The 288,358-nt window shown below is 39.9% G+C and overlaps 1 protein-coding gene and 1 long non-coding RNA gene across 6 annotated transcripts; one reads left to right on the top strand and one right to left on the bottom strand.

Annotated features, from left to right (window-relative positions):
* Positions 1-113,649: 113,649 nt before the first annotated feature.
* On the bottom strand, positions 113,650-119,539 carry LOC115832421. The gene is made up of 3 exons (XR_004027918.1): positions 118,893-119,539; positions 118,005-118,073; positions 113,650-113,734 (listed from the first exon to the last, which is right to left on the bottom strand). It is a non-coding gene; the product is annotated as an uncharacterized LOC115832421 (long non-coding RNA).
* A 164-nt stretch (positions 119,540-119,703) lies between these two features.
* On the top strand, positions 119,704-248,097 carry LRRC1 (leucine rich repeat containing 1). Of its 5 annotated transcripts, none has more exons than XR_004027916.1 (14): positions 119,704-120,146; positions 166,817-166,934; positions 203,942-204,020; positions 207,850-207,939; positions 220,570-220,626; positions 220,900-220,963; positions 221,360-221,434; positions 223,823-223,967; positions 226,707-226,825; positions 228,456-228,539; positions 237,863-237,978; positions 243,255-243,645; positions 244,583-244,719; positions 246,606-247,026. XR_004027916.1 is itself a non-coding variant. In XM_030803374.1 (14 exons), exons 1-14 carry the CDS (start codon positions 119,988-119,990, stop codon positions 246,762-246,764), a joined length of 1,575 nt encoding a protein of 524 aa, XP_030659234.1. In that variant the 5' UTR covers positions 119,704-119,987; the 3' UTR covers positions 246,765-248,097. The 5 variants fall into 5 exon arrangements, 3 of the variants coding, with proteins under 3 accessions (XP_030659234.1, XP_030659236.1, XP_030659235.1); XM_030803374.1 differs by having other exon boundaries at positions 243,473-243,645; positions 246,606-248,097; XR_004027917.1 differs by lacking the exons at positions 244,583-244,719; positions 246,606-247,026 and having other exon boundaries at positions 243,255-243,323; positions 243,473-243,563.
* Positions 248,098-288,358: the final 40,261 nt, after the last annotated feature.

Genomic DNA, 288,358 nt, shown 5'->3' with positions numbered 1-288,358 from the left:
TCACCAACAATGAGACAAGGATGTGAGAGTTTTTCAGCTTGGCCACGTGGGTCCATGTAAGGAAACCAGCCTGAAGCCTTCTTGAGGAGGCCCTTAGGGGAAAAAAAACCTAGAGAGGACCCCTCCAACTGAAAGCCAGAGGGCTGAGTGTTGGCAGTGAAAGTGGCCAGGCATTGGGGTGACTGTCCTCATCATGGACACTGCAGTGGGGATTTCCCATGGGGTAAAGAACCCCATGAGAGTCCACCCTGAGCACTCAACCTCAATGAGCAGCAACGCCAGATCACAGAGGTTCTGTCCCTGTGCCCTTTGCATAACCCCAACCCTGGGCCCAGTCCTAGAGGGAATGGAAATACAGCTTGTGAGGGGAAGCATCAGAAGAGGAAAAGATGCCAACCACGCCCTAAGCCCCTAGCCCCAGACTCCCAAGACCCTCACTCTAGGCTTGTTGGCCCAAATCAGGTGACAGCCCAGGGAGGGTCAAAAATTTGGAATTTGGTTATTACACTAAATTGAACATTTTAATTATTAAAATAAGACTTCGGTTAAGACCAAAGGTGAGCTCAGGATATTTAAAACCTTTAAGTGACTGGGAGATCTGCTTGAGACTTCATACAAGGACAGGGAAAGAACCAGCCCATTCAGTAGGTATAAAGGAGGGGGGATTGGGGAGGAGTCGATATTGCTCCCTTTGTAGCCTGTTGAACTCCAAACCTTCAGTAAGCAGACCTGAAGCATTTTATTTTAACGTGAGACACATAAATATACACTTATCCTCAATCTTTTGATGTAGAGCCAAGACCTTTTGTGCGAGCACAGGCAACTGATCTTTCTTAAACTCACCCACAAAACAGCAACTATGAGCTCCAATTTTAGCTTCCTCACATTGGATTGAAAATGTTAAGAAATTTGCAAAACAACTCAAATGTAGTTTAAAATGTATATGATTTATTTTCTCTTGTCTTCTCCAGTTGTCTCACCCACACCCTTTTTTTGAAATGAAAATCGGTGTGGGTGAGACAACTGTAAAAGGCCTTTTGAAAGCATTTAGTTTAGTGGTTCATAGAAACAACCACTCTTTTTGTACTCATATGTCACTGGTTTACATAATATTAAATTATGTAATTCAGAAACAAGTACTATTGGCATAAACAGCAGAGCACGTGCCCAGCTGACCCTTGGTAGAGGCACGCTTGAACTTGTGGAAGCAGAAGCACATGGCTGTACTGGAGAGTAGCCCACTCATGGTGAGCTTTCCATGTGTCCTGATCATCGTCTGCAGATCTTACTGAGAGACAGAGCATGCAGGATTATCTAGGGAGTTGGTAAGTGGACATCAATCTACTGAGGCACCACTATTTTAGGTCCAATATTTGAGATGTAAACACCATCATAAAAGCTACCATTGGCTGAGTATCTACCATGTGCCAGGCAGGGCACTGGGCACTTTACACACACTTTATTTTTTTTTTTATTTTTTTTTTTGAGACGGAGTCTGGCTCTGTCACCCAGGCTGGAGTGCGGTGGCGCGATCTCGGCTCACTGCAAGCTCCGCCTCCCGGGTTCATGCCGTTCTCCTGCCTCAGCCTCTCTGAGTAGCTGGGACTACAGGTGCCCGCCACCACGCCCGGCTAATTTTTTTTTTTTTTTTTTTTTGTATTTTTGGTAGAGACGGGGTTTCACCGTGGTCTCGATCTCCTGACCTCGTGATCCACCCGCCTCGGCCTCCCAAAGTGCTGGGATTACAAGCGTGAGCCACCGCGCCCGGCCTTACGCACACTTTAAATGAATAAAACCTCATTTGGCTTTCACAGATAATACTTTCCTTCATTTCACAGTTGAGGAAACTGAAATGTACAGAAATTAAATAAGTTACTCTAGGTCACATAGGCAATAAATGAATAATCAGTGCTTCTCAAACTCTAAAGTGCAAACAAATCACCAGGGGGTTATTAAATCAATGAAAATTTTGAAATAGTAGGTCTGGGGTGCGGCCTGAGATTCTGCACTTCTAACAAGCGCCCAGATACTGTTGCTGCTCCTGATCTGCAAACCAAATCTTGAAAATCCTGATATCCTAACTTAACTGCTCTGAGACGGAGCCCAGGCATCCCTGTTTTCTAAAAGCTCTCCAGGAATCTTTCGTAAACAGAGTGGGGATAATTGTTCCTCCAGGAAAGGAAGAAAAATTGTGGAAGTGGATTGACTTAGTGATACTTGGTTTCAAATACTTTAATTAAAAAAAAATGTGTTTTAAAAATACAATAGTGCCCAGGCGCAGTGGCTCACGCCTGTAATCCCAGCACTTTGGGAAGCTGAGGCAGGCGGATCACCATAGGTCAGGAGATAGAGACCATCCTGGCCAACATGGAGAAACCCCATCTCTACAAAAAATACAAAAATTAGCCAGGCGCGGTGGCACGCGCCTGTAATTCTAGCTACTCAGGAAGCTGAGGGAGGAAAATTGCTTGAACCCAGGAGGCAGAGGTTGCAGTGAGCTGAGATCACACCATTGCACTCCAGCCTGGGTGACAAGAATGAAACTCCGTATCAAACAAAACAAAACAAAACAAATAAAAAATAGTAATGAATTTGAACCAATATACAATACAAGGTAAAAATCTTCCTCCTTTAACAAGAATTTTTGAAAATAAAATATAATCAAGCTATTTACTGCACACCCTTATGCAACAATTTTCTAATTCCATGATGTATCATAAATTTCTTTTGTAGTATGTACACACTACTATAATCTGCTTCATCTTACTTCATCCTTATTGACAATACATTGTATTCCATAGCACAATGAAACCATAATTCATCTATTCCTTCATAGGTGGGCATTAAGCTGACTCTAATTTTTTCCGGTTTTACGGATAATGCTTTGTGCATATATCCATGGGCATGTGTATAAGTCATTCTGTAGAATCGACTTCTAGATGTGAAATTGCTGGGTTATTTAAAAAGCTATTCTCAAATACAAGGTTCACTGAATTACACTTGTGCCATCATATATAAAAATGCCTCCTTTCCCCCACCACCTTGAAATACTGGGTATTGTCAATCTTTTCTGTATTAAGCAATACAATATATGAAAGTTGGTTCTCAATGATTCTTAATTTGTGTGTCATGAATGCATGAGGATGAAAATCTTTTAATATGTGCATTAGATTTAATATTTCTTCTTTTATGGCTTATATGTCTATATCCTTTTGCCCTGTTAGTTATTTGGTTGCTTATCTATTTTATATTATTTGTCTCTTACATATGCTGCAAATGTCATCCTCCCAGCCTACTACTCGCTTTTTTTTTTTTTTTTTTTTTGAGACAGGGTCTTGCTCTGTCGCCCAGGCTGGGGTGCAGTGGTACAATCACAGCACACTGCAGACTTGACCTCCCAGGCTCAAGTGACCCTTCCACCTCAGCCTCTCAAGTAGCGACTGGGATGGTGCATGCCACCATGCCCAGCTAATTTTTAATCTTTTGTAAACACAGGGTCTCACCATGTTGCCTAGGCTAGCCTCAAACTCCTGGACTCAAGCCATCCTCCCACCTTGGCCCTCCAAAGTGCTGGGATTACAGGTGTGAGCCACTGCTCTGGGCCTACTGTTCACTTTTTAAATTTGTTTTACAATATTTTACAGAATTGTTTCATTTCTTTATGTCAAGTCTGTCAATTTTCTTCCATGATTTCTGTTTTACTTCTTATTTAGGAAAGACTTCCTCATCCTCAAATTATAAAATACCTATCCCTGTTTTTTCCATCTGTCACTCATTAATTCATGTGATCATTAATCCTTATGCAAAATATATTCTGTATATAAAGTAGAATTACGACTTGACTTTAGAGGTTTTTTTGTGTCTTTTACTCCCAAATACCATTCTCAGCACCATTCATTGAACAGACCATCATTAATCCTGGATTTGAAATGCCCTCTTTATTAAACGATAGAAGTCTCATCATTAAATTTATTAAATGATAGAAATGTCATATGTACAAGTCTCATCTTCTCCTTTCATCCCTTTTCTTCCATGCCTGCCTCAAGTTGTTTTAATTTCTGTAGTTTTATAGAACTTCTGGAAAGACCAGTCTGTTATTATTTTTTAGTTTTTCTTCCTTTTTTAAAACCAAAATTTTTTCTACTTTTCTTTAGATGAATTTAAAATGCCCATATCTGGTTCTAAAGCAAAGTTGCACTGGAATTTTTACTGAAATTTTATTCCAATGATCCACTAGTATGGGGAAAATTGACATCTTTATAGTATTGAATGTTCCATGCAGAAATAAGGTATGTCACTTCATTTATTCAGATAAAATATTTTATATAGTCTTCACAAATGTAGATTTGCACATAACAAGAGTTAGGTTTATTCCTGGATGTATATATATAAGGGAATAAATAATCTTTAAATATATTTATCTTTTTTTTTTTTTTTTTTTGAGACAGGTCTTGCTCTGTTACCCGGGAGTGCAGTGGCGTGATCTCAGCTCACTGCAACATCCACCTCCCGGGTTCAAGCAATTCTCCTGCCTCAACCGCCCGAGTAGCTGGGATTACAGGCACATGCCACCATGTATGGCTAATTTTTCTATTTTTAGTAGAGACGGGGTTTTGCCATGTTGGCCAGACTAGTCTCAAACTCTCGACCTCAGGTGATCCGCCGGCTTCGGCCTGCCAAAGTGCTGGGATTACAGGCATGAGCCACTGCACCCGGCCTATATTTATCTTCACATATATATTTACATATATACACAAATACATGTACACATATTTATATATATACATATATTTACATATGTACATATATATGTAAATATATATATCCTTTTCCAAATCATCATTCTAATTGATTATTGCTGATATACGATAGCTACTACTTTAAAAGTATTTTTCTTCCAATTAAGCAGCTTACCAGAGTCTCATAAGATCTAATCATTTTGTGAATTGTCTTTGGAGCTATAGAGCTTTTATTTGGCAAAATTCATTTATTAAAATTTCTACTTTCAACTATGAAGCTAATAAGCACTCAATAAAGAAAATTAGAAATCTAGAAAAAAATTATCCCAACAACTGGTAACGACTAGTATCATTTTGCTTGCATCAGTTTTCATTCTTTTTATATTGCATAGTTTCTTTTACATAATTGTAATCACACAGTATAACTAACTGGGTGTACTTTTTAAAAGAATAAATGCCTTCACGCAAAGCTCTTTTGCTGGGCGTTTGTTTTATAAGGAGCTGTGTGCTTCTCACTAATGTGCAGAAATGCTAATGTAACTTCTGCTACTGAGAGCTCCTGAGTTCAGTTTCGTCCCTTCTTTTGCTGCAGGCCTGGCTTGGTGACATTTCTACCACCCAATTATAGTTCAGCGTAACAATCTCTCTCTCTTTGCACCACACATAGCTGCTGACCTCACTGCACACTCAGCCGTTCCATTTTAGGCTTCAGCCAGAATCACTCCTACAGCACAGGTGATGTGGAGATTGCTAGGGGTTCACAATTCCGTTTAGAAGGCTGAATAGATCACGATCCACCTAATTGAGATTTCTTAAGAAAATTTTCTAAGAACATTTCCCATGTGACTTGTTTACATAGGTGTGTATACAGTTTGGGTTTGGATGGGTTGATTTGCTTTTTCTTCTGTATTAAAATTTGATATCCTCACTTGTTCATTCTGTTACCTGTATGAAATACTCTTTCTTTCCATAACTTTCTACTTACTCACCTTAACAGAGGATTTCTCTGCCTTGCTTATATAAAATAGAAACCCCCAGCTCTAATTCCCCTGGCCAGACCCACCTCAGGCTTAGGCAGGGCTGGACAAAGGTATAAATGGAGGCCCACATATCCTGTGTCTAAGGTCCAGTAGGGCTTCCTGCACCCACATGTTAACACCTCAGTCAGTCAGTCCCAGAGCCCTCAACACGCCTCTTCCAAAAGCTACCTTTGACTTCCCACTGGGCCTACAGGCACACAGACCTGTGGGGAGCTTCATTTTTGAAAGGATGAGGCCCATCAGGCACTCTCTTAGTGCAGGTAATTCCACGATCCTGGGCAACTAGGAGCATAATTGTCAGGCAGTGCTGTGGGCTACATGTGGGCATGTCTCCTTCGCTCTCAGAATTCCAGCTCCGTGAGGTGGGTCATGGCTGGAGGAGGCATGTGCGGGGCCCAGGGCTCCTTTTGCCTGCATCTAAGGGTCTTGCCCATTGGCACACCCTGTTTCCCTTGCTCGGCCAAATAGTTTTGCATTGTAATTATCACTATTTATTTATTTATTTATTTATTATTTGTCTCTTACTAAAGCAAGCTCCACAAGGGAAAGAACTAAAGAACTTAATTTTGTTCACGACTTTACTCGTAGCACTTAGAAGTGCCTTTGATCAGGACACAATAAATACTTTTCAAGTAAGTGAATGATGGATTCTGAACTATTGTGAATAACATATATAGCATTAGTAGAGGGGATAACACAGAAATTATGTCTGAAAATTTACTCCTCTTTGTGAGATAGCAACAGACAACATAATTAAATATGTCAACAGACAGAACTGTGCATTATATTCCCTATTTCTTCACATCTGTCGTTCCCTGGTTAAATGCTCTAATTTCTATATAACATTAACCGGTGAAGTTGTGAGAATTAAAGATAGCATGATGAGTCTAACCTGATTTTTTTCTTTTTTCTTTTTTCGAGATGGAGTCTCTCTTTGTCGCCCAGGCTGGAGTGCAGTGGTGCAATCGCGGCTCACTGCAGCCTCCGCCTCCTGGATTCAAGAGATTCTCCTGCCTCAGCCTCCCACTGATTTTTTTCTTATTGTCCCAGTTCATTTGCCAAAAGTCCAAGCTTTCCCATCTGTTAGAAATGCTTCTTTACTAAAATAAATTAAATTGAATTTACTTAAATTGATTCTTGTTCTATTAACTTATTTTTCTACTACTGAGCCAAATACCACACTTTTTTAAAAAATTTTTATTTCTTTATTTTTTTTGGGGGGTGGACAGAGTCTCTCTCTGTTGCCCAGGCTGGAGTACAATGGCGCGATTTCGGCTCACTGCAACCTCTGCCTCCTGGGCTCAAGCAATTCTCCTGCCTTAGCCTCCTGAGTAGCTGGGATTACAGGTGCCCACGACCACGCCTGGCTAATTTTTTGTATTTCTTTGGTAGAGATGTGGTTTCACCATGTTGGCCTAGCTGGTCTCGAACTTCTGACCTCAGGTGATCCACCCACCTATGCCTCCCAAAGTGCTGAGATTACAGGCGTGAGCCACTGTGCTGGCCTACCACACTATTTTAATTATAATAGCTTTAGAGTATGTTATGATATCTGGAGGACAATTGACACCTCACTGTTTTTTCTCTGTCAAAGTTTATTTGTCTAGTCTTGTGAATTTTATCTTCCATGTTAACTTTACAACCATCTTAAAAAATTCTCTAAAATAACCTGCTTATAATTCTGATTGGCATTATATTTACTTCACTGATTGATTTGTGACATGTTGACATTTTGAATATTGAAGCAGCCAGTGCTTTTATTAGGTCTTCCTTTTGTTCTCCAACAAAGTTTCATAATTAAAATAATACAATGTGCATTTCCTATTGGTGTGGTTTTGTGACTTCTAATTTTTCACTACAGAATCTTTCTTCCATTACTTTATCTAGTTGATTATTGCTGGTGTAGCAAATATTTCTAGCCTCCTCCCAACAACTATTCTCTTCTTCCATTCCACCCTTTCTTTTCCTTTCCAACTATAAGATTACCTTTTCCAAACTCTCTTAACCATGTGACTAAATGAGTTGTTCTGGGAAGTTTACAGTGAGACTTCTAGGAAGTCTCCTTTAATGGGAAAAAATTCATGCCTCATTGTGAAGTTCTTATTAGTGGTAGATGAGTAATTATTTCTTTGTTTTCTCCTATGGTTATTGTTCTAGTTACTATTCTTTTTGAGTTAATCTTAATAGGTTTATGTTTTTCTAGATAATTGATAAAAATGTTATATAGATTTATAAACTTATTGGTATTGACTATATTATGTTCTTGTATTTGTCTACTTCTCCACTGCCCTTGTAGTTATAGACTCCATTCTTCTTTTGGTCTCCCTTGCATTACTCATAAAGTCTAAATAATCAAAATTATTAGTCCGTACAGCAGACTGACTGTCACACTAAGATCATAGAATCTAAGTTCTGAATTAATATGTATTAAAAAGGGCCAAACCAAGAAATATCAGTTACTGAGAAACTTAGGTAGGCACACACAATAGTTCAACCCAAGCTTTCTCCTAACTCTCTCATGCTACTGACTAAATCCCACTCTATTATACAAGCACTGATGATTATTTTTTAGTCTACACAAAGGATATATGGGAAAAATGTTGATTTTTTTTTTTAAAAAGACGAAAGTGTGCCTTACTTGCAGAACAGGTGTTATGTAAGGTAAACATCATATTGGTCCATATCACAAAATCAATTTGAAAGGTTAAAATTAGAATATTTTGGTGTGAATTATTTTCAAATCTGTATTTGTATAAATATACAGAATCTGTTTCTTCAAATATGTGTAGAAATATATGCTATAAATATCTTCCATACACATACACACGCACATGAGTTTTACACACTGAGTATGGCTTGCATTCCTGACTCCAACTCACAGTTTATGTGATATCCAAACTGTTTTAATTTGTCCATAGAAATAATGCAATGAATGTGACAAGCCTACGATGAATGAGATGTCAACATGATGGCGGTGACATGATACAAAAAACTCCAACACCTATATAGAATTGTACGTATACGGTTGAGAGATGATCCAATTTACAGAACAGATATTTTTCAGTGGGACTTGTTTGGTCTTTTCCTTGACACCAAACATTAAAATAGTGGTAGCACAAAGCCACTGTCACCTAAAAGTTTAAACCTGAAAAGCTTACCTTTAAAGTGCACATTTAACCCCAGAATGTTCTTAACAAGGTCATAAGAGAAAATCTTAGGTGTTTCATGTGTTCAAACACAATAAAAAGCTTCAAGAAGAATTTTATCCTGGTAAAGGTGATTTCAGTTTCTTGGTCACAAGGAAAAATTCTTTGGTAGTAAATAGCACTTGCTCATTACTACATATAAAACCATTAGGGGTGAGTATGGAGATGCCCTTATCTATAAATTGTTTAGTATCACTTTCTTTAGTATTTAAATTATTTGAACCATCTAATTGAAATATCAATAAATACTTTCTTCGTCCTAGTCACTTTTTACCTTCCTACTTTGTAAACATCCTAGAAGCCCCATGTTCTAATATTTGTATGTTTTGAGGTTACTGAAGACTACCTGCATTGCAATAAAATTAACACCTATGATGTACTTTCCAATGCTTACTCTATTTCACCCCTTGCCACCTCTTGCCAGTGGGTGGCTATCTCTTGGGAGAGCTATCAGAAAGACGGTCAGTCCTAGTAAACTTCCATGTTCCCCACCATTCAAGGGATACTTGTGCATCCTGCCATGCCAAATGGTGGATGTGTAGGGTGTTCCTCTGCTGCTCCCTCTCAGCCCTGCCATCTCTCTCAATTCTCCTTTCCCTGAGTCAGCTTGGATAGATCTATTGAAACAGAGAAAAGAGAATCAAAACTCCCTTTCTGCCCAGAGTTTGGGGAGAGGAGACTACCTTCCCCTGTGCTACCTGATTGTCTTCTTATAATGATTGAGATTGGGGTGGGTGGGTTGGGGCACAAAGAACTGGTTCTTCAGTTGGTGTCTATCACATCTGTGGCTGGCTTCATCTGCTAGACATAGGGTGTAGTAGTGCCTTTTTTCCTCCTCTTTGAGCGTTAGCAAAATTCTCTACAACAGGAGAAAGCATTTACCTGATATCCTATTACTCTGGTACAATACCTATCACTTTGTGAGTTTGGGAGGGTGAAATCTGGGGTGTGAGGAAGTGTTTGTGAGTCATTCGGGCATGAGAAGTAGATGATTTTACAATGTAGCTGCACTCACACAAGGGACTAACACTAGGAGTAAACTTGGGATGTGAGCCTGGGCCTTGCTCAAGTGGAAATGAGCTGAAATGTCTGCAAATGGCAGCTAAAATGTTCAGTTAAGATGAGGCTTTTGCCGTTTGGAAGTGGGCCAACCTCAATGAATGGCTTCGCACCTGTTTATCAGAAGAATCTTAAAATGATAATCCCAAGAGAGCAGAAATATTTACACAGTTGAATAAGTCAGGGTTTGTGTGAGGTGTTTGTTTGTTTGTTTGTTTGTTTTTTCTTCAAGCCAGTTAAATAGGCTTTTACTTTACTTTTTGTTTCAGTTGTAAAGGGTCTCAATTCTTAGTGTAACTCCATAGGACTTGACATGTAATAAGTGGTGAGCTGAGCTTTAGATTTGCATACCTAAAAACACTGCATAGAGCATGCTCAGACCTGTACTCTACAAAAGCAGCAACAAGGGTAATCATTTCTAAGGAGCTGACTGGACTGAGTATATACCCTACTAATAGACACACAGCAGACTCCAGAAGAGTCCTTAGAATCTCTGCCACTCCTCTGCAGCAAGTAAAATTTTTAGTTGAGAGCGCTGAGCAGTACAGCTGGACAGAGTTTAACAAGGACAAAACATTCCCAAGCCTTATCCTGGCTATTTCCTATGAATTTCTAGATTAGCACAAATGGAGAACCAAAACTATTTGCTCACAGCTGGCACTCAGCTAAGGCATCTTTATTTGTTGCAAATGCCTGCCAATACTAAAAAAAGAATTCATTTCACCAGTAGCTTAGATTACTGATTAAGTAGGCTCCAACTTAAGCTGTTTTAAACAACCACACTAAAATTCACCAAATAGCTATGTTACTTTAAAATAGTGCCTGAAACATATAGGCAGTCAATAAATATGTGCTCGATGGGAGAATAAAGCTTTGATATTTATGAGATAAGCAGGGAGATATAATGAGAAGATTGGAAGAGCAATTGGATTTAATGCCTGTGACTTGAGGTTCTGCTAATACCAGCCCATGTGAAAACAGCATTCATTCAGTTCCTCAATCCTAACACCCAAGAGTGATTCTGAATGACTCACTTTCTTCCCCCGACCCAGCAATCTTTCAGCAAGTCCTGCCAGTTCTACCTCCAAAATATAATCAAATTTGCCTATTTTCTCCAACTCCACTGCCCCAGACTCCCTGCTGCCATTCACACGCACTTAGCAGACACATAGAAAGTTTCATGTCATTTCTCTGTTACCTTCCTCCAGTGGATTCCTATTGTCAGGGTCCGCACAGCCCTTCATGATCCGATCTCTGCCTTCTTTGCTCACCTCCTTTTGTACCTTCTCCTCCCTTGTCTAATGCACTGCAGACATACTGGCCTGGTTTTTTTCCTCAAACATGCCCTGTGGCCTTTGCATTTGGTGTTCCTTCTGCCTTGAATATTCCTTGTATTGCTTGCTGCTACTTCTCACTAAGGTCATGGCTCAAATGTCACCTCTTTTGAGATGCCCTCCCTGGCCTCCTTAGTCCTTGCTCAATCGCTCTTCATTGGACTAGCACGCTTTACTCTCTGCAGAGCACTTACCACAATCTGCCGTTCTTGGTGTACTGTGTCCCTCTAATACAGTGACCTTATCTGTCTTATTCATCTCTGTATCCCCAGCATTTACTTTTTTCTCAATTAATAGTTGTTGAGTGAATAAAGTAGATGTTACCTTTTCTCTGTTGTTTTCTTTTATTTGGATTGCAACCAAAAAAAGTCCAAGAGGGCACCATGTGGCACTTGGTAGGAAATTGAGATCATTTGTTCCCAACCCTTTACTTTGGGATGGGGAAGTAGATGCTGGAGTTCCACGTGACTTGCTGGATGTCACTCAACCCATCAGGGAAGAGTCCAGAATAAAGCCAGGTGTCATGATTGAACCTGGCTCGCTCTCTACAAAAACTATGGGCAGAGCCAGCTCTAAAACAACCGGATTTTGTGGCTAAGTAAACAGTAAAAAGGAATGTATGATTAAAGGTGGAAGGAGAGGCAGAGAAAAAAGCATTTATAAGACCTCTTAAAACAACAGGGATGGGTGAAAAGATCGTGTAATAAATAAACGAAACTACGTGTGTGGTTCTACGTCATGTACCACAACAGACAATGTATGTAGAAAGGGTGTGGTGGCTGCTACGGGACAGCAGAAATGGAAGGCACTGGACCAGCCTTGGGAGGGCACACCCTGTCTGCAACATTCACATTCACTTCCTAAATGCTCTGCTGGCCACATGCTAACATTTTTAAGGGGTTGGATTCAGCCCATAGAGCCCGTGAGAGAATCCTGACTTAAATCCTCCAATTTGGGGTTGATGCTTGGGTAACATGTACCACATCTATGATGAATTTAAACTGTGGTCCAGTGCTGAGCAGGAGAGGCTTCTAAGGTGTCTTCTCTTTCTCTCAAAGTCTTGCCCAGGATATGGCAAATAAGGGACTTAAAGTGACTCAAGCAAAGATAAGAAGAGAAGGCTGGCAGGCCGGGCACGTGTAATCCCAGCACTTTGGGAGGCTGAGGTGGGAGGATCACTTGAGGTCAGGCATTTGAACCAGCCTGGCCAACATAATGAAATGCTGTTTCTACTAAAAATACAAAAATTAGCTGGGTGAGGTGGCAACCGCTTGTAATCCCAGCTACTTGAAAGGCTGAGGCATGAGAATCACTTGAACCCATTAGATAGAGGTTGCAGTGAGCTGAGATCGTGCCACTGCACTTCAGCCTTGGTGACAGAGCAAGAGTCTATCTCAAAAAAAAAAAAAAAAAAAAAAAGAGAGGGAGAGAGAAGCAATGTGAGCTCTCCACAAACACACCTGTGCACACATGCCCCATTCTTTTTCTCCATATGCACTCCAGGCTGTGACAGATGATGTCTGGGCCCTGAAGACTGTCAATTACACTAGGAAGAAGTCATTGTTGGTCTCAGGTGGAATCCCAGAATTTATAATTATATTAGGAAGGAATTCCAGGATTAGGTTGGAGAGCAAGGTTAAGGGAAAAAGTCAGGGGCAAGAGTTCTCAGGCATTCATATCAAGGACGGCTATAGTGAAAGGAATCAAAAGAGCAGAATGTCATTAAACAGAGGAATCAAAAGGGTAGAATGTCACTAAACAGAAAACCCTGCCTTACATTAAAGGATCTTTGGAAGGTGAGTACATTATTTATGTCTCAGGGTTCCGTCAATCAGTCTACTTTTAGTAAGTTTTAACTTACTCTCCTTATGTAACAAGCTCTAGGGAGTCTTCCAGGTAAAAATAAAACAAAACCAGCCAAACAAAAGACCTTTCCAAGGGGCCCACTGAAGTAGAACTTGCTTTCTTTGTAGGTCAACCTGACCCCAGAGGAATTTTCTGAAAAATAGCAACACGGGATCCTTAGACCTGGCTTATTTTTGATGGAAAAATGTTTAGAGTACAATAGAACGTCCTTTAACTTATTGCCCTGGTTACCAATGATCGCTGCTGTTAGTTAAATTTCAATTCGATTAATAGAAGACGAATGTCTTTAACAAACTGGGGCAGTACAAAGGATAAAAGTTGAAGAGTAAAAGGTTGCTTTGTGGCAGGAGGAGCTGTTTGACATCCAAAGTTTCCCCTCCTGCCCTACTCCCTTAAATAATGCATATGCTAGCTTGCTGGTCTTTGTTCTTTACTTGTATCACCTATTTGACAAGGTAGATAAGATTGCAGGCTCAAAGACCAGTGAGGAGGCTGTCCACTTGGAAGAGTGGCCTGTTATGGGGTTCACATTGGAGCTCAAGTGGAAGGAAGAGGTACCCATGGGAGAGCAGCCTGACTCAGGGTGTTGAGGCCAAAGCAGAGTGAGGAGGGTGCCCATGCAGTGGCTGGCCCAGTGCAGGCCATCAGGGCACAGGTAGAGTGAGGAGGGCTCCCTCTCACCAGTGGGGTCTAGCATGGATGTGGCAGTGCGGGTGGCGTGAAGGGAGCATATGTGTTAAGAGAGGGTGGCAGCAGCAATAAGAACTTGGTGATAGGGAAGGATTGATTAGGTAAGTAAGCAGATCAGGAATAATGGGTGCCAGGTTTCTCATTGTCAGTGAAGAGTGATATAAATATGGAAAGGGAGAAAAACAGAATGAACCCTGTGGTGTTTGAATAGAGTTGGCATTATTGGTGTAAACTTATTTTGTGTGCATGTGCAGATAATGAGATAGAGCTCTGTGTTTACTGAGAGCCCCGTAGCAGTGGCACTCCTTTAGCAAGAAGGCTCTAAATTCTACTAAAAGGAATCACGTTCCTTGGAGAAATGGCTGATTCCAGAGCCATTCTGGAATCCAGAGCTGTATATCAGGAAAATATAGGTGTAAATAACCACTTTTATATATTCAGGTTTTTTTTTGAGATCTCCCACCATGAGAACGCTCTTGTACCAGAACAGCCTGTGCTCTATGTGTTTTGCTCTGTACCTCCAGCCTAGCACACAGTACATTCTCAGTACAAATACTTGCTAAGTGAATGAATGAATGAATGAATGACATGTTTACTTTCTTTTTTTTTTTTTTTTTTTTTTTTTTGAGATGGAGTCTCGCTCTGTCGCCCAGGCTGGAGTGCAGTGGCGCAATCTCGGCTCACTGCAAGCTCCGCCTCCCGGGTTCACGCCATTCTCCTGCCTCAGCCTCTCGGAGCAGCTGGGACTACAGGCGCCCGCCACCACGCCCGGCTAATTTTTTGTGTTTTTAGTAGAGACAGGGTTTCACCATGGTCTCGATCTCCTGACCTCGTGATCCTCCAGCCTCGGCCTCCCAAAGTGCTGGGATTACAAGCATGAGCCACCGCACCCGGCTACTTTCATGTTTTATATGCTTACTTTTAAAATACAAAAAGCTTCAGAAAACTTTTGCCTTAAGTCATTGTGAATTAATATCTCCATGCTTAATATTTTAGCAGAAATTTTATTTTCAGCCAATTTATTACTATGACCCAGACATTGAACCTGAATAAGTCTCTATTGAGTATGTTGAGGGAATAGGAGAGTTACACAAGGCAAGATGTTTTCCTTTCCTTATAAAAGCATTGGGAAATTCTCCAAAATTTAATTTTAGTGGTAAGTTAAAGAATAGCTTAATTTAATTCTTCTATTACTTAGTTATCAGTCTGGGTCAAGAGATTTCCATGGAATTTTTTACATGCTCAACTCTTGCATATTATTCAGGAATCTTTTGCTTTTCTTTGAAAGTCAACTGTCCATTGAATATGGAAGTGTACTCAGAGAACAGGCAAGTAGAGAACCTGAACTGAAGGAACCAAGCACAGACACGCTCTTCTTCCTCCATACATTCTCTCTCTGGGTAATGGCACCACCATCTGTCTGTCACCCAAAACAGAAAACTACTGGTTGTCATAGGATCCTCTCTCTTCACAGACCTCATGCCTCCCACTAAACACACATACACAAGGAAGCCTGACATCTTATCATTCTTACCTCCTAAGTACCTCTTATCTCTGTCCAGGGCCAGCTTCATGGGCATCCAACCTGTGCACTTGGACAGGGCCTCTCTCTCAGCAAGGTTACATACTTGGGGTTTAATGCTCTGCAGTTATCTTGAAATTCTTAATAATGTTTTCTTCACATTTCTGCTTTGTAAGTCAAGTTCAGTGGGGCAATGAAGCATGTGCCAGGGGCTAGGAGCCTAGATTCATGCATGATCCCACCTCCCGCCGTCTTCAGTGGATGAGTTTGGGGCTGTTCCCTCCTGTGCCTCCTAGTGCCCTGCCTGCCCAGCCTTCACCTTCCTGCTCAGGGCCAGAGGGGTCAGACACAAGCTGTGGCTGCTGTCCCTGTCCCAGACTAGCAGGTCTAGGCTAGCAAGTCCATGGGGGTGCTGCTGGAAGTTGTCTCGTGGTGGGAGCAAGCTCCCCTCCTACCCCCATCCAGTACCCAGACCATACTGGCACAGAGGTTGAAGATCCTTGGGAGTTACCTGTCTGCCAGGGTTTGAGGCTCTAGGCTAGTGGGAAGGGGAGCCGCCTGGTTTGACTTCTCCAGATCCCACCCCTGATGGGGGTAACCCATTGATTCAGTGGCTGGTGGGAGGGGGATCCCAGAAGCCAACTGACAGAGCAAACACACTCACGCTACACATTGTGGGATGGGGCCCCCGGGCAGCTGCGGGAATCTGCACTGGCCCCACGAGTGTTGTGGTGCCCAGGAGTGCTCTCTCAGCCAGCTCTGTGCCTTGGGACCCTCTTCTCTTTCTTCCACCCTTCCTGAATCTGACCTACAGTTGTCTCTCTGGCCAGCTCCAGGCACCCATCAGGATAAGACACAAAATACGAATTGTGTGATTTTGGTGATTCCACACACGAGTCGAATGCTCATAATTGTATTTAAAACTGGCATTTGCACAGTTTAAATTGCACATTGCACGCTGCCCATCCGAGAAGGCAATTCACGTAAGATCACCTGAGCTGAGACACAAAGGGTGAGCTGCTAATATGGAGCCAGTGCCATGGAGTGAGCACTTAAGGCAGAGAAAGGAGCAGTGCTGGGACCCAGCGTCGGGAGAGCGTGGAACGCACAGGCAGCCAGAGAAATCTTCTGTGGGTGGGCACAGAAGTCACTGGAAAATAATAGGGCTGGAGCAGGGCAGAAGCTAGATCTTACAAGGACTTGCTAGGCTGGAGGGCAGGTCACTAAAACGGTATTATGTAGTTTACACACGGCAGAGAAGACACTAGGAGACTTTGCATTTTTAAAGATTCCTTTTGCAAACTGGAGACTGTGTTGTGGTGGAAGGGTGCTAAGATGGGAGGCAGAGAGATGGTAAGGAGGCTGTTGAGCCCGTCCTGGAGGGAGATTTCAGCCTGAACTGTGGAAGTAGCGTGAGGATGGAGAGGAAGAGGCAGAGACAGGACCAGCTTCATAATCTGTGGGGCCTAGAGCAAGATGAGAATGCAGGGCCCATTGTTCAAAGGGAAAAGTGCCATGAGAGGTTCAGATAAAGCTTATCCTTTCTTCCATGATCTCTCTCTTCTTGTCATGGTGTTTTTATGTTATTTTATATCTTTCTCAGTAAAGAAAAATGAAATTCTACATTATTAGCATGAATTTTACCCCTCAGCATGAATTTTATCCTTCCACCATCAAGCAGAATTTAAGCACACTTCCCACTGGTAAAATTAAAAGCATCTAGACAATACCAGCCAGGGTGAGAGTATCAGAAGCCAGTGCTCCTATAGAAAGCTGAGGCACACCTTTCTGGAGGACAATTTGGGAACGTGTATTATAAGCCCTCCGATAATACTCTTTGGCACAACAGTTCCACTGCTAGGAACTTATAGTAAAAAAAAAGTCAGAAGAAAGCACTAGGATAATGTCATTTAGACTTTATGTGAAAGAGAATTTCACAAAAGGGAAATTGTTACTTTTTGCCCCATTAGTGAAGGAATTCCTCTTAATTTTTCTTTCTTAGTATGCAAATAAATTTATTTACCTGAATAGATTTTTTTTGGGGGCCATGTCTAAAACGAAGTACTGTAATCTCAGATGTGTGTGTGTTGGGGGGGAGTGCCCATTCCCTTTAAACTACCACAGACTGGATGGCTTATACACAACAGAAACGTAGTTCTCATGGTTCTTAAGGCTGGGAAGTCCAAGATCAAGATGCTGGAAGATTCAGTGTCTGGTGAATACACTTCCTGGTTCATTGTGTCCTCACATGGTGGAAGAGGTGAACGAGCTTCCTTGAGCCTATTTTATAATGGCCCTAAGGCTTCATGATCTAATTACCTCCCAAAAGGATCTACCTTCTAATACCACTGCCTTGGAGATTTGGGTTTCAAAATATGAATTTTGGGGAACACAAACATTCAGATCATAGTGCCTTCATTTCATCAAAAGAATCACATAATTTAATGCACATAGAAAGGCAATGCTAAGTCATTTGGCTTCTTTGGGGAGCTGTGGTTTGATGAACTTCCACCTTACTACAAATAAATCATTGTTAGTTTGACCAATATCTGAATTGATTCCAAATACGATAAGGCCATTTTTTGAGAATGTTGAAATATTTTAAAAATATTTAAAAATTAAATGAATCCAATTAAACCAAATGCCTCAGAGGACCTTGTTATTTAAAATGCTGTTTGGCAGTCACAAATCACTGCCTGGCTGAGGCAACTGTTTTAAGTAACATGATTTTGCAAAATCGTAGCTTGGACACTGTGCTGCTTTCGCCTGCAAGCAATATGGGTCATATAATATGTCACATGTGAGATGATGCTCCTGGCAGAGAGATTAGAAGCCTGCAGCTCTGCAAATCTGACTTTTGAAAGTGGCTTAAGTGTGTTTCCACGAATTCTGGAATGTTATCAAACACTAGAGTAGATACAATCATGAAATTAATATTCTCTATTGTGGAACTCAACAGGGTTCATAAACGAGCCCTAACTCAACCCTAAGATTTAAGAACACATGTTTTGGCTGCTTCTAACATTTACCTAACTAGGAAATAAGTGATAAATTAATTTCTCTGAACCTGTTTCCCAATCTCCACTGCAGGCAATAATACCATCCCATGAAGTTATTTAAGAGGATTAAATGAGCTTATACAGAGATAAGGAACTAAAAGCCATGCCCGGCTCACCATAAACCTCAAACAACATCAATGATCCCTATTCACAATAGAGAGGTGCTATGAGAGATGGAAATTTTCCAAATTAAAATAAGCATTTAAACCCACTGGGAGAACAATGCAGATATTGGGAGGGAAAAAGAGACATGTCTAAGTCTGCCCTTAAACTTCTGGCTTCAAGCAACCTAATCTTTTTGTTGCTAGCCAAAAAATAGAATCAGAACTGCTGGTTTCCAGGTACTAGAGGAAGAAGGTAGCTGTAGGGGTCTAAGATGGGGAAGGGGTGGGGGCTAACATTATTTTCCTGGTGGGGAGGCCATGGGGGACAGTTCGTGGAGGCCAATCGAAAGGAAGGAAACTCTGACTCAACATAACGGATACATGTTACCTTGGAAGAAGTCATCTCTAGATAGTCATTATTACATATACTTCACTGAGCTGCTATAAAAATTGAGACAATCTATATAAACCATTACCAAAATGCTATTATTAGTAGTACTGTTATTTCTTATTTATCCTCCAGTACTGAAACCCCTCACTATTTGTTTATTCATTCATTCATTCATTCATTCATTCATTCATTCATTTTTTAGAGATCTGAATCTCACTCCGTCACCCAGGCTGGAGTGCAGTAATTATAGCTTACTGCAAACTTGAACTCCTGGGCTCAGCTGAGCCTCCCGCTTCAGCCTCCCAAATAGCTGAGATTGCATGTGTAAGCCACTGTGCCTGGCCCTCACTATACTTGTTGGTGGCCAGCACCTGCTTTTTTTCTCCTTACCTATCCTGGGACCCAATCTGTCATTTTGTAGGAACAGCCTCCAACACCCTGGATCTTCTACCACCATGACCTAAACATTGGTTGCTGAAATGGCGTGGATGCCATGAGAATTAAACCGCATTTCTATGATGTCAAACAAGACATCAACATTTCTGCAATGATGCTGAAGCTATTATTGGTTGACAGTAACAGCTTTGGAGTCAGATGGCCCTGGGTTCAAATCCTAACTCTGGTATTTGACAGTAACATAGCTTTAGACAACTTAGTATCTCTCTGCCTCAGTTTGCTCATTTATCAAATTGGGCCATACTATCTACATGCCAAACATCTTGCACGCACTCTTCCAGACGTTGCTTTATACCTCACCCTGTTCGGTGCTCCTCAAGGCATCAAAAGGCTTCCTTGTCATCTGGCTTCCATATGGAGTCACACCCGGAGATCAGCTCACATACTGGTTCAGATTTTTTTTTTTTTTTTTTTGAGGCAGGAACTCACTGTGTTGCCCAGGCTGGCCTCAAACTCCTGGGCTCAAGCAATCCTCCCACCTCAGCCTCCCAAGTAGCTGGGATTTGAGGCATGCACAACAATGCCTGGCTTCCTTCAGACTTCTTCAAACAAAGCTCTAATGTTACTACTGTGCACAAAGATGCCCATGGAATAATGTCTAAACATATAGCCTGTAATTGAACAGAATCTGACTCCTGATCTAACAGGAGTCTCACCTTTCTCTCCTCTTGTTCCTCCTGATGTACCCTCACGCTGAAGAAACCAGATTACTCATTCACTATTTCCTGCCAATATTCATGCAATTTCTTACCTTCATGCTTCTGCTTCTGCCGTTCCCTACCAGGTACGGACTGTACATAATGAAATTCTACCCATTGCTCAAGGCCTAGCTCCAATGCCTCGAAAATATCCTCCCTGGCTCCCAAACTTAGGAATTGGTCTCTTGCAAGAATTCCTATGCCACTGCATGTGTATCTTTCTTTCTGCACTTTATCACTTCCTGCTTATTTTGTAATTATATGTTTCATCTTCCACGCCTTTTGTAAGATCTGTGGAGGAGGTCAGTGTTTTACTCATCCTGTGGCTTCCCACCATACCTGCCCATAGAAGCTGCTCATAAACACTTCCTGCGTGACGTATGTGGATTCTTTTGGTGGGTGAAGATCATCAGGTAGTTGAAAGAATGATGCAAGCTGGCATTATGAATTTACATACTGCACTTTTTCACAAGAACTTATGTGGAGGGGGGGTGGTTCTTAGCTTTACGACTAAATGTTGCATTTCTGTACTGTACCGCTCACGTGGGGTAGGGAGGAGAATCAGTAAATTCATCTTTAATCTCTCTTCTCGATCATTGCTACTTATAGTTCGTGACAAAACATTGTCTAAAAAGGCTCACTAGGGGTAACCCTGCATGAATGTTGATATTCCAGAACAGATGGCAGGCTCTGGGGGAGGGGAAAGTGTGAAGGGAAAGTGTAAAGGGAAATTTTCACTCTCCGCCTGCCAAGCAGAATAAATAGAACACATTCTCTACACGGATGTCTTTTAATTCTGTCTTAACATTACAATGCACCACGATGAATTAACAATTAGGATTGACTCAGCCAAGCTGTATTGAACTTGCACTGTGTCCCAGCACTGCCATGTGTTTGGGGAGGCACCAAGGACTTAAGGCAGGGTCTCTGGTCCTAATTTATTTCTCAAGTTTATGTAGGAAGCAAGATCTAAACACTACCATCAAAACGAGGAGATATATGGATGGCTGCATCTCTGCTCCAAAGCCCTTCAAGAGTCTAATGTATTTTAATATAATTTGAGGTCAGAATATTGTGAGCCAGATGCTCCATGCCTGAGTTACTCTCTGGGAAGAAGAAATATGTTTGTTTCATGGAGCTGGGGCTAAAAAATTGCTTACCACGGGCTTGGAAGTGGGGCCAAATGTTGGATCTCTTCTGAAGCAAGCTTTGGTGACTACCTGCTTTCCTAACTCCAGATCCGCCTTTACCTCTATCCCTCACCTCGTAAACTCAAACTGGCACTGCTGGTTGTGGCCATTTGGGGAAAGTGCCCAGAAGAGTCGTGGATCTTGTGGATAGACTTCAGAGGCACAGGCGGCCTGCTGTGGCTGCTGCTGGCAGGAGAGAGGTGCAGGTTGGGTTACCAAACACCCAGCAAGGGGAGTACACGTCCTCCTTTGCCCTGAGCTTCCTTTTAACTGGTGTTTAAAATTAGATCACATAGCCTAGGACTAGGAAATTATGAAATGACATTTCACATTTTTTAATGTCACTTAATCTCCTGGTAACCAATTCTTGCTGTCCTTGTCTGTTTTCCCAGCAACCTACGTCATTGGGTGGTTGAGAGGATATGATAAAGTAGATGAATGTGCTTAGTAGAGTGAGAGTACATAGCATGCAAAAATATTAAGTATTACACATAACATGTATCACTTGCTCTGTGCCTCAGCCTATGAACTTCCTAAGAGTGGGATGCATATTCGAATCCCTCTTAATTAAAACCTAACACAAGCATAAACAAATTCTTCACTTCCATTAAGTCTTTAATATTCTCATATGTCATTAAAAAGTAATTTTTAATATTAACTGCTGTAAATTATTCTTCTTCCTTTTTTATACCCACAAATTTATTGTAAATATTTCTAAATCTGGCACCAGTTGGTGGAGAGGGCACCCTCCATCTCCCTACCGGCAGGGTTCACCAGCTTAGGGCTGCATTCAGAGTGGCTCAGGGAGGGCCTTGGTGTCCCTCGCATGTGAGGACTTTTTGTCATGCATGAACGAACATCAGCTCTTGCAGCTGCTCTCATGGCCCTGTCCAAAGGAAAGCCATTTTAAAAATAGAATTGAAGGGAACAAATGGTTTGCCTGATAGACTATTTTGAGGTGCAGGAGATTGGAGGATTCAAAAATGAAAGTATGTTATCAAGTGGGATAGAAACATAAAATTTGGAGAAGTTTTGGGGTGTGATGTTTACCAAAAGGCCATGACAATTGTATGCATTTAATTTAATCTCTAAAGGTGACACCCAGCCATGAATTGGGTATATGTAAACCCCTCATAATAAGCCTTAGAAGCAAAGGTGAGAAATACCAATAGCGTGTTCTCAACAATAGATTACACATACAGCAAAGTCCTCAGTACTTTAGAGACACAATTTTAAGTTTTCAGAATAAACCACAGGCCTTTAAAATAGTGTCAGGAGTCTTCAATTTTTCCAACTCTTCTGGGGACATTTACCTCCCGGGGACTTTTGGTATTACCATGGTAAAAACTGAGCATTAGCCCAATGCATAATGCCAGCCTGGACTTGATCCATGAGCTCACAGCCTAAGGCCTTACTTAGGACTTCCTATCTTTTCTGTGGGCTTTCAATCTTCCCTTCTCTCAGTAAATTGAAGATAACCTAAACGAGCAGTAAGTCAGTCAAACAGCAGGATCAAATACATACCATTTGAGTGGACTGACATTATATGTGGAAGCCCCTAGCACCATGTCAAGAATCAGTTAATTTTTTTTAGTGTATGTTCTTACATAGGATATTTAATAATTATGGATGTAATTATACTGTATATAGTTTTACCTTTTGCTTCTTCACTTATTTTACAAGTATTTTCTCCCATATGACATCCATCACATCTTTTAAAATGCTTTGTCACAAAATCTGCTTAATTTTAAAATGTAAATAACATAGAAGTATGTAAAGTAGCTGAGTAGTGTCTTGCCTGTAATCCCCGCTACTCAAGAGGCTGAAGCAGGAGGATCCCTCAAGCCCAGGAGTTCAAGACCAGCCTGAAAAATATAGTGAGACCTTGGTATCTAATAAAATAGAAAAAAATTAGCAGGGCATGGTGATGCATGCCTGTAATCCCAGCTACTCCAGAAGCTAAGGCAGGAGCATCTTGAACCCAGGAGTTGGAGGCTGTAGTGAGCCATGATCATGCCACTGCACTTCAGCCTGGTTGACAGAGTGAGACCCAGTATCTTAAAATTTAAAAAGTGTGTAAAGTGAAAAGTGAAAGATTCCTTTCTATATTCAACACTTAAGAAGCATGACTTTTGTGTATATTCTTCCAGGGCTTTTTATCAATGGGAGTGCGCGTGCATGTGCGTAAGCATGTTTATGTATAGAATAGTTTTTTCTTTACATAAATAGAATCAATATAAGCATAAGATTTGGTAATTTGCTTTTTTCACAAATATAATAATAATGTGGGTTGTCATATTTAGAAAATAAAAACACAGGATACCTGGTTAAATCTGGATTTCAAATAACTAATGTTTTTTAGTGTAAGTATGTCCCAAATATTGCATGAGACATACTTATACAAAAAAAGATTTGTTGTTTATCTGAAGTTCAAATATAACTGAGTGACCTGTCTTATGTACTTCAAACAAGTTTTTATATCTGCACATCTTGACCTTCCTGTTTGCTCAAGCCGCAGAACACTCCACATGCCTGAATGTTGCCAGCTGATAGCTCTTGGTAGTAGAATTAAAGGCAACTTCATCTTCTTATTTTTTCTCATTTGACTCTGTCCAAAATTTATCATTGCAAGTGCCCCATAAAGAGATTAGATCCTTCTAAATGGCAGGCACCTTTGTCTGTGGAGTAACCTGATTTTCTCAGGAAGCCTGGGAGTGGGAACTAGAACATTAGCTTACTCTCCTTTCTAGAGGGAGAAGACTTCCTGGGGCGATCAAAAAGGAAGTGGGCAAGGAGATCAGCCCTGCACCTCATAGGAGCCCAAGCTTTGGTGATTTCCTTGAAAATCTTCTAAGTCATCCTTTGGTGTCTCTGATTGATGGGTTGGCAGAGCCTTCTGGGTGGGCTGCACTGAGGCCAGACCAGGAGGTGCATGAGGCCCCAGGCTCTTCCCTCTGGGCCTTGGTCTCTGTGTCTCTTCTTTGGGGGCACTCTCTGACTGTCCCACACTCTACACCTGTGGGGTTGACTAGATGCTCTGAGGAGCTCAGAGGACTGTGCTTACAGAGTCTCCGGGGTCCCTGGGACCAGGCCCCAGTTCCAGGAGGGAGGCTTGGAAAGTGGATCATCCTTGCTGTCCAGCACAGTATTTCCTTTGTGGAATTGCATGAGATTGAGCAGCCAATATGAGACTGACACAGTGATTTTGATTGACTCAAATTGTTTACAGAGATAGGACCATGGCAAAAAATATTTGCTGCTCTTCCACCCATCCCAGGGGCTGCTCAAAAGAAAACAAGTGAGAGGAAGGAGAAAGGAATGAGAAAGCTGGGAAATGAAAGTGGCAAGTTGATATAGGCCCTAAGGGAAACCAAGAAATCCAGCTGAGAAGGATTTTGGAGAATGTCTAATAATAATAATAATACAATAAATGATAGCTGATACTTTACGCAGTGTCCTTAATATGGCCAGGCACCTAAGAACTGTACATCACTAACCTGTTCAATCCTCACAATCCTAGATAAGAGCTGTGACCACCTCAGTTTACAAAAGAAAGAGAGAGAAATAGGGGAATGAGGAAAGGTGGGAGAGAAGAAGGAAGAAAAAAATGAAGGAAGGAAGGAGGAAGGGACGGAAGAAGGGAGAGGAGAACTGAGGCCCAAGGAAAATATATAATTTCACACAAGATCACAGAGTGGCAAGGGAGTGGTAAAGCTTGGTCCATGGAGTTAACTCCAGAATCTATGGTCCATACACAAGGCTAGATGTATCTAATGTGGATTTTTAAGTTGTTGACTGTGTGGTATGTAATGTGACCACTTCATATTGTCTCAGCTTTCCAGTGAATGCAAATATAACTCATCAATGATTTCTTAAAATTTTGCTTCGCTTAGAAACTAGTAGAGAAGCTGCGTATTCTTTAGATCTATAAGTGAGGGAACAGGAATGCCTGGGTAGCAATGAACATATGACAATAAGACTTTAAGGAGTCCAAAGAAATCTATGGGAAGGTGTATATATTCATCAGGATACCAAGAGGGAAAGTTGACACCCTCAGAGGGTTTAACCAAGAAGTGTTTAATGAAGAAGATGGAGGTAGTGTGGGGCATTAAGGGAAACAGTGAGGGAAGGTGAAACATCCAGCAAATAGCAATAGAGAGAAGCCTTTACACTCCTAGCCCTTGAGGGGTAAGGGGCAATAACTGTGTTACCCAAGTCCACAGAGAGCTTGGAATCTTGGAAGGGAGGCTGCCTGCCAAGAGCCATGACTGCAGAATGTGCTGCTGCTGGAGCCATGGCAAGGCAGTGAGGAAGTACAGGAAATAAATATCTCTTCCTATTTCCCTGTCCAGCATCTGATACCCTGCAGGTGCTTCCATTGGCCAAACCCAACCCAGAAGCCAGAAGGCAAAGGAGCTCAACTGATGCAACCTGCAAAGTCATCCTCTGGGTGCACAGAGCAAGGCAGGGAAGGATGGAGAAGGAAAAGCAAATGAAAAGCAACCAGCACCAGAACTGGGACTTCCATAAGCTCTGAAAATGGAGGTTCTAGGAAATTTCCCCATGTTTGCAATTGAGGAGATCTCAGTTGACACCTGAGTTATATTTCCCTTCTGATAGTTCTACAATAAAAAAGCGTGTGTGTGTGTGTTTTATTTGTGCATTGGAAAGACAGTAGTTTGGGTTCCAGCTTAAGTGTTATTTAGGTTGGGTTTCAGATGTTCCTAGATTTCACCAAAAGTCCAGATGTATCCTAGGGAGACAGGCAGAACACTTGAAGGGATGTACATGGTCTCTCCAGAAGCCTGTGCCATCCTCAGGCCGCTCCACGACCGAGAACACCTCCTGTGGCTGCCCTAGTCAGCCTGCTGACCCCAGGGAGTGGCTAGGGCTATTCGGCTTCCCGAGGCCATGGTCAGGCACTGCTCGCCTCTCTGGTGTGTGTCTCACCATCTCTGGACCAGGCCCACTGTCAAAGCAGCTCATCCCACCCCGATGCCAATGATACTGATGGGCGTGGGATCCACAGACTTTTTCTAAGTACAGCCAAAGTGTTCTCCAGAATGCTGTGCAGCTCTTATCGGGAAGACAACTTTATAATTCATTCTTTTTTTAAAGTTATATAATGTAGTTTGTCATCTTGACATGCCATGTGAGTAACGCATGATTCTCATCTGACTGGTTGTTTCTGGTGAAATCTTCGCTGGAAATAGTGTTGTTATATTTCACTAATCTTAAAAAAAAAGAGATATTTGGAGTTGCAGGGAATGTTTGTTTTCACAATAAATTCCTCCTACACAGGCCCTCATTTATGATCCAGAAAGTCCAACAAGATTTAATTGTTTGGACTTTAAGTAATATGATACAAAACCACAATTTCCACCTCTTGGAGTAGGGTCAATATTATATTGATCACAATAAAATGTGAACTGCCATCTCGTGGTTTTCTATCTACTCTGTAAACCTGAAAACTGGAATCAGGGAAATAGTTAACCGTTTTTAGGAAGCAAACTATCATTAAAGCCACAGCAACTCATTGGCAAGAATTTAGTTTACCAGAAAAGGTCAGGTGTGTGTTGACTGTCCTGTCACTGGAGGCAGAGATGATTATTTTTTTCCTTGAGGACGGTAAAGTGAATGAGGGTGAAGTGCTGATGTAACCTGAGTGGGGCAGGCTCAATCCAGACTCCAGTGGCCGTCTTGGAGTCTCATGGCTTTGCTGAGGCCTCCTTGTACCTTCTGCTATTACTTTCATTAATTAATTAATGCAAGTGAGTGTTCCATTTGGTTCTGATCTTAGCTTCTGCTCGATATGGAGGCAATCCATAATGTAGCCAATATCATGTTCCATGATTTCCTGCTGCAATATGATGCTATACTGCAGTCTATGAAATTGTCTTGAAACACCTGACATGTCATTGCAGTCTTACCTTTTCTCAGAGAAGGGATGTTGGCCCTTTACTCTGGGGAGTTCTTGCCTTCAAAACAAATTCCTTTGTTTCCCAGTGTTCCTTATCATCGTTGCTTTGGTTCTGTGGTTATTTTAAGGCCACTGTTATCTGAACGCTTTTCAGTGAACTAACCAAGCCTCACATCTCCCAGGCCCAGAGACCTCCCAGAAAACAGAGGGCTGAGTGTAGAGCAGGCTGGAGAAGCCAGAAAACAGGATGAAAGGACCAGATGTCCTGAAAATGCCATTCCGCTAAAAACACCCACGTGAAGGATAAATTCCAGCAAACATATATTTCAATGCATTGCTGAACTTCCAAGGTATTAAGGCAATCCCTAAGGACAACAAATTTCAAATAAAAAAACAAATCAGAAGCTAGCGTGGAAGCCAGGGCTGTCCTGAGAGCTGAGGCAAGGCTGGTCTGTTGGGCTATAGTGCATGTTTCCTGCCTTTGAGTCATCTCAATGTCTATCAACAGAAAAGTGTCAGTAAAATATAGAAATCTCATTGGCTCATACACAGTTTCCCCTCCAGAAAGTGACTGCTTTGTGCTGCATGCATTAGCAGTTTCCACTGGCACAGCTATGGAGGAACACCATAGTGTACATGAAATGCATTCAACCCCAAATTTGCACTCTGAGCTCAGTCTGGTTGTTTGGTCTAAAAATCCTAACTGCATGAGTCTCCTTCATCTTTGTGCAAAATAAAACCAGAGCATCCACCTCCGGTACCACTGCATTTCACACAGAGCCTGTACCTGCTCTCCACTGGCAACCTCTGAGAATGTCCCTGTCCTCTCTCCTTGTACTGTAGACTCAGCCATTCTTAACCACAAGTCCTTCTGATCTTCTTCCATCGAGCTACTTACACCTTTGCTTCAGGGAAAGCCCTGTATTTACTGTAGTATTTATTTGCTGGGCATTTAATATGTGGTTCCAATTGCTAATATTTTTGTAAGAATTAGAATTTTACTAATTCCCAGCTTATGGAGTTGCATTGATTGAATTGCCTGTCTCTTCCCCCAACTCCCCTCCCCCGCCCTCATAAGCCATTTTTTTTTTCATGTATGAGTAAAACAACAGAATATAAGGTATTTATTTTTGGGAATATATGTGTATTTCAAGTTTGGGTGAAAACACTGGCCCAGAATTAGAACAATGGGGATTAAGGACCATGGGGAGGGGAACGGGAAGGGTAAGCCTTGGGTCTACACAAAATGGAGGAGGAGTTAAACCTGAAACCCCCTCCACCCCCTACCCCACAAACAGGTTATTTGCAGAGGTCACAGTCTCAGTAAAAAGATAGGCTGGGAAAAATCTGCCTTCAGCTAAAGGCACCAAAAGAGAAAACTACTCGTAGAAAAAAAATGATGTTAACAATAATAATAATTTCCTCCCTAAGAATCTGTAATTGTAGGCATGCTCTTTCAAGGACCTGGGATTCTACTTCACAGCAGCAACCCAGTCAGGGATATGGCCACATCTGGAGTGGAAATGACCCCTGGAGTGGAGTGGCACCCGTGGTACACATGTGTATCCTCCCTGGAGAGAAGTATCTTCAATCAAGGTCCCACAGGTTATCAAAATATGAGCTTATAATGAAAAGATTCCAAAATGCTTTAGGAAACATGTTATCATGAGTGACACTTATTAATAGTAGCAGAAACCACAAAAAGCGGTTCTAGATCCCCATAGAATTTCAGATATTGAAATTATCAGACACAGAACATAGAATGATAATCTACAAATACATATTTACAGAGGTGTTACATATTTTTACATGTCAACTTTAAAATAGCAATTTTCCAACTAAAAATATGAAACCAAAATACTGGATAATCATAGTATGCCAACTGGGAGGAAGTGATTTGAGTTAAAGCATTTTAAGAAGTGTTTGGAAGGAGAATCATGTATATTTTATTTTACTAAGAGCTTCCCTAAATTACACACAACATTTTAAAGGTAAACATTAAAGGAATAAAAATACAGTGTGTAATGTACAAACAGTAGGTGAAAAAATATCCAGAAGACATCAGGGAGAAAAAAGAAAGAAAAGCATAGCAAATAGAGGTTATACAACATGGCAGAAAGAAATACAAATTTATCAGTAATCACAATAAATATATACAGTATTTTTAAAAATCTCCCCAAAGTCTCACGCCTGTAATCCCAGCACTTTGGGAGGCCAAGCCAGGTGGATCACGAGGTCAGGAGTTCGAGACTACCCTGGCTAACACAGTGAAACCCCGTCTCTACTAAAAATCCAAAAAATTAGCTGGGCGTGGTGGTGGGCGCCTGTAGTCCCAGCTACTCAGGAGGCTGAGGCAGGAGAATGGCGTGAACCCAGGAGGCAGAGCTTGCAGTGAGCCGAGATCGCACCACTGCACTCCAGCCTGGGCGACAGAGTGAGACTCCGTCTCAAAAAAAAAAAAAAAAAAAAAATCCCCCCCATAGTGTTTCTAATTGTGAAAGTACCTCCCCTAGGTGTGTGTGGCCTTGAACAGGCCCAGAGGATGGTGGCAGGGTGGCTTCCTCCCAGGCCCTGGCCTGTCACCGGGCAGGCACTAGGGGCCAGCCGTCACCTTAGGGAGTCTGGCCAGCCAGTGGTGGCAGAACTCATCTTGCTGGCAGAGCACCATGGCATGTGTTTCTCTATGATAGTGCCTCTTAGGACGTTTGTTTCTTAGGCCGCATTGAATATGAAAAGGGAAACATTCTCCTGAGGGAGACAAGGAAGGCTGAAGCATGGAATTTTTGTTTCCAAGGAGGAAATGACCCCGAGGGGTGTGGAGAAGCTCCCAGAAAACCCAAGGGATAAGAATCCTTCAAAACCTGGGAATGGATGTCACACTCAAGCAGAGCATAGACAGAAACTGAGGGACGGTAAATCTTTACAAAGTGGAAGAAATGAAATAGTGGCTATCCAGAAACTCAGGAAAAAGGAGAAAAATTCTAAAATAATTTTTGTTAAAATTTAAATATACTAAAGAAAAAGAAGAAAAGAGATGCAATATTCTGAAGAAGCCACAGGTTTCTGAGCCTATAGAAAAATATTTCCAGGGCTTTTACATAGATTTTCAGAAAGCAATGCTTCCTGGTGCTTTTTCCTTTAAGCTGTACTTAAGATAATGCTTCTAATAAAATGGAAGAGGACAGCCTATGCAAATGTAAAGCAGAAATGAGAAGTACAGTTCATCTCATTTTAATGAATTCACTCTGGTTCCCAGAGATTTAAGCCATAACCACGTATATCCCCAAAACAACCTGAAATACCTGATAGGGCACTGAGCCATCACCATCTGGTAGAATATATTTGGTCTTGTTCTGGTCTCCAATGAATGTAACTAACTCTTGTATTTTCAGTGCTTCACACATTTGTAAATTTCTTCTTTTTTGAGCTCAAAGCTCAAATCCAAAGCCATACTTTAAACATCGCAAACTGGCTTTGCCTGTTGCCATTTCCACCAAATAAATAGCTGTTGGAGCTCACAGCAACCCAACCCTGTGGTTGGTTTCTTGAGAAAAGGGTTCGGTAACTATCCACCATCTGGTCAACCACTGGACTAATCAAGAGTCCTTCCATTTTAAGGCAAGAAGTTCAACTCAAGCTGGCTTATGTCCAAAATCTAAATGTATTAATATTTGCTTCTGTAACTGGGAAGTCCAGCTGTAGAGCTGGAGTCGAAGACTCCGAGCACTCAAGCAATGTGTGGTGGGACAAAACTGAGTCATAAAACAAGGTTTTGCTTTGCCGACCCCTTCCCCTCACACCATTGATTGAGAGGTACCCCTTCCCCAGGGAAGACTAGATTAGTATAGGAGGAATGCAAAGAGAAAAAAAAAATGCTATTTACCTTTTCAATTTCTAAACATATTTCAAAATCTTCTAACAGAGATTTCAAAAGGCAGAGCTTTAGATTTGCTGAGGCAGCGATTTTGGAAAGAAGAAAAGCTTTTGAGAATTGAAAGAGCTAAACCCTGAAAGAATAAGGGGATAGAGCAAATGCCTTAAACAACATATTGGAAAGCAAATTAGGGTCTTCTAGATTTGGAGTTGGAAGGGGAATAGAAGAGGCATGATTGGGAAGGATGCTGGTGATCCTATGAAGGGAACAGTGTGCCTGGAGGGGGCTTCCCAAGAAGAGGAGTCAGCAGCGGGAGACAGCATTGCAAGATTTTAAACTAGCCACCAAAAGCACTGATGACTTGAAAAAAAGAGAAGGGTATTCAGGAAAAAGTCAAAACAGAAATGTAGAGGGGTAATAAGAGCATGTAAGTTGTTCTCACCAAACTAGTAAATGGGAGCTTTGAGTTTTGGGGATGTGCCAATTACAGGGTCAGGAGAAAAAGTCCCATCCGGTAGGTAACCTCGCCTTAGACAGCTGGGATGCCCAAAGGGCCATACCCCTTGCAGGACCCGCTGGATAACATAGGGGGCCCAGGGCAAAATAAAAATGTGGGCTACTTGGTAAGACGTTATTAAGATTTTCAAGATGGTGTCATCAGAGTATTAAACCAAGTGAAAGGCTCTTCTGGACACATTGTTTTGACCAATCCCTTATGAAAGGGTGGACTAGATGTGAGCCTGAGTCCCATCAACTCTAGCAGACTCTTTCTAAGCATCCATAACCCAGCCTTCATGTGGATTTGCAGCCTAAATTCATACTATCTGGGTCATCCAAAAATACCTCCAGCCAAGTATTTAGTATAAAGGATACCTGGGTTGGAAGTGCTACAAGGAGCCAGACAGAAGCAAAGGCAGTTTTCTTTGTTGGAATTAGCTTCAGTGCAAAGTCTAAATCAGTCCCTCCATATAAAGTTTCAAGAAAAAAACCATTTCCTCATGAGAAATCATCAGTTACCCAGCGAAGAAAGACACTATGAATAAGAACTAACAGAAATAAGTATATAATTTTTTAAAAAGACCCACAAAGCATTTTCTACTATTGGCATTATCAGTCACACAATATTAAAAGGTAGTTTAATGTTTTAAAAAATTAAGGTCCTAGGCTGGGTGTGGTGGCTCATGCCTGTAATCCCAGCACTTTGGGAGGCTGAGGCGGGTGGATCACTTGAGGTCAGGAGCTTGAGACCAGGCTGGCCAACATGGTGAAACTCCATAAAAATACAAAAATTAGCCAGGCATGTTGGTGCATGCCAATAATCCCAGTTACTCAGGAGGCTGAGGCAGGAGAATCACTTGAATGGAGGAGGCGGAGGTTGCAGTGAGCTGAGATCACACCTCTGTACTACAGCCTGATTGACAGAGAGAGACTTGGTCTCAAAAAACAAACAAACAAAACAAAAACGGAAACAAAACAAAACAACAAAAAATTAAGGTTCTAGTGTGACACTGTGCTATAGTTTTACAACACATTTTATAGTTTCATTAGCACCATGAGAAGCTGGGTACATGGCACATGGGAGCTCTCTGTATTATTCCCTACAACTGCATGTGAGTCTATAATTATCTCGAAATTAAAAGCTTAATTAAAAAAATGAAGGAAAAACCGAAAAACCTGAATAATGAATAGGATTATAAAGAAGCTGAACATCTAAGTTTGAAAAAGAAGCAAATACAACAACTAGAAATGAAAAGAGAAAACAATCCTTCAGGCTGAAGAATTAGTGAACCACAGTGTTCCGAAGAAATTTTCCAGAATGCAGTAAAGAGAGAAAAAGAGACGGGAAACCTGATAGAGAGATTAAGACAAAGTAATAGACCTAACACACATCCAGTTAGCGTTCTTGATGAAGAGGAGACAGTGAAGATGGGGAAGAAAAAGTACCTGAAGAGATGATGGCTGATTTTTCACAGTTGGCGAAGGACACTAATCCAACACAAAACATGTCATAATGAAAAAGTAGCCAGGGTGAAAGAGGATTACCCTCAAAGGGAAAAAACCAGGCTGCTGACTTTTTGACAGCGTCTTTGAAACCTTCCCACACATAGTGAAAACCTTTCAGTGATTTTCTGTCAGTTTCTGGATAGAGGCAAGAACAGCATAGCCTACAATTCTGTGCCTAGCCTTTTTCGGGGCCACTGTCCCTGCAGCGGTCTGAGCTCCAGGGCTTTCTTTCAGTTTCTTGTATACTGCTGTCTTTCCTCATGGCTGGGGACTTCAGACAGGATGGTCTGTTTGCCTGAAATATTCTCTACTTTTCCCCTCCTTTAATCTAGTTAGCTACCACTCGTCCTTCAGGACTCTGATAAAATGTCCCTTTCCTGGAAAGCATAGTGAAAATTTGTTAGTTTCTGTGTTTGTTTGCTTTCCTGCCCAACATCTGACCTCCACGTCCTACTTAAGGGGACTCTTATAAATTATATCCTTTGACTGATAAGGCTTGAAACATAATATTCAGAATAGCTATTAAAAGGTATTCAACATACGCAATAGGACCACATACAAGTAAAATGTACTTTTCTTACGTATTTCAGTGACATGTCTCATTACTTAATAATAAGAAAACATGGTATTTTTCTTATGTGAAGTATTTTATCTTCAAGTCTTCTAAATTCCAATATAAATTCAGTTGAAGTACTTCCACAAACAACTTTATAAAGCTGCACAGCCACTTTTAAGAAAATAGATCAAAAAGTCTGTCTTCCTTGACAGGTGCAAGGGGTGAAAGGCACCCCGTCCATAAGAGTGAGCTAGAGTCGATTTTGGCTTTTGTTGCCATTGCTTTTGGTGTTTTAGACATGAAGTCCTTGCCCACGCCTATGTCCTGAATGGTATTGCCTAGGTTTTCTTGTAGGATTTTAATGGTTTTAGGTCTAACATATAAGTCTTTAATCCATCTTGAATTAATTTTTGTATAAGGTGTAAGGAAGGGATCCAGTTGCAGCTTTCTACATATGGCTAGCCAGTTTTCCCAGCACCATTTATTAAATAGGGAATCCTTTCCCCATTTCTTGTTTTTGTCAGGTTTGTCAAAGATCAGATAGTTGTAGCTATGCGGCATCATTTCTGAGGGCTCTGTTCTGTTCCATTGATCTATGTCTCTGTTGTGGTACCAGTACCATGCTGTTTTGGTTACTGTAGCCTTGTAGTATAGTTTAAAGTCAGGTAGCGTGATGCCTCCAGCTTTGTTCTTTTGGCTTAGGATTGACTTGGCGATGCGGGCTCTTTTTTGGTTCCATATGAACTTTAAAGTAATTTTTTCCAAGTCTGTGAAGAAAGTCATTGGTAGCTTGATGGGGATGGCATTGAATCTATAAATTACCTTGGGCAGTATGGCCATTTTCACGATATTGATTCTTCCAACCCATGAGCATGGAATGTTCTTCCATTTGTTTGTATCCTCTTTTATTTCATTGAGCAGTGGTTTGTAGTTCTCCTTGAAGAGGTCCTTCACATCCCTTGTAAGTTGGATTCCTAGGTATTTTATTCTCTTTGAAGCAATTGTGAATGGGAGTTCACTCATGATTTGGCTCTCTGTTTGTCTGTTATTGGTGTACAAGAATGCTTGTGATTTTTGTACATTAATTTTGTATCCTGAGACTTCGCTGAAGTTGCTAATCAGCTTAAGGAGATTTTGGGCTGAGACAATGGGGTTTTCTAGATATACAATCATGTCATCTCATTAAACTAAAGAGCTTCTGCACAGCAAAAGAAACTATCATCAGAATGAACAGGCAACCTACAGAATGGGAGAAAATTTTTGCAACCTACTCATCTGACAAAGGGCTAATATCCAGAATCTATAATGAACTCAAACAAATTTACAAGAAAAAACAAACAACCCCATCAAAAAGTGGGCAGAGGACATGAACAGACACTTCTCAAAAGAAGACATTTATGCAGCCAGAAAACACATGAAGAAATGCTCATCATCACTGGCCATCAGAGAAATGCAAATCAAAACCACAGTGAGATACCATCTCACACCAGTTAGAATGGCCATCATTAAAAAATCAGGAAACAACAGGTGCTGGAGAGGATGTGGAGAAATAGGAACACTTTTACACTGTTGGTGGGACTGTAAACTAGTTCAACCATTGTGGAAGTCAGTGTGGCGATTCCTCAGGGATCTCGAACTAGAAATACCATTTGACCCAGCCATCCCATTACTGGGTATATACCCAAAGGACTATAAATCATGCTGCTATAAAGACACATGCACACGTATGTTTATTGCGGCACTATTCACAATAGCAAAGACTTGGAACCAACCCAAATGTCCAACAACGATAGACTGGATTAAGAAAATGTGGCACATATACACCATGGAATACTATGCAGCCATAAAAAATGATGAGTTCGTGTCCTTTGTAGGGACATGGATGAAACTGGAAAACATCATTCTCAGTAAACTATCGCAAGGACAAAAAACCAAACACCGCATGTTCTCACTCATAGGTGGGAATTGAACAATGAGAACTCATGGACACAGGAAGGTGAACATCACACTCCGGGGACTGTTGTGGGGTGGGGGGAGGGGGGAGGGACAGCATTAGGAGATACACCTAATGCTAAATGACGAGTTAATGTGTGCAGGAAATCAACATGGCACATGGATACATATGTAACAAACCTGCACATTGTGCACATGTACCCTAAAACCCTAAAGTATAATAAAAAAAAAAAAAATTATAGAGAAAAAAAAAAAAAAAAAAGAGTGAGCTAGAGTCTTATTGTTTCTCAGTGGTGAAGTACTGTAGTCAACTCTTTCTCTGAACTTCAAAGCAAGCTGACTTTGTCTTTAACTACATATGGGTTTGGCTCAAGGACAAAGAGGATCTTTGCTTATGGGACTCTGGGAGCATTCAGTAATTTTTCAGGTGGAGGGTGACATGCAGAATTGTTCATTTAAGTGACACGCCTTGTCAGAAGCCAGAAAGAAGACTTCCTCATAAAATGCTCTTCAACCTCTGCACTTTTCTAAGATGTTTATTGAAAAGGCTCTTTGTAGAAAAATAGTTCGAGTGACTTCTAAAAGGTAGTTTTTAAAGTAATAAATATTGTTTTTTTAATCCAAAGAGGTATAAAAACAAGCCAAAACATGGACCATGATCCCCCCATCCACTTAACCCACTTATAAATTTAATCTTTACAGAACTGTACAAAACCAATAGGATTAGCTGCAACCTCATTCCCTTCTTATCCCCAACATTCCATTATAAAAAAGCAAATATCCTAAAATAGTATCTATTTATAAAGTACATATTTTTGCACAAAAGTAATTATGCTATCCTGCACTTGGCTATTTTTGCTTAATATATACAAAAAGGAATTTAACCCTGGGGAGTACTAACTGTATGAATCATTGCTTTACAATAAAACAGAATAAAAACTATAGGGCAGTTAGAATGATGCTTTTAGCCCAGCCTGAAAAACTCAGAGGGATGTAGCATCATCAGATAACTTTTTGGACTACCTTTGTGACCAAAAAAAAGGCCTTGGCTACTGCCACGGATCAGGCTACAGGTTTTACAGGCAGACTTGAATTCAAGCTGTAGAATTGACAAGTTAGGTCGTCCTTGGTCAAATAACCTCCAAACCCCAAATGTTCTTATCTAAACAGTGGAGCAAACAACAATTAGATTACAGGGTTGTTGTAGACAATTTTTTGTTTGTTTGTTTGTTTGTTTTGAGACTGAGTCTCACGCTGTCACCCAGGCTGGAGTGCAGTGGTGAGATCTCAGCTTACTGCAATCTCTGCCTCCTGGGTTTAAGCAATTCTCATGCATCAGTCATCTAAGTAGCTAGAATTACAGGTGTGCGCCATCACATCTGGCTTTTTTTTTTTTTTCGTATTTTTAGCAGAGACAGGTTTTCACCATGTTGGCCAGGCTGGTCGCAAACTCCTGACCTCAAGTGAGCCACCCACCTTAGCCTCCCAAAGTGCTGGGACTACAGGAGTGAGCCACCACGCCTAGCCCTATTGTGAGCAATAATGAAATAATATATATAAAGCACTTAGCACTGTGGTCACATAGGAATCCTGCAGAAATTATAATTGTTTTAAAAAAGAGGTTGGTAAATAGGTAGCCTCCAAGTTTTCGTGCTTGCCTTAATTCCATCTTCTGGGAGAAGCATGTGGGTCTTCTGTAAAAGGGAGTCCTTTCAGGCTCTGCTTCATGGTTTAGTGTCCAAGGTAATGTCTTGGTCCACCAGACGGCACTTTCCTAGCCTGTGCTCTTCAGTCATGACTAAATCTTCTTCATATGCATTGAAATCTTCTTTTTTATGTTTGCATTTTCTACAAGAAGCAATTCCTCTTGTTTGGCAGAACATTGGCTGCACTAATTAGGATGCCTCCAACGAAGGGAAAATCACAGAGAACAACTCCAATAGGGTGTCTGCATGGGCATGGCTGTAGTTCATATTGACCAGAATACATGAGCCAAAGCAGGTTTGGAACGGAGAGCACAGAAGCAAAGCGAAAAGATGGAGAGTTTCGTTTTAGTGAGTTCAATGCATCTGTGAGGAAATGTCCAAAAATTAGGTGGACTGTTGGTCATCAGCCTATGAGAAGGACTTGGGGGATTGGGGATACAAATTTAGAAGTCATCAATGCACAGGAGATTGGACCTGGGAAAAGATACCTGGAGAACTATGTTAGGCACAAAAAGATAAAGGAGAGCCTGCAAAGGAGCCTGGGAAGAGGTGGTCAGAGGTAGGAGGAAGGTCAAAAGTTTAGTTTTCAGGAACCAGTAGAGGAGGGTCTTAGGAATGAAGACTGGTTGACCATGTCCAGTGCTGCAAAGAGATCAGGTAAGTAAAGAACTGAAAGATTTCAGATTTCCATCACTCCACGAAGATTCCTCATATTGGATTGTGATAATGGTGTGTATGCTCTGACACTGATTCTATGACTTCAACTGGGTGCCCAGCACTTCAATTCCTCTCTGATACTAAATACCTGGAGTTAGCACAGACCCCACATGCGAAGGGCTCAGTCTCCAAATTGCCTTCACATCTGACATCGGCCACCAATCTCAGGTATCCCAAGCTACCTGTACTTCTGCCTAGCTGACTACAAATTTGGGGGTCTCATGACCTCCCTCAGGTTCAGTAATTCACTAGAATGGCTCACAGAACTCACTGAGAGTGCTACAGTTTTATAATAAAGCAAACAACTTAGGAATAACCAAATGGGAGAGATGGATAGAACAAGATATGAGGATGGGGAATACAGGGGTTCCATGTACCACCCTCCTAGCACATGATGTGTTCACCAGCAGAAAGCTCTTCGAGTCCCATGGTCCACGGGTTTTATATGGGTTCCATTATGCAGATATGACTGATTAAACCACTGGTCACAAGACTGAACTCCATGTCTAGTCTCTTTCCCCTTCCCACAGGTCAGAGGGTGGAGTTAAAAGTTCTAACCCTCTAATCACGTGGCTGGCTTCTCTGGTGACCAACCTCCATTTGGAAGCTAAGGGCCTTGTCATGAGTCACCTCTTTAGCATAAACTCAGGTACAGTCAAAAAGGGTTTGTTATGAATAACCAAATATCCTCCTATCAGGAAATTCAAATTCCCAAGCTTTGTGCCAAGAACATGGGGACAAAGATCAAATGTATTTTTTAAATTAAACCATAATAAAATAAAATAAGAATTATTATTTATTTTATTTTTTATTATATTATTACCAAATTATTTTCGACCTAGCAATTCCACTTTGGAAATTTTTTCCTGGCACACACATGAAATTATCTATGTCATTGGAGCATTGTTCGATAGCAAAAGGGTGAGGAAAAACATTATCTTTCAATAGGGAACTGGTTAGAATTTATGATATGCTCATAGAAAGGAATGACATGCAGCTTTAGAAAAAATAGAATGAAGAGGCTTTCTACCTACTGATGTGAAAGGATCTAAAAGAGACACAGTAGCAAACTATAAATACTTTGTATATTATAGTATACTTTGTATAGTTTGTTTCCTTTTGTATAAAAATGGGGAAGATGGTAATTTATGTTTGTATTCACTTGTATCAGCAGAGAAAAACCCTAAGAGGACACCGCCTTGGACAAATGTCCCCTCAGTGGACATGTTTATGGGGGACTGAACAGATGCAGAGAATTGTAGGAAAATGTTCTGCTGGATATGTAAATATTTGTGTTTTCTATTTTCTGATTTTGGGATCACATAAATATATTATCTGCTCAAAAAATAAATTAAAAATTAAAATTAAAATATTTTTAATTGAAGAAAAATGGTGTAGGCAGAGAATGGTAGGCTTTGACCTTTATAAGGGTATCAGACTCATATGTGGATTTCTGAAAATAATTCTCAGATCCCGCCTAGAGATTCTGATTCGGTCTGCTTGGGGCAAAGCCAGCACCTGTTTTTTCATTAAGCCCCACAGTAATGAAAACACCTGGCAAGTTGCTGCATTGCTGAGTTAGATGTTGGTGCAGTCCGCACAGGTAGAGGGAAATGAGGGGCCCGTGATGGGGTGAGAGTTGGCAACATTTGAAGGTTTTCACTAATAAAAGTTCCTGATTGATATGAAGAAAAGAGATTGGAGAGCAAGTATGGAGAGAAAGGGTCACTTTTCACATTGCCTCAGTTATGATTCTTGGAAGAATCTGACAATAACTCCGCATCAAAAGAAAAAATAAAAGAGCTTTTACCATTCAATGATTGACCTCCACTTTGAGCATTAGGCTTTCTGGCTATGTAGTGTCCACTAGAGGTCACTGTGCTCATGTTTCTATGGAGACAGAAAACATTGGCACCTGCTGCTGCTTAGCGATTCAGTCATTTGTCTTAACAACGGCTTGTTGAGCTTTGGTTTCAAAATAAGTCTTCCTCATAAAAAACTAAATCCAAAAAGCAGTACACTCAGAAGTCTCTCAATATCAGAAAGGAGAACTCAGAAAGCAGAGAGAGAAATACTTCCAGAAATATCAGTGAGTTCATAAATTAGAAGAGTCTACTTAGTGGTGAAAGATCTTTTTTCCTAAGACAGTAATAAGTTAGGAAGGTATCTGAGACTTCTTCTCAATTTTGAATCCTTTTTCATGTCTTTTGAACACGATGGGGTCAATTCTCACTGATTAGCCAGATGTAGGTCTACGGGTTGTATATATTTTGGGACACACAGTGGCTAATGTGGCTTCACTTAGGCAAATAGGAAATTTGACTCAAGTATTTAAGGTAATACTTATTATTTAACTTTTTGGAACTTGTTTCTATGAAGACCAAATTACTGAAAGCATTAAAAAACAAAGCAAAATAAGAACAGGGCATAAGGACACAGAATACCCACAATAAGAATATTTGCCTATAATGATTTTAACTTGAGGTAACCTCTTTATGGATCTTGTCAGATGGAACTTTAACTCATTTCAGGGTTCTCAGAATGGGAGTTATCTTGAGTCTGCAAATGACAGTATTTAAAAGTCTTTCAATGTGTAGCTCCCGAGTTTTTCTTAGACAACAGCAAGACTGTTTTGTGGCCTAATGGTAATTAGCTGATTGACAAATACCAGGCCTAAGTTCAAAAGTTGTATTAAGCTTTGTGTCATAATTCTGTTGGTGATAATAAAATCAAGTGGACTTCCAAATACTGTGTTCGTTGAATTTTTTTAAAATTTGAAAGGTAATACTGTGCTTTAAACATGCATTTATTATATATAGATAAATTATATACTATATATAGGGAGATGCAGATGCATCTGTCTATCTATCTGTCAACTATCTATCTCAATAGCTTTTGGAGTATAAGTGGTTTTTGGTTATATGGATGAATTGTACAGTGGTGAAACCTGAGATGTTAGTAGACCTGTCACCTGAGTAGTGTACATTATACTCAATATATAGTTTTTTAAATCCCTTACTCCCTTCTCACCCTTCCACCTTCTGTACTTCTGAGTCTACAAAGTATTATATCAGTCTGTATGCCTTTGTGCACTCACAACTTAGCTCCCACTTGTAATAGAGAACATAAAGTTTTTGGTTTTCCATTCCTGAGTTACTTCACTTAGAATAATGGCCTCCAGCTCCATCCAAGTTGCTGCAAAAAACAAATCTAGTTCTTTTTTATGGCTGAGTAGTATTCCATGATGTATATATACCACATTTTCTTTATCTACTCATTGGTCAATGGGCACTTAGGTTGGTCCCATATCTTTGCAATTGTGAATAGTGCTGTGATAAACATATGTGTACAGGTGTCTTTTTCTTTTTCTTCTTTTTTTTTTTTGAGACAGAGTCTTGCTCTGTCACCCAGGCTGGAATGCAGTGGTGCGATCTCAGCTCACTGCAACCTCCGCCTCCTAGGTTCAAGCGATTCTCCTGCCTCAGCCTCCCAGGTAGCTGGGACTACAGGCACGTGCCACCATGCCCGGATAATTTTTGTATTTTTATCAGAGATGGGGTTTCACTATGTTGGCCAGGCTGGTCTCGAACTCCTGACCACAGTTGATCAGCCTGCCTCAGCCTCCCAAAATGCAGGGATTACAGGCGTGAGCCACCGGGTCCTGCTGCGGGTGTCTTTTTTCTTTTTTTACTTTTTAATAATGGCCGTTCTGGCTAGGGCTAGGTGGTATCTCATTGTGGTTTTAATTTGCATTTTCTGATGATTAGTGATGTTGATCATTTTTTCATATGTTTATTGGCCATTTGTATATCTTCTTTTGAGAAATGTCTACTCACAACATTTGTCCAGTTTTTGATGGGATTCTTTTTTTTTTTCTTGCTGATTTATTTGAGTTTCTTTTCTTTTTTTTTTTTTTTTTTTGAGACGGAGTCTTACTCTGTTGCCCAGGCTGGAGTACAGTGGCGCAATCTTGGCTCACTGCAAGCTCCGCCTGCCGGGTTCATGCCATTCTCCTGCCTCAGCCTTCTGAGTAGCTGGGACTACAGGCACCTGCCACCATGCCCGGCTAATTTTTTTGTATTTGTAGTAGAGACAGGGTTTCACCATGTTAGCCAGGATGGTCTTGATCTCCTGACCTCGTGAACCACCTGCCTCGGCCTCCCAAAGCGCTGGGATTACAAGCGTGAGCCACCGTGCCTGGCCTTGTTTGAGTTTCTTGTAGATTCTGGATATCAGTCCTTTGTCAGCATAGTTTACAAATATTTTGTCCCATTCTATGGGTTGTTTACTTTGATGATTATTTCTCTTGCTGTTCAGAAGCTTTTTTAGTTTAATTAGGTCCCATTTATTTATTTTTTTTAAACGTGTATTTATATTATGTCCCAGACATTTGAAGGGCCACCTGATCTAGAGATCACAGAGATGTGTGCTGGATTGTCTGCAGACAGGTCAGCACTGCCTCTCCTAAGGTGAGGGGCTGTTTACCACGATCCTCTTCTGTCTATGATTCTGGGTAAGAGTTGCCAGGAGAAGAACTCGAAGGAAGGCAGATGTGAGCAAGAGGCCATTACCCCTGGAAGGTTATGGTGCTGACACGGTGACCTATAGACACAGAGGGGCCAGCAGGCACCAGCTTGGCCTGGCTGTTCTCTGCTCGTTGTCCAGCCTGTCTTCTCAACTTGTAATCTGACCAACCAACAGCAGCCCAAAGCCCACCAACCAGCACTTGGCTGAGGCCCACAGCACTGGGAGTCCCATGGAGGTGGAAGTTTCCACAGGCCTCTCTATGAGCTCTTCCTTGGTGGTCCCATGTTGGTGGCCCATGTACACAGCTTCTCCACATCTTCCCACAAGCTGTCACCCTCCCACCCAGCTTGCTGCAGCCCAAGGAGGTTAGCGACTTTCTCTGATCCTCCAACTCTCCATCCAGACCTCCTGTACTACCCAGCTCCTCTCACATTCTGTAAGCTTCAATTTCAGTATTAAACCCCAAATCCCTATAAGACTTGGAATGGCTCTGTTTTCCTGTATGAACTCTAACTGATACAGGTTGTTTTAAGTTTGGCTGCGGTTTAAAAAAAAAAAAAAGAGCTTGGTTGAGCACTTAGGGAAGAAGAGATGTGCTACCATTTACTAAATAGTCTCCAAAGCTTTAAGATAGCATCGTAATAACTGTGTTTATTGTGGATGAAAACATGGACTTGGTCATTAGACAAATTGGTTTCATCGATTCACAACTATGGCATAACTCCAGGCAGTTTAATTTCTCAGAACCTTACTTTCCTCCTTTATAAAGTGTGGAATTGATTATTCCTTCTTCATAGCATTCGTTCTGAAGATTAAATGAGATAAGACATTCAGTGTTTAGCCAGTATCCAGCATAAAGTGATAATAATTTTTAAAAAGCTACTATCACAGATCTCTTATTTAAGATCTGAGAGTTTCTGAGAATATTGCAGAAAACATCCTAAAAAATCACTGCTAACCTAACTACAAATGCTAGATTAAGACTTAAAAAAAATCTTTTAAAATAGACCGGTCACAGTGACAAGGGAATAAGGTAAATCTTCAGAGGCAGTTCATGCATGACTACGTACACGGCACAGATGCAGAGAGGAAATGGCACCAAGGCCATGGATGGCTTAAAGGGCATCTTTCCATGCACTGGGACCTGGAACTCTGATTTCAAGAGCTACATGGGATGCAGGGCCACATGGGAGGCAGGGACCTTGCAAGGTGGATATTCATTTCAGAAAGCCCCATTTAAGCTATGATTTCAAAGGGCTGCCCCACAAAGATTGAAAGTAAAAAACTTTGCGTCTTGACTTTTCCTCTAAGTAAAATGGAAAACAACAACAAACGAACAAACAAAACCCACCTCTCCTAAGAATGCATAGTAAGAACAAGCTCCTGGCCGCTGGGTGTGGTGGCTCACGCCTGTAATCCCAGCACTTTGGGAGGCTGAGGTGGGCCAATCACCTGAGGTCAGGAGTTTGAGACCAGCCTGGCCAACATGGTGAAACCCCGTCTCTATAAAAAATTACAAAAATTAGCCAGGTGTGATGGTGCATGCCTGTAATCCCAGCTACTCAGGAAGCTGAGGCAGGAGAATTGCTTGAATCCGGGAGGCGGAGGTTGCAGTGAACCGAGATCGTGCTCCAGCCTGGGAGATAGAGTGAGACTCTGTCTCAAAAACAAACAAACAAACAAACACCAAAAAACTTCCGTGCAGGTTTGGGGCTCCAACTCACACTGCTTGCATGGTCTCTCCAAATCCAAAGCCAAGAAGGTAAAGTAGTAGTACCAGGCTGGTAGCATTCTTCTCCCTTATGCTCCTCGCCAAAGCAAACATAAATTCTTTTTGGGTAAACCAACAACAACCCAGACATCACAGCATTCCTGCAGATAATGCTCCAATAACTATGAACTCACAGAATCAAATAATTTTTTTTTTTTGTAAAAAAAGGAAACAAAGTCCAATAAGCAGGAGTTAGCTAAGAAAACCTGCAGAGGAATCACATTTACAAAGATTTCAGATGTTAACATTAGTGTTTGCAGAACATAAATGATTTAGATGTTATAGGAAGAAATTAGTGTATCAGAATTACATACCAGGAAGAGACTGTTAACTGACTAGGTAGATTTCAAAAGATACATATTGTTTGCTCACCCCTCCCACTGCCCTCACACAAAACAAATGAAAACAACATTCAATGGATGGATTGAACAACAGATTTGGTGCAGGCAGAGAGTATTGGTGTACTGAGAATTATCTGAAGAAATGACACAGACTACAGTACGAAGACACAAAATAAATGGGAAATATCACAGACAAGATAAAAAAAAAAGAGGAGATTTAATATTAAAGTTCCAGAAGGACAGAAAAGAGAATGGGGGAGAAGATACTAGCTAAGAATTTTCTGAAAGTGATATGATACGTGATGTGGTGTGCTGTTCCATAGATCCAGGACGCCTGAAGGGCCCCAACCAAAAAATAAAAAATAAAACAACAAAAAAACTCTCACCAAAGTACATCATAATCAAATTTCATATTATCGAAGATGAAAAGAAGCTCTTAAAAGCAGCCAGAGAAAAGACATATTGACAAAGAACTGCATTTAGACCGAGGTCAACTTTATTTTATTACCATGATTGTTCTGAGGAACTGATTCCTACATGCCAGCCATTAGCCCTCGTTTCTATGAATGCTGCCCAGATGGGCCTGCAGTATTTTCTTGCTTTTGATTCTCTCTGCATTTAGGGGAGAAATATTCCAGGAAGACTGATAGAAATACCAGCATTATGAAATAGAAATATAAAACATGTGCTCACCAAAAGCCTTCCTTAAACTCACTCTGTTTCCATCAAAATGAAACGATGGAGGCTGAGTACTGTCTATCACTCTTGGAGATGCTCTCTGTGTGGTCCACGTGTAGTTGGTTTCTTGGGCTAGTTCTCATATGAAGCAAATCCCTAAGTGTCTCTTATCGTTTGCTGCACAAAATTAGGGAAAGCATGGAAAGTTTTTGAAAGTGTTTCATGAGACTTAGGAAGGCCACTGTAGCCCCTGATTAGCTCATTTTATACCGCTGAAGTGGACATGTGCCATGTCTGTACTGAGATAAATCACCGTTTCAAATAATCTCAAAATTCCCTTCTCTCCTTACCTCTGAAGCAGCCTATTTCCATGTTCACTGCAGAAAAGTCTCATTACTCAGCTGGGCGCGCTGGCTCACGCCTGTAATCCCAACACTTTGGGAGGCCGAGGTGGGCGGATCACTTGAGGTCAAGAGTTCAAGACCAGCCTGGCCAACATGGTGAAATCCCGTTTCTACTAAAAATACAAAAATTAAATTAGCCGGGCGAGGTGACGCGGGACTATAGTCCCAGCTACACGGGAGGCTGAGGCAGGAGAATTGAGAATCGCTTGGACCCGGGAGGTGGAGGTTGCAGTGAGCTGAGATCGCGCCACTGCACTCCAGCCTGGGAGACAGAGGGAGACTCTGTCAAAAAAAAAAAAAAAAAAGTCTCATTACTCAAAGTTATTAAAGCAATTGTTACCTTTGGTGTCTACCCTTTTCCTGGTCATATTTCAAAGCAACCTTCCTTGCTAGATAATTTATTCTATGCTTGTTTTATGAATGGCTTCCCTGTGACTCCTCCAGCTGCTGAAATCCTGCGCTCCCCAAATGGTGCACTTGAGTTGCTGCTCTGCCCTGCGCTGCCCTCTAGCGGCACAAGTGTGTCAGAGCAGCGGCTCCCCTGCCTTCCGGCAGCAACGGGCTGCCAGTATTGAATTCTCCAGCCCTCACCATTTCTCGGCCCCCAGTTTCCTGTTTCTTGCTAGAGTTCTCCCTCGCTGCAGCCTCTTGACCAGAAGAGGATCAGCTTGAATGGTCAGCGGCTTTCCTGAACCCTAGTTTGAGTCAAAGTGCCCCCGAAATACAGAAAATCTTGCTGTATACCCTACACCATTGGAGCAACTCTTTCGGAATGCAACCCCTTTGACGTTAGCCTCCCATTCAGCACCACTGGCGAGCTGAAAAAAAGATGTGGCTGGGCCAGATTCACCACCCTTACCCCCACCTCCTCTTACATCTTTCTCCACCCTCCCATCACACTCTCTCCCGACGGAGAGGAGCTATTTGGAAAGACAAAGTAACATGACAAAATTAAGTAATACGTCAGCATAATAATTGGAGGTGAGTGGTACCAGCAGTAAGGGTTGTCAGTCTTGTGGATGCTTTTTTTTTTTTTTTGACGGAGTCTCGCTCTGTCACCCAGGCTGGAGTGCAGTGGTGCTCGATCTCGCCTCACTGCAACCTCTGCCTCCCGGGTTCAAGCAATTCTCCTGCCTCAGCCTCCGGAGTAGTTGAGACTACAGGCATGCACCACCATGCCCAGCTAATTTTTGTATTTACTTTAGTAGAGATGGCGTTTCACCATGTTGACCAGGCTGGTCTCGAACGCCTGGCCTCAGGTGATCTGCCCGCCTCGTCTTCCCAAAGTGCTGGGATTACAGGCGTGAGCCACCGTGCCCGGCCCTTGTAGATGCTCTAAGATGAAGAAATCCAAACTGCTAACCGTCAGCACACATCGTTCACAAGAAAGCACAGCAGAGGATGCCATCCAGAGTCCAGGATGAAGGCAAGAGGGAGCCGCTGGAACAGGTAAATCTGTCTCTGTTATTCAGTGATGAGGCTGGGACTCTCAAGGAAGGGCAGAAAGGCACCCAGAGGATTCTGAAGGGAGAGACCAAAGGGAGGGGCTTTCCAATGCCTATCTGAGGGGGACCCTTTACAAATTACAAAGTGACGAATGAAAAAGGTAAAAATGAACATCTTGCAACATTATCTACCTTCTGCATATTCATTTCTATTTTCATATTGTTTTCTTTGTGATAACATATTTTACCTGCGAACTATCTCAGGTGTTGAAGTGCAAGTTAAAAAATTACATAAGGTTGGGCGGGGTGGCTCACGCCTGTAATCTCAGCACTTTGGGAGGCCAAAGCGGGTGGATCACTTGAGGTCAGGAGTTCAAGACCAGCCTGGACAACACGGTGAAACCCCGTCTCTACTAAAAATGCAAAAGTTAGCCTTGGTGGCACAGGCCTGCAAGCCCAGCTACTCAGGAGGTTGAGGTGGGAGAATCGCTTGAACCCAGGAGGTGGAGGTTGCAGTGGGCCAAGATCACCCCACCACACTCCAGCCTGAGCGACAGAGCAAGACTCCATCTCAAAACGAACAAACAAACAAAACTGAGGTGTCGATTGTAATCTCAAAAAAAAAGTTACATAATATTATGTAGAAGGTTCAATTATTTCCTGGTGCTAAAAAAACTTTATATAATATTAAGTAGAAAGTTCAATTATTTCCTGGTGCTAAAAGAAAATGATATTGCCCGCGTCCCTAGCTGGCATCTTATGTTTCCCCTGTGAAATATCACCAGTGTATAACTCAGTAGGCCTCAACCCTGACTGCACTGTAAAATAACCTAGAGAGTTTTCAAACATTGAATCAGAACAGGGAGGTAGAGAGCTGGACATCTGAAAGTTCCCTGATTGATGTAAACGTGTAGCATGGCTTGAGAACCACATTAGCGTTCATCATTCCAGGTACATTTGGTGGTGTGTCAGAGGAATGGGGACATTCCAACATGATTGCTGTGAGGAGACCACCCTCACATAGCAGCCATCAGCCCTCATCATTCCTAGAGGACTACCCAGTCTCGTCCGTGGCATTCCCAGGTGTAACTCTGCTTACACAATAGGAATGATATTCAGATGAGCTCATTTCAGGTCAACGTGGTTATGCTGTTTTCTTCCTAAGTTGTTTTTACCCCAAATCTTCTGAAAACTAGAAGTTTATGATTAAAAGACAACAGGTTTTAGTACTAGCTATTGGCTTTTTTCTTTTATTTTGCATTTGGATATTAATTTTCTCAGTTATATATTATTATACAGAAAACACTTTCTCAAAAAAAAAAAATTCCCTCTTTTTCTTGTCTCTCTCCTTCACCCAGTGACTTCTGATTTGGCCTTTGAGCCTCCAACACTTTCAGCCATCCCATCTGCTCACCCCACCTGAAATCCCAGTTCCCCTCCTTTGAGCTCATATTGCATTTGGGACGTTATCGTCTCTTGATTAATTCACTTGTCTGTCTGCCCACCTACACCGTAAACCTACAGAGGAAAATAACAAAGCAATACTTGTGTTTATATCCCCAGTGCTCAGCACAGTCTTTGGCATATGGAAAGGGCTGAAATATTTTAGTAAATGAAAGTTATCAAAGTTATGAAACTTCGGATTTCATTGGAAGTGTTTTCTTCCAATGAAATCCTGTTTCAATGCAATTTACGTAGTGCTTGCCTGCCCACTCACTGCTCTGCTCCTAGAAGGGTGAAGTGCAGGGGTGGAAATGCTTTTAAGTGTGAAGGTCTGTTCAGCATTCAGCCCATCCTTCAAGGTAACTTTCAATTTCCCCTCGGGAGAAAGCGTCTGAAAACAGAAGTGGTCTGCTCTGCCCTCTAGCGGTGGCCCTGTGGCAGAACACTTTTAAAGATTGTCTTTGGTTCCAAATGAACTGCTATGTGAACGCTCTCCGGAGTGGTATTGGAATGCCAGCCTGTATAATAACCTGTATATTACCCAGTTATTATTTCAGCTTTTCGCCACTGTTTTCTATAAGGGAGTCCTTTGCTCAAGGGTCTGTAGTTATATTCAGCAAGAACACCTCCCCAGAAGGAGGTTTGCGTGTTTTACAGTCCTCAGCACTAGAAATCTCGGAGGGGTTCCTGGCAGCATCCCACAGGCCACTTGAAATGTGTTTTTTTCTTTCATACTCTAGATCAAGGGTGTCCAATCTTTTGGCTTCCCTGGGCCACATTGGAAGAAGAATTGTCTTGGGCTACACATGAAAGATACTACACTCACGCCCGTAATCCCAGCACTTTGGGAGGCCGAGGCGGTTGTATCACGAAGTCAGGAGATGGAGACCATCCTGGCTAACCTGGTGAAACCCCGTCTCTACTAAAAATGCAAAAAAAAATTAGCCGGGTGTGATGGTGGGCACCTGTAGTCCCAGCTACTGGGGAGGCCGAGGCAGGAGAATGGCGTGAACCTGGGAAGAGGAGCTTGCAGTGAGCCGAGATCGCACCACTGCACTCCGGCCTGGGCAACAGAGCGAGATTCCGTCTCAAAAACAAAACAAAACAAAACAAAACAAAACAAAACAAAAAAAACACTACACTAATGATAGCTGATGAGCTAAAAATAAATCAATAAATAAACAATTTCATAATGTTTTAAGAAAGTTTACGAATTTGTGTTGGGCTGCATTCAAAGCCGTCCTGGTCTGCATGTGGCCTGCAGGCGGGGGACTGGACAGGCTTGCTCTAGATATTTTTCCTTATGGTACTGGAGCATTTGGGGACATCAGGGCTGAGTAAGGCTCTAGGCATTACAATCCCTCAGGGTTCATATTAAAATAAAATTCTACAATAATGACCCAATGTGGCCCAATACAGCTGACCCACAGTACATTATGAGGTATTTAATCAACTCTTTGGCTTAAAGAAAATATTTTTGTTTCTGAGTTTTATTGTGGTTGATAGTGGTGGTGTAGCAATTTGCTTATTTGTTTGCTGGGCTTTTTAATCAATCATGACGATAGAAAGCTGTTGTTGGGGCTTAAGGGAAGAAATGACAATCTAATCTGAAACGTCACCGAAGCCAGCAACTGTAAGGAACGTACCAAATAAAATCTGTTGATAAGATAAAAGACTATTCGGATTCTGATCTGACAACCTTTTTTTTTTCTTTTTCTTCCTTTTTTTTTTTTTTTTTTTTTTTAGATAGGGGCTATGTGATGCGGAAGGTAAGGGAAGGTAGAGAAAAGTGTATAATATCTGCAAAAAGATCATTCCCACTGCCTGTATACACCACCGTTGCGTATGGACTGCATTTTTGCTGGCAAACTGCAAACATTTTCTCCAAACTGCAGACACATTTTGAGTCCCAACAATGTGCATGGTTCACAAAGCAATTTGTAGTCATGGTTTCTTTTACAAAATGATGATGTTTAAGAACATCTTGTAATTAGGTCAAAGGAAAACTGTTTATTCTGTGAGCTGAGGATAGGCTGCAAGTCTGAGTTCTAATTAACACAGTGGTTGATTCACTAATGCCAAGTGTCTGTTGTTAATGAAGACATGAAAGCAGTCCCACAGGTAACATTTTGGAAGGGGCTTCTTTACAACAGCAGTTCACTTGGGCAAACAATGATAGCAATCCACACCCTCATTCAGTCTAATGAAATGCGTAGCTATTTACTGGATTCTTTTTACCTCAAACCCACTTGGGAGAAAATAGAGATTTTTCCCAATAAATGTGTACAGTAAGGCCTTTGGAAATATGCAAGTATTCATAGCTACAAGTATTAAACCATGCACTTTGAGCCAGTACGAAGAGCAGCAAGGCTTAAGAGAGAACGCTTTTTTTTTTTTTTTTTAATGCTAGATCACAATGGACTTCATCAGAGCCCTGGATAGCTAGAGTCAGAACAGGCCAAAGCAGGAACTCTTGTTCCACATTATGCTTTCTTTCTGCAGCATTAAGCCTTTGGCGGAAATGCTAATGATGAAAACAATCTCCTTGGGAACCTGTAGGTTTCCACCTTGTCCCAGGCCTGGAGAGATTAAAATGTTATGACAGTTGTGAAGTCCCTTTCTGGCAAAGCTCTGTGATCCTGCGAAAAGTGTCAAAGATGAATGAAAACAAAGAACTTCACCTGACCTCCAAGTTGAAGCTGAAGTAAAAAGTTAACCCTAGTCACTCCAGTGTGGCAGAAATGTCACATATTCCTGCTGCCAAAATTCCTCAGTCCACCCTTGAAAACACAATAAACACATTCTCTCTCTCTCTCTAACTTCTTTTAGTCTTTCTGCTGAGCATGTTTTCTTTCTGGTGTTTCTTTATATGGGAGACAGGTAAAGGAGAGAAAGGATTGTTTAAGTGGATGAACCAGGCTGTATTTAAAAATTTTAGGCCAGGAAGGGTGGCTCACGCCTGTAATCCCAGCACTTTGGAGGGCCGAGGTGGGCGATCGCCTGAGGTCTGGAGTTTGAGACCAGCCTGGCTAACATGGCGAAACCCTGTCTCTACTAAAAATACAAAAAAATTAGCTGGGTGTGGTGGTGGGCGCCTGTAATCCCAGCTACCTACGGAGGCTGAGGTAGGAGAATCACTTGAACCTGGGACGCAGAGGTTGCAATGAGCTGAGATCGCACCATTGCACTCCAGCCTGGGCGACAAGAGCAAAACTCCATCTCAAAAAAAGAATTTTAATCCTCTTGCCAAAGGCATATGTCTAGATATCACATGGCTCTGACATCAGTAAGTTTATTATTTAAAAATTTTAAAAAATATATATATATATTTTTAGAAATAGAGATGGGGCTTCGCTGTGTTGCCCAGGCTGGTCTTGGACTCCTGGGTGATTCTCCTGCCTTGGCTTCCCAAAGTGCTGGGATTACAGATGTGAACCACCGTGATTGGATGATTAGTAAATTTAGACATGAACCCAAGTTCATGTCAAGGAATGAGAGCTGCCTGCACTCATTCCTTCCTCCCTTTACTGGCATCTGTTACCTTTCTACTCTTGAAGGAAAGCTTACTTCGGGATAATTTTCCTTCTCCATCTGTTTCTCTTGGCTCTGCAACTCATAAGAAAGGATTGGAGAAAATGTCACATGGATCACATAGTTTTGCATTTCAGAGACTCTAATGCAGTCATCCGGTGCTAGGCAGAGAATCTCAAAAGATCCACTTCCCCCTGAGTCTTCAATCTTGCTGTGAGATAAGGGAAGGTCAAATGTGGTTTCCACTTTTAAAATATGGGTTACTGAGGCTGAAAATCTGAAAAAAGCCAGCTCCAAGCATTTGCTATCTTCACCATTTTGCTTCTCTACTCTCCCTTCAATTACTTTTCCTTCCTTGCTATTTCAATGCAGAATTTTCCATGAGGAAGTTCCCAGCCCTTCCACCTTCCACCCCTTTAGCAGATCACCAGTAGGTTCCTGTGTTGCAACAAGGGATATTTGAATGTTTTACTTCCTAGCAGTGATAAGCTGGTGGGTGAGGGCCTTCTCAGTTCCCTAGGATCATGCCCCAGTAGAGAGTACCTCGAGGTGAATGTGGTCAAGTTTTCCCTGGAAAAGGCAGTCATTCCAAAAGCCTGTTCTGGGACTTGGCTCCATCACTAGCACAACCTGCAAAGTGTGGATTTTTTTTTTTTTTTAACAATAGACTGACAACGGTTACTGGTATGAAATTGCTTTCCCTTCATTTGCTTTTCATCTCAGAGAAATTTCTTTTTGCTTTAATCAAGCAGCTACTGTGTTCATGAAATACAACTTTTTTTAATATGCAATTTTTTTTTCAGATTGTTTCAAAGGAAGGAACAAACCTGGAAGAGAAAAAATCTGGGTCCCTGTTTTTTATCTGCCACTTGAAAGCTGTGTGAACTCGAGCAAGTCATATCCATTCCTTCTTCAAACATGAGAGTGCCTGGTATATGCCAGGCACTGGGACACAATGATGAGGAGGCACAGGAAATTGACCCAAGAAATTGGCCATTACACTTGCTCTAAAGATTTGGCCAAGATACCCAAGAGCAGAGAGGAGAAATCCTCTAAGTCGGCTTGGAGGATGGGGAGGATCTTCCATAAAACAGGTAGAAGAACGTCGGCTCTGGTGCTGTGAAATACTTTGTCAACTGCACTAGAACACAGCGCTTTTTAAGAGCACTTTATTGGTTTGAAAATTATACGGTTCATTTATATTAGTGATGATACTTACAATTTGGTCATGCACATGTGAATTTCAAAGTCTAAAGTTAACAAATATCTCTATCTACCTCCCAAAGAATAGAAAGACTTTAGAACACTCTAAGCCAATAATCTCCTCCATTTTGTTTTAATTCCATCCTATTGTATAACCACAAAATCAATCACTACCATGATGTTGCTTCTTATAATCAAGATCCATTTAGATTTATTTACATTTTACTAATATCCTTGCCTACTATACCTTTTTGCACCTCACTCCTTCCTTTTTTTTTTTTTGAGATGGAGTCTCACTCTGTCGCCCAAGCTGGAGTGCAGTGGCGCGATCTCAGCTCACTGCAACCTCCACCTCCCGGGTTCAAGCAATTCTTCTGCCTCAGCCTCCTGAGTAGCTGGGACTACAGACGTGCACCACCACGCCCTGCTAATTTTTGTATTTACTTTAGTAGAGACGGGGTTTCACCATATTGGTCAGTCTGGTCTCAAACTCCTGACCTTGTGATCTGCCTGCCTTGGCCTCCCAAAGTGCTGGGATTACAGGCATGAGCCACCACGCCCGGCTTCACTCCTTCCTTCTGAGTTCAACTTTGTTTTTCCTGAATTGCATCCACTAGTAGGGACCTTTAGGGGTGTACTCTCAATTATTATTATTTTAATGATGGTTTAGTTGGACATAGAACTTTAGTCAAGATCTATTTAGATTTATTTACATTTTACTAATTTCCTTGCCTACTCTACCTTTCTGCATCTCACTCCTTCCTTCTGAGTTCAGCCTTATTCTTCCTGAATTGCATCTACTAATAGGGTCCTTTAGGGGTGCACTCTCAATTATTATTTAATGATGGTTTGGTTGGGCATAGAACTTTAGTTTGATAACTATGCATCTCAAAGATATTATATACGCTACAGTGTTGCTTATATCAATGTAATTATTGTTCATTTTGGTTAACTGACTTTTTGCTTATGAAGATCTTTGTCTCTGACATTTTGTTGTTTCATTACATTGTTTTGTTGTTGACACTAGGAATGAACTTATTTTTATTTTTCTTGATCAGGACTTCTTAAACTTTGTGCATCAGACCATTTATGTTTCAAAAATTTTAGGCAATTCTAGTCATGCATCTTCAAATTTTGCCTCTTCCCCATTTTTCCATGTTTTCTTTCTGGAACTTCTACTGGATATCTTTTCATTTTATCCTCTACATCTCTCCCTTTTTATTCATGTTTTTTGTCTCAATCTCTTTGGAATTCACGCTCAGAGCTATCTTCCAGTTTGCTAATGCTTACTCCATTTGCATATTCCAACTAATGCTATTCCAGCTAATGTTATCTTCCAGCTTCCTTTGCTCTTTCTAATGTGTCAATTAAGTTTTCAGCTTCAATGAATGTACTTTTCATTTCTAAGCACTGTTTGTTTATTCCATCAACTTTGCAGTTGCATTTTTCTCCTTTTTTTTTTTTTATTGTTTTACATCTTTAATCATTCTAAAGATACCTGTTTTACTGCCTATATCTGACTCACCGGAAATTCCTAGGTATCCAGTCATGCTGTTTGTGGTATCTGCTGCCTCTTGCTCCTGGTAGCTTGAGTGTTTCACAAATATAGATTGCGAATTTATCAACACTGAGCCTTTATCTGTGAGGATCCTGTGAGGCCTGGATCGAAGGTGTGATTCTGCAGCAAAGTTTTACAACTGCCTCTGTCGAATGCCCCATGGGTAGAAAACCAGGCTCCATTTTTACATGAATTGCTTGATTGAGAGTTCTTGAGCTATAAAAGACAAGCCCTGAATCCATGTGGGGGCAGGTCTTGATCAAGAACACTCAGAGCAGACTTTTTTTTTCCTCACTCAGAACCCAGACTGAAATAAACAAAATACCTTGTCATCTCCCTGTCAGTGGGTGGATTTATTTAAGGACCTCTCAATTACTGAAAATAGAGTCCTTCAAGAGTCCCCTACTGGCGTCTCAGTTCCAACTCCCAGCCTTATATATACCTGGAGCCAGGACCTCATCTGCCATCTCCACGCATGCATTGGCTCTGGGCTAGTGCGATGGCGCCCCCTTCCTGTCTCCCACTTCCCTCCCAGGACAACCACAGGCTTCCTGTCTCTGTGCTGCTCTGGTTTTGTGACCTGTTTCAATTTTAGCTCCTGAACATTTCTTGTACTGTCTTATAAAGTCAGCTATGCTTTTAAAAGTATGTTTTGTATATTTTTTTCCAGCATTTCTAGATGTTTTATAATGGGAGGCTCTACATTTTTCTATATTGTTAGAAATGTAAACTCTTATATATACTTTTACGAATAGATCCCAAAGAAGTTTTTAACTTGGTGAAATCATCTTGTTATGTGAAAAGGTGGCCGTCATAGCTGGCTAACATGCTAAAGAGGATTAGCCTTGGTGAACATGCTACTAACTCAAAAAGTTATAATAGGGTGCTTGAGATAATACAGGGGAAAGGTAATGCCTTTTGAGGGACTAGATAGTCAAGCAGCATATCGTAGACTGAAGGAATCTTGGAGATTAATGTATTCATTCATTCATTCATCAGTTACCTGATGCATGCCTATGACCCAGAAACTCTTGGGTATGCAGTTTCTTCTCATCAAGATCATCTTCTGCAGCACATGGTGAATAATGATTAAGTAACATAGTTATAGATGGTAATAAAAGCTGCACACTTTTAAGATGAAGACTGGGAGGCATCAGCCTCCGTGAAGAAGTAACAGTTGAGCTGAACCCTAAATCATGAGAAAGAGTTAGCCATGAGAAGACGAGGAAGCAGCACCCAGATGGCAAGGCAATGTGATTCAGTTGGCGGGCGGAGAGCACAGGAAACCCCAGTGAGAAACCAGAGCAGACAGAGGGGTCTGAGAACACAGAAACCAACTTAGCCAGATTTGGCTCTGGTGGGACTCTGATGATACCTTCTCTATTCTCCAGTCCTCAACCCATCATATACCACTAATGCCCTTGACAGCTGTCCTATTCAGCCTTGTCTTTAAGCAAGCTGTTATCTACCACATCAAATACCTCGAAGTGCCCACATGAGCCATAAGAAGACCTAGAACACCTGCTTCTGGGGTATTTTGGACCTCTTGCTCCAAATCCATAGAGCCTCTGCAATTAATGAGATTATCTAGGAGTTCTTGCACCTGTTGTTTTTATGTAATTCTGTCTGTGCTCACTCGAATAACTACTAATTATGTTCTGGCATAATAAATAAAAATTTGCTGTTATGGTTTTAGAAAACAAAGAAAGTGATTGATATTTAAAAAGTGCTTTTTATTAGAAAAATCTCTATACTAAATTGTCAAATTTTCATATGTTTTTGTTATATAGAGAGCTATCTATACAGCCCTGCTCAAGTTGACAAGTATATATACATGTATGTATACATACATGTATTCATATGAGCCTTAAAAGAAGAAAACAAATTTTATTGTCTTCCTTCTAATATTACTGATGAGTAACTGCATCCTCTCAATAGTTTGAAAACTATTGTTTACTTGATTTCACTTTATTTTCATAATAATCATGGGAGGTTAATAGTATTATTTCCCTTCTTTACCAGAAAAGGAAATCAGTTTCCTTTTATGACAATGATGAAGCAACATAAAATATTACTGAGAATAGATTAAGGATAAAATGTGCATGTTAAGAGTTAAATGTTCGTCTCTGTTCTAAGCGAATAACACCAACATTTGCGTCTCAATTTGTATGAATTGGGTATTTTAAATAGCTATGTAATTTCCTACCATTATCAATAGAAAAGCTGTTGTGCATGCTTTCTTTTAAAATAAACATGCACTGACCAAAATCTGTTATTGAATACAATATCAAAATCAACATTTCAATTTTTATACTTAGATATGATTTCATTTTATTTACCTTATTGTTTTGAAGGCCTTTCTATAGGAAGCCAGAGTCTTGTGAATTCTAGGATGAGATAGATTTCTGAGACATTAATCACATTAGATGGAGTTATTTTCATTAATCCTTTGTAGAGCAACTGAAAATAGACCTGGAAATGAGTGTTGAAAACGTAAAGCTTAGACATGAGAAGCATTCGGTAGGAGGAGAGTCCTGGCACAGTTGTGTTTTCCCAGGACACTGTCTTAATTTAATCTTAGTGCCACAAATGGAGTGGCTCTTTGAAATATTAGGATTTGTCAAGTGACTTTTCTCAGTAATGGTGTGGCCTCTGCCCATCTGTCAAACTCTTTTCAACACATGTTTAAAGGCAAGTTAGAACACAAATGCAGAACTGAAAAGCATTCTGATATATGTACGTCGCATGTACATATATGGTGTTGTTTTACTTGCTCTAGTTAAGTCTCTTCAGTTCTTGATGATAACATACTTGGCCCATGCTAGCTGCCTACAAAACACATCAATAGGAAGATAAACTGTTATAGAATCACACACATGTGATTTCCAACCATCCCAATCATTCCTATCCTTCAAAATCCCGGTCATTGCCACACTGCTACTTGATTGTACAAAATTTTTTGACAGGTTGTATATCAAGTGCTTTATATGTTAACATCCATCAAACCTTTACAATTACCCAGTGAACCTGCTACCTTGATTAGCCTTTTTTTTTTTTTTTTTTTTTTTTAAACAGATAAGGAAACAGAGGTGTGCAGAAGTTAACTACCTTATCCAAGGCCACACAGTCAGGAAGGAACAGGGCAGGATTTGAACCCAGGCAGTTTCACCCCAGGGCCGGAGTGTTTAGTCACCAATAAATGGAATGTTGTTTGCAGATTACGTGCAGAACATCATGCTGGGCGTGTCCTCAGGAATCTCATATTCTAGTCAGGAAGTAAGTCGCCAGTCTAGGAGGAGGAGGCAGGATGCAAAGTCCAAAACCCTTTGCCTACTCCTCATGGCCCTTTATTTTGGGATTCAAGTTATTTTTCTTACCTAACTGCCTACCACCTACCACTTTCCTGCTTGAACTCTGGACTCATTGTGAGGTGTCTAGAGAAACCCTCACCTTCACAGCTCCATGCCTTTGTTTACTTGATGATAATATTTTCTTCTCCATCCCCCACACAAATCTGTTTTTCTCTAGGTGAATCCTAATTACTCTCCACGGAGCTCTTCTTTCACTTGAACTCATAACATTTCTTCCCTCCGTTTTCCAGTAACCATATATGCTAGGTATTATTTCCTGTGCTTTACATCTATCCCTGATGCAAGCCTCAAGGTTACCTAGAAGAGTATACTAGGGAGAAAGAGTGGAAAATGCAGAGGCCTCAAGGCTGGAGTGTACTAAGCATGTACCAAACCATAGGGAGGCCAGCAGCATCTAGGAGATATTTTTTAGCTCCCACCGGGCAAAAATGAGCTATGTGGGTGCTCAAGGCCAGCGATCTATTTCTCCAAGCTGTCTTTGATGGCTCTACACTCAGGCTTGCCTAGTGGGGTGGCTGTCTTAGTCCATTTGGGCTGCTATAACAACACACTGAAAACTGGGTAGCTTATAAATAACAAATTTATTTCTTATAGTTCTAGAGAATGGGAAGACAATGCTCAACCAGTTTGATGTCTGGTGAGGGCTCACTGTCGGGTTCATGAATGGCACCTTCTCACTGTGTCCTCACATGGTGGAAGGGGAAAGGCAGGTGTCAGGGAAATCTTTTATAAGGGCATTAATCCCAAAGGCCCTACATCCTAATGCAATTACCTTGGGGGTCAGGATTTCAACATATACATTTTGGGAGGACACAGACATTAAGACAACAGCAGTGGTTCTTTGGAATCCTATCATTCTAGTTTTTTAGTATCATATGTAACAAAAACTGGGCGCAGCTATCATCTAGTAACAAAGCCTTGAAGTATACAAAACAATATTTTCAGAACTAAAATGAGAAATAGACAAATCCATAATCATAAGGGGAGATTCTGGCACTCCTCTTTTAGTAAAGAATATAAATAGAATGAACAGACCAAAAAATAGTAAAAACATAAGGGTTTGAAGAACATGATTAACAAACTTGATCTAATTGATACATGCATGTTGAAAACTGATACCCAAGAAGAGCAGACTAGAATTTTTTTTCAAGTACATGTTCTATAGAATTGTATTAAAAAATTTGACCATATGCTTGACCATAAAGGAAGCCTTAACAAAGATTAAGAAACAGAAATAATATGGAATATGCTTTCTGACCACATGTAATTAAACGAGCAATAAATAACAAAAATGCCATACAAAAACCTCCCAGTTTTAGAAATTAATAATGTACTACTAAGTGATTCAATAGGTCAAACCAAAATCACAATAGGAATGAGAAGACATTTTACATTTAATATATTAAAAATGTAACGTATCAAAATGGGTGGGCTGAATCCGAGTCTATGATTCAAGGGAAATTTATAGGCTTAAATAAAGCATTAGGGAAGTAGAAAAACTGGAAATGAATCATGTAAGTATCCATTTCAAGAAGTTTGAAAAAGAAAAGCAAATTTTAACTCAAAAAAAGTAAATTAGGTAAATTATAAACAACAAACTAGAAACCAATGGAAAAAATACAAATACATGTATAACGAGGTTTAACAAATCCAAAGGTTGTATCTTTTTTTTTTTAAGAGCCTTAAATTGACAAACATCTGGCCAGTCTGATCAAGAAGAGAGAGTGAGAATGTGCAAATAAATAATTTCAAGAATGAAAGCTCATTTAAAAAAATCCTAAGAGGTCTATGTGACTTTTATGTCAGTAATTTTGAAAATGTAGATAAAATAGACAAATTCATAAAGAATCTCAGTGTGCCAAAATCAGACTGTTGGAAATAGGAGGATTTGAATAGTTCTATATCTAATAAAGAAATTGAGTCCATAACTAAAAATTTTCCCATCCTAGATGCTTCCCTAGTGAAGTTTACCAAATATTTAAAGAAGTAATCACATCATATTTATAAAAACTTTTCCAGAAAGTTAAAAAAGAACAAGTACTTCCCAAATAATTTTGTAAGACCAACATATCCTTGATTCTCAAACCTGACAAGAACATACAAGAAAAAAATAACAAGTCACTGTCTCTTGTGAACATATAAGCAAAAACTCTAAAATAAATAAATAAAAGAATCAAATCCAGTGTTACACAAAAAGAATAATACAACATGACCAAAGTGAGTTTATTTCAGATATGTAAAATTGTTTTTAGATTAAAAAATCAATATAATTTACTGCAGTAACAGAATTTAAAAGTCATATGACCATCTTGATAGATGCAGTAAAAATTTTTTATAAAACCCAACATTCATTTATTAAAAACCTCTTGCTTTCACAAAGATATCTAGATAAACCCCATTAAAAACATCATACTTAATATTGAGAGCTTTTCCTCTAAAATCAGGAACAGGGCAGGCAAGGATGGTTGCTTCTTTTCCACATTATTTTGTAGGTTCTAGCTAGTGCATCAAAGTTAGAAAAAGAAATAAAGAAACCCTATTAGAGGACTGGAAATTAAGAAATGAATCTGTCATTATTCATATATAATTATACACATAGAAAAATCCAAAAGAACTACAGAAAAACTATTACAATTAAAAGAGGAATTAACCAAGGCCACTGAATACATAGTCAATAAACAAAGTCCAGTAATTAGTTTCTGTATGTAATTGTTTCTATATGCTAGTAACAAGCAATTAGAAAATAAAAATTTTAACAAAATATCATTTATCAACAGCATAGAAAAGTCACATGTCAAAGAATCAATCTAAAAAATGTGTAAGACCTCTACACAGAAAACTACACAACATTATTGGGAGAAATTAAAGATGACCTAACTAAATGGAGGGATGTATCATATTGCTACTTCTGTCACATTCTGATAGTTAGAGAAAGTCACAAAGTTAACCCAGATTCAACGCAGGAGGGGACTACACAAGGACGTGAATTCCATGACGTGTGGTTCACTGAGAGCCATCTTTGGAGATTAGCTACAGAGTTCATGTTCTGGCCTTTTATGTTTTACATTCTTCACCGGTGAAATACACTTACACTTATCTCCCTTTAGACTCCCAAAGCCTCATCCCATCATGGCACCAGCTCAAAGTCCAGTATCTTATCATCTAAATCATGTTGGCAAATCCAGATAGGGCTCTTCAGAAGTGTTCCCTCTGGTACTGCTCCTTGGGTGTGGGTCCTTGGGTGCAGATACTGAATTGTACAGATTGTGAATTAAAAAGACTAGCTCTCTCAAACCTCACCACCAACACACATATACGCTTGCATATATACATAACATACATTCATAAGATAGGGCTAGGATAAACAAATAGACACTTGCATTTAAAAGGGGGGCATGAATAGGAGGCACAATGCAAGCGCCCATCCACAGCAATTCCAACATCCTCTGAGCACATGTGACCAGCCCTGCTACTTGGGAGTGATTCTCCCTGGCTCTTGGCTCCGCCCTCCGTGACATCCTGCCTTTTTCATTAGAAACAACCCACGCTTGCAACTGAGAAACTTTCTTAACCTGCTTAAGGAAGCAGTGGCTCTTGCCTCCGCCCTCCGTGACATCCTGCCTTTTTCATTAGAAACAACCCATGCTTGCAACTGAGAAACTTTCTTAACCTGCTTACTCCCCATAGAAGTTTGAGGACCCAGAAGCTTCTTTCATTTTGAACTGTCTCAGTCTCTTGCAGCTCAAGCTGATACAGTTCTTTTGGAAATGTGGTTTTCTGAGATATCAAATGATAAATCAGCTCTCTTAGATAAAAGCTCCTCTGTACTTTGCTGCTTCACTTATCTATTACTCTCTGTAATAAACTTCCCAAACTAAGTGGCCTAAAATAACAATATATTTTTTATGATTCTGTGAGCTTTCTGGAAAACATTGAAAAATTAGACTACATTAAAACTGTAGGCCAAGCACGGTGGCTCATGTCTGTAATCTCAGCACTTCGGGAGGCTGAGGTGGGTGGATCACCTGATGTCAGGAGTTTTGAGATCAGCCTGGCCAACATGGTGAAACCCTGCCTCTACTAAAAATGCAAAAATTGGCCAGGTATGGTGGCATGCCCCTGTAATCCCAGCTACTTGGGAGGCTGAAGTGAGAGAATTTCTTGAACCTGGGAGGCAGAGGCTGTAGTGAGCCGAGATCATGCCACTGTACTCCAGCCTGGGCTACAGAGCAAGATCCCATCTCAAAAATAAAATAAGTTATGAAGAACTCCTAAAGAATCAGATAATTTAATAGAAAAAAGGGGAAAAGATATGAACAGGCACTTCAGAAAACAGAATATCTAAATGGTCAATAAATATATATTATATGAAAGAATTCTCAATTAGTCATCAGAGAAAATTCAAATTGAAACAACAATGTGATACCACTGCATACTCAAAAAGATAGCTAAAGTTAAAAAGCCAATTACAAGCAAAATTGCTGGGGGGAGTATAAATTGACACAGTCACCACTTTGGGAAACTGTCAGTATCTACTAAATTTGAATATAATATACCTTATAACCCAGCAATTCCACTTTCAGGTATATGTCCAACAGAAATGCATACACACATATGCACCAGAAGACTTGCATATAAATGTTCAAAACAGCAGTATTTGCAATGCCTCAAAATGAAAATAACCCTAATGTCCATCCACAATCTTAAAAAACACACCAACACGTGGTGTAGCCATAAATCAGATACTATACAGCAATGAAAATGCATGAACTGCTGTATACAACATGAGTAAAACTCACACATATAACATTACGCAAAAGAAACCAGACACAGAAAGCGAATACGGCATGATTTCATTTATATAAACTACTATAAAAAAAGGTAAAACTTTTTTCATAAGGGAGTGATAATGTTCTGTTTTGACCAGGGTGAAGGTTGCACCAGTAGTTCTTTTGGTAGTAATTACTGAACTGTGTACCTTGAATGAAAGTCCACTTTACAAAGGGGGACATGTTTTGAAATTTTAATTTAGCAGAGCATACAAAGGAGAATAATCAGTTGTTCCTGGGAGAGGCCTGATAGCTGAGTTATGAATGAGGAGGAGAAGTGTATCATGCAACCAGGGAGGGTCAAGAAGCAATCCCGGGAAGAGGAAGCATCTTGAACCAAGAAATGAAAGTGTGAAACAGTTTGACATAAACTGGGACTCTCCAAGCAATTTCATATAGGCTAGGAGGAAGGAGGGTGAGATCAGGTGGAAGAGGGAGGAAAGCCCCATGCCAAGTATTTTCAATTTTATTATGCTTTCGGAAGATATTGATAGGTTGTAAACATGGAAGCATAAGTTTGGTTGGCATTTTTTTTTTTTTTTTGGAGACGGAGTCTGGCTCTGTCTCCCAGGCTGGAGTGCTGGAGTGCAGTGGCACGATCTGGGCTCACTGCAAGCTCTGCCTCCCGGGTTCACGCCATTCTCCTGCCTCAGCCTCCCAAGTAGCTGGGACTACAGGCGCTTGCCACCACGCCCAGCTAATTTTTTGTATTTTTTATTTTTTTTTAGTAGAGACGGGGTTTCACTGTGTTAGCCAGGATGGTCTCGATCTCCGGACCTCGTGATCCGCCCGCCTCGGCCTCCGAGAGTGCTGGGATTACAGGCGTGAGCTACCGTGCCCGGCCTCTGGTTGGCATTTAAAAAAATATCTCAAGTGGCCAGGCACGGTGGCTCATGCCTGTAATCCTGGCACTTTGGGAGGCCGAGGTGGGCGGATCACGAGGTCAGGAGATCGAGACCATCCTGGCTAACACGGTGAAACCCTGTCTCTACTAAAAATACAAAAAATTAGCCAGGCATGGTGGCACGCGCCTGTAGTCCCAGCTACTCGGGAGGCTGAGGCAGGAGAATCGCTTGAACCCGGGAGGCAGAGGTTGCAGTGAGCTGAGATGGCACCATTGCACTCCAGCCTGGGCAAGAGAGGCGGACTCCATCTCAAAAACAACAACAACAACAAAAACACACACATACACACACACACAAAACTCTCAGGCTGAGGCAGGGCGAATTGCAAGGGAGTGCCTGGACCTACACCCTCCCACCTTTTTTTCAGAGTTCTTCCTTCACCCAACTCCAAAGCCTGAGAGAATGAGAGGTCAGATCATGGAAAATAATGAAGCTCATGGAGGCACTCAGCCTCTTCGTGTCCTTGATCTCACTAGAACCAGAAAAATCATCGATGATCAAAACTGGAAAACAGGTACGAAATTCTTAGTGAAAATTGCTTCACTGAAATGTCATAATGGTGATGGAAGGATTGTCCCAAAACCAAAATACCAGAAAAGACATGTACTCTGAAGTATCTGTCCATGCACTCAATTGCTACGACTGGTTTTTCCTGTCCTTCAAGTCAAAGCTAGCTGTTCCTAGGCTTTTCTTCTTAAAAACCAGTTTTACCTGTTATGATACTTTACCTGCTATAGCTAGATTTTTAAAGACATATTTTCCCCATACTTGCAAACTGGAAAACCTGCCTTGTTAAAGTCAGGTTACTGGGAATGTAATTAGCATATAAATAGATGTTCAACGTCACTATTTATCAGATAATTGCTAGTTAAATAAAATATTATTTCACAGCTATGTTGAGAAAGATTTAAAGGTCTGATAATGCAACTGTTGGAAACGGAAACTCATACACTGCAGAAGAGATTGAAAATTGGTTTGACCATTCTAGAGTGGAATTTGTTTATACCTTTTAGAGCTAAAGATGCACTTATTCATCAAGCCAGAAATTCAACTTGCAGGTAGAAACCATGCAGAAAGTCTCAAACTATCTGTAATAAAAAGCTAAGTTTTCTAAAAATATTTCCAAGCTGCTGAGGATCAATATGTTTGTAAAATACAATGAAAATGAATAAATAAAATTTTGGCTGGAGACAGTGGCTCATGCCTGTAGTCCCAGCATGTTGGGAGGCTGAGGTGGATGGATCACTTGAGCCCAGGAGTTCGAGACCAGTCTGGGCAAGATGGCAAAGCCCCATCTCTATAACAAGTGAAAAAATTAGCCAGGTATGGTGGTGTGCGCCTGTAGTCCTAGCTACTCAGGAGCTGAGGTGAGAGGATCGATCACCCGAGCCTGAGAGTTTTGAGGCTACAGTGAGCTGTGATTGTGCCACTGCACTCTGGCCTAGGTGACAGAGTGAGACCCTATCTCAAAAAAATAAAATTTTAAAACAGACATACAAAATACAAAACTCAATATTCTGTATTATTGGATTTAATAGACATAACAGTACTCAGTTGGATTGCTATTAAAGTTTCTAAATGAATATTGTCAATTTCTATACTTAATTAGTTATGAACTGGTAGTGATCTTCAGGTCATCATTTGAGAAGCTCACAGGAACAAGGAGATAGACATAAGGAAAAATGTTCATTGCAGCACTGTTTAAATATTAAAAACTATTAAATTCACAATCAAAAGAAAAAATAAATGTTATGGTCATACAATAAAATATAACACAATAATTAAAATGAATAAACTAGACCTACACATATTGACATGGATAAATCTTGAAACCAGAACGTTCAGTGAAAAAAAACTGCTGAAGGTCTTTATTGTATGATTCCATTTATATACGTTTCAAAAATACTTAACACAATATTACATAAATGTCTTATGAATATGAATAAATGTATTAAAATTAAGGAATAGAAGTAACTAACTTCAGAATAGTCATTTTCCTCTGGCAAGTGTGAGAAGAAATATAAGATTAGGAAAGTTTGATTTTACCTGTGATGTCTTACTTCTTACCAAAAAATTGAAGGCCAGGTATGGTGGCTCACGCCTGCAATCCCAGCACTTTGGGAGGCCGAGGTAGGCGGATCACGAGGTCAGGAGTTCGAGACCAGCCTGACCAACATGGTGAAACCCTGTCTCTACTAAAAATACAAAAAACAGCTGGGCTTGGTGGTGCGTGCCTGTAATCTCAGCTACTCAGGAGGCCTGAGGCAGGAGAATCACTTGAACCCGGGAGGCGGAGGTTGCAGTGAGCCGAGATTATGCCACTGCACTCCAGCCTGGGTGACAGAGCAAGACCCAATTATTTCATAATTTTTAATTTATAAAAAACAATAAAAAAGGTTCAAGGAAATTTACTACATCTTTGAAATATTGAAATTGTTTTATTTTTAAGTGTCATGGTTTATTTGGCTAGAATACACATAGACATAGACAGATAAACTTAACCATTTACTTCTGGTTTCAAAGTTCTGGCTTAAAAACTGCAATGCCTCACAGACTCAGGAGTGATGATGGAAAAGCCATCCCCAGGTGAACACAGAAAACCTGTATTCCAGTCCCAGCTCTTCATGTAGTAACCCGTGTGAACACCAAAACGTCTCAAATTACAGAGAACTTAGAGGTCACCTACTCCAACTTGCTCACTCTAAAACTAGCTCAGACAGGCTGTGAATTGTCCAAGGCACACACTCATTGTTGGTGGAATTAAGATTTGGGTTGAATGTTTTCTCTGTTAGAAAAGTCACAAGTCATTGGGAAACAAATGAACAAACAAAAATAATGGTGTTTGGTTACTGCTAGTTGTTTCTACAAGGCTTGATTTCAGACATTCAAATGCAGTAGCCCACATTGCCTCTTCAAGAGTAAGCTGAGGGATGACCTGTCTCGTGGGAAGCAGGGGAAAGACCACCGACTTCGAAGTCAAGCAGGTCTTGCTGTGAATTCCAGTTGTGTGCTCTGTGATCTGGGCCCAGGTTTACTTACCTGTAAGTATGGGGAAGAATAAATTACAAATCACATAGAGAGTTTGTGGCACATGTTGAACATAACGAGTGGCTAAGGAATGTTATTTTCTTTCGCCTTCTTTAACTACCAAGGCACGGAGCATAAAATGACTTTATGTCTGCCTTGAAGTGGTGATACAGACATGTAACAAATATATTAGTAACCCTCACTCCCCTCAGCCATCCAAGGTTTCACTTTCCAAGGTTTCAGTCATCCATGGTCAACTGTTGTCTGAAATTAAGTGATTATAGTACAATATGATATTTTGAAAGAGAGAAAGAGCATGTTCACATAACTTATTTTTTTTTAAGACAGAGTCTCACTCTGTTACCCAGGCTGGAGTGCAGTAGCATGATCTTGGCTCACTGCAACCTCTGCTTCCCAGGTTCAAGCAATTCTCTGGCCTCTGCCTCCTGAGAAGCTGGGATTATAGGTACCCGCCACCACGCCTGGCTAATTTTTGTATTTTTTTTAGTAGAGACGGGGTTTTGCCATGTTGGCCAGGCTGGTCTTGAACTCCTGACCTCAGGTGATCCACCCACCTCAGCCTCCCAAAGTGCTGGGATTACAGGTGTGAGCCACTGCACCCATACATAACTTTTATTACAGTATATTGGTATACTTGTACTATTATTAGTTATTACTGTCTGTTTCTTACTGTGCCTAATTTATAAATTACCCTTCGTCGTAGGTATGTACGTATAGGAAAAACATAGTGTATGTAGAGTTTAGTACTATCCTTGGTTTCAGGCATCCACTGGGAGTCCCAGAAGGTATTCCCAGAAAAGAGGAGGCTACTGTAATTGCAATAGAATGTGGTAAACACCAACCTAGGTACATGTGGAATATTCCAAGGCAATTGAAAAAGCAGGAGGTAACTACTATGCTATACTATGTTGCCACTTAACATATCTAGAGCTCCATTTGTCCACCATAAAATTATTCTCTGCTTACAAAAGTGAGATCATTAAAAAAAAAACAACAAAAAAAGAAAGTGTTTGGCTTGTAATAAGGTGTAATACTAATATGAGGCATTGTTATTTTTTTCCCCCAAGAACCATGTGGGGGAAAAACCAGAATAATGGGCAGAACCAAAACCAGAATAATGGTCTCTCAAAGATGCATACATCCTAATCCTCAGAATTTGTGAATACGTCATGTTATATGTCAAGGAGGAATTAAGGTTGCTACCAGTTGTTATTAAAATGAGATCATCCTGGATTATCTGGGTGGTCCCAATATAATCATAAGGGTCCTTTATGTGTGGAAGAGGGAGGCAGTGTTCAGATTCAAAGATCTGAAGATGTTACACTGCTGCCTTTGAAGACAGAGGAAGGAACCACAAGCCAAGGAATGCAGTTGTACTCTAGACTCTGGAAAGGGCAAGGAAACAGATTCTCTCCTAGAGTTTCCAGAAAAAAAGCAGACATGCAAACAGCTTCATTTTTAGCCCATGAGACTTATTTCAGGATTCTCACCTCCAGAACTGTAAAGTAATACATTTGTATTGTGTTTAAACCATTAAGTTTGTGCTGATTTGTTTACAGGGACGATAGAAAATTTATACAAACTACAACATCAATACTTTGAAGACAGTAGCACGAGGAATGAATTAGTGCTGAAGACAGCATCAAATGTGAGTTCCATTTTTTTCTTTAATGTCATTGTCATCACACTAGAGACACTGGGTTCAAATGGCTCCTGCATGATCAATATGGCCTACAGTCAGCAAGATGAGGTCTTTCATTAAATTTTCTCTAGATCTATTTAGCTGTGGCATGCATAGGCTGTGCTCTTCTCTATATACTAATGGCCCTGGTGCATTCCATGACAGACACTGAGCATGCACCTTGTACAACAGTCCCAACTACTTTCCCTCAAAACATTTCTGTTAGGCCAAATACTGTGCATTACTATTTCTTTATTTCTCCTGATCCTTATTTCAGACGTTTAGATCCACCTGATAAACTTGCAATCATCTTTCAGGATGTAGACCAAGGGTTCTCTCTTGCGGTAAATTGAATTTTTTTGTCTTAATTCCTCACTTCCCTCCAGTAGCATTCACACCCACACATGGCTGAATGGTAGGTGGAGTATATATCCCTGTCCCTTGACTTTGGGCTCCGCCATGTTACCTGCCTTGACCAATGGAATTTTTATGGCTGTAGCAAGAGCAGAGACCTGAACTGTTTTTGCACAGTTAGGTTCTCTTGCTCTGTAGTGACCCACAGTGAGCATATATTCTGGTCCGGGGGGACGAGAGCCATGTTGAACAGATCTGATCCCAATCTGCAGCTCACAGTTGGAGCCCAGAGCCTGGCGCCCAAATCAAGCACAGCCCAGCAGATTGGTTGTTGATTTGCAGACATGAGCCTGAGGATTACTGTTTTGAGTTACTATGTCTTTGAGTGATTTGTTGCACAGCATTATTGTGGCAATAGCTGACCGATATACCTCCCAGATAAATGCTTTTTAACTACTCTTGCCCAGTAGAACTAACCACCTCCTCCTATGCTCTTTGTGCTCATTGAACTGTTACAGGTTTATATATCTGTCTTCCCCAATGGACTTAAGTCCTGTGAGGGCAGGTACCAGTTGTCACTTGATTTTGTATCTATGACCTCCAGCATGATGCTGAGAATATAGTAGGCCCCTAATACCTTGCAAGTGAACAAATAAATGAATACAAGGAACACACTGTCCCAGGCCTGAGACTCTTAGGTGGGGCAGGTAAGAAGGAATAGGAAATTACAGATTTCTGAGCCGCTGCAATTGTCATCAAATACAAAAGGGGCCAAGCTTTGTTGGTAGGCTGAATAAATAATATTTTAAAACACATATGTTTTGTTTTTCAGGTATTTATAAATGCTATTGTGATTAATGAAGGTAAATAATTTATTTCAAAGTAACAAATTAATTGCATATTATCATCATATATTTCCTCAAATGATGGATATAAAAAGAACAACTCATCTCAAATGAGGAATGAAAAGTTTTGACTTTAAAAAGAACCCTCATATTCGGAAATGTTGGGAAATACCATTCTAGACTATTTGAAGAAGTCACAGTGAATTCAGCATTATGCTGAATCTTTTCTTGCTTGTTTACTGGTGGTCAATGTGGCGGTGACTTGGCATGTCTCTCTAGCTTCATCTTTCCTGAAACTTTAGGTCACTGCAGATTTACATCATAAGGGTGGGGCTGCTGTCAGACTTTGAGACATCTCAAAGAAAATTACAAGCTTTCATTGTTTCTCCACCCTTTCTATCAGAAAAGCTGTCATATCACTGCATTTTACAGCTCAGCTTTGGGTGGTAATTATAGTCATTGCCATAAGAATTCTTCCAAAACAGAGGGTTTATTTAATAGGGAGAAACTCACATACACAAAAGAAAGGACTGCCAGCACAAGAGTAATGATTGAGCATTGATAGTTTAAAACATGAAAACTACACATTGAGTGTGGCAGGGAGTTGGCTTAAACCATATGCCTTCCCGTCCTAAATATTTATAGTAGCAAGGAGGCTTCTGTGCAACTGTTGAGGCCTTTTTTTTTTCTCTTTAAATGTATTTTTTCCCTTCCTTCTAATTCACTTAAGGGATGATATTTCTCATCTGTGGCTAGAATACTGCAGAGGAATATTTAAGAGTTTAAAGGCATGTTAGGAGAACTGGAAGTGGAGGTCAGGGGAGGGGGAAGTGATAGACAAGTGGTGACTTCAGTTAGAATCTTTAACTGCTCATAGGCAACTTTCAAGGTCTCAACTTAAGCCATGACCCAGGCATAACTCCATGGGGCTGACAGAACTAATAAGAGACTCTGGAAAGGATATTTGATAAATATTTGTTAATGAACACAGGAGTAAGTGAAAAATGAATGCGTCAGCATTCAGTATTGATAAATATTGATAACTATTTGTTAATGAACATGTGAGTAAGTGAATGATGAGTACTTCAGCCTGCCCCTTCACTCATGCTCCTTTGATCATCCCCTGCTAAGCACTCTATACTCTTGCGGCAATGAAGTATTTGCCATTTCCCAAACATCATGCTTCCTCTTGCTGTAACTCCTGGATCCTTTATCTCCTCATGCAGCCCACCATAGCCTATCAAGTTTCTACTCAACCTTCAAGTTATAACTCAAGCTGTCATAGTTCCATGCTCTAGCAATACTTTATACATGTATAATAACTCAAAACTCATTATGTTATAATTTCCCCAATTCATGTGCAGGAACCATATATTTTAATCATTGCAACCTAAGCAACTGGCTTGGTGCGTGACACATCATAGGTATTCAATTAGTGGTCACTAAATATCTTTTATGCTGTTTGACCCTTCCGGTGCCTTCCAAAACAGACAGTAAATTACTGCACTGTGGGATGGTTTCTTCTACAATTCTTTAGGTAGAAGAATTCTTTATTCTTTATTCTACATGTCCTCCTTTCCTAGGACATAGCAATTTTTCACTCTACCTCAGAACTGATCAAGCAACAAGATAAGTAAGACCCAGTTCTAGATGCTAGGGTTAAGAAAAGGGAAGGGAAACAATGGGAAGAAATTTAGGTGGGAATGACATCATGATATTTACCTGTAGGAATGACACATACAAGTTTAGACAGCATATTTCAAAGTAGACAAGAAGGTCATTGTAATAGTTCAGAATAGAGAGTTGGGGATATGTATACATACACATATACATATATATGACATATATATGTATTTATACTTGTGTATCTATATATAGAGGAAATTGTATATGTTATATAGATAATTTCAGAAACAGCACTTCTAGGATTTGGTGGGTGATTGAAATGGCACAGAGGATGGAAGGAATCTAAGATTATTCCAAGAGAGCTTGGGCAAATCCTGTATTCTGCCACTACAATGGGAAATGCATGAGGAATGGCTTTACTAGCAGAAGGGAAGAGGACCCTGAGCTCAATCCTGCTTTTATCACAAACGAGGGACGTGTGGATCATCCAGAAGATAACCGTTCACCAGTAGATAGTTGTTTTGGAGCTCAGCAGAACAATAAAGACTGAAGATACAGATTTCAGAGTCATTAGCAAGCAAGTAGATGTTGAAGTTTAGGTTGTAACTTATATTGTCCAAGGATGTTATATGGAGTAGAGGTTCTAGGGGGTTGGGGTAGGAAAAGGTTATGTGGGAGTTTCCATCTCTGAAAATGGGAGACAGTTGACTTAAACCACGTCTTCCGTTGCTAAATATGTGTAGTGGCAGTTTTTAAAAAGTGAGAATTATTGAGAGTCTTGTGCCCTGATCCTGTGTGTGGTTTTGTGTATAATTTTAAAAGCTCCCCATGTGTGCTGATATAAACTCACATCTTGAGAATGACTGTTGAATATACTTTTATAATTAGACTTACTATGTAAATTTACATATTTGACTCACCTATGAGATTTGAATCACCTACGAGATTCTGCGCTACTTGAGGGCAAGATTTTATCTTGTTTAAATCTATATCCCCAGTGCTTAACACAGTGTCGGTCACACAGGTATTCAAATGTTTTATGAGTCAAATGATCTAATTGATTGTTTATTTCACAAGGTAGGGTTTGTCACTGACTTTTTAAATGTAAGGACATGGAGGCTGCATAAGATGCAGTAACTTGGTCATGGCACACAGCTAGTAAGTGGTTTAGCCAGTTGCCCCAAAGCCGATCAGTGTTTTTCAACAATAGCTCACTGCCTCTGCTCATTCCTAAATCTGCCACCACCATCAAAAGACAGGGAAGCAGGGTATTTAGGAACTGGATGTAGCATTACTGGAAGGCCCTGTTAAATTAAACTCAAAGTGCCCTCTAAGATGTGTGCGGCTTACCTTGTCACTCCTTACTAACCGACTTCTTAAACTATCAGGTGAAAATAACATTATAGAAAGAGCTATTTCATATTCATATTCTATTTCATATGTAGAGAAATATTCAGATGAGCCAGGAAAGTAGGAGAAATGACTAACTGAAGGAAAAGTGCATCACGATTCTTTATATGCCTCACCCCTTTTATCTGATTAAACAAGGAATTTGTTTTCACATGTTCTTTGCATGAATAATATGATCTTCCAAACAGGATATTAAAACCTTTGCTATACTCTAGGCCTCTCCTTAACCAAAAACTTGATATGTGGATGCTATATTTAATATGTAGAACATGTGGTAAGAAAAACAGGAAAACGCTGAGAAAGGAATGGGGCTAGAGAGGAGATTTTATGATGGAAAAATATAGAGGGGACAGTATGGAAACTCTAGTGACTGTGATTTCTGACAAACAGTCCCTGAGTTGTAAACATCTAATACCTATAAGGTAACCTTGACTCTTAGCTGGCCAGAGCTCCTCCAGGAAAGCTGTTAATGGAAACTCTCACAGCTTCCAGAGAGCCTATGGATCTAAAAGTAAAGATCCTGAAAGCCAGGAAAGTTTGTGGGAGCCATTTTAACAAGTTTATTCTCATGAAGGATGATTCTGATTAGAGATTTGTCTTTGTGAAATAAGCTTCAATTAGGCAGAGGTGCAAAATATTAGGAAAGTAAAGGTCCAGCAGTCACGTGAACTTGATTTGGGTTTGGATAATCAGTTTGCTTTGTAACGAATCATAGCACCTCCAAAGGCAAGGGAGTTGGGTTGGGAAAATGTGGCACCCCTGCCTGCTCCTCCAAGTCAGGAAATGCAGGCAGGCTTACAGCCAGGCAAGGAAACAAAGGATGAAGGCAGGAGAGGGATACACAAAGAAGGAAGGTGCCAAAGGCCAAATCTGCCAAATAAATTTGCTCAGGGCTTGACCACGCACTAGGAAAGGGAAAGGAATTATCTTTCTGTTTTGCCACAGACCTGGAACCTTCTCTGACCTTCCTCGGCTGGAACTAGCCTTTCCCTTCTTGGTGACCCATGGCTCTTTGCTCATCCTTTGCCTATAATCGCTCTTTTTGAGACAGAAACAACAGTTAGCATTAATCAAATGTACCAGCTACTCTAAAATTGTGATTTCATTTCAATCTTGTAACAATACTATAAGGCAAGCACTCTTATTATCCCCAGGAAACTGAGGCTTAGAAAGTTAAATATTTTGTTCAAATTCACAGAGCATAAGGGGCACAGCAGAAATTCAAGTCCAGGTGTCTAATCCAAAATCTTTCCTCTGGAGACTCCCTGTTTTTCACGAAGCCCAGCATCCTGTCTTGCACATCACTTTCTCCTCATCGTACCTACATGTTCACTTGGACATGGTGAGTGCGTTCAACACATATTTATTAAATTGATTTTGAGTTTGTCACTCTTTCTGTGGGGGTGACAATGTTCACTAAATTGACTTCAGGGTATTATTAATATTATTAAGTGAGAACATACGTTATTAAGGATGTGCCAGACACAAACCTTTCCTACCTTCCCAGATTCTCTCATCTGCCTCCTGCCATTCTCCTGACTGGCGCCTCCCCCACATGCCTCCACTCCACTTCACTCCACTCCACCCCACTTCACCCCACTCCACTCTGGGTTTGGATGAATGACCACATTTCAGGGCAATGGAGTCAGCTTCTGGGGAGCCTCCAAAGGGCCAGATGGCACAACACTGAAATGCAGAGGAACTAGGTTCGAATGGGATGAAACTCAATCAAAGGTAAGTGAGACAGATAAGGGGAGCCAGGCAGATAACTCTCCATTCTTTCTTTTCTTGCATCCTTTGTGGAGAAAGTCCCTCATGCTAAAGAACAGACCTGTGCTCAGCAAAATACTGTGCTTTCTGAGTTAGTTGAGAAGCAATGGCCAGAATGATAACTCATTGCCTTATATGGCTTTGCATTTTTCCTCATCTCGTTTCCTTTTTTTCCTCACCTGCACTGCCCTGGGCTTGTACATCTCAAGTAAAATGGCAGCATAAGACAAGGAATAAAGACAGACATGATATGTCATAACAGTAATAATCCAAGAAACTCTAACAAACATGTACTTACCCGTACTTTGCAACAGAGACACGAAAGATATTTATAAATAAAACAATTGGTTCCACTGGGGCAGATTGGCAAACTTTAAGCCACAGTGGGAGATTTTAACACACCTCCTCAAAGCTGATAGAGAGATGTCAATACTCTTCCCTTTGGCAATGAGAGATCAAGAAAACAAAAATTAGTAAGTCTACACCAGATTTAAATGAGAAAAATGATGGAAAATATCCTTGAAAGCCCAAAGGAGCTCAGAATCCTATTAAACAATCATAACATAGCTTCTATGGCAATACAGGTTCGGAGGTTCAAGAAAAGTATTACCATACCATCTTTTGGGACCTGACAACTTAGTCTGAAGGTAGGAGAGAGCCCAGTCCTCAAGGTCAGGTCCAGTACTCTGGCACCTAAGATTCCCATGGGCAGACACCCACTGGCCTAGGCTCATGATTCACTCTACAAGTAAAATCTCCCAAAGTCACTCAACCCTGCTGGTCAAAGCCCACATGTGTGCCATCAGAATAGAAGGTGGGCCTTTGAAGATTTATGGTTTTTACCCCCAGCCTCCCACTTCTTTAACTATCTCCATGGGCTGAATCTCTTACTTTTCAAGCAATGATAACATCGATAATGCAGAAAACTCTGAGAAAGTTGTTTTGATGCAAATGCTTTTACTAAGTTATGCATCTGAGATTCTTGGTAGTCTTTTACCAGTGAATAAACATCAAATTTTACCCTTTCACAGTTTTTCTCTTCTGCTATATATTCAATTATTATTCATCTGAATTCCTTTCTTCCTGAACATTTTATTTGGAATTTTTGGAATTTTCCCAATGACACATTTTATTAATTTAAAAAACACTTTCCATTGTTTTCTCATTATCAAAACAAACTGTGCTCATTGTAGCAGATTTAGTAAATACAGAAAAGCAGAGAGAAGAAAATAAAATTCATCCTACCACCCAGTAGTAGTCACTTTCACATGTCATTTTAACCCTGCGACAACTTTTTGAAGCTTACGGGTTCAACTTTCCTGAAGTTCTTAGGCTTGGCCTTTGGCTTCCACCTTTGTCCTTTCTTTCCATCTTTATTCTTTCCTCTTTCCGTCCTTATTCTTTCCTCTTTCCCTCTCCCATTTTCTTGACATCTGCCAATTTATCAGTCAATAACAAATAGAAAGGGAAAATTAAATGTTTAATCTTATTATAAATATCTTATTATTGAATTAAATTTAGGTGTAATAGAGCCATGTGTGAAGACAGAAATTTGTCCATCAAATTTGATATTAATGGTAACTCCTAGCACTAGGCATTTCGGATGTGAACTCAGTGAAACAGGAGTGGATCAGTTCGTGGGGTTATCCAAAAAAGCTCACTTTCCCCAGCTCTACAGAATCAACAGTCTGAACTGCTCTAGAACAAAGGCTATCTTATTTACTGTGTTTTAATAATAATAGCATACTTATTAAGCATCAACCCCCGATAGAACTCCTTTACATGTATTAATTGATTTAGTTTTCACAATAATCCTGTGGCAAATACTAGTAATATTACTCCTGTTTTGCAGAGGAGGATACTGAGGCACAGAAAGATAAAGTGACTTGCTCAGTGTCTCACAGCTTATAAGGAACAGAGCTGGCATTAGAACCCTGGCAGTCTGTTTCCAATGTCTGTAGTTTTAAACCACTGCCAAGCCTCATCTAAAGTGTTTGCATATTTTGTAAGTTGTGATTTCTATAGCATATAACGTTAGAAATAACTTTAGATGGTTCATGGAGTTATTTTAAAAAATATTACGGTGGATCATGCCTGTAATCCCAGCACTTTGGGAGGCCGAGGTGGGCGGATCATGAGGTCAAGAGATCGAGACCAGCCTGGCTAACATGGTGAAACCCCATCTCTACTAAAAATACAAAAACTAGCTGGACTTTTGGGTGTGTGCCTGTAGTCGCAGCTACTGGGGAGGCTGAGGCAGGAGAATCGCTTGAACCCGGGAGGTGGAGCTTGCAGTGAGCCAAGATCATGCCACTGCACTCCAGTCTGGCCACAGAGCGAGACTCTGTCTCAAAAAAAATTTTTATGTTATATGATGTGTGTGAGAAAACTATATCTTACACAAAAATCATAAGTATTTCTGCTTAGGATGAATAAAATTTTAAAGCCAATTTCAAGAAAAAATTAAGGAATTAGCCGTATAAATGGTATGTAAAAGTTGCAAAAATAACAAAAGTGAAAGTGACATGCTAATTAACACTGTTAATGTAAAAACTCAAACCATTGGCCGGGCACGGTGGCTCACGCCTGTAATCCCAGCACTTTGGAAGGCCGAGGCAGGCGGATCACCTGAGGTCAGGAGTTCAAGACCAGCCTGGCCAACATGGTGAGATCCTGTCTCTACTAAAAATACAAAAATTAGCCAGGCGTGGTGGCACACGCCTGTAATCTCAGCTACTCAGGAGGCTGAGACAGGAGAATCATTTGAACCCGGGAGGTGGAGGTTGCAGTGAGCCAAGATCATGCCACTGCACTCCAGCCTGGGGGACAGAGCGAGACCTCTGTCTCAAAACAAAAAACAAAAGGCAAAAAAAAAAAAAAAAAAAAAAAAACTCAAACCAAGATCTCACCTCTAATTCAATGTGGCACCTGGCAGAGATTTCCCACCAGCAGAGTGGATCAAAGATGGTGGGCTGAAACTCTCACCCATATTTTATCCTGTAGCACTGTGAGTGAGACTTCACTGGTTGAACATTTTTCTAAGTAACACCTTTTGCTTTTCCATACATTACAGTCCTATTAGCTTATTAGACATTTCCCGCCTTGAAAAATTGCCAGTCTGAGTTTCTTAGATTCAGGTTCCACCCAAGGAATAGGCAGAGAGCTGACAGTTACTCTATTACTAATCTTTACTGTATTTTATTGACTTTCAGATAAATATGTTAGAAGTAATACCAAGTTGCGGTTCTTATAACCAAACCCTCAGCTGTGGGCTGGCTTCTTTAGATGGATATAGACCTCTCTTTATTGAAGTGTACATAAACCCTGTCCCTACAAGAATCAGGGTCAAGAGAGACAGTGTCATGGCAACTCAGATAGCCTTTTGCAGTGGATAAGATAAACATGCGCTGTCTGTTCTTCCTTGAAATTTATTGTCAAGTCATTGAAGTCAGCTTCAATGACTTGATGCTGTAATCCTACAAAGCTCTTGTCTGTACAAAAGTTGAGCACATTTTTTCAATTTTTTTTAAAAAAGGTCCTCTTTATGATGATGCATGAGGCACTTCCTCTTTAATCTCAGTGACAGGAGTAATAGCCTTGTTTTTATTTTAGGAAATTAGGAATATAATCATTGTTTTTGATGTAAGAAATCTTAACAGCCAAGATTGTAGCCCTCATGTCTTAGCAATGAAGGGCTCTCATATCTCAGATACATAGAATCTATAGCATGCAGTTTTTGACTTCTCTTTTATCTCATCATTTTTCTGCTTATTTTTCCTTTGACCTGTTTTATTCATTCTTTTTTTTCAAAAATTTATTTTCTTTTTTGGATACAAATGCATAAAATACAATTTACATGGGGTATGGAATAAAATGAGATGTAAATAAGAAGATTATTGTCCAAATCCTACGTGTTAGATTGTGATTCAAATCACCAAAGGCAGCAAAACTGTAGAAAATGTTTTTACTGCCAATCTCAACTAAATTATGTTTGTGGGCCAAGCCAAATTTATAAGCCTTTGCCAATCCCACTCCCAGACGCATATGTTACAGTAGCATTTGACATCATGTTTTTTCCTCCTTCTGCTTTATGCCTCAATAACTGAATTGATTGCCTGGGTGTGGAGCCCAAGCAAGCAAACTTTTCCATTTCTTTTTTCTATACAGGCTGCCTGATCTATTTTAGACTGGGTCTGGGTATTTGTGGTAACAGTCATGATTTTCTTCTTCTATTAAAGTTCACGGTCATTCTAGATGATAGATTTAAAGTTAAAAGGAAGTTACTAAAGAAATTCACAGTAAAAAGAAAGAAGAAAACCAAAGTGCTAGTCAAAGCACTTCTTTGAGACTTGTGTGTAAAACCTAAAAAAATCTTTGCCATGTCCTTGTAAAACTATTTTCAGTTTAGCTCTTTTAATTAAACTGTCATCAGTACTTTTTAAATATCCTGCTTCACTCTCTGTCTGTTCTGAAGATGATGGAAAGATGCATATATGACTCAAGTTTTCAGTGACTACTTTAGACTCAAATTTTATCTGCCACGGACATAGAGAATCCATGTTATGGGCGTCTGGAGAATCTATGAACCACCTGTATGCAGAATTTTGTAAAGACAGAAAAATGGCCCTTAGCTTTCATTACATTCTCAAAGGAGTCTGTCACCTAAACAAGGACTAGATGCTCTGGAAGCAATTTAAGAAATGTTTATGCTCTCTTTGGTACTAACAATACCCTTAGCATCCCATCCTTTGACATTGAGCCAGCAGTACGATCACTATTGATTCAACTCAGTCAACAATTCTTAAGCTCTTCCATCGGCAAGGCACTATTAGGCTCCACTGGGAAACAAGGATGGTCTGGTGTAGTCCAGGCTTTCCAGGAGTTACAGCCTGGAGGGAGAGGGAGACAAGCATCTCAAATCTTAACGTGTGAGAGTATCAGCTGGGGAGCTTATTTCACTGCAAATTCTGATCTAGTAATTTTGGAGTGGGGCCCCCAATTCTCCATTTTCTTACACACAGAAAGAAAGAATAATTATTATCTATTAGAATAAGATCTAATAGATAAGATTAAGATCTATTATTTTATTCTATTATCTATTAGAATAAGATCTAAAAAGTAAGAATAAGTAGCATATACTTTACACACGTGCCTCACTTGAAGCAAAGAAACTCAATATTGGCAAACTCAATGATGGTTTTATTCAACAGTTACACCAGGAGCTTATCATTGCTATATTAAGTAATGCATCATTTACTATGTTGGTTCTCATCTGTGCCACACATTGGAATCACCTGGGAATCTCTAAAAACTACTGATGCCTGACCCCCATCCCCAGCCAGCTGTCTTAATTGGTAAGGGTGCAATGTGAGCAAGGCATGGGGAGGTTTATAAGCTCTAAGATCATTCTAATGTGCAGCAAAGTTTAGAAACCACTGATCTAGTAGCTACCAACAATGTCTTTGAGTCTCATATCCAAAAGTGATTAGCAAAGTTATGACAAAAACTTGATCTACCTGAGCTCTGAGTCTCCCACCTAAGGAGACCTTCTGAGCTTTCATTTCAGACACTGTATATCCATTTTCTATAATTTCTCTGTAACCTTTTCTAGGACTTGACTCTTATATTTTCCTACCATGCTAAAGGCCAATAATCAAGCACAATGAGAAAAAATAAATTGTTTAAGGTAACATGAGATCTATTTGTAAGAATGATCTTAAATAGTGCAAAGGACAAAGAATAGTTCAAAGTAGCATTAAAAGCTGCTTGGAAAGAAATGAAAAATTTCTATTAAGATATGTAAAGTCTATAGGAAAAGATAGTAAAACTTGGCCAGGTGTGGTGGCTCACACCTGTAATTGCAGCACTCTAGAAGGCCAAGGCAGGAGGATCTCTTGACGCCAGGAGTTTGAGAACAGCCTGGGCAACAGAGTGAGACTCCATCTCTACCAAAACAAACAAATAAAAATTAGCCAGATGTGGTGGTGTGGACCCATGATCCCAGCTACTCAGGAGGCTGAGGTGGAAGAATCACTTGAGCCTGGGAGGTTGAAGCTTCAGTGAGCCATGATTGTGCCACTGCACTCCAGCCTGGGCAACAGAGCAATATACTGTCTCAAAGAAAAAAGAAAAAAACCCAGCCTGGCCCACATGGTGAAACCCCGTCTCTACTAAAAATACAAAAATCAGCTGGGCATGGTGGCAAGCGCCTGTAATCCCAGCTACCTGGGAGACTGAGGCAGGAGGATCGCTTGAACCCGGGAGTTGGAGGTTGCAGTGAGCCAAGATCACGCCACTGCACTCCAGCCTGGGCCACACAGTGAGACCCTATCTCAAAAAAAAAAAAAAAAAAAAAAAGGAAGAATAAACCAACATTGAGATATCTAATAGAAGACTAAATTAGGGGAGAAATATAATGTGCTCCTGGATGGAAGGACTAGAAATATAATATGCCAGTTAACTTGATGGACTAGGAGTCAAATTCCTGTTTGATTCTCAGCTCTTCAGCTGATTAACTTCTTGAATTTGGGCCAGAACTCATGGAAATACCGAAGACACAGCACACCATCAGGGCTCACAAAGGTTTTTCAGGAGCCAACACAGCTGTGGCCTCAAGAACATCCAGACCAGCGATTTCCAAACTGTAATGTGCAAATTACCTGGGGATCATGTTAAAATGCAGATTCTGATTCAGTAAGTCTGATATTTGACCAGATATTCTGCATTTCCCACAAGCTCATGGTGATGCTGATGCTGCTGGTCTTGGACCATACGTTGAGCAGAGAGGATCTAAATTTCTTCAGCAATGAGAGTTATTAAACCCTTTTCTAGTGCTCTGCCAACATCGTGGTTCTTTCTCTGTCTCTGTGCCTTTCCATGTATTCGTAGCTTCTATCCCACCTCTAATCACTTGTATCTTAATTATTAATTCCACAAGAGAAAAGATCAAATTGATTTATCTCAAGGTAGTGGAAATATAGGCATCTTTAAAAAATATTTTTTATTTCAATAGCTTTTGGGGTACAAGTGGTTTTTGGTTACATGGATGAATTATACAGTAGTGAATTCTGAGATTTCAGTGCACTCATCACCTGAGTAGTGTACATTGTACCCAATATGTAGTTTTTTTGTTTGTTTGTTTGTTTTTTTGAGATGGAGTCTGGCTCTGTCGCCCAGGCTGGAGTGCAGTGGCGCGATCTCGGCTCACTGCAACCTCCACCTCCCAAGTTCAAGCAATTCTCCTGCCTCAGCCTCCCGAGTAACTGGGACTACAGGCGCCCACCACCACGCCTGGCTAATTTTTTGTATTTTTAGTAGAAATGGGGTTTCACCATGTTAGCCAGGATGGTCTCGATCTCCTGACCTCATGATCTGCCCACCTTGGCCTCCCAAAGTGCTGCGATTACACGCATGAGCCGCTGCACCTGGCCCCCAATATGTAGTTTTTTATCCCTCACCCCCACCCAACCTCCTGTTTCTAAGCCTCCAAAGCCCATTATACCACTCTGTATGCCTTTGCATACTCATAGCTTAGCTCCCGACTTATAAGTGAGAGTATGCAGTTTTTGATTTTCCATTCCTGAGTCACTTCACTTAGAATAATGGCCTCCAGCTCCATCCAAGTGCTGCAAAAGACATTATTTTGTTCCTTTTATGACTGAGAAGTACTGCATGGTGTATATGTATCACATTTTGTTTAATTTTTATTTTTAAGTTTTGGCGTACATGTGCAGCCTGTGCAGGTTTATTACATAAGTAAACATGTGCCATGGTGGTTTGCTGCACCTATCAACCCATCATCTAGGCATTAAGCCCAGCATGAATTAGCTGTTTTTTCTTATGCTCTCTCTCCCCCACCACACCCCCCAGCAGGCCCCAGAGTGTGTTGTTACCCTCCCTGTGTCCACCTGTTCTCATTGTTGAGCTCCCACCTGTAAGTAAGAACATGCGGTGTTTTGTTTTGTTACTGTTTTAGCTTGCTGAGAATAATGGCTTCCAGCTCTCTCCATGTCCCCACAAAGGACATGATCTCATTCATTTCTTTATGGCTGCATACTATCCCATGGTGTATATGTACCATATTTTCTTTATCTACTCTATCATCGATGGGCATTTGGGTTGATTCCATGTCTTTGCTATTGTGAATAGTGCTGCAATGAACATACACATCCATGTATCTTTGTAATAGAAGGGGTTATATTCCTTTGGGTATATACTCAGTAATGGGATTGCTGGGTCAAATGGTATTTCTGCTTCTAGCTCTTTGAGGAACTGCCACATCATCTTCCACAATGGTTGAACTAATTTATATTACCACCAACGGTATAAAAGTGTTCCTATTTCTCCACAAATATCACATTTTCTTTATCCACTCATTGGTTGATGGGCACTTAGGTTGGTTCCAGATCTTTGCAATTGTGAATTATGCTGCAATAAACATACATATGCATGTGTCTCTTTAATATAATAACTTCTTTTTGTTTAGGTAGATACCTGGTAGTGGGACTGCTGGACCAAATGGTAGATCTACTTTTAGTTCTTTAAGAAATCTGTATACTGTTTTCCATAGAGGTTGTACTAATTCACATTCCCACAAGCAGTGTATAAGCATTCCCTTTTCACCACATGCACACCAACATCTATTGTTTTTTGACTTTTTAATAATGGCCATTCTGACTGGGGTAAGGAGGTAGTTCACTGTGATTTTAATTTGCATTTCTCTGATGATTAATGATGTTGAGCATCTTTTTCATGTTTCTTGGCCATTTGTATATCTTCTTTTGAGAAATGTCTATTCATGTCATTGCCCATTTTGGATGGAATTATTTCATTTTTTTCTTGCCGATTTATTTGAATCAAATTTGTTTGAGTTCCTTGTGGATTCTGAATACTAGTCCTTTGCCATACGCATAGTTTGCAAATATTTTCTCCCATTCTGTGGGTTATCTCTTTACTCTGTTGATAATTTCTTTCGCTGTGCAGGAGCTTTTTAGTTTAAATAGGTCTCATTTGTTTATTTTTGTTTTTGTTTATTTACTTTTGGGAATTTAGACATAAATTCTTTGTCTAGGTCAGTGTCTAAAAGATTTTTTTGGAAGTTATCTTTTAGAATTTTTATGGTTTCAGGTCTTAGGTTTAAGTCTTTGATCTGTCTTTAATTGATTTTTGTTTTAGGGGAGAGATAGGGATCCAGTTTCATTCTTCTACATGTGGCCAGCCAGTTTTCCCAGCACTATTAAATAGGGTGTGTTTTCCCCCATTTATGTTTTTGTATGCTTTGTCGAAGATCAGTTGGTTTTAAGTATTTGGCCTTATTTCTGGGTTCTCTATTCTGTTCTATTGGTCTATGTACCTACTTTTATACTAGTACCATGCTATTTTGGTAACTGTAGCCTTGTAGTATAATTTGAAGTCTGGTAATGTGATGTCTCCAGATTTGTTTTCTCTGTTTAGTATTGTTTTGGCTAGGTGGACTCTTTCTTTGGTTCCATAGGAATTTTAGGAATTCTTTTTCTAATTCTGGGAACAATGATGTTGACATTTTGACGGGAATTGCACTGAATCTGTAGATTGCTTTGAGCAGTATGGTCATTTTCACACTATTGATTCTCCCGATCCATGAGCATAGGATGTGTTTCCATTTGTTTTTGCCATCTATGATTTCTTGCAGCAGCGTTTTGTAGTTCTCCTCGTATAGATCTTTTACTTCCTTCGTTAAGTATATTCCTAGGTATTTTATTTTATTTTGCAGCTGCTGTAAAGGGGTTGAGTTCTTGATCTGATTCTCAGCTTGGCCGTTGTTAGTGTATAGCAGTACTACCGATTTGTGTACATTGATTTTGTAACCTGAGACTTTACCACGTATTTAGTAGCTTCTTCCTCACGTTTAATTAGTCCAAATGTATAATGTATAATAAAGTCAAAACTGACATTGGCCAAGATCAAAGACCTTCAGAATCCCCTCCTCTGATCATTCTTGCTTTTTGTAGCCATATTAATATTCACTAATTTTTGAGCACCCATTATGTGTGAGGCGTGGGTTGGATGTTTTACATACATTCTCATTTCATTTTCACAACAACCGTACAAGACAGACTTTATTAATTTCATTTTCTGGAAAGGAAAAGTAATAATTTTGGTTAACTCAGTATCCAAATTTATTTGTACAGAAATCTGAGGCTCACAGAGGCAAAATATATTATCCATGGTCATACAACTGGAATTTGAACCCATGTTTGCCAAACTCTAAGTCCTGTGCTATTTCTGGTACATTTCCTAAATCTTACTGAACATACTCATTGTCCTCATCCTGACATTCTCCTTTTAGGCCATAACCCATATTCTGGCTTCCCTTATTTCAAGTATTTTATGGTAGCATCCCAGAAACCAATGACTCCACATACATTTCTTGGTTTTTACTTTGCCCATCCTCATGCCTAATTCTTACTATCTGATTTTTGTCCTCCTGCTCCAACGTCTGGAGATTAAAATAATATAAAAATGTGGAGTAAATCCTTTGGAAGCTGGAAGATTTATTTAGCATCTAAAAGGTTAATTCCAGTGCCCACGCAGGTGTTGTTGATGGGTGCCAGTCAAAAGCAGCTAATGCTCAAAGAATAACTCAGTCTTATGAAAACACAGCCAGACCTTTTAGGAACCAGGCCAGGAGCAGTTTCAGCTGTAGACCAAAGGGTATGAAGACTGAGTCCACAGGGAACATTCCAGGAATCACATAAATACCTGAGACTTAGTACCAGGGCATGAGCAGGGCTTGGATCTAGAAGAGCCTGGTACGGCCAGAGGTCATGCTATAAGCATCCAAATAGACAGGGTGTAGGCTGCAAGACACAGTGGGCTAGCTGAGTGTTCTGCCTCTTTCCTAAGGAGTGGCCTGTGGCTACTCGCTATGTTTACACTCAAATGTGCAGAGTCTGAAGCAAAGTATCTAAAGTTAATCTTCAGTGGCTTGGGCTGAGGACTCACTGAAGTCAGCAATCCTTGAATCAGCTCTCTTGCATTTCTATTATGTTCCCTACAGCATTTACCCTACTAGTTTCTAGTCACAGCCTCTCACCCTTTCTAAACAACCCCAGCATGACTTTACTCTGAATTTGGAGATGTTCCATGTGAGCATCAGTTTCCTTCCAGTCCACCTTAGCAAATTCTTCAGCATTTTAATTTTTTAAATTCATCTTCTCCATTCATCCTCATGCCTTCCGTCTTGGAACTCACACTTGCTCCACCACTGCTGCTTCCTTCAATGGCATCTTCTCTTACCTGCCTTTTCACTGGTCTCCTCTCTCAAGTTCTTTCTATTACTCAGGTCTTTCTTATCCTAAAGTATTTACGTACTTTCAATTTTCTTGCCTATTTGAAGCACTGTTTCCTCATGCCATCTTAAGTTTCTACTTCCTCACCTCCAACTATCATTCAACCCTTTGCCACTGACTTCTGTTAAAATATCTCCTTTCCAGCTAATCAGGGACATCTAATTGCCAAGACCCTTGTAGAGCTGTGGATCCCCTTGACCACTTCCTTCCACTGGCAACTCTCGCCTCTATGGTGCTGAACCCCCTGGTTCCTCTCCTGTTCCGTCTTTGCTTTGTTTTACTGTCTCGTCTTCCCACAGCCCATATATAGGCAAGTCCTAACATTTGCTTTATCCCTCATGATGGTAAAAGCTTCCACTAATTAAGCCATATACTCTACACATCAATCCAGTTTCAGTGTCCATCATTGACCTGCTGAATCCAGCTCTGCCCTTTGAGTTGAGTTTATTTTAATCTGGTTGTCCTGATTGGGTCTCAAGGTGCTCATCATTTTCTGTATGCCCTCCCTCCTAACCTCAGAGAATAATAGTTATTATAATTATAGTTACTAAGTAATATGTATATGTTATAGATGTGGTTCTATGTGCTATAGGGTATCTATTGCAATACCAATGGCATCTCAATGAGGCAGGTGTTTTTATTCTCATTTTATAAATGAGAACACTGAGATCGTGATATAACTGGCCCAAGTTCATACAGTGGAGCTGGGATTCAAAGCCAGATCTAACTGCATCAACCCATATTAACTTTTATGCTTTGAGGACAGTTTAAGATAGTAGTTAAACACATGGCAGCTGATGCTAAATTTTCTAGGTCCCATTGTTGGCTTATGTTGAGATACCCTTGCAAGTTTTATTTGATCCTTAAAATCTTTGACAAAACAAGAGAAGCTTCAGGCAACTGAACTTGTATTGACTGTTAGGCTGAGAGAAAGTCAGAACTGCTCCCCTGTGGACTGTCTTTTGGCATTTGAAAGATCCTTCTCCTCCTCCTCTTCCTCCATCTTTTAGCATCTGCACTGGTAGCACGTAGTTATCTGTCAAATATTTGTTGAATGCTGATTATGTCCCAGTCACTGTGCTAGACCCACAATGACATCAACAGTGAACTCTCAGATACAAATAAAACTGCTTTCTGAGAATGGGACAGTGTGAGCCTGAGCCAAATTGCAAAATGACAAAGATAGGCGCTATACCATTTCCCTTCTCCTCTCATTATCCTTTCGGCATGGACCCCACCCCTCTTCCAAAAGCCTAGGCCTTTGTTGCCACTCCCTAGATTTCTGAAGCAAACAGCATGTTAGCTGGAAAGAGGCATTGGATCAGGGCTCAGGAGACCTTTCCTGATACTGCCACTGTATTTATTTGGTCAAATCACTCTATCACAAAGAATTTCAGTGTTCTCTGCTATAAATGTGAAGTTTTGTTGAGGCTGCCTGGAAGACAGCACTAACCTTCATCACTGAAGAAGTATCTTAGGCCCTTGGATAAACATTTTAGAGGGAATCTCTAAAATAAGCTAGTTTTAATGGTAGTCAAATTGCTATTAAATTTAGGTTTCCAAAACATTTTACTATTGTTAAACTAAGGTTTCCAAAAATATTTTACTCTTCAAAGCAAATTAACAGAATGTGAGTATTACGGCATAATGGCACAAATTTTTATTTTTTCTCAATTTGTTTCTGGCATTTTAAAGGCATCCATTGTGGATAATTGGCATTGTTTAGTTTATTATACAGAATAAAGGCATTCTCTTCTCCATGTCCCCTTTAGTTGATTAAACTCATTGGGAATCACTTTGGATAACCCTTTAGAAAAATAAGTTAGATTAAAAACTTTTATTTCTATTATACATTTATGAAAGTAAGGCAGAGACATTGTGAGACTTTCAAAGGAAAGAATGAAACAATAAAATGTATGCTACAAATTGAACACAATCCATATCAATACTTTCTCAATTTGAGCAGTGAATCTCAACTGGGACAGTTTTGCGCCCCCCTCCCCTGCCCACTCTACCCCAAAGGACATATGGTAATATCTGGAGATATTTTTGATTGTCACAACTTGGCAACTTGAGGACGGCTGTTACTGGCATTTAGTGGGTAGAGGCAGGAGCGCTGCCAAGCATCCTGCAATGCACGGGACCCCTCCACTCCCCAAGAGTCATCCAGTCCAAAATGCTAATAGTGCCAAGGTTGAAAACCCTTGACTTAGAGACACAGCCAGGGTGGTTCAAACCTGTCTTCTAGTTGCTAAACTGGAACGCTTCATGGGTATATGAACTGAATTCTGCTAAAAACAAACAAAAATAAAAATCATTATGGAGTTTCTCTAAATTTCATAGGGACAGAGTTGGTGGCATTCCACTGATGGCAATGTAATCACCACTTCTGTCTTTATTTTGGCGTGCAGAGCTTAATTATCTGCAACAGCACCCATGGTGAGAAAAGGAAGTTGTCATGATGGTACCAGAAGAAATAACCACCCCCAAAGTCCTGGAAAAGTTTTAACAAAAGTGGTAGTCAGGAGAAATGGAAGGAGGTAACTGTCACCCTCTTTCTAAAACAACTGAGCCCTCCTGGAGGCAACTGCCTTCAGCCATGCTGTGTCAAAAGGACCTTGTCAAGTAAAGGCTGTAATTGCCAACAATTTCCCTGGGAAAAAGGGAAAGAAAAAAACTGAAAAGTTTCTGTCACTCTGCGAATTGCTTTAACACAAAGCACAAAGGGTGGGTGGATGTGACAGCTTTTAAGCAGACAGTTGCTCTAGGTGAGCCAGCAAGAGTGACCCTGCAGATGTTTAATGAGCCCAGTGGAATGAGTTCACTTTGCTCCCCCCTCCACTAGCTGTAAACTGTTCTCACCAAGAAGTACTGACTCAGGGTACAAATATTTTTGAGTAAGATGTGCAATTTCTCTTGGTTGCCTATAAATACATTGTAAAATGTATAGCATTGCAGAATTATAGTCTGTTAGAAACATAAAAAGATAAAGAAATTAATGTTAAAAGATAAAGAAATTAAGGATACTATTTATTCCTACATGAGACACAAGAGACAAGAGCCTAATACATGGAGAGTGCATGAAACATCAGGGACCTTAGAGTCAGGAAACGATAGGTACCTTCTCTTTCTTCCTCCACACCAGAAAATATCCCAAATTGTTGACAATGTTGCCTCAATGCTTTTCAAGTAGGTGATAAAGGATTATAGGTAAGAAGCTAAGAATGGGGGAAATATGTCTAGTGGGACAGAGTCTTGGGGAAGGGAGCACATCTAGGGAAGAGATCAGACTCTGGAATGGCTTCCAGATGCTGATTTTCACGGTTCCAAGTGAGTGCCCAGAGACAGGGGTACATAAATTCCAGCCACTAACCCAAATGTGACTCTGAACACCAGAAAAGGGGCCCCGTCCTCAAAATGCTTTCCCATTGTTTTTCAGAAAACTGTCATAATTTTATTGTAAGTTTACAGTGACTGCTATGTCAAGGGCACGCCATCCCCAAAGTTATGCAAAGCACAGTCTTCAAAACCACAAAGGAGCAGCTCTGGTGAAGACAGCAATGATCAGAAAGGCTGAAGTTTTAAAATTCAGTGATCGTAGTTCATCTCCAGTAAATGAGGGAAAGCTCTTCTTCACAGAAGAATGCCAGCTAACAAATTTAGGAGGAAAAATAGGACTACAAAATCATTTTTGCTCCTCCCATTGAAATATAACTGATGCAGATAAGAATCATCAATGAATGCTAAAACTATGAAGTGGAGAAGAGAATATTAATGTGGTACCTGAATCACCCTACAAATTACTTATTTTTAAAAAAGAAACAAATATGTCTTTACAATGGAGAAATCTGGTGGCCACCACTTTATTCAAGGAACCACATTTAGCATCACCAATCTCCTGTGGTCGTAAAATGAAGTACACGGCATCACCACCTTTGGAATATGCTTAACAAAAATGTTTAACCTGAATCTAATCAAGCCTTGTCTTATTCCATTTGTGCTGCCTGTAACAAAATATCTGAGATTGGGTAATGTGTGACAAAAGATATATATGTCTCACAGTTCTGGGGGCTAGAAGTCCAAGATCAAGGTGCTGGCAGTTTCAGTGTCTACTGAGGGCCTAGTTTCTGCTTTCAATCTGGCACTATTGCTGCATCCTCCGGAGGGAACATATGCTGTGTTACTACATGGCAAAAGAGATGGAAGGGTAACAGGGACTAAGAGCTCTCTAGGCTGGGTGCGGTGGCTGGCAGGGTGCAGTGGCTCACGCCTGTAATCCCAGCACTTTGGGAAGCTGAGGTGGGCGGATCATGGGGTCAGGAGTTCAAGGACAGCCTGGCCAACATAGTGAAACCCAGTCTCTACTAAAAATACAAAAAATTAGGCAGGCGTGGTGGCGGGCACCTGTAATCCTAGCTACTTGGGAGGCTGAGGCAGGAGAATTGCTTAAACTCCGGAGGCAGAGGTTGTAGCGAGCTGGGATCGCACCACTACACACCAGCCGGGGCAACAGTGCGAGACTCTGTCTCAAAAAAAAGTCTCACCTCTAATATTATCACAATGGTGATTAAGCTTCTACATATAAATTTTGAAGGAACACATTCAGTCCACGGCAAGCCTTTATACCTAACTTCATTTCTATATAAAATACAAAAGAAAGATACAGAAACAAGTAAAATAACACCATGAGAAAAAGTTAGGTAGATTCAGAATGTAGATCTGGTCTCTGACAAAGTCATTGTCATAGAATAACAATAACAAATTAACTTCTTTGTTGCCCCAAATTACAGAACATATTAATATGTTTCTGCAGTAGTGATGGGTGAATGGCAACACCAATATTGAAAGTTCCCCTGGCCAAATATTACAGATCCTTATATATTTGATAATCATTTTTCAGATTACTTTTTCTTTTTTCTACATTAATGAAACATTTTATCAAAATATACTTACTCTGGTAAAAAATGTTTATCATTTAATATAAAAGTTTATAATAAAGTACAGCAATTTTTGCACTTATCAGTCCCTACTTTCCCAAAACAGTCACCTTTAGCAATTTTGGCTATGTTTTAAAAATAAATATTGTCATAGCTCTAAATACTGTGTTTATACTACAGTTTCTCAGTTTGTCAATTTGAAAAAAGCTAACTTCTGCTACAAGCAAGGATTTTATTCATCTATATTCTCATCTCATCTATCCTTAATAGTTACATCATTTTTAGTTAAATTAATAAGGAATAATTTCATGTAAATGTCATTGCAGAACCAAGTGGTATCCTATGATTACACTCTTTCTTGTATGCCAACAAGTTTCTTCTCATCTTTTTAAGTATCTTTCATTTTCCAGTATCATCTTTATTAACAATCACTCAGTTTTATTGGTCATTTTTTGTTTATTTCTTCCTTGTTCTTGTTTTTCAAAGCAAATATTTAATTGGTACCATATTTTTTTTTTCGGTGAGACTCTCACAGAGCCCGCTGCCCTGCTCTAACCTGCTCTAACCAGCACTCCCTGCTCATTTCTAGGTCTGCTTTATGAGATGTTCCTTGAGGATCTTCTACATTCTTGTTTTTTACTTTTGTGGTGTACTATTTTGTTTCGTGCAGCATATTTTCTGGAAATTTCCTAAGACAGGAAAGAATTTCTGAGGCTTTGTATGTTGGAAAATGTCTTCATGTTATCCCCATACTTGAATAATAGTCTTGCTGAATGCAGACCAGGAGATGAGAAACCATATCCTTTCATCTTTGGAAGGTTAATTTTCAGATTTTATGATACAAAGGTATAGAAATATAGTTGATTTTTGTATACTGGTCTTGTATCCTGCAACCTTGCTGGAACTAAAGAACTTATTAGTTCCAATAGTTCTTTAGTGAATTCCTTAGGATTACCTATATACAAGATCACACCATCTACGAATAGAGATAATTTTGCTTCTTCCTTTCCAATATGGATACATTATATTTCTTCTTCTTGTCTAATTGCTCTGGCTAGAACCTCCAGTATGATGTTGAATAGAAGTGGCCCACAAGAGTAGACCTTCTTATTTTGTTCCTAATCCTAGGGGGAAAGCATCTATTCTTTCACCATTGAGTATGACGTTTTCAGTGTTTTTTTTTTTTTTTTTTTTTTTTTTTTTTTTTTTTTTTTTTTTTTTAAATAGATGCCCTTTATTAGGTTGAGGAAGTTCTCTTTTATCCCAAGTTTAAGTATTTTTATCATGAAAATGTGTTGCATTTTGCAAATGCTTTTCCTGTATCTACTGAGATGATCATGTGGTTTTAATTATTCTATTGATATGGTATATTACATTAATTGATTTTTGGATGTTAAAACAACTTTGCATTCCTGGAATAAGAAGTCCCACTTGGTCATGGTACAGAATTCTTTTTACATGTTGCTTTATACATGTATAATTATTTTACATTATTTTAATATAGAAATTTATTTTTATATGCTTATACATTGCTTTTTAATGTCTTTTTATAGGTTTGCTAGTATTTTGTTGAGCATTTTTAAATTCATGCTCCTAAGAGATATTTGTCTATGGTTTTCTTCTGTTGTCTTTACCTGTTTTTGATATCAGTGTAAAACCAGCCTCAGAAATGAGTTGGAAAATAATGTCCTGCCCCTCTGGGAATATAACCCTCTGACTGCAACCTTGTGGGAGAGGAAACTTGTATTCTTGGCTGAACGTGTCTGAAGTGAAGCTTCCATCTCACTGGGTGGGAAGAGGAGAGGGTGAGCCTTAAATCAAGTACCACAGGCTTTCTGTTCTTACGGAGTTTCAGTAGGTTTTCTTGAATAACTATTTCTTCATTTGCTGTATGGCCTTAGGATAATTTCCAGAGATTTTTAAATGGTTGGGTTTTTTACAAAAAATATTATTTTCAGCAGTTTTGCTGGGAAGCTGGTCTATAGAATATTTTATATTGTCATTGTCAGAAGTGGAATTCCAGTTATCTTATTTTCTTATCTCCTCTAATGTATTTCTTTTCCAGTAACCTTAGTTGCTCTGTTTAATATTAGGGGCATTCCTGAAATGTCATGTGATCCTCGGTTGTCCCTTCATATTTAAACTGAGGCATTGTGTTAGTCCATTCAGGCTGCTGCAACAAAATACCTGAGATTAGATAATTTGTAAACCACCAACATTTTTTGCTCAAGGTTGTGGAGCCTAAGAAGTCCCAGATCAAGGCACAAGCAGATTCAGTATCTGGTGACACATCATATAATAGATTGTAGAAGGGCGCTAATCCCATTTATGAGGCCTCCACATTCATGAACTAGTTACCTCCCAAGGCCCCAGCTCCTAATAGTATGACCTTAGTGGTTAAGATTTCAACATATGAATTTTGGGGGACGCATACATTCAAACCATAGCACACTGAAATGCTAACTGCTCTGTAGGAAGGCAGAAGGGTACATCATATTTTTATAAAATAATTTCTATTCATACTTGCTTATCTCTTTGACTACATTGTTCATATATTTATCAATCTTCTGTCTGTATATATGCACAGAAAGATGTCTATAATGATGTTTGCTAATTGCTAATGCTGGCTGTTTCTGTATGGTAGGAATTGGGATGCTTTATTACTTTTTTCTTAATTTTTTTTATTGTTTGACATTTTAAATAGGCACATATTTAAAAAAAGTAATTACAATGCAAAAGCAAAACTCAACCAACCAACAGAACCAACGAACCAATCAATCAGGGCTGAGACTAAAGTGAGGTAAGTCAGGTACCAAGGGTACAAAATTTAAGGAGGCACTCCCTCTCAGGGTCATCTAAGTACAACCTAGGCTCCTCAATTGCCTCCCTATAGTCCCAGACAGCCCTTTCAACAATACAGGGGGACTACAGATCAATGTGGATGAAGAACTACATGTTTGGAATCCTGCATAGATAAGTAAAGCATACTCTTTCTTCATTATAAATGATTATTTTGCTTAACGGTCTGCAAAAGAAATCATAGCCTTTACATTTCAGAAGTTAATTGATGAGATACTCTTAAACTAACCAACACCAAGTTTTCCCATTCTTTTCCTCTCCCTCAATTCAACACATGGGTGAGTAAGTTACAGCCTCTGGCCAGGGCCAGGGAAGGGCGCTAGAGAGGGCTGTGCTTTCTCCAGCATTTCTTGCTCTTCCCTCAACTAGGGCTCTCCTGATCACATTAGCTAAAGCAGCATACCATCTTCCTATGTTTTTCCAGCCCATTTTTCTGTTTTAACATCTTCCTGGTGGTTATCATATTCCAAACATATTCACACTTTACATATGTAGTTTTATTTTGTATATTGTGTTTGATTGCTTGTCTTGCATTGTTAGAACATAAGCTCTGCAATGCTACCCTCATGGAAGCACGATAGCACATAGTTGATTTTAGTTAATATTTGCTGAACGGAAGAATGAATGAGTTCATTGGATTTTCAATGAATGATTGTGAATCTGATACTGTTCTTGGCAACCTGAATATGAATAAAATATACAGTCTTTGCTCTCTACAGAAAGTCCACATGCTAGACTCTTTCCCTGCCTCCGCTCCCAGGCCTGTTCATTTGCCTCAGACAATCTTATCTAACAAACACTGAACTTTTGTTTTTACCCCTTTTTCCTTTTCTTATATTCTCTGTCTCCTTTTTTTCCCTCAACTTTTGCCTAATTATAATAGGGGATTATTTTTTCCTCCTCTAAAAAATCACTGACTGATGAACATTAAAAAATAGTGTTAGTAATTAAACATTTATCAAGAGAATCAATTTTGGAGAGAAAACAGTAACAATAGTATTATTGACTGTGAATGTCTATCAAGTACTTGCTATATACCTGACTCTGCCAAGCAATTATGTGCATTGCCTAACGTAATCAGTACAGATAAGAAAAGGATGGTGCAAGAAGTAACTTGCCCAGGCCACAGAGCTGGTAACTGGTCTGAACTCACGTCAATCTGATTCCAGATCTTGACTTCTCCCAGGGGTAACAGGGAGGCTGAGTTGCTAATTTCCGGTATAATCCTCTCTGTGGGGTTTTTCCTCCATCCCCTCACACATTACAAGGAGAATGAGATGTTGCTTTCTTCACACTCCTACAGCACTCTGCTCATACACTACTTCCGCTCTTATCATATAAAATGTTTGGTATGCATCTGAAAAGTTCAGCTGGGTACATTTTCACTCATTACCAGTGTTATAAACTATTTGATCCCCTTTTCATTGCAATTAGCGTTGTAATAGAAGTAGGAGCTTCAGGTTTAGACAGACCAGAGTTCAAAAGTTGGCATCTGCTACTTACTAGCTGTGTCATGATGGGAAAATTATTTAACCCTTCTGAATCTTAGCATACTCATGTGTGGCATGAAGATAATGATACTCGTGTAATGGTGTAATAGGAATAAGCTAAGATATGTCTGTAAAGGGCCTGGCACAGTGTCTCACACAACATAGGTGCTCAGTGAGTACTTTTCATCTCTCTCCTGCCCACCTTGACTCTGATTCTCCCACTACATCTTACACAGCATTTCAGCTATATTACATGTTATCTGCTATGGTTTGCATTAGTTTTCTATTACTGCTCAACAAATTACCCAAACTTAGCAGCTTAAAACACAAACACTTATTATCTCAAATTTTCTCTGGGTCAGAGATCTGGGACTATCTTAGCCGGGTAGTTTTAGGCTGATCTCTTATGAGGTTACAGTCAAGATGTCAGCCGGAGCTACAGTCATCTCAAGGCTCAACTGGGGGGAAAATCTGCTTCCAAGTTCACTGACATTGCTGCTGAGATGCTTTAGGAGATCTGTGTCTTGGTCCATTTTTGCTATAAAGGAATAACTGAAGCTAGGTAATTTATAAATAAAAGTTTTTTGTTTGTTTGTTTGTTTTTAGCTCATGGCTCTGCATCTGATGAGGGCCTCAAGCTGCTTTCACTCATGGAGGAAGGGGAAGAGGAGCCAATGTGTGCAAATCACACGGGGAGAAGAAAGTGAGACAGAGGAGGTAGCAGGCTCTTTTCATCAATCAGTTCTGTGGGAACTAACAGTGAGAATTCTCTCATTCCTGTGAGAATGGCACAAAGCCATTCATAAGGGATTTGCTCCTACAATCCAAACACCTTCTGCCAAGCCCCATCTCCAACATTGGGGATCAAATTTCAACATGAGACTTGGTGGGGACAAGCAAACCATACCCAGATTGTTTATAACAATCTGCTCTAAGCTTACTCCTGTGGGCTTCTCTGTAGGGCTATCTCAGGACATGGCAGCTGGCTTTCCCCAGAGCAAGCAATCCAAGAGAGAGTGAGGGAAAGCACCTAAGATGGAAACCATAGCCTTTTTATAATTTGATCTTGAGAGTGACAGCCCATGACTCTTACTGTATTTTATTCATTAGAAGTGAGTCAATAAGTCTGGCCAACACTCAAGGGGAGGGAATACTACAAGAGCACAAATACCAAGAGGTGGAGATCACTGGGACCATTTTAGAGTCTGCCTATACCAGGTTTAAATAGTCTTACAGAGCTAACCTGAGGATTGTGAGCAAGCCAGCCTCATTTTATAACCTCTTTTTTTTTGAGACAGAGTCTCACTCTGTTGCCCAGCCTGGAGTGCAGTGGCATGATCTCAGCTCACTGCAGCCTCCGTCCCCTGGGTTTAATTGATTCTTGTGACTTAGCCTCCCAAGTAGTTAGGATTACAGGCACGTGCCACCACACTCAGCTAATTTTTGTATTTTTAGTAGAGATGGGTTTTCACCATGTTGGCCAGGCTGCTCTTGAACTCCTGACCTCAGGTGATCCACCCCGGCCTTCCAAAGAGCTGGGATTACAGGCGTGAGCCACCATGCCTGGCCATTATCTCATTACCTTTTATAGAAAAGTTAGTCTTGCCTTTATAAAAGGGACTTACACACCTTGAGACCATAAATATTACTAAACTGGGTAACATGCTATACCAGTAACAGAGTTTCAACACAATCTAAAAAATAATGATAATGATAATGATAATGGTGATGATTTCTTTTGCATAGACTTAGAAGTTATCACACTATCTTTCCATTCCTATTCTATGTAAAACTATATTTTTTCTTTGATTCATTTTTTTTAAAACTATTTCTTCTATGGCTATCCCCTTGGTACATTTTATGCTTTCTTTTCTTTGGTCTGTAGACACACACACACCCAGCTTCCTTCCTCAGGGAGCACCAAAGGTCAGGTGGAAAGTCATGGAGAAATAAAAATACCACTTTCAGCCCTTACTGAAAGGGCAACTTGTTTGTTATTCCCAACTAAGCCACAGTGTGCTCCAATTATCTCCCCAGAGCAAAATGTCCTGCTATGACTTATCTTCCCTCCTTTTCCCCCTTTCTCTTGCTGGCTGCCTTTAGTTATGGCACTGCCTAGTTGCATTAGCCTCTAGTTGCAACTAGATGCCTAGTTGCATCCCCTAAAGGGGATGAAATTGATCAAGTTTGATACTGATATCCATTCAGGTTGATAATAAAGATTATATAACTACTAAAGTATGTAAGATATAAGTAGCAAAACATATTTAAATATACATTAAATTTTTATTTTACAATTATTAAAATACATATAGTGTGTGTGTGTATGTGTGTGTGTGTATATATATATATAAATCTCCAAGCAGGTTTTATCTATCTATCTATCTATCTAGATATATATATATATAAATAGATAGATAGATATAGATATATATAGTAGATCCAACAATAGAGGTATGATATTTCATGTTCTTCTATTTCTGTGAATTACTGAGAATCTATTTTATTAGAGAAATAGCGTATCTATAACTTTCCATCCTCAACAAATTCTGCTTTTGCATCATTCTTTTTCAGTAGAAAGAAATAAGGAGCCAGATGAATATACATAAAAAGGAAGATAAGGGACTATGGACAGGTGAATATATATTCTGAGGTAAATGAATTTGACAATGACAGCTACTTTGGGAACAGGGAAAGAAAAAATGACAATGGGATACTGACTGTGAATCATAAAAGAAAATGCTTACAAAAATGAAAACTTGATAGGATAATTTACTTGTGGTGGACTTTATGCCATTTGCTTATGCTGAAATGTATTCCTAGCAGAATGTTTTGAGGAAGAAGAAGAGTTACAGGCTTTTAAGAGTTGTCAGGGACCTTACATCCATCTGCTCTTGTTGGAGATGCACAGATGAGGAACAGATGAGGAAAATCCTATGAGGTTCAATGCTATTTTGTTGAAGTGACAAGACTGAGACTCACTGAATTCATAATTCAGTGGCTTTTATTAATAATTGTACTTTCTTTGTTTTTTTTAGAGTTACGGGTCTTGCTATGTTGCCCGGGCTGGATTTTAATTCCTGAGCTTAAGGGATCCTCCTACCTCAGACTCCCAAGTAGCTGGGACTACTGGTGCATTTCACCACACCCAGCTAATAATTCTACTTTATATCCTGCAAGATAATTGGTTTAAGTTTTTACTTATAAATGTCAAGTTTCTTATTTTCTACATTGCTTAAGACATTAAAAAATCTGAAATAAGCCTGTCAAGTGAACTTTCCTTATATCCTATGTGAAAATTGTACTTTTAATGTAAATTTTCCCCAATTCTTGTGATACAGCATGTCTGAGAAAGATTAAAACAGGTATCGGATGGCCAAATAGGAACAGATCCAGTCTACAGCTCCCAGCGTGAGCGATGCAGAAGATGGGTGATTTCTGTATTTCCAACTGAGGTACCGGGTTCATCTCACTGGAGAGTGTTGGAAAGTGGATGCAGGACAGTGGGTGCAGTGCACCAAATGTGACCCGAAGCAGGGCGAGGCATTGCCTCACCCGGGTAGTGCAAGGGGTCAGGGAATTCCCTTTCCTAGTCAAAGAAAGTGGTGACAGATGGCACCTGGAAAATCGGGTCACTCCCACCCTAATACTGCACTTTTCCAACAGTCTTAGCAAACGGCACACCGGGAGATTATATCCTGCACCTGGCTCAGAGGGTCCTACACCCAAGGAGCCTCACTCATTGCTAGCACAGCAGTCTGAGATCAAACTGCAAGGCGGCAGCGCAGCTTGGGGAGGGGCGCCCGCCATTGCCAAGGCTTGAGTAGGTAAACAAAGCAGCTGGGAAGCTCGAACTGGGTGGAGCCCACTGCAGCTCAAAGAGGCCTGCCTACCTCTGCAAACTCCACCTCTGGGGGCAGGGCATAGCCAAAATAAAAGGCAGCAGAATCCTCTGCAGACTTAAATGTCCCTGTCTGACAGCTTTGAAGAGAGTAGTGGTTCTCCCAGCACGCAGCTGGAGACCTGAGAACGGACAGACTGCCTCCTCAAGTGGGTACCTGACCCTCGAGTAGCCTAACTGGGAGGCACCCCCCCAGTAGGGGCAGACTGACACCTCACATGGCCGGGTACTCCTCTGAGACAAAAATTCCACAGGAATGATCAGGCAGCAACATTTACTGTTCACCAATATCCGCTGTTCTGCAGCCTCCACTGCTGATACCCAGGCAAACAGGGTCTGGAGTGGACTTCCAGCAAACTCAAACAGACCTGCAGCTGAGGGTCCTGACTGTTAGAAGGAAAACTAACAAACAGAAAGGACATCCACACCAAAACCCCATCTGTACGTCACCATCATCAAAGACCAAAGGTAGATAAAACCACAAAGATGGGGAAAAAACAGAGCAGAAAAACTGGAAACTCTAAAAATCAGAGTGCCTCTCCTCCTCCAAAGGAATGCAGCTCCTCACCACCAATGGAACAAAGCTGGATGGTGAATGACTTTGACTAGTTGAGAGAAGAAGGCTTCAGACGATCAAACTACTCCAAGCTAAAGGAGGAAGTTCAAAGCCATGGCAAAGAAGTTAAAAACCTTGAAAAAAAATTAGACAAACGGCTAACTAGAATAACCAATGCAGAGAAGTCCTTAAAGGACCTGATGGAGCTGAAAACCAAGGCACAAGAACTACGTGACAAATGCACAAGCCTCAGTAGCCGATTTGATCAACTGGAAGAAAGGGTATCAGTGATGGAAGATCAAATGAATGAAATGAAGTGAGAAGAGAAGTTTAGAGAAAAAAGAATAAAAAGAAACGAACAAAGCCTCCAAGAAATATGGGACTATGTGAAAAGACCAAATCTACGTCTGATTGGTGTACCTGAAAGTGACAGGGAGAATGGAACCAAGTTGGAAAACACTCTGCAGGATATTATACAGGAAAACTTCCCCAATCTAGCAAGGCAGGCCAACATTCAAATTCAGGAAATACAGAGAACGCCACAAAGATACTCCTCGAGAAGAGCAACTCCAAGACACATAATTGTCAGATTCACCAAAGTTGAAATGAAGGAAAAAATGTTAAGAGCAGCCAGAGAGAAAGGTCAGGTTACCCACAAAGGGAAGCCCATCAGACTAACAGCTGATCTCCCAGCAGAAACTCTACAAGCCAGAAGAGAGTGGGGGCCAATATTCAACATTCTTAAAGAAAAGAATTTTCAACCCAGATTTTCATATCCAGCCAAACTAAGCTTCATAACTGAAGGAGAAATAAAATCCTTCACAGACAAGCAAATGCTCAGAGATTTTGTCACCACCAGGCCTGCCCTAAAAGAGCTCCTGAAGGAAGCACTAAACATGGAAAGGAACAACTGGTACCAGCCACTGCAAAAACATGCCAAATTGTAAAGACCATCGAGGCTAGGAAGAAACTGCATCAACTAATGGGCAAAATAACCAGCTAACATCATAATGACAGGATCAAATTCACACATAACAATATTAACCTTAAATGTAAATGGGCTAAATGCTCCAATTAAAAGACACAGACTGGCAAATTGGATAAAGAGTCAAGACCCATCAGTGTGCTGTATTCAGGAAACCCATCTCACGTGCAGAGACACACATAGGCTCAAAACAAAGGGATGGAGGAAGATCTACAAAGCAAACGGAAAACAAAAAAAAGCAGATGTTGCAATCCTAGTCTCTGATAAAACAGACTTTAAACCAACAAAGATCAAAAGAGACAAAGAAGGCCATTACATAATGGTAAAGGGATCAATTCAACAAGAAGAGCAAACTATCCTAAATATATATGCACCCAATACAGGAGCACCCAGATTCATAAAGCAAGTCCTTAGAGACATATAAAGAGACTTAGACTCCCACACAATAATAATGGGAGACTTTAACGCCCCACTGTCAACATTAGACAGATCAATGAGACAGAAAGTTAACAAGGATATCCAGGAATAGAACTCAGCTCTGCACCAAGCAGACCTAATAGACATCTACAGAACTCTCCACCCCAAATCAACAGAATATACATTCTTCTCAGCACCACACCACACTTATTCCAAAATTGACCACATAGTTGGAAGTAAAGCACTCCTCAGCAAATGTAAAAGAACAGAAATTATAACAAACTGTCTCTCAGACCACAGTGCAATCAAACTAGAACTCAGGATTAAGAAACTCACTCAAAACCGCTCAACTACATGGAAACTGAACAACCTGAATGACTACTGGGTACATAACAAAATTAAGGCAGAAATAAAGATGTTCTTTGAAACCAACGAGAACAAAGACACACCATACAAGAAACTCTGGGACACATTCAAAGCAGTGTGTAGAGGGAAATTTATAGCACTAAATGCCCACAAGAGAAAGCAGGAAAGATCTAAAATTAACACCCTAACATCACAATTAAAAGAACTAGAGAAGCAAGAGCAAACACATTCACAAGCTAGCAGAAGGCAAGAAATAACTAAGATCAGAGCAGAACTGAAGGAAATAGAGACACAGAAAACCCTTCAAAAAATCAATGAATCCAGGAGCTGGTTTTTTGAAAAGATCAACAAAACTGAGAGACTTCTAGCAAGAGTAATAAAGAAGAAAAGAGAGAAGAATCAAATAGACGCAATAAATAATGATAAAGGGGATATCACCACAATCCCACGGAAATACAAACTACCTTCAGAGAATACTATAAACACCTTTATGCAAATAAACTAGAAAATCTAGAAGAAATGGATAAATTCCTCGACACATACACCCTCCCAAGACTAAACCAGGAAGAAATTGAATCTCTGAATAGACCAATAACAGGCTCTGAAATTGAGGCAATAATTAATAGCTTACCAACCAAAAAATGTCCAGGACCCGATGGATTCACAGCCAAATTCTACTAGAGGCAAAAGGAGGAGCTGGTACCATTCCTTCTGAAACTATTCCAATCAATAGAAAAAGAGGGAATCCTCCCTAAATCATTTTATGAGGCCAGCATCATCCTGATTCCAAAGCCTGGCAGAGACACTACAAAAAAAGAGAATTTTAGACCAATATTCCTGATGAACATTGATGCAAAAATCCTCAATAAAATACTGGCAAACCGAATCCAGCAGCACATCCAAAAGCTTATCCACCATGATCAAGTGGGCTTCATCCCTGGGATGCAAGGCTGGTTCAACATACGCAAATCAATAAACATAATCCAGCATATAAACAGAAGCAATGACAAAAACCACATGATTATCTCAATAGATGCAGAAAAGGCCTTTGACAAAATTCAACAACGCTTCATGCTAAAAACTCTCAATAAATTATGCACTTACGGGACGTATCTCAAAATAATAAGAGCTATCTATGAGAAACCCACAGCCAATATCATACTGAATGGGCAAAAACTGGAAGCATTCCCTTTGAAAACTGGCACAAGACAGGGATGCCCTCTCTCACCACTCTTATTCAACATAGTGTTAGAAGTTCTGGCCAGGGCAATCAGGCAGGAGAAGGAAATAAAGGGTATTCAATTAGGCAAAGAGCAAGTCAAATTGTCCCTGTTTGCAGATGACATGATTGTATATTTAGAAAACCCCACTGTCTCAGCCCAAAATCTCCTTAAGCTGATAAGCAACTTCAGCAAAGTCTCAGGATACAAAATCGATGTGCAAAAATCACAGGCATTCTTATACATCAATAACAGACAAACAGAGAGCCAAATCATGAGTGAACTCCCATTCACAATTGCTTCAAAGAGAATAAAATACCTAGGAATCCAACTTACAAGGGATGTGAAGGACCTCTTCAAGGAGAACTACAAACCACTGCTCAATGAAATAAAAGAGGATACAAACAAATGGAAGAACATTCCATGCTCATGGGTAGGAAGAATCAATATTGTGAAAATGGCCATACTGCCCAAGGTAATTTATAGATTCAATGCCATCCCCATCAAGCTACCAATGACTTTCTTCACAGAATTGGAAAAAACTACTTTAAAGTTCATATGGAACCAAAAAAGAGCCCGCATCGCCAAGTCAATCCTAAGCCAAAAGATCAAAGCTGGAAGCATCACACTACCTGACTTCAAACTATACTACAAGGCTACAGTAACCAAAACAGCATGGTACTGGTACCAAAACAGACATATAGACCAATGGATCAGAACAGAGCCCTCAGAAATAATGCCGCATATCTATAACTATCTGATCTTTGACAAAGCTGACAAAAAGAAGAACTGGGAAAACAATTCCTTATTTAATAAATGGTGCTGGGAAAACTGGCTAGCCATATGTAGAAAGCTGAAACTGGATCCCTTCCTTACATCTTATATAAAAATTAATTCAAGATGGATTAAAGACTTAAATGTTAGACCTAAAACCATAAAAACCCTAGAAGAAAACCTAGGCAATACCATTCAGGACATAGGCATGGGCAAGGACTTCATGTCTAAAACACCAAAAACAATGGCAACAAAAGCCAAAATTGACAAATGGGATCTAATTAAACTCAAGAGCTCCTGAACAGCAAAAGAAACTACCATCAGAGTGAACAGGCAACCTACAGAATGGGAGAAAATTTTTGCAATCTACTCATCTGACAAAGGGCTAATATCCAGAATCTACAATGAACTCAAACAAATTTACAGGAAAAAAACAAACAACCCCATCAAAAAGTGGGCGAAGGATATGAACAGACACTTCTCAAAAGAAGACATTTATGCAGCCAACAGACACATGAAAAAATGCTCATCATCACTGGTCATCAGAGAAATGCAAATCAAAACCACAATGAGATACCATCTCACATCAGTTAGAATGGCAATCATTAAAAAGTCAAGAAACAACAGGTGCTAGAGAGGATGTGGAGAAATAGGAACACTTTTACACTGTTGGTGGGACTGTAAACTAGTTCAACCATTGTGGAAGTCAGTGTGGCGATTCCTCAGGGATCTAGAACTAGAAATACCACTTGACCCAGCCATCCCATTACTGGGTATATACCCAAAGGACCATAAATCATGCTGCTATAAAGACACATGCACACATATGTTTACTGCGGCACTATTCACAACAGCAAAGACTTGGAACCAACCCAAATGTCCAACAATGATAGACTGGATTAAGAAAATGTGGCATATATACACCATGGAATACTATGCAGCCATAAAAATGATGAGTTCATGTCCTTTGTAGGGAGATGGATGAAGCTGGAAACCATCATTCTCAGCAAACTATCGCAAGGACAGAAAACTAAACACTGTATGTTCTCACTCATAGGTGGGAACAATGAGAACACATGGACACAGGAAGGGGAACATCACACACCGGGGCCTGTTGTGGGGTGGGGGGAGGGAGGAGGGATAGCATTTGGAGATATACCTAATGTTAAATGACGAGTTGCTGGGTGCAGCACACCAACATGGCACATGTATACATATGTAACTAACCTGCATGTTGTGCACATGTACCCTGAAACTTAAAGTATAATTAAAAAAAAAACAAAACTGGTATAAGTTCACATAGTGATTGGCTTAGGACTTGCAAAGAGTAGTGTCTTCATGGGTATTGGTTGACTATTCTCTTTTTTTGAGACAGAGTCTTGCTCCCTTGCCCAGGCTGGAGTACCTTGGCATGACTTTGGGTCACTATAACCTCCATCTGCTGGGTTCAAGCAATTTTCCTGCTTCAGCCTCCCCAGTAGCTGGGACTACATGTGTACACCACCACGCCCAGCTAATTTTTGTGTTTTTAGTAGAGATAGGGTTTCTCCATGTTGACCATGCTAGTCTCGAACTCATGACCTCAAGTGATCTGCCTGCCTTGCTCTCCCAAAGTGCTGGGATTACAGATGTGAGCCACTGCTCCCAGCCTGGTTGAACTATTCTCAGACAACATAATGTCATATTCATGTGTAACATGTCATTAGTGCAGATGATAACTGAAGAAACTATATGAAGTCTACACTACTGAATTCACCTAGAACCAAGGCCAATGTATCCCACCAAATCTACATCCTAAGATCCACTCATACAAGTAAGTCTTTCCCTACGAAACCTACTCTGTAAAATTAGAAGAAGTGACTTTTTCACCAGATGCTCAGAAATCAACATAGGAACACATCAAAATTGAAAAATCAAGGACACATTACTCCTCCAAAGAAAAACAGTAATTTTACACTAACAATAATAAACAAATACATGAAATGCCAGAAAAATAATTTTTAAAAAATCTTTAGGAATTTCAGTGAGATACAAGAAAATATAAAGACAATTTAATGAAATGAGGAAAATAATTCATGATTTGAATGAGATATTCAACAGAGATCAATATCATAAAAAAGAACAAAACAAAAATCCTAGAGCTGAAGAATTCAGTGAAGGAAATAAAAAAATACAACTAAGAGGTTCAACAACAGATTAGACCAGAAGAAAGAATTTCTGGACTTGAAAATGGGTCTTCTGAAATAATAAAGGAAGGTAAAAAAAAAAAAGTGAAGAAAGCCTACAGAACTTATAGGATACCAGTAAGTGAACAACTGTTGTTGGTATTATGGGTGTTCCAGAAGGAGAAAACATGCAGAAAGATGAGGAAAACATATTTCATGAGATAATAACTGAAAACTTCCCAAGTCTTGGGAGAAAGACAGATATTCAGGCCCAGGAATCTTGATGAACCCCAAATGGATTAAACCTAACATATTCTCTCTGAGGCAGATTATACTAAAATTGTCAAGAGTGAAAGACAAATAAAGAATTTTAAAGGCAACAAGATAAAAGTTTTAAGTCAAATATATGAAAATCTCCATTACATTTTTCAGCAGAAATTTTAGAGGCCAAGAGAGAATGAGATGATATATTCAAAGTAGTGAAAGAAAAATACTTGGCAGCCACAAACGTTATATCCAGCAAAGCCATTCATCATAAAAGAAGAAAATAAAATCTTTCATAAACAAGCAAAAACTAATGGAAATCATCACCATTAGACCAATTTTTTAAGAAATACCTAAGGGAGTCTTACATCTGGAAATGAAAAAAACAATAACCACCACCATGAAAACATGAGAAACTATAAAACTCAATGGTAGAGCAGATACACAAAGGAGAAAGGGAAGGAATAAAAACTCATCACTACAGAAAACTACCCAATAGTAAAAATAAACAGTAGGAAAGGAAGTAAGGAACAAAGGATATACAAAAAAACCCTAAAAAACAATCAATAAAATGACATTAAGTCATCACCTATCAGTAATAACCTTGAATATAAATGGATTAAATTCCTCGTTTAAAAGATATAGACTGGCTGAATAATAATAATAAAATAAGACCCAACTATATTCTGCCTAAAAGAAACTCACCTCATCTTTAAGGATAATCACACTGAAAGTGAAGGGCTCAAATAAAAAGTATTCAATAAAAACAGAAACTAAAAGCAAGCAGGAGTAGCTATACTTGGACAAAATAGACTTCAAGTCAAAAGCTGTACAAAGAGACAAAGAGAGACATTACATAATAATAAAGGGATCGATTCAGCAAGAGAATATAATAATTGTAAATGTATATGTGCCCCAAACTGGAGCACTCAGATATATTGAGTAAATATTATTTGATCTAAAAGGAGAGATAGACTCCAATACAATAACATTTGAGAACTTCAACACCCCACTCTCAACATTGGATTGATCATCTAGACAGGAAATTAACAAAGAAATATTAGATATAAACTGCACCATAGACCAAATGGACCTAATAGATATTTTACTCAACATAGAACATTTTACTCAACAGCTGGTAAATACAAATCTTTTTCATCAGCATGTGGAACATTCTTCAGGACTATGTATTAGAACACAAAACAAATCTCAACAAATTTTTAAAAATTGAAAACATATCTACTATCTTCTCAGACCACAATGGAATAAAACTAGAAATCAATAACAAGATAAATATTCAAAACTATACAAATACATGGAAATTAAATAACAGGCTCCTGAGTGACCAATGGATAGAGAAATTTAAATATTCCTTGAAGTAAATAAAAATAAAAACACAATATACCAAAACTAGAAGACATAGCAAAAGCAGTAGTAAGAGGCAAGTTTATAGCAATAAATGGCTACATTAAAAAACTACAAAGATCTCAGATAAACAACCTAAAGGTACATCTCAAAGAACTAGAAAAGAAAGAAGAAACTAAACCCCAAATTAGTAGAAGAAATCAGAGACGGAAATATCAGAGCAGAAATTAATAAAATTGAGACTAAGAAAAAAAGTACAAAAATCACTGAAACAAAAATTGCATTTTTTTTGGAGACGATAACCAAAAGCAACAAACTATTAGCTAGATTAAGAAAAAAGAGAGATGATCCAAATAAATAAAATAAATAAAAAGGAGATGTCACAACAGATACCATAGAAATACAAAGAGTTATTAGAGACTACTATGAACAAATACATGACAATAAATTAAAAAAACCAAAAGAAAATAGATAATTTCCTGGACATAAACAATACCAAAATTCAACCAAGAAAAAACAGAAAACTCAAACAGGCTAATAACAAGTAACAAGATTGAGTCAGTAACATAAAATCTCCCAATAAAGAAATGTCAAGGACTGGATGGCTTCACTGCTGAATTCTCCTGAATCTTTAAAGAATTAGTATCAATTCTTGTCAAACTATTTCACAGAATGCAGCAGAGAAAATTTTTCCTAACTCATTTTATGAGGGCAGCATAACCCTGGTACCAAAAGCAGACAAGGACACAACAAAAAAAGGAAACTATAGGCCAGTATTCCTGATAAACATAGATACAAAAATCCTCAACAAAATACTAGCAAATCCAATCCAAGAACACATCAAAAAGATAATACACCGTGGTCAAGTGTGATTTATCTCACGAATACAAGGATGATTCAATATATGCAAATCATTAAATGTCATACATCTTATGAATAGAATGAAGGACTACTAAAAACCTTATGATCATCTCAATAGATGCAGAGAAAGCACTTGATAAAATTCTACATCTGTTTATAATAAAAACTTTCAATCAACTAGGCACAGAAGGAACATACCTCAAAATAATAAAGGCCATATATGACAAACTCACAGCTAACATCATACTGAATAGGGAAAAGCTAAAAGATTTTTTTCTAAGAACTGGAAGAAGACAAGTATGTCCACTTTCACCATGTTTATTCTACATAGTATTAGAAGTATTAGCCAGAACAATTAGTCAAGAGAAAGAAATAAAAGGCATATAAATTGGAAAGCAGGAAATCAATTTGTTCTTGTTTGCAAATTCCATGATCTTATGTATAGAAAAACCTAAAGACTCTATCAAAAAACAGAATAAAACAAATTCAGTAAAGTTGCAGGATATGAAATCAATATAAAAAAGCAGCATTTCCATACATGAACCATGAACTAGCTGAAAATAAAATCAAGAAGGCAATCCCATTTGTAATAGCTACAAAAAATAAAATACCTAGGAATAAATGTAATCAAGGAGGTGAAAGACTTTTATAAGGAAACTACAAAACACTGAAGAATGAAATTAATGAAGATACAAACAAATGGAAAGACATCTCAAGCTCATGGATTATAAGAATTAATATTGTTACAATGACAATACTACCCAAAGTAAACTACAGATTCAATGCTATCCTTACCCAAATGCCCATGATATTCTTCACAGAAATACAAAAAGAAATCCTAAAATTTGTATGAAACCACAAAAGACTCCAAGTAGCCAAACCAATGCTGAGCAAAACAACGAAATAAATAAACAAGCAAGCCAGCCAGCCAAGTTAGAGGAATCACACTACCAGCCTTCAAAATATCTTACAAAGCAGTAGTAACCAAAACAGCATGATACTAGCATAAAAACAGACACGCAGACCAATGAAACAGAATAGATAACTCAGAAATTAATTAATGTATCTATAGCCAACTCATTATTGATGAAGGTGCCAATAAGGCACATTGGGAAAAGGACAGTCTCTTCAATAAGTGGTGCTGGAAAAACTGAATATCCATATGCAGAAGAATAAAACTAGACTCCTACCTCTCAACCTATAAAAAATCAACTCAAAATAGATAAAAGACCTAAAAGTAAGACCCGAAACAATAAAACTTCTAGAAGAAAACATAAAAGAAATGCTTCAGGACATTAGTTTGGGAAAAGATTTTATAAATAAGACCTTAATAGTGCAGGCACCAAAAGCAAAAACAAACAAATGGGATTATACTAAAGCACAAAGTGTCTGCACAGGCAAAAACAACATCGACAGAATGAAAAGACAACCTACATAATGGGAGAAAATATTTGCAAACCATTCATTTGACAAGGGGATAATATCCAGAATATACAAGGAACTCAAACATCTCAGCAGCAAAAAACAAAGTTTAAAATGGACAAATGATCTGAACAGACATTTCTCAAAAGACCTAGAAATGACTAACAAATCATGGTTAAAACTAACAAATATGATGTTAAAAAATGTTCAGCATCACTAGTCATCAGGAATATGCAAATCAAAACCACAATGAGGTATCATCTCACCCCAGTTAGGATGGCTATTATCAAAAAGACAAAAAATAACAAATGCTGGCAAGGATGTGGAGAAAAGGGAACTCTTATACACTGTTGGTGGCAATGTAAATTAGTGCAGCCACTATGGAGAACAGTATGGCGATTTCTCAGAAAACTACAAATTGGACTACCACATGATCCAGCAATCCCACTACTGGGCCTTTATCCAAAGGAAAGGAAATCAGTATATTGAAAATACATCTGCATGTTTATTGCAGTAGTATTCACAATAGCTAACATATGGAATCATCCTAGATGTCCAACAACAGATGAATGGATAGAGAAAATGTGGTATATACACAATGGAATACTATTAGGCCATAAAAAGAATAAAATCCTGTCACAGCAACTCCCTCCCTCCCTCCCTCCCTCCCTCCCTTCCTCCCTTCTTTCCTTCCTTCCTTTCTTGTCGCCCAGAGTGGAGTGCAGTGATGCAATCTCAGCTCACTGCAACCTCTGCCCCTCGGGTTCAAGCAATTCTCTTGCCTCAGCCTCCCGAGCAGCTGGGATTACAGGCACATACCACCATGTATTTTTAGTAGAGATGGGGTTTCACCATGTTGGCCAGGCTGGTCTCAAACACCTGACCTCAAGTGATCCACTCATCTCAGCCTCTCAAACTGCTGGGATTACAGGTGTGAGCAATAATATATAGTTTCAAATAGCTAGAAGGAGGATATTGAATGTTCCCAACACAAAGAAATGCTAAATATTTGAGATGATGCATATGCTAATTACCCTGATTTGATCACTATATGTGTATGGAAACACCACTTTATACTCCATAAATATGTACAATTATTGTATCAATTAAAAAATTAAGTTTAATTTTTAAAAGGTGAATACAGTTAAACTTAGCTTTGTGCATTAGAAATGTACCCACAAAATTGTATGCAACTTAATTTTTTGGTAAATAAAATTGTTTCAGTTGCATTAAAATAATGATCCATTTAAACCTTTCAGTAAATCTTTTTGGTAAAGCAACAAATCCTAAGACAACAAGAATCATCTCTGCATTGAAATTTGCTATGAGATTAGGTATCTTCATGCTTGATTTTGCTTAAAGCAGGACATATCTGTAGAACTGCCTTCCTATAAATTAATTTGACTTGTCTCAATGATGGATTTATAACAATATCAGATACTGATATTTCCACCCAAACTCTCTAATTTTTACTTCCTTTAAGGTGCTATAATTAATGAAATGTATTTGTTTATAAGCTTCTCACATATTAATAAAAACTTTACAACAAATTGATGCTCTTTGAAAACATTTCTCCCTTGTATTTTGTGGGAAGAGAACAGCAAATAAAGTAGATTTGTCAGTTGACCCAGTAATAGAAAATAGTATGAATAAATTAGAATTGCAGAGATCTCTGATGGTTTCTGAAATAAATGATTGAATGAAACCTAAATATTATACTTTTAAAAATATACGTTGATCTGATCTTCATTATTAGTAACATAAATAAACTATCGTGGTATGCTTAAACAGTTAAATGTTTTTGTCAGCCTGAAAGTTAATAGTTTTCGTTATTTCTTTTAAGAGAGCATTATTAATAACATATTATTTCAAGTTGACTAGCCCTAAAAGGTATCTTATTCTCCAGTCAAGTTTGCATGAACTTTATGGATAGTGCTAACTTGAGTGGAGAAATAGGAGATCTTTCAGGCTTATGTTAGTTAACTGATTAACACACTTTGATCACTAATGGTCTTTGAACTGTTTGAATAACAGTGCTCAGTAGAGTGGTTTCACTCATAGGTATAATTTTTACTAATTACAAAGTAGACTTTGGCCTTCAGTGAAAACAACGTCTATATTGATTTAGTTTATATTGTAGGAACTGTAACAATAAAATAAGAGTAATATAAGAAGAGACACGGCTATATGATTTTCTTAAATCTTTTGTGGATGAAGGTGAAAAATACATGAGGCATCTATGTTTACTTAAATGATTAAAAAGTACATTTTGATCAGATGAGGCAACGTATGCTAATGTGCTCTTTTTAAACGATAAAGCATTACACAAATATAAAGCATTGCCACAACCTGAGCCACCTCTAAGCTTCACCTTCCTGTTTTATCAAAGAAGGAAACCATGAGGCTGAGGCAGAGGCCTGGAAAAAGATGGATTCAGTGGCAGATACCTGGTTTTGATTTGGCTTCTTTGATATAGTCTCTTTCCTGTTGAAATACTTTACAGTCTCATATCAACTGATAAGATAATTTATATATTGTTTACCTAAACAATGTACTCACATGATAGGCTTTCTTTTGGCTGGTAACTGAGCAAAGAGTATTGACAATGAATAATGCCTAATGTGTTGTGTTCTGCAGTACAGAAAACTTTTTCCACTACATTAACCCATAATCCTCTCAATAGCCATTTGAGGGTGGCATTTTTCATGCCTTTGTAGAAATAAAGAATATTGGAGTTAAATATGATTCACCCAAGATCTCCTCCCTAGTAGTGGCAGATCCAAAAATTCAATGCAAAATCATGAGTTCTTTACACCACCCCACACTACAGGTAGTTTTGGCTCATTTCCACCAAGGCAAAATGCTGTTCAATATTTGACTCATCATGAGCGCCTTTATAAGGAGATTGAGAAAAATAGAAAAGCAGAAAACTCAAATTGCTCATTTGTAACTCCTATGAATGGAGGGGTAGATTAAAATCTTGGTAATAAGAAAATTCGGATTGTCCACATACTCTTACAATCTGTGAAGCTATATAAACAAATGATTACAATTTATAAAAAACAACTGAATGGTTACTACATGACCAACGTTCCCACAGATAACAATTATAGTGCTGAACAAAATGCAAAAATCAACTATCTGAAGGTACTGGAGAATGGCCAAAACCAAGCAGCAACTGAAGGAAAATCTATACTAGGAAGAAGAGTGAATTTTCTGCTTTTATGACTTTGACAAGCATACACTAGAGTCTATCACATAGATCAGCTAAAACTCATGGGTAGAGCAATCTGGCTCAATGTATCATACATCAGAGTTGGGGTGACAAAGGCAGCTTGAAAGTGAGAAGCGGGAAACCTCAGACAGGATTGAGTGAGAATAGAAGCTCCAGATTCTGCATATAAATTGTCCAAATATTTGACTGACCTCTAAATTATGCATGTGTAGTTCAGCTTTTAAGCAACCTAATTAAGAATAAAATAACTGAACACAAATTTCAGCTGCCATGTACCACAGAGAAAACAAGAGTTTTTTGTTTTATTTCATCCAAGCTAACAGGCCGCTAAAACAAAACAAAACAAAAACACTCTTTGGAGGAATATAACAGAATCCAGAGATTCTATTATTTACAATATCCAGGACATAATCCAAAATTACTAGGTATATGAGGAGACAGAAAAATGTGACCTATACTTAAAAGAAAACGCAATCAAGGCAGAATGACTCTAAGATGACCCAGGTTTCAGAATTTGCCTACAAAGAGTTTAAAGCAGCTATTATAACCTTAATCAAATATGTAAAGGAACATAAACTCTTAATAAATGAACACATAGGAAATCTCAGCAAAGAAATGAAACTATATAAAAAAAGAACCAAATGGAAATTTCAGAACTAAAAGATACACCACCTGAAATTGCATTTCTGATGGGCTTAGCAGCAATTTGAAGATGACAGAAGAACCAGTAAACTTGAAGCTGGAACAGTATATATTATCCAATCTGGAAAACAGACAGAAAAATATTAGGGAAAAAAGAGGCAGAACCTCAAAAATATGTGGGACAATATCAAGAGGTCTAACATTTTAAAAATTAAAAAAGGAAAGAAGAGAATGGGCAAAAAAATATGTGAAGAAATAATGGCTGAAATGTTCTAAATTTGGTGAAAGTTATAAATTTACAGATTCAGGAAGCTCAGTAAACCATAATCAAGATAAATATAGACATATAATAATTAAACTACTAAAAACCAAGAACAGAGAGAAAATCTTAAAAGCAGCCAGAGAAAATGATATATTGCATACAAATTAGGTCCAATTTGAGTTATTGCTGACTTCTCATAAGAAATCATTAGAAAATTGATTATTTTTAGAGTGCTGAGAAGAAAAAAAAAAAACCAGGAAACTTGTCAACCCAGAACTGGATACCTACTGAAAATATCTATAAAGAATTAAGGTACAATAAAGACATCTGCAGATAAATCTTTAACAAACTTCCAGGTCAAGAGACATGACATGAGATAGGAATGAAGAGCACTGGAAATAAACATGTGAGTAAATATAAAAGATAATTTTTTCCTCTTATTTCTTTAAAATACAAAAGAATTTTCAAAGAAAATACAAAAAATTTTGTGTGGGGTTTATAACATATAAATGTAATCTGCATAAAAATTGTAACATAAAGCACAAGATAGTTGACAAACAGACCTAGATAATTGCAGGAATCATATGCAAGGGTTTATATGAATTGGTATATTTACTCTAACTGGACTGTGAAAATTTAAGGATGCATATTATATTCCCTAGAGCAATCTCGATAGCTAGAAAGCCAATAGATACAGTGAGATTATAAAATATATTTATTTACTTAAAAGATGTCAAAAAAGGAGGAACAGAGGAACAAAAATCAGATGGTACACATGGAAAACAAATAATAAAATAATAGATTTAAGTCTAAAACATCCGATAATTATATGAAATGTAAATGGACTAAACATTTCAACTAAAAAGCAAGGAATGGGGACAGAATTTCAACTTAAATAGTAACATGAATCAAAGAGATTTTAGGGTCATTACTTTGGTTCTGATCATAAACATTGCTGACTTCTAAACTAACGTATCCATGTAATTCTGCAGGCTCTCAGGTTTCTCAGATGGTTTGAGTATAGCCTTCCCTTATAGCACAGATACATAATCTTCAGAAAATATCCATAAACTCAACCTTGGAGAATCATGAGTTGGGATCTGGGTGCTTCTTCTCTGAGAGAGGGCTTTGGGATTCATATACAAATTGACCTGTCTTTCTATTATCCAGATTTGTATATCATTAAGATTTAATTTGCTATTTGACCTGTTATCTAAATACCTCAAATAATCTTTTACAGGACAAAAGGTCATCCTCTCTAGATTAAAAAAAAAAAGCTGTATTACACTACAATAGTATTATGATTAATAAGTTCCTTGATAGCTGCCTTTCTTTCAGTAAGACTGAAAGCCCTGTCTTGTTCTTTTTTGTCTCTCCAGCAAATTAATCCAGTGCCTGGCATGTAGTGAACAAGTAAATATTTATTGAGCAACTAATACAACATGACCCCTAACCCTAGATGTAATTTACAACTTGTTGGATACATTCACCTGTATGCTTTTTAATTTTTAAAATTAATTTTACTGATATATACATTTTATGTAATAGTTTCCTATTTTAAGTATACAGTCTGATGAAAAAAGTATACACCCACATAACTACACCACAATCAAGATATATAATATTTCCATCGCCCACTTCCCCTACAAATTCTCTGTTTTTCGTTATCTATCTTTATCACCACAATCCCTCCTACAACCCAACTAACAGGTTCTAGGCCACTGATTTAGGTTGTGTCACTTTATATTAGTTTGCATCTTCCGGAATTTTATATACATGGGATCATATAGTATGTACTCTTTTGTGTCTGCCTTTTACACAACATAGTTTTTGCAATTTATGCACATTGTTACATGTATTAGTAGCTTGCTCCTTTTAGTTGAACGCTAGTCCATTGTTTCACTATACTACACTGTATCCATCTGTTGATGAATATTTGGATTGTTTCCAGTTTGGGGCTATTATTAACAAAACTGCTATGCACATTTGTAAACAATCCTTGCTTGGACATATGTTTTCACTTTTTCTCGTGCAGATACCTAGGAGTAGAATGGGTAGATCATTAAGGTAGGCATATGAATACAATAAACTGCCCAACTGTTTTACAAAGTGGTTTTACCATTTTACACTTCCACCAGCAATGTATGAATTCCAGTTACTCCATTTTTTTATTTGTTTGAGACAGTGTCCTACGCTGTTGTCCAGGCTGAGTGCAGTGCCCGGCTCACTGCAGCCTCGAACTAACTAGGAGGCTCAAGTGATCCTTCCACCTCAGCCTTCTGAGTAGCTGGGACTACAGGCATATGCCACTATGCCAGGCTAATTTTTTATTTTTTGTAGAGATGGGTGTCTCCCTATGTTGCCCAGGCTGGTCTTGAACTCCTGGCCTCAAGCGATCCCTCCACCCCATTCTGCCTGGGCCTCCCAAAGTGTTGGAATCATAGGTGTCAGCCACTCTGCCGGGCCAAGTTGCTCTTTATCTTCAGTGACATTTGGGATTGTCTTTTTTGTTGTTTTTTTTTTTAAATTTTAAGTCATTCTAGTGGTTAGGTGGTGGTATCTCACATTAAAATTCACATGCCCAAACCTCCGAATCCCCATTTACAAGAATCCATATCTTACACGCTAACACTTTGGACTTTCACTTAAAAAAATTAATGATATTGTGCTCAAAAAATTAATGATAAAGCAACAACAGACCACTAAGTATTTATCATTCTCCTAACTTTAGAGAGTAAGCTTCATGAGGCTAAGACCTATCTTGTTTTTTCTTACATTTCTAGTATCTAGCACAATGCCTGGTGCATAGTATGTACCTTTATTAGTTATTTGTTGCTGTGTAATTACTCCAAATCTTAGCAGCTTAAAGCAACAAACATTTACTGTCTCACATAATTTCTGAGGGGCAAGAGTGGGGAGCAGCTTAGCTGAGTGGTCCTGAGTCAGAGGCTATCATGAGGTTTTAATCAAGCTATCAGCTGGTGCTGCAGTCACTTGAAGGCTTGACAAGGGCTGGAGAACTGGCTTCCAAGATGGCTCACTCACATGACTACTGCCAAGAATCGTCAGTCCCTTGCTAGTTGTTGTCAGCAGTCTGCAATTCTTTGGCACGTGGAGCTCTAGATTTGCTCAACATGGCAGCTGGCTTCCCCAAAGTGAGTGATTCGAGAAAGAAAAAGTTGGTTACACAGACCAACCAGGAGATGGTGGATGTTGCCCCTAACTTCCTGGAGGCTGGCTAACAAAGTGCATAATGAATATTTATTGATTAAAGTCATGTCTGTCTGATACTCTACTAAGCATTTTACATATATCATTTCATTTAATCCAGATAACAATCCCGTGAATCATTATCCTCATTTGAGATATGATAAAACTGAGGCTTATACAAGTAAACTGTCAATTTCTACAAAGCTAGTGGCATAACAAGAGTTCAAACACAGATCTCTTTAGCTCAAAGGCTGTGAAAACATGGTTCACAGTATAAATGAATAAAATAATTACATTGTTCTAAGCATAAAGTGATTTAGGTGGTCTTTTTAAACTTTGTTTAAATTGAGTCAAACTCATTTGTATGTGGCGGAAGAAACTAGATGTTTTATCAGGCGGGAAACCCTAAAATTCTTCAGGTGAGTAAAAAGTTAATTGCTTCCCTATTCTGTAGTTGACAAGGTGTTGTTTCATTTTTTCTCTCTTACTATGCTGTTTCAAATTCTTGGCAGATTATTGGAAACAAGGAAAGTCAAGAATTCTCCCAGTGACTACCCATAGAATTAAATAAAAAAAAAAACTGTTGATCATTGACTGTGCATATGGCATTGTGGCAGCTTCCCAGATCTACAAAGCAAGTGAGACAGTATCTGTTGTTCAAGAGGTCACAATCTCTTTCGGATTAAGGTGATACAAGAATAATAATACAGAGAAGCTGAAGCATCATGGAGAAGCACACAAGGAATGCTTATTGAGGTTTGAATTTTTAAAAGACTGGACACGTCTTTAAAATACATTTGGTGTTCGTTAAAATAATCTAGTGTGATAACCTCTGGAAATCACATTTTAAATGGAGGGAACCAGCCTTCTTTAATTTTTTTTTTTAAAACAGTTGGAAAACTTGAAGACAGGGACTTACCTTTCAACATGTCCCTGTCAGGAACCAGTTTTCTAGGAAGGGTGGCAGAAATGAGCTTCATATGTGTTTCTGGAATGCAAGAATGTAGAAAGGGGGGTGGAGGTTCAAAGTCCAGGTAGCCCTCTGTGAGAATGCAGGAATCAAATCAGGACAAACAAAAGAAGGGTGAAGTGGGTAGGGCAACGGAGTTTACGGATTGACTGGAATGAGAGTTAACGTGATAATGCTGGGGTAGAAATGAAAGTCAGACCCCTCCTTACGGACTGGGAAGAAAGGAGCCCTCCTAGTAAAGTTGAAAAGACCAAGTGTCCTCTTCTCCATTTCACCGGGGAAACCCTCCTGTGCCCAGTTGTAAGGTACAGGAGAGTCTATGGAGCCCATGGAGAGTCTAATGCAAAAACTAGTTTCCGACCAAACTTTGCCTTGGCCACTGAGCATGCTCAGCTTTGTCTTCTATAGAAAAGTGAACTCCGTGGCTCCAGATTTTAGCTATAGCAGCTGGAGGGCGGGAGTGAGTGTGGGAGAGCCAGCGTGGCAGCGGCCGCAGGTGGAACCTGGAGTTTGAGTATGCTTGAAAGGGAAAGTGTGGAACGAAGGGGTGGCCGGGTGGGGAATCAGAGGAGCCCCCAAGGAAATGATTCATCATTGTGATTGACCTTGACTTCAGCAACCCTCCATTAAAGGAGAAAATTTGGTTATTCGGAGATGGGACTGTGTTGCAAACAGTTACAGGCAGAGGGGCAGTTCAGGATTCCGGCCGTGGTCCGCAGGAATGAGTCGGGGCGAGGGAATGGTGGTTATAACCCAACAGTGAGCCTCCCCGGTCATCCGGGTTGGACGGGACCGGGGTTGTAGCAGAAAAGCAGGAGCTGTATGGAGGATGCTCACCTGGCAGCCTCGATCTGTCCGTCTTCCCTCGCTCCTCCCTCCGCACGAGCCCCAGCTAGTTGTCAGGGGCCAACATCTGGGCCGGGCTGGAACTGGCTCAGAAACTCGCTTTTGCCTGCTTATTTCTGCAGTTGGGCTCCTGGCCGGGTGCAACCACATCTATGAGAATCTTGCAGACTCTCAGACTCCTATGCCTTTGGTGGCACAGGGAGGAGGATTTACTGTCACTCACTGCATAAACCATGATCACCGGGGATGTGCTCCGAAGTTACAAAGCCTGCAGGCGGTGCCCGAGGACCAGAGGGCAGGGCAGGGGCCGGGCGCGGCTCGCTCACACTTCTGGGGCAGCCGTGAGCAGCGGGCACACGGGCAGCCACGAAAGCAGCTGCGAGGGCGGTGCAAACGCCTCAAAACTACACCGAATCCCGTAGCGCCTGGCGCCCCCGGCGCGTAAGGTACGCTTCGGGGCGGTCCTGTCTGACCCCGGAAGAGAAAGTTGTTTTGGGGAAGGGGAGCAAGGAGAGGACTGCGAGTTAAATAAAACTAAATATCAAAGTTGTTCTGCTCTGCTCAGGCCGCCTCTACTCCGCCTCATCTTTGCCCCAAGTCCTTTCACAGTCTGCCTTCCTCGAACGGCCCGATGCGCCCCCGTCCCTGCTGGAGTAAGCAGACAGCCAGCAGCGGGTCCGCAGGTCAGTAGACCCTCTCCGGATCCAGGTCGCCGGGAAAACCCGGAGCGGAGCATCCCTCCGGCTGGGAAACGCCCTCGGCGCGCACCCACTGGCGCGCATGCTCAGTCCGCGCGGCGGCTGCGAGTAGGAAGCTCCGCGCGGCGGCGGGGGCGGCGACGGCGACTGGAGGGTGGGAGGGGAGGCAGCGGCTGGCGGGCGGGGGTGCAGGGACGGGGCAGGGGCTCCCGCTCGAGGTTCCTTGAAGCGCTTCCGACCGCGAAGCTCGGCGCGAGAAGCGAGCGAACCCAAGAGCCAACAACGAGCGCGGAGAGGGCAGCGGGCTGAGCGGAGCCGCCGGGCAGAGCGGGCTCGGAACCCGGGTCTCCGCCGCTCGGGACCTGGCTAGGCAGCGGCGGGGGCGGCGATGTTCCACTGCATCCCCCTGTGGCGGTGCAACCGTCATGTGGAGAGCATCGACAAGCGCCACTGCTCGCTGGTCTACGTCCCCGAGGAGATCTACCGCTATGCCCGGAGCCTGGAGGAGCTGCTGCTGGACGCCAACCAGCTCCGCGAGCTGCCCGAGGTAAGGGTCCGGCCTCACCTGCGCGCTCTGCCGGCTCGTCTGCTGTCCCTTCCGCTCCCCTCCTCTCTCGTCCCCTCTTCCACCTCCGGGTCCGGCGTGAAGGAACCTTCCCTCTTTTATGCATTCACCTGCTTCTTTCTCCCCCTGTCTCTTTACTTCCATCCTTTCCCAGTAAAAGTTCCTTTTCATTTTATTCAAAGTGACCGGATATTTTCCTCGTAGTCACTGGGGCTCGTGCTATTGGAGAAACGTTCTGGACTGTTAAGTAACTTAGATCCATGCTAGGTACTGACACCTGGCACTTGTGCCCGGGCAGGTGAGAAGCCGGGTGATTCGGGCTGTTTCCATCTGGAAGCTACAGAGCACCGCATCCCGCCCCCCTCCACTCCCCGGGGTCGTTCCCCAACCAAGGGCCTGGCGCGCCTCTCCTTTGGTCAAGGCATGTCCCGGAGGACCTTGTGACCTGGGCAGCGCTCAAGCGGGCCGCACTATCTCGGCATCTTGGGAGGAATGTGCCCCGTGCTTTATCGCGGGTGGGCTTGGCCGGCTGGCCTGCGGTGGCTGCGGGGGTGGACGCGGGATGGGGACAAGGGAGAGCTGGGCCTGCCTGGAGCGCTGGGGGCAGGTGCCCAGATGCCGGCCGCCCGGGCCCTGCCTGCGTGGACCTGTTGCGTGGTGGGAGCTGCGGTGAACGTCAGCAGAGGCTCTGCCCGCGCGGGCCAGCCTTGCAGCCGCCTTTCCCGGAGCGGGCACAGTCGTCCTGCTGACTTTCTCTCCTTGCAGTGATGCGTTATCTCTTCAGAGTTGTTTATGTCAATTGATCACTCCATTGCCGCCGAACTTGTCAAGCGACATGTGCTGATGGTGCCTTGACCGAGAGTAGGGGGACAGCGAACTTCCTTCAAGCTTGCCTCGGGAACTTAGCTAGAATAACCCCTCAGAGGGAAGGTGTCTCAAACCCGGGTGTGTGCAGGAAGTCAGTGTGCAATAATCCAAAGGTGTGCAGGAAGTAGGGAGACTGCTGGGAGTCGGGTATCGGACCTGTTTAAGGCCTGAGCGTTGGAACGCAAACTTCTTGCTTGCCCTTTAGTTAACACAAGCCAAATCATTGTCACAGAAACACTGGTCAAATGTTCTGACTTGTTAAAATGACCTGATACGTTCTCCAGCGCTGATGGAGCATTTAAACAATCAGAACTGTGTGTTTTTCTCAGTATTTTAAGTGGTGGTGTTCTTGGATTAACTTTCCTGGGTTCATGTGGAATTGATTGGATGTTTGCTCTGTGTAATCATAGAGATTATCCTCACTAGGACCTTTGCGAAGCCCCCCAGGCTTTATTTAGCTTAGAAGCAGCAAAGCCATCAAGTTCCCTCAGGCGTTTATTATTTTGCAGGCATTTTCAAACACATGATTTTTTTCTGGCCTTTCACGTCCTTGAATATTTCACTTACCAGTCGTCAGCTCACTCACTGCTTTAAGTTGTGTAATGTTAGGCAGTGATATCACCAGGAATACAGAATATGTAATTTAATAGTTTTCAGGGGTTTCAGGATGACATTATTGAAGATGGAGTGAAAAGTTATTCACTAGAAATGATTCATTGCTCTTTGTGGTATTTGTTTGTTTTGTTTTGTAGAACTGGAAGATTTCCTTTGACTGGATTGGCTTTTCACTCCCTTCTGCAGGGTTTGTGGGTTTTCCTGTAATGTTGGGGAATTCAGCTTGACATGGGAAATTACGTAATTTCCCATGCCAAGCCGAAATGTCAGGTCTGTGATCCTAAATGGAAACTTGTCAGAAGCTCAAAATATAGTCTGATGACACTCTGTAAATACGGTAAATAAACAAGCTTTTCAGTGGTTACAGGTGATCTTGCTAATGGATTATTATTGCTCTAACAGCTCTTAAATTAGTATTAAAGTTTTTAGGTTGTGTAAAATCTACTTCTCCCTGACTTATTGTGTGTCTTGGTGCCTGGGTGTGTACATGCCAGACATAAGAACCACCTTGAAAACAGAGATACCTGTTCCATGCCTTCCATTCTTTCCTTGGGCTATCTGTTGTCTCACCTCTGAGATCTGTATAACTTATTACCACTGGTCTCTGCTGCTCCTGCTCCAAACCCCTGTCTCCTTACCTGCCACATCACAAGCGGGTATCTTTTGTTCACAAGCCTCAAAGGTCCTTATTTTGGTGCCCATACCAGCTGTATGTTCTCCTCTCTATAATTTGTTTGGAAGCACAGCTTAAGGGGAAGCCGGTACCCCTTACCAGGGCAGCAAAGGTGCACTCTCTCCAGGCTTCAGTGTAATAACAGCCACCTTCTTTCCACTGAAAGGCCTGCAACCTCTGGTTTGCGCCAATATCTTCCTTTTACAAGTTCAGATTCAGAATTGAGGTGGCTTTCTCAGGGCTATCCAGTGAGTTAGATGCAGTTGCTGGTGGGTCTGGTTCATTCAGATGTCAGCCAAATACAGTTGCTTTGGACACATAGCAGGAATCTTCTATCCTGCTTCTCACACCCATCAAATGTTTATTTAGTCTCTCCTGTTTTACTCATGTCATTATAACTTAGCCTTAGCCAAGCATTTATTGAGACTCCATTATTTGCAAGTTATTGGGAATATGGAGACTAAAGGAGGCATGATTCACATCTTTGGGAGGAAGCAGATGATTTTAATCCAGATGTAGTTAGTGTGGGGTGGAAAGGACACCACAGTTAAACTACTCCTAAGCTATGGACTTGATGGTTACTTCCCTAATCTTTTAACCTTTTGCATCAGATCCCTCATCTTCAGTTTGGTTCCAGTTGGGTGACAGCCTCACCGTCCTTTTTGCATTCACCTACTTCTCCCCCACTACCCGCAGTTTGATCCTTTTTGGCTCTGTGCTAACAAAGGCAGCCTCACTGTAACCTTCTTGAGATGTCTGTGTGTTTTTGCTTACCTTCATTTATTTTTTATTTATTTATTTTTTGAGACAGAGTCTCGCTCTTGTCGCCCAGGCTGGAGTGCAGTGGCACGATCTCGGCTTACTGCAAGCTCTGCCTTCTGGGTTCACACCATTCTCCTGCCTCAGCCTCCCAAGTAGCTGGGACTACAGGTGCCCACCACCACAACCGGCTAATTTTTTAGTATTTTTAGTAGAGACAGGGTTTCACCATGTTAGCCAGGATGGTCTCAATCTCCTGACCTCGTGACCCACCCACCTCGGCCTCCCAAAGTGCTGGGATTACAGGCGTGAGCCACCGCTCCCGGCCTTACCTTTGTTCATCACAGAATTTCACCCTTGTGGCACCCAATAGGTCTTGCTCAATAAACAGTTATTTATCTGTTGAATGAATGTTGCCGAATCTTATAAAAATCTTCCTCCCTCTGCTTCTTTCTCTTCCCTTAAGCACATCACTGCTCCAGCATCTATCCTTTTCTAATATAGTCAGGATATTCAAGTTGGAAGCAACTTCAGAAGAAAAGGTCACTCATAGAGTGACACTGTTTTGTCTTACTTGCCCTGCAGGAACCTTGGCTTCCCCTCTGTACTTCCTCAGCCTTTCACATGCCATCGGTTTTCTCCTCAGTGTGCACCAGTTCTCAGATACCTTCAAATGCATGTGTTTTCCTGTAATCTCCAGCACCAATATAGCGCTTCATGTAGTAATAGGCAGCACATATTTTAAATGAATATACTAAAGGCTTCATAGCTTTAAAAAATTGAATTTCACCTTGCCACCTCCTAAGAGTTCAGTTGATCTTTTGTTGATTGCCAGATGGCATTATCTCAGATACCTGCCCCCTACATCATTCTTTCTCATATTCTGCTTTATTTTTTCCTGTCCTTTACAGCACATATCATTACCTAACTCCAGACCATATACTTGCTTTCTTGTTCTTTGTCTTTCTCCCTAACTAAGACATAAGCTCTGTGAGTGCAGAGGTCTTCACGGCTGGACCTAGGACAGTATTTAGTACATAGTGGGCACAAAGATGCGTCAATAAGTCCTAACATGGGTAGATGGGCCCTGTTTCTTAGCCGTCATAATTCCCCTTCTGTGGTCAGACTTTTGTACAGCAATCTAGTGAAGCTATTTTTGACACAAAGTCTTCTTTCAGAATCCAGTGTCCTTGTCTTGCCATTTTTTGTTTTCCATCTCTTCTATGCTGGACACCTTTGATTGCCTTATCTTTGAAAGAATCTTCATGCATTGTAAACATATTTTCTATGAACATGACTTAAAGTTTAATATATCCAGCTGTGATCTGTTAAGGGAATATCCATCTCCACTTGTGGTAAGTCCCTTTTGCCTTAAACCAACCATGTTTTAATTTAGGTTTCATATTGCAAACTGACTGCTTTTCCCAGAAGTTCCATTTCTAGGGGGCAGGGCAGCCATTCTTTCCATCTCAAAGGTCCAAGGGCTTACCTCTGATCCTTCCTTCTTCTCTCCATTTTTTTGCACTCCTGACCTCAAGTGATCGGCCCACCTCCGTCTCCTAAAGTCCTGCCATTTCTGTTTTCACAATGCCACCTATTCTCTCTCAGTCGCTCACTCCCATCTGGTTGGCTTCATCTGGATTTATGTTGTCCGTTGCTGGTTGTTTGTCTTCTGCTGAGGCTCTTCAGGGCTTGTCTTGAAAGGGCAGAGAGCGGAGGTGCTGGATTCAGATAGTTCAAAATGCTGCCCCAACACTTGGAGACTCTGTTCAAGCCTCTGTTTCCTTGGGTGTTACCTACTCTATAGGGTTATAGAGTTATTAAAGACTGTGTGTAAAGCACTAAAAATGTCAGCACAGAGTTAGATCTCAGATATCTAACATCTTTCTGGATACTGTGGCAAGATCCGTTTATTTTAAAATAATGTTTCTTTTTTTCTTTCTTTTTTTTTTTTTTTGAGACGAAGTCTCTCTGTCACCCAGGCTTGAGTGCAGTGGCGCGATCTCAGCTCACTGCAACCTCCGTCTCCTGGTTCAAGTGATTCTCCTGCCTCAGCCTCTCGAGTAAGCTGGGATTACAGGCACACACCACCACACCCAGCTAATTTTTGTATTTTTAGTAGAGACGGGGTTTCACCATGTTGGGCAAGCTGGTCTTGAACTCCTGACCTCAAGTGATCTGCCCGCCTCCGTCTCCTAAAGTTCTGGGATCACAGGCGTGAGTCACCATGCCTGGCCAAAATAATGTTTCTTAAACTAGAGTTTGAAGACATTTTCCTGGGAGTTATTTTTTAAAACCAGAATTACATTTTTAATATTCTTTTCAATAATACTTTTTTTTTTAGATGGAATCTCACTCTGTCGCCCAGGCTGGAGTGTAGTGATGCAGTCTTGGCTCATTGCAACCTCTACCTCCTGGGTTCAAGCGATTCTCCTGTCTCAGCCCCCTGAGTAGCTGGGATTACAGGCGTGTGCCACCACGCCTGGCTAATTTTTGTATTTTTAGTAGAGACGGGGTTTCACTGTGTTGGCTAGGCTGGTCTCAAACTCCTGACCTCAAGTGATCTGCCCGCCTCAGCCTCCCAAAATGCTGGGATTACAGGCGTGAGCCACTGTGCTTGGCCAATAATACATTTTTTTTTAAATCACAGATTCTGTGACATCTTGATGACCTTATAAATGAGCAGTGCCAACAGACTTTATTGACTGTGTTTGAGCATTCCTTTAATTGTCTCTAGCTAATGGGGGAGGAGCAGATGTGAACTTATTACAGAAATGATTTGTTGGTGTCAGAAGATGGCTGGAAGTTGTATGAACAAAGGTTTCATGGCAGTTTGTTAGACAAAAGTGTTGGGTAGTTGAAGGGGTCACAGTGCACATTGGTGTCAGCAAGCAGAATGTGAATGCAGGCTACCTCCTCCATGCTACTGTTGTATTTAATACATCACAAACAGCCATACAGTGTCTGCAGAATTGCATCATTGTTATCTGCCATGTTAAATTAATATTGAGCTTTCTTTTATGTGTTTTTACCAGATTTAAAAAGTGTTTACCTTATAGTTTTATAAGAGCTAAAGCGCAGAGAAGACATAACCTAGTTTTATGTTTGGACATACTTCAATAACATTATAATAGATGTAATTTAAGTCAATGCTTAGGGGAAATGGGGTCCAAAGGAATACTTCTGCTTTATAGTGCCGATCTATCCATTTCTCAAGCGAGGGAACCAGTTGTCATTTCTCAGATACCCTGTTACTATCACACAATTTAGCATTTAATTGTTTTCTGTGTTAGTCCCCCACCTCTCACCCCATGCCTCTCTTCACCTCTCATACTTAAAAGTGAGAAAACTGAGACCCAGAGAAGTTGTCATTTGTCTGGGGTTAGTGGAGATTAGAGTCTCTGATTAAGAAACATTTAGTGAGTATCTGTGACATATTAATAATAATTATAATGGGTTAGTGGAGATTAGAGTCTCTTCAATTAAGAAACATTTAGTGAGTTTCTGTGATGTATTAATAATAATTCTAATTGTCACTGCTTATTGAGGTTTAACTAAGTTTTAAGCATTGTATTAAGTGCTCTACATAAATAATTTCTCTAAAATGGAATAACAGCACACTGTAGCCATTATGATTTCAGCTTGGCAAATGCAGAAACTGAGTCATAAAAAACTTACTTAAAAAGCTTAAAAGCCTTGGTCAAGGTTAGTTCTGGAGCAAGCATGAAACGCCTGCAACATGTGTGCATTTACTGCTATGCTGTACTGCCCGCCTGGGAGCAAGGAGGCATGGCGGTGTGAAGAGCCTCTGCAGAATGCCGTGACAGCTAAGGAGATGAACTCTGCCCTGTAGGCAGAGGAACCTCAGGGAAGGTGTCTATGCAGAGGTGAAGTATGGAAAGATCTTTGTTTCTAGAAAGATCATTCTGGGGTGGAGGAGAGAATAGAGTCTGGGAGACCAGGCAGGGGCTCGTTGCAGTGGTTTAGGTCAGCAGAAAAGACAGAGTACCAGTGGGATGCTCTGGGAGATGGTGTCATTAAAGTTTTTACCGCTGTGAGCCTCTCCCTTCCCATCTGCTGCTCTTTCCACTATGCCACCTTGTGTTGTGCTGACCCATCCGAAGTGCTTCATGAATTTGTGGGATGCCAAATACAAAGCATTGTCCTCCCTTCTGTGGACATATTTTCCTGGATTGTGGGGTGCCCTTGTAAGATGCTCACCAAAACCTGGCAAGTTTTGTAGTAGGCGTTGGCTTGGGAGGAAGATGGACAGCCAGATGTGTTATGGGTAGGAAGAGTGTGCTTATTTTTGGTTTTGTTTAGATGAACGTGATCATTAAATTTATAAAAATGTACCAGCAGTGACCCTGGTAACCCTGTGGGTTCTAGTTTTCTGAGTAATATGAATGTATATTTATGCTGGTTCTATACTATGAATTTTAGTTTCATCGTCCTGTGCTGGAGTAGAGGATGCTTTCAAAGACACATACTTGGAGGATATTTATGATTCTAGAGTAACTTGAAACTCATTGCTTGTATATCTTTTTAAAAAGTAGCTCAAGTCCTTGAGAAAAACAAACCATTTGCTTAATGAAACTTTGTGAGAGTTGACAAAGATAGAGTCATGCTTTTAGTATGGTAAAACAGCGAAATGAGCCTGCTTCCACAACCCCCAGTTCCCTTTTCCTGGGGCTCCCAGCGGAAAGGGAGCACTTTGACTCCACCTCACAGGCTTCCAGTGAATTTCCCCCATTGCCAGAATTTTGCATCTTCTGTACTGTAACAAACAGGTACTTGAGATTTCCTTAAAACGGACCCTTTACCACAGACTTGAGATTTTAGGGGTAAGCCACTCTTGAGATTTACACAAGAGTATCAGAAATAGCAGTGTAAACATTTCTTTGCAATGATGACAGATCCCAGACATGGTCTTGCTATGCCGTGGAATGAGGTGTCGCGTTCTTTTTGGGTGAGGATCCAGTGAGTGCTGCAGGCTTCTCACTGTGCTCACTGAAGTCTAGGGCAAGTTCACTTACTTTAGGACTCTACCCGGGATGCAGGGCTAGAAATGTTTGCCCTCTGCTTCATAAGATAGTTCTGAGGGGTGATGAGACCATGGGCCAGATCTTCCTAAATGCATAGGAGAAACTTCTGGATGTCCATTAACTTTCTCTTGGGTATGATTTAGTGGACGGGAATGGAATGGTAATTTACTATTGCATGTGGTATTTTAGAAGATCTAGTAGGGTGTGTGTGTGTGTATAGTGTAAAATACCTTGGACTCCTAAAATAAGATGTAATACTTAAAATTTTTCCTGCCTCGTTATTTTGATCTAGACTATAATGTTTAAATTTCAGAGAAGTTGACTCAGTTGGAAGAAATTTGGTGTTTTTGTCTCTAAAAACCCCACAGAATGGATTTGTCATGTGGTGAGTGGAAGGTGGTGTTACACCTAATTACAGCATGTTCCAGACTGACTCCTTGATTGTGTGGCTGAATGGAGAGGACTCTGTCCATCTGGCCACCATAGTCACCTTTCTTTCTGCAGTCCACCCCCACTTCTTGGGAAGAGATAATCAGGAGGGCCGTCCACTGGCTTGTGGTGAGAACCAGGTGCCTGAGTCAAATGAGCAGTTGTGAGGGCCAGAAAGGGGCTTCAAACCTCTCAGGATGTGATATGGGCTCTGACTGCTTGACTTGATCTGGAAGATGCTGAATAAATGCCTTCGAGGCTCATGTTATTAGTGCAAATGACCTTGGCTATGGTTGTCTTGTGTTTATCTTATTATGAGAGTAGTGTGTGTTAGATGCTTAAAATAATCCAAAGAACAAAAAAGAAAGAAGAGTCACTTGATTTCCTTGAAATGATATCATCCATTAACAATTTGATTTTATTAAAATTTTTTATTTTATTTTTAATTGACAAATAATTGTATACATGTATATGGTATAACATAATGTTTTGATACATGTATACGTTGTGGGATGATCAAATCAGTCTACTTAAAATACTCATCACCTCACATATTATTTGTGGTGAAGATATTTAAAATTCCCTTTGTTTTTAGGATGTATTCTTATAGATTTTTTCTTCTTCATATATCACCATGTATTTGTTGTTATTAAAACAAAAGTAGGACTCCCACTATATAAATTGTTTTGCTGCTTGTTCTTTTTACTTAACACCATATCTTGGACATTTTTTGTATCGATGTATATAGAAGTATTATAGCATTACTGCGAGTGCTATAGTATTTCATTGTATTGGATATAGCACTGTTATTTATTTTTTAACTCTTCTCCTATTATTGGATATTTAAATAGTTTCTAATTCTTTGCAATGATGAGCCATGCTGGATTAAAAGTTCTTGTATTTATTACTTTGTATACCTGTGCAAATGTTTCTTTAAGATACATTTCAAGAAGCATATTTGCTGGATCAATGGATATGTACTTTACAAAATATTGCTAGATTTTCAGTTTTTTAGTCAGAGTTGGATGGAGGCCTAGAGATTATACAAATCTAATCTGTCGTTTTGCACCTAAAAAGCTAAAGTCTAGAGAGGTAAAGTGATGTATTAAAGGAAAATAAAGACATGGGCTGCATATTCCCGATTCTTGACACCCAAGTCCTGTGATCCTTGTGAGATCTTGAAAAATAGGCCTAGAGGCTGTCTTTTTTTTTTTTTTTTCTCCATTATTCTTGAGTGCAATTCTTTTCCATAGGTCTGGAAAAGGCCTCGGGTAGGCTTTAGTCAGTTGAGCAGGTATTTGTGCCAGATCTTTGGACGACTAATATCTAATACTTGCCACATGAATGTGCATGCCAAGAGTTGCTGTGCTGTGGGCCCTTGTCAGAGGCTTGTTGCATTTGAGGTGTAGAAAAGCAGGACTCCGGCTTTCACTGCTGCCAGGCTTAGACAGGCTGGGGAGGGAGGAGGGCATTGCAGACAGGGAGCTTTTGTGAGGTGACATATGCTGTGTTTGGAGCATAGATTCTTACTCTGGGTTGCCTCGGTTCTCTTTCTGGAGCGAGAGGGCAGGGTGGTGTGCAGGATGTTTGGGGACACAAAGCTTGGTCATTAACTTGTGATGACTGCATGGATCAGCACCCCCACCTCAGTTTCTTCTGCTGAAGTCTCCATTCAGGCCAGATCCTCTTACTTGAAGATGAAGTATGCATAGTTGTTAGGAGATTGTCCTCTTCATGGTGACACCTTGGATAGGCAACTAGTCTTTCATTGTACTTCAGTTTACTCATCTGTAAAAAGAAGGTAATAATAGTCCCTACCTCATGAAGTTGTATGAAAGTTAAATGTGTTACTCTATAGACAGTGCTGAGAATAGTATCTGGGAGATAGAAAGTACCCGCTACAGTTTGATCATTGTTATCAATACTGACTTTTGTGGTAGACGCCCACACTCCTTCATCTGTGCTTCCTTCAAATCCTTTCTCAATACTTGGTCAGAGTGATCTTTCTAAGACACAAATGCGACAGTGATTGCCTGCTGTGGTGGCTTCCCCGCACCTGCAGGATACAGTCTGGCAGCATTCCTTGCTCCGCCTACCCCTGCCACCTCACCTTCCCTCAGCCTTGTGTTTCAGCGCGTTAGCTGCCCTTAGTTGCTGACGTATTGTTTCATGCTTCTTAGTCTTCATTTTTGTAGTTCCGCCTATGGTGAAGTACTCTTCCCACTTCTTCGCCTGTGTCACTGCTCCTCATCCAATTGGACAGAGCTCCGGAGCTAACATTCCTCCCGGAAGCCCTCCCATCTCCTCTGTGGTCTCTGGAGACACTTCTGACTTTATTGTTGCGTTTTTGTAATTATCTCTGTCCCTCATCAAAGCAAGTTTCTTAAAGCTACACATCTTTTCTTTGCATTCCTGCTGCTTAATAGGGTGGTTGGTGCAGAGCAGACATTGAATGCATGTTTGAAGGGCATCTTGGGGGAAGTTTTCAGCCCTTTTGGGGAGTGGATTTAGTAATGGCTTTGAACCAGACCTGTGCGGGAGAGCTTGAACGTGACACCAAGAAGAACCGGGCAGTCTATAGTCCTTGTGTGTATGGGTGGCACCGTGATGGAGTGGAAACAGCACTGGCCTGGGTGTCAGCGCTGGGTTCTTGTCCTGGTCCTGTCCAACACTAGCATTGTGACCTTGGGCGGATCACATACTCTCTTGAGCCTCAGTTTCCTTACCTGAGTGTTGTCAGCAAAGTCCCTCTGTGTGTTGACCCTCTCTGATGCTAATTTTATGACTTGATGTCCCAGAGTGAACCTTTGATGAGTGGTGCTACAGTTGTGCACATACTCTGTGAGGTTGCTTCATGAGGTTTAGTAGAACCACAAATCTAGGCTTAATCATTATAATCAAGGATTTGATAATAAGGAAAAGCTGTTCCAAACACTTACCCTCCTGTGGTCAGTTGTTGATTCCCAGAACCAATTAAGGAAAAAAGATCAGCAGATTTTCGTTGGTTAAAACATTCACACTCCCTCACCCCCAACAACCTTTGAACACTGAAGTTTTTCTCTTTTGTCAGTTGCATTTTCCCAGCTTTTCAAAATGAGGCAAAATGGGTGAATTTGGCTGGGATCTTTTTTGTGTCCTTATTAAATGAACTCAAGCAATTCAGAGGGTGTTGTTTGAAACTTCACTTTGTGTTGATTTGAGTACCTGAGAGATTGTATTTTGGGAAACTTAGTTTGGGGACTGACCATTAGAAATATCTATGGGTCGGTATCAGATTGAGGTGGCTTTGCAAGGAGTAAGTTAGGATCAAAGGCTACAGCCCTCCAGTCTCCTCGTGAATAGCTGGCTTCTCTGATGGGATGTTGGTGTCAGGCTTCAGAGGCATCTTGGTTCAGGAATGGGGACTAGGGATGGGTCTCTGCTGGATCCTGACAGACCTTCCCTCCTCCTTCCCTCATTCACTCCACATACTTATTGTTGAGTGCTGGCTGTGCTTCAGGCATTGTTCTATCTAGAAAGGCAAATACATCTCTGTCCGTATGGAGCTTCCATTCTAGGTAAGGATGGAAAACAGATAAGAAAATATGAATTTCAGGTAGTTACAAAAGCTATAAAGAAAACAAAACAGAGAAGCCAGGCGCAGTGGCTTACGCCTGTAATCCCAGCACTTTGGGAGGCTGAGGCGGGCAAATCACCTGAGGTCGGGAGTTCAAGACCAGCCTGACCAACATGGAGAAACCCCATCTCTAGTAAAAATACAAAATTAGCCAGGCGTGGTGGCGCATGCCTGTAATCCCAGCTACTTGGGAGGCTGAGGCAGGAGAATTGCTTGAACCCGGGAGATGGAGGCTGCAGTAAGCCAAGATCACGCCATTGCACTCCAGCCTGGGCAACAAGAGTGAAACTCCGTGTCAAAAACAAAAACAACAACAACAAAGAAGGAAGTACTGTAGAGAGCGATGCAAATGGAGATTTCTATTTAAGATCTCTCCAAGGAAGTGACATTTGCACCAATGGAGTGGGGCAGCCATGTAAATATGGCAGAGCTTCCTGCAAAGGCTTGGGGATGAGCTTGGTGAGTTTATGGGCAGAAAGAAGGCTAGTGCAGCTGGAGCCCTTGGCATGGGCAGTAGGAAATCCAGGTGAGGATATTGGCGGGGACTGGAGGGCCTGGCAAGGAGATTGGATGGGTTTTCATCAGTTGAAGTGTGGCAGATCATAAGCCTATAAGGTGATTTTTGTTAGAGAGTTCACTCTGCCTGCTGATTAGAAATTAGATGATAGGAAGAGAAGAAGCAGGGAGACGGGAGAGGGGGCTTTCATTGAGAGGTTCTAGTGAAGTGCTGCTGGTGACGTTGACTGTGGTGGTAGCAGTAAATAGTAAGATAGCTTGGGGGTAAAGTGGACAATACCTGCAGGATGTAGATTTTTGGTTGTATTGATGGGGAGGGGGTAGCAGAATTATTTATTGATTTAGGGAGGACTGGAAAAGGGAACTGCTGTATAGGAACTGTAAAGTACTTGAGTTGAGTCATGGCAGAAGTTTTTATGAGACCTAGAATTTAGGAGAGGAAACCTGGGTAATTGATAATTATAGTAATGATAGCATTTTATGAGCAATGTGCCTCAGTCTGCTTTGAGCACTTCCCGTGATTAACTCATTTAATCCTTATAACCATAGCTATATTTCACATAAACCAGTTTATTTTACAGAAGAGGATACTGGGACATGTAGAGGGTAAATAACTTGCCAAGGCCATGCAGCTACTAAGTAGCAGAGTAGCAGAGCTGTGATTTGAAGTGATGCAGTCTAGCTCCGGAGCCAGTGTTCCTTATCACTGGACCTTCCTGCCTCAAGGTCAGACATGGGGAGACAGTGTTGTCTGCACCAAAAGCCACCTGATGAGCCATAAGTTGCATCTGTTCTGTGAAGGGGAACAGAGAGACATCCATGACCCCTGCACTCAAGCCTGAGTGACAGAGTGAGACCCTGTTTCAAACACAAATAAACGAAAAGAAAAAGAGCACTGAGCTGAAATATCATTTAAAGAAAGGGGTCACTAAATATTAATGAGCTCATTCAAACATAATCTTTCAAAGATTAGTGACACCCATTCTTTGGTGCTGGATTTCCTACTTTCAGGACGTAACTTACAGCTGAATCCTTATATCCATACTTAAAGTCGAAGCACATCTGTCTGGGAAAACAGTAGGAAGCTCACTGAACAGCAATGAACATTTGTTTTCTCATAGCAGCACTCCCATTATAAGTCTGCTCATAATTATTCAGCTGTTATATACTATTTTTTCCTGTTCTCAAAGCATATCAAGTGATTAGCTTATGAGGAAATCATTAGTCTTGACTGTAAAGGTCAGTATTATAAAGAGGCTCTAATGTGCTTTCTGGAACTGTACATATTTCAGTGCTGTTACAAATGGATGCTGATAAAAGTTAAGGGAAAACAAGCATTTTACAATAGATCCATCTTATCTAATAACATATTACACTTATTCTCATACCCTGATTTTTGATAACTTCATTGCAAAATGGCAGGAGGAGGAAGGGGGCAGTGTTATTTATGCCCCACAACACTGGTAACTATAGTGATTCACTGAAATTGCATGGGGACAGGAGCAAAGCGAATCAGATCTCTGTTCTTCAACCCAGTCACCATCCCTCTTTGGTAACTTACTGTTTAAAAGGAAATTTCGTATAAAGGTGGTTTTGGTAAGGTAAATACAGCAGAAGATATTTACATGTGACGTGTACTTTATTTAGTTTTTAAAAAGTTTATATGTTCTAAAATGTTTATTTCAATTTTCAGATACAGGTACAAGGTAAATCTGGTCCAAGAGAAGCATCAGGTAACTTCTGTGGTTTCAATTCACTGGTAGTTTCCCCTTAGTGGGGGGTTCAGCCCTAAAGAGACAGAGGAATGTATCTGGAATACTCTGGCCTGCAAATAACAAAAATCTCAACCTAAAATGCCTTTAATGAAACAGGTATTTAGTTATCTCACACATCAGGAAGCCTGAAGGTAGGGGCAGTGCTGGGCACTTGTATGACTTCCCCGTGACTTGGTCCTGTGGTGGTACCCTTAGCAGAGAGGAAAGGGATAGAGTCACAGGCCAGCCCTGGCCACCAGCAAGGCTGACAATGACAGTGTCTGGCTTTTTGATTTTATTTTAAATTTTGACTCTGTAGCGGGAAGCAGGTAGGCAAAGAATAGTTGGAAAAAGGGGTTGGGAATGAGTGTGGGATGGGCACTCTGCAGTGTCTGCTGCAAGAAGGAAGGCAGGAAGGAAGGGAGGCAGACGGTGAGAACCTGCCTGATTCTTGCAGACACCCTTCTTTCCCATCAGGGAGTAGTAGATAAATGTTATGTCTCTCGTTTAACCCTATGTCTTCTGCCAAAAGCATAAGGGCCATCTGCTCAGGAATAATCTCTAGGAGAAATGATTTCTGTTTCAAAGTATTCTTAAAAAAGCTTTTACAGCCGGGCATGGTGGCTCACGCCTGTAATCCCAGCACTTTGGGAGGCTGAGGCAGGCGGATCATGAGGTCAGGAGATAGAGACCATCCTAGCTAATATGTGAAACTGCGTCTCTACTAAAAATACAAAAAATTAGCCGGGCGTGGTGGTGGCGCCTGTAGTCCCGGCTACTCGAGAGGCTGAGGTAGGAGAATGGCTTAAACCCGGGAGGCGGAGCTTGCAGTGAGCTGAGATCCGGCCGCTGCACTCCAGCCTGGGCGACAGAGCGAGACTCTGTCTCAAAAAAAAAAAAAAAAAAAAAGCTTTCACACGTAGACATTTTCCCTAGATTTTATTCTCACTTCTTGTGTGAGAAATTTTGAGAGAACAAAAACATACATAAATAGGGTATAATAAAAATTAAAGTGATCAATACACTTAGTTTCTAACTTGTTAATTTTCTGTCACTCAGCGATAGGACTAGCTCTCCCAGCCTCTGTGCCTTTCCCGGTGCTGTCCATTCTGCTCAGAACGCTATTCTCCAATGTCAGTGCCGCCTTCTCTGTGAAACCATCGCAGGTCTCCAATCTGTCAATGTCTCTCTGCTCCCCCAGCCTTCGAGGTTTACTTTTCTAATGAGATTCATCAGGACAGGACTTAGCTGTGTATCTGTTTGTTTTCTATCAGCTTATCATCAGGGACTTACTTACGTGTTTCTACCCCAGGCATTGGGAAATTCAGTGCGTTAATCACAGAAATGCTCAAAAAGCGTATTTTTTTCATTAAAAAATATATTTTGTATGGAATAGTTTAGATATGTAACTCCTCAGATATGTCCACATTCTCATCGTGTCTAACCACTCTGTTTTAGTGCCTTGGCATAGTGAGTTATTCTGAGGGCCCAGTGATGACAGGAGCGCAGCTTTAGTTTCTGTTTGAGACAGGCGTCTGTCTCAGGAGGAACTCTGTAGGCCACAGACCACAGCTCTGGCCCCAGTTAGGCGTGTTCACATTTGTTTGCTATCCACCTGAGAGGCAGGTGACGATGCTGGCTGAGTCAGCACGTCCTGCTGGCAGAGGGTCAACAGTAGCACAGAAAGATAGTATGTCATTAGTCATGTTGACAGAAGGACGTTTCCTCTTCCACTTGTCTATTAGTTGAGGTGTTAATGGAGGAGTAAAATGGCCAAAAGGCAGGGAGCTTTCTCTCGAAAGAGAAGGCCTGAGCTGCTCACACACAGGATAGGAAGCGTTGACTAAAACCTCAGTTGTAACTTTTAAAATACCAATAGCAGCTCTTTATTAGCTGCATACAGTATTCCAGATGGACAACTAGGCACTTAAACAGATTTTGTCCTGCCCTCACATCAGCCTTATGTGTGAGGTTTTTTTTTAAGTCACGCTCTACAGATGGGAAAACTGAGGCTGAGCACTTTGCCTGGGGACACTCAGCTAGGAAAAGCCTGGGCTGGGGTTAAGTCCAGGTCTGCTAGACTACAAAGGTGCAGGCTTTTGCATGCGAGGTACTAATCTGACAGGCCCTGTCGATTGGGTGGCACCCTTGAAATCCTCATGCAGTGAATACATATTGATGGCCTGCTGTGTGCCTTAGGCACTGGGGATGCAAAAGTGAGTGCACAGTCCCTGCCTTGACACCTGAGCAGATCAGATCGTGGTGAGCCTGTGTTGTGAAGCTAATAGCAAAGTCTTCCTGGAGGTAGAGGGTATTGCTTGCACAGGCAGGGGCACCCCAGAGCCAAGTGTTGTTGGAAGCATGGGGTTTAAGAAGAAGGTGTCAAGAGAGAAGGCCCCATCATGGGCAGCCTTGAATGCCAGGTTAAGGAGTTTGGCTTCTATTTTGTAGGTAGAGGAGTGTCTTGTTAGACACTGATTTAGAGAGCTCAGCCTAATGCAGCTTTTGGATGGATTTGAAGGGAACAAGACTGGAGGAGATAGGGTTAATATTTAGAAAGCAAACCTGGGCAGAATTTAGTGACTGACTGGATTTGAAGCCGAGAGTTTGGTGGTTGGGGGAGTGAAGGATAACAGTTGAATTATTGGTTTGAGTGACTGGGTACCACCTTCAGAATTTGAAGAAAGAGGGGAAGGGTGCTTGTGGATAAATAAAAGATCAAACCTGGTGGCTTTAGTTTTCTCAGTTCAGGATGAGATAGGGCAGTCTGCTAGGTGAGGGAGGTGGAGGTGGAGCATGGGGTGCCTTGGGGGTAGTGGAGAGGAAGGAATGGGAGGGGGAGCTAATGGGCATTGCTAAGGTTGTCATGAAGTTTTGGTGGTGCCAGGCTTCTCATTTTTTTTTCCTCTAGAGTGCTCAACTATACAGGCTTAGGATAGAGAAAGGTGGATTGTGGGTGCTGGTTCTACCTATGGAATAGGGAGTGGCTGGATGAGAGGGTGGGATGGGGCCACTGAGGATGCTGATGAAAAGGTACTTGGGATGCTAGACAGAGAGAGAGAAGGGAGTTCCAGAAGGAATGGTGGGCAGAGAGAAAAATGGAACAGCAGCATAGTGGATTGGGGCCATGGGAGAGGTCATGGCCAGATCCAGGATACTGGAGTTGAAAATTCATAAGAGGAAGCAGCTGTGGGTGAGGCCATATTATGGGGTGTGACTCAGGAGTGGACCCTGTGGATTGGAGGGGTGTGGTGGTCATTGCCCTTAAGGAAGCCCAGGCGTTGCTATGCTTGCTTGCTGGGTAGATCAGCTCCATGAGGGACCAAAAAATCAAATACCTGTGGTAAGGGCCAAGTGGGCGAATTGTAGAATAGGGTGGGCTAGTTATAGACAAAACTGTGCAAACCAGAGAGTGCATGGCCCCTCTACAGAGGACAGCTGCCCCTGCCCAACTCCACCAGCTGGGAGGTGGGCCTGCTGTTACTGCCTGGCTCAGTGGTTTTTTTTTTTTTTTTTTCTGGAAATAAATTTTTACGTGCCGTTTCCTGATTTTTAAGTGTTCAGTAATTAAAAATGGACGATTATTCAACAATTTGGAAAATGCACTGTGAGCTATAGGAATCAGGTATACAGGTTGGGTGTGACTTTGTGGGCTGCCTGTTTGCACCCTCTGATCTTTGGACACCTCGACAAGTCCTAGGACAGTGGCAGGGGGTGAAGTGGGGAGGTGATTTTGAATTGGGTTCTATAGTCTTGAAACACCTTGCCTTCTTGGTCATCTCATCTGGCTTGGAGGTTTTAAAGATAAGGAACTAAGTAGCTAAATTAGTTTTTCAGTAGCAGCTAATAGGTAATGATGGTAATCTGAAACCTGTGGCTCAAAGGAACTGCAGATTGTGTTGGAAATTTTGCTAGCTCCTTCTGAAACCCTTGCATCCTTGCTCCTTTCCTCTATACAGAGTGTCCTTTGGCTCTCATGGTTTGTTTCTTCATTCGTACTTCCTCTTTTGCTTATTTACAGCATTTTCTTTTCTACTCCCTTTTCTCTTCATTGCTCATTTACTTCTCTAACTCCAACTCATCTTTTGTAGGATTCAGCTCAATTTAGTTGGCTAAAGTAATGTGCAGGTCAAATATTCATTGTATTGATTTATTTAGTAAAATCTTCTATTTCTTAGTTTTTAAACTCAGTGAATTAACTGAATTGTTGTTAGATGGTAGTGAAACTTTTTTTTTAAAAAAATTAGCAGATAAAAAGGTGCTTACACATACAAATGCATATTTTGCCCTTAAATTAATCACTCTGTGGGTTTTACTCAAATTTCAAAACATCATTGAACCTCTTTGGGAATTACCCTCATGCCACCTACACATATCTGTCCATTATTGGTGTTTGCAAATCTTTGTTTCTTTGAAGGTATTTACATTTGATGGTTGAGGCAGACTAAGAACTAAGTCTAAACAATAAGAGAAGTGACTGAAGTACTGACACAGTGTCTATTGTTCTACTTAGCAGTGAGTCCCCAAGGTTGGTCCAAGCAAGAAGGTGCACAGATGTTTGCATGGTGCAGCCTGGTCAGAGTATGTGCTACCAGCATAGCTTTGAAAACCTTGCTTCCAGACATGCTGTATTTATTAAGCTAACTTTAAATTTTCTTATTTTCAGACATTTTAGTTCGACCTTTGGTCGGTCTTTAGGGGATAAATGTGCAATTTCTGCTGGCCTTTGAAATACTAAGATAGACTTTGAAACCTGCATTACTGTCTTTCTGGGTCCTTTGAGCTCTGGATATTGTAGATGAGGAAATATTAGGGTATGGGCTTCCCTAAGTGATGATTTTAAAGAATGATGTGAATGTGGCTGTGTGGTGGCAGCATAATTGTTGAACAACATGCATGTAAACCAGGCTTACCGCCGAGCCTCTTGTGTATAAGGAACCAGACTGTCTTTCTCTGGCTGGTCACGTGTTGCGGGGAGCACAACAGTGGTTTGGACTTGATTCTTTACGAGAAGCACCTGGGGAGTTCTTTTAAAAAATACGGATTCTAGAGCCTCATTTCCAGTAATTTCACCCATTACGTTGGGGTGGGGGTGGGGGTCGTGAGTGGGACCAGGAATCTGTAGTTTTAGCTAGTGCCCCAGGTGACTGATGCTGATGGTCCTGAGGCCACACTATGAGAAACAGTGGGGCAGTGGGCTTTGGGGTTGAATGGACCTAGGTTCGTGTCTTGTCTCTACCCTCTAATGGTTATATGATCTAGCAAAGCTACTCGTCATCTCCGAGCCTCATTTTTCTCACCTTTAAGTGAGGACGATGGTTCCATCAGACACGGCATATAGCTCCAGGTCACGAGTTTTCCTTGGGCCTACCCCGGGCCATTATTTGAGATTTTCTTTTCTCTTGTTCTCTTTTCTCCTCCACTTTAGGGCCTTTTTCTTCACATACTTGCATATGCACACACAGGGAGCGTGTCCTGAGGAACTAGTCCCAAAAGCCTGCCTCAGGTCCAGACCTCTCCTCGTAGCTTATTGAAACGTGGTGACAGTTGTTTATAATTTTGTCCTGCCAAGGCCCAGAGACTTTCCAGACTGTAAGATTTGGTCTGTTCATATTGAGTCTGTAGGGAATTTAGGGCATTTGTTTTCAGTGGACAAACTTAAGCAAGTTCTCTCTCCTCCTGCGTTCACTTGTGAAGAGTTCGCTGTACACAGATAGTCGTTCCTGTGAAACTTTTTGTTTTGGCCAATATGATCTTGATCTTCCTGGAAGATAGGCAGGCCAGTTTTTAAAAATGTTTTATTTTTGTTTGTTTTTAATGCTAGCACTGAAAAATAATACTTTGGTCTTGGCCCATACTGCTGTCAAAACAAAATGCTTCCTGTATCCAGGATATAAGTAGGTTTAACGAGTACCCAAGCATGTTGCTGCTTTTAGTTTTCATCTCCCCTTTGTAACTTTTGAAGTGGAATAACTCTGCATTCTTTTCTTGCTAATTACTTAAAATTTTAATATAAAGTTTTGCTTTTATAACGTGAGCTCTTTTGGCAAATGCATGAAGGTGTGTCTAATGTAATTCCAGTTTCAGAGGCACTTTTTAAAAAAGTAAAAGAGGCTTTAATCTTCAATACTTTTGACACTGGGCTATTAGGTATTTTTAGTTTATAAATTACAGTGAGCATGGTACCAAAATGCACATTTTTTTTTCTGTTTGGTGTATTTCCTGATTCTTGGCTTGGTAATTATATTCAGGATAATTTAGTCTTGGAGTATAAAACAGATGTTGGGTCTATATTCTCTACCTACTATACGTTAAAAATTCCGAGTTCATTACGTGACAGAATATATAGGTATATTTTAGGATTAGAATTGAAGCCCTTGGTATCTCTGTCAAAAGCTTCTTGAATCTCGTGTGAAAGAAACATATGGGAAAAGAAGTCACTGAGATGGAAATGCTAAGTGCCAAGTGACTATAGAAATCAGTAAAAAGCCTTTTTATGTTTGTTTAGAGTTACCCAAATCAAAACAGGGCAATATTTTTAGTTGTTGCCTTTAAATGTAGCTTTCTTACAATCAGAATATATAAATCACAGGTTAAAGTTTCTTATTCAAGATGTTATATATTTTCTAGGATACTTTGTAAACTGAATATTTCTTTCAAAATAACCCCATGGAGGGCTAAAGGGAAGGATAAAAAAATGTGCATAACACCTCTTCTTTCCTTGTATTTCTGATTCCTCTGCAACTTGTTGTGAATACTTTCATATATCCCGAACAATCTGAAAGTCAGAACCTCCACTAAAATTCTAGCTCTTTTCACCCTTTAAAACATTTCAACACATTAGCTTCATTTAGGACAAAGAAGATAGCCAGAATTTTAATTAGTGGCTCAATTTATGAGCTAAAAACATTCATTTCAGCTGATATTTTTGAAAGAGATTTTTGACCCCCAGTTATGGACATGATATTGATGCCCTTTTAAGAAACTTTGACAAATACAGAAATGTTTAAAGACATAGAAGAAAAAGTCACCCATAATCCCCACCTAAGATTACAGCCCCTAATTTCAATCCAAGATACTGGTTGTCTGATGACCCACTTGCATACCACCTAGCTGGCTCCCTCATGAGCCCTGGGGCATCCTTCACCCAAGCGTCATAGCTGCCATCTGGCACTGTGCGTATCTGGCACACAGGTCTTTTTCTCTGTGGGATTCTGAGCTCCTTGAGGGAAGGGACTGTCTTCATTTTTTTCTTATTTAAAAAAATTATATATTGATAGATTATAGTTGTATATATTTGTGGGGTACAGAGTGATGTTATGATTTTTTAATATGATGTGAAATGATTAAATCAAGCTAATTAACATATCGCCTCAAATATTTAACATTTTTGTGATGAGAACATTTGAAATGTTCTATCTTAGTGATATTAAAATGTACAGAACTCAGTTATTAGCTCTATTCACCATGCTGTGCAACTGATCTAAAAATATCAAACTTATTTCTCCTAACTTAAACTTTGTACCCTTAAGAATGAATGGGGATTATCTTTATACCCCCTTAAGAATGGAGATTATCGTTTCCCCATTCTCCTCACCTCCAGCCTCTAGTAACCACCATTTTACCCTCTGCTTCTATGAACTGAATTGTTTTATTTTATTTTATTTTATTTTTTTTTGTGACGGAGTCTCGCTCTGTCACCCAGGCTGGAGTGCAGTGGCGCAATCTTGGCTCACTGCAAGCTCCGCCTCCCGGGTTCACGCCATTCTCCTGCCTCAGCCTCTCCGAGTAGCTGGGACTACAGGCACCCGCCACCACGCCCGGCTCATTTTTTGTATTTTTAGTAGAGACGGGGTTTCACCGTGGTCTCAATCTCCTGACCTCGTGATCCGCCCGCCTCAGCCTCCCAAAGTGCTGGGATTACAAGCGTGAGCCACTGCGCCCGGCCAGAACTGAATTGTTTTAGGTTCCACATACTATAGGCATAATGGGTTAAGACATGTACTTGTCTTTCTGTGTTTTGTTTATTTTACTTACCATACATAGTGTTCTCCTTGCTGCAGATTGCTTCAGTTTTTGTATCCCTAGAATCTAGGGTAATGTAGGTACTAAAAACATGATCAAGCTGCATCCTATGCATTTTAAGTTCATATCATTTAATTGCATAAAGCCAGTGCTATGTGTGCTGTATGATCAGCACTTTTTTTGAAATGTCTACAAATATTTTAAAGAGCATTTTATATTTTGCATGTGTAATGTGTAATACATGGACATGGTAAGACATGAATACAGCACAAAAGGTGCACGTACAATGAAAAGTGGGTGTTCTATACATCCCTTTTCCAGGTCTGTGCTTCCTTTCTAAGGAGAAGGCCACTCTTTTATTACCTTTGCATCTTTCCAGAGATAATCTATATTAATGCTTGTATGCACGCAGGTTATCTTTTAAAAAATCTGCCTTTGGGATATAGGGCAATGGTAGACATGTGAATGATACAGCTCTCTTGGAAGTCATTCTGGTCTTATCTATTAAAATTAAAAATCTAGCCTAATAATTCCAGTTCTGGCATTCTGTTTTATAAATAGAAATACCAGTGTATCAAGATAGAAATGGAAGGATTTTTGTATCAATAGTGCATTTTTTTGTGGTGGCAAAAAAGAAAGGAAAAAGAAAAAGGAAATACAGTGAATGCCTGTCAATGAAATTGTTGAATAAATTATGGTACATACATACTATGGCTATGGTGCAGTCCTTACAGAATTAAATAAAGTTTTATTATTTGTCACAGAGGAACTTTCTTGATACATTTTTATGTAAGAAAAGAAAGGCAGATAAGCTTGCATGAGATTCTGTTTTTACAAAACAGTGCTAAACTCTGTGTGTGACTGGATGTTTATGTATAATGGTATGAGCGTGGAGAAAGATAACAGGGGAAAGGAGTTAAGTCAAAAATGCTTTCTAAATTAAAATTCTAAAAAATGTGTCCTTGAATCTTTTCCAGAATAGGCATCAAGGTAATTGAGGTGATTTGCCAAATCTACTTCCTTTTACTTCTAGGAAATGGTGGTGGATACTTAACCTCATTTAATTTCATTTCATAAATGCTTTTATCTTTTGGGGTGTGAATTACTCAAGGCAGAGCATAGGAACTCACGTAGAGCAGCTAAATGCTTTGATACAATGAATGCACCTTGGGTTTCAAGTTGTGAGGGAGGCACTGACCCTCATAAGAGTACAGGACTGTGGGGGTCACAGCACAGTTAACTACACTGCAGGCCGAGAGACTGAAGAGGCAGTAGCACTGACCCATGTGGGGGATGATCAGAGCCTGAGTTAAAGCTCTATGGGATCGGAAACTATAAATGCCAAGAGCTGTGGAAGAGAGAGAGGCAATTAAGGGTCAGATGATAACTAGAGTGTCTTGTCAGAAAGGTGAATTAAGTGGCAGAATGATGCAATGATGAAGGTTAAAAATAGGCATTTTGGAGAAAGGAAGTTCGGATGTCTTTTCTGGGTTTACATCCTAACACAGCCTTTTGTTGCCCATCACATTTATCTTATGATGCTTATGATGTATGCTTCTGGCAGGTAGAACTGGGAGGAGGAGGAGGTAAATGTCATTTAAGAGCCTTGAAAAGTACTTAAAGAAGACATTATGTTCCTGCCCTCTTTCCACAGAAGTGCCTAAATACTTACTAAGTGAATACATAGTAAGCCCTGGGGAAACACCTAAATTTCTGTTAGCAGAAACTTAAATTATTTAGTCTTGGATTGAGGAGGTACTTTGTCTGCTTGGACATCTGTAAAGGAGTAGAAAACCTCCACTTTGTGGACCACAGGATTGTAAAGTCAATTGGGAAGGAAGACAGCACGTTGGAGACTCCATATGTATTTGAAGGATGTATGCCGCCATCCTGTCCACCCATGAACTCACCCTACCCTATTCTATATAAATTCATCTTCAGTTAAATATTTTTTCTAGTTCATTTATTTTGTCTGGTTATGCTACTACAGACATACCACATTTCACCGAAGTCCTTAAAATGTGCTATCCAAAATGAGATTTATTAGCCAGGGCAGAGAACTGTCACTCCCCTCATCCTGGGCTTAATACTTCTATGAATGCAGTTCTAGAGCATGTGAATATATGTGTGTACCTATTGGATTCATATTGAGTTTATAGTTCAGTTAGTATGTATAACTCTTGGATTCACTTTGAGTTTTTAGTTAAATCCATCCCAGCATGTTCATGCATACTGCCTTTGGGCCAGATCTCCATGATTCTGTACAGAATGTTAGGGTTTTTGGATTTAAATGCAAGATTTCACGTTTTTCAGGTCTAAATTTAATCTCATTAGATTAGCACATTAGCTTCATTGCAGCTGCCTTTAAAGAGATCTTTTTCCACTTGATTTTCATACAACTTACTGGCTAGTTTCAGGAACCCTGAAAATGAAATAAACATGTCCATCCAAGGGAAAGAAAAATAAGAGCTGGAGACTGAATTCAGACTTCTGCCATTTGCTAGCTGTATACTCTTCGGCAAGTTAACTTCTTTGAGCTTCCATCCCCATATGCTTTCCTAGATAGGAAGTGGAAAAAAGTCTGTATTTCACAGGCTTGTTAAAAGGGTAAGGTAAGTCAGTGTGTGTACAGCATCTGGTGTGGAGCTTTGCACATGGTAGGCACAGTGCTGGTCAACATCAGTAAAGTTAAAATATTGAACAGTGTGAAGCCCTGCATCATACTCTCCAACAAGCAGATCATCAGGTCATGAGCCCACTAATCAGCATTCTGTGAATTGTCTTTGATTGTTCAACACGTTTTAACCTCCCCGCCCCCATTTTATTCTTCAGCCCATGTTTCTCCATTGTGTTCAGGATACTGTAAGAGGGTTATCAGGTTATCACCTACCTTAGTGAATTCCAGATGTTGTATTTAAGGACATAGGAAATTATTTATGGTGTAATATATGTAATAAGATATTGAAGTCTCTTAGAAAAGTGGGAACATTTTTCTTTCTTTAGTTTTCTGGTATTTGAAGTGTACATGTAGTAAAATTAAAACTTAGTAAATATTTTTAAAAAGTGAAGCCGATATGACTAGGGGGAAGAAAGAACAGGGCCACACACTAGAATGTCAACACTTACTAGGGAACACTATGGGCTACTACTGTAGTATTCCACAGTGCCAACCACATAGGAGGATCTTAAGAACTTGTTGACTTATTTCTTCTTTATTCAGGTACCACAGCTTGTTCTCTCTTTGTTATTCCAGAGAGCACTTATGAATATGTCACTTACACCATGCTTTCTTTGAAAAATTGAAAGCAAAAAATTATTTTTTTCCCTTCATTTATGCCTATTGTAATATGCAGGGTTCACTGTTCAGCTCTCACTGCAGAAAAGCATTTGCACTAATGCTGTACATCATTTGAATGCTTTGTGGGTTCTCATGTGTCCACCTTGGATCTTGAGCAACTTGCCTTGCTAGCATCTGCTTTCTCTCTAAGGACAGAGCTGCATATGAGTTTTCTGGGCCCTAGCATAGGCACTTTGCCTTCATGGGCCCCTTTCTCCATTAAAAAATTTATAGCTTATATTTGATTACTGTGCTAGACAAATATTCTTTTTACATATTATTATATTTATTTTTCTTTTGATTTTAAAATAAATGAAAACATTTTTTGAAGGCCCTGAAAAGTATCATGGGCCCTCAGCACTGTGCCTTCTATGCCTAATGGCTAAGTCACCTGGCTCAGGGACTCAGGAGTGCCTGTCACGGAGGGCCTCCTCTGCACACTGAGGCGTGCGTGATTTATGATGGTGGTGCTTCTCTGTTTTTATCCTCATTTGCTCTTAGAATATTGGATGATCATGATTATTATCTGAGAAGTAATCACTTGAGTTTCTCCTCTTAATACATTTTCTCTTGTCCCCTTCCCAGATTATTGTTCTCTGGTAGCCTTTCTCAGATTCTTAGAACTCCTGCACTATGAAAGATGACTTTAAGGTAATTTTTTTTCAGTAACACTTTGGACCATTTACAGATGCAACATTGTGAGACTGACTTTGGAAAGGACCTGAAGGTTAATGCTTTGCCTTCTAATGCTAGTAATGCTAGTTTTTTTTTTTTTCCTTTTCTGTTTGTTTCTCTCTTTTTTTTTTTTAGTGTGGTGAGGTTGTTATGTTCTTTTGATTTTTGAATGGGATCAGTCAAAAGCATTTAGGCATTGTCAGTGGTGATTTTGAAATAAAACTTATTAAAGAAAATATAATTACTGTACTTGTCATGTGCTGAGAGTTTCTCTTTGTTGTTACCCTAGCTGTGTATTTCTAGGTTCTGTAAGAATAGCTCCTCCAGTTTTAAAGTGTCAGGTGGCTAGAAAGGAGTACAGATCCTTGACAAGAAGAACATAGCAATTGAGGGAGGAAAATTGTAGAGGACTTGGGGAGGATACAGCAATAGTGAAGGCTCAGATGCCAGAGAGAGACCAAGGAACATGGTTTATACTTGCTTCTTTAGTGTTTAAACAGATGGACAACTCTAAAATAAAGCTCCACATGAAACCAGAGAAAGTACATTTTAATGAAGTACACCCTTGGAAGGGAGGAGGTCAGGGAGAAGTAATATGAGGTTTATTCCATCAGTGTTGCTATAGCCTAGCCCAGGAGGATAGCTTTAGCATTTTGAGAGCCAGGAAAGTTGTTGGCATTTCCATTATCTTCATAAATAAGTGACTTGGAGCAGTGAAAGCATGTCTTACTAAAGGTTGCTGGGGAGGGTCAATTTTCCAGTGCTCATATAGTTGCTGGGCTTTAGGCCAGGCCCTGGTAAATGCGTGGACGGTGAAGTGGTTGGTTCACGTTTTGACTGTGGTTCACGTGGGATTACCAGACAAATGGCCACCTCATCCGTCACTGGCAAAGAATTGAAATCTCACTGACTGTAACTAAATTCTCTCTCACTCAATTTTTTTCCTACTCTTGGTCCTGGTGGAATATGCTCCTTCATAATGTGGGGGAAGAACAGCTACATAAAGAATTCATTGTGACTGTTTACAGACATTTAACCCCAATGTATATTCTTGGGAGATGTAGGCATATTCCCATGAGTGAGGAAGGCTGAGTCCAGTTAAGGTCTAAGCCCTCCCGTGTCCTGGAAAGGGTTGTCAGAGCAAACGCTGTCATATGATACCGTCCTTGCGGTTCTTCCAGCTGAGCCATCACAAATACACAAAAATAGCTTGGATACTTGGACACATCTCCTAACTTTAAGCTGTTAAGGTTTTCAAAATTCTCCAGGTCCCTTGATCCTCACTGTGACTCTGGAGTGTAAGTTTTGGATAGGCTGCTATTGGTCTGAGCCTTTCACTCAGACATGTCATTACCAGTCACAATGCTATTCTTGTCTGTGAGGCTTGTTTTTTAAATTTAAAAAGAAAATAAGCTTCTATTAGTATGGACCATATTGATAGGAGTCAAAATTTCATATTTAAAAGTTCTTTGTAACTCATGAAGGGATTACATGAACTCCCTTATTAAAGAACTTAATATATTGCAGCATGGATCCTTATGAAAAAGACAAGTTGATAATTGCTTTGCAAAAGCTTTCTTTTCTCCTCCTTTCTAATACTCATGAAAAGTAGTGCTAGGGTTTTTCTACCTGATTTGGTCAATGCTTCCTTTATTTTTCTTCTAATTAACCAGGGACTGTAACATCATGTTTTAACCTTAATTTTGTTTTAAACTTTTAAGTTCAAGGGTACACGTGCAGGTTTGTTATACAAGTAAACTCATGTCACGGGGGTTTGTTGTACAGATTATTTTGTCACCTAGGTATTAAGCCTAGTACCCATTGGTTATTTTTCTTGATCCTCTTCCTCTTTCCACCCTCCATCTCAGGTAGGCCCCAGTATCTGTTGTTACCCTTTGTGTGTCCATGTGTTCTCCTCCCACTTATAAGTGAGAACATGCAATATTTGGTTTTCTCCTCCTGCATTAGTTTGCTAAGGATAATGGCCGCCATCTCCATCCATATTCCTGCAAAGGACATGATCTCATTCTCTTTCATGGCTGCAGAGTATTCCGTGCTGTATATATACCACATTTTCTTTATCCAGTCTACCATTGAGGGGCATTTAGGTTGATTCCATGTCTTTGCTATTGTGAGTGGTGCTGTCATGAACATACATTTGCATGTGTCTTTATGATGGAACAATTTATATTCTATTGGTTATATACCCAGTAATGGTATTGCTGCTTTGAATGGTTGTTCTGTTTTTAGGTCTTTGAGGAATCGCCACACCCTTTCCCACATGGCTAAACCTATTTATACTCCCACCAACAGCGTTTAAGTGTTCCTTTTTTTTTTTTTTTTTTACAACCTCGCCAGCACGTTACTTTTTGACTTTTCAATCATAGCCATTCTGATTGGCATGAGATGGTCCCTTATTATTGTTTTAATTTGCATTTCTCTAATGATCAGTGATGCTGAGCATTTTTTTCATATGCTTGTTGGCTAGCATTTATGTCTTCTTTTGAAAAGTGTCTGTTCATGCCCTTTGCCCACTTTTGAATGGAGTTTTTTTTTGTTTGTTGATTTGTTTACACTCCTTGTAGATGCTGCATATTAGACCTTTGTCAGATGCATAGATTGCAACAATTTTCTCCATTCTGCAGGTTGTCTCTGTTTACTATGTTGATAGTTTCTTTTGCTGTGCAGAAGCTATTTGGTTTAATGAGATCCCATTTGTCAATTTTTGCTTTTGTCACAATTACTTTTGGTGCCTTGGTCATGAAATCTTTGCCTGTTCCTATGTCCACAATGGTATTGCCAAGGTTGTCTTCCAGTTAGCTTGAATTTTGGATGCTGTTTTATAACCCCAGAAAACCTGAGATTTGCTTTTCTGCTTCATGCAAATGCTGTACTTGGTGCTAGTTAATTATAGGCCAAAATGCATATCAGGTGCTGTTATCTAAGAACCTTCGTAAATTTTGAGTAGGAAGAGGGGAATGTGCATGGAAACTGAGCTTGTAGAATCCTAGGGTCAAGAAGGTACTTTGTAGATCAATCATCCAGTTTTTCAGTTTCTTTGATAAAACCATACTAAGGGGTCACCTGGCCCGTGCTTGAATGGGGAATTCACTGTATCCCCAGAGGACCCTGACACATTTTAGCTCACTATGTAGGGGAACATTTTTCTTTCTTTAGTTTTCTGGTATTTGGCCATGCCAAGCCAGTCTAATTCTTTCACCATATGACAGACTTTACATATTCAAAGGACATTTGATGTTCCCTGCAAATCTTCTCTTCCAAATCTCATCACTAGCCTTGCCGTCTGGGTGTGTTCCAGTGTGTGTTTCAGTGTCCTCTGCACTACTTAGTGTTGCCGGTAAACCATGCATGGGGAGAGATAATTGAATTTTTCTTTGAAATTTTGTTCATGTGCTTTTTAGGTGTACTTCATAATGGCAATAGGTTCCAAGTATTGACTAAGTTATAAAATTTGCTTGCCTTACCTTAAAGATGTAATTGTGTAAGAGCCTGCTAATGTGGGCAGTGGTCAGTCCTGCTAGACCAAGGAGACTGGGCGCCATGTCAGCCCCTCCCTCTCGTGTTATACTGCCACTGTTTTGAAAGTTAACACTGGGAATTGGCAGATAAGTCATTGGTATGGGAAATAAGGGATTTTATAAACGTTATAAGCGTGCTTTGGGTTCCTGGGGTTGTAGAATCAGAGAAGGAGGCTGTCTCCAAAGTTGGTAGTGCCTCCCAGACTTGGCTGTTCATGAGAGTCACCCGGAGAACTTTGTAAACTGAAATGCATCGCCTCACTGCAGACCTATTGAGTAAACTGTGAGGGTGAGGCCCAGGAGTCTGATGATAATGCAGCAGACTAAGAACTGGTTTGCAGGCGTTAAGTGGGGAACAGGTGATGGTCCAGCTTTTAGAACCACAGACTAGATAATCTTTAAGCTACTCTCTGGTTCTGAAATTACAATTTTCAGAAATATCCTTTTGATTGTTCTTTATGCTGTCTTTTTATGGTGTGTGCTTTTTATTGCCTTCTTTTTCTATTGCTGTGTTCTTTCACTTTCCTTCTGTGGTTATTGTTGGCTTGTTTTACCCATTTGAGTAACTTACTGGCTGAGTGTCCTCAAAGATTTTTCAAGCAGAGGAATGGCATGGTCACAGTTTTCACTCCTGTCCTTGCTGTCCTGTGATGACCAATTTCCCCATCTTTCTAGTGTGTCTAGAAAGAACACACTAGATCAGAGCATCCTTTTGCTAGGGCTGCCACCTACTCCTGCCAGCACCCTGCCTACACATGGGCTTGCTGAGGCATGATCTTTATGTCTTCTCCACATATCTGTCTTTTTTTTTTTTTTGGACTCCTGATCACAGCTGTCCAGGTGTTGCTTTTGAAAGGATCTGAATTTTTAATTTTAACCCTAAAGAGGCCATGCCTTCTTACAACCTAGAGCCTAATTTTGGTTTATGTTAATAGAGGAACCTCCCCAGTCTTTCCAAGCCAGCTTGAAATAATAAAGGATGTCCCACTGCATCCTCCAAGAGAGACCACAAGAGGAGAACAAAGAGCCCCCATTACTCTCCATAGATAACATATTAAAAGCTTGTATTTGATAAGGTGCCCTGTTCTGAAGGTGACCATGTACAGTTAGCCTCCAGCATTCATGTACATATTATCTTTGAACTGTTTCTCAGTTAGCAAATCTTTACTCAACTCAGAGCAACTGTAGGACAAGTATTTGGGATAAGGGGGACATCTTCTTTTATGCAAATGTCAAGAGTGATTGACTTTTTTCATAATCTTAACCCAGAGTTCCTCAACCTTATTTTCATTAGGTCCTCCTCCATGCCTCTTTAGACATACATTTTGTAATCTCCCCTTCGATTATGAAATCTTAACACCACTGATGTACTATATATCTGCACATATACTGTGGCCCTTTGAACAAACACAAACCATTGTAATAGCTGAGACTTTTTTTTTTTAACACTCTTCCTCCCCCCATTAGTTTCCTTTTCCTGGGTGACTATAATGCCTCTATTGTAAATGCATGTTTTAACCCACCTGCCCAACCCTGGCCCAACTTGCATAAGGTATATTTAAACCAAGTGATTCTAATGTGCATCCAGGCTTAGGACCCAGTGATCTTACCCACTGTTTCCAAAACCTGGCTTGATCATAAGAATTAACTGGGAACATTTGTTAAGCAATCATATTCCCAAACCCTTGTGCCTGGAGATTATGCACTAAGAATTCTTATGCTTAACAATTGCCTCAGTAATTCTTAAAATATGGCAGATTTGGTTCTTTCTCTTCTGACCCAAAAGCTGCTCTCTCTGCCCATTTTCCAGCCTAGAGGTTGTGAGGGTGGGGAATGAAGTTGCTTACAAAGCATAGATATACTCTAAATATCCTGAGTTGGAACTTAAAATGAAATCGAATAAACACTTTCACAAAAAAAAAAAAAAACGAACAGTGGAAATAGTGTCATGTTACTTCACTGGACAAGTAGCATTGACTATCTATCGAGTAGAACTGTGGCGGGTATTCTGAGGGATGCCTTAGTGTGTATAATATGGTTTATTACTGCAGGGGGCTCATTAATCTCTTGAAGGAGCAGAGGCAAAATGCGTTGGAGAATCACCTTAAATTTTCCCAGGTAATTGGGTAAAGGCCTCAGAAAGGTCGTGGCATTTGAGGATGAATAAAATGCTGCTAGCTGGGGAAAGGTTGTTAGGAACAGGAAAGGCATAATGAATAGTGAATGATTCACTGGTGCCAGAACATGGGGCGCATGGGCCTGTGGGTGTGGGAAATGGAGTCAGAAAGGTCACGGATATTTGTGGGGCAGAAGTTAGAAAGGACACTGGACTGGAAGCCAGAGAGGTTTGTTGAAGGTGTGGCTCTGATACCTTCCATGCCTTGTCTTTCAAAGTTCAATTTGTGATAATGATTGCTCACTGAGCAGTTGTGTTGCTAGTGTAAGGTATGAGCAAGCATTTTGTAAGCTCTCAAAACCTACAAAAATGTTGATGGTGTTATTATTATGTGCCAGGTCATGAGGGCCCTGAATGTGAAACTGAGGAGCTTGTGCTTTGTTCTGTAACTAGTGGATAGCTATTGGAAAGCTTTGAGAAGACCTGTTTACGCTGCATTAGGGGCTGAGCAGACTTTTATAGGCTTACTTAAAGACTTAATCACAATCTGTAATGGTCCTATGCACGTGGAAGTGCATTCTGAGCTTCTAGCTCTGACCTAGAAATGAATGTTTGGAATAGAACCCACTGAAGAGTTGGAGGCCCTTAGTTCAAAAAAAAAAAAAAAAAAAAAAATAGAAACATGGGTAATTTGTCTTATCTGCTTTCCTTTATTTTCATAATTAGAGAATCACAGGCTGTTGATGTTGGAAAGGAGCACAGAGGTCTAGTTGAGTTCATTTGCCATCTTAGGTGCTCAAAGCTTTGCTGTTAGTTATTCACAGGGCTAGGACCTGGGAGCCCTGTCACAGGGCAGCACCCATCTGGTTCTGAGCCAGGCAGGCTGATACCAGAGGGGCTGGCCTAGCCAGGCTTGTCTCCATTTTCCAATGTGTACAGCTGTTTCTCCTGGGCAGGATCTAGGCCTCCTCTCTCACCCTGTGTTCCTTTTGTGCACAGTTTAGGTCCACCCTTCATTCAGTGTTGACTGACTTTGCACTGTCTAAGATGCTGAGCCTCCCTGAACTCCTTCCATTCCTTTCATGTATGTTTTAGCTCACTTGTTGCTTTGTTTTTGATGATTAGTATGAGAAACATTTTTTTAAATTTACATGCTATGTTTGGATAGTAGCTTGAATACTTGGTAGATTGGGTTGCTAGACTTGTTAATTAGTCCTGAGACCCTTTAGACATTTGGTCCCTGCAGTCTGTTGATTTCTGCTATAATATCTTTTTGTTTGTGGTCCTTCTCTGTTTTTGAAAATGAAAGAAGTCTTAAAAGTTGGCATGATTCTTGTTTAGCACTTAGCCTCATCCTACCAGTACACTCCAAGGGCAACAAGGTGTTATCATTTGATCTAATATTTTTGCTCTTGAAAAGTTGTAGTAACTTGGATATATAGGAAGATGTGGTATGTGGTGGTTTAATAGTAATAATTAAGGCTAACATATGTTAAGCATTTCTCATATGCCACACACTATTCTGAAAACCTGTATTCACTGTATTAAGTAACTTGTATGAGGTCACACAAACAGCCAGTAAACTGTTGGGGAGTTTGGATTATAGAGCCTGGGCTCCACAGTGCACCTTCTTTGCCTTGCTCTTTATCGTAGACATGCTGGGACTTTGAACATGAGTCTGAATCCTGGCACAGACACATTTATGTAATCTGGACCCAGGCATGTAATCTCTCTATGCTTCAGTTGGATCATCTGTGAAATCAAAGTAACTGCCTGGCTCAGGGTTGTTTTTAGGATTAAATGAGATTATGTATGTAGAGCGCCTGGCCTAATGTCTGGCACTTGAGAGGCATTTCTCATTATTTTAGAGATGTTCCTATAAAAAGTAGTGTTGTATGGCACATGGATACACATGTAACAAACCTGCACATTGTGCACATGTACCCTAAAACTTAAAGCATAATAATAATAAAAAAATTAAAAAAAATAGTGTCGTAAAGTTTTTGAAATTAGACTTTCAAAATCTGTCTAGTAATAAATCATTTTAATGTTAAGTTGCTGTCACTCACGCATATGAGATGTTCTTCATTAAAGGAAATCTTTGATGAGTTGTGGGCCTGGAATACCAGGCTGTGGAAAGTGCTTTCCAGAGAGAAAATGGGCCCATGGTACCAGAACAAGGTACCCTGGTTGGTGCTAATGATATGACATAGTGAGTCGTGACACGGGTGATCTTGTTTCCTTTTATTATACAAATCTGGGTAAAAAAATTGGACTCTCAGCTGGGAGTAGGAACTTGGGGAAGTGGTAGCAAAGAAGCTATTGGGACCACTGAGCTACCTCAGAAAATTGTCCTGGGAGCTTACCGAGAACGGATTGTGCCCTTTGGTCTGGACACCTGGGAGCTGTTGCGTGCTTCCTGGTGCAGGAATGCTGTTGCTCTTACACTTTACTTTGAGATTGTGATTGGGAGTTTCCTATAGAATTCCTGCATTCCTCTTTTCTTGAATATTCTTTTTGATTGCATGTCACAAAGAGAGGTTTCTGACTCAGAGAACTCTTGAGGTGATGTGCTGAACAAGATACTCACTGGATAGTGTGTTTCTGCAGAGGAACCAGCTGGGCAGCAAATACAAGCACACCGTATTTTAAGAGCTGAGTTGCAATGAAAGAACTGTGTCCTTAGATGCTGTGGTAGTGACATGGCTCACTGGGTGGCCTGCGGGCCACTACCCAACATTTCTGCGCATTCTTATATTATACGAAGGCCAGGAGTGTTAGTTCTACATCTTATATAGGTTGTTGGTAAACAGTAAAAATAAAATGCAAAGACTGTCTGTCAAAAGGAGCAGTTTTTAAAGAAGTGGCTCTGAAGGAGCTTTGCCTTTTCTTGTCACAAAGAAAGCAGACTCGTTAGATGTTAACATCTAATCAGATGTAACTTCAGGATATGGGAGTTGAGTAGAATTTGTTGGATACTAATGGTCTGCCTTGTTCCTTAAACAGTAGGGGAATTCAAAAACTTTGCAATTAGGCCTTGTCTTTGTGGTTCTTCATCTGGATTAATATTAGAATTTAATATTTAAGTTCTGTTTGTGGAGCCAAAGTGTGGTGATCAGCATGAGATCTGTTTTGTGTTTGCGTAACTGTTTGTGAGTTGCTAGGGAATATACTCTCAGTTTTTTCCATCTTGCCTTTTTACTTAACTGTTTTGGTAAACCAGTAGGAAACTGTGTGAATGTAGTATGTGTGAGAAGTTTAAATGTTAGAGAGGATTTATTTTCAAGGTACAAGACTGCCTCTTACAGGAGCTGTAAACACTTCGGAATGTAAACCTATCTGGATGGAGAGGAACCCTCATACAATTAGGTTGGTTAGGTTGGTGCAAAAGTAATTATGGTTTTTGCCATTATCTTCAATGGCATTATTCAATAATGCCATTATTGCAATTAAAATTGTGTGATTTTATTATGTTGGTGCAAAAGTAATTATGGTTTTTGCCATTATCTTCAATGGCATTATTATTGACTAATAATTATATAGTTATGTTATATATATATGCAATATATAGTTATTATTGAATAATGCCATTGAAGATAGTGGCAAAAACCGTAATTACTTTTGCACCAACATAATAAAATCACACAATTTTAATCTTAAATTTTGATTATGGAAATACCACAATATATGTTGTAGCTTATGTATATTTAGAATATGTTAGAAGATGTTTTGAGGCAAGTTAAGCCCTTCTCCACTATTAAATTCTACAGTGGTTATGATTAGATCATTGTATTTCTGAATACCTAAAATCTGGTTAGGGCCTAACAGTCTGAACAAACGGCATTACATAGTCAATCCAGTTCACATGACTTCTTTGTAAATGCAAAAAGCCAAGTTGCATATTTAAATTGTTTGGAATCCTGTGGGATTTCAGTATGTATGCATCTGATGTTTGGGTTATTTGTTCTCTTAGTGTTCGCAACATTCTATTGCTTGACCATACCCTCCCGCCCCTTTTGGAAAAGTGCTTTGGCATTTCTTGAAACAAACTTTCCAGAATAAATATAGCAATATCATGGTTACCATTGCTGGGCTTAATCCATCTTGCAGTTTGTTAAGAGATGAATTCTTGGCTGCAATAAGTTATATTAACTGGTTAGTCAGGTCCCTCCCTGACCCTTCAAGATCTCCTGATAATGGTTTAAAACAGTTAGGCCATCTTCAGCATTACTTAGAGTAAGAGATAAAGTCCTTTTCTTTCCTCCATTACTTACAATTTGTATGCACTCAAAGTGCCATTAAATGTTGCCTTAGAAAGTTATGGGCCATTCTTGAGTGATTGTAATCTGTCAACTCAGATTAATTTTTGAAGTACTATGTCAATGCCTGAGTCTTCCATTTCTTGCTTGCTGTCCAGAAACATCAAACCTTGGCTAGGGGCGGTATCAACGTATTGCTTAAGGAGATTAAAAACATTAACTAAGGTATTATGTCATGGATAATAGGTAATCCTAAAGTATTCTGTCGTCCATGATCAGGACTTATCAGTGTTGCCTATGTGAGTTTTTTCTTTGCTCGGCCTGTCACTTCAGAAGGTACTCTGACTGCTGATTTTAATGTTGGTGTATCTACTGAGAAAATTCAGAAAGAATCTTCCTAACGCAGTTCCTCTGAACAATCCATTCTCATTTGATGCCTCATAGGAATCTATGATCCTATTGGTATGATGTGACTGACCATAAAATCGCCTAATTGACTTTTGTATTTTTTCTCGGAAGAAGCATAACAGATACAGTTTATGATGACAAGAGCCATTTGTTATCCTTTTATGGCAGTTTGTGCCTCATTATGATTTTCATTTTCTACCTTGTATTTTAATTATTGATCCACCTGTCCAGTGTCATTTCCTGGATGTCCTTCAGGAATAAAGACTACTTCCTACTTGAAATCTCTTCCATTTTCAAACCTTGCACATAGTAGTCATAGTATGTATGTGGTGCTTGTTGTTGCTATTAGTTTGGATAAATTTTATTGAATCCATGGCACAATGCCCACTAAACAAAATTTTATTCCATTTGAGTCATGTAATGCTTTCCTGAGTACAATGTGTGAAAAATGTAACCTTATTGAAAATCTCACATCAAAATATAAAAAACACTTTAATAAACTTGATTGGATATCTGTTTGACTGCTTTTTGAAAGAACCCTTTAATTTTCTGTATGTAAACAGATTATATCCCCCTCTTTTCGAGTTTTACTTGATGATACATTTGGTTAAAATGTGCAGGAAAAACAACCCTTTCTAGATGAGTAGAATCTTTGATTTTCTGTCGTACAAAACATCAATACCAAGAAGTTGAATGATCCTCTGTCATCTGGCCTAAGTTCTTTTTTTCTCAGATTTACCTTTTTAAAACAGTTTTTCTCCCTAAAATTTCTATTACATTTTTTAATAAAATAAGACTTATACTGTACATATATACAATTTTATGTTTCTTTTTTCCCTTAAACCTAAAACACAGTGTTTATTATATTATTAAATATTCTCCAGAAACATGATTTTTAATGGCCATTAATGGTTCATTGTATTCATTGTATGCATTTGCCATCCTGTGTTTAATCATTCCCCTACTGTTTCAGTTCGATATCTTTTTTCTCTCCTCATAGTTGAGCTTTCCCTCTGCGGTACCAACCCTGCTTGGTCCAGCTCTCATCAGTTCTCCATCTGCACCATCAGTCTGGTCCTCCCATGTCAACAGCTCATCCCTTCAGTCAAGTTACCAGTAAAGTAATGCTGTCCTGATCCATTTTGCTTTAGTAGAAGCTTCTTTTCTCCAAGTGATTGCAGTTGCCACTACCAGTCTGATCCACCCTTCTGATCATAGCACAATACAGAAAACATGCCTGGTTTCTTGGTTTTCAAAGTGATTCACCCTTGAGCTATTTTAATTATGGGGGGCAACCTTGGGGCATTTATATCTTTGTTTAGGATCATTAATGGTGACAGCTTAGTGAAAGCACCTTGGAAACATTAAAATATACCAGCAAATGAAAGGATAAAGTTATTAGGAGAGGCTAGAAAAATTAGAAAGATAAATATTTTGAACAAAGTAAATGTAAGCATCTTTATTATAAATGCTCAAGCACACACATGCTAACACTCATTGGAAACTAATTTGCTTCTCTGAAATTTGGTCATGCAAGGAAAGGAGTCAGCACTCTTTCCTTTGTTGCATAAAGAAAAGGGTACTTGTGTCTCTGAAACATGAACCTATTAAAAATTATATTTTAGAGCAGGAGAGGCTTTTTTTTCCCCCGTGATCTCTTTCATGTATTTGTCTTCTGGGCAAATAGATGGGCAGGGAAAAATATCTCTTCAGATTATAGAAGAAATGGTTAGTTTTATTTAGAGATTGAACCCTTTATCTTATTTCATATTTATTGTCTATCACCTGGCCTATTAGTACATTAATATAAACTATTTTGTGAATCAGTGTTTCAAATTCTTAAGCATTTGTGATTCTCTAGAATTCCATTCTGTGTCTGTGAAAATTGTTCAGCATTAGTAAAATTCTAATTCCCAGTTGAACAGTGTCATCCTGTTGAGTTTCTCCAGGACTGTCCTGCTGTTCTGTGATACCTCCCCCTTTGCCTTAAGAAACTAGACCTAGCTGAGCCTTTTTTCTTTGTATGCCCTTTTGCTGTATCATATTATAAACTTGTATCAAATTTTGTCTTCCGCTTTCCCTGTTTCTTTCAGCCTTCCCTTGCCCAAGGCTTTATCTGGATGTTTGTTATATCTCTGCACCCCGATCCTCTAGAAGTTGATTCATTCTTATCTGTCTAGATTTCTTGCATGTCTACTCTCTCTGTCTGGATTGGATTGGCAGCAACCCCACTTATGTGCTCTCACATGTAGGTTTCATTAGCATGCTCTTTTCTTCCGCTCGCAACTTGTCAATCAAGATGGAATCTGACAGCATTGGTAATTTTAGTAGTTATTTCTTTCCTAGCTTACCCTCCCGCCTCCACCTCCAGCATGACTTAGTTTTGGTTAACTGATTAGAATGTAGTTTCACACCGGTGGTTTTTGTTTACCAGGTAGTTATCTGAGGATTTCTACTGTGTGATCCTCCAGCATGGCTCTGTTTGGGAATTTTTCCTAAAGAATATTATTAACTGGTGTGCAGTATCAGGGAAGCCAGTAAAGTTGCTGGTCTTCAGTTTCCTTATCTGTTAACTAGAGATAAAAAAAACTCTACCTCACTTGGTTATAGGGATTCAGTTAAATAAAAGTATCTGTGCCTATAATACCAGCACTTTGGGAGGCCGAGGCAGGCAGATCATCAGGTCAGGAGATCGAGACCATCCTGGCTAAAATGGTGAAACCACATCTCTACTAACATACAAAAAATGGTGGCAGACACCTGTAGTCTCAGCTACTTGGGAGGCTGAGGCAGGAGAATGGTGTGAACCCAGGAGGCGGAGGTTGCAGTGAGCCGAGATCGTGCCACTGCACTCCAGCCTGGGCGACAGAGTGAGACTCCATCTCAAAAAATAATAATAATAAAAATAAATAAATAAATAAAAGTATCTGTGTATCCCTAGCCCAGTCTTCTCTTACTAATAGGAATTCCTTCTTCATTAATGTCTACCAATTCTGTGCATTTTTGACATATTTATTAAGATATAATTCACATACCATACAATTTACCCAAAGTGCGCAATTCTCTGGTTTTTAATGAAGTCAGAGTTGTGCAACCATTACTGCAATCAATTTTAGAATATTTTCATCACCCAAAAGAAACCCCATATCCATTAGCAGTCATTTTCCATTTCCTACACAACTGCTAATCTACTTTCTGTAATTTTATGCATTTTAACTTCATGCTTAATGTTATATTGTATGCTAACAGGATTTTCATTTTTCTTTTGGCACATGGAAGGTATTTTGAAATGCAATTCTATAATTTTTAGAGCTACAAAGAGCCCTTTATCATTTAATGCTTATTTTTTCACAAGAAAACAAGAGGACCAGAGAAGTTAAGTGATTCACCCAGAGATATTCCTATTCCACACCTCTACCAAACACACTGACTAAAAGTGTCTCATTCACGCTTATTTAACTAATACTTATTTATGAGTGTTTGCTAAAACCCTTTCAAACTCAAATTCTGGATGTGAGATATGATTGTTTGAATTCTCTGCTTTAACCAAACTAGTTCTTTCACTATTCTGTGAATATTTCTTGGCCTTTTCTTTTTGTCTATATCCTTTTCATATATAAAGAATCTTAGCCAAAGTTTATTCAGTGTATTATTTTCTCTTCTAATTTGCTTTAGAAAAGTCATTACTCTGTAATCAACCATAGAATTTTGTACATAATCTACCCAGTTTTCATGCGTGTTCTGTGGCATATCTGAGGTTTCTACCTCATTTAATCTACCAATTTTTTCCCACCCTCTCCCTCTTTTTAACGTGATTTTTGCCATTCCTTCCATCTATAAATGAAGACGATTTCTCTACTCCCTTAAATATGGGCTGACTTTGTGACTTGCTTTGACCAGTGGAATGTGGCAGAAAGGACAACATCAGGCAGATTTCAAGCTTAGGCCCCAAGAGTCCTTGCAGCTTCTGCCGTTGCCCTTTTTGAATGCTCTCTGGGAGCTTCATGTAAGAAAGCCATTCTAGCTTAAGGGAGGAGGACAGGCGTTGTGGAGCACAGAGGCACTCTAGCTGACAGCTGGCAGCTAGACATAGGAGTGAGGCCAGCGTGGATCTTCCAGCCCTTCTGATGCTAGCCAAATGTAGATGCATGAGTCCAGATGAGAGCAGCAGCGGAACTGTCTAACCAACTCACAGAAACGTGAGGAATAAAAATCCATGTAGTTTTGAGCCACCAAATTTGGGATGGTTTGTTATTCAGTGAAAGCTAACTTACATGTGTAGGTATCAGCATTGTGGCAACCTTGAGATGATTAAAGAGTGTAATCCACGTAAAGTGTTTAGCTTACTGCCAAACATAGAGTGTCCCTCAGTAGAGGTTAACTGCTGTATTATTATCATTATCATTGTTGTTTTGGTTACAATGGTCACTTCTCCCTCCTCCTCTAGATCTAATGCCATTGCTCTTTAATATTATTAACTTTGATGAATTAAATAATTGGATGTCCTTGGTGGTAATTGGTATTTTCCTTCCTGATTAGTAAGTAGTCTAAAACTTTAAAAAGTTTTTTTAATTGTGAAATAAAACACATGTATAGAAAAGAACTTAAAGCATAAATTTACAGCTTAGAGCAAATTATAAAGTGAACATCTGTCACTGCCATTCAGGTTCAGAAATTGAACATTACCGTGACTCCAAAAACTTGTATCAAATTATCTATTCTGCTTCCATTGAATGCTTTTCCTGATCATAATCCTCCCTCTTATATCTAGAGGTAGCCACTAACCTGATTTTATAGGAATCACTCTTTGTTTATCCTTTTGGATTTTATTGCCTCTGTATGCATCTGTAAACAAATTAGTTCAGGTGATTTATTCAACATGTAAGTGAAATAATATAGCATGCATTTTTGTGTGCCTGGCTTTATTCACTGAACATTATCTCTAAGATTCATCCATGTCATGACTAACGGTAAGCTTTCATTTTCATTGCTGTGTAGAATTTCATTGTAATAATGTATAATACCTCTATCAGATCCACTATTTATGGGTGTTTGGGTTTTTACAGTTTTGGGGTATTATAAATAATTCTTTCAAGCACATTTATATATATATATTCTGGAAAAATATATGTGAGAGTTTTTTTTTAAAGATCTATACCTAGTAGTATAATTTCTGGGTAACAAAGTCACAGTCACTTTTTGCAAGTCTCACAGAAAAGAACAATGCCAGATGACAAATGATGTATACTGTGCATCTTACCTTGAGATTGGAACCGTTGGTTTACCATACAACCACATATAGGTGGTTGACCAAAAAGGCAGTCTAGGTTGATGGGGACAGGAGTAGGGATGGTATGAGAGTTATGTAGGATGAAAAGGGGTCAAGATTTATGTGATAGGTTAGAATGTCTCTGGGAAGGAAATCTGTGAGTAAATTTGGTGTCATTATAGTTAGGAGTCCCATAGTTTTTCAGGAATTAATAGCATTCTTTACACTAGTTGTTCTCTATGTGAATCTGTAACAATGGTTTATGCTTTCTCTATATTACAGAGGAGAAGTTTGGGCAACTGGGGGACAATTGACTGATCCTTGGCCATATGATAATAAAAGGGGACACAGCTCTTCTAGGACTGAGATTTTCATTGTCCCTTTCTAAAAAGCAGAAGGGAGATACTAACACTCTACCAAAAAAGAAGGAAAAGAATCTTGTCAGAAATGGAGAATGGGAGAACATTTAGCCAAATTAAAGGCTGTATCTACTAAAAGCAATGGTGGCTCTAAGAAGATGGGTGTAGCATAACAACCCGAGGCAATTTGGGTTCCTTTGCATATAATTGTACAGAATGTGCTCTAAGTGGGTTAGTGAGCTGTAGTCAAACATGGTAGAGTTGAAGAATGGTGTCTGTGTGTTCTGTCACATGGTTGCACTGTGCTGAGGCGTCCTGCCAAGACAGCTACAGGAATTGTTTTTCATGGGCTCTGGCTGATCTCAAAGGCAAGGCAGAAGGGTTTATAGCTTAGTGAGTTATTTTTCCTGACTCTCTGAGGAAGTTGAATATTTGAGAATTTAATACAGTTTCCTTGGCATTGTGTTGATCTTTGGATACCATATTAAGATCACATCAGGATAATGAGGGAAGGATTAAGGAATTACTGGTTTCATTTGGGATCATGTCAGATGGGGTTGCTTTTACATCTGGCATGTACTTCCCAAGTTGAATAAAGTAGTATTTGTGACAGGCTGTAGTGGAGGATGCTGGTAACATGCAGAACCAAACCTTAAATTTGCATGCTGTTATGACTTCTATTGGATGTGAGGATTTGTAGGTTATCGTTTCCACAGATGTAAAGCGAACTTATTATTCACTGTACATCTAAGTACCTTATTGACCTGATTTCTTGTCTTATTTCTGAATGGTCCCAGAATGTATGGAAATGGTGATGGGTTTTGTAGTTTTGCTATTATGCCTTTCCTAGAAAACAAAGTGAGCTTTTCATGCTTGAGTAAACACATTGATGTATTATGAAACTGTCAGACTCTGAACAATTGGCATAAGCTCAATTATTCAAATATGTGACTCTATTGAATAGCTTTTGTGCTGGCTGATGCTTTAGTACAGCCAGTATAAAGACATTTCAATATCTTTCCTTAAGAAATTAAATCTCAACTGCATGAGTAAAGAAATGCAAAGGATTAGTCCTTTAGTTGAGCACTTTCCTCATTATCTTGTATAGCTAATTGGTAGCATTCATTTGCTGAGATTTATAGTTCATTTTATTTTTTTAAAAAATATGGTTTTTAAATTAAAATGTCATTCATGCATTATCTTTGTCACCTAACATAACTGCTTTTTTCTTCTTTGTTCTCTTCCTGTCAGTCCACATGCACACATGCTTTTTTAATGTAGTGTATCAGCAATTTTGTTTTCTTTTTTAGTTATATTTGCATGGTAAATCTTTTTCAAGTTCTGTGGTCTTTATAATATTTATTTTTATTGTTGCATAATATTGAATTATTTAATAATATGCAGTCATTTTTCTTATTTGAAATGTATGTTTTCTAGTTTTTTATTTTTACACATAATGGTGCAAAGATGTATTTGTGCATTATTTTCAGTTATGAGGACAGATACCCAGAAGTATTTCAGTGGACTTGAAAAGATTTTTTCTTTTACGTATTGCTCAATTGCTTTCCAAGAGGCAATTGTATGATTATATAAATATACAGTCTTTTCTACCAACAAAAAAAAGAAAGATGAAGTCTATTAAATGTTAGCATCCTACAAAATTAACATTTGGAGCATCCTGTAATCTTACTAGAGACTTCTTCATTTGTAAATTCAGTTTCTATTTTAAGCAGAGTAATGTATGCAAATAGTTTAAAAATCTAATAAGCTGTTTAATGTGACAATGAAAAACAGCAGCCTCTTGCCTCCTTCCCCACTTCAGTTTCTGGCTTTTGACTATTTCTGCGAATATTTGCCTCCATATTGCTAAGTGACTTACTTTTGCAACTTGATTTTTTTTCCTCTTTGAGTTATTTATGGATTTCTTTTTATGGAAGATGAGGCTTTAGTTCTTACAGTTTCTTTCCCATTCTCTCAATATTGACATAACATAAATTTTGGTTTTACCAATATAGATATTATAATGTTATGACTGTAAGTATTGTTCATAATCAAATTTTATATTATGATTATATATTCTTTCACTTTATATTTTCCCTGGAATTAGTAACCCTCTTTCCTTTTGCTTGCTTTGTTTTCTTTATGCCTATTTCTAATTTATCACCAAACATTCTGAAAGAGTTGTAAATCTCCTTTGATACTTCCAAGCATGTCAGATAATTCCTCGGGTGTGTTTTTATTATTTTTTCAAAACTTCCCTCTGGGAGCTCTCATATTGCTGCAGTGTAGATGGGTTGCTCTTGGGGCCTGATATTCAAGCAACATCTTGGAATTCCCTTCATGATTTTATCCTGGGAATTTCCTTTGCCTTTCTCTGTTTTGTTGATTTTCTGTTTCCTGGATCTCAGGTTGTTTTTCTTTTAAGTTTACTTACATATTTTGATGGAGTCCTGAGAAAGGTGCGAGGAAACTAAACTTTTTGAGACCATGCGTGACTGAAATGTTTTTATCCTGTAATCATACTTAATTGATGGTTTGGCTGGGTATGTAATTTTAGGTTGGGAATAATGATTTTTTTTTTGGAATTTTTGAAGGCATTGCTTTATTGCCCTCTTACTTTCAAGGTTGCTTTTGAGTCCAGTGCCATTCTGATACCCAATTCTTTGTTAAGACCTTTTTCCTTTATTTCCTGTGTCTGGAAACTTTTAGAATCTAATTTCTGGAGTTCTAACATCTTATAGTATGCCTTGGTATGTACTTTTTTTTTTTTCATTATTTTATTGGTCGCATGGTGCGCCCTCTCAAACCAGAAAAAGCATGTCCTGCAGTTCCCTGTATCTCTCTCTTTGAACTACGAATTACTTTGTAGTACCTTGTGAACTGGTCCATTAGTTTTCCTCTCTTTTTTTCTCCCACTTTCCCATCTTTTCGTCTTTTTATTCAACCTTCTGAGGACTCTACTAACGTTATTTTTCACCTCTTTTATGGGATTCTTTTATCACTGCTACAGTATTTTTCACTTTCTGAAAGCTTATTTCTAATTCTTCTAATTATGCTTTTTATGGTGTTGTGTTGCTTCATTTGTGATTTCTCTGAGGATATTAATTATTTTTTGGTTGGGGAATTATTTTTTCTGCTCCCTGCATCATGTTTGTTTCCTCTGGGGATGTGTGTGTGCGTGTGTATGTGTGTGCGCGCGCGCGTGCACCTTCTCTTTCTTGCATGTGGCAGTGGAGATCAGGTGAGGTGGGCCTGTTTGGAAGCTCCGTGTGTTGGTGAGGCTTATAACCTGAAGCTTCTCTATAGGAAGATGAGTGTCTGCAAGTCTGTGCTCATTCCCAGGAGCCGGGATGCAGGGAGAAGAGAGGGTGGGATCTTACTGACCAGGCTTTGTCTCAGTCCCCTGTTTTTAGCATGGTCGTGTTACCCCCTGCCCTCAGCTGTGCTTAGCTGTGGTAGGACTTACCTCTTCTGGAGAGGAAATTTCCAGGCTCCTGCCTGGCTCTGCAGGGTAGAGAAGAGAATATGGCAGTTTAACTGTTCTTTATATAAATTTTCAATCAGTTCTCCTTTCCTCAGAGGTACCTGGACCTAGTTTCTTATTGGCTACTCACCCCACAGGCTTAAATTTCAGCTTTGTTTCGATTTGTTTGTTAGTTACCATTCATCCCTGTTTTCTAGCTTAAAGGATTTTGTTGCATATCTAGTTCGCTTTTTGTACTCTTTCATTTTTTGTCTTCATGGGTTTATTTCACATTATATTTATGTTCATGTGTATATAAATTCCTTAATGTCATTTTAATACAGTTTTTAAAAAGTATGGGGAAAAAGCACATACTCAGTCTGCCATGGTTGATGGAAGTATCCAGTGCAGACTTTTTAGACTGGTCAAAAATATATTTTTTGCTTGCACACATTTGTGGGATATTTATTATACTTTCTTATATACAATAATTTCTTTAAAAAATGTCTTTTAAAAATATTTTAAAATTTAAATAATATTTTTAAAAGATTTTTACATGTCTATTTTTACATGTCTATTTAGCATTGCAGATTTAATGTCAATTTTCATAAGTCGTTATTTCTGTCTACTGGATAGCTTAAAGGAGTGACTGTTCTCATTAAGTTGCTCATTAACTTTTAAAAACCTTTTATTTTGAAATAATTGTAGATTGATAAGAAGTTCAAAAATAGTACTGAGAGGTTCCTTATACCCAGTTTTTCCCAATGGTAACATCTTTACAACTACAGTACTGCCATCAAAGTTAGGAAATTGATGTTGCTACAATCTTCATTAGTTTTTAAAAGACATTGTTTTACATTTCATAGTAGCCCAAAAGTTTATGATACAAACATATGTGAAATCTATGTTAAACTCTTTTGTCTTTCAGCAATTTTTCCAGCTAGTCAAATTACGAAAGCTTGGACTTAGTGATAATGAAATTCAGCGGCTCCCTCCCGAAATAGCAAACTTCATGCAGCTGGTGGAACTAGATGTGTCTCGAAATGGTAAGAAAGATTCCACTTGGGTTGCCTATTTGTCTCTTCAGATGCTGGGGGTGTTTTTAGTAAATATAACTATGAGTGAGAACATGCGGTGTTTGGTTTTTTGTCCTTGTGATAGTTTGCTGAGAATGGTGGTTTCCAGCTTCATCCATGTCCCAAATATAGCTAGATAAATATTACTGGAGGTGCTTTCCCTGATAGTTATGGGAAAACTATATGATTCTTGAGGTGAAATTAATGCCATTTTTGAATAGGTCAGTTAACTTATAGGCATTTTCCAAAAAAAATTTCATAACACAGTTTTAGGAGACAGCTTTCTCCAAATAAGTTCAATTTGATTCCTAGAGTTAGAGAGCGGGCTGGGCAATCATTTAACCTTGTCCACTTATTTTGCTGAACATGATATTGAGGATTGGTGGCATGGTTTTTGTCCAGTGCTTGGGTGCTGCTGTGGCCAGGGAAACCTGCCCTGGGGAAGGGTTGGTTTCTCTTGGCTGTGTCTCAGTTGCTTGGTATGCTCTCCCTGTAGTGAACAGACCTGCTTGCGTTCAGGCATCTTCTGTCTTAATTTGTTTCTAATTAGGCTGCTGGTGGTTTTGCCCACTTCAATTTGTGTGGTATATTTGTGAGTTTATTTTGATTTTCAGATCCCACTATTGATTCATTTTTATTGAACATTTGAATAGGGCGTCCTAATAGATACCCCAATGGGATATTCAAATGCCTTTCATTTTTAAATGGGTACCTTGGTTTAACCCTCAGTTTTATACCCCTTAGAGTGCTTCCCAAATGGGCTGATACTGCTTCTTGTTATAGCATATTTGATTTATTAAATTAAAGTAGCAACTCCCAGTGGTCCTATCTAGTGATGGAATTCAGTTCTTGTAAGGACCCTGGTATAATTTCCTCAGGGTAGTCTCGAACAAGGTGTGAATTATTTATTAAAAAGATAATTCCTTTATTTCTCTCCTATTACATACCTGATTTGTTTTGTGTTTTGCTTCTGTTTTCCTACAAAAATCTATAGGTTTCTTCTGAATGGATTATCTTTTGGTCTGTATATTTCAGTCTGATATTTTTGACAAAAACCCCAGGTCCCAGACGTATAATTCTTCTGTGGATCATTGTTATAATACAGCAATGGTAATCAGTACTTGGTTGGAAATATGGTGAAGAGAAAATGATTCCTCCTTTCCGCCAACTTCTCATAGGTTTTAGTTGTTTTCTATTACATTCCATAAATTAGAAACTGTCTTCTGGCTTAGCCATGTGATCATGACATACTTTTATTTTGCATGGAAATTATTTCTTACTTTGAAGGTACTAGAAAAAGTAAAACAAAACTTTTTTTTGGGAGGGTGTCTTGTTCTAGAGTGGCTTATTTGGTTGCAGGGAAGCCAGATCTACTTAAGTAAAGTGGATTTGATTGTAAGGAAGGCGGGGTGGAATTAACATACACCAAAAGCAGTGGCACCAAGCTTGCATTTGACACTATCTTGGGGGTTTCATGGCCTCTCTTTTCCAGTGTGTCCACTTCTGTTTGTGGGTTCTCTGTTCTTTGCTCCTCACTGAACTGCTCTGTTGGAACTGGCTTTTGGTGGCCTCTTTTTGTGACTTGTCTTTACGTACAGTTTGGCTTTTGCCCCTGCTGCAGCATTTGTTTGCCAGTGAAGGATTTCTCAGTGAAGAGTGGTTGACCCAACTTATCTTTTTATGCCAATCATAAGACATAGGGTAGAGGTCAGGTTACCAGCCACCCTAAAGGTTGGCTGCCCTGGGAGGTGGATGGCCACCAGTACAAAGCATGGCCCTGCCGCTCAGCACAGAAGTTGTTGATGAGCAGCTTCGCTTACACTGGAGTATGGGATGGGGTGGGCATCTGGGGTCTGACCAGGACAGAATTGCCTCAGAAACTAGCCTGTATAATACTTTCCCAAGGTATATGTGATTGACATGATTCTCTTGTCTTAGCAGTTATCTAAGTTATAAAGAATGACTAGCTATTAACTCTGCAAGGAAGCAGTGACTTTGTAAAATGGTCACGGAAGTCACAAAATCTGAAGAAATACATAGCAATTTTGAAATGGGGATTAGAAATAAACAGAAATACTTAAGAAAGATGAAAAGTTTTGGCTCTATTTGGGAGGAAGGAAACCATACAGTTCAAAAGTTCCCAGTCCTGTAATTAACTCTAATGGGATGCTCCGTGGGAAGTCAGCACTAGTCAGCTGCAGTTTTACCAGTTCCCACATCAGCTCTTTTCAAACATTTGTAGCTAGAAAGAAGGGCTGCATGCATCTTCCCGTGTGTCCGCTTTTACCTTCCAGCATGTTGATAAAAGAAACTAGGCTTTCACTTAAGACAGTATCAGGACACAAAAATGTTACTGCCCCTTGGGACACCTACCCTGCTTCCCTCCCCAACCCCCTCAGTTTCAACCTTTCCTTCTGCAAGTGTTGGAGTTTTGTGAGGGATCCTGCAGAACATTCACCTTCTTATCCAGCTCTCTCAGAAATGCCGAGAGGGAGTTAAGCATTCCCTTCCCTTCGTGGCAGGGCCTGGCTCTGGCTCAGTAGCATTATGTGTGTGGTGGATGTGGGGGTAGAGGGGAAGACAGCATGGAGGGTTCGGGGCTTTCCTGGAGGTTATTAAAAGAAAGTATGAACCTGGGCTGGGTGCGGTGGCTCACGCCTGTAATCCCAGCACTTTGGGAGGCCAAGGTGGGGGCATCACAAGGTCAGGAGTTCGAGACCAGCTTGACCAACATGGTGAAACCCCGACTCTACTAAAAATACAAAAATTAACCAGGCTTGGTGGCATGCGCCTGTAATCCCAGCTACTCAGGAGGCTGGAGCAGGAGAATCGCTTGAACCCGGGAGGTGGAGGTTGCAGTGAGGCAAGATGGCGCTATTGCACTCCAGCCTAGGCGACAGAGCAAGACTCCGTCTCAAACAAACAAAAGAAAGAATGAATCTGTGCAGATGACAGAACAGAAGAACAAGGTCACTATTTACTGTAACCAACAGGTATAGGGGTCTTAGGCCATTTCTTGGTCAAGCAGATCTCAGTATGCTTCCTCTCATTTTTTGGACAGATAAAATTATGTTAATCTGAATACCCTAGGCAACCGAGTAGGCAAATAAAAGTCACAAATCCTGCAGTTGGAGAGGCAATGTGAGAACCTGACTTTGTACAGGTGCAGGCATTTGTGAGAGTTTTCGGCTGGTGCCTGGAGGCCTGTGTGGGCCTTTGGTCTTCTGTTGCCCCAGCTGGCAGTGCCCACTTTCTGATCAGAGGTTGTTCCTTTGGGTCCCTGCCCAGCGTCAGTGGTTTGTAGCAGTGTTATAACCAGGGCTGGCCAGTCATTATAGGACCTTCCTTAGTTCTTGATTTTGCATTGCTTTGACCATGGAGGAGAAAGTCCATTGGGTTAATGCTGATCATACTTGAATGTGCAAGGAATTACCTGAGACTTTTGTTAAAATGAAGATTCTGATGCAGTAGGTCCAGAGTGGGTCTGGAGATTCTGCATTGCTAAGAAGCTCCCAGGGGATGCCAACCCTGCTGGTCCCCAGCCACACCAAGGAGAAGGATCTTAGACATCACCACCTGCAGGCTTGCTGCTAACTTTCCTTCAGCAGCTTGCTGTGGTTAGGAGCCCACATTCACTCCCCTCAGGCACCCCTGCACCTTCCCATGTGGAAGGTAGGAGATCTTCCAGCCATTCCTGGTTAAAGAGTAAGATGCTAGAGCTGTCTTTAGCTCAAGTTTGCTTTGATTCTAAAAGCAAAACTAGACCTTTCCGGATGTTTCCTTGCTCAAGTGAAGAGAAAGCCAGGTTTTGCATTTCTCTTTAAAGACACTTGTAAACGAAGAGAGAAGTTTTTACAGCCTCACTTTCTGGGCCAAGAACTGCCAAGATCTTCAAACACTGACTTTTGTGGCTTTGTTTTCTGACATTTCAGGCGCAGAGTCATGGGAATTTTGTGCTGTGTTGGAAAAGAGAAGCATGAGTTTAGGGAAAAAGAGGGCAGTGCTTATGGATTATCTAAGCTGCAAGGACTTTTTTTTTTTTTTTTTTCCTGAGGGACAAGTAGAGAGCCTTGGGATGAGCACAGTGCATATGGTCTCTTCCCCAGAGTGACTAGATGTGCTCAGCAGAGAGGACCCTGGCTCGGAGCCCTGGCTCTGCTGTCAGCACGCGGTCGACTTTGGGCAGGCCCCTTCCGATGCCGCTGGGCCTTGTTTTGTGGAGTGGGACAAGACCCTGCTCCCCGTATGAGCCCAGTGAGAGTCGAGGAAAGTGACACACTTCTCATGTCTTAACTTGGTGGATTTTTTTTTTAACAGGCAAATGTCTACAATATATATGAGAAAAAAAACTAGGTGTTTCCCCTGAACATAGATTAAAGGATGATTGGAGTATATGAACTAGATATCTGAATTTGCTGGTAACATTTTATCTACAAAAAGTATACAGACTTAGAATTAAGTTCTGCAGCAGTTTTCTGTGGTGAAATGCATATTCTTCAATGCTTGGACCTTGTATCTGCTTTCGCTGCTCACTGATTATTAGCTGCTTGAGGAAAATGACCTCTGATTGTGTGAGAAGTGGTATTATCGCATAGTAGGATCTTGCTATTCAAGAATCTAGGGCAGACTTTCTTAATGCTTCATGATTCCTGCCTCAAGGGTTAGTAATTTGAATTTTATAGTCTATGCTGTAATTTGACTTACATCACAGTACTATATCATTATCCATTTAGTTCAGTTTTCCCCAAAGTGTAAGGTGTATACTATCAGCACTGCTAGAGATGATTTTAACTGGTACTGCAAAACAGCAATTTTAAATTTTGAGTCATGGTGAGAAAGTTATCCTTTTATTTTCAATTTTATTCCTTTTGGATTGCATCTGTAAAATTTGATAACATTATATTGTATTTGTTACATTTATCTTTTGTATCTAGTGGTGATAATAGCTTTGAATTCATGTTAGTGATTTAAAACAATTTTCTTCCTTTAAAAATCTCATCCAAATTTTAAAAGTCAGTTTAAAAGAATGAGGCAAATGATAAAGAATGCAGGGGCTACACCAGGATGGCAAAAATTGTGAAGGTGAAATAGAGATGGCTGAAGTTAAGGAAACACTTGTCAGTATTAGCATAATGTGCCAAAGAGGTCATGAATCTATTTCTCTTATGGGGCAAATAGAACTGCAGATAGAAAAAAACATGTCCAGAGACTGCATAGCTTCACTAATTATTTCGTCAACTCGAGTTAACAAGAACTTAAAGGTAAGATAGTTTTAGTACAATCATCACTAGCATCAGGACAGCAGTGCAGACTCAGTGGACTGCCTACCAGTAGGGCCATTGTCTCATCTAAAGCCTCTTCTAGAGGCTGGACTTTGAGTGCGTGATTGGGTTAGTTGTCCTCTGTCCAACCACGAGATGCTGATCAATGTTTGGTCTATAGCTATGGATTTGTTTCATAAAATCTAAAACCAATCTGGAAGCCTGCTGAAATGATAGCATCAAATCGTGGTGCTTCTGTTTATGCCCTGAAAAGAGCTCGTGCTGGCAAGTGGTAACTCTAGCGTGCCTACAAGTCCTCCTACTTAGTTATGAACAGTTAACCTTTTTTATTTGCTTGTAATAACTGTATACACACACACCAGAAGTGTGGTAGAAACAAGTTTTTACCCATGTGGACTTCAGACTTGCCACAATTAAGCCATCGTTCTCTCCTTTCTTGCAGCCTAATTTGGGCCCAAATTTAGCACTTTCTTTAGCAAACTGCCCCAGTGGCTGGACTTCATACATTGCAGTAGGAGAGTTTTGTTGTCACTGTCATTGTTAAAATGTCACAGGAGACATCCAGCAAAGGGAGCATGCCTCTATGCTCACTGTACCTTAGGTTGTGCTGGCTGGACAGTGTTGAGCCCAAAGCTTGCATTCTTGCTTTGCAAGTACATCTGCTTTCCCATTGTGAGCCTCCTCTCTGCCTTCACTTTTACCTTCTCTTTTGTTAGGAAGAAGAGTTAATGTAGAAAAATAAATTGCCTTCTACACACATTTTAATTTCAGATTATAATTACCTTTAAAGTGGGGGTGAAAAGGAATCAGGCTTCTGTGATGTTTTCTAATCACCTTTCCATTCTGCAAATTTCAGCAAGCATTGTTTAAACATGAAGATATGGTTTCCATTTCAAACGTTGAAAAAGTTGGGATAAACTTTACACATATGTCTCTTCTGATGAGTATATTTTACCCTTTTTACCCGTTTTCTTCTAACCATTCCATAGTCCTTTTCTGCTCCCATCTGGAAGGGTCTTTTCGGTCTGCTTTCAGAGGGTCAAGTGGTCTTCCTTCCACTTGCTTTGTCAGAACATATATATGGAAGAGTAAAGTACTGTTCCTCTTTATTCTGTTAATATTGTTAATATTCTGTAATCAGAAAAGCTATGACTGATGCATAAGTTGTAGGCTTACATAACTTTTTTCTTTTACTCTTTTTTTTTTTTTTTTTTCCCCAAGACAGAGTTTCGCTCTTGTTGCTCAGGCTGGAGTGCAGTGGTGCCATCTTGGCTCACGGCAACCTCTGCCTCCTGTGTTCAAGTGATTCTCCTGCCTCAGTCTCCCGAGTAGCTGAGATTACAGGCGTACGCCACCAAGCCCGGCTAATTTTGTGTTTTTAGTAGAGATGGGGTTTCTTCATGTTGGTCAGGTTGGTCTCGAACTCCCCACCTCAGGTGATCCGCCCACCTCGGCCTCCCAAAGTGCTGAGATTACAGGCGTGAGCCACTGCACCTGGCCTATGCTTTTTTTTTTTTTTTTTTTTTTTAAATTAGCAGGTTTGTGATAGATCTGAGTTTGAGAACAACGCCTTTGAATATGTTTTTTAAGTCAACAAGTTCTTTATTCAGTTACAGGTTCTCTAAATGTTTTGTCTATTTTAAATAGCTCCTTATCTTCCTACTCCATCCCTCCCTAGCTCATTCGTTCACTTTATCCGTACATGCTACGCTCTGTGTTAGATCTTGACTTTTCTAAAACAATGGTGGATTTAACCGAACAGGCTAAGTTATGGAAGGAAAAATAATTGCAGTGGTTTCTCCTGAAATAAAACAAAGCCCTAACATATGGGATGACAGTTTCTGCTCACTTTTTGATTAGGCAGTTTCTGTAGGTATCAGTTTGATGGTTTCCAGCCACAGTGCTTGCATCATTTTGATTTTGAGGCCACCCATCTTGTCATGTGAATCTGGCTGAGCCAAATAGTGCTGAGGCTCCAGGCAGCTGAAGGTTGGATGGCATCTTTTTGTCAGGATGGTGACACCAACGTGCTCGCACCACTGCAAACAGTGCTGTCCTCTTACTGAACTAGAAAAGAAATCTTGGAAAGGGACTTGAGCCAAGAGGGAAAGAGGGAATAAAAAGCAGTACTAAGAACTGCAATTTGAGGATTAAATATAGAAATGGTATGATTTTTAAATTAGCTTTATAAGTGTTGAATAAATCCTTAATCTAACTAAGGTGTCGGCTCAAAGTGAATAATGAAAATGATTCTTAAAAACATAGTGGTGTGTTGACTGTTGTCCCAGCTACTTGGGAGGCCAATTTGAGAGGATCACTTGAGTCCAGGAGCTTGAGTTTACAATGAGCTATGATTATGCCACTGTACTCCAGACTGGGTGATAGAGCAAGTCCCTGTTTAAAAAAAAAGAAAAACGATTCTGTATTCTTTTCAGTTTGAAAAAGCCTAAAACTCTGGCACTTTAAAAAATGCTTACAGTTAACAACTGTAGCTCATAATAAGATTTTTTTTTACTTCAAGCAGTATTTGTTGAGTGCTTACTAAATGTGAGGCTCTATGCTAAATTGTTCTAACCCTTAAGGAAATAAATAACTCTACAGGCACAACAGACAAATATAATGACTTATATTGTGGTATAAATGAAGTGCTCATTATGTTCAGAAAAGTGTCAGTAACTAGGATCAGTAGCAACTGGTGTGAAAAAGACATGAAAGAAGAAAGAGACATTTTTTGATTAGATGTTGGTAGGAAGCAGTGTAACAGTTCTTATACTTTGGTAGCAAATTTAGAGGGAGTCAATGAGTGGATTTCTCAGTTGGTTTGTCATTGTTGTTTGTTAGAAATTTATTTCAAATGTTTGTTGTAGCTTTATGGAGTCAACAATATCATTAAAAATGCAAATATCTTAGTGCTTCTCTGTGAACTATTCACTGAAAATTTTAAGGTTCATCAAAAAATCAAAGAACACAGTAACTAAAACTCGGTGCATAATAATAACAAAGCTATATGAATTGTCATGGGATTCTTTCTCTTTTTATTATATAGCTGATACTGTGTTGCAAAGGGTTTGCTTTGCTAGGTGAAATGTTAAGCTCTGTGCATTAGCATAGACTATTGATTTAAAAATCTCAGTGGCTTAACACGGTGAGGAATTTTATTGCTGTTCAGTTTACAATTTAGAGTGTGTGTGCTTATTACCTTGGGGAAGTAAGTGGTAAGAGGCTGTGCTCCAAACAGTCTTTGGGGGATCCAGGCTTCTTTCTTCTTGTGATGTCACATCTTTATTCAACTAGTGGCCACAAAGTCTTTATGGGAGGGGAAGAAAACGGAGAGTTGCATCTCGGAAATTTTTACGAACTATGCCAACAAGGTAGTGTACATCGTTTCTATCAACATTCTATGGCCAATTTTATGCCCCTGACTTAATTGAATGGAGCTGGGAAATTCAGTTAGCTAGAAGAGGAGAAGAAATATGACCATTGATGTGGATCATCTGCTACACCTGGCACTTAATCAATGCTGGAATTGTGTGGTTTTATGCCACTGATCACACTCAAGCCTAGTTTATTAGATGTCTCCAGGGAAACAGAACTAATAGGACACACACACATATGTGAAAATATATATATTCACATAGTTATGGGGACTGAGAAATTCCAGGATTTCTCCTCTGCAGGAAAGCCAGTGGTGTAATTCCAGTCTTGAGTCTGAAGGCCTGAGAACCAGGGAAGCCAGGGGTGCAAATTCCAATAGAAAGGCAGGAGAAGATGATGTTCTAGCTCAAACAGGCAAGCATGAAGCAAAAGGGGGCAAATTCCTTCTCCTTCCATCGTCTGTTCCATTCAGGTCCTGAGCAGATTGGATGATGCCCACTACATTGGGGAGGGCAGTCTACTTTATTGAGTCTACCAATTCAAATGCTTATCTCATCCAGGAACACCCTCACAGATACACCTAGAAATAAATACTGTTTTAATTTGGCATCCTGTGGTGCAGTGAAATTAACACATAAAAGTAACCATCACACCTAGTAAACATAGACACCACAGACACACACACACACGCACACACACACATACACACACACAATCTCATTGCACTTTCACAACTTCCTAGTGAGTAACATGTTTATAGGAAACTCAGATACCTGAGATGCCTGTCCAAAGAGGACAGGGTAGCCTGCCTTCCCAAAACTGCACATAAATGCATAAACCTAAACATAAGTTAACATGATTCATGGCCACTGATAAGTTAATAATGAGCATAAAACCTATGCAAGTGTTTGCGGCTTTTTTATTTGAAGTTTTAAAAACTACATTCTTAAAAAATATGTTTTAGAAACTAGAGGTTTATGTTTGAGGAATCCTTGAAGTACTTTGCTTTAGGCAATATGTCGTCGTTTTAAGTGTGTGAGTCCAGGGATTACTACCTTGGACAAATTGCTTAATCTCTCTCTGCCTCAGTTTATTCATCTGTAAAATGATTTTAATAGCACCTACTGTATAGAGGTGTTTTGGACTCTTAAAAGAGGCTGTGCATGTAAATACCTCCACTAAATTAGAAGTATGCTTTTTGTTAGAAAAATTAACATAAACAACTTAGAATAGTGCCTTGCATAGAATGAACACTTCGTATAGGTGCTGTAATTCTATCATCTTTCATTTTGGATCATGAAAATCTGAACTAAGACTGTGAGAGGACTGTCCAAGTAAGAATACAGGGTGGGTGTGAGGACACAAGCAGGCATGAGGGATAGAGTGATACAGGTGAGGTTTTGGCTCAAGATGACTTCTAGATACTGTGCACCATATGCCAGCCATTGTCCTGCTTCACCGCATGTGTCATTTAATCCACGCACTAATTCTGTGAGGTGTGGCTATTAGCATCTCAGGGATGGCTGATGAAGAAACTGAGGCTTAAAGAAGTTTTCATGTGCCCCAAATCATACTCCTAGTTGGTGATGGACCTGAAATAAGGAACCCAGGAGGAGAGGTGCTTTTCATTGTTTTTGGAGTTTATTGAAGATAATAAAGGCAGAGCTGATAGTTTTATTCTATTTTGAGAGAAAGGATGGACAGTGTATAGACTAGTTACCCTCTGAATTTGGAGATAAAAACTGGAAAAAGTGATCCTAAGACATTTAAACTTGCAAAAAAACCCATAAAACTACTAGTGAATAAGTTCAACCACTTGTAGAAATGGCCCACCCTAAGAGGTGGTATCTTTGTCTGTTTGGGCTGCTATTACAAAACGCCTTAGATGGATAATTTATAAACAGGAGAAATGTATTGCTCACAGTTCTGGAGGCTGGGAAGTCCAAGATCCAGGTGCTGGCAGATTCAGCATCTCATGAATACTTGTTCTCTGCATCAAAGATGGTGCCTTGTTGCCATGTCCTCACATTGTGGAAAGGGCAGGGGAGCTCGTATTACCCCCCTCTATTTTGTTTTTATTGTTCCATCTTCCTCTAGTTGAGTGTCTTTTATAAAGGCACTAATCCCATTCATGAGGGCGGAGTCCTCCTGACTTACTTCCCAAAGGCTGTACCTTTTAGTAGTATCACATTGGGCATTAGTTTTGAACAGGTGAATTTGGGGAATACCAACGTTCAGGTGGTGTTACATAAATAACAGCTGGTTCATAATTTTTTTTTTTTTTGGAGACGAAGTTTCGCTCTGTTGCCCAGGCTGGAGCGCAATGGTGTGATCTTGGCTCACTGCAACCTCTGCCTCCCAGGTTGAAGTGATTCTCCTGCCTCAGCCTCCCAAATAACTGGGATTACAGGCGCTCACCACCACGCCCAGCTAAGTTTTGTATATTTAGTAGAGATGGGGTTTCACCATGTTGACCAGGCTGGTCTTGTACTCCTGACCTCAGGTTACCCACCTGCTTCGGCCTCCCAAAGTGCTGGGATTACAGGTGTGAGCCACCGTGCCCAGTGTGTAAATGTTTTATGGCTAGAAATGGGGTATCATCCCAGAAAAAGTGGAAGAACTTTCTCAGAAAGATCTGACATAACATTTCTGAGGTAACTGTTGTGCTGTCTTGGCAAAAGTTTGAAGCGTTGCCAGAAGTGTAGTGATAATCAGGAAAGACAAATACTAGGAATGTATGGGTTTTACCTTTGAAGGAAAAGTAAAGAGATTTAATAACATGAGTGTCCCAGGTCCCTTGGAAGCAGGTGTAGCTCTCTTCTATGGAGATGACTTTGTCCATCTCTGATTACTGATGATGAAAATCATCCCACGATCCTTTCTCGGGGTGTGGATATTTACTAAGCACTGTGATGGGGCATCTGATTTTCTGATATGCGTGCTGAGGAGAGGTGATATGCTAACGTGATGACATCAGTACCTAGTTCCATTAGCTTTCACATTGGTCACTCAGTCACAAGGAAATTTTCTTAGTGTGGCACCTTTCCATAGTCATATCTTCTCTGGGCAAACTGACTGACCTGGCAACTGGCTAACTCTGACCTGGTTAGCCACCAAGTTTTGTGTCACTGGTGGTGTACTGCACGAGGCTCTGCTTCAAGCAGCCAATAAGCTTCCCTCTTTGAAGTTCTTCTTTGCAATACAGAGTAGCGTTAATTCAGCAAGTTTCCTTGTTTTAACTTGGTATCAATGAAGTGAGTTAAATTTGACCTATCCCTGAGAAGACTAAGAAGAGCACTCCAAGAAGGGTAGAGAAATCAGTTATTAGGATCATTCATTTTCTGGTTTATGTTCTTTAAAGTACATGTTTCTTGTTGAGAATTAATAGTGAAATATAAAGAAACATTGCTGAACAGCAAAGAGAACTGTGTGAATCCTTCTCATCAACGTATTTATTGGGTGCTTACTGTGTACCAGGTATGAGGCTAAGTACTTCATATGTATTATATTGTCTCATTTAATCTTCAAACTGTCTCCAAGAAATAAGCTTGCCATCTCCTTTCTACAGGTGACGAAACTGAGTCTCAGGTTAGAAATGTTGATCGTGTGACTCATGAGTAGTAGAATTGGTATTTGGTCTCAAGTTTGTTGAACTCTAAAATCATAATTCTGTCTCCCCAGTATAAAAACATTTATATCCCACTACCCAGAAATAATCATTAACATTTTTGTGCATTTTATTTATCTTTTTCTCTTTTCTGTTTTATAAAATTGGGATCATTTAACAAATAGATATTCCTATCTTGCTTTTTATTCACTTAACATAGGTTGTAAGCATTTGTCATGCCATTGTTTGCACTTAAGCACAAGCTTTTTAAAAAGGCAGATTAATCAATAACTTTTGCCTTTTCTATAACATGAACATCAACAGGAAGCTATTAGGTTTCAAAGGTAAGGTTGGTGTATAGTAGATAATCGACAAGACGGGGATTTCCAGAAGGTTGTGATAAGTTAAAAGTCAGACAGAGTGAAGAAAGAGGTGAGTAAGCAGTTTCGAAGTCTTTACTTGATTTGGGCTTCCTGTGTTGAAATAAGTCAGGGAGGCAGGTACCCCCAGGGCCATGTAGGTACAGAGAGAAAGAATGTGGGCAGAGGCAGGCCAAACAAATGTGCAGCTTTTAAAAGATACTCTGAAGCAATCAGGCCTGTATTTATGTAACAAAACACTCTGCTTGTAGAGGTGCTTAGTGAAAGTATTATACCATGAACATTAACAGTTGATGTCTTGAAGTATTTAATCTTTGTTTTACCAAATGTTAAAGAACAAGCCTTCCATTCAGCGAGTGAATGAATGAGTGCTGGGTTAAGATGAACAAGTGGGTCTGAGCAAATGAGGCAAAACTGGGAGGTTGAGTGCCAGTAACTCAACACAGTCCCAACACAAAAGGCAGCCCAGAGCCAGTGGGGAAACCTAAGTAACACCAGAGAGGCTGAGGAGGACTGAGGTCTCCCTGCAGAGGCCGAAATGAAGTTGGCACAGCAGCAAGCACCTCGGGGACCTGAGGGAGTCTTTGGAATTTCCTGCTTCCTCATCTTACATTGAATATGCTGCCCGTATTGTGGTGTGCCTGTTTACCTGGGTAGGAACTGATGGGCCACAGCATGGCAAGGACCTGTGCCCATTTGACATTAGCCATAAGTGGAGTCAAATGCCATGGAAACGTGCTTTATCACAATCACAGGGAGCACCTTTGCTTTAAGAAGTCCTTCCTCACCCCACCCCAGCCCCCTTTTAGGTCCTTGCTCTATTCAGGAGCCATGCATTATGTCGTCGGAGAAGATAAATTCCTTCTGCTCTACCTCCTGATCAGGGCCCTGCCTTTGGGTCTTGTCTCAAACTAGTCAGCCTTCAGTTTTGACCAACTGGAGCATGGTAAAGAGGCCTCCTTTTTGCAGCTCATTGGCATCTTCTGAGCAGATGCTTTGGTCTTCTGGAGCCCTTTTTCACTGCCAGTTGAGTTTATTCTTATCTCCAAAACCCTTCTTTGCTGTGCTGGCAACTGTTCTGTTCTTCCTTACGGATCCAAATTGAAAGAGATAAACTCAAAGAAACGTTCTAAGTAAAGGCCACATGTTTCATTATGAATAGCACAGCAAGCAGTAGTGAAAGTCTTGGCAACAGTGTATGCTTCATTGTGATAAGGGACGTAGGGGCAGGAACGAACTTTTAGAATGAGTTTTATTCTTTCATGAACATTTAACCAGTGCCATGAATTTGGGTTCTGTGCTAGAAGCTAGAGATAAATCAGTTTAGCCGTGCCTCTTGAGGGATTTAGGCCAGAAGGGTGGAAGGACCAAGCCCATCCTTGATGACACAGGACAGTGTGGAAAGTCCTGTCTCAGAGGTATGCCTGAAGGAGCTGGGAGGTTGTGGGGCATGCTCCATCATTTTGGGGGAAGTAAGCAGTATCAAAAAGACTCCCTGGGGCCGGGTGCGGTGGCTCACGCTTGTAATCCCAGCACTTTGGGAGGCCGAGGCGGGTGGATCACGAGGTCAGGAGATCGAGACCACGGTGAAACCCCATCTCTACTAAAAATACAAAAAATTAGCCGGGCCTGGTGGCGGGTGCCTGTAGTCCCAGCTACTCGGAGAGGCTGAGGCAGGAGAATGGCAGGAACCCAGGAGGCGGAGCTTGCACAGAGCTGAGATTGTGCCACTGCACTCCAGCCTGGGCGACAGAGCGAGACTCCGTCTCAAAAAAAAAAAAAAAAAAAAAAAAAAAAAAAAAAGACTTCCTGGGAAACATGACACTTAGGCTCTGAGCGGCAAGATGCAGATAGAGACAAATAAGTATGAGAAGGTCATTTCTGGGCAGATGAAATAGCATGAACGTGTGTCTGAAGGTTTGAAACAGCATGATGAATTTGGGGAAATGCAAGAAATTACTGGAGCCAATGGAAAGAGATGAAGCTAGAGAGGGAGATTACAGCAAGGTCACAAAAGGCCTGCGTGTTTGCTAAGGAATATTTTCTTGAAAGCTGTGGGGAGTCATGAAAGGGTTTCAGGCAGGGGAGTGGCTCACATATCACCCTGGCCCTAGCAGGGAGCATGAAGTCGATTAAGGACAGCCTGGATGTGGGAGGCCAGGCATCTATGTCAGGGGTGGAGGGCCTTGAGAGGGTATCAGTAGAAGAGAAGATCTTGGACTAGGCATGAGGACAACTAGCCGGTAGCTTGCTGGAGCGGGAGGGAGAGGTTTTGGGTCTGGATAAGTTCCCACTTCCCACCACAGGTAAGATGGGAGAGGCTGAAGAAATGATCAGGTCTGAGGGGAAAAGATGAGTTTATCTGTGGACATGTGGACGGTGAGATGCCGTTGGGGTATCTAGATGGAGCTGTTCAGTAGGCAGATGAATATAAAGTTCTGAGGCTCAGGGGAGAAACTTTAGTAGGAGATACAGGTTTGAGAGTCATCCATCTGTCAGTGATGGTTCAAGCCACAGGTATGAATGAAGTCAGTCAGGAAGAGGATATGGAATTGGAAAGGCAGATGAGCTTGCAGAATATCCCTGCTCAAGGGAAAGCAGAGGAAGAGGGGCCCTTAAAAGATTCTGAGAAGGAACAGCAGGAAGACTGGTCAGCAATGGGGACTGGTAGTGTGGGAGCCAAGCAACAGAATGACAGAGCAGAGGTCATCACATTGAACCTTATGGAGGTGACTGATTGAATGGGCTGGAGCTAGTGTGCAGATTAATGGATGAAGTGTTGTCATGGATGAAACTGCCCAGGCATAACCTATAGAAAGGCAGAACCTTGGGAAGCACCATTGTTGAAGGACTGGTGAAAAGAAACTTGAGTAAGAGACTGGGAAGCAACAGGCAGGGAAACAAAGAAATTCTCGAGAGCTTTTATAATGGAACTTAAGGCAGGGCAGCACATTCAGAAGGGCTGCGGTGCAAAATGGGGCAGAGCAGTCAATAAACGTGCACTGAAAAGTTTCCATTTGATCTGGCATTTGGGAGATCATCTGTGACACCAAAGACAGTGTCAAAAGTGGTTCACAGCACACATTGCTTGTTGTTTTATGCTTTTTCCCTTGACTCTTTTTGAAAGATCAGAGGAAGGCTCGAAACATATCCACAATTACCTTGAGGAAACAGCAGCAATCACTGTTTCCTGCTGGATTTGCCAGTTCTAAGGGATGTGAGCAATTATGCTGGTGGTATGTGTCTTGGACAGCTAACAATGATATAATTAATGGAGGAATTTCATAACACTCTGCTCATAATGTGTACGTGTTTGATCAGCGTCTGGCATGGGTGTAAGCCATCCAGGCATTACTGATGCCACTGCAAGGCAGACCAGTAGGCAAAAAGTGGGAGTAGCTAGTCACCAATTATCTCCTTCTGGAGTCTGGTCATTGGCCATGGTTAGGACCAGGGTGGGCTCTGGCCATTTCAGGTGTGTTATTCCATGTAAAGTGTTGAGAACCACAGGCAGTTAGTAGTCCCTCCTTCTAAGACTCTAATAATTGCGTTTATCTCATTGTGTTTCCAAGTTTATTTCACTTTGGGATTTTTTTTTTAATTATAAAAGCAATATATGGTCATTAGAAAAAGTCAATGGAGGCAAGTAAAAGAAAAGTCAACAGACTCCCCTTCCCACTTCCAGACTGTCCCTGCCCTGGTGGAGGGTTGCCAATGTTGGTGTCACACTGTATTGGGCTTATTTTTATGATAACCCTCTCCCCCACTGTGTTATGAGATCATAGTGGGCAGAGACTGTCCCTCCTGTATTCACCTTTGCCTCTTTACGTTCTGCCACATGGCCTGACATAAATAATCAGGGCCCATCATATATCAGTTGCTTAAATAATCAGATAAATGAACGAATGAGTGAATGGAGTGATTTTTTAGGCTTTGCCCTTGGGACCATTGTTTCCATCCCTTTCATTGCAATTTTAGAGATAAACTGGATACAAGAGGAGAGCACCATTTTTGTCACTTTTTGATTTGTAGGAATGCTTATTATATGGATGGTGCTGTGTGACAAGGTATGAGGTTTACAGCCCCTTTATCCTGCTACAGGCACAGATTTATTGAATTATATAGATAAAGTTAATCTTATTTAGAAACTGGTAGATGACTGGCAGAGAATAAATCAGAGATGATGGGCTTAGCACTTCCATGGAATTATAAGATGTGATATTTGTAATATATTTTAAGTTTTTAAAATGCTTCTTTTAAAGAACTTAAGATGTATTATAAATATCACATCTTTTAATTAGTTCTTATATTACTTCTATATAGTCTAGAAACTTACAGTGCACTCTCTGCATGTCAGGCACTGGGATATTATCACAAGTATAGCAGAAGGAAGATTCTTGGCTAACAGAGGACAAAACACGGTCATATCCCCAGAGACATTCAAACCATGTGGACAAAGCTGCCTCTGTAGGTTTGAAAGGGAAGATAGAGAAAAATATCTTGAAGGTCAGCACAGAGAAAGGGGACATTCAGGAATGATGGAAGCAAGAATTATTTTTACTTAGATTTTGGATTATGGCCAGTTTTCCTTCACTTGGAGCAGTTGTTTCTCCAAGTGGGCTCTGGAACCACCTATGTAGAATTCTTATTAAAATTGCATTTTTCTACCTCCTAAGGAATATGCAATCCAAATTTCCAGAGCAGGAACCCAGGAATTTGCATCTTAATCTTTGAGAAAATTCATGCAACGCTAAATTGCAGCTAGGAGCCATTCATAAAATAACATGACAGAACCTAAACATTTCCTGACTGGGTCAAACAGCATTTAGACCGAAAGGATGTCTTTACATTATGATCTTTTTCAGAGAAGTCCATGGAACAATGGCTTTTCTAAGTCCAGAAAATTATTTTTGCCCAGTTCAAAATTCAAGCATCTATTATAATGACCTGGATTACCAGGCCATTGTGACACCAACATTGGCATCCTTCCACCAGGGCAGGGAGAGTCTGGAAATAGGAGGGGCAGGTTGTTGACTTTTCCTTTACTTGTTTCTATTGACTTTTTATAATGACTATATATTGCTTTATAATTAAAAAAAAATCCCAGAGTGAAATAGACTTGGAAACACAATGGGATAAATGCAATATTACAATCTTAGAGGGAGGGAACACTGTCTGTCTGTGGTCCTCAACACTTAACATGGAATAACAGGCTTGAAGTGGCCAGAGCCCATGCTGGTCACAACCATAGCCAATGACCAAGAGAAAACTGGTGACTGGTTACTCTCACCTCAGCAAAAGCTAACATTCCACCTTCTGTCTCCCTTTCACCCTAAATTTGGATGACAGTGTCTATGAGAATTGCTTTAGGACATAGAAATTGATCCAGTATGCCACAGTATATCATTTTCAGAGTGAGATTCAGCTGAAACACACTATATATTTAATTCTGATTCTCACTCTTGAGTTTTCTATAATTTGTAAGACAATACTGGTTCTGCAAAATTTTCTCATAACAGTACGTCATAAGCACCACTCATTATAATTCTAAAAAAGGACTCTAAAACATTCATTCAATGGCAGAGCCAGAAGAATATATGTGCATGCTTCATTGATGAATACTTTGAAGGGGATAATACCAATTTCAATGTGTGAGTTCTGATATGTTTCCTTTTATGAAGTTTAAATGTGTTAGAAATACTTTACCTTTTCATCTGTCAGTTGACAACTTATAATTTTTAAGCTCTTAAGCTCTTTACAGTATTTCTTTGAAAAATGTGAACATGTTTTTGAGTTCTTTTTAGAATGCTTTTTGTACTCCATTTTCTGGTTTAATCTCTTTTTTAAAGGGTTACTTTTGAATAGATGTACTTGTATTATAGTAGAAGGATTTTTTTAAGTCAATTTTATTTCAAAATGAGAAGGCAGTTAAATTAGATACAAACAGTCCCTCTTTTCATCCATTTCCCACCACCTCCTTTCCCCATCCGCAGCTAAACAAAACAGCTTTCCCTTGTCACGTTGCTATTGTTACTTCCCATTGGGGGCAGTTTAACAAAGCCTTCAGTGCAGGCTCTAAAGGTCGGATCTGCTTCAATGTAAGGGCAGAAATAGCTTTATTATGGGGGTGAAGTGTGGATGGGAGCCATGAGTAATTGTCAGATACCACACTAAAATGGGCGGGGCAACATGGACAGAGCTGGAGGCTACTATCCTATGGGAATTAACGCAGGAACAGAAACCCAGATAATGCATGTTCTCACTTATAAGTAGGAGCTAAACACTGAGAACACATGGACACAAAGAAGGGAACGATAGACACTGGGGCCACTTTTAAAGTGGCAGGTGAGAGAAGGGTTGAGGATTGAAAAACTACCTATTGGGTATTATTATGCTGATTACCTGGTACATCAAATTCCTGTGACACACAACTTACCCATGTAACAAATTCGCACGTGTACCTTTTGAACCTAAAATAGAAGTTAAAAATAAAATAAAATGGCCAGGTCCTCATTGGCAGTGGTTCTGAACTGCATGTTAGATTCACCTACCTGCATGTAGGTTTTGTTGTTATTGTCCTTGAACCATGCCCGAGTCCTACCCCAGGCTGACTTTTCCAATTCTCAGGTGACGGTGGTCCCAGGTGATTTTGATCTCAGCCGGAGCTGAGAACCACTAAAGTTAAATCCCTCAGTGTTTTTTAGAGGTTGCCATTAGACTTCCTTTATCTGAATCTCCAGGAATGCTGGGTTAAAGTGTAAATTCCTTGTCGTCATCCTAGATCTGCTGAATCAGTCGCTGGGAGTGGGACCAGACCATTCTTTAAGCGGGTCAGATGATTCTTTTGTGCTCTGAAGTTTGAGAATCCCCAGCCTCTGCGATACCCAGTGGTTATATTAAACCTGGATTAGGGATGTGCTTTGGAAAACAGTGGTGAGACTATTGAGAATCAGTGTTCTAGCTAGTTTATCTGGGCCAAAGGGCTTCTCCTGCCCTTCTGGAAAAGTGTGTTCACTCCTGGCCCTGCACCCTCCTCTCACCTACTCTGTGTGTTACCCAGAGAAGGTTTTTTGGGTCTGAACGACTCATTCAGCCTGTGGCTGAGTCTCTAATTGACAGACACTATGGTTTGGGTGTGTGAGAGGAGAACACATAGTAGGATGTCTATCCCAGCTGACAAGAATCACAGATCCTGTTTGGAAAGATAAGTGTTGCTTAGAAAGGCAGCACAGAGGGATGGAGCTGGTACCCTTGAATTCATGCTGAAAGAGTGAGCCTGACCGTAGAGGCTTATTTGCCGTTCAGGGAAGGAAAAGATTCCCATGGCCTAAGGAAGGTGGAGAGACTTCGGAGAAAGTTAAAGACTTCATTTCTGGATCAAAGCATTCATCCATTGGAGGACTCCATTTCTCTAGAGAATTTTGGTATAAACATACCAGTAGTTGTAATTTTGGCCATATTAAATGGCAATGATTAAAATGAGCTGTAATGTTGAGTGAAAGATATGTATCAGATGAATACAACTTTTTTCCCCTCATTTTTGATATTTGATTGCTGTCTTGAAGTAGCCATTAACCTGAATCATGTGTGTGTGTGTGTGTGTGTGTGTGTGTGCGTGCGCACGTGTGTGTGTGTATGTTTATGTATATAGTTTTGGAAGAAGAGTAAGTAAAAAGTGCCAAACTGTCCACATTTTTTTCTGCACATTATCCCGTATGAAACCTAACATTTGATATTCTGGAATTCACCGTTACTTTGTGTGTGTGTGAATCAGCATCTTGTACCCCAAGACATGTTTGTGTTTATTTAAGCCAACTCCGTGTGGGAGGAAAAGCTGAGGTATAAGGGTTATTTTGGTAATTGTGGCTTTAGGTGAAAACCTTTTTGATTAGGAAAAATTTTTACCAGCGCAAGTACCAAGAATTGTGCAAAATAAAATTTTACAAAGGGCATCTCTCTTTCCTCCCTCCCCTTTTGTACCGTCAAGAGACCCATGCCGCTCTGCCTGCCTATGCTCTGGAAAGGCTGCTTGGAATTATGGCTTTGTCTACAAGGCTGGCTGCCTCCTCTGTGAGTCTGTGGTGGTTGGAATAATATGATAAATGGATGCATTTGAAAAAAATTCTCCATTTAACATTTTTTTTCCTCTGCACACCCGGAACAACAGCTGTGGTAGCAAATGCAGACTTGGCTCATGGATTCATATTTAGTCTTGTTTGACAATTCCAGATATTTTTAAGCAGGATTGAGTCAGGCAGCCCACAGCACGGCATTCAAACTGTCTTAATCAGCCAGCCTGTTTGGCACACAAGGACTTTGTTTTATCCTAGTAGTAAATAATTCTAAATCAAGCAATATGATGTACTGAATGTACCCAAAGTCACAGCATTCAGTATTTTACTACAGCCTGTCAGCATCTCTTTTTACATGCTTGTTCTGTTCACTGCTAGTTGTTTTATTCAGTATAGCTTTTGGATTCCATCCTTGGCCAGGTCTGGATTCATGGTTTTCATACATAATAGGATCCTATGTTTTCTGCCACTGTGGCCCTTCCTCCCTGCCCTCCTCCCTTTACATAGCATTGCCAAGTAGATGCAGTGTTCATTTTTGCCCAGAAGGGTTTCCTATTGTGGCACCTCATTTCCTTCTTAAGATCATGGGATTTTGTCGTTTGCCTCTTCTGTGGATGAGTGAATCTCATCCCAAGAGCCTGCTCTCGATGTATGGGGTTTCTTATACTGTCCCAGACCTTCCGCTCCCAGGCTCTTCTTCGTCTCTCCACGTAGATAGGTCTCTGAAGTCTTCATGTTCAAGCCCTCCCTTCAGCTCTGTGGCTGTCCTTGCTGCCTTCTGAAGAAGGACTTTGTTTGTCTTGTCTACCTCTTTGCTAGCTCCTCAGATTTTCCAGATGAGTCAAACCCGAAAACATCAGAATGAACTTTCCCTTGACCTTGGTATTCTCCTCAAGCTATTCACCCTTTTTCTCTTCTGATTGCCAGGCTCTTTGAAGGTATACTCTACCCCATGTTCTCAGATGTGGAGATTTAACAGAACAGTGTAATTTTTTTAATGGGATATGACACAGGATTGCTAACTCTTTATTTCGATAATAAAAACATATCACTGTCATTTAGTAAAAGACAAAGATTTCAACCCACTAGTCAGGATATAATCTCAGATTAAAAAACAGTCCTTTTAAGTAAATAAATTCAGCTTTATTATCAGAAAACCTTTCTCTCCACTTCTTTCATTTTGCCAACTGTGAATACTGTGTCTCCGACTAGAATTTGACAACTACTGTGCATACTCACTCTGTCTGCCTCCTCTTTATCCACTGCCTTCTCAATCTTTGTATTACTAGTTTGGCGTTCCCTCAAACCACTCTGCCCTTGTTCTCTCAAAGATGACCACGGATTCCTGACGTCTGTCTTACCTGTTGTGTTGCCACAATGATCCACCCTCTGGGTGACTCTCTGCTCTTTTGACTTCTGGGACTACTCCGCAGTTCTTTTCCCCTCTGCCTCCTGGGTCTCCACAGAAGCCTGTGTCTTGTTCCCCTCCTCATAACAGCAGGTTCACTTCCCTGCAAACTTGCTTCCTCTCTCCCCACACTGCTCATCCACCCCCATCTCTGTGTAAAATGAGTACCAAATGGTATCTTGGAACCTCAGGCTTTGTTTCTGACTCCTCATTTTGTCTCTCCGTATGCATTCCTCCAGCATTTTTGACTCCTGCAGTGTGTCTGGAGCTGATCAGATCTGACTTCAGACCCTCAACTGCTACTTTGCAGTCTTCCTCGGCCACGAGGCAGATGGCTGGAATTTCAGAGCCCTGTTCTTTCACATGTCAGCAGAATGACCTTGGACAACTTATTTAATGTTTCCAAGCCTGCTTCTGCGTCTGTTAATGGGACTCCTGCTATCTATCTCAATACTTGTGGCAAAGATTAGAGAGAATGCATGCAAAATGCCAGTCATGATACCCGGTACGTAACAGGCCCTCAAAAATGGCAGCTCTTCTTGTGTAGAGTTATGTAGTCAAAGAGGGCTTGGAGGGAAGTAATTCATTCCCCTTTGCACTTTTGCTGATCTGAGCCTGTCCTCTGCTGTTTCTCCCAGTGCCTAGGACTTACCACTTATGTCTAAAGTGGCAGTGACACCAGCTGTCAGGTGATTAATTTTAACAAAGCCTTCTTTGAGCAATCGATAGTTGGAAAGCAATTCCAAATTTTCATTGGAAATAGAAATATTGTGCTTAAAAAATGTGAAGTGTCCATATGGCTGAATGGCAATTGCGTGTGCACTCTTGATACCATGGCAGCCGGCTGGAGCACAGGCGCCAGCTCAGCATCGGCCAGGATGAGCCATAGTGCACATTTGCTTAGCAGAAGTTGCTGTAGCATTTTGAGAATTCAGTGTGCTAAGAAGAATATTAATCTGCTGTAATAATTCCTCTCCTCTCATAATAGAGTACAGTGTTGTATGGGAAGAAGATCAAGTTCTATGTAATCTTGCTTTTGCATTATCCATAGCACTTTAATATTGGTAAATATAGAAGGTGATCAATACAGATGTTAATAGTTTACATGAGAAGCATGAGAAGGAGACCCTAAGTGGGCTTACCTGTAGGTCACGTCTTACACATTTTCTCCTTAAACACTCAAAACACAAATGTAATTAGACTTAAATGGGGAAATTGTTTATCTTGAGCAAGTGTCAAGGTGACGTAAAGAATGTCTGTGCAGCAGGTTGTTAGTCTTTGATATCTACATGCAATTGCTGATTCCTGTTAGGGTTGCTTCTGCCTCTGGACCTCTTGATGGGACAGTTCGTGGAGTAGTTTTATTTGTGAGGGTACTATTTGTTTATGCCACATTATTTTTTGTTTGTCTCTGATTTGTTTTAACATCAGTGATGTGGCAGTGAGGGTACTGTCTTCAAATTCTTGATTGCTTATGCAGTTACATGTTTTTTAAATCTAATATTGGATACTAATGACAGAGAACTTACTTAATGACTCAGTCTTTCTTTTTTTTTTTTTGAGGCAGAGTCTTGCTTTGTCGCCAGGCTGGAGTACAGTGGCATGATCTCAGCTCACTGCAACCGCTACCTCCCAGGATCACGTGATTCTTTTGCCTCAGCCTCCTGAGTAGCTGGGACTACAGGCACGTGCCACCATGCCCAGCTAATTTTTGTATTTTTAGTAGAGATGGGGTTTCACCACATTGGCCAGGATGGTCTCAATCTCCTGACCTTGTGATTCATCTGCTTCAGCCTCCCAAAGTGCTGGGATTACAGGCATGAGCCACTGTGCCTGGCTAAGACCCAGTTCTTTTATATTGACAGAGATCTTGATATTTCCTTCCTCTGGTTTGAGTGTGTCCAGGTTGAGAGGAGACCAAGAAAGCATATGCCCCAGGCCTTACCAGTTGGTATGAAAAGTGACCCACATGTAAAAACCATCCTGGGCCACTTGGGGAAGGTTGACTTCCTCTCCCTTCATATAATCCTGTACATTTGCATACTTTACCAAGTTATAAAGTACATTCTCACTTTACCTCTCAGTAGACTTGTGAGGTGGATGAGACAGAGATTCCAGATCCCTTTCACAAGGAAACAGAAGCCCCAAGTGGTTGAAGTTTGCCTGTATTAAATGAAGATGCTGTCTGTGGAGTCAGTCTTGATTCCAGACCCTGTGGGGTTAGTCAGTATGTGTTGTCGAATGCCTGCCAAGGCCCCCACACTGTGGCGATGGTGGGGTACAGTAGAGAACAATATAGGTCTGGTTCCTGACCTAGTGGAGGATACAGCTAGTGGGAAAGTTATTGAATAGATTTTATAGATAATCACTGCTGATAAAAATGCTTCAAACAAGGAGTATTGGGCACCGTGGAAGGCCTCATTATTTTGGGGGATTCATGGAAGATTTAACTGAAAATGTAAGATACTATGTTGCCTTTTTGTTAGTGCTACATTAAATAAGAAATAATTATGAAACATTTTAATATTGTGTACTGAAATACTAAGTTGTAATCCAAAATTGATAAAGATTATTCATACTAAAGAATTAAATAGGGTTAGATTTTTAAAGTTTTTGTTACTTTGATTTTTTAAATTATGTATCTTAAAAATGAATCTTACTTTGGCCAGTTTAATCTGAAGAATTAGGTAAAGAAAAAATTTAAATCTACCCTAAGTCAGATCAGATGATGCACTTCCTCTCTGGTTCCCTTAGACTGAGCTGCTGAAGATTCAGAGACAGCGTTATCCTTGGCTTTGGCAGGTGGCACGCGTCTCTTCACCCTCATTTGTTATTTTCAGAGGCAAGATATCTTCGTGGTCAAGATCGTGGGTCAGGACTGAGATGGCATAGGGCCAAATCCTGGCCTTCCCACTTACCAGCTGTGTGAACTTGGGCAAGGCCCTTACCCATTTGGTGCCTCAGTTTGCTGATTCGGAGAATGGAGATGATAGTAATAGTACCTCATTAACGTTTTTGTGAAGGTTGAAATGAGTTCATTTGTGCAAAGTGTTTAGAATTGTGCCTCACACTTAGTAGGTGCTCAGTAAAGTTCTGCCGCTGCAGTTTTATGATCAGGGTGGTAAAGGGCCCTCTGAGTGCAGTGAGGCTGGAACCAGGAGAAAGAAATTGGTCTATGCCTGGGCCGAATCCAGGACTGTAGTAATGTTTATATTGCTAAACTACACATTTCATGTTTTTATTTCTAAAGTACGACTGTAAATGTCACTAATTCAAAGCAATTCTAATTCAGAAATAATGATAGCTTAGAGTGGGGTCAGAGTTAAAGGTTAGCTGAAGAAAGTTGTAGGAAAAAGATTAATTTTACAATCATTCTTAGACATTTTATAAATATCAAATTTTATGCTTTTATTCTTGATGTATGTAGAACAAGCCCAATTTGAATTAATGAAAAGTATGATTAATTTTTTTAATTTTTATTATTATTTTTTTTAACCAGGAGTGGTGGCACATGCCTGTAATCCCAAACACTTTAGGAGGCTTAGGCGGGAGGATTGCTTGAGCCCAGGAGTTTGAGACCAGCCAGGGCAAGATAGTGAGACCCTGTCTCTACAAAACATTTTAAAATTAGCTGGGCCTGGTGGCGTGCACCTGTTAGTCCCAGCTACTTGGGGGCTGAGGTGGGAGGATTATTGGAGCCTCGAGATCAAGGCTGCGATGAGACAAGATTGCACCACTGTATTCTAGCCTGGGCAACAAAACGAGACCCTGTCTTACCAAAAAAAAAAAATTTTTTTTTTTTGTTTCACCTTGTGTAAAAGCTTGAACTGAGTGTTGGCACGTAGTAATTTTGGGTTACATTCCTTAATGAGTAGATGAAAATCTCATTAATAGTACTAAGTATTATTAGTATGCTAACTATATGATAATAAGTATTTCTAGTACTTTAAGGTACATAGATGCTTATTTAGGCTTTAATCATTATTGCTTCTCAAATAGTTAAAACTAGCAAAAACCCTCTAAATGTTATTTCTATTGGTAATGCTGCTCTTTTTTTTTTTTTGAGGCGGGGTTTCACTCTGTCCCTTAGTCTGGAGTACAGTGGCCTGATCTTGGCTCACGGCAACCTCTGCCTCCCGCGTTTAAGCAATTCTCCTGCCTCAGCTTCCCGAGAAGTAGCTGGGATTACAGGCATGCACCACGACGCCCAGCTAATTTTTGTATTTTTAGTAGAGATGGGGTTTCACCATGTTGGCCCAGGCTGGTCTCGAACTCCTAACCTCAAGTGGTCTGCCTGCCTTGGCATCCCAAAGTGCAGGTATTACAGACGTGAGCCACCGTGCCCAGCCAATAAGATGCTACTCTTCAAATTATTTGGCCTTGAATGGAAAACAGAGGTCATCTCTCTTGATCCCCTCATGCAGTGTTCTAGTGTGCCATTTATTTTACTCCCCTTTATCCTGCTTAGATTGTAAGTTGGAGGTGTGAGTATCATCTTTTTTATAGGAGAGGGAACTCCTTGTCTAGCAGATTAATTATAAACAGATCAAGCTGGCATATGGTAATCTGCTATCAAGAGATCTTTCCAGCCTTCTCTCCAGATACTCTCATTTTGATACCCTGTTGTTCAGGCAGACTGTACCATCATTCCCTAGGGATCACCCTCTCATCACTGTGCATCAAATATCACATTCATGCCTGTGCTTCTCCTTTGCTCCTATTTATTTGATTCAAAGCATAACAGGGTCCTTCTTTGTCTAGCTTCCTCCCTTCTCAACTCCTGCAACACTTACATTATGATATACTAGCATTATTTAAAAATACTTGTCAATGATCTATTTCACAGGTAAGGAAATTGAGGCACAGATAAGTAGTTTACCCAGGGGCGCAAACCTACTAAGTGCAGAAAACTGGTGCAGATATTGCTCTTATGGCTGTTCGGATTTGATGGAGGACAAATTGAATACAGAGAGAGACCATTTAAGAGGCTATTGTCATCATCTGGTAGATTGGGGCCTGAACTACGTTGATAATAATAGGAGTGGACAGAAAAAGATGGACAGGAAAAATAATTAGAAAATACCAAAAGGATTTGGAAATTGGATGTGAGTGTCAAAGAGGGGGATGGTGGGGTCTGGGGGAAATATTCAAATCACAATTTTTAATGGGGTATTGTGGTCAGGCTAGATAGACCTCATTGAGAAGAAGATTTTTTTTTCTTCATACATTTAGTTTTAAACCTCACATTTGTCCCCAGCAGAGCATTTGGGAATCAGTTAAAAGTGATTTCAGCTGGGAATAACCTGCAAGCTGTATAGTGTCTCTTGTAAGAGATCTGGCAGTAAGCGGTTTTCTTAGTGGTAGAATAGAGATACTATATACCACATGAAAGAACAATGTTCTCATACAGTCTTTGTTGCATATAGTTTCTCATCCATTCCTTCAGGACCTATGGACTGCGTACAGTATGCTTAATACTGTGTGGGCTCTGGAGAAACTGCAACTGACAAGGCCACTATGGTCTGTCTTCCCAGGGACCTTGGAGTTTAGTAAGGGAGATTTACCATCATCAAACAATTAGTTAATTAAAACTGTAACATCTTACAAAGGTGAAGCCCAAGGAACTTGAGAGCTGGAGAACCCAATCCAATCTTGGAGTTCAAGGAAAGTGCCCCTGAGGATTTGACATGTTAGCTGAGTATTTCAGGGTAAGCAACTTGCTTAAAGCAAACCAGCAATCAAGACTGTTTAATCCACACTATTGCCTTTCTTATCTAAAGTTTTTATTTTACAGGCAAATACATTCAAAGGGTCAAGCTAGGAACATGCATGGGATGGAAAGAAGTGGTGTTGGGAGTCAGGAGACTTGCATTCTGTTTACTGTCTGCTACTTTGTGCATACAAGCAATTTAGCCTGGAGAGAGAATGCACCTTCCTGTAAACCAGACCTCTAGGTCAGCTATGTCTGGACTTAGTCCAGCCGTGTTCTCTGGCAATTGTTTTTGTTATCCTCTGATCGCTGAATTCCAGACCAGCTCGACCTGAATTTCTTACTGCCACCATTCATGTGATTTCTCGGTTGGCCCATCTTCTCAGGTCTCAGTGATGCTTCTGTTACTCCGAGTAATATTAAAGTCTTCTACCTAACAGACATACCTTTCTTCTTTACCCTGTGCTTCTTTGAGTTTTGTTTTTCGTTGATAGAGTAGTAAGCCACTGTAAAATTTATATTTCAATGTGTGGCTTCATCCTCTTCCTCAGTACTTGTGAGACACCTCTTTTCAAATTTTTCTATCTCAGTGCTGTAATTTATTAGGAGGTATCTTTTTTAGTTTTATCTTTAATGGACACATAATTGTATGTATTTATGAAGTGCAGTGTGGTGTTTTGATACATTTATACAGTGCATAGTGATCAAATCAGGGTAGTTAGCATGTTTGTGACCTCAACATTTATAATTTCTTTGTGGTGAGATTGTTCAAAATCTTCTCTTTTAGTTATTTTGAATTTAATAGATTATTGTTTATTCTAGTTACCATGCATACTGTGGAATGGAACACTAGAACTTATTCCTCTTATCTTACTGTAACTTTATACCTATTACCCTTTTTCCCATCCCCTCCACCCCACTACCCTTCCTAGGCTCTCTTAATCACTATTCAACTTGCTGCTTCTATGAGGTCAACTTCTTTAGATTACACATATGAGTGAGATGATGTGATATTTGTCTTTCTGAGTCTGACTTATTTCACTTAAATAATGTCCTCCAGGCTCATCTATGTTGTCTCAAATGACATGATTTCATTCTTTTTTATGGCTGAATAGTACATTGTGTAAAATATACACATTTTCTTTATCCATTCATCTGTTGAGGGACACTTAGGTTGATACCATCTCTTGACTCTTGTGAATAATGCTGTGATAAACATGGGAGTGCAGATATATCTTTGATATGCTGATTTCATATCCTTTAGATATGTATCTGGTAGTGGGATTGCTGGACCATATGCTCGTTCCATTTTGAATTTTTTGAGGAACCGCCATAGTTTTTCATAACGGCTGTACTCATTTACATTCCCATCCATGGTGTGTAAGAGGTCCCTTTTCTCTGCATCCTTGCCAGTATTTGTTATTTTTTGTCTTTTTGATAATAGCTATAATAACTGGGGTGAGATGATATCTCATTGTGGTTTTGATTTGCATTTCCCTTGTGATTGGTAATGCTGGGCATTTTTTTCATGTACTTGTTAGCCATTTGTATGTCTTCTTTTGAGAAATGTCATTCAGACCAGACCTTATGTTCATTTTTAAAAATCAAATTTTTCTTTTTTGCTGTTGAGTTTTTTCTGTATTCTGGATATTAACAATCCCTTGTCAGATGCGTAGTTTGCAAATATTTTCTGTCATTTTGTAGGTTGTCTCTTTATTCTGTTGAGTCTTTCCTTTGCTGTGAAGAAGCTTTTTAGTTTGATAAAATCCCATCTGTCTGTTTGTTTTGTTTTGTTTTTTGAGATGGAGTTTTGCTCTTGTTGCCCAGGCTTGGGTGCAGTGTCGTGATCTTGGCTCACTGCAACCTCTGCCTCCCAGGTTCAAGCGATTTTCCTGCCTCAACCTCCTGAGTAGCTGGGATTATAGACAAGTGCCACCATGCCCAGCTAATTTTTGTATTTTTAGTGGAGACGGGGTTTCGCCATGTTAGCCAGGCTGGTCTCGAACTCCTGACCTCAGGTGATCTGCCCGCCTTGGCTTCCCAAAGTGCTGGGATTACAGGTATGAGCTACCGCACCTGGCCTGTTTTTTGCTTTTGTTGCCTGTGCTTTTGAGGTCTTGTCCAAAGAAATCCTTGCCCAGACCAATGCCATGAAGCATTTCTCCTGTTTTCCTTTGGTAGTTGTATAGTTTCAGGTCTTACATTTAAGGCTTTAACCCATTTTGAGTCAATTTTTATATATGGTGAGAGATAGGGATCTCGTTTCATTCTTCTGCATGTGGATATCCGGTTTTTCCAGCACACCCAATGTGTGTTTTTGGCACCTTTGTTGAAAATCAGTTGGCTGTAAATGAGTGGATTTATTTCTCTTTAAAAAAAATTTTTTTTTTCCATAGGTTTTTGGGGAACAGGTGGTATTTGGTTACATAAATTCTTCAGTGGTGATTTGTGAGATTTTGGTTCAACTATCAACCAAGCAGTATACACTGAACCTAATTTGTAGTGAGTGGATTTATTTCTGGGTTCTCTATTCTATTTCACTGGTCTATGTATCAGTTTCTATGCTAGTACCATACTGTTTTGGTTACTATTGCTTTGTAGTATAGTAATTTACATTCTCACCAACAGTGTATAAGAATTTCCTTTTCTTTGTATCCTTTTTAAATCAGGTAATATGTTGCTTCCAGTTTTGTTCTTTTTCTTTAGCATTACTTTGGCTTTTTGGGGTCTTTTGTGGTTCTGTAAGAATTAGAGAATTGTTTTTTCTGTTTCTATGAAGAATATCAGTGGTATTTTGACAGAAATTGCATTGAATCTGTAGATTGCTTTGGGTAGTATGGACACTTTTAAGAATTTTCTTTTTTTTTTGGAGACAGAGGCTTGCTCTGTCATTCAAGCTGGAGTTGGAGTTCAGTGGTGCGTTCTTGGATCACTGCAACCTCAGCCTCCCATGTTCAAGCAATTCTCTTGTACCAGCCTCCAGAGTAGGTAGGATTACAGGCATGCGCCACTGCGCCTGGCTAATTTTTGTATTTTTAGTAGAAATGGAGCGTCACCATGTTGGCCAATCTGGTCTCAAAATCCTGACCTCAAGTGATCTGCCTGCTTCGACTTCCCAAAGTGCTGGGATTGCAGGTGTAAGCCACCATGCCTGGCCACAATGTTAATTCTTCTAACCCATAAACACAGTATATCTTTGCATTTATTTGTGTCCTCTTCAATTTTTTTCATCAGTGTTTTATAGTTCTCAATGTAGAGATTTTTTACCTATTTGGTTAAATTTATTCTTAGGCATTTTTTTTGTAGCTATTATAAATGGGATTGATTTTTAAAAATTTCTCTTTTAGGTAGTTCACTATTGGTGTATAGAAATGCTACTGATTTTTCTTTTTTTCTTTTTTTTTTTAAATTGAGACGGAGTCTCACTCTGTCACCCAGGCTGGAGTGCAGTGGTGCAATCTGCGCTCACTACAAGCTCTGCCTCCTGGGTTCACGCCATTCTCCTGCCTCAGCCTCCCGAGTAGCTGGGACCACAGGTATCCACCACCACACCCGGCTAATTTTTTTTTTTTTTTTAGTGGAGACAGGGTTTCACTGCACTAGCCAGGATGGTCTTGATCTCCTGACCCCATGATCTGCCCGCCTCGGCCTCCCAAAGTGCTGGGACCACAGGCGCGAGCCACCACACCCGGCCGGGAAATGCTACTGATTTTTCTATGTTGATTTTGTATCCTGTAAGTTTATTGAGTTTATTTGCTAGTTCTCACAGGTTTTTTATGGAGTCTTTAGAGTTTTCTATATGTAAAATTATGTCATCTGCAAACAAGGACAATTTAGCTTCTGCTTTTCCAGTTTGGATGCCCTTTATTCCTTTCTCTTGCCTAATCTCTCTGGGCAGGACACTCAGTACTATGTTGAATAAAAGTGATGAGAGTAGATATTCTTGTCTTGTCCAGATCTTAGGAAAAAAGCTTTCAACTTTTCTTCATTCCATATGATGTTCATTGTGGGTTTGTCATAAGTGGCCTTTATTGTGCTGAGATAATGAGGCATCTCTTTTCTCAGCCTTATAGACTGCTCCTCAGAACCAGAAATAGCGACAAGAAGAGAGACTATCATGGGGTATTCAGGCTGACCAGCACTTTTCAGACCATGGCAAGCCAATGGCATGGCACGGCCTTGCTTGCCTGAACAGTGATGCTCATCCTGTAATGAATTTGCTTGTTTATTCTTAAGCATGGCAGTGCGATGACTTGAACGTGGGAGGGCCAGTACTCAGTGAAATAGACCTGTAGTGATATGTGAGTCACTTCATCTCTCTGAGCCTTAGTGTCCATTTTGTATAATGAAAGTTAAAATAATTTATTTTGAGGAGATTAAATAATGTTTATAAAAGGGCTACAGCTGAATTTGTACTAAGGGTCCACAAATGTTTGTGAGTTTTAAAAATCTATTCCAGATTCAACTATAGATTCGACAGCTATATATATATATATTATATATCAGTGAAAAACAAACACTATGGTCCTACTTTCACAAATAAGCTATTATATTTATGCTATTACCTTCATAAATAAGTGATTATATTTATATAAACTAGGATCATAATGTTTGTTTTTCACTACCTCATTTGACCATGCAAGACAGAAAATAGTGTGAGGAAAATGTTAGCATAGATCCAAATGTTTTACACTTTTAAATTTGAACTAAAATCTTTCACGTAGCATCTGATTATTGTGAGGTTGTTGGAGCAAGATATCCATTTTTTCCTTTAATTCTCCCTTTTCCCTACCACCCACAATTTAGAAATATTAAGTATGTTTTGGCTCAGATTGCATGAGTCAGACTGGTGGAAGAAACAGCAAGAACCAGGAGAAATCTTTCTATTTTAGCCCTTCTCAATGTTAATACATCCAAAATAAATGAATTTTTGAAGTTAAATGCTACAGACTAACCTTTTAAAGACCTAAAAGCTATAATCTCAAGTTTTGTATCAAGAAAGGAATTTAAAATAGCAACTTTGGTCATTTAAAAATCACAGTATTTAAAGGCCAGTAAATATGGGGGATAATATTCAGCTGCATTAGTCATAAAAAGAATATAAAATAAAATGTTGCCATGCTATTTTAGCAATACAATTGGCATTTTTTAAAATGTAAAAGAAAGAAAAGAGGAGAGATGTTGAATACGGCATCTTGTACAGGCTGATGAAAGTATAAGTAGGCATAAGTTGCTGCTCGCAAGAGCAATTTAACAATATTTTTCAAGCTCTGTAGAGATGTTAATGCTTTTGACACAGTAATTCTACTTCTGGGAACATAGCCTAAGGAAATAATCAGGAATGCACATAAATATAACATCAGGAACTTTGAAACAACCTAAATACCCAGCAATGGAGGATTGATTAAATGAAGTATGAAAATATATACAATGTGCTTTTCTGCCATTAAGAACAGCAAACTACTTGGAAAAATAATGATAGGAGAAAAAAGCTTGTAAAGTAATGTAAAGTGCAAAAAGCAAATTATCATGAACTTAGTATTGTGAAATATAATCTATACACATATTCTGTGTGTGTATATGTGTGTGCACACATGCGTGTGTGTGACAAGTAAAAAAAAAAAATCACAATAAAAGATTACCTCTAGGTGATGAGAGTGTTGGTGGTGTTTATTTTCTTCTTTGTATATTTTCCAAATATTTATGTTTGTAATCAGAAAAAAAAAATCATAATTTAAAAGTACACTACTTTAGAATACCTGGTACTGATACCACCACATGAAAATATACGGAAAAGAAAGCCTAATGGTAATTACAACAGAATGCCATCAGTGCTTTTGATAGAGTGATGGGACTTGATGGTGGTAGTGGTGGTTTTTGTTATTTTATTATTTAAACGATTTGTTAAATAATTGTACATATGTATGGGTACATAGTGATGCTTTGATACATATAATGTATTGTGATCAGACCAAGGTAATTAGCATACTTCTCTAAAGCATTTATCATTTCTTTGTGTTAGGAACTTTCGATATCCTCCTTTCACCCATTTGAAACTATATATTATTGTTAACTGTAGTCATCTTGCAGTGCTATACAACAACAGTTCTCAACTTTTTTGGCACCACGGACCGGTTTTGTGGAAGACAGTTGTATTAGTCCATTTTCACACTGCTGATAAAGACATATCCGAGACGGGATAATTTAAGACAGAAAGGGGTTTAATTTGACTCACAGTTCCATCTGACTAGGGAGGCCTCACAATCATGGTGGAAGACAAGGGGGAGCAAGTCACATGTTATGTGGATGGTGGCAGGCAAAGAGAGCTTGTGCAGGGAAACTCTCCCTTATAATAACTATCAGATCTTGTGAGACTTACTCACTATCATGAGAACAGCTCAGAAAGACCTGCCTCCATGATTCAGTTACCTCCTACTGGGTCCCTCCCACAACACATGGGAATTCAAGATGAGATTTGGGTGGGGACACAGCCAAACCATATCATTCTGCCCCTGGCCCCTCCCAAATCTCATGTCCTCACATTTCAAAACCAATCATGCCTTCCCAACAGTCCCCCAAACTCTTAACTCATTTCAGCATTAACTGAAAAGTCCACAGTCCAAATCTCATCCAAGACAAGGCAAGTGCCTTCCATCTATGAGCCTGTAAAATCAAAAGCAAGTTAGTTATTTCCTAGATACAATGGCAGTACAGGCATTGAATAAATACAGCCATTCCAAATGGGAGACATTGGCCAAAACAAAGGAGCTACAGGCCCCATACAAGTCCGAAATCCAGCAGGGCAGTCAAATCTTAAAGCTCCAAAATGATCTCCTTTGACTCCATGTCTCACATCCAGGTCATGCTGATGCAAGAGGTATGTTCCCATGGTCTTGGACAGCTCTGCCCCTGTGGCTTTGCAGGGTATAGCCCCTTACCTGGCTGCTTTTACTGGCTGGCCTTGACTGTCTGGTGGCTTTTCCAGGTGCACGGTGCAAGCTGTTGGTGGATCTACCGTTCTGGGGTCTGGAGAATGATGGCCCTCTTCTTGCAGCTCCACTAGGCACTGCCCCAGTAGGGACTCTGTGTGGGGGCTCCAACCCCACATTTCCCTTCTGCACTGCCCTAGCAGAGGTTTCCCATGACGGCCCCGCCCCTGCAGCAAACTTCTGCCTGGGCATCCAGGCATTTCCATACATCTTCTGAAATCTAGGCAGAGGTTCCCAAACCTCAATTCTTGACTTCTGTGCACCCACAGGCTCAACACTATGTGGCAGCTGCCAAGGTTTGAGGCTTCCACCCTCTGAAGCAACAGCCTAAGCTATACTTTGGCCCCTTTTAGTCAGAGCTGGAGTGGCTGGGATGCAGGGCACCAGGTCCCTAGACTGCACACAGCATGAGGACCCTGGACTGGGCCCAGGAAACAATTTTCTTCTAGGCCTCTGGGCCTGTGATAGGAGGGGCTGCCATGAAGACCTTTGACATGCACCGGAGACATTTTTGTCATTGTCTTGGGGATTAACATTAAGCGTCTCGTTACTTATGCAGGTTTCTTCAGCCAGCTTGAATTTCTCCTCAGAAAATGGTTTTTTTTCTATCACATTGTCAGCCTGTAAATTTCCCAAATTTTATGCTCTGCTTCTCTTATAAACTGAATGCCTTTAACAACACCCAAGTCACCTCTTGAATGTTTTGCTGCTTAGAAATTTCTTCCACCAGATACCTAAATCATCTCTCTCAAGTTCAAAGTTCCACAAATCTCTAGGGCAGGGGCAAAATGCTGCCAGTCTCTTTGCTAAAACATAACAAGTCACCTTTGCTCCAGTTCCCAACAAGTTCCTCATCTCCCTCCTCGGCCTGGACTTTATTGTCCATATCGCTATCAGGCTTTTGGTCAAAGCCATTCAACAAATCTCTAGGAAGTTCCAAACTTTCCCACGTTTTCCTGTCTTCTGAGCCCTCCAGACTGCTCCAGCCTCTGTCTGTGAACCGGTTCCAAAGTTGCTTCCACATTTTTGGGTATCTTTTCAGCAGCACCCCACTCTACTGGTGCCAGTTTACTCTATTAGTCTGTTTTCATGCTGCTGATAAAGACATACCCGAGACTGGGCAATTTACAAAAGAAAGAGGTTTAATGGACTTCCAGTTCCACGTGGCTAGGGAGGCCTCACAATCACGGTGGAATGCAAGGAGGAACAAGTCACATCTTATGTGGATGACGGCAGGCAAAGAGAGCTTGTGCAGGAAAACTCCCCCTTATAATAACCATCAGATCTCGTGAAACTTACTATCATGAGAACAGCACGAGAAAGACCTGCCCCCATGATTCAATTACCTCCTACCAGGTCCCTCCCACAACACATGGGAATTCAAGATGAGATTTGGGTGGGGACACAACCAAATCATATGAGCAGTTTTTCCACAGACCAGTGTTGGGAATGGTTCTGGGACAAATCAAGCTCATTACATTTACTGTGCACTTTATTTCTATTATTATTACTTTGTAATATATAATGAAATAATTATACAACTCACCATACGGTAGATTCAGTGGGAGCCCTGAGCTTGTTTTCCTGCAACTGGACAGTCCCATCTGGGGGTGATGGGAAACAGATCATCAGGCATTAAGTTCTCATAAGGAGCACACAACCTAGATACCTCGCATGGGCAGTTGACGATACGGCTCATGCTCTTATGAGAATCTAATGTGGGCACTGATCTGACAGGAGGTGGAGCTCAGGCAGTAATGCAAGTGATGGGGAGTGGCTATAAATACGGATGAAGCTTCGCTCACCTGCCCGCCGCTCACCTCCTGCTGTGCATCCCGGTTCCTCACAGGTACTGGTTCGTAGCTCAGGGATTGGGGACCCCTGCCATAGAACACTAGAACTTATTCCTCCTATAGCTATAATTTTGTCAGAGATTTGATGTTTTTAATATTTTTCTTTAATGTGCTTCTGTTGAGAATATATCTTGTATTAGGAAAGCAAATATAAATTCATTAAAATACTTTATAAGTCTAGGTCATGTTTGAATGGAGGTAGGAATTTCCAGATATTCTCTTGTGAGTGTGATCCATCTTGAGAATGATGAAAACTGTTAATAATGATGGCAAATTATAGACATTTTCTCTACTCCTACAGAGATTCCTGAAATTCCAGAAAGCATTTCATTCTGTAAAGCACTGCAGGTAGCTGACTTCAGCGGAAACCCACTGACTAGGTAAGCTTTCCGCTTACTTTTCTATCTATAGTAGTAAGGATATCTTTTTTGAGAGCCAAGTGAAGAACACAGTCAGGTTAACCATCTTGGAGGTACCTAGATGGATCACTGTCTTTATCAAGGATGGTTGACTTTCACAGATATTTCTTTATAAATAGCCCTGTACAATGAAAGGCATACTATTCTTTTGATAGAAACCTCAAAGGATGTTGTAGGGATAAGGTGCAGCACAGCAAAGTGTACAAAACAGGATGAGGAGTGCATTTCTGAAGCAATGTGAAGAGTTGTAGTGCAACCGCCACCTCCCAGGTTCAAGTGATTCTCCTGCCTCAGCCTCCTGACTAGCTGGGACTACAGGCACCTGCCACCATGCCTGGCTAATTTTTGTATTTTTAGTAGAGACAGGGTTTCACCATATTGGCCAGGATGATCTCGATCTCCTGACCTCGTGATCCACCCACCTCAGCCTTCCAAAGTGCTGGGATTACAGGCCGGAGCCACCTTGCCCGGCCATGCTATCTTTTTGTCTCAACTTTCCTCTAGCTCTGCATTAAAAAACAAACAAACAAAAAAACAAAAAACCCCTATCAACATCACTATTTCCTTAGCAATAGCTGTGAGGATTTCTTTTTTTTTTCCCCCTGCAAATAAAGCCACCGTGTCAGTTTTACTACTTATTCCAGCTTTACCCTTCCTGGTATGATACAGTCTGTTGCCGAGGCATGGCTGAGTGGCATTGCTGTGAGCTGTTCCTTATGGCTTCTGGCTTAGTCGTGAGTCCACTCACCATGGGCTTTCAGGCATCTTGTTACTAGGATAACTGAATTGTGCCAATGTGCAATGCAGAGATAGCCCTTGGGCATCTGTTTTAGATGTCTCTTTGGGCCAGGTGGGTCCATTTATAAGATTTCTCAAGAATCTGAGAGGAATCTCAGAAGAAATGCACTCTTCCCTTCTTTTCTGTCCTTTTTCTTTTGATCTAGGAAAAGTAAGATTAAACTAAAATTTCTGAGTCATCTCACCCACTTCAAAATTGCTTGGGACTTCTTGGGTATGGAGTGCTGGAGAATGCACTAGTTTTTTTTTTTTTTTCCAATACCTTCTTATTGCCAATAAATAAATGTTTTCTTTTTAAAACTATTTCTGTTTGTCCTTCTTTGAATTGTAGTGATTAAGTTACATGTAACATTTATTACTGAAAAATAGTAATCTAGTAAGCTATACCCTATTAGCTTTCTTACTTATCACTGTCCCTCCAATCTTATCCTCTTTCCCCACCATCTTCCATTCAACTGTCTCTTTTCTTAAAACCTTTCTATAGCTCCCATCTCTATAAGATAAAGTCAGAGCTCCTCCATGTGCTATGTGAGCCTCTTCTTGTTCCTCCATCTGACCTTGGTGTGTCTCTCCATCTTCATTGACCTCAGTTGCCTGTGCTGGATGTCAGTCTCTGCTGTAATATAAAGTGCTTCTAGTTAGCTCATTTCATGCCTCTGTCTTCTTGACGGTTCCAACCTTTTCACCTTCCTTAAGATGCAGTTTGAGCATCACATGTTTTCCGGAAGGCTTTCCCAATTACTACCTACAGGCCCCTCCTCTGGGCTCCCGTAATGCTCTCTGTGTACTTTTTTCATAACACTTGAAATTTACCCTTAAGTTATTTCTCTGACCGAGACTTCTTGACTAACCTAAGGAAGTTACTTGAATTCCTCTATTATTTATTATTGTGTCTTCAACGCTACTGTCATTCCTGGAGTGGAGTAAGTGCTCAATAAATGTTTGTTGAACTGGGCTAAGCTTAAGGCAGCCTACAGGATTTGGCAAGCTGGGAAATACTCATTATGTTGCTGTTGGGTTTTTTTAACCATTCAGTTGCATATTCCTTTTTTCTATTTCTTTGATTTTCCTTTTCTAATGTCTGCTGACATTTGACTTTACTATTATTTCAGTGCTCTCTCAACTGGAACACACCTAGCTTGTGTGAGGCTTTACTGTTTTGTTTGTTTTAATTCTGGCTTTCTATTTGGCAGGTTCTTAAAGTAAAGCCATTTTAATTTGGCAGGTGTGCTGTTTTTTAAGAATTAAGTTGATATCTGTGAGTTGAAGGGACCTTAAAAATGATTTAGTTTGGCTTGCTTATTTTATGGCTAAAGAAACTGAGGCACATGTAGGTTAAATTACCTTTCAAGATCATACAGCTAATGAATGGGAAGCTCGGACTGCAGTTCATTTCTCCTAACCTTGGGTCTGTACTTCATCATCACATCTAGTTTAGCTCTTAGGTTAACAGCCAGTAAAAAAGCACCTATTTAAATCAGTTATTTAAAACTATATTTTTCTTATGTTTAAGAACATCTTAGCTAGTTTTTAAATTATAAAATGATATATACTTTCTGGTTAAAAACTCAGGCAGAACAGATAAGTTGCATCTTTTGAATTATAAGTAAAAATCTTACCTCTGTTACCTGTTCCTCAGAACAAATTCCAGTGATTATAAATATTCCAGTTAATACCCTAATCTTGTGGGTCTGGATTTGGTTTTGAAGTTTGGAATTAACCTATATTAAATATCAAACATAATGTTATGTAGGCCTTTTTTTAAAGGAACCTAGAAAGATAAAAATGGAAGATTCTAATCTAGAGACCATCACTAAAGCCAGAAATCTCTCCCCCACTGAAAAAAAGTGATACTTAAATGTTCTGTTGTCTTTATTAGCAGATTTATGTTTAATAACCTTCAGCATTTTAGATGCAATGAGATCCTTTGCCTTTAGTTAGGTTTTCCTTCCCTCCCTAAATATGGAAACCATAGAAATATTGAAACTAAACTTTCTTTGTAAATTTTAAATAATGATTTTATTTTAAAGCCTTGTTATTCTGTAGAGTTTAAGGGACATATAAAAAATATCCCTTTGTGTAGAACATAGTAAAACATAAAATTATTTCAGGTGGTTGGCAACTTAAATAGAACTAAAAGAAAAATGTTAAGAAAGCAGCAGTTGTCACAGTGGTTCACACCTGTAATCCCAGCACTTTGGAAGGCCAAGGCGGGTGGATCACTACTAGGTCAGGAGTTCGAGACCAGCCTGACCAACATGGTGAAACTCTGTCTCTACTTAAAAATACAAAAATTAGGCGGGCGTGGTGGCACGTGCCTGTAGTCCCAGCTACTCAGGAAGCTAAGGCAGGAGACTCGCTTGAACCCGGGAGGCAGAGGTTGCAGTGAGCCGAGATTGTGGCACTGCCCTCCAGCCTGGGTGACAGAGTGAGACTCCGTCTCAAAAAAAAAGGAAAGTAACAATTGTCTGTCAGCGGATCAATAAGTATTCCGTAGCTTTCCCCTGGGTATTATAAACTACAGGAAGAAAAATTATGCAGTAGCTGTCCTGTGTTTTATTATAATCTCATGGGCTGATGAAATTTTCTCTTTAGTTTCTGCTAATCAATAAAGTATTTTTACTCTTAGGCACTTTTAGCTGCAGCAATAATTCATCATTTTCTTTCATAGAGTATTCAGTAGTCTCAACATTTTTTTGCCTTTATTCTTAGAGCTTGCATATCTTTCTACTTTAATTATTTCTAGATCACCATAACAATGTGTTTATCATGCCCCTGTACACCTTTTATGTATATGAAGTCTTTGTTTTTTCCTTACAAGCATCTTATCTATAGGAAGACCAGGCAAACATGCCATATATAATGTCGTTTTTAGGAGGTTATTTCAGTTAGCACATAGAATAAATCATTATATTTATGCTTGGTATACACTATACATGAACTTTTCTTTTTTAATTTACAGCATTTTGTTTGTTTCTTTGTTTCATTTTAGGTTGCCAGAAAGCTTTCCTGAATTACAGAATTTAACATGTCTTTCTGTAAATGACATCTCACTGCAGTCTCTACCTGAAAATATTGGCAAGTAAGTTTTTTTGTGAAGTTTGGGTGGATCAGGGTGAAAGGGGGTTTATATCATCAGCTCTAGCCTCCTTCCCTTTTAAAGCTCCTATTTGTCTACTCAGAAAGCCATTTACTCCTTCTTTAATGTGACCTTCAAGAAAGATTATAGCCAGCCTCCTATGTTTTTGCATCTAATTGTCCCTAAATTTTATTGGTTTAAAAGGGTGCTGCTACTTGTTACTAGTAAAAACCCTAAATTGTTTGGAAGGGCTCTTTAAACTGATATATGGCAAAGTAGTTAATTTAAGCCAAGTACTATGTGTCATGTAGGTGGTCAGTAAATACTGGTAGAAACAACCCCTCAGTAATTTTAAACCACGCTGGAGAGCCAACAACAACTCCATTAAAAACGAGAAGTATGTGCCCCTAAAGAACAGCTATGTCTGACAGTATTTGTGAACTGTGGATCCAAGAATAGGGAATGAGAATGGTGTATTTGGAGAGTGGGAGTGGAGCTGGGAGAGGAAAGGAATGATATGGGCACGTTCCATGTTGCTGGCTTAGAGGTTGTGGAGAACCTAGTCATGGCAAGAAATAGAATCCATTGAAGACAATGTATGCTGGTGAATAAATGTTCTGTTATACATTCCCACGGATGAACTAGTTGAATTATCTTTGCAGACTTTTTTCACTTTTCCAGGACATGCAGTAGGTTAAATCAGGTTGATGCAGTAGCTCATGCTTAACCACTTAAAAAAAAAAGTCTGACTTGTCTGCCCTAACCTGGTAGACCAGTGTTCCCTAGCATCATAAGTGATTTTCCTTGTTTGTACCTGTCCTGCGTAAGTTCTAAGACAAAACAGAGACTTGCTCTTTGAGAACCGCAGTAAGCAGTTGGGCACAGTCTGACATGTCTGTTTTGCAAAAGTTCTCTTTCCAGAGGTTTATAAGAATATTTGCAGACAGCTTTTCCCTCTCCTTTCCATCCTCTTCAGGCAGAAGACAACTAGCTGACACCTGTTCAGCCAGCAAGTTGGTGTTTTTCTGAAATGCATACTGATGTTTTATCTTTATGCCATTAGACTTGCTAATTAAAAATTCTGCCCTTAAACTCTCAGGAGGAGAAGAAGACAGGAAGCCCTCAATACACTCTAGGTTTATGGTATCAGTTGCAGAGAAAACAGTGGTATTCTCTTGTGAATTTCATGCATGTACAATTCACTTTTGCTGTATCAAGTGTCAGATATTTATAATGTAATAATTCTTGTGCTGGGCATGGTGGCTCACACCTGTAATCCCAGCCTTTTGGGAGGCTGAGGTGGGAGGAATCCTTGAGCCCAGGAGTTCAAGACCAGCCTGGGCAACATGATGATAACCCATCTCTGCAAAAACAAAAAAAAGTTAGCTGGGCCTGGTGGCCCAAGCCTGTAGTCCCAGTTACTTGGAAGGTTGAGGAGGAAGGATCACTTGAGCCCAGAAGGTTGAGGCTGCAGTGAGCCGTGATTGTGCCACTGAATTCCAGCCTGGGTGACAGAGCAAGACCCCATCCCCGCTTTGCCCCCCGACACAAAAGATTCTTAAATACAGTAGCCATTTAAACACCCAGACTGACACTGTCCTCCTCTTGCTCCTCAGGATGTCTGGAGTTTAATCCCCTTGTTACCCTCCCTTCCATTCATTCTTAGTCTGCAGCTGCCTAGATGGTTCTCCTTTCTAGCCTCTGATTCCTACCCCTCTCCTTTTTTCCCATTTTGTGTCTTTTTAAAAAGTCTTAATGCTTTAAGATAAAATATGTTATTAAACCAGAGTGTCCCTCTCACCCTCTACTGTACTATTTTAATGGAAAGTATTATTTTAGAATACATTTTTTACAATGTTCATTATTATATATTTTCTGTTAATATCTACCTGTTTTTGTCAATGTTCAAGTTTTTTTGTTTTGTTTGTAGACTTAATCAGCTTCTGTTACTATTATAGCATTGTGGATACTGATTGTTTACTGAATAAAATGCCACTTTGATCTTGAAATTAACTGATTCTTATTATGTCACTTTGTGAAATTAAATGAAAAAGAGAGAGTTTTCTATTCTTCGTTGTTAGTAATTTTGTTACCATAACAAGAAACTATGATTTCTTCCTCATGCATGCTCAAGTAATGGCCTGTTCTCACATATCAGAAAGAAACAATCAAAGAACAAATTCTTCCTTGGAGAAGATTGGGCATACCTGGTGTCCAAGACCTTGTGGAAAAGGCACTTGAAACAGTGAATTGTTGAGGAAACCTCATATATGCATAAGTGCACTACATTTAAAGCAAATTATTTGAAACCTGCAAGCTTTCCTCATGGGAAGGCTTCATTCGTTTCTGAAAGGATTCCCAAATAGTTTCTTTAGAGCATTTAACACATTTAGTTAACCAATATTTAGAAACCAGTACAACTTCTTGGAGATGGAATTGTTTTGCATAGAAGACATACCTGTTTAATATTCCACAAAATTTGAAAGAACATGGAATGGCCATTTGAATGTTTGATTCTTACTGTTATCTTTGTGGAGTCTGATGTGGAATCTTTACATAAATTACCTCTGCTTATGTGATCAGGTGGGTAAACCACATTAGCATTGGCCTTGCAAGCTTCAGTGAAGACAGGACTTCATTTTTCCTCTTGGCACGTAGCACAGTAGTTGGCATTAACTGGGAAAGCTACGGATGTCTCAAGGACTTGGGCCTCTTCAGGATGGTCAGGGGTACTCAGACTAAGAGGGGAGGACAAAAGTCTTTATATAGAGTGAGCAGACTTGCAATGCCTTGAACCTGGGGGCACCTGGACACATCTCTCCCATCATGTGTTTGGTTTGCCTATGGTCAGTTAATTTGAAGAAGTTTTTAGGAGTTGATGATGAGCTAAAACTGGACTACGGCTCTCCAGGTCCCAGTCCTGTGTTTTTTTACTACTCTACTCTGCCATTGCCATAGGACAGTTGGTTCCTGGGGCCCTTATGGGCTCAGTAACTTTCTTTTAATACTCCTGGAAATATCTAACAGTTCGTTAAGTAGGTCCAAACATCTTAATAAGTGTTTAAGTCCTAATAACCTAGTAGCTGTTTGAAAAAAATTATACATATAAGTGGAAAGAATGCATATTTTTATTTCATTCTAAATATTCCCAATTATTTACAGTGAGTCCTCACATAAACATCCATAGGTTCTTGAAAACTGCGACATCAAGTGAAACAAAGTATAATGAAGCCGAGTTTACCATAGGTTAATTGATATAAACAAGAGTTAAGTTACTGTGGCATATTTCTGATCAGAAAAACATCATGAAACTTCCAAGCAAAAACCCAAAACAGTTCTAATATTAAACATTGACATAAATATGAGCTATACATACATTTAAGAAAGGTTAATAAATACAGATATAATTATTTACCTAATTTTTGGAGAACCAGTGAGGGATGGCAGTTATAATGGTGGTGGGTTAAATCAAGGAATAAATGTTTGCAAAGCAAAAATTTTAAGGAGCACTTCCTATGGTGCAGTTCAAAGACAATCATGAATAGGGTAGGCTCGCTGATTATTTTTGTACTGCATCATTTATTTTTGCGCATTTGTATGACTTTCATACACTTTGTTAATTTTTATTTTACGGTAATTTGTATTCATTCATTCATTTTCCACCCTGCTTATTCCAGTTCAGGTGAATGTTAAAATTTTTTACCTGCCTTGTCTCTTTCCTAACTGGCTAGGGTGTTTCATTTAATGATTGAAATTTTACATCTTTCATCATGCCTTCCCCAATGATTGACAGGTGAAATAGATCCCAGACTTGCAGGTCATACTCCCCACACAATAAGTACTTTAGTCCTTTGTCTTTACACAGAAGTGTAGTTGCTCATTGTTTAATTTTATGTATATAACTGGTGTATGTACTGGGATCAGCTTGTACTCTGATACTACAGGGACCTTGGTTGTCCAGTTCTCTTTGTGTCTGTACCTACCCTGACATTGTTCTCAACATCACATCACAGGCAGTCAAGTTCAGGTTCTGGAAGATTTGTGCTGGGACCACTTTAGCCTGTTCCTGCATTGTCACTTTTTTGGCCTAATGCGGTTGTACTCAATTTCTAGAAAAAGTTGTTTAAAAGAAGCAACTATTTAAAAAAACAGCTTCTGTTGCTCTAAAACCTTCCAAGAAAACATAATTATTGTCTATTAATATTGCTTACTATCTCTGATGTAATATTAGGGAAACAATTATTTTTAAAGAAACAAATGCTTTACCAAAAGAACTGGTAAGCCTCTTCCTTTTTAATAACATTTCTAACATTTATTTTCCTGCCTTTGTTGCCAGTAAGCTTAAAGCTAATTCTGATAACCAGTGAGAGCAGCTGTGTTCTTTTCTGTGCGATGAAGGGAGAGGTGATGCTGACAGTCTCGGTGGGGTAGGGACTCTTTGAGGTGCATACACTGTCTCATGACACCCTTCCTCCTGAGGCTAGCTTTACCCATCCTGAGCTTTATTAGCTTCCTCTGTGAAATGGAGATAAGTGATCTGCCCAGGTGTGCATTGCTGGTGGGTGGCAGAGCTGGCATTTGAACTTAGTTTCTTCCTTGAAGATACTGCATTTTCTTTACTGCGTGCTTCTCATAATGAACACATTACTGTCTCCCCTCTTTCATGGCCCTAACGTTGTTTCATGAACCTTTTTGCATATTTGCAATTTTTAAAGATTTATTTAAATCCCCTTTAGAAAAAAGTTGGGGTATAATTAAGTGAATGACTTTGTATGTCACTGCAGATGCCAGTTGGCATGGGAGAGCATGCAGTGGGGTCTTACTGAGTCGAGTTCCAAGTCTTGGACAGGATTTCAGAAAACTATCTGAATAAAAAAAAAATTGATATTTTAGATATGCCCTTAAAAACAGTGCCTGGTGAACAATGGCTTTTTGCTTTACTATCATTAAAAACACTTAGAAGATTCCACTGGTAAGGCCAGGAAGGATAATTTTTGCTTTAAGGAGTTTTGAAATGTTGGTACAATGTGTGAATGAATTTGTCTTTCAAAAGAACATTTTAATATTGAAAATATTTTTCTTGGGATCAGTTATATCAGTTTCTACTCAAGCCACACACTTTGTATTTTACTTTTTAAAAATGAGTTACTCTTCAGATGACATGATCTTATATAGAAAGAATCCTAAGGAATCTGTAAAAATTATTAGAGCTAATAAATTAATTCAAGAAGATGGCAGGATACAAGATTACAAGACAAAAATCAGTTATATTTTTATATATCAGCATTAAACAATTCTATTTACAAAACACGAAAAAGTATAAAATACTTAGGATAAATTTAACAGAAGAAATGTAGGACATGTACATGCAAAGTATAAAACATCATTGAAAGATTTAAAGAAGACTAAATAAGTGGTAAGATAATGTGTGTTCATAGGTTGATACTTAATATTGTTAAGATAGCAGTACTCGACAAGTCGATCTACAGACTCATCTTAAGCCCCATCAGAATCCTTACATATATCGTTAATTGATTTTGACAAAGATATCAAAACAATTCAGTGGAGAAAGAATAGTCTTTTTAACAAATGCTGTTGGGAAAACTGGCTATGAACATACAAAAGAATGAAGTTATATTCCTACCTCACGCCAGACACAAAAACTAAATCAAAATCAGAGATCTGAATATAAGAGCTAAAACTGTAAAAGCCCTGTAAGAAAACAGGGGTAAATCTTTGTGACATTGGATTAAGCAGTGGTTTCCTAGCTATGACAACAAAGTCTGTGTAACAAAAGAAAAAATGGATAAATTGGACTGCATCAAAATTTAAAACTTGTGTGCATCAAAGAATACTTTCAAGAAAGTGAAAAGACAACCCACAGAATGGGAGAAAATATTTGCAAATCATATATCTTATCAGAGTCTAGTTACCAGAATATATTTAGAACTTTTACAGCTCTGTAATAAAAGAACCAACCCAATTAAAAATGGGCAAAGGATTCAAATAGGCATTTCTTCAGAGAAGATATACAAATAACCAATAAGCATATGAAGAGATGTTTAACAGCATTAGTCACCAGGAAAATGCAAGTCAAAACCACAATGAGATGCTACTTTATACCCTCTAGGATGATTATAATTAAAAAGATAAATGCTAACATGTTGTTGAGGATGTAGAGAAATTGAAACCCTCATATGTTGTTGGTGGGAGTGTAAAATGGTTTAGCCCCTTTGTAAAACAGTTTGGGTAGGTCCTCCTTAAAATTGAACATAGTTACCATGTGACCCAGCAATTCCATTCCTAGCTATGTATACTCAAAAGAACTGAAAACCTAGGAGGGTTGTTACTGGCATTATTTATAATGAAAAGGTAGAAACAACTGAAATTTTCATCAGTGGGTAAGTGGATAAACAAAATGTGGCATATGTATACAATGAAATAGTATTCCTGGATGAGCTTTGAAAACATGTTAAGTAAAAGAAGCCAGACACAAACAATCACATATTTTATGACTCACTTTTTACAAAATGCATGCTATAGTCAAATCCATGCAGACAGAAATTAAATTATTGGTTGTTGGGGGTTGTGGGGTGGAGGAATGACTTCTAATGAGTATGAATTTTCTTTTCGGTATGATGAAAATTTTCTGGATTAGCTAGTGGTGATGTTTCTAGACCTTCTGAATAAATATATTAAAGACCACTGAACTGTACACTTTCAAAGGTGAATTTCATAGTTTGTGAATTGCATCTCATTAAAAAGAATGGACCTTAGGCAAATTTGAAGCTGGGTACTGCTGAAGGATGATGTTATACCTGGGAAACCGACCCAGTTTATTCTTACAGGAAATACTCTATAATGTAACCTTACAAGTAGTGTGCTAAGATCATTTTGTTTAGTTACTTGCACCTGGTGATCAGACAGGTACCCATAGCCAGAGTCTCCAAAATGCTCAAGTGATGTAGAGTGAGAGTGGAGGTCAAGAGCACACAAAAACTCCAGTGGCAACTGATGGAAAATTCTGAGGTTCTGGGAAGCCTATGATTGTGTCTGGGAGCATGCTGCTTTGTATTTACTTGATATGCCCTTCCATGAGATTCCATATCCTTTACCGTTAAACGAATACCCTCAAATATATTAGCCTAAATATCTCTACTCCCTATTTAACTGAGTTGTCTTCTCCAAAAATAGCATTCTTAGAGGAGAAGGAATATATGTAATGAAATAGTCCAGTACCCGAAACAGTTATTCAGTCACTAAAAGGTCATTATCAATAAACATTTAATTATTACAAGTCACTGATAGAAGTAGAATGAGTAGGCCCTAGGTTCTCTGGCAGATTGAACTAGAGTGTGTGGGTCTGATTTTATGTCTACTGAATCTGCTGCCCTTGGGAATGGTGACCTTAATTTGAGTGAGCTTGAACTAAGTGATCCATGTGGCCCACAGTCACAAGGCCTAGTGCTAGACAGCTTACCTATAAGTGCATGCTGCCTAAAAGGAGTAAATCCTTTTTTTGAAAACTATTACCATATTTAATGTTCTTTTTTGAGGCCTGGGATTTACTATAAAATATTTATTATTTCAAAAACAAAAATAAAGATTTTTTTAAAAAAGTTTTCTAGAGCAAAGCCACCATAAGAAAATTTGTAACCAGCGGTTTCTTGAATTCTAATTTGATGTTGAAAGAGTAGAAGTATTATGAATGTATAAGCAACTCCCCATTCCCCCATTAATAGTTTTTCCCAATCAAATAATGTTGCCATAAGTAGTAGTTGTTTTATATATTAATGGGTTTACAGTGAACTGCCATTTGTTTGTTTGGTCTACCTTAATGTGTTTTACTCTTTATTTTCTTAATGATTTTGGCTGCTAAAATGGAAAAAAAATTAACTCAAGTGGGTTTAAAAGGGTTTTGAAAACATAGTGGAGAACAGATGTAAATTCCTTAAAGTAACCATTCATCCAGTCACTGAAATAGAATCCTAAAAATACAGTTGGCCTACATTCTGACTTACAAAAGAGTGCAACTTTTGTCCCTGCTCTTATGAACAGTGTAAAACATTAAGAATTAGTGTGCTGAGAAGAAATACTTCATGTATTCTTTTCCTGCAGGAGCTTATTAGGTGTGCTCTCCTGCCCCCCAACTTCCCTTGTTGGTAAAAATGGTAAGAATTGACAGGGAGGATAGAAAGTCATGTTTTTTTTTTGGTAGGAGGAGGAAGAAGAGGTCATTCCAGCAGTATTGTATAGAAATTAATTTGTCAGAAATTAAAATTGAAGGATGAAATGTTTGTTAATAGGGTTCTAGTTAAAAAAATCAAGGTATCCATAGACAGTAAGATACTGTGAAATTGTTGAAAAAATACTGGTATGTACAAATAAAAAAGAAGACAAAAAAATCTGGTAAGTGAGGAAAGCAAAGTGCCGTATATATATATAGAATGCTACCTTTCTTGTAAAAAAAAAAAAAAAAAAAAAGAGGGAGAGAGACTATACATTCACACCTAAAGAAAGCCCTGCATGAATCCATACAAAATTTTTAAGGTAATTTCCTGTGAAAACGGTTTGGTGGTGGGAAGCTGGATTGATGGGGGAAAAGAAGGAACTCTACTGAATATATTGTTGTAAATATGTATAAATTGGCCAGGCGTGGTGGCTCATGCCTGTAATCCTAGCACTTGGGGCAGGCCTAGGTAGGCGGATCACCTGGGGTCAGGAGTTCGAGACCAGCCGGGCCAACTATCTGGTCTGGTGAAACCCCATCTCTACTACAAATATGAAAATTTGTAGTAGAAGACTACTATTTGTGTGGTGGTGCATGCCTGTAGTCCCAGCTACTCGAAAGGCAGAGGCAGGAGAATTGCTTGAACCCAGGAGGTGGAGGTTGCAGTGAGCCAAGATCACACCACTGCACTCCAGCCTGGGTGACAGAGTAAGATTCTGTATATTAAAAAAAAAAAAAATATATATATATATATATATATATGTATATATGTACACACACACATAAAAATAAATATGTATATACATAAATATATTATTACCTATTTGCAAAATTGACTTACCAACTCAAGAGTGAGAGGCATCACAACATAGTGCTTAAGAATGCAGGTTCCCTGGTGAATCCTGGCTTTTCTACTTGGTAATTTTGTGAGACCTTGTTCAAGCTTCCTCTCCGTGCCTTAGTTTTCTCATCCGATAAGTTAATTCTCATAAAGAAGTTATAACAAAATCTGTCATATAGTAAGTTGCCAGTATTATTATTAGTAGTAGAACTATTAAAGTATTTAATTTTTTAAATCACATTTGTAAAAGTTTTAGAAATGCCTGATTCTTTCTTGTGTCTCTGTAATACCATGTTTAACTGAAATAGTGGATAAAGGCCTGTGGAGTTGGGGTCTCCCTCTGTCTCTCCTGACCTTCTGATTAGGAGCTTGGGCTTTTCAGCACACAGGATTAGGTTCAGATCCCACTCCCGAAGCCGCTCAGGAGCATGTTCCTTATGGGGTGCTGTAAGAGATGTGAAGATATTTGAATTCAGTGGGTTGCTTTGATGGGACAGGGACTTGATTGAAGATACTGTATTCTGAAAGACCATAAAAGGAGATTATTTATTCATTCACTTTTGTGTTAATGTCTCTGTTCCAATTCTGCATTTAGGCTGATTCTGTTTTATGTCAGCTCTGTTACTACAAATTTGGAGAACCATGTTCTGGAGTGGGCTGGTTGGGTTCTGCGTTTTGGTGAAGGACTGTCCAAGGCAAGCTACTGATGTGAACCAAACCCATAGTTTCATTCTAGAATCACTTAATGATACTTGGAACTGAGAATGACTTGTCCAGATTATGCTGTGAGGTTTGGGCTCATACAGGAGGTAGGAGTCTATAGTCAGAGCCTTTGTTTGCTTTCTGTTTCTTCCAGTCCAGTTACGGACAATGTTTGATGAGTTAAAAATTGGCCAATGCCAGATGTAGGGCGTGTCCTTCAAGGAGTTTTTTAGTAGTGGAGATGACTTCTGTGATTAGTAGCATCTTGTAGCAATCTTTCTGAAGACCCTGACTCAAGGCACACACATTTGTAAGGTACCCAGCTGCACTTAGGGACAAAGGGTGTCTTGAGGAAATAAGGCAAGAAACTGGCTCTGTTAACTTGAAGGGAAAATGTATTATGCTCTAATTGCCATAATAGATATGATTATATTTATTTTAGGGAAAAAACGAGATTCAGCAGTAAACACCTCAGGCAAGCAAGCCGAGCTAATTAGTGAGGGACAAACAGGATTCAAGCCTGGGCTCCAGGCCTCTCAGATTCCATGTGCTCTTTTTAGAGTGGCTTTCATCAGTGGGTCTGTAGAGTCTGATTATAATATCCAAGTTTCTTTATTTTAAATAGTTTAAAATAATTGGGGAAGTATTATCTCAGAATGTAAGGGTATTCTTTTATATACAGGTTGAGCACTCCAAATCCAGAAATCTGAAATGCCCCCAAATCTGAAACTTGATGAGTGCCGAGCATTTGCTCAAAGAAAATGCTCATTGGAGCATTTTGGATTTCAGATTAAGTATACTGCAAATACTCCAAAATCCAAAATTTGAAACACTAACAGTTCCAAGCATTTCAGATAAGGGATACTTAGCCTGTACTTTGTTAATTTTTACTTTTGAAATATTATAAAAATATGATATTTTTTGTTGTTGATGTATCACCCATACATCCACATTTTCTTTACTTCCCCCAAACAGTAGAAACTAAGAGGTTTTATAGCCAGAACTTTTTTACTTAGCAGGATATTATATCTGGGTGTTAGCATGATGGGGGTGGGAACTAGGGCATTTCAGCAGTATTTTTGCTCAAGTGTTGTTTGCTTATAGTAACTGTGGCCTATGCCATTTGCTCTGAAGACAAAATTTAAAGATAATTTTAAAATGTGTATCACATTCTTAAAATAAAATCAAACAGCAAAAATTCCAGTGTGAAAGTAATGGATACCGAATAGATAAAATGACAATCCTAACATTGATTTTAAAAATTTAAATGGGAAAATAACTGAGGGATTACTGTCTTCTTAATAAAACTGGTTAGGCATTACATGGACATTTAAAACTAAAAACAAAGCCCTTTGTTTTTAAATTTTTACTTTTCAAGTAAACTTACGATTTACAGATTATTTACAGATTGCTTTTGGAAGGAGATACTGGGTGGTGTACATCTCATCCTCCTCCCCTTCCTTTTGTTGTTTCTTCTACGTAAACACTTGGTCAAGAGAAAGTAGAACTAGAGAACTGCAACTCTGCACCAAGTTACATTTGATTTGAAGAACGTTGGTGTTAATTTCATGGTGACATATTAGCAGGGAGTTTGTTTTTTTAAAAATAAATTGAAAGTTTTGTTCTTGCTTTAAGTATGAAAATTATTTGGTTTTGTAAAATTGGAGAAGGAGATGCAGGATTTGTACATTTCATAGTACAGTTAAAATATATTTTCTGGCAAACAGGTTTTAAGCATGTATATACACTGTTCATTTAAATTTGCATTTCTGGATGTTATAAAACCAGCCTTGTTAGTACACATGATTCTGGCTTTTTTGTTGGAGGGAGGGAGAATGGAGGATTAAGGCAGATTAGAGTGTTGGGATAATGTCTTTTTGTGTTCTGTGTGCTCAGAAATGAAATTCCTCCAAATCTGGATGTTACTATGGTGATATTAGCAAAATGTGACTTTTTGGTTGGTATAGTTTAGTACAGTGCTTGTGGGGCAATAGACTGAGTCACTTGTTTTCTGAATCAATATGTTTTGCCAGTGCTGACATAACTTCATGAGGGTTTCTGGTGATGCAGAATTGCCACTGCCTGTCAAGATTTGCCCCATCTGTCAAACATCTGTCCCATTCCACTGTGGTCCTAATAGACTGGATTACACCCGAGAGCCTGGAGAATCTGATGAAGAGAGCCTCATTCTAGGGTTTAATAAGAATAAAAGCAACATTATTATAGCTACCATTTATTAAATCAGTCTGTGTTCCAGGCACTGTGCAAGATACATTATGACATTATCCTGAATGCATTTAAATGAAAGTTACTCCTTAGCGCAGCTGCTGCTTGCTCCATGAATTTATGATCTTAAGTAGATCAACTTGGACTCTCTGGACTGAGGTGTCCCCCACTTTAAAACAGGAATGATCTCTCACTGATACTGGGAAGAAGAGCTCTGAGCTCTGCAAGATGAAAGGTGCTACTGTTTTATGCTAACAGTGCATTTTTGGCATTTGAAAGTCTAGACGCACACATTCGGCTTCTGTCTCAGTCCTGAGAGTGGTTGTGTTTTATTGGCTGATAAGTTATTTCCACATATCACATGTACAAGGTATTTGAATGAAGGTGCTTTGTAGTCATGACACACTACTCTTTTATTAATTATTAATATCTCAAGATTACAATTTGAGAGGTAGAGATGGTATTGTTTTTAGTGGGTGTGGGGGGTGGTGATGATAGGTATTTTTGCCCTGGGAAGTGGCCTACTAGGTTTTATTAAGTGTTGCAACTTGTCCAGTGTGTGTATGGGGGAGGGGAGGTAGGAAGAATCTCAGGAATTTCTCTTATACTTTTTTTTCCTTCTGTTCATTTCTAGTCTTTATAACCTGGCTTCACTGGAACTGAGAGAGAATCTTCTTACATATCTTCCTGAGTGAGTCTTTGGGGAAAATAAGAGGAGATTTAGTGCAGAATGAATTTAAGTATTTAAAAAAACAGGACTACAGTATTATGTCAAAACATTTGTGTGTTTTGGGAAGTTTGGGGGATGCCAGCCGGCCTTTTCTTAACAGTCCTTCCTGTGCAATATTTTCTACCATAAAAATCAAAATGGACCTTATTTTTGAAGCTAGTCCAAGCGAGGGATACTATATTGCTCAGCATTTCTAAGTATTCTCTAAGTGCTCTTTATTATTTTTTAAAATAGCTCTCTTACCCAGCTGCGGAGACTCGAAGAACTTGATTTAGGAAACAATGAAATATATAATTTGGTAAGTCCGTATTAGATATTTGAATTTAACTTTGTTTTTAGTTGTGGTCACACAGTATTTGGGGGAGTTCTATAGGGATCTTTACGAAGCCAGTATTTCCACAGAAGTGGGTAGCTTGGGAACACTAGAGAACCAGCTTCATTTCACACAAGTTAGGAATTATGATTCATGGGTGGGGGAGGTCAGGACTAGAGACGATGGACATAGGTGGAAACAACTGGCATTCTTGGGGAAAGTTTGGGCACTTTGAGGAAAGGGACTGGATCTTAAGAGAAGTACCAGTGAACATCCGCTAAGGTACCCAGTTGTTAACAGATGAATTCAGATTCTTTCTTTCTTCAGGGAAGACTGAAAAGTGAATCTTTGTTACCATAACTTTTTTTTCTTTTGTTTTAGCCAGAATCAATCGGAGCCCTCTTACATCTAAAAGATCTCTGGTTGGATGGAAATCAACTGTCAGAATTACCTCAGGTAAGTGGTAATTTCACAGTGTCTCCCCAAAACATAAAACAGCAACAATAAGCTTTGTGTGTTTCTTGCTGCCACATAAGGTTTGCTATAAAAGGATCTTGAAAACCAAAAACATTGATTGAAAAAGCACATTTGGAAAAACATATTGAGCACGCATCATTCTCCATTGCCATATAAAAACTGAAAACCTCAACCCACCATTTGTAAATATAGTAAATATTTCCTTTAGTTTGTGAAATCTGTATTTTACTGTGTCCTTGCTACCCATATAGCTTACTTCAAGCCCCGCAGATGAGTAAGTTGCCAGGACCCATGATTCTGATGGTATAGCCTTCTCTACTCCATGATGTGACAAGTGCTTTAGGATAATTTGACCATGTTTTGCCCCGTAGTAGTGCATGTAAAAGCAATGTTAAATGCTTTTATTTCAGATTTTTCCAAATGTTGCTTATGGTTTAGCTGGCATGTCATAGTGTTCAGGCCTTTCCTACTGTTCCCAAGTGGAAGAACCATGTCCCAAATGAAGTGGAGTCTTATATAGACTTCTGAGCACATGGTCATCTTGTGGAGTCTTAGCAGACAGGCCTACATTCTGAGACAGAAACTGAGAAGTCTAAAACAAACAAAACCAACAGGCATTTTCCTCTTGTATTTTTTTCTCCAACTATTACTGAATTTTATTATTTGATGTCTCTCACAGCCAGTTTTTCATGTGACCAGTTGTAAAGGGCTCTGTACTTTCAGTGGGGAATGCCATATCAATGCAGGGAACCCTAATACTAGAAGAAAGCACTTTAGTAAATTTTTAGTTGTTATAGCACTGAAGTTTCCATGATGTCACCTAATGACTAATGGAACTAAGGAACTAATTTAAGTCTGTTTATGAGATCTTGGCTACAGTTGGGAAAAGGAGACAGATTAGCAACTCTTGTGGGTAGAGTTCGATTAGTACTTAGATTTCTCTAGGAAATATGTGGGAAATCCTGGTTGAAAGAATGCTAGTTACTTTAGAAGTCAAAGGATGGGAGAAAACTATCATGACATTATCAGGAAAGTAATAAAATATCTGTGGGACATAAAGGGGAAAGGAAAGAGTTGTGTATGTTCAGATGTGTGTAAATGACTTTGTGCAAAGTGTGATATTCTAAATATAAAAATTAAAATTCCAATGATTGTGCTGTAAATGATTATTTAAAAATCTCACTTGCTCCTATAGTATAAATGTGTGTTAAATCAGCATAAACACACCAAAAAGTCTCAAATAATTAGATAATAATAATAATCTTATCTTCAATGATGATGGAAAGAGAAAGATACAAAGGCATTGTTAAAAGGAATTAATGAAAAATAAAACAACTTCAAGGATCTGGCCTGAAATTAGTAGAAATCTATTTTAGTTTCCTTTAGACAGGAAATACAGGGACAGGATCATAAGGCAATATCAGGTGGATGATAAGCTGGAAAGAATAGATCAGACCAAATTAAATATAGATGGAGGACTTTGTACTTATGTAGACATCAGGGAGCCACAAGATGTTTTCTGAATAGAAGGTGGTCCAATTATAGGACGAGAACTGGCTGTGTTTCAGGAAGGAAATGAGGAAGCACAGTTTATGGAATGGTCTCAGGAAAGGGGAAGTTAAGACTAGAGCCCAAGAGGCAGAGCTGACAGTCAAGGTAAAGGAGTAATGAGGGTAAGATTTAATATTGGGAAGTGGAATGGAAAAGTGGAGTCAGTGATAAGAGAGAAAGCTTGCACTTTGGGAATAGAAGGAAAGGTAGGTCTTGAATAGAATGTTAGACTCATGGAGGTACTTTACCTTATCCTGGTAGACTGTTTTCACTAAAGGCAGTATGCTGCTTTTAATGTTAAAGACACAGATAGATATGTATGTTCCAGTTTTGCTGGGGAGCAATTGCATTGATGTTTGTGCTAACAAGTGCTACCTGTCATGGAAGGAAAATACAAAGTAGGCAGGTTCTTACCAGAGGAAATCCCAGGGTCACCCTGCAGTGTAAGCTGCTTACTAGAGATCAGTTCCGAACTTGAAAAGCTAAATTCTAGCCTCCTTTTTCTTTTCTAATTGTGTGACCTTGCAGTCGTTTGTTCTCCTATATCCCCACCTATTAAGTGGGAATGATTCCTTGCCTGCCTGAAAGGTGGAGGGCTTTGTGTCCCTCCCAGCTCTGTGTCTGTGATTCATACAACTTCCCACTTTCATTGGAAGGGGATCTAGGAATTTGCCCCTGCCTTCACATTTGGATTCATGCTAAAGATAACATCCTTAGGACCAACCTGGGATTTAATTGTGAAAAATCACTGGAACAAATGCCTCTGCACTGTGGCAGGTTTAAGTGTGCGTTTATTTTTCCATGTCATTGTTATAGGAAATAGGAAATCTGAAGAACCTGCTGTGCTTAGATGTCTCTGAAAACAGGTTGGAAAGACTTCCTGAAGAAATCAGTGGCCTGACTTCATTAACGGATTTAGTCATTTCCCAGAACTTATTAGAAACGATTCCGGATGGCATTGGTAGGCATTGGAAATCACTAACTGCTAAACATACTTTCTGCTGTCGTCTTGAGGGTTTGGAGCGCACTTTGATCCTTTGGTCACCAGTTTCAGATGCTGAGGATGTGGCTCCTTCAAGTCTCCTTACTATTTTTTTTGTTTTTGTTTTTTGTTTGTTTTTTTTTTTGAGATGGAGTCTCGCTCTGTCGCCCAGGCTGGAGTGCAGTGGTGCGGTCTCAGCTCACTGCCAGCTCTGCCTCCTGGGTTCACGCCATTCTCCTGCCTCAGCCTCCCAAAAAGCTGGGACCACAGGCACCCACCACCACACCCGGCTAATTTTTTGTATTTTTAGTAGAGACAGGGTTTCACCATGTTAGCCAGGATGGTCTCGATCTCCTGACCTCGTGATCCGCCCGCCTCGGCCTCCCAAAGTGCTGGGATTACAGGTGTGAGCCACTGTGCCCGGCCTTGCTGTTTGTTTTTAAAGAAGGAAAGCAAAGAGTATTTATTACAGCAGAAGTTTCTCTATATGCAGATGTTTCTGTCATCCTGGCTTGGTATCTCTTACTGCTGTCGTTACTTTTAAGCATCGATTCATCTCTACTTCATCTGTATCTTCTCTCAATGATTTCATGAGGGATTACCCCAAATAATAAAATGTATTTAAGGCATATGAGCAGTCACTAAGAAATTTCTAATTTGGCATCCTAATAGTTTATGAGAAAATAACTGACTTATTCCATGACCTCAGGGAGGTGCTGGAAGAGTGGCGTAATTGAATTGAGCCTTTTTTAGTACATCGATAATCCTTTAATCATTCTGTGCTATTTTCTTTAAAAAAAAAATCAATTCAGACATTTTCTTTACTATGAAGGAACTTAGTCCAGTGTGAGAAATTAAACGCAGAGAAGGTATAAACAGATACGGACTTGGGAGCTCCATCGTAGCAAAGCCACGTTGAAGTTGAAAGAGACTGTATTTAACCATGGAGTTATCATAGCATTGCTGTCTTTAATTTTATTTAGAACATCACATCAAAGGAAGTTTTTGAAAGGTTTTCAATAGTTGGAGAACTTGTATGGCAGAGGACCACTCCCTCTGTGGTATGTGGTCAAGATGAAAATTTCAGCAGAAATTCAGACATTGTGTTTTGGTTAAACCAGGCTGGAAAATCGATAGGGATTTTGGCTCTGTGCGGAGATGTTCACTGAGAATCGTTTATGGCATCTGAAAAGGGTTGTAGAGACTGGGCATGTTTTGTTGCTTGGAATGGGAAGCAGCAGCAAGCATGAGAGGCTGACTTCAAACGTTTAAAGGACTGTCTTCCAAAGAAAGAGATGTATTACAGCTTTCTGATCAAATGGGCAAAATGAAAGGATTGTGAATTCCATTTAAGAAAGAGCTTTAAAAAGCAAAGATGGCTGGGCATGGCTCACACCTGTAATCCTAGCACCTTGGGAGGTCAGGAGTTTAAGACCAGCTTGGGCATCATAGTGAGACTTCCTATCTACAAAAAATAAAAATATTAGCCAAGTGGGGTGGCACATGCTTGTAGTCCTGGCTACTCAGAAGCCTGAAGGGGAAGGATTGCTTGAGTCCAGGAGTAGGAGTTTGAGGCTGCAGTGAGCCATGATTGTACCAGAGTACTCCAGCCTGGGCAATAGAGTGAGGCCCTGTCTCTTAAAAAAAAAAAAAAAAAAAGCAAAGATATGTTACAAATTCGTTTGGGCTGCTTAGTGAAGAAATGAATACCTTGTCACTAGAAGTATTCAAGGAGAGGCTAGAAGACTAGTTGCCAGCAGACTTCTCTGTTGGGGTGAGATGTTTCGGTGCTTGGCTGTGCTATTCAGTATACCCTGCAGAAAATGCTAGTGGATCTCCTGACCGTGAGGGCAGGTGGAAACCTTCCAATGACAGTGTAGGCTATTGATTATGCTAAATAAAGAGCTTAAAAATTGGTTCCTTCTCCTATCTTGCCCTGTGGCTGTACCTGAGGCAAGATACACCTTTCGGTATTTTTCTTTCTCCAGCTTTATGACTGTGTTAGAATAGAGGCTGTTTTCTGATGTAGTGGGGAAAGTGTCAATGTGTTAGCCACTCAGTAGAGAATGAAGGGCGCCTGCTCTGTAGGCTTAATCTCATGACTTGTTGAAGTGAGAATCTGAATGACTTTACTAGTGGCTAGTGGGGACTCTGAGGAGGCTGCAGTAAGACTTGTTCTTCTTTCCCATGAACAGTGGGTATCACTAGGACGTCAAGTCTTCCTAGCCTGAGTGAAATAGACTCCGTCCTTAATATGGCTTTCCAGAGGTTACCGCTTTATTCTGCACCTGTAGAAATACCGCACTGTAGGGATCTTCGTTGAGTCATTTTCATTCATAGGTGATTTAATAAACTACTTTTTTTGTTTATTGTAAGGATAATTCTTGGAGTAAAATGAAAGTCTCCTCTGTGCATGAAACACCTCCATGGAGAGAAAGCTGTTTTGTTTTTCTGTAAATTTCTTGGCTTTGATGCGATGTTTTTATGCTTTTTAAAATGTTTTGTTTCTAATTGCTGACCGTTTTTGATGTTCTAAACAAATTATTTTAACTCCTAAGCTTTAGTAATCTAAATGATAGAGTTTCATAATGTGAAAAGCTAGATGAGGAAAAAATAAATAACTGTTTCAAACAAAAAGAACAGCAGATAGGAAATTCCAAGCAGTGATTACGAAAATAATTGTAACTAATGAATTTGATAATAATAATGCTTTTACAGGAAAACTAAAGAAACTGTCAATCTTGAAGGTGGATCAGAATAGACTCACACAGTTGCCTGAAGCAGTTGGGGATTGTGAAAGTCTCACTGAGTTAGTTCTTACAGAAAATCAGCTCCTGGTAAGTGTGGTTTGCACATATATCATAAAGACTTACGAGGGTGGATCCTACTTATTTGTAATTTGAGTGGACTAAATGGAAGTTTCTTCATATTACATCCCAAAACAGTCTTAAAAGCAAATGCATGACCTAAAGATCAGTTTTTAACCTGCTTAAGCAAAGAAAGTGGTGCTTAGGTTTCCCTGTTGAGCCTGTGTCCCAGTTGTGGTGTTTTGAATATAGGGACTGAACAAATGCCTCACAGATGTCTCCAGTGAGGTGTGGGGATAAGCTACCCTCATTGGATGTGTTGATGCCCCAGCTGTGGTGCCCAGAGACCACCACTGGGAATATTTGTCAGGATTCCTCTGGCCTCTCCCTGGGTTCTTTGAGCAAATGGGAAGAACAGGAGAGAAGAGGAACGAGATGGACATTGGCCAGGAAAAGCCTTGGCAGGATGGGAGCTGGGAAACGCTCTTGATCAAGGAGCCAGATGATGGCATTGATGGGCTCTGGTTAAGGCTGCTTCTTATTAGAACTTGGGAGTGGAGGGGGCTGGAGGGGTCCTCCACCTGGACCAGTCTCCCACCAGACAAAGGCAAGGGCAATGCGTGCACCCCCTGGCAAAGGGTGGGTGGGCAGGGTGGCAGCAGATCTCAGTTGTCTTTTCCTGTCCTGTTGCCCCCTCTGCTTTTGTCAGTCCTTCAGTTGTCACTTCTCCTTCTCCCCCTCTTCTAGTTGTCGTATAGCACTCTCTTTTCTTCAGTTCACTCTCCTACTTTTCTCTTTTCTTTTCTCTATCTTCATTTTGTCATCTTATTTTTTTTACTCTTTTTCCCCTTTTCCTTTTCCCTTTTCTCCTTTCTCTATAAATAGAGTAAGTAATGCTCTTTAGGTGGAAAGAGCAGAAAGGACAGCAAGAAAGGATGGAGTGCACAGACATGGGTGGGGAGCCCAGCAGCCCCTCTCCTCAGACAGCTCAAGCAGCCAGCCTCTGGCAGGTGTGGTGGGAGTTGCCGAATCTTCCAGTCCTGCTTTGTGATTTTAGGCTTACAAATAGTAATCATAACAACTGTAAAAATAATATTAAAATAATATTCTCGCCTGGATTGCACTGGAGTGTTGAAGACCCCCATGTGGGTGCCAGCCTGGTTCTGGTAGAGCTCTGCTCCCCACTCCAGGATGCTCACTTTTCTGCCATCCCCATAGCCCTCGCCTTCCCCTGCCCATGCGGCACCCTGCTTCAGGTGCTGATTCCCTGCCCCAGTGCTCTGGCTTCCACGGACATCTAAGCCACTGTCCCAGTGTGGTCCTTAAAGGTGCAGGCAGGGCAGGAATGAATCTTGAGGGTGCAAATTCTCACTTACTTGAGTTGAACAGCATCTTTTTCCCTTTACAAGATGTTTCCCTGTTCCCAGGTCTCTACTTTTGACTTAATTCCTTTAAAACAGACTTATCATTTCAACAAAAATTCAAAATACTTAACGTCGCACCCCCTAAGTGAACATTACAAATATCTGATATTCAGCAAGAACTATTGCTTCTGTTGCTGGATGAGATTGTATTCTTTAGGTCCTTGCAAAGATCTTATTTACTGTGAGCCATGTTAAAAATATGTGTTAAATTAATAGTGAAATTGTTATTTTAACAGACCCTGCCTAAAAGCATTGGAAAACTAAAGAAGTTGAGCAACTTGAATGCAGACAGAAATAAATTAGTGTCCTTACCAAAAGAGGTATGTGCTTTTAGAGAAATCACATGATCATAATTATGTCAAAGAATGGTCATCAGTAACATTAAGGAGAGTTGGCAAAGGTGAATTTATAGGATTTTAAATGGGAGAAAGAAAGAGATTGACATTTTGGGTTTGACATACAGAGAATGGTGACACCATTGGCAGAAATGGATAATTTGGGAGTTTGGCAGAGGAAGTGGATGACTTTGGGTTTGATTTTTGAATTTAATGTGAAATTAAGCTCTATCCCATAAGCAATTGGAATTATAAAAATTGATCTTGATGCAACCATATTTCTGGGCAGAGATTTACATCGGGCCATGCTCATGACTTGGATGAGGTTGAACAAACTCTTCACAAAGGCATTCACATAGAGGAAGGTGAATGGGAAGCTAAAGCCAGCTTCCTAGGACTTTTTTTTGGTTACTAGTCTAAGCACGAGAAAATGAGACATCACGATCTGTTGTGGAGAGTAGCTGTGTGGACTGAGAGGCATTTAAATTCTGGCAAGGGAGGTAGAAATACTGACAATGAGGAGGAAGCTTATAGTGGGTCAAACAAGGAGGTGTCTAGTGTGTTGTTTAAAAAGAAGGCTTACAATTAGCCAGGCGCGGTGGCGGGCGCCTGTAGTCCCAGCTACTCAGGAGGCTGAGGCAAGAGAATTGCCTGAACCCAGGAGGCTGAGGCTGCAGTGAGCCGAGATCATGCCACTGCACTCCAGCCCGGGTGACAGAGCGAGACTCTATCTCAAAAAAAAAAAAAAAAAAAAGAAAAGAAAAGAGAAAAAGAAGAAGGCTTACTTTCTATTGGGTACTAGAAGAGCTTGGTTGGAGAAGGATAATACTGAGCTTGATTTTTTTATCAGCAATAAAGCCTAAAACTAGCTGTTGATGAGCCTTCTCCTTTGCTGGGTCCTCGTCTAGAAAGGTATGGTATTTCCTTGTATGATATGATCACTGGCTGGGTGTAGTTTGCTTCATATTTCTGTTTTGACTTTTTCTAACATCTATTTTGGAGTAATTTCAAAGCTGCCTTCCAGCCAGTCAGAACATGTGGCGTTCTTATTTTCCTAGGGCCACATCTCAGGGTATCTGAACTTCCTCTTTCCTTTCCTCATCTTGGTGTTCGGCCCACAGTGTCCCAGTCTTCTCCCTGGGTAAAGTGGCCAGCATTTCTAAATGGAGACATGAGAATATTTACTATAAACATGATCATATTCTGAAACATCCTTAATATGAACACTGGCATCTAAGTAAACTGTTTCCGGCTGTAAGACTTCAGTCTGTTTCCCAGCAAAACTGGGACTCAACTAAGAGATTCTACTAATTAGAAAAGTTGGGTTCTAGTTTCTAAGCAATAAACCAAAATACAGAACTGATATTCTGAACAGTTAAATTTACTCTTGCTGAGTAGTGCTTGCAGATGGATAGTAGATTGGACATATAAACACACATACAGATGTAGAAAAGATTTCTTTCTTTCTTTTTTAATGCCAGGCACTGTACTAGATGCGTTCAAGTATTTGTTGTACTTGTTGAATCCTTACAACAGCTTTTGCAGTCATGATAATTTCCTCATTTTATGAGTGAGGAAACTGAGGCCAGTAAGTAGTTTTTCTTACTAGGGCTCACACAGCTGGGAGTTGGTAGAACCTGACTCCAAAGATGAGTCTCCCAGTAAACACATGACCACTTAGGTAATGCAGGCTCAGCCCAACCTTTCCATCTGTGTGACCTTGAGGTAGGGCAAGCCCCTGATTTGTTAAGGAAAAGCCAAAGTATCTTTAGTTTGGACACTACAGAAAATTAATACATTTTAGGTATACTTTCAAGGCAGATCATGAGGAGAACACTTTTAGGTGTAATGTTAATTCCCAGCAAGTTTCACCACCCATCCCCAGCTTCCCTGATCCCCTGACTCTCTTTCACAAGATTACATTCCAGACAAGAACCTTGGAAATTTACTTTCATAAAACTTTCACCATCATTTCAGCATCGGTCCTCTTTTTCACTTTAAAAGAATGAAACACACTCAAGAGTTTCTGACTAGAGGGTTATATCTAGTCCATGCTATGTGTTCACTAAATTTACTAGAACAGTTTTTCATGATGTGAAAAGTGAAAATATTATGAAAATATTTCTAACTTCAAACCGTTTTAGTCATATTTTGTCCATTTTCTGAGAAATCATGATTGGTTTTCTGGCATCTGGCATTTTAGAAAGAAATAGTCTGTGCCTTTCCTTTCAGCTGTCTGATAAAGCAGAGAATGTTTAGGTTTTTAGGAATTGGATCTTTTCTAGATCACCTCCTACTCACATATACTCAGCTCCCAGAGTAGGAAAATGTGCTGAGCACATGTCTCCAATTCTCCCACGGATCACAGTTTGCTGCCTAGCAGAAATGGTTGAGTGCTTGCCTCTGACCATCAGGGCTGAGCAGCCAAACCACCAAGAGCCTCCTGACCTCTCATTGCATCACGTTGGCCCAGACAGCACTGTCATGTCATGAGTCTCTGTGCAGTGAGTGTGGTAGGCCCTGTGACTGTGTGTATGGTTAGCTCTGCCTCCAAGCTTGATGCCATTTGATCAAATCTTGCATTTTCCTGATTGGATTCTTCCAAAAATTTATTGCTTTCTCTTGAACAGTGAAGTTGCATGCATATCTAAACTGAAATGCTGACTGATTCAATTCATATGCCAAAAATCCATAGTAGTATTAATTGCCATTGGTCTGGTATGCTGTGTAGTTCTTCCTATATTTTTTCCTTTAAAAAAAAAAAACAACATTTATAGTATTGTGTGTTGCCAGTTTTAGGGCACAGCTCCTTAGTCTGTAGCAGCATTTATTTGCATTTTTTCCCCAAATGGTTGAGGGGAAGATGTTTGTACCATGTGGGTCACAATATGGATTCTGTTTGTGTTTTGTGGTGTTATTTGTAGTAAACATTTGCAAATCAATGAATGTCTTTTGTTTTCTTAATTGTTAGCCGCTTGGAAATTTAGAAAAGTCAGGTAAACTTGTTATCTTGTAAGTATTGTTCAGACCACAGTTGCATCTCTAACTTCCATTCTGCTTCTTAAATGCATGAAGATTCAAATTGGCTGACTGCTTTGTGTGCTCTTCATTGTAAAGTATTGGACATTTTCCTCTAAATTCAGTTTTGTTTTTTTTTTAAAATGACTGCATGGCCTGGAACCTTATTTTGTTATGTGTTTTTCATGTTTGTTCAGATTATTCACTCTCAAAAAAATGCTTTTCTGTGAATTACATTTTAAGTTATTCAGAAATCCTGAAAGGCATCATTTGGCAGCTCATCTGTTTTCACTAAATTGTAAGTTTGTCGGCACAAATCTGTCTCTAATGGAAAGGCTAGATTTGCTTTATTTGCTACACCTGGCATGCCTCTGATTTTTCAAGTCACTTATTTGTGTCTTTTATTTTTCATCCTGTTGCTTAAGTATATATACTTCTGGGAAAAGGCGGTTTCTTAAAAACTCATAGTGTTGGTGGAGAGGAGAGTTAAGGAACATACTGTGCAGTAGTGTGATTGATTCATGGATAGATGGAGTTGGTGGTATATGTGTGAGCATGAGTATGATGAATGAGAGCCAGACCAGAAAGAGTTTTTGGCAGAAGAAATTGAGCTTATATCCAAGTTTGGGTCCTGTTTTCTTTTTGTCTCCATTAAGTCCAAATGAAAGTGATGCCAACTAAGCCACACTTACCCAGTCAGATGAGGCAAGATAGCATTTGCAGATCATTCATCAAAGCTTTTTTTCAATCAGGCAACCTGTAAATATTAATTACCCATAAATATTACTATGATACTCAGAAATGCCTGTGGTGATAGAATATTCATTTTGTGGATAGTTTTTCTGCCTTCTTATTATTACAATTCAAAATTCAGTATGAGTTTCCGTTATATTCTAAAATGAATTATTGATTAAAGACATAATATAGAATATAAAAATTAGATAAAATATAGTTGACCATCAGATTTCAAGATGGAGATATAATTCCTAAACTTGAAATAAGTCATAAAAAAATAGTTGATGGATTTGTCTACAGGAATATTCGATTTCTGATCTTCAAGAAGGTAAAGGCAGCCTTTACTTTCTTGAAAGGGGGCAGGGAGACATTTAAGGCATCTTAAATGAGAGATCTGTCTTTACTCTATTAGAAGTTCTTTTACACCGATAAGGAAAAGATGTATTTACTATAGAGAACTAGACAAACACAAAGAAACTTCCACAAAAACCAGCAAGTGATTCACAGAAGAACAAATAGAAATGGTAACTAATGTGAAACAATTTCAGCCTCATCAGTATTCACAAAAAAATTTAATAATACCAAATTTTGGCAAGGGTGGAGGGAAATGTATATTATCATGTAAATATAAATTATTATGACTTTCTGGAAGGGAACGTGATAATAGTAAAAACTTTAGAAATGTGCGTACCCTTTGATTCTGCAATTCCATGTCTAGGAAAACATTTATGGATATACACTAAGAATGATGTACAAGAACATTTCTCACATTATACATAGGAGCAGCTTACATATTCCAGGCACCATACCAAGTGTCCATAGAGGCAGCTAACATGTGCCAGGCATGGTGCCAAGGGCTTTTGCACTTATTCTTATCTAATTATCACAACAGTTCTATGAGGTATAGGTAAATCATTTTCAATGTCCAACAGATTGTGAAACTAAGACTGAGAGAGGTTAAGTAACTTGTCCAGAAATCACACAGCAAAGAAGTGGCAGACCTAAGTAGCATTGTCTAACCTGGGCAGTTTCTTAAATAATCTGTGATACATCCATAGAAGGAAATAAATATGTGGTCCATAAAAGTCCTCTTAGAAGCATTGTTAAAGTGTGTATGTATAATCACAAATGCATGGCAGTGGTACTGGAGGATTGTACCTCATAATGTTAATACTGATTATCCCTTTGTGGTAAGATTTGATTTTTTTTTCATTGTGTTTTCCTGTGCGTGTATGTTTGGTTTTTATTTTTCTAATCAATGTAAGGCATTTTTTTATAATCAGAAAAAAAAAAAGAATTCCGTAGCTATTAGTGGATATTTTGATGTCAGTGGCTCCAGAATTCAGGGAATCCTAAAGCCACACGATTTCCAAAAATATTTATGAAGTAGGGAACATTTGAATAATATGCCATAGATGATGGGATTCTAAAATTATGCTTCATATTATTTTTGTTCAAATTGCATTTTGGCCAGATTTTACTTGTTGTACACTTTTCTTTTTTTGTCAATGGGATGTGTGTTCAATTATGTTACAAATAATATTAAAAGGAATATACTGAAGGAAAGTGAAAGTTCCCTTATACTTAAGGCAAGCATTTAAAAATGGAATATAAACAAACGTGACTAACATAGGCTCCCTTTTTGAATCACTGAATCTGTCTCATGATCTCCTCCTTGGGTGAGCTAACCTGCAGGCAATTCATACTTAGTGAAAGTTAACCTGAGCAGAGGTTTGCTCAATAATCTGCAGATCCTATTTTCTTGAGATGGGTGAGATCAGTGCCTAACAGCTAAGGAGAGTATCATTTTGAATTAAGAGAGACACAAAACGGCTGGACAAAGATTCTCAGCTATATTCCATAATTCTCAGAGAATCCAAGTCCAACCCCTTGTATTCTGGGAAGGTGCTATTATGTGGTTTAAGGGAGGCTTAAAAATATCAGCTTCCTACATAACTGGTAATAAGTTATTTAAACAGTGACTCTGCTTCCCAGAACTTCTAAGTGATACATTTTATCCTGATGACCACTGAGAAACCTGTAAACTCTGCCTCCTGAACCCAAAAGAGAAAGCAAAAATATATATGAATGATGTGTATAATGTCAGTCTTCACTATTATCAATACAAAATGTCACTGCGATACATCGTTAGGGAGATGGGTTTTTTAAGACATTCGGGTAAGTTCAGGAAAGAGACTGCCAGCATCAGTAGAGTTCTAAGAACATAGTAGGTATTCAGGTGTTGATTGTACTCATCATTTGGATCTGAGGTTTTTACTTTCTGGAAAAAAAATAGCTACCACATTTATTTGGCAACAGCAAAAGGCCAGTTTCTATGATAGGCGCCAAATTATATATGTGGTTTCATTTAATTTAATCATTATTGTTACTTTTGGTTAAAGTAACATATCCAAACCCGCAAAACATATGACTGAGCCTAAATTCTAGCCCAGGTTTGTATAGTGTCAAAGCATCTGCTCCCTCCATCATACCGCATCTCCCTCTGACGTCTATAATGAACTATATCTTTTCAGTTGTGGGTTTGAATGCTTAATAATCTTTTCTAAAAACCAAAGGTTGTGCCGTCCCTTCCTGGCTGATTTGGAAGGAGGGCTGTGTTTATGTGAATGTTTGCTGGGACAGCATGTGCCTTTGTGGGGTGATTAAGGCATCCCGAGCACACTCTGCAACAACATGTGCTCTTTGTTGGCATTGTTTTTCAAAAACCATAGACAATAGAGATCAGGAGGTCATACTGCCTGCTTTGACAACCCAGAGGGCCTAAGAGGCTCTTGTACGCAATTGCTTTCCACCCCTTGACGTCTCAAATGGGTGTGAGATTAGAGTGGGAAAGGAAAAAGAAAAATGAAACAATAACACACAGTAGACAGCTCACACACTTCATTGAAGTTTACACTAGATGTTCCCAAATGATTAATGGATCTTGTCCAGAACATTTATTTAGAGCCTTCTCTGACCCACTTTAATTAATTAATTGTTTGACTACATAATATATGCACATGATACAAATTGAAAATGTTCACATGGTATAGCAGTAGGGCCCCAAAACAGATATCTTACAGGTTGGTGTGGTGGGAGGGCAGTGGACAGCTTCATGGCAAGATGCCCAGAATTAAAATGCAGTCCCAGCTCTGTATGTCTTCCAGGAGCTGATTATCCCATCCAGACGATCATATGAATGATAATATCTGCTTTGTCCCCCTTGGGTCACACATAAATCCTGTCTCTTCAAAGCCGAGGATGCTAGCGGGGGTCTTCAGCCTCAGCCAACTGCTGACTTGGAAGCCCTCCTTCAGGGCATGCAGCTGTACCTCTGAACCCCAGCCTCACACCGAAGCTCCTCCACCTGGAGCAGGGATGCGGGAAGGGTGCCCCATGGGAACCTAGTCATTCTTTCTCATGAGTAGATCTTTGTCAGGATTGTCTAAATTTATCAGAGACGCTAATAATATTGATCATCAAAAGGATCAGGGTTTTGATTGCTTTCCTTCCATGATATTTCTGGGCACCTAGGTAGAATTGTTGATTCCCTTCCTCAAGGGAGGGAGAATGTGCTCAGCCATATGGGAAATCCAGTTGCACATTTCTTGTAGGACACTCTATTGGGGCTATATGTTTATAAAACCTAAGAGAGGCTACTCTGGTGATTCTTACTGGAACAAAAAAGAGTTTTGTTGTCTCCAGTGCTACATATAGAGGCAGATAACTTTTAAGTAGAGGTCTTTCACAAGTAAGTAAATAAAGTGTATAAACATATGTAAATGAGAAATTTAGTGGGCGGAGAGGCTATGCATGATGGGTAGATAGCATGAATACTATACTTGCCAAGTACCTTGAGTATACATAAACATGTGCAAATTAAGCAGTAACTCAGGTAAATGATCTTAGGGTTCTTCATGTGGTATTTTGTGCTGTCGGAGGGTTAGACCATAATTATGAAATGCATTTTATTATATGGACCAAAGGGTTCTGTGAAGACTCAGTGGAGGAATAGATGATGTTTAGCTAATTTTGGATCATTGGTAAGATTTAAAAAGGCATTTCTATAAAAAACAGTGGGATCAAAAATATAAAAATGTATTTAGGGTATAATGACTAGACTATTTTTGCTGGGATGAGAAATATGTGAATGCGGAGACTAAAGGGAGCAATCTAAAAGCCTTTCTACATATCTGGGTGCTTTCCACATGACCAGAGACAAATGTTAGTCTACATTTACTTATATATTTATTTTTCTTTTATATACATTATGGTTGAATATTGTGGTTCAATACATTATTTTGAAATCTTTATATTTTTAAGGGAAGAAATAAAAAGATGATGTATGAAAGTAATTATGTAGCCATTCACAAATATGCATTCTGCTTTTGAAGATATTGTATACATATATTAAACACATGTATAAATAGAAAAGGGCAGAAGATCTATTCAGATATCATTGACCATTCAAGTCTTGTGCTCTTTCTCAAGTGGGAGGCTCTGGAGTAGTATTTTTCCATGTGTTGGAGAGACATCAATAGGTTCCTTCATGAGCCTTTTCTAGCAGTTGCCCTTAGTCGGGAGAGTGAGTACAAGAAGAATGTAGTACTCTATGGAGTCCTGCAGAATGTTGTGTCTGGGATCGAGCTGTTTTTCCGCCCTCTTGATTCAGTTTTCCTGACTGTAAAAACCACCACCAATTTGTTCAAGAGAATCATTGGATGTTTTTTGTGTGTTTATGTTCCTTTTTGAAGACCAGACTCATACAAAACTCAGTTACCTTTAAATTGCTTACTTTAAAAAAACGGTAATCAAATTTGGTGTGGATGGAGGTGTTGATTTGTGTGCTTTTATGAGCAGGCCACAGCTGAAGAAATGAATGTATAGATTTACTCAGTTCACTTTTTGTAAAGATACTGTTGATTTTACATTCATCAAAAAAAGTGAATTTACCACATTAATTTGTGAATGACCAAAAGCTATTAAAAGATGTATGGTGGAAATTAATGGACTGTATCATCTGTAAGATACCCCTCTTTTTGAAAAAAAAAAAAAAAAAAAAAAAAAAAAAAAAAAAAAAAAAACTGGAACACCGAGAATGCTGAAGTTAATAGAATGGGCAATTCTTGAATTATGTGTGTATCAGTATCACCTTTGGCCTAACTTTTAAAAATAGGATTGTTAAACTCGCATACTACCACATAGTATTTTTCTGGATTGTATAGTTTGGTTAACATTTAACAGATGCAGTTGCGTTAGATATCAGCAGTGGAAAATGATTTCTTCTTTAGAGTAAAATTTTTAAACTGTATCATTGATTTTCTTGATTTAATTTAGAACATGTACATCTAACATTTTGCAGAGATTTTTATGAACATATGGGGCTGTGTTTTGTAAGACTTAAATTAATGATTATTGGTCATCAGTGAGAACAGTGAGTTATGTGGTATAAGTTTATGCATCCTTTTTATACTGTTTGGTAAACAAGGTACTCTGATCCTACTCTATCTCCCCTAGAAAACTGGAAAAAAGGTGTATTTTCTTTCTCACCATAGATCGGCGGGTGCTGCAGCCTTACTGTGTTCTGTGTGCGTGACAACAGACTAACTCGGATACCCTCAGAGGTGTCACAGGCAACAGAACTTCATGTCCTGGATGTGGCAGGGAACAGGTAAGCCTGTTGTAGTTTGCTTTGCTTGAGGGAAACAAGTATGCATGCATCCCAATCTTGGCCGTGCGTCTTCAAATTTTTGTCTTTGCTTTATCTTACAGAATATAATCCCAATTTTTCAAATGACCTAGGCCTCAGGGAGTTCTTCATATGGGGGCTAGAGTGCTTGAGCCCAGTGGAGCAGAGAAGGTCAGGGAAAACCTGAGCATGGGTTAAAGTGTCAGTGGACACTTTCGTAGAAAAGCTTCCCAGAATGACAGTACAGTGATGCTAGGGAAAGAGCACTGACCTGAGAATGGGGAGACTTGGGTTGTAGCTTAGCTCTTCTAAGTAGCTTTTGTAAGTCATCATGGGCTTCAGAGTTTCCTCACCTGCAAAGTGAGCGCAAATGAGTTTGAACTCAGTTTTAACCAGGGGACCTTGATATACTCTGCTGGTGACTCTGAACCCCCTGAAAATACAAACAGAATTGTGTATTTAGGGAAGTGTTTACAGCTAATGTCAGAATCTCCAAATGATTCATAGTACAAAAAAAGTTCAGAGCCGCCAGACTAGTATCCCGAAGGTCACAGCATCACCATTTCTCAAGTTCCGGAGCAGACATCATGTTGGACTGAGCGCCATTTTCTAGAATATGGCTGTTCATCATCTTTGTGGACCACATTTGTTTCCATCATTCTGAGCTAATTTCAGCACCCTAAATGTCATATGCGCCTTCTCTGTGAACAGAAACAGGCTATTCTTTCTTTTGGGGACCCTCTTCTCTGGCTCCTTGGCTCTCTTCTTTCATCACTCAAGCTTTATTTTCTCCAGGGAGCCTCCTTTCTGAATCCGCATTTAGGGAATTTCCCCTGCCATGGCAGTCTCAGTACCATATGAGAATTGCCTGTTTTCATATGGGTAACCCTACTAAGCCTGAAGTTATCTAAAGTTAGATATTCTTCTGATTTATGTGTCATTGTGTCACTTGTCCCATCAGAGTGCCTGGCACGTAACAGATGCCTGGTAAATATTTTCAGTGAACAAAAATGTTAATAGTTTTACAGGATGAATAGCAGGCCACTGCAGAATGGCTTATATCATAGGCTTCCTTGCCAAAAGGAATTAAAAATTGCTTTTGAGTGTGATATGGTTAGAGAGGAGAAAAAGGTTCAACTGCTTGGGGGAAGATGATCAATGATCTTAAATGATAAAGGCCAGCAGTCTAAAGAGTGTTTGGGAGGCTGTCTCCTGAGTGCTGATTAGCTGGTCATTTTGGTCAGGCACAGGTCACCATTTTTTATTCTTGCTAATGGATTATAGACAGCAGGGCTAAATAAACAGCAGTTCTCAGCTGGAATCTAGAGGTGAGTTATAGCCCCAGGGAATGCTCACCTTTTTAAAGTTAATGCTTCCAGGACATCTTGATAGATTCTTAAGACCACTAACTGGTTGCCGGAAACCCAGGATTAAATTGAGTTGAACCTCGGATTTCTGCTGAACTAAGCAGAACGAAGGCATTAGCCTTTACAGCTTGAGAAGGGTACTTCTTTCCTGATCTTTATCCTCTAGCAGTAGAAACTCGATGAGTCAACATTCGCTGGTTCTTGCCACACTGCTGAGCATGAATTTGCCTCAATTCTTGAGCCAGAAGATGGCTGTGATGCCGAAAAACTGTTTTTACATGAATGAAGGCCCGATTTCTCCAGTTCTCAGAAAAAGAGAAAGTTAAATTTTTATTATGCTTGGGCTGGGATGGAGAAAACCCAGTTAAAAAGTCGAGTTACATAGCTGTCATTTGAGTCAGTTAAGTGTGTCATTTAGTCCATGCATACATATATAGATTCATAACCAAATTTTAAGCCTATTAAAATATTTAATCACTACTTATTAAAAGTATCAGTATAGAAATTAATCTTTTAAAAAGGGCTACCTTGTCAGCCTTTTAGCCTGCAGAAATGTCATACCATGGGAAATCATACTAAATCATTAAATACAACAGAAGCTTCTGCCTCTTCTTTCAAGTATATGAAAATAACACATGGCGGCAGGAAACCTACACTGTGAGTTTCTAGTAACTTTCTTTTGCAGTTTGGTAGGATAAATTATAGCAAGGATGACTATAACCTGTCACTTGGAAACTAAGTATTAAACCTTCTGTGACGGTAAAGAAAATGTCTTATATCACCAGTTACTCGGGCACAGAACACAAAATTGCTTAATACTTAGACTCTCTCCCATAGGAATATCCACCAAGTGTGCAAAACTGGGCATTTGAGGATCTTCCTTACTTGCAATATTAGTAGTACTGAATATTAGAATCAAGGGTTGTCAATTGGGAAATAGGAAATAGCTTATACTTTTGAATTTTGTACTATGTATGTTTGTATTACCCAATCCAAATAATTAAAAATATTAAAAGACAACAGCATACTGTTGTGGAATACTAAGCAGTCAAAGAATGAGATATTTCTCTGTGCAGTGACACAGAAAGAGACCCAAGATACTGAGTGAAAAGGGAAAGCGTTGAACAGTATATAGAGCTCTCATTTTGGTGGGGTTTTTTCCTTAAAAAAGAAAAAAAAATCACTTATTTGTGCATTACACCCAAATACTAATAGTAGTTCCCCTAGATGAGACTTGAGGGTACAGGGAATTTTCACTTTAGATATTTTAGTATTGTTTAATTTTTTGCCAGTTATGTTCTCAATTTACATATATTTTTAAATATTTTTGAAAACTTTGCTTAAAACTAAAAATTCTAGTAGAAAGTAACAGAAAGATGAAACTACATTGTAAGGCATATTCAGTCACTGGTGAAGTTAATATTAATCAGTAGGCCATGCTTAGATATTAAATTTGAGAGAGCAGTTGCCATAGTAGTTCACAGGCATGGAAGGTCACTTGGGGCTGGGTTGGTCATGGACATAACTGGAGACAAGAGGCTTACAGTTTGGTTATTCATTTGCTTTAGTTCTTGTACCATTGGTGTGAATAGTAACCACAAGTTTTTTATTTCTGGGGGCATGTGGTCCTAAATAGAACACAGAGATGCCTGCGGGCTGTGGTTTCTTGTGTGTTGATTCTGTTTATTCTGTAGTGTACAGAAGGTACCAGAATAAACCAAAAATGTATTATTAGCTCCTTTGGAAAGCAGGAATGTATTTCTCATCTATTTTCTGACTTGTAGCTGGGATGGTTTACCCAAGAGAGACAGAAAAGCATGTGTATGTCTTTTTTTCCCCAGGCCGTAGTGAGTTAGAGGATCAGCCAGCCTGCAGAATCTCTGTGGGCAGACTGTTCAGGGAACAGGGCGTTTTTTTCTCTTGGACACCACTGGCAACACTTCTGTCCGCAAGACAGTGGGCAGCTCGTGTGGTGTGGACTCAGTCAGCAGCAGCCACATTCAAGCTGGTACCTTGATTCTTTGAAGCAAAACTGGTGTTTCAGGCAACTCATTAATCTGAGTTGAAATATATTGATAAGATTTGTTGTTGTAGAGTCTAATAATTTAGCTTTTGTCATATGGTTTGTCATCCGTAGAAGCTGTTATTAATACTATTGATGCTCTTTTTAGCCTCTTATTTATACTTTCGCTTTAACATTCAGCTCTAGTCTGAGAAGTTACAATGACCACGTTTGAGTATCTGTGTTTTGTGCCAGTTTTCAAGACTTGATTTTTTTCTTTCTGTTCTCATGAGTAAGACAGGTAGAGATGCTGACTGTAAGTGTCTTGCCCAAGACTCGAAACTTTAAACATTCTAGTGGATGTTAGCTTGCTTCCTCTTTTAAAAGATGTAGGAGAAAAATTTAAAAGAAATTATATTTTTGTTCAATAAAATGAGAGAGTTTGATGTACTTGAAGCTTTAACAGTGTATAATGCCTATTTAAGAAAATCCTTGTCGCAGTACCTGGCAAATACATGTTTTTAACTTCCTTGCATTTGAGTTTACATGTATGCAACATTCTTTGGATAGAAAGAGAAAGAATTTTTTTATAAGCACAAGATATTTCAGTTCTGTCCCTTAAAGAACAAATATCCCAGAGTAAGAAGAAATGGAATTGTGAATTTGTTGTTCCCTGAGGTTCCCTCAGGTGTCCTTCTCTAGCTATCAGCACATGGCGGCACCGGGTGGATTCTAGGATTTAAAAATATGTATTTCTCACCTAATATTGCTCTCATTAGTGAAATCTTATAATGCACAATTCATAGTCTTTTCAAGGGTACTTTAACATAAGCAGTTCTCGTGGATGCACTGGCTTAAGAACCTCACTCCCACTTAAGTTACAGTTTCACAATACTTCCTCAGTACTGCACCCAATACATATGCATGAGATGGACTCAGACTTTACTGGACTAATTGTTAAGGAAAAGAAAATATTTTCTCATCTTTGAAACTAACACAGAAATATTTTGCAAAATGTATTGTTACTGTGGAAAGTTGGTTAATAATGCATTTGTTGTTAATACTGTCCATGCACTCTTTGATTTTTTTTTACTTCTTGTATTAAAGTAATTTAACCAGTTTATGCCTTTTACTCTGATTAGTTTTGTGTTATTGGAATACAGCTGCTTTTCATATCTTTAGAGAGTTCTAGTTTATTTCCTGTAAGTTCTGTCAATTGAAATGGTATGTGTGTCTGATAATTCACTATTAATCTTTTGGTAAGACGTATAGGTAGATTTCCTGCTAACGTTAACTGGAGATAGGTGTACATATGATTTCTGGCAGTGGTCTCTACTAGATAGATTCTACTGGTTGCAGCCAATCTGTGAAATCTTTGTGCAAACATAAATATAAAACTAATATTTACGTGTCACATTATAACATTTGAAGTACTTTCATTTATACTACATCATTTGAAACTGAAATAATCTGATATAGATATTAATTGTCACCTAGGACTCTTGAGAAGTAAGAGCTTCTAGAAACTGAGAGATAGGTTTAGAAGGGAATAACTGAAATAAATCTCCCTAGAGAAAGCAAATGGAGTCCATGCAAAATGGTGTTTAATCTTTATTTTGGCTGCAACTTAAATGTGATTGACACCCCAGGCACCTCCTTCCTCTTGGCCTGATTCATCAGGTGCTCCTGGAAACAGGTAATCCTGCAGCTTCACACCAGCCCTGTCAGTGAAGCTGTGGCCATCAGAGGTAAAGAACTCCTCCTTCTGGGTCCTTCCAAAATCACCTTGACTTTTTTTCTCTTTTTATGTTGAAACCTAGTACAAGACCATAAAAATGTGTCCTGTAATTTTCTCATTTTTCTTTTTTTTTTTGCTTTGTAATCTGGAGGTTCTAATGGGAGAAGTGAGAGCAGAAAAGGGAAGCACAGGAACCTACTGAAGAGTCCACTTGCAAAGAGTATGTCGTGTCTTAAAAACATAACACCGTTTTACATTTTGAAACCAATCTCAGGAAGCTCCTTTTAATTTTTCCTCATTTTGTTGATAGGGATTGATTTGATTACAGAATTTGAGGTTGTGATGTCTCTTTTTTAAAAAAAACAATAGGTTGCTGCATCTACCTTTATCCCTGACTGCCTTGAAGTTGAAGGCTCTGTGGCTATCTGACAACCAGTCCCAGCCCCTGCTTACATTCCAGACAGACACAGACTACACCACAGGAGAGAAGATTTTAACCTGTGTCTTACTTCCTCAGCTGCCTTCTGAACCTACTTGTCAAGGTGAATTTAATTTAAGGACAGTATTCACAGGGCCACGAGATTGAGTAGGACCTAATGTCTGTCCATAAGGCCTCTTACTCCCTCATGTGATTGTGTTCTATCCATTCTGCGCCTAGAGCCAGCTCAGGTGAGACCACTGTGGGACTCTTCCGGGAAGGTTACCCTACATCCTTGCAGAAGAAGGGCCGCTCATATCTATTTATCATGTTTGAAATTTCATAAGCAGTTTTTTGGTTTTGAATTATAGCTAAGGCTGAAAATACAATACTTCTAGAAGTGGTAACAGAGTCTCTTAAAATCCAAACTGATAGTTCACAGGATTAGTGTTAACACCACTGTTTTTAAGCCATTGAATTATTTTGAGTCATTGTATCTTTGCTTTGTAAATTGTGTGGTTAAACAAAAAATTCACATTAACATCAAAATGCTATTATAAACCCTTTGCTGAGAGCTGGGTTTGGTGGAGGAGAACAGGAGTGCCCTGGGGGAATAGGAGCCCAAGTGGGAGGACTTTAAGACCCTAGAGAAAAACGTGGTAGAGTATGTTACTGAGGAAAGTACTAGTGTCCAACATGTGCGGCCACATCACTGTCAGAACAGTTTTGAAGTTGTATAAAACAAGCATTTTAAAAGGGACTCTAAATTATGACATTCTGTGATGAAATAGTAAACATATTAATTTAGCAGATATTTTATATGATCTCAAATAGAATTATACATCATTAAAAAAGAAGGGGCAACCTTGTCCCAGGCCTTTTTCTTTTTGTTTGTGTATGTTTGTGTTTTAAAGCCAAACTTGCAACAGAGCACCCCCCTTATTTCTGGTGTTCTACCTCTGATCCTCTGTATAGATTCTACCTTGTCAGCTGCAAAGTTCATAGCATTTACCGGTCACATGAAACGCAATTCCCAGCTGATGTGGTCTTTGTCACTGCAGAGAATCTGCCTCGCTGTGGTGCGCTGGAGAGCTTGGTAAATGATGTCTCTGATGAAGCCTGGAACGAGTGTGCTGTCAACAGAGTCAGTGCAATCCGATTTGTGGAAGATGAGAAAGATGAAGAAGACAATGAGATGGTATGGAAATGCAGATTCTTTGCCTCTGTGGAAGTTCAAAATTAAAAGATTGAGAATGGCACCTAATAAGGATATTCTTTATTTTCAATTAGTATGTTCTCTGCTTTGCCTTCAGCATTTAGGAATTTTTTTAGAAGACAAAACTAGGTAATTCTAGGTACACACTCACAAAAGGTAAATGAGGCAAATGGAACTCATGTTGTTTTTTTTTTCTTTTCTTTCTTTTTTGAGACAGAGTCTCCCTCTGTCACCCAGGCTGGAGTGCAGTGAGTGGAGTGATCTCAGCTCACTGCAACCTCGACCTTCTGGATTCAAGCCGTCCCCTGACCTCAGCCTCTCAAGTAGCTGGGACTGCAGGCATCTGCCACCATGCCCGGCTAATTTTTGTATTTTTTGTAGAGATGACGTTTCACCATGTTGTCCAGGCTGGTCTACAGTTCCTGGACTCAAGTGACATACCTGCCTCAGCCTCCCAAAGTGCCGGGACTACAGGCGTGAGCCACTGTGCCTGGCCTGTTATTGTTGTGTTGTGCTGCTTTTATGGTGGTTCTTTTTCTTTATTTGTGATAGTTTCCCCTCCCACTCCCACTGTTTTCTTAACATGGAGAAACTTTTTTTTTTAATTGTTCCCAGTGAATGCTGTCTCTTCCCATGTTTAATGCATTCACTTGCCGTGATTTGACTTAGTGCCAGACCTCTGTGCCTTCTTCATGTAACCAGCTCACCTTAGCCTTCTTGTAGAGGGCTTATGATCTTAGTTGGATTAGTTAACAAGTTTTTGTTCAGAAATTGGAAAATACTAGTCACCCTTACTTTCATCTGTACTTGAAAATGTCTCTCAGACATCCATCATCTCTAGGTGTTTGGTGACAAGGCTTGACATCTTCCTAGCAGTTGACTTTGGCTTCTTAAATTCCTTGAACTAATTGAGAGTTTTCTTAAGCAGAGCTTAGAGGGAGTACTTGCAGCCCCAAAAACAAAGGCAGTTTTTAAATTATTGCCTATAGTCTTTGTTATTCCAGCTGTCACCAAATGGGATTTTAGGCATTTACAATCGTAAAGGGCAAAATGCAAATTAGGGATGACAAAGTAACTCACCGTCAATGACTCTTTAATGCTTACCTCAAGACTTGTTAGAGTGTGATTATCGCCAGTTACTTCATTGCCTCTTCCAGTATTTTGTTAATCTAGTTTGGTTCCCCCTAAAGCTCTTGGATAGGCCATTTAAAAGATGTACATGCTATTTTATGAGCTAAAGATCATGTAACATATTAAATAATATTTTAAAAATTACTCATACCCTGTTACTTAATTTCCAGTCTTTATTAGAAGAGTGTGAACTTTGATCAGTAGGTCATAGAAATAGTACACACAGCAGCAAAATAAGAAAAGGTATACTTCCCTCTTGATTTCCACTTTCTCCCCTGCCTCCCGTGCCTCATTCTGGGTTGAAAGAAGCCAGAATCGCTTTGGGTAATAGTAGAACATTATAGTGACTTTAATTTAGGATTTTTTATTTACTCTTTTATCTTTTTCTTTCCCCACACCCTATAATTATATCCTAAATTTTAAAATAAATGTTCTTGCTGTTTATGGAGCCTTATTTTTATTTTCTAGTAATTTCACATTTTATAAGTATTCTTTTATTCTAAAAGTAATCCTTCTATAGTAACTAGGTAAGTTATATGGAACACTTTCCCTTTCTCTTAACTACCAGTGAGCAGTTGATAAATGCATATACCTCCAAAGAAAGCTTTTCCACCCATTTTAACTCAGAATTTCTAAGAAGGTAACATTTGTATTGGAATGCTAATGCCTTGAAGCTGCATGTTTTGAAAAAAGTAGTGGAATAAAACCAAAACACTCACTCCACTGTTTGTTTTTAGAGAACACTTCTAAGGCGAGCCACTCCACACCCAGGGGAGTTAAAGCACATGAAAAAGACAGTGGAGAATTTACGGAATGACATGAATGCTGCTAAAGGACTGGACTCAAACAAAAACGAGGTCAATCATGCCATTGACCGAGTGACCACTTCTGTGTAGAGTTTCACCTCCAAGTTTTACCTCCTGTGTCTTCCTCTGCTGTCGAGACGTTCCTGTCTGCTTCCGGGGAGCCTCATGTGCTCCTTGTCCTAACCAGCCCCCGCGCGCCATCTTCCAGTGGAGTGTGGGGAAGCTGCTGTCTCCCAGGAAGTGCCTTACTCATCCCGCAACCAGTCAGCGCACCAGTGGTCTCCCGGTGTGATTTTTTTTTTTTTAAAATTTCAGTTGTTTGTAATAAGTAGAATACACTACTGTAAACATATGACCTTTGTTTTTGTCTTATGTTGGGGTAAAGGAAAGCAGGAAGGGGAAGTTTTATCCTCCTCCCTTCCATAAAGTGCTGGGACATTTTGAATCTCCCAAGTTCTCTTGGACCTACTGATGAGAGATAGTTTTATGTATGGGGAAAAATGGATACTTTTTAAACCTTTTTTGGCAGCTCAGATGGTGTAAATTTTTAAATTTTGTATAGGTATTTCATAACAAAAATATGTATTTCTTTTTTGTTATTTTATCTTGAAAACGGTACATATTTTAGTATTTGTGCAGAAAAGCAAGTCCTAAAGTATTTGTTTTTATTTGTACCATCCACTTGTGCCTTACTGTATCCTGTGTCATGTCCAATCAGTTGTAAACAATGGCATCTTTGAACAGTGAGATGAGAATAGGAATGTGGTATTTTAAAGCAGTGTTGCATTTTAATCAGTAATCTACCTGGTGGATTTGTTTTTAACCAAAAAGATGAATTATCAATGATTTGTAATTATATCTTGATTTTTTTTGAAAAGATGAACCAAAGGATTTGACTGCAAATATTTTATTCCTTACACTTTTAACTGTTTCTGAATAAGTCTCTCATAATGAGTGCAGTGTCAGACTGTGCCTACTCTGATGGTATGTGCCATTTGTAAAATAAAATAGAGCAGAAAAGCACAAAAAGAGAAAACTGGTTCAGACATTCAGTGGGCAAATAAATTATGGACTGCAAAATAATGATTTTTATTCAAGAAAGCTTTAAAAGTTTTATATCCAGATATACAACCATAATAAAGCAAAATAACCTACTATCAAAATAGAAATGTTGCTATCTTTATAAGTGCAATTTAATTTGTAAATAGAGTTTGAATCAAAGTATCACAAAATACTGCTTCAAGATTTAATTTTAAATCTGCTAATTTAAGGGATATTGGGAAAAGTTTTGGTGTGTTTCTGTTGATTTCTTTTTTGTATGCTGTGATAAAAGAGAAATGAAAAGTGCCAGTCACTGCGTGGTGTCTAGGAAAATCATATATATTTTTTTTCTCCAAGAAATAAATTCATCCTGGACATTGGCCATACAGCTTTTTAAAATTATTACTTTGTATGTTCAAGTGATAGCAGGTAGCCAAACTCTTTGACAGTGTGCTCTGGTCTGTTAAATATCTAAATTACCTGTCAGTCATGAGTGACCTCCTGTGGGACTTGCATTCACATGGGGCAGAGTCCGGAATTGCCTTTGACTCTGGCTAGTAATTTTGGGGTGTGGCTGTCTGGCCATTTGGACTCCTTATAAACCCGTCTTCAAACAACTAAATACAATACTTTCTTTTACTTCTATACATTTACTTATTGGGTTCACTTAGCTTTTTAGTCTGTGTGTATGTAAATATGTGTGTATTTTAAAAACTATTTATGGAGCTGAAAGTACGTAACACGTAAGTGAGTTTCGGCTGGTCAATTTTATAGCTTGCTCCCTAATCTGTGCATACCAATTTTCTTTTCTCTAAGATTTTTGACATCCTCTATTTTGTTTTAAGCTTATAAAGATGATGCCACTATCTCATGGGCTGATTATATATAAGCAAATTGGTTTTATTCGATGAGAATTGTCTTGACGTGGAAGAACAAGTAGAACTTGCATGGCGTGTTTTGTTTGTTTTTATATAAAGCCCATCCTTTACTACTCAGTTCATCATGGCTTTTCTGGACTGGAGGTGGACAGAATGGTGTGTGTGTGCTTAGATTTTCCTAGGAAATGTCACGCATCTAGTTTATTTCCTTTGGCCTGTCTCCTTTAGTTCATGTTCACTTGCTTTTTGTTTTCAGTTTGGGGGATTTTGTTTGTTTCCTCTCTTCCTTTGAGAGGGAAATGTCGCTTTCATCTGAATCTTTTACGCTGGTGACACTGCAGTGCTCTTGAACTTCAGGGTGCTGGAACCAAGCTCAAGCTTCACAGTGGAAACAGCACCAACCAGACAGTTCTGCCTTGAGAACATGCCAAGCCATTTCCAGGAAGGACCCTCTCGTAGTTATGAGAAAAACTTGATTATGTGAAAGAATACCTTTCTCTGTCAGTGCCCCCCACCCCCGACCCCCGTCCCCATTTAGGAAAGGGAGGAGTACAGTATATGGCTGGCTGTTTGTCTTGTGGGAGTGACAGGTGAAAGCAGGAAAGGAGGTTAGTATGACCTGTTCACCCACTTTTATTCCCCCCCATCCAGTTATTTCTTCTTTTTAGCAAGAAAATAATGCCTCAGTGGGTAAAATAGCCAAAGAAAAAATGAGAGGAAGTGAAATAATCAAAGTCATTGATAATGAAAAGAGGGATTGGCAAGAAATCATAAAATATTTGCCTAGATACTGTTTGTTTTTTCTGGTAAGTTTGGAGGAATTGTCCTGACTGACCCAATCTTTCTGTTTAAAACCATACTAGCTGGCTGTCAATGAGGTGAACAGGCAAGGTGGGATCACTTGCACCAGCCTCTCACAGCAGCACTTCTGCCATCTCCTGTGAAATCTACCACACCCAGCAAGACATGCTTAGTGAATGGGGTGGAGGCTGGGAAAATTCTGTGTCTGAGAGTTACTCTGAACAGCCAGTCCTTCCCTGGTAAAAATGACTGACGCTTGGTCGGCCACAGTGGCTCACAGCTGTAATGCCAGCGCTTTGGGAGGCTGAGGCGGGGGGATCACAAGGTCAGGAGTTCGAGACCAACCTGGCCAACATGGTGAAAACCTGTCTCTATTAAAAATACATAAAATTAGCCAGGCATGGTGGCGGGCACCTATAATCCCAGCTATGCAGGAGGCTGAGGCAGGAGAATTGCTTGAACCTGGGAGGCAGAAGTTACAGTGAGCCGAGATTGTGCCACTGCACTCTAGCGTGGGCAACAGAGCAAAACTGTCTTAGAGAAAAAAAGAAAATGAGTGATGCTCTGCCCTGGGCATGCTGCTGGTGTGTGGCAAGGCTGCAGCAGCACTCTCAAACAAGGGACTACATTGCAGCTGCTTATTAATAGAAGGCGATTAGGGACATTGCCACTCAGTGACATCCATGGAGAGTTGAAATCTCACTTCATTGTTGTTGTCTTACCTCATCCAATTTTCCAAAGAGCCAATTTAAAAAAAAAAATAGAGATAACTTTATTATGGAAATTTCAGAACATACAAAAGTAGAATCATCATTGACCTTCCTATTAGCAACACAAGACTAAGGCATTTATAAGGAACCAAATGTGTTATGCATGTTTTAAAACATGTATTACGTTTTAAAATATGTCTATAAGAAAGTGCACAATGAAGCATTTTTTTTTAAGCTCTGGAAAAGCAAGCAAATGTGCTTTTTAAAACTGCTTTGGAGTTACAATTTTTGAGTCAACATGCCAGTGGAATCATGCGTACGGATATAGGTTTGAATCCCAGCCTGCCACGTAGGTATGGACAAACTAACCTCTCTGGGCCTCAGGTCCTTCATCTTTAAAATGGGGCAGTAATACTCCTTTCAGGCTTAGAGTGAGGATTAAGTGGGATACATAAAACATGCGCTCTCAGGAAGCGGGTGGCCGCTATTATTACAGGTCTTGCTGTTTTCGTTGTTGTAGTAGTGTTATTAGCAGCCCTGCAATTCCTGCCACCAAGCCAACAGTGTGTCATCAGATGAGTATGTTCTCAGGATGAGGACACACACTAGTTCTGATGGAGAAAACTTTATTTGAAAACTGTTTCACCTGTGGTTTTATATGTAGACTCCTGCATTACGTAATGGATGGTGGAGATTTTAATTTGTCCTGTGGTAGGTCTAGCAATGGTCTCATGGTAACCACCTCATTTTAACCAGACTTACTAACTAGCCATCCTTAAGGTAAAACTAGATCCTACCAAGAAACCATGAGAGAGCTAGTTGAGAAAGGGGTCTCCTTTTCCAGAAAATGTCCCCCTCTTTGTCATATCCTTGGTTTTCTATGTTCAGGTCTCTGGTGCTTATTTTGCCTTGTCTCTATTTCACCCTGGATTTTCGTAACATCTCCTTTTTTACCTGTTGCTTTGTTCTGTCTCCTTTCTCTCAAAGGAGGCTTTCATGTATCAGAAGCGACGAGTCAATTTAAGACATGGATCATCCAGGGAGAGAAACCTGCTGGAACAAATAAATTAGTGCAGCCTGACGTGGGGCATGTAGAGAACACTCCCATTTTGTTGGAGTGGTTTCTTTTTTAAAAAGCAGACAGCTGGCGGGAAAGGGAAACCAGAAAAACCTGATCTGTTCCTTGAGTTCAGTGGGCTGTGTGGAAGATTGGAGACGGGGTTTTGTGTCTGGCAGTTGGCCTGGCAGTTGGCCAGAAGGATAGTGTAACTTTTAACTCTGAGAGTGGGCAGTCATTGTGACAAGCGTGGATTTTAGCCAAGGGCTCTTGAGTTCTGACTGGACGAGAAACTGACTGGGTCAATCCTCCAAGTTTCTTTTTTTTTTTTTTCTTTTGAGACAGAGTATTGCTCTGTCGCCCAGGCTGGAGTGCAGTGGTGCAATCTCAGCTCACTGCAACCTCCCCCTCCCAGGTTCAAACGATTCTCCTGCCTCAGCCTCCCAAGTAGCTGGAATTACAGGTGCACGCCACCATGCCTGGCTATTTTTTGTATTTTTAGTAGAGACAGGGTTTCACCATGTTGCCCAGGCTGGTCTCGAACACCTGGCCTCAAGTGATCAACCCGCCTCAGCCTCCTAAAGTGCTGGGATTACAAGTGTCAGCCACTGTGCCTGGCCCCAAGTTTCTTTTGCAGCATCAACATTTAACTTCTAAACAAAAAACGAGCTGCCCTTTTTTACAGTAAGATAGTACTATGAACTACAGCAGCCGTTCACTGAGTACTTACTGCGCCCTACACTGACCTAGCTGAACACAGCCTCAGCTTTCCAGAACACCACCATGAGGTAGGTGGTACGATTTCCTTTGTGCAAAGCACATAATTAAGACTCAAATAGTTTCAGTAATGTGCCCAAGATCAAACAGTAAGGGACAAAGTCAGAATTCAAATTCGCATCTCCGTTGACATTTCAATCACCCCTTTATTTTGCTTTGCTCCCCTCCCCCAGCCAAAGCACTGTAACCTGTAATTACATTTAGAGTTGTATTTATCATAATGGTGATGGTTCTGTTTTTGTCAAAATTACATAGGCTATAAGTGGTAGACTAAGACTGGCATGGAACTGAGTGAAATTTAATGAAATTTATGCAGAATTGGGCCTTCATTTAAGCCTAGTGGTTGTAAACACTGTGATTCTGCATTCTCTAACCCAGGGGTCCCCAACCTGTACCCCAGGGCCAGGTACCGGTTCTTGGCCTGTTAGGAGCCAGGCCGCACAGCAGGAGGTGAGCAGTGGGCAAGCAAGCATTACCGCCTGAGCTCCTCCTCCTGGCAGATCAGCGACAGCATTAGATTTTCATAGGAGTGCAAACCCTATTGTGAACTGCACATGTGAGGGATCTAGGTTGCATGCTTGTTATGAGAATCTAATGCCTGATGATCTGTCACTGTCTCCCATCACCCCCAGATGAGGCCATTGAGTTGCAGGAAAACAAGCTCAGGGTTCCCACTGATTCTACATTATGATGACTTGTATAATTGTTTTATTATATATTATAATGTAATAACAATAGAAATAAAGTACATGATAAGTATAATGCACTTAAATCATCCTGAAGACATCCTCCCTCACTGGTCCATGTAAAAATCATTTTCCATGAAACTGGTCCCTGGTGTCAAAAAAATTGGAACCGCTGCTCTAACCCTCTTGCCACCTTCACCCACTTCTTGTATGTTGTCCTGGGCTAAGAGCTGTGGAAATGTTCATGGGGTCTTTGTTCTACCATCTCAAACTATGTGCAAATCCTAAGAAACTTGGTAGATAAAGTATTTGGCTAGTGGGAAAAAAAATTAGTAACGTTTTCAACATTAACTGGAGTGACAGTTTGGTAATTGGCTCTGAGAAAGCTTCAGCATATTCTGAAAATTGGCAGTTAGCTCCAGAGTGAGCTAATTAGTTAGGAATGACTTGTAATACTCACTACCTTTAATAGCCTACCCTTGGAGAAAAGACAGATAATGAACACTGGGAAATCTATGGTGCTGCAACTTGACCTTCATGCCATTTGGGGGAAATGAGGAAGATGACTCATAATTTATTATTTAAAGTCCTCCTTTTATAATGTGTTGTTGTGAAAGATTTGACAAATAATGATTGCTCCTTTAGGAACTAATTTAATCAAAGAAGCAGAAAACAGGAAGAATAGAAAACTTGTGTGACTAAGCAATGTTTAATTTTATTTGAAACTGGCTCCACCACCCTGGTGATAGGAAGAGAAGGTCGTATGGAGTCTTCCCATAGCAAGAAACCGGGCTTGTAACAGGGTGTAATAGAGTGACACCCCACACCTGATGCCCTGTAAATGCAGAGTCTGCAGATGCCTCTCTCTTGATGCTTTCTCAAGGTAAGTCATAAATGAAGTCTTATTGCTTTAAAAAAGTAGCTTGCCAACAGTTGCCCAGGCTCCCCATGGGACTGCACTTCACTGAGCACCTGAAGAAAGTACTCATTGGAAATGGGCTCTCCTGGGAGACTGTCTGGATCCCGAGTGTCTGGCGTTCATGTTCCCACACCTGGCTGCTGCTTCTTGCCCTTCCTTGGCTGTAGGTGTGAGTGCTTGTTTGTTTAAACCTCGCTCAGCACTGCTTGGAAAAACAAAACAACATGGTTACTTGTCTGGGCATTGAATGTTCTTCCTGAATTTTGGTCCTGCCCATTGGCCCAGAGGCGGGATGGGTGGGGCGAGTTTCGGTGTTAGTTTGGGAAGTTTCGAGAAGAAGCTATGGGCTGGGTCTGTTAGGTTGGGGTTGCTCTTGGTTTTAATCCTTTTGGAATGTCTTGAGGGTCAGGAGCATTGCCATTGATGGCTGTGGGAGTTGTCAGGCTGTGGCTCTCTTTCTCACAGAGAATGCCAGAGGCACCCAGGAAGGCATCTGCCAGGGCTCTGACAGATGTAAAGTAAGCCTTATCCATGTTGTGTTCTCACCTGGACACCTGGAAGGTGTTCAGTATAGAAAAGTCACGAGCTAGATGAGATACCAGCTTGATGTCGACTCCCTCCCCAACAGTGGCTGCCTGTCTTCGTCTTGATGCCTGCCAGCAGGTAAAGGGGGTGTGCCCCTGGGACCTGGGTAGCAACAGTCCTTGGGAAACCCAGGGTTTGTCACCTGTGTTCCCTTGACCCTTGGTAAATTACCTAACCTTTTTATTCCACATCTCAAGGACAGCAAATCTATGTAGCAGTTAGGTTGTTAGAAGAAATGATGTTGACAACCAAATGTGAAGCTCTGATATGGTTCTTTTCCGCTATCATAGCTACTTGCTCTTTAAAGAACTGGTACAATGTTGGGGGCAGAAAAACCACATCATGCAGTGATGTTGCTCAGTCAGGCATACAGGTAGAGAAGAGCTGTCTCTACCCTTAGCTCCTTAGGTTTGTCCAGGGCTGCTCAGTGTGGCTGACCCTGTCTTGCTCACTCTCATGTAACCTGGAACCTACTGTAGTATCCTCTTCTTCTTGAAGGCTGTGTTGCACAGTAGTTTCCAAACTTGAGCATGCATCAGAACCCCCTGGTGGCAGTGTTAAAGCAGATTGCCGGATCCCACTCTCAGAGTCTGATTCCAGAGGTCTGGGGTGGGGCCTAAGAATTTGCACCTCTAACATGTTCTTCGGTGCTGCTGCTGCTACTGGCCCAGGGAACATACTTAGAGAACCACTGCTCTAGTGTGCTGGAAGGAGCAGGAGCTTTGGAGTTAAGCAGATTTAAATCCAGCTATGGCACTTACTTCATGTTGTGACCTTGAGAGGTTTTTCTTAATTTCCCCAAGTCTTAGTGAACTCATCTGTAAAATGGGAATAATACTTCAAAACTTTCTAGAGAATTAGATGACAGAGCACATAGAAGGTTTTCAGCAATTACCACTCCTTTTGCTATCCCGAAACGCATCGTATTTGCTCCATATGGGGAGGCATAAGAGCATCTGGTCTCCTTAGCCATGTGCTGACCTTTAGGCTCTTCTTGCCAATCTATACAAGCTAATAGGAGTAGAGGAAGAAGTGCTAACAGAAGTAGAAAGCATGCTTGCCTCTGGGTGAGTGCCTAAGGGGAAGACTGAAAATGTGGATGGCCAGATGTGGTTAGAACATATTAACACTTCCTGACTTGCCTGGTGGCATATCAGCCCACACACCCTGGACTTTCAGTGAGCAGGAACCAGATCTGTGCCTGACATTCAGGTCACAAATCTTCCAACCCACAATCTATCCTTATACCTGGGCTTTTGGAAGAAATCTTCCAATCTTGGTATTTCAGATTGGGAAACACCCCAGTTCAGGATCTCCAACCTCATCTGTATTCTTCATGTAGCATGACAATCATTTTAGAGTCCCTAGGAAAGAGGTTGCCTTATTCAACTGTTCCAAGGTTTCATGACTCTCTCCAAATGCATTATCCCCTTGTCACACTAAGGATGATCCTCAAAATAGGTAACTGGTATGGAAATATATGGTAATATATAGACCAATACACACATTTTAGAAAGTGTTCCTTTTTTTGTCATATAAAGCAATATTGTATGTATCATAAAACTACTTCTCTAGAGATCTGAGTAGTAGTTCTAATCATTTATCATATTGCATAATTATGTCTACACATAAGCAAAATTTTTGCATCTTTAGGGCTTATTTAATGTAGGTGGCTGCTGTCTAAATGATGCCCTTCCCTGGGCCATCATTTGCTTTGGGAACATCAAACTTTTTTGATAGCATTCCTATGAAAATACTCAAGTCCAGGGGCTCTTAAACTATAACCCATTGCCTGTTTTTATAAATAAAGTTTTCTTGGAACATGACTATGTCCCTTTTTAAATGTGCAGAGACCAAATGGCACTCAAAGCCAAAAATATTGATTATTTGGCCCTTTATAAACAGTTTGCAGGGGTTTCTGCCTCTAGTCAATAGGTGCAACCTGCTATCTTTTGCCACCAGAGGGCGTTGGATGTTGGATGTGTCGCCTGGTTATCACAGCCAGACACCAGTCTGGACACCCTGGTTTTCCAAATGGGCAGAACTCAGCCTGTTCCTTGTTCCCTACCAACAGCATGACCTGCCCTGCCACTTGCTCTGCCAACACTGGGATGCTTTGCAACAAATGCCTGGGGTCACCCCTTTCTCAGGCTGCTCAGGAGCTGTAGCACACCCTCAACACTTAAGTCCCAATGCTACAATGCTATTATGTTTGGGGACCCTACTGTTATCTTACATTTCTATTCAATTTTCTTAAAGGATGGGCTGTATGCCTGGCTAAGCAACATCATTGCATTATGTGTAGACTCCATGACTGAAACTAGCATCCTATAGGAAGAGATGCAATATTTTAAAAATGACCAAGGGAGCACATTTAGATACAGAATGTCAGCCTTATTTTATGGAGGAAGTAAAGGCTTTCATGAGTGAACTGCCAGTTTTTATTCCCTGCTACCCGCACCCACAGAATGCCTTTGCTGGACTCTGTCCTCTCCCAGACCTCCCTTCCTCATCACAGCTAGCTCTTCCAGCCACTCTCTGATCCTTTTTCTCTTAGAATTTGCTCCATTGATGATCCATTTTATCCCATATCTCAGCAGCTTCTATAAACATGTTTAGATACCATTCAAAATGAGCAAAAAACCTTGATCACCTAGGTCAAAAACCTAGAGCCACTGCACCCAGCCCTGACAGGCACTGTTTCTAAATCCTTGTGGCTACTTTTACTCAAGTTTAATTGTCTCCAGTGTTTTCATTACAATCTTGGAATTAGGAATAGAAAATTGAATTGGCAAACAGGAAAATTGTTTTTTGATTACTATGTGAAGACTTATTCTGAAGACCAATTTACTTTTTGCTTTACTTTTAACTTTTGAGTCCCTGAGAAATAGACTCTTAAGTCCCCTCCATCGTAGTCTTCCTTACTGTCCTCTGCCAAGGTTCTTAAAACAGGTCTATTCTTGTTCTCCCTGCTTCTAAGTTTCCACTCACTACCGTGAGAACTCTGGCTCCCATACACAGCATGGTGGAACTGCTCTAGCCGGGTCAGCAGACCTCTGTGGGTCCACATCTGATGGACACTGATTCAGCTCTTACCTTTCTAGACCTGTCTGCTGCATTTGACTCTGTGGAATGCTCCCTCTTTCTCGAAATTTCTACCTCAGGGCTTTTCTAACTTTTCTGACTGCAACTCAACTTTCTTGAAGGAACCTTTTACGTAGCAACCCAGTAAACACATACATGTACATAGCTGAAACTAAAGTTTCCCAACATATTACTTTATCCTTAACTGTATATAAGGAACTCTGATATTTCCAATTCCATTATTTTTAGTGCTAATCAAAACCAAATAAATTGATTTCACAACTCATTAACAGGTCATGTCTTGCAGCTTGAACCCTTATGCTTTTGACACGCCTTCCTCTGTAATGAGTAAGGAAGTTTCTAGGAAGTTTCTTGCCAGTTGATTAGCATCAAATGTATAGTTTAACCTGTAAGAAGCTGTGTTGGAGGAAACCCATTAGCTTGGATGTGAGTGGGAGGAAGGAAAAGAAAAATTAGATGTAATAGGTGTTTGTGGGTGTTGATGGGGTGAAAAAGGGCGATGACAAGAGGAAGACTGGGTTTGTAAATAGGACACATAGGGAGGTAAAGAGGATGATTACAAAAGCAGGGGAAAGAAATTTGCCTACTTGACAGACCTATTGTGAAAATTAACTTTCAAAGTGGAAATATTATTTCGTAGTGTCTATTGTACTTTTGGAAGAAAAGTATAATTTTCATATTATTATGAAATAATCACATATGCTTTTTCTCTGCCCAATTAAAGATTGGTGGAAAAAACTCACCCAAACTGGAGCATTTTCAGTAGAGATCTCCATTTTCTTTGCCACTTGACAATGTATTCAGACTAGATTTCTCCACTGCACTTATGCATCACATCTAGTTAATCACTGGAGACCTCTGCGTGCTTCTTAGGCTGACAGAATTTCAAGCAGAACAGAATCAGCCTAAGAAACTGGATTTTCCAGTACTACGGCTGAGATAAACTTGCCTGTTAACTTCTTAGACTCAGCGCAGATCCCTCTTCTGAGGATTGAACATATGTAAGGCATTGTTTTGTTTTTTTTTTCGAGACGGGGTCTCTGTCACCCAGATTGTAGTGCAATGCTGCGATCATAGTTCACTGCAGTGAGCCACCTTGCCCAGCTAATTAAAAAAAAAAAAATCAGAGATGGAGTCTCACTATGTTGCCCAGTCTGGTCTTGAACTCCAGGGCTGAAGTGATCCTCCTGCTTCAGTCTCCTGAGTAGCTGCAGTTGTAGGCTAGAGCCACTGCACCTGGCCTGATAGGCACTGTTTCTAAATCCTTGTGGCTACTTATTACTTGACTTTGATTGTCTCAAGTATTTTTTTACAATCTTCGTATGAAAAACAGGGAAATTGTTTTTTGATCACTACATGAAGACTTATTCTAAAAACCAATTTACTTTTTGCTGTACTGATTTTGTAACTTGAGTCCCTGGGAAGTAGACTCTGAGATGCCCATTTGGATGCAGGAGGTTTACTGAGGAGTGCTCTTGACAACACTGGTAAGGAGTGAGGAAAGCAAAACTGGACAGTGGGAAAAGGGGAAATGCGATGCAATTGCAACTGGGGCTTTGAATGGTCAATAGGGAGCTGGGGGTCCCAGCTGAGGCAAGAAAGCAGGCCTTTGTACCCCACAACCAGTAATTAGATGTAGGCCGCCGCTGGAAAGGAGGTGCAAACTTGGGCAAGGCAGTTTCCTTTGGTAGAGGGCAGTTCCTGTGGAGGGATTCGTGGGTGAGCAATGAGCAGCCAACTCACTCAACAGCTGGGACAATGAGCACCTTAGTTCTGAAAGGGGGATCTCAGCTGCACACTGCAATGTGCACTACAGATGTGTGAGTCACACCAGTCATCTTCAATCTGGTTATTTCCTGAGCATGTATTACATTTCAAACAATTTCTCTTCTAAGACTTGGTTGTTTTAAAAAACTCACTTTTTGGGCCTGGAGTGGTGGCTCACACCTGTAATCCCAGCACTTTGGGAGGCCAAGGTGGGCAGATCACGAGGTCAAGAGATCAAGACCATCCTGGCCAACGTGGTGAAACCCCGTCTCTACTAAAAGTACAAAAATTAGCTGGGCATGGTGGCGGGTAATGAGTACCTGTAATCCCAGCTACTCAGGAGGGTGAGGCAGGAGAATCACCTGAACCCTGGAGGTGGAGGTTGCGGTGAGCCAAGATCGCACCACTGCACTTTACATTGGCCATAGGGCAAGACTCCGTCTCAAAAAAACAAAAAACAAAACAAAAACTCACTTTTTAAACTTTTAAGTTCAAGTTGTGCAGGTACATGTGCAGGTTTGTGAATAGATAAACTTGTGTCAAGGGATTTTGCTAAGATTTTGTGATGAAGACACCAAAAACCATGGAAACAAAAGCAAAAATTGACAAAGGGGATCTAATTAAAGAGCTTCTGCACAGCAAAAGGAACTATCAACAGCGTAAACAGACAACCTAGAGAATGGGAGAAAATTTTTGCCAGTATGCATCTGACAAAGGTCTAATATCCAGCATCTATAAGAAACTTAAACACATTTATAAGATAAAAACAAACAACCCCATTAAAAAGTGGGCAAAGGACATGAACAAGACACTATTTAAAAGAAGACATATATGCAGCCGACAAGCATATAGAAAAAAAGCTCAACATCACTGACCATTAGAAATATGCAAATAAAAACCACAATGGGATACCATTTCACACCAGTCAGAATGGCTGTTATTAAAAGTCAAAAAGTAATTGGTGCTGGCGAGGTTGCGGAGAAAAACAAACACACGCTGTTGGTGGGAATGTAAATTAGTTCAACAATTGTAAAAACCTCACTTTCTATTAGTATGTATTGTTCATGACAAGAGATTAGAAATCATTAATTTACGAAACTAAACTGTCTCCAGATGCCCTAAATTATCCTGTGAGCCTGAAGTACATAGTTTATATTTTCCCCATTTTTCTTGTTACATTGTTTCATTTCTAATCCAGTGAAGGCCTTTGCCTTTGCAGGACCAAACCCTTGATGATACATTTTGTTATTAATAGTGTTAAAATCACAGGGCTGGAAAAGGAGGATTATTTTACTTTTTTTCAGAGAATATTTTTAGAAATTAATCTTACAAGATGGCATACAGTTGACTGACCCCATATTTCCTTAATTTCCGGCATTCTCTGCTTTCCCATCATCATTGAATTAAAAAATATGTAGTGTGTGCATTCAACATTTTGCTTGAGATATGCCAGGAGAATGGAGAAATAATCCTTTTCATCCTGCTGAAAAGTCTTGAAATCAAGACCTCCTTGATTTTTATCAAATGTATGTAGTTACAGTGTATGTCAAATAATGTCATATGAAATTAAGTTTTGCTTTATGTACAAAAAAGGAAATAATTCTAATCACCCCTTAGCTTTCTCCCCATCAAAAAAGCTAGCTAGTTGATTGAATACATTCATGCTATTTTCATTTCATGGCGAAAGTTATCTTGTAAACAGAAACAGCTGCTCTCCTAAGCACAATCATGTGAACCACAGTGTTGTTCACAAGCATCAGTACTTCTGCAGGGAATTCTGCTGACCACTGTCCCTATTAACCAGATTAAAATCTGTTTTATGTCCTATAACAATACATTATACAAACATTGACTGCATTTTGGTGCTTATGCTAGAAAACGTTTCCTCAAATCAAAATTTGAAGTGGAAGATGAGATAAGATGTTGTGAAGAAGGACAATAGTGGCCATTATAATCGAAGAGAAAATTCTCTGCAAAATATTAGAGCTAATACTTAGAAAACAAAAGGCAGCAATAAAACAGGGACATCCTAAATTAACGAAAAATTTGTATAGCCAGAGAAGATTATAACCGCATTGTGATATCAACCCCATCCTAATGATGCTCCAAGTTCACAATGTTTCTATCTTGTCCTCTGGGAAAGCATTTCCCTGAATTTAAATTTGCTTCTATTTGAAAAATTAAACTTGTCTTATATGAGCTTTGAAGCATATGAATTTTTATTTTAAGATCTCACTTTTGTGTTTTGATGCTCTAAGTTTTTGTTGTTGTTTTGTTTTTAATGTTTTACTGTGCTAATTCCAAGATGTATGAATCATTTTAGGTCATTTCTAAGAGAAGAAGTGTTAGTAGATCAAGAAATGGCTATAGAACCAAGGAAGAAGGATGGGGAGAACAGGAGGAGAAGTGAAGGAAAGGACAGAGAAACTTGGAGAATAATAAACAGCAGGAGACATCCCGGAGACCAAGACGATAAATGGTGTTAAGAAAAGAGGAACCGTCTACCAGGTGAGGCAGTCTGGCTGCTGGAAAGAGTTCTGACCTCGGTTCAAACTGGGGCTTGGTTTCTCATTATGCAGCTGAAGTTTGTCAGTTAACTGATATTTGCTGAGTTCCTGTTATGTGCTGGCATTGTGGTGACAATGGTGAGACCTCGAGTGTCCTTGACAAGTTACTTGAAAGCTTGGAACTTCTTTTCCACCATGGATATGATAGGTTCTTAGAAGAGTAGGAATGACAAATGTATGTTATGTAACACACTTAATTGTTAATGGCATTTCTAATTTTATTAAGGTTTTTAGTTGACTAACTTTGGCATGCTATTTGTATCTTAAGTTCAGGGATCTCACCTTTCCTCTATCCATTCCCAGTTGATTATTGAATGGTCTTTAACATGTAAAGAAAAACTGTTTTTTTTTCTTCCAGTGTGTTTAGAGTGTGCATTTCCTGGCCCTACTGCTTCCTTTTCCTGTTGAATGGGCAGATACCTCAAATATAATCTGCCCCCTAAAAGCCAAATTTTCTCTACAACCAGTGTCCCAGATCTACTTCTTTTTCTGAGTGTGTTTTCTGTGCAGTTAATAGCACTGCCACAGACAGAGTTACCCCAGCCTGAAACCAGGGTCACCACCATCCCTGCCTATCCATCCTACTACATTTACCTCCTCCACTCTCATCCCTGCCTCTACATCTCCATCACCACATCCTGGTTCCTGCCCTCATCACCTCTCACTCAAGACCATACTCAGATATGTGGCCACCACAGGCAGATGAGATGTTTGGGGACCTACTAACTGTTATTCTACATTTATTTTCACTTGTTTTAGACGATGGGGTTGTGTGGGAGAGGAGTGGGGAAGAAGAGCTGTTGGCATGCATGCTTTCTGTAAGATCTGGAGCCATTGCATGCTGTTCCACCTTTCCATACCCCACTTAGCACAACAAAATCCAGCAAAATCCAAAAACTCAGACCACCCCCATACATACCTTAGAAGGCAGTTCATGGTTCAAGCATGGCCTTCAGGGATCTCACTACACAGCCGCTCTCAAGATGCTTCTTCTAACTTCACTTAATTCTTTCACTGGGAAGAGCTTGAGTAAATATTTTGTTTTTTCCATTTTATAAAACTTACAGTGGATGTGTTAACACATGGAGCAAACTACTAACCTGCCCACTAGTGTACATTCTCCTTTTTTATTCTTCTGCCATGTTTTTAAAAATCAGAGACACCATTACTGTGAGATGCATCATGCTTTATTTTACCAGTAAGAAAGAAAAAAATCCCAAACAAAGGTGGTACATCAAAGGCTGCACCTCAGTGAAGGGGAAACAAGAAGTATGCCTGCCATCCACCAAAAGAAAAAAAAAAAAGGCAAGAAAATAACATGTCTTACACGGGTGGAGATAGGAAAAAGGAAAATTTCCCTTGAGAACTTAAACCAAGAGCTGTTAGTCATTTAGATTTGTGGTCTGAATTCATACTAACTGTGGTTTTAAATAAACCCCAGAGAATTTTTTGCTAATTTATTTGAGTACTTTTATTATTTACCAATGAATTCACTTACCTATCCACAAAGGTATTCATTTTAAAATCACCATCAAGAGCAAGATATCTTGAGTTACTATATTCATTTCAATGTGCAGGACACTTTTATACATCATTCATGGTTGATTGTAAGAAAAAGTACTGGTTAAAAAAATGAGGGTAATTGTTTCCATTTCTTAGAGATGTTGAAAGATAAAATTTATACCATTTGATTCAGTCTTGATTTTGAGACTGAATTTTAAGACTTGATTTATACCATTTGATTTTAAGTCTTGATTATGAATGCATAGGCTATATAAATAAATTCTCTTGGCAATTTCACCCGTTTTCCAAATCATCATACACAGATAACACAAAACAGAATGTACTACCAAGAACCCTGATCCAATTCTTCTTTCTTTTAACTTTTGAAAATATTTTAATTTACTTTCATTTGTTAAAAGTATTTTAGCTAAATATCTAATTCTAGATTTAACACCATGCTCCCTCAATAGAACTTTTTTGACTAACAATTGTGTCAATTTAGATTTACATTTAATCTACAAGTTATTTTAAATGGTTTTAAATAAAATGTACACACAGTTAGATATTAGTTTGGTTACACTTAATCTTTACCACCTTTATTGAGGTATGATTGACAAATAAAAATTATATATATTTAAGGTACATAACCTTACATATATGTTTTGATGTATTTATACATGGTGAAATTATTACCACAATGAAGCTAATTAAACTGTTGCCCAAACCACCTGCTGCTCATCAATTACCTCATTGAGTTACTCTTTTACTTTTGGTGTGGTGTTGATATGATGTGGCTGTGTCCCCACCCAAATCCCATCTTGAATTGTAACTCCTACAATTCTCACATGTCATGGGAGGAACCCGGTGGCTGGGGGTTGAATTACAGGGGCAGATCTTTCCTGGGCTATTCTCATGATAGTGAATGAGTCTCACGAGATCTGATGGTTTTGAAAATGGGAGTTTCTCTGCACAAACTCTCTCTTTGTCTGCTGATGGGACTTGCTCCTCCTTGCCTTCTGCCATGATTGTGAGGTTTTCCCAGCCAGGTGGAACTGTGAGTTCTCAATTAAACCTCTTTCCTTTGTAAATTGCCCAGTCTCAGGTATGTCTTTATTAGCAGTGTGAAAATGGACAGGTGGGTTTATTTGAGATCTATTTTATTAACAAAGTTTAAGTATACATGACATAATTAACTAGAGTCATTATGCTATACATTGAGCCTTCAGTTCTTACACATCTTTTAACAACAGGTTTGTACCATTTGATCAGTAATCCCAATTTCCCCAGCCCATGGGGGTGTCACCATTCTACTTTCTGTAACTATGAGTTCTACCTACTCTTTTTCAGATTCCACATAAAAGTGAGTTCATGCAATTTTGTATTTCTATGACTACCTTATTTTACTTAGTGTAATTTCCTCAAGATTTATCCATATTTGCAAATGGCAGGATTTTTTTCTTTTTTAAGGCTGAGTAATATTTCATTAGCTAGAGAGATAGGTAGATAGATATAGATATACACACCTCCCTTTTTAAATTCATTCATCTCTTAATTGACAGCTAGGTTGTTTCCATATCTTGTCTATTGTGAATAATGCTATGATGAAATGGGAGTGCAGACATCTCCTCAAGATAGTAATTCCATGTCCTTTAGGTATTGCTATGATTTGAATGTTTGTCCCCTTCAAAACTCAGCTGAAATTTACTTGGTTGCTCTTGTGGCAATGTTAGGAGGGGAGAGCTTTGGGAAGTGACAGGACAATGAGAGCTCTGTCCTCATGGGTGGGTTGAATGCCATTATAAAAGGGCTAGTTTTTCCTCTGTTCCTTTAGTTTTTTTGTCAGGCAGAGAATTTAATTTAAAGTAGTCTCATGTTGAGAATGTGCCTAGATTACAGGAAGAAACAGATGCCAATCAACTCTGGAAAAACACAACTTCAGTCCAGGCTGAGAGTGATTGTAAAATGAATGCTGGTTTCAGAGATGTCAAAATGTGAGTATGTATGTCTTAGAGTAGATAGTGGCAGTGATGTTTCTGCTGGACCTATGGCCAAGTCACTAGAGTCTGCATTTCCCAGTCTTCTCTGCAGCTGCCTAGGGCTGGGTGGCTTACTAGGCTGAGAGCAGCCTGGGGTTCCCTGGCTGGGAACTGGTGACCATTGCAGTAACCTCCCTGGACCCAGGGTGGAAGGTCCGGGTTGGAGATAATTGAGCTCACCACCCCAGCCTGGATTCCTGGATGGTGTGAAACTCAGAGACAACTATTTGTCCCAGACCAGGGGTTTACTGGATAGCTGAGGGTCAGACAGCAAATATTTTAGGCCATTCGTCATACTACTCAAGTATCTATGTAGAAGGAAAGCAGGTATAGCCAACAGGGAAATGGGTTGGGCATGGTTGGGTTTCTACGAAACTTTATTTATAAAACAAGCAGCAGTTTGGATTTGGCCCCCAGGCTGTCATTGGTGTCCTCTGCCCTAGCCCATCCACACATGTTTGGAGTACTATGGGACATTTAAGCTACTATATTTTGGGTTTCCTTGTTATAGCATCTTAGTCTACATCCTAATTAATGCAGCCTTCATTATGGATTAATTCCCTGAGAAGTTTTTTATCTGGCCCAACTCTTCATCTGCTTCTACTCTCACCTGAGCTGGCAGGGGTCTTCACTTGTTGTCCTTGCTTCTGGTCTCGAAATCCTGTGTATCACTCTTCAACCTGCAACCAAGATGGGTCTTTCAAGAAATATTCTCATTTTCTCCTCCTTAAAATGCTCTGAGTTTACTCATTGCAAAGAGTAAAATATAATCTCCTAGAGAGGCAGAAGAGACCCTGATCCAACTACTGCCTGCCTACCTTTTCAGTTTATGCTACAGGCAACGTTAATCTTCAGAGAGATTTTTGCTTGTGCCACCCCTTCTGGCTGGAATGGCTTTCCCAATAAGAGCCTTTCATTGCACTTCAATTATCTATCACAACTCACTTCCAGGGTTTCCTTCTCTAACAGGCCCTTCTAGATTTCCCCCTGCTAAGAAATGAACTACCTGCAAATAGAGGCTGTATCTTACTGGTTTTTATTCCTCTAGGATCTGGCACAGAACAACCTCTGTTCATGCCTAAATGAGTGAGCACCTCTTTCCTTTTCTGTCACTACTAGTAATTAAAATGATCTCTTTACTTAGGAAATATATAATATGTATAAAATCAGCAGAATAGGCCATTCTATTTGGAAAGGATAAAAGGAGGCCCACAGACTAAGTATACTGCACAAAGTTTATTTATCTAAGATTTGTTCATTTTCATATTTCACTTGTGAAAGCCTACCCTCCTCCTTTCAAGCATCTGTTCCTTCTCCCATCTCTACAACAAAAATCCTCTCCTATGTCTTTACTCACTTTGGCCTTCATGTCTGCAATGCTCTTCTTTGAAACACTGTTGCCCAAACCACCTCCTGCTTAGAGGAAATCTCACTCTGTCATTTCTTTTCTTATGTTGTATGTCCAGTTGCTCTGCACAAAGATGCAGTCACCTTGCTCTTTACTGGGTGGAATAGGATGTTAAATGAAATGTTTGTATGAGATCCTTTTTGAAGTTAGTTGTGTGAGAGACCATCCCCTTTTGTAAGATTTGTCAAAAGTGAGTGGGTCAGAGCTGGACTGTTAACTTCTAAACCTTGTTCACACACCAAGGGTGTGAGATTTTGGGTGATAAGAGAGTTGGGGAGGCTGTGTACAAAGAGCTGCAAGTGTGCTGTGAGTCAGCCCTTGCCTCAGCAACCCCCACCAGGGAGGAGGAGTGAGGGGTGCCTGTCCCATCTTCAAGCCCTGCAGAAGCTTCAACAGACCACCCTCAGAGAGCTAGATATGTGCCTGTTAGAGTTATAGTCAGCATGGCCTAAAGACTGACGCTGTCCTGAGTAAAGATCCAGAGAGTGGGTGGGCAGAGCTGTGAAGCAGAGCAGCTTCAGGGTTGGGATGAACGAGACCTTCCAGAGGTTGACAGGAGTTTTCCCCTGGATGACATCCAGGTACAAATGAAAGATGCAGCATGGGGTCACTTCAAGTCCTAAGGGAGCTACTTGGAGAGGCTAATACAGTTCAGCAGAGAGAAGCTGAAGATGGAACTAGATACCTAGGAACCTCAAACAACCAACTGGGATAGAGATGCACAGGCTTGGGTCAAGAGAACTGCAGGGAAAGATCCACATTGATGCCAAAAACTTCCACAGAAGCGCCAGCAAGAGAAACAGCTCTACATCACTGCCAGGCTCAGAATGCATGAAGCCAGCTTACAATAGTGCCAATTTGGGAGAACTTTCCTTCCCCCCTTACCTCCCCTCCCTCTCTCTTCAACAACAGAGGGGCAGTACAACACCAGGCAAGAAATCTGGCAGAAGCAGAGGAGAAATGCTGGCTGGTGAAAGGGGAAGAGATGCTGACACTGCCCTTTCTGCAGGACTGGAGTCCTGCCCAGGGCCAGGCCTCGCTGGAGGAAGGGGAGAAGGCACAATTGTACATCCTGTGCCTGCTTGGATTCCGATAAAGTCCCGTAGTTTCAGATTTCTGCATTGAGGATGTTTGCATTAGGTATGAGTGACCAGAAAAATCATAAGGACAGCCTGCATTCTCACCAAGGGCCTGGGGGAAGCACAGAATATAAACATAAAACTGTTTTATGATTACATTTCCCCACATCAGGCTTGTTCAATAAGTCAATTAAATTTTTTCACCTATATTTTTAACTTGTGAAGACAGTGGCATGTTTATTATTCCCAGTAATTTTTGCCAAAATTAAAGGCAAGCAAATTGGAAGGCAAAATGATGTGCTTTTGGAACTGAGGTTGTGCTGGGAACAAAGGCATTATTTGCTAAGAGGAGCTTGCAGTGAGCCGAGATTGCGCTACTGCACTCCAGCCTGGGCGACAGAGCGAGACTCTGTCTCAAAAAAAAAAAAAAAAAAAAAAAAAAAAATGATGCAAGGAAATTAAGAACTGAGCCTATTTTCTTGTTAGCTACTTTCTCATGCACTTTAATAGTATTTCATAAAAGTATCTTTCACGCTTCAGACATCTCAAGATTAGGAATATGTGTTATTTTTCGCTCCTTCTTTGCAGCTTTTTGGAGAGGAAAGCAAACAGAATCATAGGGAATCTATTCAGGTAGTGAGAATCTCATGAAGTACAGAAGACACTCTGATTAAGACCAAAACCTCCTGAGGAGTTTGGCTTTAAATCCCATGTTCTCCCTGGCAAAGTGTCTTGATCTGAAATCCATGTTAAGCTAAAATGCCAAGAGGATAAAATATCTTCAGACCTAGCTTTAGCTGGGCTGCTAAAAGGAGCCAAGTGGAAGAAAACTGGCAACCTGGAATATTACAGCTGAGGTTTGCTGGTGGCTGCAGAGGTGTGGGAGTGATAGTGATGTCAGCGGCTAGAACATCACCTTCATTTTGCCATAAATCAATTGCAAAATGGCTCCCTTTCACCACAAGGTATGCGTGGAATAAATACTCCTGTTGCTATGAAATTAAATATGGGCAAGCTTGGCTTCAGGGACTGAGGTCTTGATTTTAGAGGGCAGGCTCAGTAGGAGTGAGTCAGAAAGAAACAGCTTTGTGAAAGGGCTACTTATGTGAAGTGGGAGTGGGGCCACCACCCCCACCATCCTCTGGGAATGTGATAGGAGGCCTCTGCTCTCTCTAGCATGTTGCTTCTGGAGCCTGCCAACAACCAACCTTTCTAAGGCATATGCCTTACCTCTAAACTTATGTTTATATCAAGAAATATGTGAGGGTGGCTGGGCACGGTGGCTCACGCCTGTAATCCCAACACTTTGGGAGGTGGAGGCGGGTGGATTGCCTGAGGTCAGGAGTTCGAGACCAGTCTGGCCAATATGGTGAAACCCTGCCTCTACTACAAATACAAAAAATTAGCCAGGCATGGTGGTGTGCACCTGTAATCCCAGCTACCCCAGAGGCTGAGGCAGGGGAATTGCTTGAACCCAGGAGACGGAGGTTGCAGTGAGCCGAGATTGTGCCACTGCACTCCAGCCTGGATGACAGAGCGAGACTCCACCTCAAAAAAGAAAAAAAAAAAAAAAAAAAGAAAAGAAATATGTGAGGGTACTGGGCAAGATGGCTGAGTATGCAGACAGGTGGAACAGCTGCCACTGAGGGACCCAGATGACTGGCACACTCCTAACAGATCTTCAGAGGGATGGCACTGAGAGTTAACAGAGGGAAGACTCAGAAACTGGGCTGAAAGTGGAGGAAGCTGGGAACCCTTCATGGGGTTACCATGTACCAGGACTCATTCCTGGCCTGCAATGACTCCACGGGAGTGACTGAGTTGAACTGGTAAGGAGCAACCCACTCTCGCCATAGGCCTCTGGAATCATGGCAGGAGGAATCCTCTTGACCACTACAGACACTTGCCACACAGAGTTGGCAAACAGACTGCTTAGAGAAGTGGTAGGGGCAGCACACCAGCTGATGTGGAGCCCAAAGGTTTAGTGCAGCAGTGTCTGTAGCAGAGCATGGCCAGCGACACTCATCCCCCTAGACTTGCCTTGCTCCCAGAAGAGACTCTGGCCCTAGAGGAACTGTCAAACCTGAACTCTGCAGGGCAGTCTTGCCCATCAGATGGGGTCAGTCTAACCTGAACACCGGTGGTCTGCTGGCCTCTCCCTGGGCCCCAGGCTGGCCATGCCTGCTCGCCAGGCAGCTTCAGGTGTCCTGGGGGCCTGTATCATAACTCCTGTGCTGGCAGACAGTGCCTGAGAAGCAGAGAGCTCCAGCAGGGTGGCCCCCATGGCCATGCACCAGCCCGCCCACTCCCTCTCTCCACTGCAGCTTCCCCCAGGCCCATGGACATCCCCCAACATTGCTTTGCTGGGGTGTGTATGCAGGGGTGCGAGGGGCTCACTGCCCTGCCAGTGTGTATGTGTGCATGTACCCTGTCCTGCCACCATTGTGGTGGGAGTGCACTCCACACCACCACCCCCACAGAGGAACTGCCATTGCAGTTGGAAACTGGGTGGGCACACAGCTAGCCAGCCCCACCCCCACCAGCACCCCATCCCTCACCTCTGAGTGACCACCCCTAAATGTGATTCACAGAGAGTGCACACATACCTGTGCCCACCAAAACCCTGACTCCATGCCATCACTCCCAGTGCATCTGTGGGCAGCCACCAGCAGGGGTCCCCTGCTGCCTGAGCCATGTTGCCTCCACCAGTGTTGTGAATGCCCACATGGAGGCAGGCACGCTGGCATCCACTAGTACCCTGCTGCAGACAGCGAGTGTGTACCCTGCTGTGTTGTCACTCCCACTGCTGCTGGCACATGCAAACAAGGATGGATCTCACTGCCACCACATCACAAAACCCTTTAGCTGACACCACACATCAAGGTATAGTGACCAGTGGTCTAGGAGCACCTTGGTTTCCATAGTGCGGATAATTCCTAACCTTAAGGAGCCAGAGAACAAAGTCAGGCTTGATACAAGTCCCCCAGAGTTAGAACACACAGTCCGGGAGTTGGGAAGTGAGTGTTGGCACCCTAAAATCTTCCAGAAATGAAGCCAGTTGACTGACTAACTTATGGCACAATCAAACCCTCAACGTCATCAAATAAAGATAAAAGAAAAAAACATCTAAAGGTCACCAACTGCAAAGATTGAAGAAACATCAGCCCACAAAGATGAGAAAGAACCAGCACAAGAATTCTGACAACTCAAAAAGCCAGAGTGCCTTCTTTCCTCCAAACAACCATGCTATCTCAAGGATAGCAAGGATTCTGAACAAGGCTGAGATGGCTGAAATGACAGAAATATAATTCAGAATATGGACAGAAACAGAGATCATTGTTTTTAGGAGTACATTGAAAACCAGTCCAAGGAAGTTAAGAATCACAATAAAACAATATGGGAGCTGACAAAAAAACTACTATAGAAAAGAATGTAACTGACCTGATAGAGTTGAAAAACACATTACAAGAACTTCATAATGCAATCACAATTATTAATAGCAGAATAGACCAAGCTGAGGAAAGAATCTCAAACTTGAAGACTGACTTTCTGAAATAAGAAAGTCAGACAGGCATAGGGAATCAAGAATAAAAAGGAACAAACAAAACCTCTGAGAAAATACAGGATTATGTAAAGAGATCAGATCTATGACTAATTGGTGTCCCTGAAAGAGATGGGGAGAGTATAAGTAACTTGGAAAACATATTTCAGGATATCATACATGAGAACTTCCCCAACCTAGCTAGACAGGCCAATATTCAAATTCAGGAAATGCCGAGAACCCCAGTAAGATACTTCACAAGAAGATTATCCCCAAGATATGTAATCATCAGATTCTCCAAGGTCAAAATAAAATTAAAAATGTTAAAGGTGGCTGGAGAGAAAGGTCAGATCACCTAGAAAGGGAAGCCCATCAGACTAATAGCAGACTTCTCAGCAGAAACCCTACAAGCCAGAAGAGATTGGAGGCCAATATTCAACATTCTTAAAGAAAAGAATTTCCAACCCAGAATGTCATATCCAGCCCAACTAAGCTTCGTAAGCAAAGGAGAAATAAGATCCTTTTAGACAAGCAAATACTGAAAGAATTTGTCAACACCAGGCCTGCCTTGCAAGAGCTCCTGAAGGAAGCCTTATATGGAAAGAAAAAACCATTACCAGCCACTACAAAAACACATTTAAATACATAGACCAGTGACTCTCTAGAGCAACCACAGAAACAAGTCTGCACAATAAGCAGCTAATATCATGATGATAGGCTCAAATCCACACATATAAATGCTAACCTTGAATGTAAATGGGCTAAATGCCCCAACTGAGAGGCACAGAGTGGCAAACTAGATGAAGAACCAAGACCCATTGGTATGCTGCCTTCAAGAGACCCATCTTACATGCAATGACATACATAGGCTCAAAATAAAGGGATGGACAAAAATCTACCAAACAAATGGAAAATAGAAAAAAGCAGGGGTTACAACCCTAATTTCAGACGAAACAGACTTTAAATCAACAAAGTTCAGAAAAGACAAAGAAAGGCATTACATAATGTTAAAGGCTCCATTCAGCAAGAAGAGCTAACTATCCTTAATATGTACACACCTAACACAGGAGCACCCAGATTCATAAAGCAAGTTCTTAGAGACCTTCAAAGAGACAGACTCCCATAAAATAATAGTGGGAGACTTCAACACCCCACTGACAGTGTTAGACAGATCATCAAGGCAGAAAATTGACAAAGATATTCAGGAACTGAATTCAGCCCTGGATCAAATGGACCTTATAGACATCTACAGAACTCTCCACCCAAAAACAACAGAATATACATTCTTCTCATCTGTACATGGCACATATTCTAAAATTGACCAAATAATTGGACACAAAACAATCCTCAGCAAATGCAAAAGAACTGAAATTATAACAAACCACTGTCTCGGACCACAGCAGAATAAAATTTGAGATTAAAACAAAGAAAATAGCTCAAAACCATACAATTACATGAAAATCAAATAATCTACTCCTGAATGACTTTTAGGTAAATAATGAAATTAAGATCGAAATCAAGAAGTTTTTTGAAACTAATGAGAATAAAGATACAACATACCAGAATCTCTGGGACACGGCTAAGGCAGTGCTAAGAGGGAAATTTATGGTGCTAAATGCCCATATCACACAGAAAAATCTCAATTTAACAAACTAACATCAAAACTAAAACAACTAGGAAACAAAGAGCAAACCAACCCCAAAGCTAGCGGAGGACAAGAAATAACCAAAATCAGAGCTGAATATAAGGAGATTGAGACAAGAAAAACTATTCAAAAGTTCACAAATCCAATAGTTGCTTTTTTAAAAAAATTAATAAAATAGATCACTAGCAAGACTAATAAGAAAAAAGAGAGGATCCAAATAAACACAATTAGAAATGACTAAGGGGATATTACCACTGACTCCACAGAAATACAAATAACCATCAGAGAATATTATGAACACCTCTATTCACACAAATTAGAAAAATCTAGAAGAAATGGATAAATTTCTAGACACATACACCCTCCCAAAACTGAACCTGGAAAAAAATTGAATCTCTGAACAGACCAATAATGAGCTCTGAAATTGAATCAGTAATAAATAACCTACCAACCAAAAAAAAGCCCAGGACCAGATGGATTCACAGCCAAATCCTACCAGCTGTACAAATAAGAGCTGGTACTATTCCTATTGAAACTATTACAAAAAATTGAGGAGAAGAGACTCCTCCCTAACTCATTCTATGAGGCCAGCATCATTCTGATACCAAAACCTGGCAGAGACACAACAAAAAAAGGAAACTTTGGCCAATATCTGTGATGAACATTGATGCAAAAATCCTCAACAAAATATTAGCAAATGAATCCAGCAGCACATCAAAAAGCTTATCCACCACCATCAAGTAGGTTTTATCCCTGGGATGCAAGGTTGGTTCAACACACGTAAATCAATAAATGTGATTTATCACATGGACAGAACTAAGGACAAAAACCACATGTTAATAGATACAGAAAAGGCTTTTGATAAAATTCAACACCCCTTCATGTTAAAAACTCTGAACAAACTAGGCACTGAAGGAACATACTTCAAAATAATAGGAGCCACCTATGGAAAAACCCACAGCCAAAATCACACTGAATGGGAAAAAGCTAGACAGAAAACCAGAAATAGACTGAGATTCCCTCTCTCACCACTCATATTCAACATAGTACTGGAAATATTAGCCTGAGCAATCAGACAAGAGAAAGAAAGAAAAAACATCCAAATAGAAATAAAAGAAGTCAAACTATCTCTGTTTGCAGACAATATGATTCTATACCTAGAAAACCCCATAGTCTGTGCCCCAAAGCTCCTTGATCTGACCAACAACTTCAGCAAAATCTCAAGATACCAAATCAGGTACAAAAATTAGCATTCCCATACACCAACAACCATCAAGTCAAGAGCCAAATCAGGAATGCAATTCCATTCACAATTACCACAGAAAGAATAAAATACCTAGGAAAACAGCTAACAGGGAGATGACAGATCTGTATAAGAACCATAAAAGACTGCTGAAAGAAATCAGAGATGACACAAAGAAATGGAAAAACATTCCATGCTTATGGATGAAAAGAATCAACATCATTAAAATGGCCATATTGCCAAAAGCAATTTATAGATTCAAAGCTATTCCTATAAAACTATGAATGACATTCTTCACAGAATTATAAAAAACAATTGTAAAATTTATATGAAATCAAAAGAGAGCCCAAATAGCCAAGGCAATCTTAAACAAAAAGAACAAAGCTGGAGGCATCATGCTACGCAACTTCAAACTATACTACAGAGCTACAGTAACCAAAACAGCATGATGCTGGTACAAAAACAGACACATAAATCAGGGGAACAGAGTGGAAAGCCCAAAAAATAATGCCTCACACATACAACTATCTGATCTTTGACAAACCTGAAAAAAACAAGCAATGGAGAAAGGACTGTCTATTCAATAAATGGTGCTGGGATAACTGGCTAGCCATATGAAGAAGATTAAAACTGGACCCCCTTCCTTACACCATATGCAAAAATCAACTCAAGATGGATTAAAGATTTAAATGTAAAACCCAAAACTATAAAAACCCTGGACGACAACCCAGGCAATACCATTCTGGACATAGGAACAGGCAAAAATTTCATGATGAAGATGCCAAAAGCAACTGAAACAAAGGCAAAAATTAACAAATAGGATCTAATTAAACAAAAAAGCTTCTACACAGCAAAAGAAACTATCAACAGAGTGAATAGACAACCTACAGAATGGGAGAAAATTTTTGGAAATACGCATCTGACAAAGGTCTAATATCCAGCATCTATAAGGAACTTGAACAAATTTACAAGAAAAAAACAAATAACCTCATTAAAACTGGGCAAAGGACATGAACAGACACTTTGCCAAAGTAGACACACATGCAGCCAACAAGCATATGAAAAAAAGCTCAACATGACTGATCATTAGAAAAATGCAAATCAAAACCACAGTGAGATACCACCTCACACCAGTCAGAATGGCTATTATTAAAAAGTGAAAAAAAATAGATGCTGGTGAGGTTGCAAAGAAAAGGAGACACTATACACTGTTGGTGGGAGTGTAAATTAGTTCAATCATCATGGAAAGTGGTGTGGTAATTCCTCAAAGACTTATAAACAGAACTACCATTTGACCCAGCAATCCCAATACTGGATATATAAGCAAAGGAATATACATTGTTTAATCATAAAGACAAGTGCATGTGTGTGTTCTTGCAACACTATTCACGAAAGCAAAAACATGGAATCAACCTAAATGCCCTTCAATGGTAGACTGGATAAAGAGAATGTGGTACATACACACCATGGAATACTATGCAGCCATAAAAAAGAATGAGTTTATGTCCTTTTCAGGGACATGGATGGAACTGGAGGCCATTATCCTTAGCAAACTAATATAAGAACAGAAATTCAAATACCACATATTCTCACTTATAAGGGGGAGCTAAATGATGAGAACACATGGACACATAGAGGGCAACAACAGACATTGGGACCTACTGGAGGGTGGAGGGTTTGAGGAAGAAGAGGATCAGGAAAAACAACTAATGGGTACTAGGCTTAATACCTCGGTGATGAAATAATCTGTACAACAAACCCCCATGACACAAGTTTACCTATATAACAATCCTGCACATGTAGTCCCAAACTTAAAAGTTATTAAAAAATGTAATGCACACATAGCTAATTCTTTATTTAAAAGAATAATAATAGCAATGTAATAAGCACCCACGTACATCCCATCCATCTCAAGAAACAGAACATTGCCAATGTTTCCGAATTCCTCTGTCTGCCTTAACTGATCATGTACCCTCCTCTGCCCATACTCCAGACGGGACTAGTCTCCAGAATTTTTGTCCATCTCTTGCTTCTTTTTTTAGTTTTAACTCACATACATATTCCACTAATTGACACATTAATTTGGCCTGTTTTTGATGTTTATATAATATATAGTCTGTGCTCTTTTGTATCTTGTGCTTACACATATATTTTTGAGATTCATCATGTTAATATTGGTAGTTGGCCTTTTCTTCACCGCTGTATAATGTTCTGTAGAATGAATGTATCAAAACTAATATTAGTTCTACTCATGATTGACATCAAGATATCATTTTTTCTATTATGAGTGCTGCTTCTATGATTCTTTTTCTTATTTTTTATTTTTTTGTAGAGATGGAAGTCTCACTTTGTTGCTCAGGCTGGTTTCAAACTCCTGGCTTCAAGCAGTCCTCCCACCTCAGCCTCTCAAAGTGCTGGGATTACAGTTGTGAACCACCACAGACAGCCTATGATCATTATTCTTTTTTTTTTTTTTTTTTTTTTGAGATGGAGTCTCACTCCATTACCCAGGCTGGAGTGCAGTGATGTGTGATCCCGGCTCACCTCAACTTCCACCTCCTGGGTTCAAGTGATTCTTCTGCCTCAGCCTACCGAGTAGCTGGGATTACAGGCATGTGCCACCATGCCCAGCTAATTTTGTATATTTAGTAGAGATGGGGTTTCACCATGTTAGCCAGGCTGACCTCAAACTCCCGACCTCAGGTGATCCGCCCACCTCGGTCTCCCAGACTGCTGGGATTACAGGCGTGAGCCACCATGCCCCGCTGTGATCATTCTTAAACACGGCTTCTGCAGTGCTTCTGCAAGAGCTTCTCTTTGGTTACAATCCTTCAAATAGGATTACTGAGTGGAAGAATAAATGCATGCCCAATTTACTAAGGGACACCAAAATATTTTTCAATGTATTTTCCTATTAATAATCACTTCAGCAGTGTTTAAGAATTCCTATCGCTACATATCCTTTCTTACTGTCAGTACTATCTTTTACTTTTTTTCAATCTGGTGGTCATGCATATATGCATATTTCACAATATATTTGTGAAATGATGTCTGATCTCTCACAATAAATATATGAAATTATACCTGATATTTAATTTGCATTTCCTGACTAATCCAATTCCTGATTTCATAAGGTTGAGTCTCTTTTTAGGAATTATAGGCACTCTTCTTTTTTGTGAAATTCCTATTCCTGTCTTGCCTGCTTTTATAGAGTTTATTGTTCTCGTTATGTAATAGGCATTTCTTATTTGAAGTATTTTGTCAAGTGTATTGCAAATGTTGTCTCCTGGTCTGTGGCCTGTCTTTTAACTTGGCGATGTCTTTGATGAGTAGGATATACAGAAGTTGTTAAAAATTTAATGTAGTCATATATATCAATGCTTTCCTTTATGGTTTGCATTAAAAAATCCTTCCCTTCTCTGAAGTCATAAATCAATTCTCCTAGATGCTCTACTAAATATTTAAAAAACTACATTTAATATTTTAATTTCTTAATCCATGTGGAATGTCTGTGTGTGCATGTTTGTGTGTATAATACCCAAAATGCTTGATCAGGTAGGCATTTCATATCTGAAGAGGCTGTCCTGGCACCAGGATTTGGGACAGGAAGCATGGCATGCCAGCAGAGTACATCTCTGCATCTCTTTAGTGGGAGTCCACCCAGCATTCTATGGTCCTAATTAATATAGTGTTATAAGCCTGGATACCTGGGGAGCCAAGTCTACCTATTTTGGTAGATAGGCCTTGTCTGTTTGTGGTGGCGCTTTTGATCTGTCAACCTGGCCAGGCTACAGGCCAGTTATGCAAACATAATCTAGGTGCTGCTGTGAAAGAATTTGGCCTATGGAATTACAGCCCTTAGTCAGCTGACTTTAAGTAAGGAAGATTATTCTGGATTATCTGGGTAGGCCTGATTGAATTGTTAGAAGGCCTTAAATACAGAACTGAGGTTTCCCCAGGAGAGAGAAGAAATTCCACCTGTAGATAAGAGCTGTGGCTTGTTCCTGTGAAGTCTCATTGTGCTCATGATGACTTTCTGTATGCATTTGGGATTTGTTTAACCAGCCCCTGCAATCATGTATGCCAATTCCTTGCAATAAATTTCTGTGTCTCTCCCTGTTTCTCTTTGTCCCTGTCTGCCTGTCTGTTTCTGTATTTCTCTCTGTATGTATGTATGTATACATACACACACATATATGTATATTCTTCTGCTTCTCTGTTTGAACCTTGACTTAAGCATTCTTCTCTCTTTCATATATATTACAAAATCAACTTGTCAGGTTGATTTTATAATTTATACATGTTTGGGTTTCAATGTGTATTACATTAAATCTATATGATAATTTAGATGGAATTGATATCTTCACAGAATTGAATCTTTCTATCCATGTTTTTCCACTTACTTAGGTATTTTTAATATCTTTCCATAGAGTTAGAATTTTCTGCAAAAGCTTTATTTTTGTAGCTGTTACAAGTGTCAATTTCTAAACCTTGTTCTTACAAAAGACATACATAAAAATTGCATGGCTTAATGAATTATTATAAACACGCATATAATCACTGCTCAGGTCTAGAAACAGAACATTGCCTGAAGCTTGCTGAGTGCCTCTGCCTGTTCACAACCCACTTCCTCTACCTGAAACACAATCATTATTCGGACCTTAGAAAACTGCCTCACTTCCTTTTCTCCCTCGTGTCCTTCCACAGTTTTGTCACTTCTGTAAGAATTTCTAAATAATATGATTTAGCACTTTATAGAAATGGAATCAGGCAGCAGTGTGAGTCCATATTATTATTTAAAGTTTCCTCTTTCTCATTAAATACATGTTTATCATTATGAAATGTCCTTCATTGCCTCTTAAAGTCTTTTTTTTACTTTAATGTCTACTTAGTGTGATATTAATAGAGCACACTAAGATTTTTCCCATCCTTTTATGTTTTGCCTTTCTGAATCCCTATTCCTGGTGACCACTATGGTTTGCCAGATCTTAAAAATATTTTTGCAGAGAACCCTTTACTATTTTATTGCCCTCTGAGCTACAAGACATTATATATTTGGTACAGATTTTCTAGTTATTTTAAGAGGATGGTGAGTGCAAATTAAATTCATCTGATTTGCTTTTATTAGAAGCAGAGTCCCCAGTTGTATCTTCTTTTAAATTGCTTTTTATTTGTGGATGGCTTTATAAAATAAGTTTTTGTGCATTGATCCTACACCCTGCAGACTTGGTAAACTTGTTAATTTTTAGCTTTTTTTTTTTTTTTTTTGAGACGGAGTCTTGCTCTGTCGCCCAGGCTGGAGTGCAGTGGCGCAATCTCGGCTCACTGCAAGCTCCTCCTCCCGGTTCACGCATTCTCCTGCCTCAGCCTCTCTAGTAGCTGGGACTACAGGCGCCCGCCACCACGCCCGGCTAATTTTTTTGTATTTTTAGTAGAGACGGGGTTTCACCATGGTCTCAATCTCCTGACCTCGTGATCCGTCCCCCTCGGCCTCCCAAAGTGCTGGGATTACAAGCGTGAGCCACCGTGCCCGGCCAATTTTTAGCTTTATATATATGAATTCTTTCAAATTTCCATGTAGATAATCATATTATTAGCAAATAATGAGAGATTTCATTCTTTTTGATCCTTACACCTTATTTCTTTTCCTTGTCTTGCACTGGCAAGTATCTCCAGTACAATAAATATAAAATAGCAATTAGGCTTTGGTTTCTGATTTTAAAGGGAATCCATTTAATGTTTTGCACTAAGCAAAATATTTGCATGTTTTTTAAAATTGGTATGCTTTATCAGATCAAGCAAATTCCCTTTTATTCCTAGTTTGCTAAGAGATTTTTAAAAAACATCATAAATGGTTATTGAGTTTTATTAGAGCTTATTCTGAATCTATTAAGATGATCAGACAGTTTCTCTCTTTGAATCTGTTATTGTGGTGAGTCACATTCTTAGGTTTTTCTAATGTTGAACCAATTTTGCACCTTGAATAAATTCAACCTGATTATGTGCATTATCACTTTTATACATTTATTGATTTGGTTTATTTAGAGCTTTTGCATCTACGTTCTTAAATGACCTGGTATTTAACTTTTGTATAATATTCATGTCTGATTTGACAGCATGTTTACACAAGCCTCATTAAATGAGTTGGGGAGTGTCTCCAGTTGTTCTTTCTTTGACAGAACTAGTATAAGCTTGGAATTATGTGTTCCTTGAATACTCAGGAGAGCTCACTTGTAAGCCCTCTGGGTCCTGTGTGTTCTCTATGGGAAACTACTACTGTACATAAAGTACTGTTTTAATTTATGGGCTGGATCTGCCATCATTAAAGATTCTCACCATGGGAGTGCCTGCTGTACCAGCAGAGCCCAGGCTGTGTGACAGATGGCAGGTCCCTATTACCTTGCTGTCCTCCTGTCCCTTTCCAACTTTTCCTGGAGGCAAAATCCACAGGGGCTGCAGCTCCCCCCAGTGGCTACAGAAGGGCAGCTCTGAAGGAGAGCTTGTTAGCAGTGGGCAGCTGCAGCCTGGGGAACCACATGGGCTCTGGGCACTTGCCTGCACCGTCCAAAGGCTGCCATCTTCTCCACAGGGCAGTAGGCTTGCTTGAGTCAGGAGGAAAAAAGGACCGAGAGGGACAAGTGGGAACCAAGGAACGAGGGCTAGTGAGAGTGTAATGGTTCTGTAGGCTCCCCATTGTACGGCTCACTGACATTTAGTTGCTAGATAGGGGATAGCCCAGGGAGGGGGCAGTGGTGGCAGCCATGTGGTGGGTGCCTGGTCAGAGGGCGGGCTCAGTTTGGCAGCTCTTTACCAGCCAGTAAGGACAGAGATCTCAACATTTTAATGTCTGTTGTAGCTGTTCTACCGTGCACCAGCTCTGAACACTGGATTTAGATTTCTGGATTGACCATTATTTTCTTTCAGCTCTTTGAAGATATTCTATCACAGGGATCTGGCTTCATTATTCTGTGAGAACTTAGCTATTACTCAAACTGTAAATTCTTTGCAGATAATTTATCTTTTCTGTCTAACAGCTTTTGGTGTCTTTGTCCTCTTCTAGTGTCTTACAGCTTCATGATAACATATGTAAGTGTCATTTGTCTGTATTCAGCCTGCTTGGCTTCTGATGGGAGGACTGGAATCTTGCATCAGTATTAGAAAGTTATCAGGTGCTCTCTTTTGAGTGTTGCCCTCCTCATTCTCTCAGTTACCTCCTTCTGAAATGCCTATTGTGCCTTCTCACTTTTTCCTCATATCTTTTCATCGCTTCATTTCTTTCTGATGACTTCTAGATAAATTCTTCAGATCTAACTCTCACTTTTCTGATTTTCTATGGTAATTCCAGCATTTGAAGTATTTGTGAGTCTACTCTTGGGATTTATCGCTTTGCTGATTCTCACTCAAGTGACTTATTTCGTTTGTGTTTTCTGGTTTTTAATTGTGAAGTCTGAATTTTTTTTTCTTTAAACCTTTATCTGTGAGAAATCTTCGAGGTTTTGAATTTGAAGTACTTGGGTCAGGGATCTCTTTAAGCTAAATTTTCATGTTGAGGGTTTGCAGTAACCATGCAAGTAGTGTGAATTCCAGACCCAAGCCCAGTTTGTTGTGAGATTGTAGGTAATAATTTTGCAGAAAAGATAGCCCCACTCCTACCAGTTTACCAGAGACAAGGCAAAAATAACCAAGTGAATATTACTACTTGCTTTCTCTATGAGGGATGGAGGTTAGAGAGGCTCTATTTTACTCGCTGTAGATGTCAGCCTTGAGAATCTCAGCATTGAAAGTCGTGGTTCTCTTACCCAGTCTCCTATGTGTCCTTCCTGACTTGGTCCCAGACATTCTCCAGGCCCTGGTGCTTGGCCAGTTAATTTTCTCCAGGTTTTTCTGTAAGCTCTGCTAGGTAAGGTTTCACTTCATGTCTAGCAGTCATATTGCTGGGAGTGAGTGTACACTGTACTTGAAAAAAGAACCCATTTTACAATTAAGAAACTGAGGCACAGAGAGATTAAGTAACTTGCCCAGGATCATAGAACTAGTAAGTGGTCAAGTTGGGACTGAGATCTAGGCAGCTGACTCTGCTGACCAAGTACTTAAACTCAATACAGGCCGCCCTATGGCAATTCTTCATTCTTCTTAATCTGCCTCCACAATTGTTGTGTTGGGCTTTTTTTTTTTTTTTTTTTTTTTTTTTTTTTTTTGACAAAGTCTCGCCCTGTCACCAGGCTGGAGTGCAGTGGCACGATCTCAGCTCACTGCAACATCTGCCTCCCGGGTTCAAGCAATTCCTCTCCCTCAGCCTCCTGAATAGCTGGGACTACAGGCACACACCTGGTTAATTTTTTGTATTTTGGTAGAGACAGGGTTTCACCATGTTTGCCAGGATGGTCTCGATTTCCTGGCCTCGTGATCCTCCCGCCTTGGCCTCCCACAGTGCTTGTTCTGTTGGGCTTTCTAAACATTTTTTTTCCTAGGTATTACATTTTTTTGGAAGTAACTCCAGAAAGCTCACTATTCTGCAAACCCTCTGGATGTATTACCCTGGTTTAAGGTACCTCATAAGAAATGGGAAAGGAGTAAAGCTGGGAAGGTGGGAAATGGAGTTCTGTTGATTCATTTGATAAGACATTAATACTGTGAGAAGGTGACCAGGAAACAGCCTCTCCAAGCACCTTGAGAAGTTTTCTGAATGAATGTAGATAGTTAATGGGAATCTCAATGGAAACAGAGGGACAGTCCCTGATGCTTTATACAGGCCACCTCTCTCTCTAACAACTCTTGGGGCTTAAATGCTCACTCCTGGTGAACAACTCTTGGGGCTAGATGCTCATAGTTCTGTAGGGTTGGAAGTCCAAGATCAAGGCATGAGATCAAGATCAGATTAAAAAACAAGAGAGCTCTCTGAGGCCTGTTTTTTAAAGGCAATGGTTCCATTCATGAAGGCTCCACTTTTATGACCTAATCAGCAACCCAAAATCCTACCTCCTAATACCATCACATTAGTGACTCAGATTTCAACATAGGAATTTTGGAGGGCACATTTGGTCTGTAGCATGAGTATATGGTGTCTATTGTAGAAGTCTTTCAACATTTTAATATGTTTGAACATTTTCACAATTAAATATAGACAAGAAGGGGAAAAAAGTAGCCTGGGGTGGATCCCTACCTCATTGTAGGTTCCTTTCAAGTGTCTTCTCATTTTTGTCAGCAAATATACTTAATATAGTACTCTGTGCACACAGCTGCTCACGAAACACAGAAAACTAATACCTAAATTGTCATCTAAAAGTATATGGTGCTCCCCATCTCCATCTGCCATGTATGATTCAAAATAAAATAATACAAACCTGAAAAAATATGCATGAAAAAGTCTATCCAAGTTTAGATTTTTCCCATTTTAGAAATGTGATAACATTTCTATAAAATAGAAAATCCTCCAGTGCAGCCTGACCAACATATTTTCTGTATGTGTTCTTACTTTGTTGGTTCTGTAAGCATGGACTTACTATGCAACTTGGGCAGTCTAGCACTGGCAGGCTCTTGCATTTGTTCATTATGGAAAAAGTCGTTTGTTTTTTTTTTTAATTATTTATTTATTTATTTTTGAGAGGGAATCTCGCTCTGTCGCCCAGGCTGGAGTGCGGCGGCGCGATCTCGGCTCACTGCAAGCTCCGCCTCCCAGGTTCATGCCATTCTCTTGTCTCAGCCTCCCGAGTAGCTGGGACTACAGGCGCCCGCCACCACGCCCAGCTAATTTTTTGTTTTTGTATTTTTAGTAGAGACGGGGTTTCACCGTGTTAGCCAGGATGGTCTCAATCTCCTGACCTCATGATCCGCCCACCTCGGCTTCCCAAAGTGCTGGGATTACAGGCGTGAGCCACCGCGCCCAGCCTGAAAAAGTAGCTTTATAAGGGACTGAAGCTTGTCCATGCCTGCAGGTGATATCCACCTAATTTCATGACAAGCTAAACTCTTCTTTTATCACTATCTAGATAAATTCGGCATTATATTCTCATTAAAACCCATCTTTGCTTGAAATACTGGCTACCTTGTGTGTGTTCAGTTCTTTTAGTAACTGGTACTTTTATTGCCTTGTCATGTTTACCTTGGTTGCTTACTAAAATTCCTTTTGCAAAACCTCAACTGTCTGGTTATTTTCCAGGAGAAGAAGCAAATCTTTCCATAATACAGTTTGTATATAGAGAGAAGGGCCTCTCTGATTTCTTTCTCTGCCTTATATCCGGTTTTGCTGCTGCATCAAGCTGTTAACCATATTCTTAAAAACATTTACTTTGGGCATTTTACTTTTCTTATTAATTTTTAGTGTTTCTACTTTATCAGCATGTTGTTACAATATTGATTAATATTGCTTACTAAATGTGATTTTGGGATAGATGAGTTCCAGTGTAAGGGGTCTGCCTTCTCCTCATCCCTCTCCTTTCCTTGGAATTGCCTCCCACCTCTTAATCCAGCAGAGGAGTCACATTCTTACATAGTTCCACGCGTCTAGTTGAAACTAAGCTAGGCCAGTCAGAAATGGAACCAAAAGATGCACGGATCAGTTGACCTGTTTTTTCAAATGACCAAGACATCAATTCAGGGTGTTGGTCATAGCTGCTTTCCTCCCAGATGGCTGGGATGGAGTTTCCATTTCCACTAAAAACTTTTCTGTTAGAAGCTTATGTGGATCCCTTCAGTGACTCATATTTCAAAACCACAGTAGGATGATAGGTTGCCCATAATTGGTTTAATTTGGGAGGTATCCGTGGGAATGCAGCTGCGTGAGGAATCCCTGGTTATCATCGGTCAAGGTTGCCTTTGATAGGAAAATCACACTTCCCCCAGAAACTAGAATATACTATCCTCATTATGCAACATGTGAGGCTTCTGGGCTAAGCAATAGCTAGGAAAATATTTTTTTTAAACTTGAGTAGTGTATGCAATTATTTAAAACAATTATTGGCCGGGCGCGGTGGCTCACGCCTGTAATCCCAGCACTTTGGGAGGCCGAGGTGGGTGGATGACGAGGTCAGGAAATCAAGACCATCCTGGCTAACACGGTGAAACCCCATCTCTAATAAAAAATACAAAAAAATTAGCTGGGCGTGGTGACAGGCGCCTGTAGTCCCAGCTACTTGGGAGGCGGAGGCAGGAGAATGGTGTGAACCAGGAGGGAGAGCTTGCAGTGAGCCGAGATCACGCCACTGCACTCCAGCCTGGGCAACAGAGCAAGAAAAACAATTCGTATTCACCTATGTTGACTACACAATGTTTTGATTTAAATATAATTAATATATACAAACATAAAACTCATTATATACTCCTCGTATGAGTTATATACTCACAAGTGTAATATGACTATAAAACTAAACCAAATGTACAAATTAGACAGACAATACTGTGTGAAATGGATAATAGTCATACTTGTAAAGTTTTCCCTGTGTTCACAGTATAGTCTAAGTGCTTTACATATATTTTGCTAATTTAATTATCACAGAGGCAGGTCATCTGATTTACCGTTGAGAAACTGAGGCATACAGTCCGCACAACAGTTAAGTATTAGAGCTTTGCTTTGAACCCAGGAAATCTGGCTTCAGAAAGTGTGCACTTAATAATTATATTAAGCTGCCTCTCTAAAAGCTAGTGAATTGCATTAAAGTGACAGATAGTGTGACTCAGTTAACATTTATTTGCAGGTAGTTCGTTTAACTGGGTTGAAATATATTCGTGTATCAACCTGAATCTTTTGATTTAGAAAATGATGGCCCATCATCTGAGTCATTACTATGACTCCTGTCATTATTCTCTCTTTTTCACAATGAATGTTTTAATCACACATCTGTTATTTGAATGAGCCAATTTAGCAGTGCACTACAAAACATATTTTTATTCTGTAAAATAAACAAAATAAATTGGTATGAAAAAGATGTGATTAGAGGAATACATTTATATATTGTAGGCCAAATGCTGTGGGTTCTTTTGATGAGGCTTAAAAGAACTTGTTGCTCAATTTTCTTATCATTCTTTTCCCCTCATTTAACTGGAAGGAAAACCTCCATTTGTGGTGGCGTTTGCCTTCCCTGGATGTCAACATGATCATAAACATAAGAGCAAAGGGGGGACAGCCTGGGACATTTTGTGAGGAGATTGTTATGCAGATTCTTTGGAATTTAAGCAAATTTCAGCAATTTCAGCATGGCAATCTTTGAGATGAAAGCACAACCTTAAAATTTTTTAAAAGTTATGTTTTCTCAAAAATATCTTCGTAGGAGTCTATGGTCTTCAGCTGAAAAACCACTGGGCTGGAGGAATGTCTTAGAGATTGGAATTTAATCTGATGCTGAAAGGAATGTGGATGAATAGAGCAGACGCCACTGCAGGGCTTGGCTGTGGGATTCTCAAGCGTGAAAGACTCAGTGCTTTGAGTGCCATCCACAATCTGTTACAGTAATTATGACCTTGGCTCTGTTTATTTGGGATCGTGCTTGTTGTGTTGTCACAGATCGCGGGTGTTGCTGCTGAAGGCCAGGCTTAATTTGTATTACTTTAATAAATCTGTAGGTGGGACTCAGCCTGAACTTTTACTATTTGAGCCCCAACTTACATGTTTCACGTAAAAAGAAGAAGAGTATCTACTGACAAGAGTGCCCCAGTGTGGGATTGTGGGAAGATACTGGCCCATACAAATTTCCTGGCTTCCTTGCCACTGCTGGGTCACCAATACCTGGTGGGGATCTACACACAGTTAGTGTTCAAGGAGTCCATGTTGAGTGAAGAAATACCGTGCACTCTTCTAATGTCCAGAGAGATGTTTTCAGTGCCTCTGAGGCACAATAGAGTTTCAGGTATTTTATAAATATGATCCAATGATTTAATGGCATTGAAGAAAAAATGACAAGATGAACTTTTTTTAAATCAATGAATTCTTTTCTCTTTTTCCCCTTCTCAGAGTAAGGGAACTGAACATCTGCACTTCTGTTTCAATAGGCCCTTCTCTGTAAGTGTTCTAAACTCTGCTCAGCCTCACCCTCAGCTGGGTCTGGTGTCAGCAGCACTCCGTGGAGGATGATACTAGTGAGGAGGCCAATCACCTGGTCCCGTCTGTCCTCTCAGGACGTGCCTAAGAGGCTTCTGAAGTCTCCTTAGAGCTAACTTGCAAGGTTCCTGCTGGAACTCATTACAGGGAAAGAAAAATTTTCATGATGCTTTTTTTTGGACAAACTCAGATCAGCTAATGAAAAACAGAAGAGTCAGTCAAGAGGAAGTAGCCGAGGAGAGAGAGCACCCACGTGAGAACAGAAGAGAATATTTCCTTTAACATAGAATATACTAGGTTTAAAAAAATAGTTCTAGACCTTTCTGTTTGCAGCTATACAATTAAATAATAATGAAAGAAATGTACTTCCAGTTCTGGTCCAAAAAAGTGTGGTGTGGAGATGGTAGTATTGCCTAGCTAGCATTTTGAGTCTTTTTCCTCTAGTTAGTGGCGGGTTGCATTGATTCTCTCCATTCTCTCAGGACTGGTCCCCTTTGGGTTTGACAGCATGTTGCCATGGTATCATCAAGACCTGCTTTCCTGCAGATGGACCTGTAAATAGGCTCAGTATCAGCAAGGGAGTGGAGAGGGGGAAGAATATAATTTAGCTACTCTAATTCATGTAATAAGATTCATGAATGTCAGTGAAGTAATGGTGAAAATATTGGCTATTTGTATGCAGAGGAATTAAAAATAATCCCCTGATAAAACACTATTCATGCACATTGTACTCACCGTTGTGCTTTCAAAATATTTTAAATTTATATTTTAAGTGTGGTTTGAACTTTCCAACACCTGATCTAATACTGAAGTTTATCTTAGAGGGCTTAGACATTTATCTTCTTCTTAGATTGCATATAGTCAGTTGGTGTAGTATTGTGTTTTTACAGGACCTCACTTTTAAGATGAACCAAGCCCTTTTCGAAAGAAAGGTGCTTTCTTTATAGTGGTTTTCTATGTATCCCAGAGAAGTTTATTGTTATCATTATTCATTATTCTCAGCATTACCTAGCTTTTAAAACTGTTTATTGATTATTATAATAGATTGCATGCCATTTTGGTAACTCTAGATTTTAAAATCCTACAGATAAAGGCAGCAAAATTCCCCCAAATAATCACCTCTTCAAATATTTTAATGGAATAATTAATTCTATTTCTAAGAATAATTAATTCTATTTCTTCTTTTTGGGGCCCTGTATTCTAAATTTTTAAAATACTCAGTACAAACTTTAAACTTGAATGTATATATATATATATATATATATATATATATATATAAATAGCTGCACCTAAGCATCTCTCT

Source organism: Nomascus leucogenys, chromosome 22a (genome assembly GCF_006542625.1).
Source record: "Nomascus leucogenys isolate Asia chromosome 22a, Asia_NLE_v1, whole genome shotgun sequence".
Taxonomy (NCBI): domain Eukaryota; kingdom Metazoa; phylum Chordata; class Mammalia; order Primates; family Hylobatidae; genus Nomascus; species Nomascus leucogenys.
Note: the sequence above shows the minus strand (reverse complement) of the source record. Positions and strands in the feature narration are given on the sequence as shown.

What these genes read in the sequence shown, in the direction of transcription:
- LRRC1 (XM_030803374.1), top strand. Translation starts at nt 119,988, where the DNA reads ATGTTCCACTGCATCCCCCTGTGGCGGTGCAACCGTCATGTGGAGAGC. An exon ending in AACGATTCCGGATGGCATTG is followed by an intron (nt 223,968 to 226,706) that starts GTAGGCATTGGA and finishes ATGCTTTTACAG; the next exon opens with GAAAACTAAAGAAACTGTCA. An exon ending in CTGGATGTGGCAGGGAACAG is followed by an intron (nt 237,979 to 243,472) that starts GTAAGCCTGTTG and finishes AAAAAACAATAG; the next exon opens with GTTGCTGCATCTACCTTTAT.